At 37.3% G+C, this 240,645-nt stretch overlaps 10 protein-coding genes and 2 long non-coding RNA genes across 25 annotated transcripts in view; 10 read left to right on the top strand and 2 right to left on the bottom strand.

Annotated features, from left to right (window-relative positions):
* The first annotated feature begins 4,213 nt into the window (after positions 1-4,213).
* On the top strand, positions 4,214-28,045 carry si:dkey-21p1.3 (collagen alpha-1(I) chain). 5 transcript variants are annotated; one of them, XM_058785512.1, is made up of 65 exons: positions 4,214-4,266; positions 7,168-7,263; positions 8,792-9,839; positions 10,158-10,225; positions 12,582-12,635; positions 12,792-12,911; positions 13,086-13,124; positions 13,222-13,275; positions 13,463-13,516; positions 14,448-14,555; positions 14,701-14,754; positions 15,155-15,208; positions 15,289-15,333; positions 15,717-15,770; positions 15,864-15,908; positions 16,025-16,078; positions 16,226-16,270; positions 16,347-16,400; positions 16,743-16,787; positions 16,900-16,953; positions 17,084-17,128; positions 17,552-17,605; positions 17,786-17,893; positions 17,979-18,032; positions 18,126-18,179; positions 18,284-18,328; positions 18,869-18,922; positions 19,126-19,170; positions 19,314-19,367; positions 19,450-19,503; positions 19,594-19,647; positions 19,824-19,877; positions 20,066-20,119; positions 20,371-20,415; positions 20,519-20,563; positions 20,683-20,790; positions 20,880-20,933; positions 21,047-21,100; positions 21,494-21,547; positions 21,658-21,765; positions 21,848-21,901; positions 22,009-22,116; positions 22,196-22,249; positions 22,330-22,383; positions 22,483-22,536; positions 22,638-22,691; positions 22,846-22,953; positions 23,088-23,141; positions 23,264-23,317; positions 23,407-23,460; positions 23,838-23,891; positions 23,999-24,052; positions 24,122-24,172; positions 24,269-24,322; positions 24,649-24,702; positions 24,784-24,837; positions 24,919-24,972; positions 25,058-25,075; positions 25,345-25,407; positions 25,532-25,609; positions 25,762-25,900; positions 25,991-26,097; positions 26,552-26,620; positions 26,777-26,986; positions 27,136-28,045. In XM_058785512.1, the coding sequence occupies exons 1-65, from the start codon at positions 4,225-4,227 to the stop codon at positions 27,283-27,285; spliced, it is 5,241 nt and encodes a 1,746-aa protein (XP_058641495.1). In that variant the 5' UTR covers positions 4,214-4,224; the 3' UTR covers positions 27,286-28,045. The 5 variants fall into 5 exon arrangements, with proteins under 5 accessions (XP_058641495.1, XP_058641494.1, XP_058641496.1 ...); XM_058785511.1 differs by having other exon boundaries at positions 19,797-19,877; XM_058785514.1 differs by lacking the exons at positions 4,214-4,266; positions 7,168-7,263; positions 8,792-9,839; positions 10,158-10,225 and adding an exon at positions 12,322-12,373 and having other exon boundaries at positions 19,797-19,877.
* Positions 28,046-28,589: 544 nt separating this feature from the next.
* Positions 28,590-39,691, top strand: soat1 (sterol O-acyltransferase 1). Its single transcript, XM_058785516.1, has 16 exons — positions 28,590-28,746; positions 29,570-29,694; positions 31,120-31,181; positions 32,271-32,413; positions 32,656-32,715; positions 32,958-33,065; positions 33,895-34,177; positions 34,440-34,518; positions 34,606-34,687; positions 34,842-34,887; positions 34,990-35,119; positions 35,237-35,334; positions 35,533-35,631; positions 37,516-37,651; positions 37,932-38,077; positions 38,160-39,691. Exons 2-16 carry the CDS (start codon positions 29,571-29,573, stop codon positions 38,235-38,237), a joined length of 1,674 nt encoding a protein of 557 aa, XP_058641499.1. The 5' UTR covers positions 28,590-28,746; position 29,570; the 3' UTR covers positions 38,238-39,691.
* Positions 39,692-40,157: 466 nt separating this feature from the next.
* On the top strand, positions 40,158-76,709 carry abl2 (c-abl oncogene 2, non-receptor tyrosine kinase). Of its 3 annotated transcripts, none has more exons than XM_058784571.1 (11): positions 40,158-41,154; positions 61,819-61,983; positions 63,753-64,048; positions 64,144-64,416; positions 64,630-64,714; positions 64,978-65,155; positions 65,274-65,458; positions 65,562-65,714; positions 66,248-66,337; positions 66,632-66,793; positions 71,969-76,709. In XM_058784571.1, exons 1-11 carry the CDS (start codon positions 40,914-40,916, stop codon positions 73,678-73,680), a joined length of 3,540 nt encoding a protein of 1,179 aa, XP_058640554.1. In that variant the 5' UTR covers positions 40,158-40,913; the 3' UTR covers positions 73,681-76,709. The 3 variants fall into 3 exon arrangements, with proteins under 3 accessions (XP_058640554.1, XP_058640556.1, XP_058640555.1); XM_058784573.1 differs by lacking the exon at positions 40,158-41,154 and adding an exon at positions 58,625-59,380; XM_058784572.1 differs by lacking the exon at positions 40,158-41,154 and adding an exon at positions 60,136-60,871.
* Positions 76,710-78,338: 1,629 nt separating this feature from the next.
* On the top strand, positions 78,339-123,973 carry fnbp1l (formin binding protein 1-like). 3 transcript variants are annotated; one of them, XM_058783785.1, is made up of 16 exons: positions 78,339-78,612; positions 104,693-104,808; positions 107,196-107,246; positions 108,903-109,050; positions 109,149-109,211; positions 111,388-111,492; positions 111,686-111,814; positions 112,347-112,493; positions 115,087-115,290; positions 115,734-115,886; positions 117,633-117,742; positions 118,010-118,142; positions 118,411-118,502; positions 121,393-121,535; positions 121,651-121,809; positions 122,611-123,973. In XM_058783785.1, exons 1-16 carry the CDS (start codon positions 78,589-78,591, stop codon positions 122,616-122,618), a joined length of 1,785 nt encoding a protein of 594 aa, XP_058639768.1. In that variant the 5' UTR covers positions 78,339-78,588; the 3' UTR covers positions 122,619-123,973. The 3 variants fall into 3 exon arrangements, with proteins under 3 accessions (XP_058639768.1, XP_058639767.1, XP_058639769.1); XM_058783784.1 differs by having other exon boundaries at positions 121,651-123,973; XM_058783786.1 differs by lacking the exon at positions 115,734-115,886 and having other exon boundaries at positions 78,347-78,612; positions 121,651-123,973.
* A 671-nt stretch (positions 123,974-124,644) lies between these two features.
* On the bottom strand, positions 124,645-177,246 carry bcar3 (BCAR3 adaptor protein, NSP family member). 3 transcript variants are annotated; one of them, XM_058783781.1, is made up of 12 exons: positions 177,132-177,246; positions 159,677-160,022; positions 152,750-152,789; positions 135,251-135,379; positions 132,239-132,678; positions 131,095-131,195; positions 129,876-130,597; positions 127,119-127,234; positions 126,762-126,933; positions 126,540-126,651; positions 126,255-126,461; positions 124,645-125,495 (listed from the first exon to the last, which is right to left on the bottom strand). In XM_058783781.1, exons 1-12 carry the CDS (start codon positions 177,223-177,225, stop codon positions 125,320-125,322), a joined length of 2,655 nt encoding a protein of 884 aa, XP_058639764.1. In that variant the 5' UTR covers positions 177,226-177,246; the 3' UTR covers positions 124,645-125,319. The 3 variants fall into 3 exon arrangements, with proteins under 3 accessions (XP_058639764.1, XP_058639765.1, XP_058639766.1); XM_058783782.1 differs by lacking the exon at positions 177,132-177,246 and adding an exon at positions 168,115-168,332; XM_058783783.1 differs by lacking the exons at positions 152,750-152,789; positions 159,677-160,022; positions 177,132-177,246 and adding an exon at positions 144,546-144,914.
* Positions 168,391-171,831, top strand: LOC131545203 (uncharacterized). The gene is made up of 3 exons (XR_009272355.1): positions 168,391-168,583; positions 168,760-168,922; positions 171,262-171,831. It is a non-coding gene; the product is annotated as an uncharacterized LOC131545203 (long non-coding RNA).
* Positions 177,247-189,167: 11,921 nt separating the features above from the next.
* Positions 189,168-201,323, top strand: paox1 (polyamine oxidase (exo-N4-amino) 1). 3 transcript variants are annotated; one of them, XM_058783789.1, is made up of 8 exons: positions 189,168-189,304; positions 196,930-197,082; positions 198,656-199,088; positions 199,181-199,425; positions 199,746-199,995; positions 200,222-200,334; positions 200,487-200,644; positions 200,837-201,323. In XM_058783789.1, the coding sequence occupies exons 2-8, from the start codon at positions 196,932-196,934 to the stop codon at positions 200,996-200,998; spliced, it is 1,512 nt and encodes a 503-aa protein (XP_058639772.1). In that variant the 5' UTR covers positions 189,168-189,304; positions 196,930-196,931; the 3' UTR covers positions 200,999-201,323. The 3 variants fall into 3 exon arrangements, with proteins under 3 accessions (XP_058639772.1, XP_058639770.1, XP_058639771.1); XM_058783787.1 differs by lacking the exon at positions 189,168-189,304 and adding an exon at positions 196,608-196,746; XM_058783788.1 differs by lacking the exon at positions 189,168-189,304 and adding an exon at positions 196,622-196,750.
* A 147-nt stretch (positions 201,324-201,470) lies between these two features.
* mrpl55 (mitochondrial ribosomal protein L55) lies at positions 201,471-202,726 on the top strand. The gene is made up of 3 exons (XM_058783790.1): positions 201,471-201,665; positions 202,019-202,220; positions 202,466-202,726. Exons 1-3 carry the CDS (start codon positions 201,616-201,618, stop codon positions 202,613-202,615), a joined length of 402 nt encoding a protein of 133 aa, XP_058639773.1. The 5' UTR covers positions 201,471-201,615; the 3' UTR covers positions 202,616-202,726.
* Positions 202,727-213,978: 11,252 nt separating this feature from the next.
* Positions 213,979-217,641, bottom strand: LOC131546037 (uncharacterized). 2 transcript variants are annotated; one of them, XR_009272592.1, is made up of 5 exons: positions 217,395-217,641; positions 216,926-217,063; positions 215,938-216,689; positions 215,670-215,848; positions 213,979-214,244 (listed from the first exon to the last, which is right to left on the bottom strand). It is a non-coding gene; the product is annotated as an uncharacterized LOC131546037 (long non-coding RNA). The 2 variants fall into 2 exon arrangements; XR_009272591.1 differs by having other exon boundaries at positions 215,938-217,063.
* Positions 217,642-219,764: 2,123 nt separating this feature from the next.
* On the top strand, positions 219,765-226,776 carry slc5a9 (solute carrier family 5 member 9). The gene is made up of 13 exons (XM_058784729.1): positions 219,765-219,929; positions 220,037-220,108; positions 220,460-220,564; positions 220,722-220,886; positions 222,785-222,890; positions 223,007-223,087; positions 223,179-223,384; positions 223,492-223,627; positions 223,810-223,917; positions 224,559-224,709; positions 225,044-225,212; positions 225,328-225,543; positions 226,337-226,776. Exons 1-13 carry the CDS (start codon positions 219,801-219,803, stop codon positions 226,670-226,672), a joined length of 1,980 nt encoding a protein of 659 aa, XP_058640712.1. The 5' UTR covers positions 219,765-219,800; the 3' UTR covers positions 226,673-226,776.
* Positions 226,777-227,358: 582 nt separating this feature from the next.
* On the top strand, positions 227,359-234,896 carry gclm (glutamate-cysteine ligase, modifier subunit). The gene is made up of 7 exons (XM_058784487.1): positions 227,359-227,703; positions 230,680-230,745; positions 231,303-231,387; positions 231,473-231,529; positions 233,247-233,449; positions 233,535-233,649; positions 233,780-234,896. Exons 1-7 carry the CDS (start codon positions 227,581-227,583, stop codon positions 233,950-233,952), a joined length of 822 nt encoding a protein of 273 aa, XP_058640470.1. The 5' UTR covers positions 227,359-227,580; the 3' UTR covers positions 233,953-234,896.
* Positions 234,897-235,085: 189 nt separating this feature from the next.
* Positions 235,086-240,645, top strand: part of dnttip2 (deoxynucleotidyltransferase, terminal, interacting protein 2) — a 6,298-nt gene continuing 738 nt past the window's right edge. The window contains exons 1-6 of the mRNA XM_058784481.1: positions 235,086-235,245; positions 236,808-239,035; positions 239,178-239,316; positions 239,520-239,615; positions 240,250-240,414; positions 240,612-240,645. The exon at positions 240,612-240,645 is cut by the window's right edge and continues 76 nt beyond it. Of these exons, the coding sequence (XP_058640464.1) occupies positions 235,171-235,245; positions 236,808-239,035; positions 239,178-239,316; positions 239,520-239,615; positions 240,250-240,414; positions 240,612-240,645 (2,737 nt within the window). The 5' untranslated portion in view covers positions 235,086-235,170. The remainder of the gene's footprint in view (positions 235,246-236,807; positions 239,036-239,177; positions 239,317-239,519; positions 239,616-240,249; positions 240,415-240,611) is intronic.

Genomic DNA, 240,645 nt, shown 5'->3' with positions numbered 1-240,645 from the left:
GTGTGTGTATATGGATAGACGTAGATGGGTAGACATGGGTAAATAGATATACGAGTAGATTTGTGGGTATCTACATATATGGTTAGACACAAGGGAGAAATATGGGTAGACAAGGATATATGGTAGATATATTGGTAAACATGGCTATATAGGTAAACATTGGATAGATATATGGGTAGAAATGGGCAGATATACGGGTAGACATATAGGTAAATAGATATATGAGTCGATTTGTGGGTACCTAGATATATGGGTAGACATGGATAGATGGTAGATATATAGGTAGCCGTGGGTAGATGGGTAGATAAATAGGTAGACATGGGTAGATATATGGGTAGATAGGTGGACATATGGGTAGACATGGGTAGATAGGTAGATACATAGGTGGACATATAGGTAGATGAGTATATATATATATATGAGTCAACAAACTAATAGATGGGTAGACATGTAAGTTGACATGGGTAGATGGATATATATATATATATATGTGTGTGTGTGTGTGTGTGTGTGTGTGTGTGTGTGTGGACATGGTAGATGGGATGATACATGGGTAGACATGGGTAGATATATGGTTAGAGATATGGATAGATGGGTAGATATGGGTAGATATCTAGATAGATATATGGGTAGACATGGTTACATGGCTAGATACATGCATGGGTAGATAGCACATGTGGGTAGATATATGGGATGACATGGGTAGATGGTAGATATATGTGGATAGATAGATCATTTAAATTTAATTCAATTTAACCCTTATGCACTGTTTGTTTAGGGCAGTGCTTCCCAAACCTGTCCTGGAGGACCCCTAGCCCTGCACATTTTGTATGTCTCCCTTATCAGACACACCCAATTCATGTCTTTATTTCAATTCATGTACTAACGAGCTGATGAGTTGAATCAGGACGTGTTAGATAAGGTTAGACATATAAAATGTGCAGGGCTAGGGGTCCTCCAGGACAGGTTTGGGAAGCACTGGTTTAAGGTGTACACCTGTGTGAGTGTGTATGTTGCCACTTAATTTCTGTGTATATGTTTTCTGCATTATTGCCGATTTAGTGATATTTATTTTATCTTTTTTCCCATTTGTTTCTATGTGCGGTCTCCAGAGACCCCGAACATCCTGAGTGTGACTTTTTCACACTAACATGCATATGTCATTCCAGTTTTTTTTTTTTGTTTTTTCTTTTTGTTTGTTTTAAAGAGGTAGCAAGTGTTGACAAAGTCATTTAGATAAAGTGAACTTTTTTTATTTATTTCAGCAACCTTCTTTTCAGGTCTTAAATTACCCCAAACAATGCATAAGTGTTAATTATTGTTGTTGTTACTAATGTTTTTGCAATTTTGCAATTTACACTGTCCCTTCTTAAAGTATCTTTAATTCATAAAATCTTGTATGATGTGATGACTGTTCATAGATTTGCCAACCTGACATTTTCTCAATACTGCTGGCCTACTGCAATAGTACATAAAACAGCTTGTAGTCTAAACTGTTGCTGACTTAACTGAACCCCCTGCTCGTGGGTGAAGAAAGACTCTTAGATCAGATGAAAATATTGTGCCAGGGTTTGAGAAGAATCCATATAGACATACCACACTGACAGGTGAAGCGTTCTGCCTTTCATGCTCATGGATGAGTGAAGCCAAGAACGCTATATAGAGCTGAACCTGTTCCAGGTGCTGCCAATCTTGCTGTTACATCAGGTCAGCATGTGTGAGGCAGCTGAAGCGAGACAGACCATCTGCCGTTGGTCTAAACGAATACATCCATCAGTCAAACGTTTGTTTGTATACAGGATCTGACACATTTTAAAATGGGACAACATCATGGTCAACATGTTTCCTTATATCAAAACAAAAACCTTAAGATACTGGCAATGGAAGCAGGCTACTTTCACGCTTCACAGTCTCTTTGTGTCATCAGTCTACTCTTTGTATGATGTATACTTTTATATACAAGTATTACATTTTAGAAATCTCTTTGGTTGCAGATGAAAATTGTATTTGTTTGGATTTGACATTAAAGTTAGACTTTTCCCTCCAACACTTTCTTTTACTGAATGTATTTGTCAGGTCTATGGTAAACCTAACATTAGTATGTGAGCTGAAGCTAGGTGGGGAAAACATCACTCACTGTGTATACAACAGATTCATCGCAGATCTAAAGTGATCTTCTGTACTCGTGCAGACTGATGAAGTGCCTGTGCTATATTTAGTGAGAGGTATTTGTACTAATCAATTGCTCACAGCAGCAATATTTATGTTTTTTTGTCTGAATGTGCTTGAGTGTATGTGCATGGGGATATTTGTGTGTGTGTGTGTGTGTGTGTGTGTGTGTGTGTGTTCCAGGTTCTCTGATGAGGTAACAGTTTATCTATGCAGAGGGGTTTGAGCAGTGCAGGTACAGATCACTTTCATCACTGCCTGAGACACAAACACACACACACACGTTTGTTTTTGTGAAAAGTGGGGACATCCCATAGGCGTAATGGTTTTTATACTGTACAAACTGTATGTGCTATTGCCCTACACCTAACCCTACCCCTTACAGGAAACTTTGTGCTATTTCAGATTTTCAGTACACTCCATTCTGTGTGATTTATAAGCGTTTTGAAAAGTGGGGACATGGGGTAATGTCCTGAAAAGTCACCTTCTCTTTGTGTCATACCCTTGTCATTATACAAATTTATGTCCTCATTTGTCACAAAAACGCGTGCACACACACACACACACCACCACCACCAAAATAAAGTACACCTCGTTTTAGCTCAATTATTGCTCATTATCATCCCAGACAAGAATTCTGTATCCCTTTATTATTAAAATATTATTAATTCTGTATCCCTGTATCTCTTAATTAATAGCACTAATTCATATGTACCATTGTTATGGGCATGTATGTAGCAAATAATGATTTTATTATTATTTCATTTCATTTATTTTATTTCATTATTCATTTTATAAGGTACGTTTATCAAAACCAAAGTGCTAGAACACAGAGTAAATGATAAGACCATAAAAAATACAGTACAGAAAAAAATATATTATTTAATTTAATTGTTAGTTTGTTTGTTTAGAAATGCTGTATCCCATAATAGCACCAATTTGTCACACACACACACACACACACACAAAAACGTACCATTCTTATGGGCATGCACATGGAAAGAGTTTTTTCTTTTTTCTTTTTCATGTTATTTTGCTTTGCTTTTTTTCTACTGAGTTTTTTTTACAACCCACTTAAAATCGCATTTGCATTAGTGTTCATTAAAAGGATATTTCCACTGAAAAACCCTCTCAGTGTAGAGTTAATTTGATGTGACATTTGCAACAGCTATATTAACTAGAATGTGTAATGATATTAACTGAAATTCAGGTCACCGTTTAAACACTCCACTTATCCAACATTCCTCTAGAGGTATAAAATTGCTTTTAAAACCTCATAATTGTGTTTGTATTTTCAGTGGTGTGGCATTTGAACAGGACCTCACTGAATGACTGACTGTCTTCCAATAGACCCTTATACCTCTGGGAGGAGCTGCGCAGCATTACCTCACACCCTTTACCGTAAGTTAGACACTCCTCTAAACACCTTGTCACATTCCTCGCTGGAGCCATATGTGAACAGAACACACACACGTGCTTAGGAAAAAATAGCTATAGTGATGATGTGAGAGCTTTCTTGACCAAAGCTTTGGGTGAATGTGACGCACTGCCCACAGTAGACTTTAAATATTTGGTTGTCTCATGAACTCATGCTTTAGATCTAATAAAACCAAACAGTAAGTCACTAAGTTCAGTATGAATCACTAGTTAACAGTATATCCTAATAAAGGACCTGCCATCTAATGCTCATTATTGTGGCATTTAATCTGTTATTCATTTGCTACAAAGTACACTATAAAATAGTGCATCAGAACCCAGATTTGACTTTAGAAATCAAGTGACAACCTAACTTTGTCCCAATGGCGCTTCCTTACTTTTGGTTTCTATGGGAGGTGTTCGAATGGCCCCTCTTCATCAGGGTCATAGATTGTGGGGGTCTCTAGCATTTCCTTTGAGATATACATCGCTTATACACTAAGCTGTGTTATGGAGAGAGTGTGTATGGCACAGCCCATCTCTGGCGGCTCTCCAGGTGCCGTTCTTTTTTAGTGGCCTTCAGAGTTCGACCATACCTCCTTCTGAAGCGCTCACAGACCGGCCTGCCTCTCTGAAGCCATGCAGCACTCTGAAAGTCTGCTCAAACTTCTCTGCTGTGTAGTAAGTGTCTCCTTTTATTCTTATACACAACAAATGCTTGAAAGTAAATTTACATTAGTTTGTTTGCAGACCTTGTTTGTAGCAATAATTGCTTTATTCTGAGCATGATTTCTGCATTTAAACATTAAAATTAAGCTTTCGGTGCTTCTGTCTCGGCAAGCATCAGTGAACAAATCTTCATCTGTGTTTTGATGTGGTTTGAGCACAGCGTGCATTCTGAGTGTTTGATTGCCCCAGGCTAGGCCTGAAGACTTTGTCACGAGCATGATGAGGACAGGAAGAGGCTTCAGGAACCAGAGCTGAATTTCACACTCTTGCTTATCTCCCTTTTTTTAATCTGAATTCAATTTATGTAGTTATACACAAAAACATTTTCATTGAAGAACTTCAGTGATAGGTTTAAACCTAGGGTACACTTTAAAATAATGTATTCATATACTACTGTTCAAAACTTTGGTGTCTGGAAGATTTAATTATATATTTACTTACTTGCTTACTTATTTAAAGCTGCAGTCTGTAACTTTTGGCGCTCTAGCGGTTAATAAACAGAACCGCATGCGTCTTGCGGAAGAACATTCTAGTCGGAGCTACTTCTCTCTGTTTATGTCTATGACGAATCACACAGGTACAGCTACTCTGCAGCGGTACCTACACGAACCAGTCTAAAATAGTCCGAATATAAACACTTATTATATGTACCATAGTGATTCAGGATAAGCCAAAAACACCGTTAAGGAAAATGGATTCATGGTGTACTTGCTTATTATATAAGGACTGCAGCTTTAAATACATTTTTAATGTTATTACAAAAAATTCTATCTAAATAAATACTATTCTTTTGATGCATAAACCACTAAGTAAAGATTGGATCCTGCTACTTAGAGAAGGTTATTAGATTGTAATAAGATTTCATATATTACTGCTTTTTTAATCAAAAAATTGCAGTTTTGGTAAGCATAAGAGACATTTCTTTCAAAAAAAATATGTAATTTAAATTTTTCAACAGTTGTGTATATATATCTCAGTAACCAAACATTTTTGAGTGCCAAATAAATGCCAATATCATATTATTTGGTATAGCTGCTGGGTAAACAAGTGAACACAACAAAACCACTACATCATTTTGGGTAATTGGCAACTTACACTGCCATTCAAAAGATTGGGATCAGCATGATTTTTAATGTTTTTAAAGAAGTATCTTTTGCTCATCAAGGCTGCATTTATTTGATCAAAAATGTAATATATATATATATATATATATATATATTATTCCTGTGATGCAAAGCTTAATTTTCATCAGCCTTTGCTGCAGTCTTCAGTGTCACACGATCCTTCAGAAATCATTCTGATTTATTATCAATGTTGGAAACATTTGTGCTGCTTAATGTTTTTTTTGTTAGTTTTTTTTCCTCTTTTTTTTTGTTTTTTTTGGAACCTGTGATACATTTTAAGGATTCTTTGATGAATAAAAAGTTTAAAAGAACAGCATATTCAAAATAGAAATCTTTTCAAACAATGTCTTTACTATCATTTTTTGTAACACATCCTTCCTGAATAAATTCTTAAAAAAATATCACTGATCCCAACCTTTTGAACTCACAATCTGTTATTAATTATATAATAGCTGATAATGATTCAAAATCTTTAATATCTGTTAATGAATTATGAACATTTAATTATAGTTCCTTTATCCTCAAGTAACTTAAACTAAATACATAATTAAAAAAACAACCTCAGAAAAGATAAATCCAATTTAGGTCCTAATATAATCTAGTAACCTTTTTAAATGTGTTTTATGTATTCTAAGAATAAAGCAACCTAGTTGCATGCACTGCAGTCTTTATAGTTTGTGAGGACATTGATGCTTTCTTGTGTAACTGTTGCCCCTGACAGCCACCGTTGCCATAATCACAGCCCAAGTTCAATGTCGGCTGGAGCGCTGGCACAAACAGCTAATTCTCTTTGCAATGCAAACTAGCCAGTCCCTGCAACACCACAGGCTGGATGAAATGAAAGTGAAGTTCAGAGAGCTCTGGAGCCCATGTGAGAAAAGCAAACAGGCTGTTATGCAGTCAAAGGATTGCCTTCAGCTCATCGGCTGCTTGAGAGAAACCTTTCTAACACTGGTTTTAGTGAGGCTTTACTTATGTTATTATGAAGCTGAGATTGCTTTAGCAGACAATTCCCATACTGCATGTCACATTTAAACCCATATACAATAAATCCCCCTCTTCTGGACCACAGAATCAATACAGTAGTTAATTAAATTGAATATGTTTCCACACCAAATGACATGGTTTCAGCCTTGTGTTGACTCATGCCATTAAATAATGCAAAAAGCATATCAGTAAAGCTGATATAATGTTAAGGAGAATGGGAAAATAATAGATTATTTTCACATCTGGTCTTTCATAACAATGCCATGAGACATTGTCATGGCAACTGTGGATGTGTCTCACGTACAGTATTTGTTGCTGATAAATCAATGAAAGGTCAGTGACAAATAATAAATGTCTTCAATACTTTATTTTTGGGCTGTATTTCATTTGGAGCTGTTATTGTTACATGATTTATACAGTTTATTGGGTAGTTTATTTTATGACCAGTTGTCTTGTAATAATCAACATCTCCATTTGAACTCTATTGATGGTTGAGCTCAGCCACTAATATAAGCTCCTTTATTTCCAATATCTGCCATTGATTTGGTTTTATATAGTCAGGTGTAAATGTCAGGGAGGTGTATTATTGCAGTTAATGTAATTGCTTTGAGTATTACATGTTTTATTGTGCTCATCAAACACATTTTCCCTCTGCATGGATCTTGGGAATTCTAGATTTCTATTGTTTTGATCAGTCAAAAGTCATTATCTGTAAACTGGAGATGGCTGTCATCCTTTACAGGGTATCATGCAGCAAATGATCTTAGTAATGAGTGACCTGACTGGAGATGACCTCAATTCTCCTGATCACAAATCCCACTGTGTCCAGGAGTCACAGGTAAAAATGAATCTTCACTTCATCTTTGGGAATAATGCCAAAGTATTTATGCAACCACCACAACTAACCCAGTCCACGAGAATGAGTCACAACTGCATCTTGATGAATGAAAACCAAATAGTAGGTAAAAATTTTTCTAATTTAGTGTTTAAAACTTTTTGTAAGGTAAACTACTGTGCAAAAGGGGGTTTGGATTTTAACCCTTAACTGTCACTCACAGTTCTGAACATAGACATTATAGTGCACTATCCAAACTTCATTTTTTATAATTCATTTTGTAACATGATTTTGATGTACCATTTCCATGATAATGCAATGTCTGATTTTAAAATGGGTTTCAAAGGATGAATTTTGAGATTTTAAGTTTTCAACTGATATATAATTTCGTATGATTTCTAAAGCGTGATAGAGAAAAAGGCAACTAAGAAGACTTTCTGTGACAAAGGTCAGAACTCCTGTTATGATGTAGATTTTTCAGGTCCACTCTTGTCATAAATTAATCTATTACTTTTCCTACATAATTTTTTAACAAAAAAAGTGGTAAAATACCTATTTAGGAGTCTTAGACCTTTCCAACGATATATAGTTTGTCATGATTAAATTAGGATTTAATTGTAAAATAGTGAAGTAAACTTAGGCGTCCCACAGAGGGGACGGGTGACAGTTAAGAGGTTAAAATGCAGCCTCAACAAGGCTGCTGTAATATACTGTAAAATAATACTGCAATTTAAAATAACTTTTTTTATTTTATTTTATTTTAACATATTTTAGAATGCAATTTATTCTTGCGCTTCTATTTTTTGTGGAAACAGTAATGCATTTTTTCCGGATTCTTTGATTAATAGAAAGTTCAAAAGAACAGCATTTATTTGAAATACAAACATTTTATAACATTATAAATGTCTTCACTGTCACTTTTGATCAATTGAATGCATCCTTCCTAAATAAAAGTACTATTTTTTTTTTTTAAACTTACTGACCACAAAATCTTGAACAGAAGACTTCCCATTAAATGGATCATTTTTAAAAATACTTGTGAAGACATGAAATGTGCTTCATTTCAAGGCATGTTTCTATAGCTTTTGTTCTATAAAAAAAATATTCCTTATCAAGTGGTGTGATTTTTTTTTTTTTTTTTTTTTAGATGTCCTTATCAGATAATTGTCATGGAATATCTGTGAACTTGAATCTTTGGATAAAAGAAGATATTAATGGCACATGAATTTATCACTGCTGTTGGAAATGTGGCTGTAGATTGTGTGTTCTTCCATTATGGAGATTTAGAGGGTCATGAATCAGTCAACATCAGTGTACTAACTTTACGAGCGGATAAAACTCAGTTTACTTTGCTCACAAACGTGTCACTCAAGAGACGCTCTGTGTCTGATCACCGCTGTCTGGAAATCTCTTAGTCAGATATAAATGAGAGGACATATTTAAATATGGGTTGATTTTAGAGTTTATGTACATCATCTATATTGTGAACCATACTATATTAAAGTATGTATCTGTTAAATCTTATTTCAAGGGAAAAGACGAGTCTGTTGCGATGGTGGATACAGAAGATAAAAATAAAAAAGTGAAGACTGACACAGAAAGAAACATTCGTCAGTGCCAACATCTGATGTCAACTCCTTTGTCACCTGTTGATTTAAGCGGGCCAGATTCGCAGACACTAGCAAATGGATCTTTGGAAAGACTATCCAAATTAGAGATGGCAACATTGAGTTGCCAAGCTGATTCTACATATGAAATTAAATCTGAATGGACTGAAGCCTCTAGTTTTGACCAAGAGAAGGCAGGTGTAGGTGGTTTAATTTCCTCTCTCATGGTCCAGCCCACCAAAACAACACAATTTATTTTTCCAGAGAACACAAGCATGCTTGACCCTGAACCTCGGACTGTGAGCGCAAGAATTATTGATTCTACAGCAGGTAGTTATGTTTCACAGTCTTTCAAGATGAGCACTGAATTCAAATCAGAGGTCAAAGGTCAAACTAATAAGGAGCCCTTGCAAACACTACAGGCATCTGTCTCAATTCTGAAGAACAGTACAGAGCTTGCCATTTCAATGAACACAAACCCAGTGGAAATGTCTAGAACAGCAACAAATGTCCATCCGACTGATATTTTAGATAGAGCCAATGATGCATCACGGACAAAATCTGTTAAGGATTCAATCACAGCGCCAAGTGGTTCACTTCGAAACCTGACCCGCGCAACCATGGAAACCAGCACCGGCAGCGCCTCAGTCAGTAAAGTAAAGTCACTGGAGAAGAATGAAGAAATCAGAACGACTAGTCGACCCACGACACTGATGAAAACGCAACCCGTAGCAGTTACTCAGCAATTGCCTTTTCATCAACCTGGGAGTCCCAATGCTGAAAGAGAGGAAGCTAATACTGCACTGAGAGAGAGAGAAGATACAGATGAGATTAGACAGGAGCATCTCAGATATAGAAATGAGCAAAAAGCCCCTGTGACTGAAGAATCAGAGACTGATGATTGTTATTCTGGTGATACTGCTGCCTGTTCAGGACGTCCTACCACTGTGCCAAATACAACAGAGGCCCACTGTAAGTAAAAAAAAAAATTTGAATAAAATTTTTTAAAATTCCATAATACTTTATCCGACCCAAAATGAATTTGTATGTTAGCCATTTGCCTGGTATGTTAATTCCACAAATATTAAATTAAATCAATCTATATTATAATAATAAAAAAATGTGTTTATTATAAAATATATTTATAATAATATATTTGTTTATAATTTTTGCTGTTTTCATTTCTGACAGGGGAAGGTGAAAACAGACAAGGCTTCTCTCTTAAGCCCTAATAAATGCAGATGTACAATATGAAAATAATGTCTAATTTGGCATTTTTTGTTTACTCAGCCAATCAGATGCACATTAACATAAACAGAGAAGGTCTAGTACGCACATCGGGTTTCAGAGGATTAAGGGTAAGAAACTCACTTATCTCTCTAATAATCCATTAATATTCCATTATCTAGGCATTGATGTTTTTCAGTGAAATGAAAGGCTTTGCTTTATATTGATAGTGCTGTACGGTTTACATACTACTTTAAATTAATAATGGTGTTTATGAGTCTCTGCCAGATATACTAATATATTGACATACATATTCACATATCTGTTCCATTTTTAAATGAGAGAGAAATGCAGTGTTTTGTAGAAAGTTAAAAGAAAATCATTACAGCCTTAAAGATATGAAGGAATCTATCGTACATTATCCTTGAATACAGTATATCAATATAGCTAGATGGTTGTTTTGAAGAAAAATCCTCTTCTCTATTTTCTAATACTGTGATTCTCACCCACATGGTCATCTCAGGCCCATCGCTAGCCTTTATAGGAAATTGAGTTTGTAGAGGCATTATTCAATTAAGTGTGGAGAAGAGGAGAAGGAGGGTCATTTACCTCCAGTGAATGGAGCTTATGAACAAGAACTGACTCATTGTATGACACTGAGAGAGAAATATTATCCTGAAAAGAGGAACAGGATTACAGGAATTATTTAATAATACCAGTGCTGAGAGAGAGAATGAGGGAACAGTTCTGACACTACTTAGGCCTTCAATATTTATCCGTTTTAGTGTATTTACTGCACTTCTTGTACATTAAACTGTTAATCTGTTTACTTCATTATGCATTTGTTATGTAAATTCTAAAATGCTTAAACAATGTAATAATCACTTTACATTACTGGCGGTAGAAAGGGTGAGAGATGTAGTTGCAGTGAAGCAACATTAGCTGAGCACTTGCGCCTCCCTGTGGTTGCAGTGTGTCTGTACGGAACTTTTGTCTGTTAGATATTATACTTATATTAGATAGATAGATAGATAGATAGATAGATAGATAGATAGATAGATAGATAGATAGATAGATAGATAGATAGATAGATAGATAGATAGATAGATATATGCTCATTTATTATATTATATTATATTATATTCAGGGTTTGAAATTAACACCAGCCAGCCCACCAAATGCGGGTAAAAACCATCTGTGGCAGGTAACGCTGTCAAATATAGCCAATTTGGCGGGGTTTTTTTTGTAAATTTATGTTCACTCATTAATGTCTTGGTGAAGTTCATGAAAGCCAAATCTGCGCATGTTTAGTGCAAATACCGAACTCGTGAGACATCATGACATTATCGAGTACATTGCAAAAAAACAAATAAAACACACCTACAGGTTTGTAGGTGGCTGTTCTTGCTCTATTTCGCCAACAAAAATCATTCCAAACATAGCCAAAGCACTGTTTTGCGTCTCTGAGCAACATGAGGGCGTTTCGTTCCTGACTGAATCAACCTTTAAATGATTCAGTTCAATCGCAATGACTCACTTAACAGTGACTTGGTGCCACCTACTGGCGGTTTTAATTTTATATTTAAAGTATCTTCATTTTTTAAAAATAATTTCAAATATCAGTATTCAACATTTCATGTTTAAAATGTCAAAACATCATTTATGCATTTGTAACTGCAGGTTAAAGCATCCCATGTCCCTCTAAGCTGCATCAACATGTAAATACATCTACATGCCACTTCACATGCAACTTCTGCAAAGATGAACTTTGTTGATACTGATTTCATTTTAGTAAGAGCCTAAATGTATTATAATATTATAATTGACCGATTAAATGTAAGAATTTGACTCGAGATGATGCACACTTTTAGAAAAAAAAATGGTTTATAAAGGTACAAATGCCCATAAAAGGTAAAAATCAATTTAAACCTATTGGAAAAGATAAATATCTATCACTGCCGTGAACTGACCACACAGAATATGAAGAATATCAAAAAATTTTAGGAGTCAGCTGTACACGGTAGTCCTTAAGATATCAGCACAATAACACACTCAGCAAAATATCGTCTAATTATCTTTATCGATAAAGTCCCAGAAAATATTGAGATATTATTTTTTGTCAATATCGCACACCCTTAGTTCTGACACAAAATGATTTGCAACGGTCGCTTTGTCACGTCCAGTGAAGACAGCCTCAAGCTATTGTTTTTTTTGTTTTTTTTTGACTAGTAGAAGTTATGAATGGCGGTAACTTAAAAATTTAATAGCCAAATTGGCTGGTGAGTGAAAAAGTTAATTTTAATCCCTGATTATATTATATTATATTATATTATATTATATTATATTATATTATATTATATTATATTATATTATATTATATTATATTATATTATATTATATTATATTATATTATATATTATATTATATTATATTATATTATATTATATTATATTATATTATATTATATTATATTATATTATATTATAGGGGTATCCAGGCCCACCTGGCTTGCCAGGTCCTCCAGGTGAAAAAGGAGACAAAGTATGTATTAATCATTTAATTATCTTGAATCATACATTTTCAATCACATTTTTAATAAATCTCGTCTTTTTGTAAAATATTTTCAGCAAAATCTTGTCATATTCATTTTTCAGTCAAAAGATTGAATGTTTTAATGGTTGTTTGGGTGGCATACAGGGGTATGCGGGAGTGATGGGCCGAACGGGCCAGACAGGGTACAGAGGACCGGTCGGACCACCTGGCATGCCTGCTATTATAGTCTGGTACACATCAGAAGAAGAATGGCAAGCATTCAAGGTACATAACAATATTTTTGTTCATTTTAGATTCATATTTTGCTACCATTTATTCTGAAAACATACAACTTAAATAGCTGATTCGGTGAATAGTTGAAATTCAAATGTTGCGTACATGCTTACAGTCCTTGATAACACTGTGTGCTTCTTATTATACTTTTCGTTTTGCTTCCAGGAAAATAAATTCTACAAAAAACTAGTGTCACTATGGCCGGTGAGTTAATGAGAGCATTATTTGAGTTGGATCAGTATGCTGCAGATTCAATTATTTAGGGAAATTATTTTTTCCCTTTTTTTCCCCTTTTCTTTAGAGAGTGAAGGGATTACCAGGACCTTTGGGACCACATGGACAGCCTGGACAACCCGTAAGTATAAATATATTGTTTGACATATCATCTCCATTTCTTTGTCCATGTAATTTCCACAAACTGTCTGTGCCAGTGACAATGGAACCAAATTCCTTATGTATATGTGTGTGTGTATATATATATATATATATATGCATGTTCTGTGATATAATGATATTTTTACAGTTTATTTATCTATTTTCAGGGCTCTCCTGGAGTTCCAGGCAAACAGGGGAGGAAGGGAGAGCAAGGGAAACTCGTAGGTATCTCTGTCTCCTCTCTTCATCACACAATCATCTCTGGCAACAGAAAAATGCTAGGTCACTGTTACATAGAGAAACATGGTGTGTAGTTTCATAAAAGTGTGATCAAACAATGTGGAGACTTGAAACGCGTTAGAAAGAATTTGATAAGCTCAGTGGGTCAACAAGCATCAACAAGCGTGAAGTCAACAAGAGTCACGTTAATCAGATTTCAGCTGATTCAAAAGCAAAGACATGCTATGTCTGACTCATGCAGGCTTGTTGCCATTCAAATCATAAGAGCAGTTAAATCTTTGGCGTCAGGGGAGAAGTGTGTTCAAGATGACATTCATCTGAACTTCTGTTGGCTGCCTCCTCATTTACAAGCTTTCATGCTTTTGTAAATGAAAGAATTATTTAACCAGTTTTATAAAACCTTACTCATCCCATCTTCTCATAATACAATCTGCCATTGATGACAAATAGCAAATCATGTTTCTTGGCTGTGATGTAACTTAAACACTGGCAAACTTAAAAGAAAAGAAAACTCCCTGTTTCAAGGAAATACAACAACATAAAGAAATCATTTTTCGAGATCAGTTTCAGTTCAGGTAAAATGTTTTCATTTAAGTTCTGTTTTTTAATTAAAAGTAAAGTCCAAGTGAACATAGCTTAGTTGCATTGCATTATTAACTTAACCCAGTCAATAAATGTGGTTAATCTTACCTGATGAGTATGTTTTCCATCTGTCTGGTTGGTATGCGATTGCTTCCTCTAACAGAGTTGGACTATATGGCAGTAATGCTTCACTCTGATTGGTGACCATTCATTTGCAAGAAGAACTACTGTGAAAAAAAGTCCTTGTTAATGCTAAAATGCTTATCTATAAATGTTGATAAGGAGACTGAACCATATGCTATACTATCTGTATCTTTTGTCATGTACTAGGGAAGAATAGGACCAGTTGGAATGCCAGGGTCACCTGGGAGACCAGGACCAGAGGGCACAGCTGGGAAGGATGGAGAGACAGGCCCTCCAGGACCACCTGGGGGGGATGTAAGATTTTTGGGAATCTAAAAGCTCCATATGCATCTTTTCAAAGTGATTGAATTTTAGTAGTGTTAAATATATTTTATATTCTGCCTATAATTACATACATTTGTCTGTGTGTGTTTTTTGTGTGTGTTTTTTTTTTCTGTAGGGCTCAAAAGGTTATGCGGGAGAGAAGGGCAGTAAAGGGGAGCTGGGCGAGTGGGTAAGAATGACCAGGGTTTTTCTATAGTTAATGCAATAACTAGGCCTTCATTAAATCTGTGCTTACAGAACTCCAGTGAAAACTGCAGTTTTCCACAGAATTGGAATTTCTATCATGCATTCAGTTCTGCAAATCCTTTGACACTTTTGTGCACTGCCAACTATTTTGACTATTAAAGTTTTGTAATATTTAAATATATTGTACAGAAGTCTGCAAATTCCATTTGGGCCTAGCCAGAAGATAACATAATCGAAATATCCAAGACCAAAACAGGAGTCCACTACTGTCCACACAGTGTGTTTATATGACATATCAGCCATAAATCAAAACAAGTGATTGATTACATCACACTCCGTATTCCATTATTCACATTCAAAGAAACTGTATCTGGTGTGTTCAGGGTGATCTTGGCGAACAAGGGCCTCAGGGAACCAAAGGAAGAAAAGGAGAGAAGGTAAGAAGTTGCTCCTGCTCTCCAGACTTTCACTAGATATGTATGATAATAACACTGACCAGCCAACTCTGTTTCTTTAGGGAAAAAAGGGACAGAAGGGCGTAGCAGGGGTAGTAGGATATATTGTGAGTAACATCATACTTCTTATTGTGTCGTTTCTTTATGATGCAGTTATTCTGTCTGTCTGTACATACGGTACAATACCATTCAAAGTTTGAGACTGATATCTCGAACTGATATTGATATTGAGACTTTTAAATATTTTTGAAAAATGTCTCTTATGCTCACCAAGGCTGCATTTATTTGATCAACTATACAGTAAAAACTTTAATATTATGAAATTGTATTACAATTTAAAATAACTGTTTTCTATTTTAAAAGATTTTAAAATGTAATTTATTTCTGTGATGGCAAAGCTGAATTTTCAGCAGCCATTAGATGAAGATATTACAAGGTTAAAAACAATTCTATGACATTCTTTAACAAACAATATCTTTTCCATACACAGGGGCCACCTGGACCTAGAGGACCACGGGGATTCATGAGGCCACCTGGTCCACCTGTATGTGCTAAACTATCATATTTTCATTGTACATACAAAACATACAAAAAAAGATGAGCAGTCTGATTGTTTTTGTAATGATTTCTGTTACAGGGACAGACAGGGGGGCCTGGGTTCACTGGATCACCAGGACCACCAGTATGTTACAAAAACTTATTTAATATTTAATTTTAAAAAAAAGAAATTAATTAATTATTCAATATCATCTCTCAATTCTTTGATGTTCAGGACCTGACCTTTGACCTCTCTTTAAGGGTCTTACGGGCCCAAGAGGGTTGAAGGGAGTTCCAGGCGTCAACGGACCCCCTGTAAGAAACACTCTAGTTTTTATAATTGTGACCGTCCTTAAACATCATCATTCCAGTAATCACAGATGATTAGGAAAGTCATAAAGATTCATTAGTCAAAAGCTGTAGGAAAATTGACTAGTACATAATACTAATTCTCTTTTATAGGGACAGCTTGGTGAGATGGGGCCAAGGGGACCACTTGGCAAACCAGTAAGCCAATCTTTTATTTCCAAAAATAAAATTTAAAAACTTAAGAAAAAAAGTCATATACCACTATGTATTTCAGGGAGAGGAAGGGCCTGATGGTATTATCGGTATTCTCGGTGTTCCTGGACCACAGGTGCTGTGAACTATGCATTTTACCTTTCTCATTTACATAATGTATTTGTGTGCTCTTGGTCACCATAATTACATGCATAGTATTTTACAGTTAGGATCCATATTCTGATTAAGCCATTATTCTGAAATGAAGTTTCAGTCATAGTCTTATATAACTGGATTTTATAATCCAATATCGTAATATTGTACTTATGCTGGAAAATGTGGAATATGACCCAATTCCTATATTAATCAGGATATGTATTTGCATGTCAATGTAGTCATTGAGTCTGTTCTTGTCTCTTTCCTCTCCTCTCTCAAACTACTATGTCTAACTACACTCATTATCAAACAATATATTCAGGGAAAACCAGGGGGTGATGGACCACCAGGTCAAAAAGGAGACCCTGTATGTGCATCTCATCTCATTTTATAAAAGCTTTGAAATTAAAGTCACATTTGAAATATTATTTTAATTTTCCTACATTTACCTGAGGCACATGTATTTCTTATTCAATCAGGGAGATGTGGGAATTGAGGGAGACATTGGGAGTCCAGGACCACCGGGTCTAAAAGTAAGCCTGCGGTTCACTCTTCATGAATAATTATTTACAGTATCTTTAGATATCTCTCATATTCTTTTAATACCCCAGTGTGCTTCTATGGTAATGCAGCAATATACATAAAGCCACATTCTTGTTTCAGGGTGCCAATGGAAAACCAGGGAAACATGGACCCTCGGGTGATCCAGTAAGATTATTTCAAACAGCTCCTTAATATTTTAAATGTCTAGCTGTTGTGCGACACTTTTGATATGTTTTAAAGTGAGTTTTCTTTTGTAGAAGCTGCTGGTAAAGCAATATGTTTATTTCAGTGTGTAGTTAGTGAGATTACACAATTAATCAATAAATATTAAGGCTTTACTTTAAATTTCAATTTAAATAATTTAAATATACAATCAACACTTTCAGTGTGTTGTGAAAGGAGACCTTTTATTGTATTTTAATGCTGTTTTTGTTCTTTATTTTTGACATATGTATGTATGCAGCAGCATGAGATGTTGATATGAGATGTTGAATATTTTCATATGACAGGTCAAATTGTAATATAGTGATATTGATTATTTATATAACACTAGAGAAAATAATATAATTATCTGTCTGTAAACTTCAGGGTTTGGAAGCACAGCATGGAATGAAAGGAGATTCTGGCCAAAAGGGAGATCTAGTGAGTCCATTAAAATATTTACAAAAGCTCTGGCCAAGTAAACAACACTTTTTATTGAGAGCCAGATGTACACTGTTCTCAGACTAAAAAAAAAAAAAAAACCCTGAGAACTAGAAATCGAGGGAGTAAATGTTGAAAGAACTAATCTATCGTTTCTTATCTGTGGTTTCTCTTTGTCAGGGTCCTCCGGGGCTGCCAGGTAAACAGGGATTCAGAGGCAGAGGAGGGCAGTCTGGTGTACAGGGAGAGATTGGCCCACCTGGACCTGCTGGTTTACCAGGGCCCATGGTGAGCGGCGGTGGCTACTTTTAACTGGTTAAAAACTGACTCACTGAAAGCCAGCCACTTAGTCATTACATTACTTTTACTTCAGGGCTATGATGGATCTGTTGGAGATCCGGGGAGACAGGGAAACGATGGACCTAAGGTACAGTAGAGTAATTCTCTATTTGTCAAAGGAATCTAATATAATGTGCTATTCCATAAAAACACAGTTACCTTATGTAAATGACATCTTTAGGGAGATAGAGGCCACCCTGGTATCCAAGGTCCTTCTGGACCACGAGGAGATAAGGTGATTGATAATTGCTCACAATGTCTTTTTGACAAAAGTCATACATTAGATTTCACATACATAAGCGATTTCAACAAGACGACAGCATTATTTTACTTCAAAAGGGTCGGACTGGCCAAGCGGGATTCACTGGTTTTCCAGGACCTTTGGTAAGTATGATTTCTTAAATAAAGCTGCAAGTCATAATTATGAAAGCAGGGACACCAGTTGTTGAAATGAGATCATTTTGAGAAGATTTGTTTTATCATAGCACCCCTAGTGGTAATTTTAGTCTATCCATAGATTCAGTGTTTTTTAGCATCATTGATGTACTATTATAAATAGTATATTATATTTTAAATTCAATTATATTTTTATTATTATAGTTTTGTCATTTTTATTAGTCTTTTTTTTTTTTTAAATATATAGTTTTTAGTTTTAGTTCAGTAGATTTACCATTACCTGCGACTACTTAAACCCACTGTTACGTTTGACCAGTAGGTGGCACTGCAAACAAATTTACATGGTATTCACAGACCACTGTGGCAATAATACATCTCATCAAAGGTCATTCATTCATTCATTCCTTCGTTCAATTCTAGGGCCTATAGACTTGGGAAAATTATAAGAAAACTAAAAAATATGAAAACAGATGCCTATGTACCTTGGACTAAAGAGAGAAACCATATTTCCAAATGTTTGTTTTACAGGGAGAGATGGGAAAATCAGGAGAACCAGGACCTGAAGGAGAGCCCGGTATTAAGGTTCCCTTGTACACCAAATCATTACCTTTTAAATATAAAACAAGTCATGCAATGAATTGCATGATTTAGTAAGGTTTGATCATAATTTCCCTGTTCCTTTGGTCAGAATTATTTCAGTTACAACAGAAAATCTCATTCATGCTCGTGGCATAATTAACCCTATATATCAGGTTACTTACATTTTCCATTTTTAAATGGGACAGGGTAGACCAGGAGTCCCTGGAGGAACCGGATTTAAAGGTCAAAAGGTAAACTGAGTTCCCTAAAGGTTAGTTTAATACTATAACATTAAGTGTCACGACAAACTTAGCATAGCATTGATTAACTACAGCATGGACTATGGTGGATTAGCATTCATCTTAGCAAAGTCATGATGTTTATGATCATTTAGGGACTGCAGGGTGTTTTAGGGAGCAGAGGACAGGACGGCAATCACGGTGCAACTGTAAGAGCCACACATACACAATTTTATACAGAATGCCCTGTTAGTTTGCTTCATTAGCCACTAAAAGTAATGTGTGTTACAGGGATCGATTGGACCACCAGGATCAGATGGAGATAGAGGACCTCAGGGTCCCCTGGTAAGACCTCCTCTTATTTTTTCATGCTTTGTTAGACAATCTTTATACTGACATGGACAAAGAAATTGATTAAATCTGATGTCTGAACAGGGATTACAGGGAAGGCCTGGTGCACCAGGAATCCAAGGTCCCATTGGAAAAAGTGTGAGTTTTATTTTCCTTTCCTGATTGACAGGATTTCCAAACCCTTCAGTGTCTTAGTTATGTAACTCTCCATCTTGTGGTATATTTAGCTGTTAAAAATGTTATAGTTTGCCAATTCTGACATTACTGCCTAAGAATATGACCCACAGCACAATGCTATTAAATACTTCTTAAAGGGGGAACCAGGGAGCCTGGGTCTCGCTGGCAAACCTGGAAAGCCTGGAATCATAGTAAGTAATGATTTCATAAAATTCCGACCAATTCTTTATATATTACATGACACCCAGTTCTTTAGACCAAATTTGGATTTTTTTTTTTTTTTTTCTGTGCTCTTTTATTGCAACTGGCAATGAATTTTATATGGCTAGTTCAGTCTTAATAGATTTTTTTGTGTTGTGTTGTGGTCTGTTTTCCTCAGGGTGTCAAAGGCAAAGAGGGTTCAGAAGGGCTTCACGGCAGGCCTGGAGAGAAGGTTAGTGGTTTTGTCAAATGTACCAGTCACATCATGTGACACACCATATGATGACAAAATGTAATGCAATAAAAAGCTGAAAACATTATTAGCTACGTTTAACAGTAATCAACTGCAGAAGCAAAAGTTTCCTTTCATTTTTACATTCAAATAAATCCTCCTTTCATTCACAAGCCATATGGTTCTACTGTCTGTTCTCTTCTTATAATTTATATCCAAATGCATTTTACAAACTTTTCATTTGATATTAGGGGAAAAGTGGTCCTGAGGGGCCCAAAGGAAAACCTGGTCAGCCAGTAAGTGCCTTATAGGTTGTATATATTTAAAAAATTTTCCTCATTCATTAACATTAAACTGTAGGTTCGAAAACTCTATCAATCTATCGATTTCTCTGTCTAGGGTCCTCGAGGCCTACCAGGAGAGAAGGGCTACAGAGGACCTGCTGTAAAGCATACATTTAACACACATTTGCAAACTTGTTGTCATGATGCAATAGCAGGAATATTACTATGTGTTTATCCAGTTAGTAATGATGAAACATTTGTAAATGTGGTCTTCTAAAGGGCCCACAAGGAAACATAGGCCAGTGGGGGGAGACAGGTCTTCAGGGGCCGGTAGGAAATCAAGGGCCCAGAGGGCCGCCGGGGCCGCATGGAGTGGCTGGGTACCCAGTATGTGTTTTTGGTTTATTTGGTTTATTGTTGTGAGGACTGAGGGAAGGTTTCAGCTCTAATCCTATATTGTATTCTCTGTCTTTCAGGGTAAAGATGGAACGCCTGGACCCCTCGGACCTCCAGGAGATAAAGGTGATAAGGTGGGCTTTTTAAAAAAAAAAAGTTTTATCTTCATTATTATTATGTAAAATGTATTGGTTCTTTCACCGTGGCCTTGTATGAGACCTTTTGTTTATAAATGTATTGGACAAAGGGACTGAGAGGAGCCAGTGAACTGAAGGGAGTTGCCGGTATCGATGGTGAGGAGGTAGATCGCTTATAAATCTTGATTATGTTATCAATATGAAATTCTGCTTTTATTAATATTAATACATATAATGCAAAGATATTTGCTTTGAATGTCCTAAATAGTTGGTTTGAGAACCATTCACATTTACACTACCTTTTAAAAGTTTGGGCACAGCTGCATTAAATTGATCAAAAGTGTTTTTTTGTTTTTTACTTTCTATTAATCAAAAACAGTTATTTTTAGTTGTAATAATATTTCACAATATTACAGTTTTTACTGTATATTTGAGCAAATAAATGCAGCCTTGGTGAGCATAAGAGGTATCTTTCAAAAACATAAAAAAGCCTACTGACTTCACATTTTTAGCAGTAGAGAAATTGTATTACATAAAATGGGTAACCCTTTTTTTAGGGCTCAGTGGGTGAAACTGGACCAGTCGGACCAGCAGGAAGCAAAGGCTTGTCTGTGAGTGCAAATCCTCTGATGCTGTACTTTTGCCATCTCCATTTCATACAAGTACGTTGTGTTATGGTGTTTTATGTAAATGATACACAGGACAGAACTGTCGGTTGTAGGGTGAGAAGGGTAATGAAGGATCTTTTGGTGATCGTGGCCCAAAGGGAATTCAAGGAGAGAGTGGAAATCGAGGACCACCTGGAGTCAAAGGACAAAAAGGACGAGACGTGAGAATACTGATCTGATTTTTGATTATTTCTTAGGTACAAAATACCATAAATTAGATGTTGTGTGTTTGTTTTTTGTCAGGGGTTGAGTGGTGCTCCAGGGCAGAAGGGAGATCCTGGATCCCCTGGTGAAAAAGTGAGTTTTTTTGATGAGGTTTGCACAGGTGTTTGAGTGAAATAGTCAAATGCATTGAAATATTCTTATTGTTGAGATGTTTTCTGTGTGTTTTTGTTTTTGCTCAGGGTCAGACAGGTGTGAGAGGTCACTCTGGGTTGGTAGGAAAGTACGGTCCTGGAGGGAACATGGGAGAATCTGGTGAAAAAGGCGACAAAGGTCTACGTGGACTTGTTGTGGGTACCACTTCCTCTTTTACAGCTAATGAAGCCTATGAAGAAATATGTTTATTTCAATGTTCTATGGGTATCATAGGGCGAGGCAGGAACAAATGGGCCGCCAGGTCCAAATGGTGCAACTGGATTACCGGTAAGTTAGGTTTTATATGTTTGATTCATTGTATATTTTTGGATATACATTTGACATTAATTTTTTCCATTAAAATTTAGGGTTTGCCAGGAAAAAAAGGATTTGTTGGACAAAGTGGAAAACGTGGACCAAAAGTATGTTTTATTATTATTATTATTTTTTTTACTGATGTCTGGTATGCTCTGTTACACCATCATATGAGTAAGTGCATCTGTTGTTTTTGTCCCCTGCAGGGAGAGCCTGGAGTTAAAGGGAATCCAGGCAGCCCTGGGAAGATTGGATCAATTGTAGGTTTTTACATGAAGATTTTGAAGATGCGTGCATTATTTAGAAAATGTTGTCTGGTCTTACTGACGTGAATTTGTTGAATTGTGCATGTTGTTTACAGGGTGTTTCAGGCCCAAGTGGGAAGAAAGGAGAGTCTGGAACAAGAGGCAAAATGGTGAGATAACACCTTGCAACCGGATTGGTTTACAATAATGAATAAAATATTAAGCATTTGCTATTAAAAACATGACAAAGACATTTCACACTGGCATACATTTTGCTCAAATGGACAGTGTTAACATATCTAAATGATCTATGCTCCTGTCTAGGGGCCAGTGGGTCAGCCAGGAGCTGTGGGTCCTCGCGGACTGAAGGGAAAACCAGGATCTTCAGGACCTTCAGGGAAAAAAGGAGTCAAGGGTCAACCAGGACCAAAAGTCAGTGGCTCAATATTTTAGAGACGTATCATTTAATTTGGTCATAAGTTACTGCATGCTTTATGACTAGAGTATGTTGTGCATTATTATATTTTAATGTCTTCACCAGTTGTTTTTGTAATTCTTTCAAACAGGGAATGGGCGGTTCTCCTGGAAGGAGAGGAAGTAAAGGTGTTGCAGGAAAGCCAGTGGGTTCATGCATTTTTTAGGCTTTTATTGTCTTTATAATATGCAACTTTACTGGCATCATTTCATATTTCGCCTACACAAACAAATAAAAAGTTCATGCATATGATGTATCATTGCCTAGGGACCTCAAGGACCAAAAGGGAAACATGGCAATCCTGGTCTAACTGGAAAGCCAGCAAGTATCCCTAATACAAATGTCTAAACCTTCTAATTATTTTATGAGTGTGCCAAACATGATTGACTGTTACACTAACTCTATTTAAGGGACGCAGTGGTACAGATGGACTGCTGGGAGTTATAGGCACTGAGGGCGACCCAGTGAGTAGCTTCCTTTTATTTACATTTTATAGTAGTGCTTACCAATGCAAAACTCAAAGCTAGTCTTACATGTCTTGTTTGGACTTTTATGTCATTTCCTGTGTGTTTTGTAGTCAGTTTGTAGTTTAGTTGTTTGATGGTTCCTCTTTGATTAGTTTCCCCAGGTGTGTCTTGTTTTCTTGTTGAGCTTGTCATCCCTTGTGTATTTACACCCCTGTGTTTCCTTTGTTCATTGTCTGGTGTCGTTCTACATTGAATCGTGTGTTTTGATCGTGTTCTGTTTTCCTTACCTGCCCCCTAATTGCTTTATGGTAAATATGGCAGATTTAGCATGTACATGAGCATGAACATTTACTACCTTAGTGTGCAACTTGCAGGGTGACATTGGTTTCCGAGGACCTCCGGGGAAACCAGGTCCTCCAGGTAGTGCTGTAAGTATGTTTGTTTTATACAGACTATCTGAATAATTTATTATAAAGCATGTTGGTTTTATATTATGGTCATGACTTGTGGCATGGTTTCAAAAACAAATTCAAAGGGTGCCCCAGGAACACTGGGTTTGCAAGGGAGTCAAGGGCTACCTGGACCAAAGGTAATTTCCTCTCTGTCTCTTAAATAAATGGATCCTACTAGAGTCAATTTACCAGGCTTTTCATCACAGGGTGCTGTAGGACCCAAAGGGAAACCAGGAACCAGGCTGATAGGACCAAAGGTAATCAAATCAAAGACATTGTTTTGTCTTCTACAATCCATAAGGATTTTAATTTTTAAAAGTTGTTATTATTATATTTTTTTTGTTAAAACTTAGGGGATTCCGGGACTTCAAGGTAAAAAGGGAGATGTTGGACAAAAGGGACCAAAGGTATCGCTGTAGCCACTGAATATAGACAATTATTTTAGCTTCTGACTATATGAAATATGAAATAATATGAAATAATAGTAAGACAAATCACCCCAGTTTTATTCAGATGCCCAAACTGAGCAAAAATATGCAATTTGTTGCAGTAGCTGATATTTCTAATGCCAAAAAGTTAGATGTAGGCTAATTGGAATTGTACTAGAAGTATGAACTGTCAATCAGAAGACAGAAAGCATGTAGCAGATTGTGTACAGCAGGTTTTTCACCAAAGTTTTGATCATATTGGTCATTTCAAGGCCTTGCTCATTGCTCATTAATGTAATTTACAGGGCCATGTTGGTAATAGAGGACTGCAAGGGCCCAGTGGACCACCAGGAGAAAAGGTAAGTTCAAATGAAGCAAATCAAAAAACAAACAGTTACTTTTTTTTTCAGACGTTAGGAATGTTGTCCTTCATCTTGCAGGGAAAGCAAGGTGCTCCAGGGTACAAGGGACGGCCTGGGCTGAAAGGCATACAGGTAAATAACTGCTTGCAGTATATTATGGACATTTACTGTGAAGTTTTGATTCTTTATTCATAAATATGTTGTTTGTTGCAGGGTGAAGCTGGTGCTCGTGGGCCTCCTGGTGGCAAAGGATTTCCTGGTTCACCTGTATGTCTCTTTGTAAACTCATTGACTGGCTTTATCTGCTTTAGAACAATGGCATAGATGACTAGTTTCTTGTTTTGCTCTACAGGGTCCAACTGGAAAGAAGGTGTGTACTGAAATTGCAGGTGTGATTGTTATTTATATAGCTCTGCTTATCTTTGCCTTGTACCTGAACCAGGTAGGTACAGTATAGATAAAGATCTTATTAGAGTCAAACTGACCTGCAGTGCCCCGGCATGCAGTATTCAAATGGCAATGTACAGTAGGGTCACACTGAAACATGGAAAATATGGTATTTAAAATATGATTTAGACCTCAAGTATATTTTAAGCTTAATGGAGTTAAATGTGCTTTCAGTATTGTTTATATCAACAGGGTATGAAAGGAGTTCAGGGAATATCAGGACAGAAAGGTGTGAAAGGTCGGAGAGGACCTCCTGTAAGTGGAAAAATAGTTTTCCTGCATGTGACTTTAATTTCATTTTAATGTCATACATATTTTATTTAAGAGATTATGTGTCTTAATCTGTTTATATTCTGACTCACTCTCATCATCTCACAAGGGAAAACCAGGTGTTCCCATCCAGCAGACACCAGGGCATCATACTCCACCTCATACTCAGAAAAGAGAATCACAAAATGTTGGTACAAACTCAAGCAGTCAACCTTGGTTTGTTGAGCACTGAAACACACTTTTTATTGTCAAATAAGAGGGAAAGGTGGGGTTGGGTAGCAGAAAGACCTAAGATGAATGTTTTAATATATTTATAGATTCTTTGCACATTCTTTTCAGAAAGCAAAGTTATCCAGAAAGTCTCGATTTGATGACCCTGAAGAAGAGACTGAGGAAAACAGCCGCTCGCAAGGCACCAAAGACAACCCAGCAACCACCTGCAGAGAGCTGAGTCTCATCCAGCCTCACCTCAGAGATGGTGAGCAGAACTTCAGACCCCAATAAAAAAAAAAAAAATTCATCAAGAGGACTTTTTATTTATTTTTATTTACTGTTGTCCTGTTTGTAGGTCACTACTTTGTTGATCCAAACCACGGATGTCCATTTGATGCTCTCCGTGTGTTCTGTAATTTTACTGCTGGTGGTCTAACTTGTGTGTCTCCTGTCCGGTCTAAAGTAAGAGGATTTTCGCAGTCAGTCTCCTTTGGTGATTCTAAGACATGTAAAGTGATGGTTTTCTTTACTCAAAAGTGGGATTTAAAAACTGGAAGATATTATAGAATCAGAATCTCATAAAGACATTTATTGCCCATTATTATTACACTCCAAAAAGGGATTTTCAAAGTGATGCCTCCTAAGAACCACTTTTGGTGTTTTTCTTTAGTGTGAAGAACATTTTAATAATCTAAAGAACCCTTGTTTAAATATAAAGAATCTTCTGTGGAATGGAAAGCTTCCTTGTATGTTTAAGGTTCTTCATGGAACCATATGACAATTAAAAAAAACTTTTATTTTTAAGAAATGTGCCAGTATAACACAGAATAACATATTTACAGTTGTTTTGTGTTGATATCCTGTTATATTGAATATAATACTATTTTTGTGTTTTTATTTGCGGTGATTTTGTCAGATTTCAGGGATGTGGCCATCAGCGGACAGATCTAAAAAGTGGTTTAGCGAGCTTCACAGAGGCTTCAAGGTAAATGACTGAACTTGCTGAATTTCATAAGCTGATGTAATTTCTTGTTAATTTACTAACATGGTGGGTTTTTTGTTTCTATGGAAACATCATCAGTTTTATTAAGAATAGCAGGCATCTAAATGAATGTAATTTTCTGATAATTGCTCTCCACAGTTTGAATACAGAGATCTCGATGTTGTCCAACTGCGATTCTTACGGTTACACAGTACCTCTGCCACACAAAGCATCAGCCTGACATGTTCTAAAAGACACAACCTCACTGGTAAACACCAGGATACCACCAAGAGGGTGTTACGCTTATGGGGAGACTCCAATGAAGAAATCCATCTATCCCATGTCATCATATCACAACAGGGTTGTGAGGTTAGAAGCAATCTCAGGGCATGTAATTAGTGTAGGACACTTGACAACAGCTTTTCTAAATGAGAAGTTTACAAAAATGCCACACACGTAAAGTAAAACTATTCCATAACAGGAGGTCACCAGGCATTTTCCCTGCCTTATCTTTGCAGGTAACAGCACAGGTGAGGGTTCTGGGGAATTCAGAGCTCCACGGAGGAGACATACAGCTCCTTCCCATAAGAGATGTTCTTTTGCAGGGTGGAAGAGAAACCTGGGAAGGTGATGCAAGCATCGTCCTTGGACATTTGTGCTTTTTATAGCTTTCCAAAAATAGATTCCATTCACACCAAGGAGGGAGGAGGAGTGCATAGTTCCCAGGACATACACTACAATCAGGCTTTGAATATTGTATAATATTGTAAAGGTAGATTATAATAAGTAAATTTGTTCTCTGGGTATTCAGATTTCTGGTAGACTGAAAGTGGTGCAAAAACTGTGTGTGTGTACTGGTATATATGGTTTATGAGGACACAAATGTGTATAATAACATGGGTACTACAACGTAAACATGGTTTATGAGGACACTTCCTGTGTCCCCGTAAAACAAAAAGCTTAAAAAACATACAAAACTGTGTTTTATGAAATTAAAAAATTGCCAGTAGTTTCCTGTAAGGGGTAGGTTTAGGTGTAGGGCAATAGCACATACAGTTTGTACAGTATAAAAACCATTACGCCTATGGAGAGTCCCCGTAAACCACAAATGCCGGACTGTGTGTGTGTGTGTGTGTGTGTGTGTGTGTGAGAGAGAGAGAGAGCATGAAAATGCATTTAGACTTGTGTGTCAGTGGGATGTGAGTATTTATGCAATGATTTATTTATGTAAGGTTGTTACGAAGAAAAAAAAAAGCATTTATTAAACCTTTACACCGTGCCTTATTTTTTTTTATTAACTGATATAAAAAATTAAAACCCTATAGGGCATTTGTACTTTATAGATTGCAAAAATTTTCAGTTTCTTCATGAGAAACATGTCATGAAATTCTCTGTATTTTTGCCATCTTCCTAAATGATGCAATAAACAACCCCTGGATAAGTAATACTGCTTTTTTTTTTTTATTTTTTTTTTTTACTGCATTTAAAACTAGGCATCTTTTCACATACGTTAGTGAATTTGAATGTGTTTAATAAATAACTTGGGGCATCAATGAGCAATAGTGACTGGATCAGGGTCTAACCATATAAAGTCTTCATTCTCCACAAGTTGATAATACAACGTTGTCCTTTTACAGTTATACATCCTCACTTTACTTCAGTATCATATATGTAATCTTCACAAAGGTAACTTAAAATATTTTGTCATTTAACGTAAAACACAAAATTAAAACTAAACCAATATCATTTGACACATTTGTATTCGGGGTGAAATGTGACCTGGGCATATATTCTGGAAGGGTTTTGAGATTCATATATTTATTCCACACATTACATGTTTGAGAAGAGAGAGATAACCAGTCATTACATAAACCAGGCTATTGATACCGTTACTGTACGTTTACGGTGGAAGCCGCTTGTCCAATCAGATGTCGTTTCGAAGCAGGCTCCGCCCCCGGTAGGGAACGAGCGCCTGTTGTTTCAGTTGATTTCAACAGGCCTGATGCTGCTGCTGTCACACTGATCTCCTTCAATCATACGGCGTCGCCGGCGTCAACATTCACAGAGTTTGTCTTCAGAAAGCTGAATTGATTATTACACACGTGAGTGTTGAGGAAGAAGAAGCACAAGTAAGTGATCTAAACGTTGTTTTTTGTCTTTCTCAAACGGAGCCTGTAAATCAGACACTGTTTTGTCGGAAACATTTCCTGGTAAATGAATATCTTTTGTGTACAATAAACGTATAAAGTTTCGTGCGTATAGTTAGTGCCGTTTTAAGCTAACGTTAGTTCTAAATACAGACGAATAGTTTAACTCCCTCAAAAATGTCAGCCCAGCATCAACACAGTTAGCTACATTAGTGTAATGTATAACTCCGTTTTAGGGTTAAAGCTTGAGTCATTTGCATTTGTGTGGTAAGCAATTTTAACGTTTATTCTATGAACTAACTAGGGTCTTTTTTTTTATCTTAGTAGTGTACAAATACTTATTTCCAATAAGTAATTAAATATTGACTGGTATTTGTTAGGTTTTTCACTTACAGTACTTTTCCCTTTGCTACTATCGTAATAGTGTATTCCTTTGCACATTTTTGTTTATTGATTTTTATGTGGTTCAGATTTCAACTGCTCACTTACTCTGACTGGTAACGGTTCTGTATGCAAGTTATTCTAATTCCGGTTACGGTTTCACAAGGATAGATAATCTCAGATAATCTTGCTTATTTCTTAGTTACTAACTAATAAAAATCTTCTCGCTAATTACAGTATTTTTTTTTCTTTGTCATATTCAATGACTAGCCAGAATGACTACTTTTAAAATTAAAAGTAGTAAATTTAAAATGATCTAATTGATGCAATCAATTTTAGCATTTTTAGAATTATGTGATTTAAATGGCGATGAATTCAATTATGTACCTGTTGAAGAAGGATCACATTTGTTCTTGGTGTTCAGAATGGTGAATGAGGGTGCTGGCGCCCCACGCAGTCGCAGGGGGTCTCATAAGGTGGTTCCTTCATCAGACCAGGATGGCACAGGAGCAGAAAGAGCCACAGGAGAGGTGCCCTGCCACAGTAATGGTGAGAATGAAGCACTAATCAAAACAAAAAAAATACCTGATTCTCCAAGTGCAGAGTATTCAAATTAGACAGAGGCAAAACAGTTACTTTAAGATTCTAATGAAGAGAGTTTTTCTTTTGTTAGGTGTAATGTAGGTCATTCAACTCTGACCCACTGGAATCAGTTGCAACATGTTTCACTTATTGTCCTTACTATTTACGTTGCGTGTACAACCCGTCATTTGTATGACTCTGTCATATAAAGGAGTACATACCTTTGATATTATTCTTTGCCCGGTCTGTTTAGGAGTTTTCAGTGAGGAAAATAATATAATAGATTTTTATGTGGTAGAAAATGGGTATATTATTAATTAAATGTTCATTTTCCTTAAAGTAAAAGGTTTTTAATTTGCAATAATAACCTTACTTGTATTGAGGTCTTAATTGAGCTGTAGAAGAAGAAGAAGAATGAGGAAACAATGGCCATGACATATTCATGTTACGTTGGTGAAACCATTAAGGTTAATTCTGGGATGAACAGACTGCCATGTGATTTGCCGTGTGACCTGATTGAGAAATTACCACGTCCTGCCCAGTACTGTTATCAATGGTGCAATCATTCCCATTAACTCTGACATGATGACACTGAAAATTCTAGAGTAGTGTTTCATTGTGCAATCTCACTGTCAAATAGATTCAGGTTAATGCTTCACAGTGTAGCTTTGAGTTAGTGTTAGTGGTGTTTAATATTATATATCATCTATAATTTTAGGGTTTTCAGTGGGATATACTGTAGTGCTTTTTGTCAAATGTCATCAAGTTCTACACTTACTATTAATTCATTACCTCTTAGAATACTCTCCCATAGATTGAAACGAAGACATTGCATTCCTTTCTGTCTGTCTTTTTACTGCATTTTAAAACTATGAATTGTAATATATTTAAGTCTAGTCCAGTCATTGGCTACTGGCTTTGACATATGTATCCATCTATCCTAATGTGAAGTCTCTCTTTCCTAAATGAAAGTGACTCTTTTTTAGTCTTTAATAATATATAGATGAAATATTTGTAATTATAGTGAATAGTAAATATTGTATCTTCATTTGGTGAAAACCTGCGGCCTATAGACTAATGAAATAATGGATTAGTTTTTTTGATTGTATACGTGTGGTGACTTTTTTGATGGCACTTTGAAATGAGTTTTCAGTGCTTTTTAGAGCATTTTTGTGATGTCAGTGTCCTTATTTATGTTAATGTACAGTAGTGTTGTATGAATCGCCATCTCTTCTGTTTGCACTCTAACGGATGCAGGTATTCTGTTTGCATTATGTTAGATTAGTTAAAGATTAGTGGTATGGTAACCAGGATACGTGTCCAGAACGACCTGCTCCATCTGTCTATAGTTGTGAGCATTCATGAGAGAACTGTACTGATGTCTCATTTCAGGAACAGTGGAAGTGGAGCACATTATCAAAACTACAAAACTACAGCTGAAGAAGAAAGCTGAGGTAGGATGGCTCAGAGGCTTTGAGTACTTTTTTTCTTGTCTTAAAGGAAATCAAATATCAAAATAATGAATGCAACATTGTGTTAAATGTCGTATGTGTGCAAATCTGGTTCTTTATCATTTTATTGTAACAGATTATCAGTATTATCGCATATTATGTCACAGATTAACAGATCCTAAACATTCAAGCGTGACCTTTGGTTTGACTAAAACCTTTCAATGATTTAAATGCAACGCTTATTCTTGTGATTTTACACAAGACATTTGTATATATATATATATATATATATATATATATATTTTATACATGTATATGAATAATATAATATTATAAGTTTAGCATTTAAATTAAAAACTGATCTTGAAACATTGTGTCTACAGATTCTTTGTGAGAATATTTCTTTTTTTATGATTTGCTGGCCACATGACAATAGATTTAAAATATCAAAATATTTAATATTTATTGTGTATTCAAATCATCGTGTGAATTGTATAATTTAATAAATTCAGACTAAAAGTTTTTTTTTTTTTTTTTTTACTTTGTTTTTAGGGATCAAACATTGTTACATGCTTTAGATTGTTTTGCGCTGCTTGATGTAAGTGCTTGTAAAGGTTACAGGAAGTATAGACAGAATAGGGAAGGATGTGGTTGTCAGCCAGGGGCGGTGAGGTTTGGGAAAATATATTGTCCTTGTTTGTAACACATATATCTTCTAAGGACTTCCCTAACAAGGACATTTTGTGAAATGATTGAACTTTAGAATTTGTTCGAATTACAGACTTCCGATGTATTGCGTCATCAGTTCAGTTTCAGTTCAGTCTGTGACCGAATTTAGTATCCGTAAAAGTTTCTTTGAGATACAAGACCTTCATTTGTCTCCATTAAGAGCAGCTGCAGTCAAACAGACATGACCATGACAGCTTGAGTTATCACATGAGACCTGATTCTCTGGCGGAATTACTCTTATCTTGCGGATATGATGTGTTGTGCTTCATAAGACCTTCTGCAAACCTTCTGTTCTTGTTCGTAAGACCCTCCTTAGAAGAGACTAGCTGTTCTGTGTCTTTACTGTTTTGCTATTTTTTTCAGCATTTGAAGGCAGACCTGATGAGGCAATTTGACACTCAAGTCAATGAATTCATGGACAGTCTGATAGAGGAGTCTGCCAGTCTGGGTTCGTCCCATGTGAGCACAGTCTTTCCTCTCTCAGATAAGGAGAAAAGCAAACTCAGGTACTGAAAGCATGCACAAACCGGATTGCAATGAGCGCCACAGCTGGCTAGTGCACTTCATTCTCTTCTCCTTTACTGTCATTCAAATTCACTGCATTTTTAATTTCTTTTTCATTGTTTGATCTTATCACATGACTAGCATGCCAGTCTATCAGCTTAGTGCTTTTATCTCATATTCTTTTAGCCTTTTTCTCTTTTCTTCTGTTGTCTAACCCTTTTTATCTTCCTCTCTGCTCCTGTAGGCATACACGACCTTCCGAAGGCCAAAGCAAGCAGTTTGTGATCCGTCGATCCCTGTTAGAGTAAGTCATGGATGATCTTGCTGATGTGTAAAATCTGAGATTTGTTTCTGTCTGTGGTCAGATTAGCTGACCTTAATAAACCTGTTTATTATAGCACAGTTTATGAAATGTAAACTTTTTTTTTTAAATGCTGTTGTTTTTTTTTGTTAATTCAGTGTTTACTTAGGAAGATGAGAAACATATGGTTGTACTTCTATGAATATTTGTAAAGTAATAGTGCTTATTACATGGTTTTTCTGCAGTGATCTGTTTGAGGTGAACCACATTCGCACCATCTATCACATGTTCATCGCCCTCCTCATCCTCTTCATCTTCAGCACGCTTGTCGTGGATTTCATAGATGAGGGCAGGTTAGAGCTTTCACAGTTCATAAACACTTTTGGAATCTGTTTTGCTTCAGTTTTGTAAGCTGCAACCTTGTTTTAAATGTTAAAGTTCTGACCTTGCCAACAGTGTGGTTTCATAAATGCATAATGGTTTTGTTTTTGCCAAAATATGAGGAGATATATTTTGTCTTTGCAAGCACAATATTTGCAAGGTCTCTTAAATGAATGAAAAGGAGCTCTGAAACGATTCAATACATACTACTTCTGGCTTGTGTTAAAAGTACATTTCTGATATATGTTAGAATTTTGAATAGTTTTAGCTCCTTATGTTATTTAAATTGGATTTTCTCCACATTAAAAGAAAACTAAACTAAAAACATCTTCACACATGTACCATGTTTAAAGTTAGTGTATTCTAGCTGGTGTAAGGATAAAGTTATGAAATAAAATGACATGTTCATTTGTGCTTGTGTGAACGAAAAGAATGAACAGATCAGTGATTTTACCAGACTGAAATATAATGTTTTGAGAATTGAGAAAGTAATATGCTCCTAACTATTTTGTTAAAATGATTTTATATTTTTATTTTTAGTAATAATTTGATGGTAAACATTTTAGTTTCTTATGTAATGTGATTGGACAGCCTAGGAAAATTATTTAGCAATATCAGCACAAGCTAATTAATATTAATGTCTCAGACTTCTTCAAAACCTGCTCAAAAATACATGCAAAAAAGTGTTTTCTCATTAGTTTATCATGCACCTTCAGTGTTACTTGGAGTGAAGTAAGACAATAAAAGGAGATTTACTAAATTGTGTAAGCTGCAAAAATCTTTCTTTCTTGCCCTCTCTAGACTGGTGCTTGAGTTTGATCTATTGGTGTACGCGTTTGGTCAGTTCCCCCTAGTGGTTGTCACATGGATGTGTATGTTCCTGTCCACGCTTGTGGTTCCGTATGTGTTGCTCAGTGTCTGGGCTAGTGTTTACCCCACGTCAAACCATCGGGCCTTATGGACAGTGCTGGCCGGTTCCCTCTTGCTGCTGTACCAGGGACTGTGTTTGGGGTTCTTACCCACATATGTGGTGCTGAAGAACGGCCTTCCCCCTGCTTCATGCTTCATACTTATTCTAGAACAGGTACTCAGTAACCATAGCAACAGGATTTTTGGATTTTTGGATGCTCTGTTTTCTGCTTTAATGTGTTTATTTGAAATTGATACTAGTTATAATGTGTGTGTGTATATATATATATATATATATATATATATATATATATATATATATATATATATATATATATATATATACATTATAATATTATAATGTCTAATAATATTTGAAGGTGTTTATTTTAATTTCACTGCTCAGTCTGGTTGTTGCTATTGTTTGTTTTAAACAGGTGCGGCTGATAATGAAGGCTCACTCTTTCATCAGGGAAAATGTGCCAAGAGTGCGATCCTTAGAACGAAACAAAGCAAGTAAGATCCTTACTTAGATGTTAGTAACTTCACAGAAATAAACTGACAAAAACTTACATTTTATTTTGTCTTTTTCTTTTTTTTCAGATTCATTCGCTGTACCTCAATTCACCCAGTACATTTACTTTCTCTTTGCACCCACCCTGATATACAGAGACAATTATCCACGGTAAGAAAATATACTTGTATGTATAAAAATTAAATATTTGATATATACACGTGTGTGTGTATATAATATATATTTAATGTTAAGCTAAAAGTTTTAGCAGTGTATTGGTATCTGTTTTCATAGAAATAGCACTTATGTTACGTTGTCCTTGTAGAAATCCATGTATTCGGTGGGGTTATGTGGCTACAAAGTTTTTGCAGGTGGGCTCTTTAAAAGAGTACATGTTTTTATAAACATTTATGTCAAAACTTGGTAAATATTATGTTTAAATCTTGAATATGTTTTTTTCTGTGTCATTCCAGGTGCTCGGCTGTTTGTTTTATGCATATTACATATTTGTGCGGCTGTGTATCCCTCAGTTCCACAGTATCAGTATGCAGCTCTTTGACCTGAGGGCCATGGTGTTGTGTGTCTTCAACTCTATACTGCCAGGTAGAATGTCAACAGGACAGCCGCTTTTTAATATAGCACTTATCTTTAGATATCTTTATACTGATAAGGTGTCTACACACTGAAGAAGACACAGATGGTGTTGTCCTATATCCATAGGAGTGCTGGTGCTTTTCTTGGCATTTTTTGCCTTTCTGCATTGCTGGCTTAATGCATTTGCTGAAATGCTACGGTTTGGAGACAGAATGTTTTATAAGGTAACAAACAGCACCAAAATGTGCCCTGTATTTAATTTTACAAATATAAACCCTTTGATTTTATGTGCTTTATATTGCAGTGTTATTTTTCATGTTCCACATGATCAAATTTGTTTTATTGAAAAAAAAAAAAAAGATTAATGCTAACTTATGTTGCCATTATACAGTTGTTCATTGAATAATCTGCTTTTTCTCTAGGACTGGTGGAACTCCACTTCATTTGCTAACTATTACCGCACATGGAATGTTGTAGTACATGATTGGCTTTATTACTATGTTTACAGGGACTTCCTGTGGGTAAGTCATCAGTTGAAAATGTTGAAAATCAGCATATTACAATAATATGAGATAAATATTTATTGACTGCTTGATTATAATTAATAATCTATGTCATTACTGTAATTTTAAAAAATATATATTTTTTATACAGTTGTTTTATATATATAGTTGGGAAAATAATTATTTGATCCCCTGCTGATTTTGTAAGTTTGCCCACTTAAAAAAAAAAGAAGGGTTTATCATTTTTATGGTAGGTTTATTTTAACCGATAAAGACAGAATATCAAACAAAAAATCCAGAGAAAAAGCAGTATACAAATGTTAAAAAAAACTTTACATATTAGTTAGTCAAATAAGTATTTAAATAAACATGTAAATAAACATGACTTAGTACTTGGTGCAGAAACCCTTGTTGGCAAGCACAGTGGTCAGACGTTTCTTGTATCTGGTCACCAGGTTTGCACACATCTCAGGAGGGATTTTGGTCCACTCCTCTTTACAGATCCTCTCTAAATCATTAAGGTTTCTTAGCTGTCTCTTGGAAACTCGAAGTTTCAGCTCTCTCCACAGATTTTCTATAGGATTAAGGTCTGGAGACTGGCTAGGCCACTCCGTGACCTTAATGTGCTTCTTCTTGAGCCACTCCTTTGTTGCCTTGGGTCACTGTCATACTGGAAGACCCATCTTCAGTGTTCTGGCTGAGGTTCTCGTCCAAGATTTTACAGTACATGGCCCTGTCCATTGGCCCCTCAATGTGGTAAAGTCGTCCTGAACCCTTAGCAGAAAAACAGGCCCAAAACATAATGTTTCCACCTCCATGCTGGGGATGGTGTTCTTGGGGTGATAGTCAGCATTTCTCTTCCTCCAAACACGACGAGTCGAGTTGATGCCAAAGAGCTCAATTTTGGTCTCATCTGACCACAACACATTTTCCCAAGCCTTCTCTGAATCATTTAGATGTTCATTGGCAAACTTCAGACGACCCTGTACATGTGACTTCTTGAGCAGAGGGACTTTGCGGGCACTGCAGGATTTCAATCCATTGCGGCGTAGTGTTACCAATGTTTTGCTTGGTGACTGTGATCCCAACTGCCTTGAGATCATTAACAAGCGCCTCCCGTGTAGTTCGTGGCTGATCCCTCACCTTTCTCATGATCATCCTTACCCCATGAGGCAAGATCTTGCACGGAGCTCCAGACCGAGGCTGATTGATGGTTGTTTTGTATTTCTTCCATTTCCGAATAATTGCACCAACAGTTGTCTCCTTCTCACCAAGTTTCTTGCTGATGGTCTTGTAGCCCATTCCAGCCTTGTGCAGGTCTACAATCTGATGTCCTTTAGAAGATACAGATTCTATGGACAGGTATCTTTTATACACACAGTGAGCTGAAATTAGTAGTATCTTCTTAAAGTGACTGGACAAATCTGTGTTCCACATGTGCACATAACCAATCTCTGGAAGCCAAAATTCCTGCTGGTTGGTAGGGGATCAAATACTTACTTGACTTACTAAAATGTAAATCTTTTTTTAACATTTGTATGCTGCTTTTTTCTGGATTTTTTGTTTGATATTCTGTCTCTGTTAAAATAAACCTACTATAAAAATGATAAACACTTCAGCAGGGGATCAAATAATTATTTTCCCCACTGTGCTTGTATTTAATTGGCTATATATAGAATCACTTTGAGTGCACTCTTTAAAAAAAAAATTCATCCAGGAATCACTGAAATTCATTGGTGTAAACAGTGTTTCAGATTAGATCTTGATGATAGCCCTATGTTGTGCTTTATTTCAATAAACAATCTGTTTTTGGTTTCTTTGAGTGGACTCTGGAATTTGTGTGAAATTGTGTCCAAATGTGCATCGAGCTAAACCAAGTGTTATTGTCATCCACATCTACAGATGACACAGAAGCGATTCCGTGCAGGGGCCATGTTGGTTGTTTTTACTGTGTCTGCTGTGGTGCACGAGTACGTTCTGGCCATCTGCTTTGGCTTCTTCTATCCAGTCATGTTCTGCCTCTTCATGTGCTTTGGAAGTAAGAATTTCATTTATTACGAGAGCATGTCCCTGCTGAAAAAAACAGATAGTCTTAGCTGGCTTAAGCTGGTTTTACAGCTGACCAAGCTGGTGTTTAGCTGGTCAGCAGCTGGTCTACCAAAAACCATCCAAACAGACCAATTTAACCAGCTTGGGCAGGCTGGGATGCCAGATAACCACCTAGACATTGGTTTAAGCTCTGGTAAAAATGACTCTGTTTTATATGACATAACAGAGCCTGAATATGAAAGTCTCTAATGCACTCATGTTTCTCTTAGTGGTGTTTAACTTCGTTCTTAACGACCGGAGAAAAGGGCCAATCTGGAACGTGATCATGTGGACTGCGCTTTTCTTGGGTCAGGGCGTTCTCATCTGCTTGTACTCTCAGGAGTGGTATGCGCAACGCTTCTGCCCCATTCAAGAGGTAAACAAAGTGCTTGTTCTTGGTAGGTTCATCTAGTTTATGAATTAATTCATATATTTGTGGTTTCTTTTTGTTTCCTCAGCCGTCTTTCCTAGACTTGCTGAAGCCTCGATCCTGGACTTGTACTCCACAGACTAACACTGCTGTACATGCTCACTAAAGCCACACCACCAGCCAACAGAAGAATCAGATCTGTTCTTAACATATTCTGGAACTTTTTTAGCATTCTAGGTATTGCACTCTGACCAAACAAAGTGAAAAGTGACAATCTTACTTTATAATCATGAGGACAATGTTTTATGAAGAGGCCTTAGATATTTAATATTTATTATAACACCCATAATAGAATGTAGAATGTCTATAATGTGCATTATGAATATTTATTTGTTTCCTTTCAAATTCCTAGTTAACATTTGACAATCTATTTTAGGTTATGTCTGATCTGGCTAAATAGATTCTATTTTTAGAAGCCTCTGTGATGTTGAGAAGTTGAGTTGAGATCAGATTATACAGTAAATGTGTTTTGTTTACTGCCACTTCTTACATAGTGTTTGATATTGTGGTGTAATTCCAGTACTGGAGAGGCCATGGAACATTATACATGTGGTACATTTTAACCAGTTTGCCTGGTTGCCTACAAAATTATAGAATGTTTACAAGCGGGTTGAATTCTAAAACCCCATTGGATTTAAATTATGTGCCATACTGCTGTGAAACACAAAAATAGTTTACTTCTTACATTTTACTCCTAGAGTTTTAATTAAAATGACTTTGATTTGGGGGAAATTGTCCTTTCTGCCAATTTTATTTGTTTTAGTTAGTTACTGTTTGAAGAGTTGGACTGATAGTCTGGACTTTTGGAAATTTGGACTTCATGACACCCCCCCCCCCCCTTCCCTAGAGCTAAGCTAATTAAATACTAATTTAAAAGCCATGCTTTAGGACTTATTTATTACAAAATAGGGTATCAAATTTTTGGAAGTGTTGAGGTTTTGCAGCTGGCTGCACTCGTGATCGTTATTACTAATGGTTTTCAAGCACAATCCCTTTGTTAATTAAAAATTATGTACACTGCCATGCAGGGGATTTATTTAAAAATAGTAATAATAAAGTATAGGACATTTTGAATTGCATTTATTAGTGCAAAAAAAAAAAAAAAAATGAATTCTCTCCAATTCCACAAGATGTTTCAGAGTGTCTGTATTATATTTTCAAAACATACCTGCAATAACTGTGATGACCAGCAGGTGGTGAAGGAGAGTTGAATGTTAGGACTACTGTATGCATACAGCATTTTACATTTTGTTTCTTTATGGCAGCTGCCATGTAAATGTTCCGTTGTAATTTCTAGAATAGCCCATGACTAATTTATCACAAAAAAAGTGATCAATATTTTGGAATAATCTAAACCGATGCCATATTTTTAAACTAATAACTTTTATCAACTTTTGAAATGTTCAGTGCTTAGCCTGTACCAACATGCTCTGTAATGGACAAATAAACAGTTTAATAACTGACTATAGTGGTTTGTTTGTATGCACTATGTACCATGTTGTGTACTGATGAGACATCAATATAATATATCAGGCTAATATGTTTCATGTGAATTGACCACATAAAATCAAACATGAAAAGCGAATTAAAATATTATTTCTTTACAGATGAAATCATGTTGCAGAAATGAAAGATCATTATTTTAATATTTAAAGACTATTAGTATATTTTGCCATTGCTGTTGGTAGAGCTAAAAATTTATTAAATTAGGAGCAAAACAGATTATGCTGAATTAGAATTACCCTACTACATATGGGTTTTATTAATATTTTTAATTCATTTTTAATTTTATATTTTCCACTTTCTAGTTGGAAGTTGTATTCATGTTATTTTTATTCTTTTCTTTTTTTTTATATGTCTCCTATGATTTTTATTTTATGTTTGTTTTTGTTATTTTAGGACATTAAGTTAAACTAAAGGAAGGTAAGAAACGTTGCTTTGGCAACTAACTGAGATAAAATGCGTTCAAATAGAATAGGCTACATGTTAATATATTTATTTTATTTTAAGTAAATGTTTTTTTCAATGGTTTTAGTTTTAGTTTACTATAATAACCCTCAATATTATTGAATATGATATTGATATAAATGAAGTAGCATTCTATGCTTTATATTGCTTTAACACACTTCAATAACAACTTTTTGTTTTTATTATTGTACTGTTTACATTACTCAGTTATTGTCCTGAAGATGTTATTCACTATATATTATAAATGAACAATTATCTTAATTTTGCTTATGTTAATATTCATGTATTAAAAAGAGAGGATCTTTGGCATCACCGCGATGATGGTGTGCTGCGCTCTCAGTCATTGGCTCGTGCAGCGCACGCCACTGATTCTGCGGTAAAGATGGCGGCGGCGGAGGGGGCGCGCAGCGGCTGGAGCAGAACGGAACGACCCCAGACGGGTCAGCTTTAAGAGAAACAGCGCTGGGGGCAAGAGGATCGTACATTCCCGTTTAACAGAGCCGCTTATCCGGTGCCGTTTGGTAGAATTTAACGATTAGACTGTGCGTTGTTAGCTGTTAGGTGGTGGGTGGGTTCTCTCGCTCTCTCTCATACACACACACACATACACACAGATTGCTAAGCTAAGCTAACGGAGCTCGGTCCGGTCCGGTAGAGGAGGAAGAGGAGGGGTGACCAGGAAGGGGAAGACTATCATCCCGAACAGAACAGGCCGTCGTCCCGCGGGTCGTTCTTTGGGGGATGTGAGCGGTCCAAACGGACGGCGGGTCTTTCCACGGATCTGTGTTATTTTCCCACCCAGAACACTCGCAGGATGGGACAACAGGTAGGCCGCGTGGGAGAAGGGGCTTCCGCGGGGATCCAGACCCCACCGCAGGGGCAACAGCAGCAGGGCAGATCGAACCGGGCCAGCAGCTCCGGGAGGAGACCCCGAGACGGCGGCGGCAGCGGCAACATCAACATCACCGGGACTCCACCGGGCAGAACTGCCGCCGCCGCCGCTGCAGCGAACATCATGCTGGATCCAGGAATCAATGTTTTCACCCTGCATTCAGGTATGAACCCATTCACGTCTTCATTGTGCATGTTTATTGTTTTGAGTCAACTTGCTTATCATTGGCGGTGAAGTGTGGAGCTGCTCTCCGGTTTAGATGGATCCATCAGGATCGGCGGAAATACTCCATGACTCTCAGGCTGTGTTGCAAAATCTAGTGTGCTGCCTATCTAGACAGTGCTATTTTGACATCACGAATGAGTTCAAACATTTATTTAATCCCTAAACTTGCTCTCTAGGTAGACAGCTTACAATGTTTTCTGACACATTCACCGAAATGTGGTGAATATAAGAGCTCAGGTCAGCCAGTTTGAATAGCTATTTCTTATAAACAACACTTATTATCTTAATGACTTGTGTGACTTGGTAGAAAACAAGACCGTAACCATGTCTTGAACACAGGGGGGGACGAAACACATTTCCTTCGGATTTTGACATGGACGAGCACTGTTAGACCAATTGAGGCGGACCATCCTAAAAATGTAACATATTAAACTTGTTTCATCCTAACAACAGGCACAGCAGAGCAACATCAAGACAATATCTGATTTTTTAGGGATGTCTGTGGTGTTTACGGCTCTGGTAGAAGCAGTTTGTGAATTTAACATGGGTTTTGTAAATGGTGAAGCATGGTCAGTGTCTGGTCCATTGGGACCTTTCTTTGTAGAGTATAACGGTGTGTTGCTGTAATTTCTAGGTTCGAACCCAGTATGTTTCGATCTATTTAATAACAACATTACCCATTCCAAGATTGGCTGTCACTGAAATTAGTGTATTGTGAAACTCTTGATTGGTTAAAAGCATTGTCAAAATGACAAATTAGTGTGCTGTCACTTAAAACTATCCAAAATATGCTTCTGAGATGTATCAGCAGTACTGACAGTGTTTACATCATCTTCTCTTTAAGATCTTGTTAAAGCTATAGAAATATTTCTGTGGAGATGTATTTTTTCATGTATTTATAAGATTCGAATATGAGCGAATTCCACCTTGACCACCTTAGCCCCTAGTGTAAAAGTATATAGTTAAAAATGCTGTGTAACGTCATTTATGCCACCGCTAAGCAGCATTAAACAGTATGTGTAAAGACACATAACTGCCACTTCAGAAGCGTTTCTGCGCCACCTTTGCAGTGTAAATTTGCCATTTGATGTAGACGATTGTGGTTGTTTAAGGGCGGTAACTGAATTGAGAAGGGGAAGTTCAGACACAATACTATCCTAACTGTAGAAATGCTATCTGATGGCTGTTATTTGATAGGGACTGGCATTTATTGTCTCTTATGAAGCCCTTGCTGGTGGGAAAGCTGCTGGGGAAGCCACCGCTTTCTCGAATTTTGCTTGTAAGTGATTTCACGGACTCATTTGTTTCAGGCAGTAACACAAAACACATATTTGATTGTAATACTGTTTGTCTGGCAATAATGTGTCACACAGATTTATCTTATCTTAAATCTCATATTCCAGGAGGTGTTGTTGGGATTATTGTGACTGTGGCTGGGATTACATTAGCTGTCGAGACATAATCTTGGATGGTTTTAAAGGAACAGTGTTGTCTGTTGTCCATTACCCAGGAGCTGCCTTAAGTCTCTATAACTATAACTCTAAGAAGCGTTGTGCCCAGTGCTGGTCTCATCTCCACAGGGTGGGTTGATCAACGCCAAAGAGGAGCTTGTCACATCTTGACAGTGAAACCCTTCGGCTGGAAACACTGACTTATGAGGGCTGCAGATGAGTTATTTTTACTCCCATTGCTTATAACCAGACATATAGCTGTGGCTGAAAGTCATTTGAATAATCAGGATAAAAATTGTAGGGTTACAGGCCTGACTAACTGCCATGATCACTTCATCAGACACATCTTATATCTGACACCGAAATCTGTTAGAGGGAGACTAGGACATCTTTTAGAACGGTGGTTCCCAACCAAGTTCCTGGAGGCCCCCCAACATTGCACATTTTGCATCTCTCCTTTGTCTGACACACCCATTTCAGGTCTTGGAGTCTCTACTAAAGAGCTGATGATCTGAATCAGGTGTGTTTGATTAAGGAGACATGGAAAACATGCAGTGTTGGGGGGCCTCCAGGATAGTGGTTGGGAACCAGTGTTTTAGAACATCTAGAATGTCTGTCTAAACTCTAGAGGAAAGAGTAACTTGAGTAATTTTTGCCAGTCAAAGCAGATTGATTGGAATAAACACTGATTTTTCTCCCTGTAGCACAGTTAGTTGGAGTGACTAGCTTAAAGATTTAAAGGTCTTTAGAAGATTGATGCGGAAAATTTTGTTGTTTATCTGTGAAATTGCTTTAATAGGGTGTCAGAGCCTCATCTGTGAGGTTAAAGAGATAATTCACCTTAAAATAAAAACATGTGTTGTTGTTTACTCATACACGTGTTGTTTCAAACCCGTATGCGTTTAGTTTTTCCTATAATACTACAATAAGATCTGATTTGTTAACATTAGTTAAGTACATTAGTTAATATGAACTAACAATAAGCAATACTTCAGCATCATTTATTAATCTTAATTTTCATTTTATCATTAACTAATTACTTCTTTTAAAGCAGAAGTTGGATGTTTTCATTAATCCACTGTAAGGTAACATGAACAAACAATGAATAATTGTGTTTTTATGAACTCATATTAACAAAAATTAATAAATGCTATGAAAACACATTGCTCATTGTCAGTTCTTGTTGGCTAATGCATTAACTAATGTTAACATATAAAACATTATTGCAAAGTGTTAGCCTATGATTTTTTTTCTTAGAACACAAAATATGTAATATACAGTGGCATGGAAAAGTTTGGGAACCCCTTGCAGAATCTGTGAAAATGTGAATAATTTTAACAAAATAAGAGAGATCATACAAAATGTATGCTATTTTTGGATTTAGTACTGTCCTTAGTAAGATATTTTTCATAAAACATGTTTACATAGTCCACAAGACAAATACATTATTAAAATAACCCCCCTTCAAAAGTTTGGGAACCCTTGGTGTGGGTTACCTGGATGATCTACGACTGTTTTTTTTGTTTTGTGATAGTTGTTCATGAGTTTCCTTGTTTGTTCTGGACAGTTAAACTGAGCACTGTTCTTTAGAAAAATCCTCCATGTCCTGCAGATTCTTCAGTTTTCCAACATCTTTTGCATATTTGAACCCTTTCCAGCAGTGACTGTATGATTTTGAGATCCATCTTTTCACACTGAGGACAATTGAGGGACTCAAACACAACTGTTAAAAAAGGTTCAAACATTCACTGATGCTCCTGAAGGAAACACGATGCATTAAGAGCCGGGGGAATGAAAACTTTTTGAATTTGAAGATCAAGGTAAATTGTACTTTAATTTGTCTTCTGGGAAACATGCAAGTATCTTCTGTTGCTTCCGAAGGGCAGTACTAAATGGAAAAAAAATTATATTTCAACAAAATAAGAAAGATTTCTTTGATCTTCATCCTGTTCAAAAGTTTTCACCCCCTGGCTCTTAATGCATCGTGTTTCCTTCAAGAGCATCAATGAATGTTTGAACCTTTTTTAATAGTTGTGTTTGAGTCCCACAGTTGTCCTCAGTGTGAAAAGATGGATCTCAAAATCATACAGTCTTTGCTTGAAAGGGTTCAAATATGCAACAGATGCTGGGAAACTGAAGAATCTGCAGGACATGGAGGATTTTTCTGAAGAACAGTGCTCAGTTTAACTGTTCAGAACAAACAAGGGACTCGATGAACAAACAACAGTGGTAGATCATCCAGGTAACCACACACAGTATTAAGAACCAAGGGCTCCCAAACGTTTGAAGGGGGTTATTTTAATAATTTCAGCTATTTTTTGTCTTGTGGAGTGGACTATATGTAAACATCTTTTATGTAAAATATCTTACTCCGGACCATACTAAATAAAAAATCACATGCATTTTATATGATCTATCTTATTTTGTTAAAGTTATTCATATTTTCACAGATTCTGCAAGGGGTTCCCAAACTTTTGCATGTCACTGTATAGTGGGTGACCAATATATCAATAAGATGTTATATTGTCTGATCTCAACATCTCAACATCAGCTGATATGTTTTTCTGTTTGGCCACAAAGTGTCAGAAATGGTACTTATTTTTGTATTGTTCTTTATTTGTGAAGAATACTACAAGTGCATCTCAGAAAATTAGAATATCATGAAAAAGTTAATTTATTTTCTTGTAACTTATTTCAAAAAGTGGAAATTTCATATTTTTAAAGTAAAACATTTCAAAAAAAAAATTTTTTGTTTTAATTTTGATGATTAGAGCTTACAGTTCACGAATGTCAAAAATCCAGTATCTCAAAATATTAAAGTATTTCCTAAGATCAATCAAAATAAGGATTTGCAAAACAGAAAAGTTCAAGTTCTTTAAAGTATGTTGATTTATGCACTCAATACTTGGTCGGGGCTCCTTTAGCACAAATTCCAGCATCAGTGAGGTGTTGCATGGAAGCGATCAGCCTGTGGCACTGCTGAGGCACTATTGAGCCTTCAGCTTGTCTGGATTGTTGGATTGACTGTTTCTCATCTTTCTCTTGAAAATATCTCATAGATTCCATATGGGGTTCAGGTCAGGCATGTTGGCTGGCCAATCAAGCACAGTAATATCATGGTCAGCAAACCACTTGGAAGTGGTTTTGGCACTGTGGGCAGGTGCTAAAGTCCTGCTAGAAAAGGAAATCAGCATCTCCATAAAGCTTGTCAGCAGATGGAAGCATAAAGTGCTCCAAAATCTCTTGGTAGACTGCTGCATTGACTTTGGACTTGATAAAACACAATGGACCAACACCAGCAGACGTCATGGCACCCCAAATCATCACTGACTGCGGAAACTTCACACTGGATTTCAAGCAGCTTGGATTCTGTGCCACTCCAGTCTTCCTCCAGACTCCAGACCTTGATTTCCAAATGAAATGGAAAATTTACTTTTATCTGAAAAGAGGACTTTGGACCACTGAGCAACAGTCCAGTTCTTTTTCTCTTTAGCCCAGGTAAGATGCTTCTGACGTTGTTTCTGTTTCAGAAGTGGCTTGGTAGCCCTTTTCCTGAAGACGTCTGAGCATTGTGACTCTTGATGCACTGACTCCAGCTTCAGTCCACTCCTCGTGAAGCTCTCCCAAGTGTTTGAATCAGCTTTGCTTGACAGTATTCTCAAGCTTGCGGTCATCCTTGTTGCTTGTGCACCTTTTCCTACCCAATTTCTTCCTTCCGGTCAACTTTGCATTTAATATGCTTTGATACAGCACTCTGTGAACAGCCACCCCTTTCAGTAATGACCCTCTGTGACTTACCCTCTGTGTGGAGGGTGTCAATGTTCGTCTTCTGGACCATTGCCAAGTCAGTAGTCTTCCCCATTATTGTGGTTTCAAAGAACAAGAGATACCCGGAATTTATACTGTAGGGATGGTAATTTATTGAAACTCAAATGTAAATATTCTAATATTTTGAGATACTGATTTTTTTACTTTCATTAGCTGTAAGCTCTAATCATCAAAATTAAAACAAAAAAAACGTTTGAAATGTTTTACTTTACATGTAATGAATCTAAAATATATGAAAGTTTCACTTTTTGAAATGTTACAAGAGAATTTTTCATGATATTCTAATTCTTTGGAGATGCACCTGCATGATAGGATTACAGAATCAATAAGTTATTTTAAGTATACACTTTTTTTTTTTTTTTTTTTTTTCAAGTTTATTCTTTTATATTGATTTTTCAAATTGTTTATTTCTAATATAGTTAAGTACAAAATATTTAACTATCTTTAATGGTAATGTGTGATGTTGTATATTTAAATCGGCCATCTGCCACCCTTATCTGTAATATAGCAGCATCGGCCCTTAAAAAGATCCATATTGAAAAAGAAAGAAAAAGCATATGATTTTGGATTTTTTGGAATTAGTGTGAGTAAATATGACACATTTTTTTTTTTTCAGATGAAATGTGAAATTGCTGAGGGTTGCAGAATCACTGTAGTACTCTCATTAACATCCTGTAACATCAATGGGAAGCTTTCTCACTGTTTGATTTTGAAACACTGCAGTGCGGTCATCACTCAGAGTCTGATGACTATGCAGAGGCATTGGGGGAGGTGGACTACTCGATTTCCCAAATCATTTCGGCCCAATAGGGCATTCAGGACATCGGCAGATGACTCATTTCAAGCTCGGAGCGAAATTCCGTCAGTTCCAGGAGAATATTCATCTTTTTTCTAACTAGTGGAATTCCATGGAAGCTACTGTGACGAATTGTTCTTAATTGACCTGCGTGGTCAGACGGAGGGATAAATGAATAAATGAGTGGTCCTGTCTGCGTCTCCCATCCCCTGCGGACATCTAGTGAGTCAGCCTGCTGCCGTTGTGAGGTCACAGGGCCAATTCCACAATCTTTTTATTTATTTATCAACTCTGTCCTGTACCAGCAGGCTTTTATTATTTCAGTAGGGTGGTGCAAAGTGCTGCCCTGAACCTAATGTAGTCCAAAGTACCAAAACGATTGATTTTTAGAGCTCAGAACAGTGTGGACCTTCAGTTGGCACATTTTCAGAAAGCAAAAATTATAGATAATTTGTCTAAAGCTGTTCCATCATTTTATATCTATGCATTTCCAAGCCACAATGTTGATATTTTGCAGTGGCTTCAAATGAGACTCATTCAACGAGAATTCAGTCCAGACTGACTGTTAAAGAAATATGAGAAAACAGTGTGGATGGTTTTGAGTGAAGTTATGGCTTTTGGGCTGTATGTACATCATCATTTTGTTTCTGGTAAGCAGGCATAGTGCTGCTGTAATTGAGTTGTAATTGTGTTACATAAATCTCTGTTTTATCTTTTATCTTTGAATGGACAGCACTATAACACGTGTGAAATTCCCAGGATGTAAGATGATAGGAATTAGGGACTAAATTATATTAAACAATCCATTTTTTGATACGTGAGAGAGATTGAAGCAAAACAGCTGAGGAGAAGTTTTATAAAGTAGTCTCAGACTTCTTTCTGACTCATTGTGAAGACCTGATGGGACTCTCTTGGCCCAGGGTTCGATCGAGTTGTTGTTGCACCACTAGAGGTCATTAGAACACTTTTTTGGCACTAGGCTAAAACAGAGTATCAATGTTCATTTCATAGTTTTTTAAACATGTCTAGTTGATGTTGCATTTGTCAGTTATGATTTGGATACTCATCTTGGTGTGAAAGTGGGTGCCTGTGCTCTCCTAGCCACCCTCTAATCCTGCTTCATTTTAACAGCCTTATCTGGTTCCATCCTCTCCTTGCATCCTTATTAAGGTCTGGATTAGATGACACACTGGAGTAATTCTTGTGTGTTGAGGCAGTGATGGAACTAAGGAACTCTTCAATTCAGTGTCTTTCTCCTTTGCCGTTCCTTGCAGATCAGTGGTTTTCAGTGTTTTTCTCTCTAGACCAGTCATAGCTGGTTAGCCATTTTCAGCTCTTTTGGCCCTGTGCTTGGAACTGATTCATTGAAACAGGCAATTTGAAAGAACTGATTCATGGAAATGAAAACAATTAAAAGCATTTTTCTGCGCTTCCCTGTGGAGAAAATTACATTTTTATTTAATTTTTTATATTTTTTTTCAGTGCAAATGTTATAACTTTTTCAAATCTTTTTAACATTTATTATTTTTAAATATTTATTTACTTAATTTTTCCCCTCAAAGATGATTGTGTCTTCATCTTTGCCTTTTAGATGGTCTTTGTCTTCTCCTTTAGTACAGTTAAAATATCTCCAAAAAACATTTCTGACCCAATAAAAACCCTGTTTGGCCTTTCATTCTTGGTCACATACACATCAAAGTAGTTCTAATGAATCCCAGTTGAATCCCATCAGCAAAGCGTCTGTAGCCTTTCTGAGCGCTACGATATGTCTTGGAACACAGAGTGAGTAATCCCACAATTCAGTAGTGAAATCCAAAGGGACAGAGGGGAGATTAGGGTTAAATCCAGGAGACCGGCATTATCACCAGAGAGAGAGACGTGTCCTAGCATCTGTTTAGTTCAAGTGTCATCGCCATTCCCTTTTCCAGCCTTTGTGCATTTTTATGCTGTTATTGTGAATGTTTTTGTTTATTTTTCGTGCGTCATGTTCACTCCACGGGAAGTTTCTGAAACGGAGTGTTCCGTTTCACTAATAACATAAATTCACTGTTATATCACGATTTTATCACACCCTCGAGCTGTAGTACAGCTCATTTGGTATTGATAATGGACGTTTGAATCAAACGTGTTATGATCTGTGAAGTACGCCATAATTAAATCCACTGGCAGGTTTGTCAACACCCAACAACCATGGTAGTTAAATGGATGACTCCTCCTTGGTGCTATTGAGGACATAATGCATGTTCAGACAGGATCTTCACAGCCTGCCAACACTTCCTGATTACAAGACCACTTGGCTGATTCAATCCATCCGTCTCATTTACTCTCCATAGACTGTAATGGGTTTAGCCCACCAGGCTCATTAAATACTGAAGGCTTAAGCTGTCTTATCTATGAGACCGAGTTAATGCAGTCACCCTCACCTGGTGACGTGGCTGGCTTAACCACCACGGTTTAATTTCCTTTGAGAATGTGTATTTTAAAGCTTTCGTCTTTAAAAATGTACTTCTCACATTCTGTATGAAATGCAGGCCCTGTAGGTGTTGCTTGGTTAAGTAGGCTCTTTTTAGACCTGCACAAAGAGGTGTTATGTTTGTGTTCATAGAGATTTGTCTAAAACTAATAATTCATATTTATTATATGTCTGGTTAGACATAACACTATCTCAAATTTGGGGCCAATAAAATTTTTTAAATGCAAGGATGCATTTATTTGAATAAATATTATTATTATTATTTGTGAAATATTATTACAACTTAAAATAACCATTTCCTACTTTAAAACATTTTAAAATGTAATTTATTTCTGTGATGTCAAAGCTGAATTTTTGAGCAGCCATTACTCCAGTCTTCAGTGTCACATGATCCTTCAGAAATGATTCTAATATGCTGATTTGGTACTAAGAAAACATTTATTTTCTTATCAATGTTGAAAACAGTTGTGCTGCTTAATGTGATACTGTTGTTTTTTTTTTGTTTTTTTTTTTTTATTGTTTGTTTTTTCAGGATTCTTTAACAAATCGAGAATTCAAAAGAACAGCACTTATTTGAAATTGAAATGTACTGTCTGTCACTTTTAATCAATTTAATGCATCCTTGCTAAATAGAAGCATGAATTTCTTTAAACAAAAACCTTTCTGACCCCAAATGGAATGGTATTGCATAAATAACAAAGCTTTTCATTATGTAATTCTGTTTCATCAGTGCCTATGGAATGAGCAAGTTAGCTGTTAGGAACCAGAGGATGAGGCTGTGAAAATTTCATCAGATATGGAGATATGAGCATTCTGACGCATTCTGTGCTTCCCACTCTGTTGTGGTAACCAGATCAACGGTGCATCAGATGTGTGTGCAAGCTGAGGTGGATGTTATTCAGAGGGAGCAGCCGCAGGTCTGGATGCTATCTGCACAAAAAAATGACTCCAAGCTAAAACTGAGATAGAGGGCAAGGATGGAAAGAGATTAAGGATTGTCTGATTAAGTGTGTAAATATGTAAATCTGTGTAAAGTCTTTTTCATTGATGTCACATCTTCTGGTTAAATTGCAGTGTTAACTAAAACCTCATGCGCTTATACAATCTAACACTTTTGCGGTTGTCGCTGTTATTGTTGACTGCAGCCGAGAAAAGATGATCGGAAATTATGCATATTGCTATCACATTGCACTAGTGCAAAGAACATGTAATTTCATAGAGTTTCCTCCTGATGGGGCTTGTAAGTGTCTTGAGGTGGCGTTGTGTTGCATAAGCTCTTTATAAGTACCTTTAAGCTGTAGGGCTTGTGTGATTTTTATGCTTGTACATGCTTGTAGAAAATTTGCATAAGATCCGTTCCAAAAAAAAAGAGCATTGTAAACTTTAGAGTTTGCCCACATGTTCCATCAAACTTTTGTTTCAAAAGAGTAAGAGCATGTTTAAAGGGAGCTTGTGTCAGGTCAATAAAGACTACGCTGACACCACAGGGTGAAAATATTGATCAGGTGTCAAAACAATGTTCCTTCAGAAAACCTCCTTCCTTTAGGTCATTATGTTTGCGCTGACTTGTCAAGCTTGGTGTTCTAGTCTTCTGATCCAGCATAAAGGAAAAGAGGGTCCCCGGGAGAAGCATTAAGCAGTCCCACAATGCTTTGCAGGTGTGGGTGTACTGCGGGAAGAGGTCCATTAGCACCTCCGATGGACAGGTAAATTACAGTAGCCAGGGTTCTGACTGCTGTGTAAGGCGTCAAATGTAGGCCTGAGTGAATGGCACCGGGCAATTTCCCATAATCCCAAGTGCGTTGTTATTCAGACCAGCCTGTCAGATTGATGGCCACAGGAATGGAGACCAATTGAAAGTTCACTCAGCACAGGTAAAAGGACATATCTGAGAGATGTGGTTGATATTTTCTCAAAGCTACAATAACTGTTCAAAAGTTTGGGGTTTCAGAAAGAGATACTTCTATTCAACGAGGATGCAACCAATCAAGTGACCGTAAGGTAAATTGTAATAACACAAAATATTTAAAATAAATACAGATCTTTTGAACTTTCTATTGATCAAAGAATTCTTCAAAAAATGGTATTATAGCATAATATCAACCAACACTCCTGTTTTCAACATTAATAATAATAATAAGAAGAAGAAGAAATATTTTTTGAGCATCAAATCGGCATATTAGAATGGTTTCTGAAGAGTCATGTGACACTGAAGACTGGAGTAATGGCTGTTGAAAATTTAACTTTGCCATCAGGAATAAATTACATTTTACATATACAATATTGCTGATTTTATTGTATTTTGCATAAGAGACTTCTTTTAAAAACATTTTAAGAAATCTTACCAACCCCAAATTTTTGAACAGTAGTGTTTTGGCATAAAGGGTCTGCAAGTTTTAAACAAGATAGTGTAGCATAACACAAACTCATGTCCTTATGTGGGTGAATTAAGATTTAAACCGAAATTGTTGCGGTAAGTGAGGTTGTAAATGATGTAATACTACTGTCTCAGGGCTCCAGACTGCAACAATAACGGTCGCATTTATGACCAAAAATATTAATTTGCGAGTTAATTTTTTGCTGAGGTCACCACTGGCGACTATGTATATTTACATGTTATGACTTTAAAAAAATTTTTCCTGATTGTATTGCGATCACATCTTTTGTGATGTTCACGTATTAAACTGAGATGATGTGCATCAAAGTTTTAGTGGAAAAAAGAGTTTCAAACAGTCCTCGTCTCTGCCGCACAGCAGCGTTGACGTGTTCTGACGATTTGCGCTACCTGCTCAGATTGTGCTACCAGCACCTTATTCATGAGGTTTAAGGCTTTTTTTAATGAATTTTTTTTTTATTGTTTAAAGAAATGCATTAAAAGTGAACTTGACAATTCTGAGTTACACTGACAAATAACAGTTTGAAAATGTGTTGTGTTCACTTTTTATTTTAAGTTGGACTAACTTAAATTTATTAAATTGCAATTACTTAAAAGTGTACACTCAATGGCCAAGTGATGCTTATCGTCCATGATATTGGAACAGATTCTGTGTAATAAACAATTCTTTGTGACTGTAAATTTCAAGTTGGAACAGACATTTAGTTCCCACTTTAAGTGAACCTTAGTTCCAAGGTCATGTACAAGATGGATTAAAATGCTGATAAAGTCAAGAAAAGATTAGACATGAACTCATGACCGTATGATTGAAATGTCAAAATGTAAAAAAAAAAAAAAAGTGGCACCTAAAAAAATAATAATTTGGCGCCTAAGTTTTTTTTCTTATAGGAGCCAATGGCTTATTACTCTATTTTTTTGTCTGGAGCCCTGTGTCTGTCACACATCCTGTCAGCAACTTTTGTAACCTTTAATTGGATATTTCAGCAAACTCTACAACTCTTTTACAAAAACTTGGCAGAACTATTGTAAATGTAGGCGTAAACATTTTTTGTGATCCGATCACTTTTGACTTTTTTTGTTTCTTTTGAAATCTGATTCGTCACATTTGGAGGTAGTCAAATACAAATAACAATGCTTTTATTTAAGTATTGTCAGTAGTATTTTATAAAAATACGTGAATGAATGAAAAGTTTCGTTTTTTTGTAGTTTGTTACATATTAATTATTTGATATGATTATTTAATATATTATAGTGTTTAGTATATTTTATTATTTGTTTAAGATAAACCATTATTGAATTACGTTTAGGTTACCTCTAATAGTAAAAGCTATTAAAAAGTCTATGTAAACACTAAACAGACCTTTGAAATGATCTAATCATTTGGCATTAGAATTGCATTCTTTTCCAGATATTTCTTCCTCAAAGGAACTAAAAGAATAATTTATTGGCTGTTAAAAACTGGAATGGGAATTGTTAAATTTATTACTTTTCCTATTGCTGTTGTTGACACACTCAGTTAATTGCGTATGGTAATTTCACAAGTACCCTCTTTGTATTGTAGTTTGTCTTCATCAGATTGTCTGTTGGCCTGTAATACAGCACTAGTCTTTTCAACTGGAGAGCCATTTACTGGAAAAGAGGAAGAGACTGAGAGGGGAGACAACTGTGCAATTGTTGTTGCTGAGTACTTATGTTGGATCCTCATTATTGTGAATGAACAGGATCTGTCCTTCTGTTTATGTGGGCCCATTGTTTGAGGAATCATTGTTCGGTGGTTCCTCTGTGCACGTACATAGTGTAATTATTCTGGGGGTATTTATGGCCAGATAGTTTTGTTTTGTGCTGGATCTAAAAATAGGCCTCGTCCTGCACCACATGGCTTCTGCTGTGATGTGCTGAGCGCTTTCAGATAAACAGGTGAGCATGTGCTGTCATTCCCTAGTGCAACACTTCACCAGCTCTCTGGGGTGTAATGGAAGTTCTTGCCTCACACCTCTGAAAGCTGAAGTGTGGTTTGTTCAGTTTTGAAATACTTTCTACTAGAGGTTAGGGCTGGGCGGTATATCGAGTTTGTACGATATATCGATATATTCTTTATAAGCGATACGGTATGAAGCAATACCATTAATATCGATATAAGTAGTTTGATACGAGCGCATCTGAAAAAATATCTAGGGAGGACACAGACTGAACTGCTGCAGAGAAAGTGCATAATACAATTTGTTCTACATGTATCAGGCTTTATATGAAGGGCTTTAAAATAAATCGTAAGATATAGTAGCCTAATTTATAGTTTCAGTTTAAAACTGCTCTGACAGAAAGGCTGTGTGTGCCGCTGACAGAGACGTGCTGTTTTCCTTAACGCATAACTTGCATTTCACATTCTCCGCTAATCTTCACAGACCATTTAGAACGAGCGCTGCCACGCGCATGCACGCCAAACAGACGGAGCGCAATAACTCTGACTAAAATATACATTTTGCTGAAATATTTGTAGTTGGAAAATAAATGTGACGTATGTAGAATTTTAAACCGACAAGTAAGTGTATTTGTATGATAGCACTAACTGTGAAGTGTAATGGGGAAATCAAAATAGCCTTTTTACTCAATTAGTCTGTGCTTTTTTATTATTTTCAATTTTAGTTTAGTAAATTTAACTTCTGCTTTAAAAGCATTATTTTTGTTTTTAGATTGCAATGTTAGAATGTAATGTGATTTTAACCCTTTTTGCACATAATATATGCTTTCATGCTTACATTCACTTTGTGTTTAATCCAAATACAAAATACAGAGATATATACCGTATACCACGCATCAGCCAAAAAATACCGAGATATTAATTTTGCTCATATCATTTGCTCATGAGTTTGGAATGGGACTATCTGGCAGAAAGTAAGCGTTTGGTGAATCTTGTTCAAAAACAGTCAGTTTTGCATTATTTATTCTTTTTGGTGACTCAGAAATGAGTTCATTAGTTCGTTTCATGGAAATAACTATCTGTCTATCCTAGGGCTGGGCGGTATATCGAGTTTGTACGATATATTCTTTATAAGCGATACCATATAAGGCAATACCGTTTATATCGATATACAGAAACGTTAGTTTGATACGAGCGCATCTGAAAAATATAGCGGAGGACACAGACTCAGCCACTGCGGAGAAAGTGCATAATCCAATTTGTTCTAAAAACATGTGACAAGCTTTGTATTAAGGGCTTTAAAAAAACACGTAAGATATAGTATAGCTTATAGTTTAAAACGGCTCGCCCTATCAGATGCTCTGACAGAAAGGCTGCATGTGCCGCTGACAGAGACGCTACTCACGCTGTTTAATGTGTTTGAGATCTGCTGTTTTCCTTAATGCATAACTTACATTTTACAGGTATATTCTCCATCTGTAAATGTTAGAAAGTCATGGAAATGTTTCCATTTTGCTGTCAGGAGTTCATGAGCCACCTTCTTCGCTAATCTCCACTAAACTTCACAGACTTCAGTGAACGAGCGCAATAATTCTGACTAAAATATATATTTCGCTGAAATATTTGTAGTTGGACAATGTGACATATGTAGAATTTTAAACCTACAAGTAAGTGAATCTTTATGATTGCACTAACTGTAAAGTGACTGTAATGGGGTAATCAAAAGAGCCTAATGCTTTTGTTCTTATTTATTTTCATTTTTAGTTTAGTGAATTTAACTTCTGCTTTAAAAGCATTATTTTTGTTTTTAGATTGTAATGTTACAATGTTAGAATGAAATGTGATTTTTGACCCTTTTTGCGCATAATAAATAGGCTAACATTGTTACATTCAGTTTATTAGTTTTCATAGCCATTAATATGTATTGTTTCGTTGGACAACATTGGGCAATATGTAAAAAAAAAAAAAAACATTTATATATTTAATACAGGTTTTAAAAAAATCCAGACACAAAAATGAAAATACCGAGAGATATACCGTATATCGCAAATCGGCCAAAAAATACCGAGATATGAATTTTTGCCCATATCACCCAGCCCTAGTCTATCCATACTCAGGCTATGAATGCAGGCAATTAGCACCTTGACAGGAGACCTACCACCATTTGTCTACCTGCCGACTTGCATGTGCTCGACTCTGCTTATCTCTCCGTCTTCTGGAATGAAAAGCTCTTCAGTCTAGAGAAAACTCCTGCAGTACAAGGGAACGTGGTTGTCCTTGAGCAGAGCTGTCTCCTGTGAGCTGCTGTTGCACATGAGAATGTTGGTCATAATTTCTTGCATGACAGATGTACTTGTCTCATTCCAGTGTAATCTTAGAGAGCTGTTCTGTACCGGGCAGGTGAGGTGTCTGATTTATTGGATTTCGGGGAGGAGTTGAGACTGTTGACCCATCACTATACCCTGCCCACTCTTGTTTAGTCATCCTTCCTCAGAAAGACTTTATAAAACATCCTGTGAATGGTGTGATTTTTGTGTGAAATGGTCGTAATTTGGTGTAATTATTCTTGAATGGGGTGGAATAAAGTGTAACGCATAATATTTTGCCTGGAATTGTTAAAGGGGTCATCGGATGCAAAATTCACTTCATGTTGTTTGAACATAAAAGTGTGTTGGCAGTGTGTGTACACAAGCACCCTATAATGATAAAAATCAACCCAGTGGTTTTTATTTAATCCCTAAAAATAATATGTGACCCTGGACCACAAAACCAGTCATAAGTGTTTTTCAAAATTGAGATTTATACATCATCTGAAAGCTGAATAAATACTTTCCATTGATGTATGGTTTGTTATGATAGGACAAAATTTGGCTGAGATAAAACTATTTGAAAATCTGGAATCTGAGGGTGCAAAAAAATCTAAATATTGAGAAAATCGCCTTTAAAGTTGTCCAAATTAAGTTCTTAGCAATGCATATTACTAATCAAACATTAAGTTTTGACATTTACAGTAGGACATTTACAAAATATATTCATGGAACATGATCTTTACTTAATATCCTAATAATTTTTAGCATAAAAAAAAAATCTATAATTTTGACCCATACAGTGTATTTTTGGCTATTGCTACAAATATACCCCAGCGACTTAAGACTGGTTTTGTGGTCCAAGGTCACATATCCCCTTTTTCAAATCAGGCCATTCTCAGCTTCTCGTCTATGTGACGTCACGCGGATGAAGGCCGCTAGAATTATGTTCGCGCAAATCATTCGTGATCCAGCTTCACTTGCATCAGAAGTGAGTAATAAGGGGTTTTTATTAATCTTTGCAATCTCCTTTCCTAATAACGTGCTAGTTAGCAAGTTTCGCGGCTAAATGCAGCTAAAGTAAACAGACTCTCAGTGCACGGATCGTCACCCCACAGAAGAGAGGGGTGGGGAGAGTAGAGCTCATTAGCATTTAAAGCAACATGCAACAAAACGGGTTGATGTCTGCACTACGCAGAGCTGATTTTGACATAGTAAAAAGGGTGTTGTTTTACACTACCATTGAGAAATTTTAACCAAAGACCGTAAAGACTCATATCAACTTGTGAAAAATGGGCATACGATGTCCCCTTTAAATATTACAGTTATCCATTTTGTCACATTTTACATTTTTACTAAAAGTCACTTTTAGTATTTTAAACAACTGATTAAAGTTTCTTGTGTTTTATTTATATTAAGGATAAATACTATATAATTTGAATATTGGCCTATTTTTTGTTAACCTGGACTTGGTGCAGAAACTCGATATGCAGTTTGACGTTATGTTGATCATGAAGGAATAGATGTTTAATGGCCTTTCAGATCAGGATGTTCTGTTCATAAGCCATGTCAGTTGAGAGCAGCCCCAGAGTACAGAGGTGCTAGTGCAGCTGCCGTAAGCCTGGCCTAAGCCCAGCACAACAGCTGCGCTAGACTCCCATCAGGACAAGGCCGTGCAGGTCAGTCCGTTCAGTATGGCCATTCACACCGCACACACAGTTCTCCTCAGCTGTCTCACAGCGAAGCTCCTGCACACAAAGACACACACAGAAAGCACATGTGTGCTGAGAAGCACACGCAGGACAAACACATGCGGCCACGCGACGTGCCCAACGCTGCTCAACTGCTACATCAGTCAGAAGTGTTGCATGAGAGAGTGAGGAATGAACTAGAACAGAGCTTCACATTGTAATCTATTGATCTGTCTGTCTGTCTGTCTTTCTATTTGTCTGTCGTTCTGTCTTTTATTCTATCTCTTTGCCCCTCTGTCATTCTGTCTGTTCTTTCTATCGTTATATGTCTGTCTGTCTGTCGGTTTGTCTATCGTTTTATCTGTCTGTCCATCATTCTGTCTGTCTGTCGTTCTATTGTTCTATTTATCTGTTCTATCGTTCTGTCATTTTCTATTTTTCTGTCTTTCTGTTCTATCTTTCTGTCATTCTATCTGTGTCTGTCTGTCTCAGTCAGAGTGAACAATAGACTCATAGAATGACAATCTATTTCTCTGTTTGTCATTCTGTTGCTCTATCTATCTGTCTCTCTGTCTGTCTGGCCTATGTAGACTAGAATTAAGACTTGAATCTCTTTTTCTTTTATGTTCACAGAATCCTTTTATTTCATGTCATCTAGTCTGTTGAGGTCTTGTGTGCTGATGTCTTTGATTATTGTTGAGAGGTTTTGGGTGTAACTGAATAACTGAGCATCCCATCTTAATACATTTTGCATGTTGCTCTGAAACTCAGGGGTACGTTTAATGTGGCACAGGCATTTTGCACTAGAGTTTCCACACCTCCATGCTTTTCCAGCCTCTCCCAAGAGGATGTTGCGTAGGGAGCACACATGGTGTAGAAATGGAACCATCTGCTCGTTCCTACCCCCTTCTAAAACCAACGGGCCCCCCAAACGCCTCCCCTCACAAGACATCCAATAAAACCACCCTCAGAACTCCACTCTTCCCATATCTCACACAAGCACATTTGGACATTTCTTACTCAGGGCAGTTGGCATGGAGGCCCACAATCAAGTCGCATTGGCATTCCGGCTGCGGGGTTGGAAACTCTGAGCTCTGAGCTGCACCGGAGACTCTGAAATGATTCAACCAAGAGAAGCATTGCAGATTTTTGTTTTGTAGCGTGAATTAAACCCGTAGTCTGAGGATTAGGGGCTAGAGTGGTTTCCCCATTAGCCCTTATACTGGAACTGGGATCATGTACTGGGAGCTGTGGATCAGTCAGCTGACTAGGACTGGGAAGCACTGCATGCTGGTCAGGAATAAAGGTAGGGCTGTATGTATGTGTGCGTGTGTGTCTGTGTGTGGCAAAGTCAGGTTTGCCACACAGGCCTTGACTGTCTCAGCTGCGTGTTCTTTCAGGTTTATTAAGTTGTGTAAGACCAGTCTTTGTTTTGTCTTGGTTATGTTGTGTCTTTTATTCATAATGATTGTTTCGAGTTTAATTTATAGGGACATTTTTGGACTTGTTGAACCATTTATTACATTTTGCCCTAATATTATTTTTTAAGGTTATTTATTTAGTTATGTCTAATCCGCTGTTGTTGTTATTTCTGTGGATAATGTGCATGTGTCAACACTAGGAGTTTTGTGTTTTTTTTTAGGGATGTTCAAAACTACATATTTAAAAAATCAACTAGTTGATGGGATGCTCAAACAACTAATTTACTAATCCATCTTAACTGGTAGCTTTGGGTTTACTTGACCTGATTGAATGAGTTTCTTAGTTGGCGTTGTTTACATAAGACACATTCTCTTATTTAACAACAGATGGTATAAAACGCAAATGTGTTTTTAAAATTTTGATTATTGGTTATTGCCGATATTCTTGTTACTGTTGTACACTAATAATTCAGTAACACTGTTAACAGTAATCTGTAAATTAATATTTGCTTGGTAATATAATGCTTTCAGTAATAATGTTGTGTTTTTTTTTTTGTTTTTTTTTGTTTTTTTAGCATTTACACTACTGTTCAAAAGTTTGGGGTGGGTAAGATTTTTAATGTTTTAAAAGGAAGTCTCTTATGCTTATAAAGGCTGTATTTATTTGATCAAAATACAGTAGAACTTATATTGTGAAATATTATTACAATGAAGTAGCTGTTTTCTTTGGATAGAAAGCATTTACATGAACTTGAAATGTTTTACATGAATTTAGCTATTCTTTAATGTGCCTTAGTATGTGAATGTTAATCATACATCAATTCCATGGTATTACTATGTGATTCAGCCCCTCTACTATGGTGACACCACAGTAGTTTTGTTAAGGTAAACCTATCCTAATCTCAGAGCCAGAATTTGTTTCATAATGATCAGTAAAGGGAGTTTTCTGATGCCTTTTCATTTCTAAGTCATCCGATGTTTTGTCCTGCCACACATTTCCCCTAAGGAAAGGGGCAGCTGCCCAGACATGCTTGGTGTGTGTGTGTTTGTGGCTGGTTGACAGCTGTAGAGGAAGACTAGCAGACGCAGGCATGCTTAAGGCGTGGGGACTCTCCCACACCATTTTTCCAACCTCAAAGCCGTTTCATGCTCCTCCTCTCCTTAAGAAGTTCCTTAAGAGTCAAACCCTCTCAGACAGAAGCAGAACCCTCAACACTTCAGGTCTGTGTTTTATTACATGTGAGATCAGAGAGTAATCTAGCACTGCTAGATTATGCCACTGAAGACTTTGCCATCCAGCAGCAGTTTTGAGGAAGAAAGGGTCAGGCTGACCAACCTGTCCAACCCACAGGATGTGGACCACTATTGCTTCGCAGGTAGACAACGCTGTAACGGTGCACTGAGCGCCAGTGATTTATTTATTTTTTTTTGTGGAGTATCTCAGGTTGAGGGATGTGTATTTGTTGTTGTTGTTGTTTTGTGTGTGTGATCAATGTGGAAGCTGTTACTTGGTCAAATGGTTTGCTCTTGGGGTGTTTCCAGTGGTCATCTGCTTTTCACAAATAAAGTGTTTGGAAATTCTTCGGAATTTTTTTGAAAAAAAATTAGATCAATACTAATTGTATATTAATGTTGTTGCAATGTATAGTAAGTACATTTTCTATTTTTATTAGTATTCAGAAAATATTTAATACATTTTAGTCTGCTGCATTTATTGTTTATATAGAATTAACTTTTCAGTTTTTATTATATTTATATATTATAATATTTTTAAATAATAATAATAATTGTTATTAATATTATTATATATGTATATATGTTAAAAATATACATGCAACATTTTCTCCAATAATTCTTTGTGGATTGTAAAATATTTCAATAATTATTGACTGCATTATTGACAAAATGCCTTTTAATTTAATTTTGTTAATTTATTAATTTAATTAATTGAATGTCAATTGATCATTAACGTTCCTAGCATCTAGCACTTACAATTTTTTATAAAGATTTATTGTTTGCACAAATTACTTGCAAAAAAAAAGAGAGATCATTAAGTGAGGTATGACGCAAGGATTTAATTTTAAATCAACCTCCTTGTTGTCATTTTGCGTCAGATGGTTGCAGTTTCTTCACTTCTCTTCTCCCTCCCCACCTTGACGTTAACGTGTACGTCAACTCCTGAAACCCCTCCCCTCATACACTGACTCATTTTGCCCTTCCCAGGAGCCTTGTCTCATTTGAGATGTCATATGCTCCATCAACAACTGCTTATGTTTTCTGTTACTCATATAGCATGTTATTTGTCTCTCTTTCTTCCCGACAGAGGCCCTGCACAGGCCGTTTGGACTGGACTCGACGTCGCTGACGGAGGCGGTGCGCTGGAGCTCGAAGGAGAATCTGCTGGGTGCTGCGGAGAGTGACCCCAACCTCTTCGTTGCGCTTTACGACTTTGTTGCCAGTGGTGACAACACACTGAGCATCACGAAAGGTATGATTGTCGAAAGGAGATGAGTGGTTGCGCAACATGCGGTGCTTAGTTTCACGGAACACTTTTAACAGTTTGATCTCCACCTCTGTACACAGATGACAAACTATATTACACTGATAGTATAAACTCAAGTGAAACCCAAGACCAGTTTTAATACCAGGAAAAAACAAAGCTGGAGAATGTTTTCACAACTGTTATGGATCACTTCCTCTCTTTATAACAAGGACACCGTGCATCTTTCCTTTTCCTTCTATCACTCTCCTTCCTCTTTTCTATACTTCAGAGCTACTTCTTCCTCTTCCCAGCAACAGTGTGTAGGATCAAAGAATCGAGCTAAAAAAGAAAACGGATGCTAAACTTTGAGTTTCATTCAACTGAGGAGCATAAAACACATGGGCACCAACCTGAGCCATATGCGCTAACGCCCACAGCTCTTTCCATAGACTTTGGGACTTGAGTCAGGCGGGTCTATGTTCAGATGCTCCATGCTGAACAGCTAACGCTAATACCCATTTTGAAGTGTAATCCCATCAGCTGGGTGAAAAGCAGGTGGGTAAACACAGTCTAGCCCAAGAGAAGAGAGTTCAGAGAGAGGGAGTTAGCAGTCTGCTCTTTCCCTCTGAAGTACCCGCTAATGGCCGGATATGAAATGTTGTCTGGTTGGCACCAATGCGCCAGCCTCTTCTTGCCTTGTCGCGAGGGCCTTATTGCCGCGCCAGTGTCGATTTAGGGTTGGTAAAAAAGCACTTGGTGTCTGAAAGCTAGCAGGCCTGAACTATGTTTCCTTGGCAGGAGGAGAGCACCCTCTGCTGGACCTTTGCTTGATCAAAGCAAGACAAAGGAAGAGGAGGAAATTAAACAAAATGTATCATTCAAACTACCATTCAAAAGTTTGGGGGCAGTAAGATATTTTTTAAAGCAGTTTATTATTCTCAGGAAGGATGCATTACAATTATCAAAAGTGACAGTGAAAGACATTTATAATGTCACACAAGATTTCCATTTAAAATAAATTATTTTGAACTTGTGATTTATCAGAGAATCCTGAAAAATGCACCATTTTCCACAAAAATATAAAAATTCAGCTTTGCATCACAGAAATGAATTACATTTTTATTTTCATTTCTGAATTTACATTTTTTATCAAATAAATGCAACCTTGGTGAGCTTAAGAGACTTCTTTCAAAAACATTAAAAAAATCTTACAAACCACAACTTTTGAATAGTAGCGTATATGGCGTCTTAAAAATGTGATGTTCATGGAGCGTGATGCAGCTGCCAGAGATGTCTGTCTGACACACGTATTTGCAGAAATTAAAAAACAGCACATTACATCGAATACTCGGTTTTTGATATATTTGAATGCCATGATTGTCACTTTTCTTTTTCCACTCTCAGGTGCTTTCAGTATTTGTTCAGATCCCAGAACTCTTATATAAGACTAGCTGCTTCTTTTCAGTCTGAGCTTCAAGTTCAAACTGATCTTATTTCTGAGTAAATACTGTAGTTACGGACATAAACATACACTTTGCCTTTGTGAAAGACCTGATATGCTTTTATAGCTGAACGATGGACTTGTTGTGGCTTGCATTTCTAATCTCTCATTCCATTCCATTCCATTCAAGGGAGATGCAATGGTATGAATAACAAGGGATTGCATTGCTGAATCATTAGGAAAACATTATGCACAAAAATATGAAAAAAAAAAAAAAAAAGACTATCAAGTGATTGCTGTGTACAATGTACCGTTTTTTTTTTTTGCATTTCAGGAGAGAAGCTGCGAGTGTTGGGGTACAACCAGAATGGCGAGTGGAGTGAAGTCCGTTCGAAGAATGGCCAGGGTTGGGTACCCAGTAACTACATCACCCCTGTGAACAGTCTGGAAAAGCACAGCTGGTATCATGGGCCCGTGTCCCGCAGCGCCGCTGAGTACCTGCTCAGCAGCCTGATCAACGGCAGCTTCCTAGTGAGGGAGAGTGAGAGCAGCCCTGGCCAGCTGTCTATCTCGCTTCGCTATGAGGGACGGGTCTATCATTACCGGATCAACACCGCCTCTGACGGAAAGGTTGGGCTGAAGACAACGGCTGATTTCACTTTACTTTGAAAGTAAAGCTCCCTTTCCTTTGATTTTAAAATTGGTCTCTTTCTCTTCTGCCTCAGGTCTACGTAACAGCTGAAAGTCGTTTCAGCACATTAGCTGAGCTGGTTCATCATCATTCCACAGTGGCGGATGGTCTGGTAACCACATTACACTATCCCGCTCCAAAATGCAACAAGCCAACCGTTTACGGCGTCTCCCCCATCCACGACAAGTGGGAGATGGAGCGCACCGACATCACCATGAAGCACAAGTTAGGCGGAGGCCAGTACGGAGAGGTGTACGTCGGAGTTTGGAAAAAGTACAACCTCACTGTAGCTGTAAAAACACTAAAGGTTCGTGTTTTTGTGCATATGCTCCTATTTCAATATTTCCCCCCTATTTCATTGGTTTTTGTCGCACTGAGCTGTTTATGTGGCATTGTGTGCCACCAAGTGGCTGGTCATTATATTGCACCCATGGATTTCTGTTTTTGTAGTTGTTTTGCTAGTTATGTATTTATATTCCATATTCCGTCCACATTTATGCTGTATTGCTTTATTTCAAAGGAGGACACCATGGAGGTTGAGGAGTTTCTGAAGGAAGCTGCAGTCATGAAGGAGGTCAAACATCCCAATTTGGTACAATTACTGGGTGAGTTCAACTAGTTGACGCTAGTTAACACAAATTGCCTGAACAACTAGTCAAAACGCCAGATTTTCAAGCTATATATGCTTTAACTGGGTTCCGTTCAATTAAAACAAAAAATCTCAAGTAACTTGTCGACTACATTAATCAACCATTAGAGTTTGCGCAGTCATTAGAAAGTATGCACTACTCTCATGATTCCACCATAGAAATCCAGTGTTTTGTTCACATAATAAAGAACAGTTATTTGTTTTGATGCCACTTTCTAGGTGTGTGTACATTGGAGCCTCCATTCTACATAGTGACTGAGTACATGCCACATGGGAACCTGCTGGACTACCTGCGTGAGTGTGACAGGGAGCAGGTGAACGCTGTGGTGCTGCTCTACATGGCCACTCAGATCTCCTCTGCCATGGAGTATCTGGAGAAGAAAAACTTCATCCACAGGTGAGCATAGCTCTTCAAGCGTCAGTGGACTTCAGGAGTTCTCATGGCCATGGGTTACATAATTTTCTCTTGTATCCCATTGAGATATCTTACTCCAGCTTCTCGATTTCTTTCTCAGGGACTTGGCAGCTCGTAATTGTCTGGTTGGAGAGAATCACGTGGTCAAGGTAGCTGATTTCGGACTGAGCCGTCTGATGACAGGCGACACCTACACCGCTCATGCTGGGGCTAAATTCCCCATCAAATGGACAGCACCAGAGAGTCTGGCCTATAACACCTTCTCCATCAAATCAGATGTTTGGGGTCAGTGATTCAATTTTTTCATAAGGATTGTTTTGGAAGTTCTGATACTCTATAAAGAGTTATATATAAATAAGTAACTCACTTATTTTTCCCAATTTTCCAGCATTTGGAGTGTTGCTTTGGGAGATTGCCACATATGGCATGTCTCCATACCCAGGAATCGACCTGTCTCAGGTGTATGATCTGCTGGAGAAGGGCTACCGCATGGAGCAGCCTGAGGGATGTCCTCCTAAAGTCTACGAGCTTATGAGAGCCTGTGAGTATCAACAGTGACTTTGATTACACTTTATAGCTTTTACATAACACAAAAATTATAATCTCTTTAGTGTATATTCAAATAATGTCAAGTATCATTCATATATGTTCGTACATATTCTATAAGCATTGTGTAATATTGTGAATTATTACTATTTCTATTTTAATATATTTAAAATGTAATTTATTCCTCTGATGGCAAAGCTGAATTGTCAACAGCCAGTCTTTACTCTAGTCTTTAGTGTCATATAATCCTTCAGAAATCATTCTAATATGCTGCTTAATATTTTGTGGAAACCATGACACAATTTTTCAGGAGTCTTTGATAAATAGACATTTGAAAAGAACAGCATTAGTTTGAAATCGAAATCTATTGTAACATTAATTTTGCGAATTTTACTGTCACTTCTGAGCAATTCAGCATATCATTGCTTCTGTTAAAAAAAAAAAAAATCTGACAAAACAATAAAATTTTGAACCGTAGTGTGGGTTTTGGTCATTAAGAAAAGCCATATTTTGTTTGTGTGTTGGTAGGTTGGCAGTGGAGTCCACTGGATAGACCCTCATTTGCTGAGATTCACCAGGCCTTTGAGACCATGTTCCATGACTCAAGCATCTCAGAAGGTATTACTGCATCATCTGTTTCGAGTGACAAAAGAAGCTATAAACCAAGCTGACTTTTTATGCTTTTTAAAACTTGTACAATAAATAGTCTTAAACAGGCTTAAAAGGAAGCAATGAATAAATAACATATTGTTACTTTTTTAGTGAATTTAATACATAAATGCATTTATGGTAATTTACTATTGAAAATTGACTGAAATAAAGTTGAAGTTAATATTTAATGACATTGTGACCCACAGTACTTAGATGTAAAACATAGTGTTAACATGCGCCTTCTTTCTGCTTACTCTCCAGAGGTAGCCGAAGAGCTGTGTAAAACTGCATCTGGTGGGCAAGGTGGGCTCGCACACACCTTTGGCCACGATATGCCACTCTTGCCCTCAAAGTCTCGTGGGCAGAAGAAACACTCTGAGAACAAAGAGAATATGGAGGAGGCAGGACCCCACGGCCCTGCAGGTATACAGGCTCAACTCCGGCTCAGTCGGCTCAGACAGAAGCTCAAGAGAATGGGAGTGGTGTTCATTATCGATTAACAGAGCTACATAGTATATATATATATATATATATATATATATATATATATATATATATATATATATATATATATATATATATATATATATATATATATATATATATATATATATATATATATATATATATATATATATATATGTGTGTATGTATGTGTATATATATATATCTGTATGTGTGTGTGTGTATATATATATATATATATATATATGTATGTATGTATGTATGTATGTATGCATGTGTGTATATATATATTAGGGCTGTGTATCACCAGCAAAGTCTGTCGATACATATCACGATACAGGACTGCACTGAATTTCACCTCAGCAGAATTTAGTAAAACAGCTGTTTATTAAACACTGCATACTATAGGGCCATTTCTAACTATAGGCAGAGCTGGCAGTTGACCTCTGCATTACGAAGGGCCTCCATAACTGTACCACAGTACAATATAGATAATGGCATATGTTTCATGTTTACATTGGGCACTCCCCACCAGGTACAAAATTCTTATTGTTTGCATCTTGTTTTTATGCCCATAAATAATAATGTACTGGTTCTAATAAATTTATATTGTAATGTACTCATTCTAATATATTTAAAAAAAAATCATTTTTACATTGCTGGTAGGTTATCATTGCACAAATGATGCACACTCTCTACGTTTAAAAAATAAAAATTAGAAGAGTTCTAAAGTAAAATAATGCGCTGTCTTCACTGTATCTAACGCTCTGTCACTCACACAGATCACGTTGCGGCCGCACACAGACATTCAGGAACAAACTTTTTAGCGCTGACCCGCAATTTTATCAACTAAATAGCTTAATCGCTCAAGAGCTACATTATCTTTCTCAACAAGGAGCTAATAACATCATATTGTTTCAAAAAGAAATGAAAGCCACAGCTTCACTGTTAGAGATACGCGGCAAAACAGTGGTAATTCATACATGTATACACAGCGCCTCTCTCTCTCTCTCTCTCATAAATGAACACTTGATAAATTACACTTTTCTGATAATAGAGTATTGAAGTGGAGATCGCTAAACTGCAAGCTAACCGTTGTTTTCAGAAAGCAAGCTCCTTTATCCACAGTGGAGAGAGCACATTCTTTGTCAACCTGGCACATGGTTGCCAGGTTGACAAAGAAAAGTGTCACATTTAGCAGATATTTTCGTATTGCGCAAGTGTGAGGCTCTGTTTCGAGGATTACATCTCTTTATATCAGGCAGCCCAGTTGTGTTCCTCTGCAGCCAGATAAAACCTTGTTGTAACCTATATGTTATGCTCTATTCATAATTTTTTTTAGAAACCTTGCACTTTTCTACTCAATTTTAAATGGTGTACTTGTATTCAAATTAAGGGCGGCCCACTGCTGCAAACATGCCACAATATCGATACAGGGCCAGCTGTATCAATACTCGTATCGTCAAATCTCTGTGACGATACATCGTATCGAACACAGCACTAATATATATATATGTATATGTATATGTGTATGTATGTGTATATATATATTAGGTGTGTCAACGTTAACGCATGCGATTAATATTAAATATTTAATAAATATTTTTTAACGCAAATTAATCGTTTGATAAGGTTTGACCCCAACTTCTTCCCATCATCGCAGCGCGGAAGGTTATCTATCATTGTGTGATGAGGGTACAGTGAACCAGTGCTGCTAGGGCAGCGGCACAATTGGGCTACTTTGAAAATACAGTCGCGGGAAAAATTACAGAGCCGTGGGTTGCGGTTTTTTGGGATACTTTTATAATGTGTATATAGACAAATAAAAATTAAAATAGATCCTTTTACTAATGTGTATTATACTTGGAATGTAACGTTATCCCTGGCAACTTAAGAACGGAGTTGAACATCACAAAAACATCACAAACAATGTGAGTTTCAGCCAGAGCATACATGCTAAGGCTTTTACACAGCAGAAATAAACATGACAACAGCCACTATAGATTATATAAGATAATAAACACATGATTACGATAGGATATGGTTTGTATGTGATTTTCTTGAGTTCTGAGTAAAAGTGTACTATTAATCTCATAAATTGTCTTATATAGCATGATGCTAATATTAGCTCTAATGCACCTGCAGAACAGGTCCAATTCTTCTTCATAATGCATTTTGTCATAATACTTCACGTAAGGTCGCAAGAAAATGTTTTTTTGTATTTATTTAGAAATACTTTTGATAATAGTTGTTTAAATGTATACTAGGATTGAAGCGATGTGGCTTGGTAATCGTTTTATTGCCAGTATAATGGCTGAATAAAAACAAAAGAATAATAAGGATTATGTCTCATACCTGGCGGAAGTGTGAAAGGTTCTGTTTCCTTAAACTATAATTTGTCATGCATTTCTTTATTTCAACACATTTACAGGTTAATCCTAGTATTTAAAATTTGTGATTAATCATGATTAATCACAGTCCATGACTGTGATTAACTTGATTACATGTTTTAATCGATTGACAGCACTTATACATATACATATCCCTTTCTTTTGTTCTCATGTGTGTGTAATGTTTAAAATGTATTGTGATCAGAAAACTGACATGTTCATGAATGCTCATAACAGATATTCCCTCCCATGTTTTAATCACCTTTTTGCTTTTTGTAAATACATCTGATTTAATTCTATTTCTCCCATTTGCTGCATGTCACTAAACCCAAGTATGCACACAAGCACTTCACACAACCTGCATGTGTATCTACAGGTGCTGGTCATATAATTAGAATATCATCAAAAAATTGATTTATTTCACTAATTCCATTCAAAAAGTGAAACTTGTATATTATATTCATTCATTACACACAGACTGATATATTTAAAATGTTTATTTCTTTTAATTTTGATTAGAGCTTACAGCTCATGAAAGTCAAAAATCAGTATCTCAAAATATTAGAATATTTACATTTGAGTTTGAATAAATGACCATCCCTACAGTATAAATTCTGGGTATCTCTTGTTCTTTGAAACCACAATAATGAGGAAGACTGCTGACTTGGCAATGATCCAGAAGACGAACATTGACACCCTCCACAAAGAGGGTAAGTCACAGAAGGTCATTACTGAAAGGTGTGGCTGTTTACAGAGTGCTGTATCAAAGCATATTAAATGCAAAGTTGACTGGAAGGAAGAATTTGGGTAGGAAAAGGTGCACAAGCAACAGGGATGACCACAAGATTGAGAATACAGTCAAGCAAAGCAGATTCAAACACATGTGAGAGCTTCACAAGGAGAGAACTGAAGCTGGAAAAGGGCTACCAAGCCACTTCTGAACCAGAGACAACGTCAGAAGCATCTTAACTGGGTTGTGGAGAAAAAGAACTGGACTGTTGCTCAGTGGTCCAAAGTCCTCTTTTCAGGTGAAAGTAAATTTTACATTTCATTTGGAAATCAAGGTCCCAGAGTCTGAAGGAAGAGTGGAGAGGCACAGAATCCATGTTGCTTGAAGTCCAGTGTGAAGTTTCCACAGTCAGTGATGATTTGGGCTGCCATGTCATCTGTTGGTGTTGGTCCACTGTGTTTTCTGAAGTCCACAGTCAACACAGCCATCTACCAGGAAATTTGAGAGCACTTCATGCTTCCTTCTGTTGACAAGCTTTATGGAGATGCTGATTTCATTTTCCAGCAGGACTTGGCACCCGCCCACACTGCCAAAAGTACCAAAAGCTGGATCAATGACCATAGTGTTACTGTGCTTGATTGGCCAGCAAACTCACCTGACCTGAACCCCAGAGAGAATCTATGAGGTATTGTCAAGAGGAAGATGAGAGACACCAGACCCAACAATGCAGATGAGCTGAAGGCCACTATCAGAGCAACCTGGGCTCTCATAACACCTGAGCAGTGCCACAGACTGATCGACTCCATGCCACACCGCATTGCTACAGTAATTCAGGCAAAAGGAGCCCCAACTAAGTATTGAGTGCTGTACATGCTCATACTTTTCATTTTCATACTTTTCAGTTGGCCAAGATTTCTAAAAATCCTTTCTTTGTATTGGTCTTAAGTAATATTCTAATATTTTGAGATACTGATTTTTGACTTTCATGAGCTGTAAGCTCTAATCATCAAAATTAAAAGAAATAAACATTTGAAATATATCAGTCTGTGTGTAATGAATGAATATAATATACAAGTTTCACTTTTTGAATGGAATTAGTGAAATAAATCAACTTTTTGATGATATTCTAATTATATGACCAGCACCTGTATATTTTGATTAAAATTTGTTTAAGCATTTTCTTGTATTGTGCAATATTGTTTTTCTACTTAAACTATCTATATGGTATTTATTGAAATTACATAAAGTTTATATAAAATAAACTTTTAGGGTGGAAATATTTATATTTTATTTTTTGGTTGAGATACATCTTTTTGTCATGTTAGGGACCTGTCAAGCATACAAAGTTTATTTTTTCAACATTTATTCATTTATTGTTTTGTATTCCTGTATATTTATTTATTGTCCTGCCTTTGATTGTCCTAACAATCTTACTTTTCCCCACATATCAAGTGATACTCTCTAATGCAAATATCTAGACATCCTGTTTGCCACAGGACCTGTAAAAAAATTAAAATAAATCTTTGCCCACTCATAAAAAAATTGCCCCATGAATTAAAGAGCCCTGACCTAGTGTCATGTCCTTTCATGTTTAAATTATGACAGCAAGCAGTAGCAGTAGTTCATAGAGACACTACACAGTTTCTTGTATAAAAGCATATACCATGCTATTTCTTATAAATTACAGTCAGGGTTAGCAGCAGTGTTATCAAATACTACCCTACAGCCTTCATTTACACCAGGCTTCACCATGCTTCTTACTTCTATGTACTTAATTTGGAAGACCTTTGCTTGAGACACCACTGTTGGTAACAATGCAATAAATTAAATATTCATTTTATAGCCAAGCAATCACAGTCCCACACAATATGCTATTTTTGCACTGAATAATGATGTAAGCAAGTGTTCCAACTATTTAAATATGAGAGCACTGAAGCGTTAGTTTGCATGTCCACTGCTTCCACTTATTTTACTGTTCTTTGACTTTTGGTTCTTTTGTCCTATTGTGTTCAGGTCTTGCAGCATCCCTTTTTGTGGGTGATGGACGCTCCAGCAGCTCTCCTGCCCTACCACGTAAACAGAGGGATAAGTCTCCCTCTAGCCTGCTGGAGGACTCCCAGGACACTACCTTCACCCGTGACCGCAAGGCTGGCTTCTTCAGTTCTTTCATGAAGAAGAAGTCCATGTCTTCCTCTTCTAATTCATCCTCACCTCAGCAGCAACAGAATCTCCCTATGCCTCCCAAGAGGAGCAGCTCTTTCCGGGAGATGGAGACCCAGCCCCATAAAAAGTATGAGCCCACGGCTGGGTTTGCAGGCCCTCCTCCTCCTTTGCCCCAAACTGATGGGTTGAATTTTTCTCCATCTCATGGAGAGGGGAACCACGTGCAGTCCCGCTGTTGTGGGGCCACGTTTGGACAGAAACCCTCAAGTTCAAACTCTGGAGCAACTTCTGGTCAAGTTGGGAGCAGCAGTAGTTGGGGAAGCCTTGCAGGCTTCTTTACCCCTCGCCTTATCAAAAAGACCCTGGGATTGCGGACTGGTAAGCCTTCTGGTATAGACGAAGGAAGTGGAACCAAGCCATTCCCTCGTTCCAATTCAACTTCCTCAATGTCTGCCGGTTTGCCGGACTTAGAGCGCATGGCGTTGACATTACCAAGAAACCGAAGCAAACCCCCATTAGAGCGTACAGCTTCCACCACCTCACAGCCAGAGAATGGGGCAGCACGTCCTTCAGATGCAATCCTGAGGAAGCTTGACGAAGGTACGGCTCAGATACGAGATCGTCCCAAAGCCAAACTCTTGCCACGAGGGGTCGCAGGTGGAGTTAGGGCACCAGGTGTAGGGGGAGAGGCAGATTCAGACTCCAACACACGAGGAAAAGATGGGCAAGATGACAGGCAATGCTGGTCGTCTCCATCGAAAACCTCCACCCTTGGTTCGGTCAATCTGCACAACCACAAAGTTCCAGTGCTGATCTCCCCAACTCTAAAGCACAGCTCGGCTGATGTACACCTAGTCGGTGTGGACTCTCAGGGCAACCGCTTTAAACTGCTGTCCGACAGTGGCGATCGTGACCGACCGCGACTGGTGAAGCCCAAATGTGCACCTCCTCCACCGCCCATGCTCCGCTCCCTCCAACACGCCTACAGTGCCGATGCAGCTGACGAAGCGGTCAGTGGAAACATAGAGATCAATGGAGATGGCATCAAAAGGTCAGGAAGAGAAGCCAGAGGAGCACGTCCATCAATACCACCACCACAAGTGCCTCCAGCCCCCATAGTCCCCTCTAGTAACAACACCACCCAAACTAAGATGGCCAATGGTGCTTCTAGTGGTGGACCTGGCCCTACTTCCACCAAACCCACCCTTAGACGGACTCGGCAGCAGACAGAACGGATCCCACTGGAGAAAATCAGCAAGGAGGCTCTTTTGGAATGTGCCGAATGCTTGAGTAGTGCTCTTCAAGGCAACGCCGAGCTTTCCTCCAGCAGCCAGGTCCTGGATGTGGGCCACCAACTTTTGGACTACTGCTCGGGGTATGTTGATTGCATCCCCCAGACACGTAATAAATTTGCCTTTCGTGAGGCAGTGGGGAAACTGGAGTTGAGTCTACAGGATCTGCGCGCTTCCTCTACAGGTGGGGGAGCGGGACCTGGGACCAGCCCGGCTCTTGACAACTTGCACACGTGCATTAAAGAGATCAGTGACGTTGTGCAAAGGTAGCCACTGTGTCCACCTCCAAAACTCCTCCTCCTGTACCCCTTGAGATTTTTTGCATCAGAATCAATTTTATTTTATTTAAGTGTTGGGGGACAGAGAGTATTCTCTAAGAAGTACCTCAGAAAATTACTACAAACACTCTCTCTAACTTTTTATTGTTTACAGGTGACTTTCTCCTTGAAATTGCCAGTTGGGAACAGAGTTCTTTGTATATAAGCTTTTTGTCACTACCAAAATACACAGTTTTGTTTTTGACAAATTAATACTTAAAGTTTTATCTTGGTATGACAGAATCCGTTTTCACAAATAGACAGGGGTTGCACAGGTTAATGTGAGCCGACTACAAATGAACTGGTCCACTTATCATGCATTTTGTTTTTAGTTACAGATTTCCATTCGCTTTTTCGATATTTCATTTGCATTGTTTCCATAGTAACTGGATATTGCATCAGAATGTCAATGCAAACATAAAAATGCCCAACATTTATGGCATAAATTGAGCGTAAACAATATTGCTTGTTCAGAAGCTGCAGTAGTAATGATTGTGGATTGCAAACATAGCTCTTTGTTCAGTCTCATATTACACACTAAAACTATTTCTGTCTACGTCCCATACTGTCATTTTTTTTTTTTTTTTTTTGACCACATTTGTTAAACAATACAGCATTTGATGACCATTCATAATTAGGTATATCTTTCTGTAATTAGTCTTCATTTTGACATGGTCCATGCATTATTGTTGCTAGCAGTGATTTGTTGTGGCATAGTTGAAATGGTGTTGGGTCTGTCACCACATGGATCATATTTGGCCTTTTATATCCGTGGCCTTTAGGTAATGCCCCCATCAGCCAGATGGCACAAATCTACAGTCTGACTCTAGAGTTCTCAACACTTAAGAATTCTAAACATGTTTCTAGATTTTATTGATTTGCTATGGGGGAATTATGTGATGTGTGGAGAGTCTGAATTTATTTTTTGACCATCATGGTGCCAACACAGAAGCAGCAACACTAGAGATACAAGTATTGCCAAGTCTTTTAACACAAAATGCATTTTCCTTAGCACATTGATTTGTAACTTTATTTTGATTTCACTTTAGAATGTCGCCATTTGTAAACTTGAATTTTAAATTATTTTTGATTAAAAGCACAGGCATTTTTATGATATTGTAGAAATTGCATATTATTTTATACTCACAAACAGGCATGGAAGGTCATGCTCACTTGTGTCCTTGTGGTGAGAATTTGGTGTGAGGGTCTCCATCTGTGCATCTACATTATGAATGTATTCATTTGTTGAAAGCAGGAATGTTGTTTTTTTTTTTTTTTTGCGTGCGTGCGTGTATATGTTTTCCATAGTCTCACACAGTTTAAACTTTATTAAAAAGAAACATTATTAAAAGAAACATTTTCTTCAGAACACAAACAGTTACAAATGTTTTCTGAGTCTGTATTCATAAAATGATAGATTTCTATTAGAATTTGCATAAATGAGATTTTTGTGGGTACCCTGCAATGTCATAATTAAAATGTAATGAAGATGATTTGTACCGATTACACTGGAGCACATTTTTAAAGCATAAATGTTAATTGCCTTGCCTTAATTCACTATTCTTGGGTATGTAGTATGGAAATATTGGAAGGAGACATTGTTTTTGCCATGCATCTCCATGACATTTCAATTCCACTGCAACAGAAAATCATACATGTTGTTTGTTCAAAACCATTTTTGTACTCTAAATCATAGCATAATTTGCCTACACTAACTTAGCTTGTTTTGCCATTTTTCTTTTTTTTTTTCTGCCATGGGCAGTGTTTTCTGATATTACATGGTGCCTTTTGTGAGAGATTTAATGTTTTGTGCACTGCAAGGTCATGTTAAAGATCTGTTTATGTAAATATGTTTTGCGCTAAAATATTCATTATCAATTTTAAGGTGGCAAATGGGATTTTTCAAGCCTTTATTATCATTCAAGCTGCCCTGTTCAGACATCTGGGTATGTGAGGTGTCCAACTTGAATAGGAAAAAGTGCAATGATCTGTCCTTTACTTAGAAAAAGACATTGCTTGAAGTCTGGTCTCCTTTTACTGAAAGAGCTCATGAATTTGTTTTGCTTTGTCAGGAATACCTCTCTTGTAATCACGTTAACAGAGAAAAAATATTTTTCATGTGTGATTTAGCAGTTTGTTCTTTCAAACACATGCAGGTCATCTATTCCATTTATTGTTATGTCTAAAAATGTTTAATTACCAAACAACTGAGGGGGGAAAGAGTTAGTGACTGTTTTGTATGTCAGTTTTACATGATTGTCAGGGAGTGTTTTGCCTTTTAAACCTTTTAGTAAACAGTCAAGTTTTTTTCTTTTCTTTTTTTCTTTTATTGCCACTTATCACCGCAATTTTTTCTCTTTTTGGTAAAATCAGTCCATTTTATTTTAGTAAACCTCCTCTGAAAGTTTGTGCATTAAATAATATTTTATTGTATCATATGTAGAGGAACAATTCGGAGAGAACAATCATGTCCTATAGTTTATGCTTTATGAGCCACTCAAGGCCTCTGAGATGCAAAGTCGTACTGTTTGTCTCAATAGATTTCAGTCCTTTTACGGTTTCAATTACCCAAGTTTTTTTTCCTTTTACATTTTTGTTTGTCTCTTTTATTTATTTTTGGTTTATTTATTGATCTACTTTTTATGTTGAATCCTGGAACTCACTCTTTTTTTTTTTTTTTTTTGGAGACTGTCTTTTTGTAAGGTCAGATTTTAAGTGCTGAAGAAATTTATATACCAAAGGCCACCTCTCTAGTCCTTCAAGTGCAATGAAAATAAAACACTCTTAATTTTGAATATGTGAATTTAACAGGGATTAAAAAGGCAGAGGTTGACAGATTAACAGTATTTTTTTCTGTTTTGTAAAAAGTATATTTTGTGTGATTGTAATTTAAAGCTCACTTTTAATATTATATTACTGTGAAGTCCTTCCTCAGTGTTACACTTGATGTAAATAATGAATAAAGAAACTGTTGAAACATTGGTTTGAGAGTTTATTTTCTAGTTTTATTATTATTATTTAATCTTTTAATTATTTTTATTACTAAAGCATGCTGTGGTGTGACACGCTACTTTAAGTAATGAATGTTAACTGAAATATTTGCCAAACCTATATTTCTCATTTTCATTTAGTTTAACTTGAATTGAAATAATTCAAACTAAAACTGAAATAAAAAATTAACTAAATCTGTGTAGACAATATATTTAAAAACACAAGAACTAAAAATGATAAAAACATATCAAAATTACTAAAACTTACAAATGTAAAAAATATGCATATAAAAACAATATATAGTATACTACAGTATATATCAGTATATCAATGATACTAAAATATATATATTTTTTAAATCTAGTGTAATCACATGCAGATCGTATGGCCACATATTAAGAGATTGTGACCTAAATTGTGAAGGAAAAAAGTTCATGTTTGATATATAATAATTAGGGGTGTAACTGTTTGCAAAATTCACGGTTCATTTCAATACGCTTTCGATACAGCAAAAAGAAAGAAATTCCAGAGAAAATTAATTGATTTTTACAAATTCTTTATTTATTAAAACAATTTTTTTTACTTTGAACAGTTATGGAGCTATACTTGACCCATCTTCTGGGGTGTCTTCTTAGCAGCATATAAAACAAAAACAGCTCCGGTCTGAAGTATTCCAGCTGATGTAGCCTATATTGTCATGTAGCAAATTAATGTTTTCCAATAAGTTTACATTTTTGTACCTTTTATGGGCATTTTTTACCTTTATAAAGCCATTTGTTTTCTAAAAGTATACATCACATTTTGAGTCCATTTTTTACATTTAATCATTCAATAAGACATTTGGGCTGTTACCAAGCAAATGGAGTCGGTATTGACAAAATATATCTTTGCAATTCAGAGGAAACATCTGAATTTGCATCTGAATGGCATTTAGATGCTTTTACACACTGTTTAATGCAGCTCAGAGGGACATGTGATGCTTTAACCTGCAGTTACAAATGCATAAATAATGTTTTGATGTTTTAAACATAAAACTTTGGCAACTGATGTTTGAAATTAATTAAAAAAAATTCAAAGATACTTTAAATGTGAAATTAAAACCGCCAGCAGGTGGCAGCAAGTCACTCTTAACAAGTGAGTCATTGCGATTGAACCGAATCATTTAACGGGTGATTCATTCAGAACGAAACGCCGTCATGTTGCTAGAGACGCAAAACGGTGCTGTGGCTGTGTTTGGATTTATTTTAGTTGGCGAAATTGAGCAAAAACAGGCAATATGCTGTCTAAAACGTAAGTCTATTAATTAACTTCTTGCTTAGTGAACTGTTGTAAAAAAAAAAAAAAAAAGCCGAAAGCCTCCCGAACGGTTCAATACCGTGTATCGTTATATAAAATGTAACTAATATAATATGATTATATTTCTTAGCCAACAGATGACATTATTTCGTATTACACAATATTTTATACAGGCCTATTATATATTAATATAGCAATATGATTATATTTCTTAGCCTACAGATTACATTATTTCGTATTACATATATTTTATATATTTCACTCTACTGTAATGTAAAAAATCTAAATGGCCATTTTTATTTATTTTTTTCTCTGCTCCAGCAGGTTGTGCAGTTATTCAATCTCTCCACTTACAAGCTTTGATGAATAGGAGGCGCTATTGGACAAACGCATCCCTCCATTTCCCCGCGGCAGAGGCGCATTGTATGTCGGAAATGGGAAAACCCTGAGCCGTGAGGTTGTCGCTGCTGGCTTCACTGGAGTATAGAGAGTTACACGACGGCAGAGAGAGGGAAGAACAAGCAACCCTGGAGTTTTAAGCGGCGGAAACGTTAGTTCTTGGAGTTTTTTCGCTATGAGCTGGGGAACGGATCTTTGGGTAAGCGCAGTTTTCCCATTCCTTGCTCCTTGTGGCCTTTTGTTCACTAACAAACAACTCGGTTTTTGGCATGACTTCAGGAAAGGTGTCCTAGTCAGGCTGTCTGTGTATTCTCGGTCTGTCCTGCCGGTTTATAAAAACACCTTTACCGCCAGAAACAATGCCAGAGTTTGATACATTATAACATTTAGCTTTTTAGAATGTATCAAGTTTTAAATGTATCGCGCGTGACGTTCCGTTTGATTCTAGTGACATTCCAAATCAAACCCAATCTAAACGTTTCACACCCAGTTTCGATGACTAGAAGTGGGGAGAGAATCACCATTTATTATCTCGTTTTCCTGGCATACAACCGTACATGTAATATCGTGTTATTAATTTAAGACAAACAACAGTTTCTCCCAGCTGTATCTAGAATCTGTTTCCATTGTTGCTTATCGATGACAGAGACAATGCTGAAGATGATGTGCTGTAAAAGAGTAACCTGAGATGAAATCTTCTGATGGGAATATTTGTTGGTTAGATTTTATTTCCTTTTATGTACGGGTTCCATTGACAACGCTTCTGTAGTTTGATCCTACATCTTTTATTGTCTGGGCTTCGAGTCTGCCATGTTCTATTGACAAAAACTCGCATTTTAAATAATTAAAAATGCATCGTTTCGGCATAAGCTGAACTATTGAGAGACAATGAAGCCCGTCGAGTGCGTGGGTCTGTTACAGGGGTGTTGCCCTTCAGATTGGGCTACTGGACAAAAAGCAGAGGATGTGTGAGGTATTGCTTGAAATATCCCATGCATCGTTCTGTGTTTTTGAGGTTTATATGTTAAATCTAGATGGTTAATATTTTGCTTTAGCTTTAATTGCTATGCATAGAATTGCCAGTTTTGTGATTGGTCATGCATACTAATAACTGTAGTTACTTTTTTGTGAGTGAGTTTGTTTCTGGTTTCTTATGACACTGTAACTTGACTCATAATGTATTTGTAATTAAGAGATTTTAAAAGGTTTTACTAAAGTTTGTTTTATTGTTATTATTAATTTGAATAGTCTTAGGGTTCCTGTTGGTAACATAGTAGCTGGTTTCTAACTGGTTCAAGCTGGTCATTAGCTGGCTGACCAGTAGCCATCTTCCAAAATCCAGCTTGACTATCTTAAACTCTTACGACCAGCTGGTAGCTAGTTTGTTGCTGCTCTAAGATGGTCTGTCTGCTTGGACCATCTAAAGACCAGCTATAATCCAGATACTATTCAAAACACAGACTAACTAGCATTTTATGCTTGAAAATCCAGATTATTTTTTTTTTGTCTTCCAAACACATTGTACAGTCTTGCAATTAAGACATTAATACACAGAAGAAAAAAAGACTTTCCAGCACTTTTCAAGTTACTAGCAATGGAGCAAATTATACTGTCAACTGAACATGTGGCTTGTTAGATTGAACAAATTCCAACTTTTATGTGTGGCTGGATGTTTGGTGTTGTACATTCGATACTGTATGTTTGACTTGAATTGGCTGTCTTAATTTCCTGTACCGTAAATCCCTTATGCTGTGAAATATGGCATATCCTCCACAGTGGCGTTGGTCTTTTGTAGGTTGTATTCATCTGTAATCCTGTGGCAAATCCCTTTGTACATGGAACATGCTGAATAATCATGTTTGTCTGCTAGTCTTATGGTGAATGTCTTTTTAACCATAAAATGTGGAAGTGTTTTCCATCCGTAGCCTTGGCTCTGATGAATGAAATGCCATTCTATCCTTTAAATGCATGTGCACTTTTCATCATGGTTATCCTCAAATGCACTCTGCGTTTGATCCATTTGTGCTCTGTTAAGAGTCATGTAGACTCAATTAAGATGTTTAATGCAGCTCATTATCTGTCAAGTGTTGATTTTGATACAAAATTAGTGGTGCAACGTCTTGGGTGTTATTGATTCACACCTTTCAGAATTACCCAATTGTAACTCATAACAAGGAAACGCCTTATGCACAAGACAACTTGTTAGTTCTCAATGTCTTAGAGGATGTTAGTGTGACATTTTTGTTGTGCAGATCTATTAGTGCAAAGCGGAATTGAGCTGTGAGGGTTGCGCAGACTTTAATCAAATCAAGAACAAAGAGCTTGATTGAAACTTAATCACACAGTGCTCAGCTGAGTAAGGAAAGCTGACATTTAAACCCACTGTTATTATTAAAGTTTCCTTGAGTTTGTTGTGTCTCCTAATGTCATTTATTAGTCTGTATGATGGTCTAAAAGGAGCCAGTCCAGAGTTCTAATGTTTTGGATACCTGTATGGAGTCAGTGTGTGGATGGAACTGTTAGTGTGTGTTGTTAAATGAATTGCTTACAGGGCTTGGATGTGGTGATTCAGTCTTTTGTAGAGCAGACTGGTTAGACCTGTTACAGTGCTTGCAAGGCTTGGATAGTAATTGTTCAGTTCATGCGTTTTGTGTGTTGTAGTGTTTTGGGTTTCGGAAATGAATTGAATTGGGCAATGTCAGCCAGCAAGTGAGTAGATAAAAAGGCTTCCTTGTTCTTTGAAATCCAGGATGCCTGTAGTCTCATCATTTTAATATGTAATTTATACGTTTTCATCAGACATTACGCCAGTCTTCAGTTCAGTGTTACATGATGCTTCAGAAATGATTCTAATATGACTGTGATGCCTTTTTCATGATAGGCTACTTTGATGAATAGAAAGCTCTAAAGAATAGAATTTTTTGTAATATTATAAATGACTTTATTGTCCCTTTGATAAATTTGATGCATCCATGCTGAAGATAACTGAATAAAAAAAAAAAAGTTCTGACCCCAAATTTTTGAACAGTAGTGTAGCCTATGTGTAATAAAATATTGATAACTATAAAAGGTTTGCTCATGAAGAGATACATATGCATGATGCATTTATGATATTTTAAAGTGGTCAATAATTTTTTCTCTAGTCTTGAATAAACTGACAGATTTATAATCTTTCAGTAAGAAAGAAAACCTTTTGTTTTGTTGGCTGTGAAGCATAAACATGTAAGATTGTGAATGTAATTGCACTTTTTTTTTTTTTTCAAAGCAAGCATTTATTTACTGAAATATAAGGACTTAAATCATGAGGGAATCTGCCTACAGAATTTGGTCTTTCTCCCTGATCTAAGATCGTACACACTTCTTGCGAGCTGTCATGTCAAGATCTGACCGAGAATTTTGTTTTACATCAGCTTAAAAAGCAACTTTGTCTTCAGCCCCTGCTGTGACCCAAGAGAAAAGGCAGCTGTTGGAGGCTCCTGTCAAGATGGTTCAGTTAAACGTTATCTGTAGGACTTGAATGGTTAAACTTTTGACAACCTGACTTTGTGTTTTTACAAATAGCCACAAAACAACAACATTAGCGCTGTTAGCTCCAACATTTGAACACTGAAATCAGGCAATTTTACATTCAAAACAGGCTCACTCAAGTAAGCTTATGTGATTTGTTTTTATCTAACCTTAAAATAATCCCTCAAATAAAAAATGCCAGTATTTACTACACCCACATGTCCATTCCAAACCTGCTGTTACTTTGTTTTACTAAATATTTATGCAGCTTTTTCCATTCATAAGTGACCATGGCTGTCAAGCATCAAAAGGCACCATAAAAATGCAATGTATTCTAATGAAAAAAAAATCAATATAGTATAACCATATAATTGTTATTGTAACAGATCAAACTTTAAATATGTACTGATTATTGATCATGTTCTACTGATTCCACAAATTACATCATACAAGTTTGGAATGATTTGAGGGTGAGAAAATAACACAATTTTCATTTTCAACTTATTTAAGAATTTGAGAAGTTTGTTTATTGTGGCTATTATTATCAGTTTATTAAAGATAACTCTACAAAGAGACTGAGGATTTTTGTACCCCTGTGGGATAGACAATAAAGTTTGATTAACAATAAATCCTTTGAACCACTAGTAAGCTCCTCCTTGAGCTCCTTTTATTACTTGGTTCTTTAAATAGTATTTTTAGAATGAGGTATAGGTGTTTTTCAAAGTCATTTACTAATGTTTTTCTTCACCATTCAAAGCTTCACAGCTGAGGTGTGCAGATTGCTGGGAGCTGGTAATCTGGGATACCTGGAGTTCAGTCAGGTGAGACTCTGCCAGGTCATTATGACCGAGTGCCAAGACTGCTGTCGCTGCCAATATGCCACAGGATCTATAGACATAAACGCATGCTCTGAACATAGTCGTGGGAAAGAGTAGGTCAGGAAACAATTTGCTTAAACCTTTGACCCCGACATTTAGTATGTCCAAAGTTTATTGGCATGTTTGACTCATGCTTTGCTTACATATTACATGTGTCTATGGTGAGAGAACCAGTTTGTGCTTTCGTTATCACTGACCCAATTTTAACAGAATGAATGCTGATCGTGAATTGATAACTGTCTGTTTTTCTGCTTTTCATAATGTGGTTATAAAGATCCTTATTCAGTTTTTGTTTTGAATATTTGATAATTGCTCCTGGCCCCTTTTTCCAACTTTATTTTTGGAGTTTTACGCAGTTTTATTTTCTGTTGTTCCTGTCGTAATCAGAACAAACCTCTTAAAGTCATTTCACAGTATCCTTCTTAAACACAAGCTTTCATTTTTGGTTGCAGAGTGAATATCCACACACAAACGGATCTTTGTAGTATGTAAAGCCCTCTCTTGGCTCTCTCTTCAGCCCCTGGTGCTTTCTGAAAGACCAACAGCTGGGTGCAAATGTCCGTCCATATCATACAACAAAGATTAATTTAGTTTTGAGGTCAATGTTATTGTAACCAAGGGTGCGTAGCTTATTTTTCTGCAGGAACCGACTAATTGGAACATCAAACTTTGGGCTACAACCATTTATTTTTTTCACACAGCCAATATTTATGGAGCACGACTCACACAAACAAGTTTTGTGCTCCTTGGCCCGGAACCGGAGTTTGAAAAACCGGCAGAACGTCCTGTGATCTTCTCTACCAAACCCTTCATGATGGCGGTCCAAAAATAACTGTACTCTGAAGCTCTCCTTTGTCCTTTGCCATAGATTGGTGGCCTCATCAGAAGCAATTAGCCCAGGTTATAAACCTACATTGAATACGTGGTGCCACTAGGCTCCACTGTTTTGGGTAAACAGGGCCACTTTTGGTCCCAGATCCTGAATCATTTCATAAGACTAAATGGATATAGGGATCATTTTGACCTGGGAAATTTCTGCAGTCACTTGTCACATGATGTCTGAGCCATTAATATCAAATTTACATAAGTGGGGAATTCTCTTTTGGTTTGTTTTTAAACCCTCTTACTCACTTCCTTTAGAGGAATAAATTCTGTCATTTTAGTCACCCTTATGTTGTTCGAAACCTGTATGCTGTCTTGATTTCATGGAACACAATGTTCTTTTTTGAAGAATCCTCACTTATGTAAATGTAAAATTATTATTCTTTTTAATGCCATTTTTTGCTGTACTTTTCCCCTGAGGCTCTCTGGACCCTGAATTTGAAAGCCTGTATGTTAAATTAGAGTAAACAAGCATTAAACACTCATCCTGTACTGCTACGTGCAGCTAATGAGCTTCTCTTTCCTTTATCCACTGTTTTCAAAGGATTTTTACGATTCTAGGAGCTACTTGGGAAAAGGTGTCATAAATTCAGCTCAAATCCATTACATTATAGCTCTGTTACAGAACCTGAAGAATGAAGAGACATTTCAAAACAAGCCACCTCACAGGATGCCACCCCTGCACATACTTTTTAATAATTCATAAACTCAAGACCTAAGCATTTGGAATTAATTGTTTGCAGCTCTTGAATGGAAAATGAATTCAGCTTTTGCACAGGCAAGCTTGATGAGAATTGGCTCGAAACTGTGTATTGAGGGTAACGGAGTTCATTGTTCACAGACAGCTTCTTTCACATTTACAGGGCCCCTCAGTCCCCTGACAAATCACACAGGCCTGTTTACAGAAAGAGAGAGAGAAAACACAGGGAACCAGACTGGTCGTTTTGTCGTCTCCCACCTTTTGTAGGATGACATGCGTTGCGTTTTTTATGGCCCGTGGAAATGATTCTGGAGCCGTGAGACTGTTGCTTGGAATGGTCAGAACACACTGGAAATGTACATTTATTCACTTAGATTGGTACGGTATGGACAGTTTTACAGTTTTTTCACACGGGAAGGCATGGTGTATCAAAACAGCTTGAGATTGTTTCTTGTTTCTAATGAGTGAATTGTGGATTTGCATAGGAGAGAAGCGGTTTCCAGGGTAATCCAATACAATTTATGCGTCTCCCAGCACAGTACGCTAAGTCGGCTCTGTGCTGAAATGCACATCTCAAGTGTCTTTTGTTTTTAAACTAGTTATGCAAGTCAGGTAGCAACTCATTAATCTGTGAGCCTTAACCTGACTGAAAATCTTGGCTCCATGTGTTAAGCTTGGATTAAACGCACACACTGTTAAACAGTCTGGACAAACGTGGCGTGATGGAAGTGCCTGTCGTCTTGAAGTTAATCATTAAACGAGGTCTACGAGCAACTCTGATAGTTAAAGGCCTGCCCTTATAGATTATACAAGGTGAACAAGAGGGCTTGCTGGGAGCTTTAGGAGAACATGTTAAATATCAAATCTGACATCATATATGCATAATAGGTTTTAGCTACATGCTATTCACATGGTTAAATAGCATTCTGTCAGTCCTGTCATGATATATGAAAAGTACGGTGGCCAAGAGTGCTCAACGCGCTGCAACTTCAGAAAACACATGCTAATAGAAAAAGCACCAGCAAATCAAGAAAACATCTTCATCAATTTGACAGCATGTGCTGCAAATGCTCACAACACAAACAAAGAAAGATTTTTATTTGCAGCGCGTTTCTTTGTTTGGTTGTGTTGTGAGTATTTGCAGTGCGTCGAGCTCTCTCGGCCACCGTAGAAAATACCTAAATGAAGCGAAATGCATTTCACATGACTGACAGCACAATTAAAGAACATCCTGTATCATTTTGGAGACTTTGTTCCAGTGAGCTGCTGCCCATGTAGGCAGCATTTTAAGGCTTCGTAAGCACAGTTGCAAAGGTTTGCTATTAAGATGCATTCTTTTGGCACATATATTGTTTGTAGAGAAGCCAATCCCAGAGGAATATTGATTATATGTAGGCTATAATTAATTTAATATTGTATGGGAAGTCAAAATGTAATATAATCCAAAATGTTTGTAGTATTTAATGCCTAGAGTATAGTATTGTTAGCCAGTTTCCGGTGGACATCACATGAGCAGCATGATTTTTGTGATGCTGAAATATTTGATAAACAGATGTATGCGGCTTGAAGTTTATAGAACTTTGTCAGTGCCCATTGAGAGTGACATTTCAATTCTGTAGAAAGCTGCAGAAAGATGCGGGGTTATGCAAATGTACTTACTTCAGTTAGAATCCCTAGAAGAGTGACTGTAGAGAGCAAGACATCTCCTGGGTGTTGGAACAAAGCCATTGTATTAAGCTGGAGGGGTGTATGTTTGCGTTTTAGCTGTGGTAGGTGTGCTTTTATCTGTGTAATCGGGGTCATTTCATACAGGAAGACAGACAGACGTTTGGGGGATGGGGGTCTTAATTCTTAGGCTTGCACACGATAGCATGCATGCTCTTTGTGAAATGTCTTTGTCTCCTAGACCCTCCAGAAGTTTCTAAATCATAATGATGCACTCAAACATGGCTTCTAATGATTTCCAAATGATCTCCCCCTGCGACAGTGCATCCCTGCACTGTAACTGAAAAATGAACCCCACTATTTGTACATTGATTCGCATCATCAAGTTCCATTGAAATAGCTGTTCATATGTCGCCTAATTGACTTTTACTTCTGGAATGAATTTTTTTTTTTCGATAACTGTAAACTAACAATGGGATCTTTTTGTACAAGGCTTTTTTTTTTTTTTCAACAGTAGTAAACTACAATAACATTCAGAAGTTCAGTTTGATATGTATGATATGTGTATGTAATGGAAGTGTAGATTAAAAGTTTTGATGCCAGATTTTACTTGAGGGGAAAAAAGAATTTCCATGTTGCAGCTTCTTTTGTGAACCATCTTTTATTTATTTTACTTATTTGTTAGTCATTTTTATTTGTTTATTTATTTTAGAAATGTGCAATCGCATATAGCAGAATAAGGTTTTTATGGAAGACCGTTTCTGCCACTGAATAAAAAACTTAAAAAAGGGAATTGCATTTATATCTCGCATTTCTGAGTGTTTTTTTTTCTTCTCGCATTTGGGAGTTTGTATCACACAATACTGAGAGAAAAAGTCAGAACTGCGAGTTTATATCTTGCAATTATGACTTCATTTCTCAGAATTGTGAGTTTATATCATGCAGTTCTGAGAAAAAAAATGATGTAAACTCTCAATTGCAAGGAAAAAATGTCAGAATTGTAAGAGAAAAAGACAGTTACTTCTCTCTTTTTTTTTTCTTTTCTTTTTTTTTTTAATTCAGTGGTGGAAATGGGCTTCCAAAGGTTTTTCAGAGAACCGTGGAATAAATATTTATAATTCCAGCTATAGTACAAATAATTATCAACTTTTAGTTTCAGCTAAAAGTTTCTATATTATTGAATCCCTTGATTTTAAGAATTTAACCAAAATTTAAGCCCTGTGTATGCTCAGTTTTGCAGTTTATGAATTGTTGTTTGTCTTATTAGAATCAAGCTGGTTGTATTGTTAATCATTTTGTCATTTGGAGGCAAAAAAGGATTCCTTTTCCAGTCATTCTTTATTCACCTCACAGTTTAGCATATTATATTTGGACAGGCTAACATGAGTTGGGCAGGAGGCCTGAATATCCTGGAGCACTCTTGCGTTGCTAGCAGCACGCTAGTGCTAAAGCAACCTGCAGTTATAACTGTCCAACACCGAATTGTGTGGGACACAGGAATGCATGACTTGCTGAAACATGACTACAGAAAAACATATCCTTTTGAAAATGTCCCTGCAATGCAAGTAATAGTTCATTTGACAGGTGCTAACAAGTCAATAGGTAAATGTTGTCCTCTCTTTTGTCCCTTAAATCCAGTATAAAGAGCAAACAAGGGGCAAAACCAAGTCCTGTTTCACACATCATTGGGGCCTTGGTGGTTTAACGCTTTTTCATGACAAACCCGAACCTCCATGTGAAGCCCCTCACAGTCTGGTGCATCCTTTCTGCTGACTTCAACCTGGTGATTGTGGTCAGACTGTGTGGTGTTGGTGGTGTTATGTGGCCTGCTATATCCTGTTCCTCTACAGGAGAATTTACTCAGGCATATTCAGGGTAGGGTTGTGACGGTGAGGAAGTTTTCCCACCGGTTAATCGACGTGTGACAACACCGGTAATACCGGTAATCACCATGCTGGAAGGTCCTTTGAGTTTTCCCTCTTTTCCTCGCTTTCCTTCGGTTTTAAATAGCTTGTAAAAGCACCGTGCACATTTTACTTTCACTTTTAAATTTGCTGCAATTCGTCGTCAAGCATTTATTTTTATTTTTTTTTATGTTCGTTTGAGTTTCCCCACTTTCCCTCTCTTTCCTTTGTTTATATAGCTTGTAAAAGCACCGTGCACATTTTGCTTTCACTTTTAAATTAGCGGCAATTCGGCAATTGCTTGAATTCAATTCAAGCAACAACAAAATTCAACGTAAAACATTATAACTTTTATTAACAAAAATGAAGAAAAGTACACCATAGGCTATGCCTAATATAAAATAACAAACAACTTATGAATTTTAAATAGGTATACAAACTGAAAATCAGTAAAGACTGAGGAACAAATAATTATAAAACTTAGAACGTTTATTAGCAAAACGATTAAGAAAATTTGGAGGCTCGGACTGCATACACCTTTGTAAAATAATGGGAAAAAATTACACAGTTTAAATAAAATAAAACTCCGCAAATACTGTGGAAGCAAATAAATGAGAAATGAATGTTAAAAACACTTCCAGTATCACCTTAGATAAATGGCAGGTCAACAGGCTTTTCAAAATCCAAAATATTTTTAAAACAGGCGCTTTTACATATAATTTTGAAACTCTTCTGCCATCTGTCTCACCTTACTCTTCTTGTCAGTCAGCTCGATTCACTCTCTTCACGTAATAAATTAAATCTGGTCTGTGATGCGCGACTGTCGTTCGTTCGGTGTGCTGCATTGAGCAGCCGCGTTCAGTTTTAATTGTAGTGTCTGTTCTCTAACTGAACTAAATAATTTTTATAACTAATTAAAAAAAAAAAAAAAATCAAAATGACGGTGAGGGACGGTGGGCAAGTGACGTAACCGGTGTTGCGGCTTAACACCGGTATCACCGCCAACACCGTCTATCGCAGCAAGCCTAATTCAGGGAAACCAGCCTATTCAAATACTGTTGTCTTATGTGTTTTCTAGGGGTGTCCCCGAATAGTCGACGATTCTGTCGAGGAGCCTGATTCGACTCCCAATCTCAGTCGAATATTCGCGGGGTGTTATGATCATGCCATTTTGGCTATACAGGGGTGCTCAGTGTCTGATTTCACATAGAACTACCGGGTTTCTCCCAATAAGTTAATATACAGCCTATTATGATAATGCTGTAAATAAGAATCTTAAAAGAAAGAAGCTTTAAATAAATATTAACGTGCGTGAATAAATCCAATTTCCCCTGTAGATTAAAGTTTCGCTTTCTAATCCGTCACCGACAGAGGACCATTTTGGTGGCAGGGATTTAAATCTTTAACAAGACTTGATTTTTTTTCCCCGATCAGGTAGGGTACAACAAGTGATTTTAAAACGTTTCAGTCGGTTTATTTATATCGTGTATATTATTTATCTCGTATATGATGCATTTGGTTGTTACACTACAGTAAAGCACTTCATTGTAGTACTATACAGTGATTATCTCTTCAGCGCTCGGTGCGAGCAGAACAACAATGCAGAATATTAATAACTATGACTGGCACTGTCATATACATACCATTATAATGAGAACTCTATTATAATAAAACGCTGTGATTTTTTTTTTTTGTGTTTATTTGTGTTTCTGCATGTTATTGCGTGAAGAACGCGTCCACAAAAGAAGTTCATTAAGAGCCGCGCAGACGCGTTCATGTGCATTCGGGGCATTTTGTGCAGACAGCCTATAAGTCGTAATATTAACGTTATGTTATATAAATAACGAAGCGTATTCTATGTGAGATAAATTAGTTAAATCCCTTTGATTAAAAACCGGCTATCATATGCTTCATTCATCTTCTGCGCGCGCAGCTCAAAACAGAAATGCAAAACGTTATAACTCATATAGCCTACATAACATTATAATGAGAGCACTATTGGTTAAAAAAAAAAAGAAATTTGTGAATTCTTAAGGGTTTCGCTGACGTTTAATGATAACTATCTTTTAACCAAAACATAAAACATTATTCACCCCGTTTGTATCTGCGAGGTGTCCGTTACACATTTTCCCTGTGTTTATGACTGTCGAGTGTCTGACTTGACTCTTGGTAATGTATTTTGCCCCGCCCCCAAATATACGATTCGACTATCAGTCGACTATCGGCATGATTCGAAAATTCCGATTCGACTATGAAAATCCTTAGTCGGGGACACCCCTAGTGTTTTCTTATGGTTGAGGTTAAAATTAGTGCTGGTGGTGCGAGTCAGTTGGTTTGGATTGGCTGCTAAAGTATTGTTAAAGATGATGCAAGTAATCTTCAGCATTTAAATAGTTATGTTCCAGCTTAATATCCAGGGACAGCTATAAGTAAACTATTCATACGTTGACTTCCCGGAGGGGTGTAAACACTGTGATGCTTTCTAAACATTGTTCTATTTGTTTGAACCATCTAACATTTACATTTATGCATTTGGCAAATTCTTGTATCCAAAGTGACTTGCATTGTATTCAAGTTATTTGAAAAGTTAATGCATTCACTGAATCAAAACCATGACCTTGGTGTTGATAGCGCCATGCTCTGGTTTTTGAGCATCTGCCATAACCAGTGGCGTGAGTATTGGACTTTTTATCTGAGCAATGGAAGGTGGGGGTGAACAGGACATGTGGGTGTTGGTACGTCTAGCATCACAGAAATGACACACTTCATCTTTAAACTGTGACGACAGTGTTGGTGGTGTTCTTCTGTGTTGTCCATTATGTGTCCTTATCCTGCTTGTCTCCAATGAAGGATGGAAGCCATTCCTTGCCTCACCCAGCATACTGGAGGTTTAATTGATTGCGGATGTTTGGAGCACTTTTTTTTTCTTGGTGCTCATGGAAGAGGATCTGTAACAGCAGCTTTTAGAATTAAGTTAAGCTCTTATGAGTTGGCTGCTGTGTGTGGCAGTTATAACATGCCATGGCTGACACATCTCTGTGGGATGGAGAGTGTGAAGTGCCGTCTCCAAACACACTTCTTTAGCACATCCAGTGACGTGCATTCAGTTCCAAACCACATGCAAACCTTGGAACTATGAAAATGCATGAAGTTTTGTGGTCACACAGAATGCGTTGGAAACTTGTCTGAGGATTTCCATATTTCATAAGTTATCAAAACATTAATGAGCATGTATTTGATTGCTATTTGTGCTACTCCCAAATACTCTGGTCAGAAAAACAAGTTGTCTCACCCCAATCTCATGCCATTGGTTGAGCCCACGTTGTTATTCGGGATGCTCCGAAAAAGCTTTTAAACTTCTCGGTGAGATGAGCCTACAGTGGCTTACGTTTTGAAAGAAATTTTTATTTAGCAAGGATGCATTAAAGTATGCAGCTTTTGATAATCACAAGAAAAGTTCCTTGTGCACCAAACAGCATATTAGAAAGATTTCTAAAGGATCTGAACCTTTCATTCTTAAAAGGTTACTCCACCCCAAAATGAAAATTTTGTCATAAATCACTTACCCCCATGTCATTCCAAACCTGTAAAAGCTTCGTTCATCTTCGGAACACAATTTAAGAGATTTTGGATGAAAACCGGGAGGCTTGTGACTGTCCCATTGACTGCCAAGTAAATTTATTTATATGCTATAAAATATGCAAACTAAGCTTTTACGGGTTTGGAATGACATGGGGGTAAGTGATTAATGACAAAATTTTCATTTTGGGGTGAAGTAACCCTTTAATGTCAGTGTTGGTGGTATTGCACAATAGATCATGTTATATTAGCTGGCTTGTAACTGTTAGCAGAGAAACACGCGTTGTCCATGTTTTATCTCTCGAGCTATATAGCTGTAGAGACATGATTATGCCGTTGTTCACTGCTCAGTGGGCAGTTTTGTAGCGAGACAGAAAATGAAGTGTCCCTCAGTGCAAAGGATAATCAGTGTCAGAGCATGCTGTAATGGTTTTAAAAGTGTGTGTCAGCCTTAAGTCACAAGGCAGTGAACCAACTCCCTCTTTACACACACACACACGTCTCCTTTAGACTGGCATGCCTTTAAAGTCCTTTAATCTTGAACACCAGACCTTAACGAGGTTTCTCCTCAGGGTACAGAGGGATATGACCATGTTAGAAGGGATGTAGGTGGTTTTGGGTACATTTTAGCAAGTCTTCAGAAGCAGCGAGATCAAAGAGACTGTCTGTGATGTGAGGCGCTGACAGCTATGGGAAGAGTGTGAATCTGAAGTGTAGAGAAATATGAGATATGACAGGCATATGAGTTGTAGACTGTGTGTTTCCTCCAGGATTTTCGTCTCTCTTCATTTCCATCACCACAGCATGATGATGTCCTAATGTTCTGCATTCCATGTCAGGTGCTTACAGACACGTCTGGCTGAAATTATGGCGCGGACAAATGTGCACTACATGAAGTTTTATTGGGACTGATTCATGGCAATTTCCTTTGGGAAACGGACCAAAAAAACCATGTGGCTCTGATACACTTCTGACACAGAGAGTGCAAATTATACTGCCTTGTGTGGACTCCCTTTGACTCATTGCTGAAAAATATGAGTGCGCCTTTTAATAAACTGTAGTTTTTTTATCTACTGCTTGGTGGCTATGATGAGATTAAATGTCCCTTGGACATAGACAGTGTATTTCTTTTTTTTTTTTTGTTATCAACATTTTTATTTATTTTTTATACATAACATCCAAAATAAAAAAAAAAAAAAAAAAAAATAAAAATAAAAATAAAAATAAAAAACAACAACAGACACATAGACAGTGTATTTCTGAGAAAGTGATGTAATGCTAAACTTCTCCAAAACTGTTCTGATGAAGAAACAAACTCATCTAAGCTACGTCTTTGGCACCTATAAAGGTGATTAATTTAAAGCAAATTTTAATTATTGGGTGAACTATTTCTTCAAAAGCTGTGGTTACAATCCTAATTCACAAGACCATAGTCTCTGTGTTTAGTGTGCTCCTGCGAGTAGTTGAGTATAGCACCAGGCAAGTTACCAATACTTGAAAGGGTTTTTGAACGAACTGTAGATTTAATCTACATTAAAGAGAGCTTCTAAATCCTAATATCACTGAAACCCACAGCATGGCAATCTTGCCTTCCACCATAGCTCAAAAATCATGTTTTAAATTACATTTTGTGCACTTTTTTTTTTCTTGTCCTCATTTTTCTTTTCCGTATCATGTTCTTATTTGCATGCAAGTTCTTTTTATATCATGAAGACTTGAATTTTGATTTAGTGAATACCACACAAAGCTAAATAATGACATAATTTTTATTTTTGGGTGAACTATTGCTTTACATATGTGAAGGACACAGGTTCTTCTCAGACAGGTTCTTCTTTAGAAAATCGAGCCTTGTTTGTTTTGGTGTTCTTGCCAGCCTTTTTTTTTTTTTTTTTGGTAGGGGGTGGGTACTGAATACAAAGTCATAATTGGTGCACAGATCTCCCCTCCCGTACCCTGCATGTGTTGTTAAGGCTTTTGTTTGTTATGTAACAAAAACTGCCCAGTGCTGAGAACCAAATCACAGATCAGTCTTCTTACAAATCTCTGATCCTAGATTTGTCTTAGACTGTATTTAACTAAGAGTTTGTTTACATTTTTTAGATTTGAGATTTCTCAGGGCACCGTTCACAGGAACCAGCCATGTGCCTGTATTTCTGATAATACAAGTACTGTACTTTGCAAAGTGCTGTTATCAAGGGTACTTAAGAAAACATGAATAATTCTGTATAACATATGTAAATTGTTTTAGTTTTTAGAATGCACATTAGTTTCTTTTCCATTAGTCAGTTATCGATAATTATAGTCGTTCTTTTGCACTTTAATCTGTTTAAAGCATTTGTTTACTTAAAATTCATTGTGTATTGTTTTGTTGTATGTTTAATGTTTTTGTCTTTTTGAGAAAGTTATTTAAAAATATTCAGAGGACAACAGCAGGGTTTGTTCATTTTTTTTTTTTTTTTTGTAATGTAATTTAATACCGTATTCCATAATACGTTTCATCAAATATCTGGAAAATGTGATACTGTTACATGCCAAACAAGAACTACATTCATATAGTTATAAATGTATTAATAGTCCATTAGTCATGTTTTTATTGGAATATACAAGAATTATTGATCTCTTGTATAATGCATTTGTTCTTTGATGACTTATTCAGGAAGTTACTAAAATAAGGCACCAATCAATTGTTTATTTAATGATAGTTTACTTATGCATAAATGTGTACTACTTAATTATAGAGAGTTAAGAATGGTATAACGGCAAAGTCTTGTGCAATTATGTTTCACTATTGTTAATTTAGTATTTAGTGACGACATTCCCTGTGCCTTGAGCATGCGGTGACCTCTGGGCTGGTTTAACCTAGACTCACCCAGGCATTCATGAAACTCATGCCCATCCTGTCTGGTTTCTTAGTGAGGACTGGCGCTGCAGTGACAACTCTGGGTTGCACTCCTTTTGTGTTTGTGTGTGCAACTTACTTTTTAAAAGTAGTTTTACATTTATATGATTGCTTGTTGTTGCATTCTGCTGTGAATTTGAATGTGTGCATATGTAACATCTGTCTGCGCTCTTCTCTGTAGTTCTCCTTAGGGAGACAGGAAATGTCACTCTCTGGCTTGGCCTCAGCGATGACCTCACTGACTCGGGCCCAGATGGTGTACAGGTCATCCACGCTCTGCTATTGGCTACTGTTTCATTGCCAATGAAATGTTTTTGCGCCTGAAAATATAACCTCACCAAATTTCCTACTGTTGCCACAGTTGTATGCCAACAATTACTCATGTCACTGCAGTAATGAAGGAGCAGAAGGTTCTATTTCTGTATTCTGTATTACCATACTTGTTCCTCACTAAGCAGGGTAGGGCATTTAATGGCCTCCGGGTCAGCTATGTCATTTGATTAGTGATATAATTAGGTTTCTGTGAGTAAATCTGATATATGGGCTCATAAGAGATATCCTGTATCTTTTTAAAATGAATAATCCTGTGCTCACTGCCTCCTTAAAGCAGACTTTTGCTAATTTAATAAATGCTTATAAGATCTAATATGATCTTTACAGACCTGACTTTGGAAAGGGAAATCAAAATGAGTTTTGCGGCTTTGTTCCATGTGTTAATTTTGAAGCTATATTGCAGAATGTGTGTATGTTACTGTACTTCTAAATGTTGGCAGGCAGATTTGTCCAATTAAATGCTCTCTAGAATGAGAATTGAGCTAGTCGTAGTTTGTGGCTGCGAGGCACAAAAAGTTCTCAAACCAAAAATGGGTTTATTCAACTGAACATTAATTCAGTGTTGATTATTAAATAAATGTGATCAGTTAATTGATTATTAAATAAACTTTATATTCGGTTTCAGTTTTTGGCTAAATGAAAACTTGAATTGCGGTTTCTGTAAAATCTCTTTCGTACTCCCTTTTTCAAAAGACAAGCCCTTTGGTAATTCTCTCTGAAACTTCCTGTTACAAAAGGAAGTGCATAAAACTGCAAAACTCTTAGACGCATGCTTCTGGTGTTTAAAATGGTCTTATTCAGTATTTCAGTCAAATAATGATGTCTTATTTGGGTTAGAGGTTATGTTGAGTTTCCTTTTTATGAGTAAAATTGACACGTGGCTGCCCCCTGACTCAATGGACGGCCAATTTATCAGATGTTACAGTCATTCTTTTGTTCTTAGAGTAAGTTTTCTGGGGACATGAACTGTCCAAGTGTCTCTAGCACCACAAAACAACAATTGTTCCTGCCCTCAGTGGTCCTCATGGTAATGACCCCAGTAATGTGTAGCTTTACAAACATGCCTTGTGACCTAATAATGATTCAGGCACTAACCCATTTCCTCCCGATGAATGTTGCCCTTTGATTCACAAAGCGTTTAAGTGATGCCTCATACAAAGTATTTATGTTTTTATTTCTTGTAAATTCTTTTGTTATAAATCATTGACGTGATGAAGAATGGAAAAAGATTTGTTGCTGACTGAAACTCTACTGATGCCTCTCCTGCTCCTCTGTAAACGTCTCTGTTTGGTTGATGAGTCACGTTTATCTGTGGGTTTAGTTTGAAATTAAATTGCAAGTTTAACTTGGTGTTTAGAGTTGGATATGACTTGCATGTGATTGCCGGGTGCGTCTTGTGAGCCTTTGCTGTGATACACTATACAGTGGACTCTTTTTCTCCCTCTCTTGCAATCTCCCTTGCTTTCATGGACCAGTGCCACTGACAGGAACTTGGACTGTAGGATCATAAAGTAAGAGTTTATGTAACGACCTCTCCTGAGGCCTTTTCCATATGGTTTCCTGTTCCGGCTCCTCCGCAGTCAGACTGATCACTTTCAGTCTCAAACACATGATTCATTGCCCAGTTCTCCCAAACCTTTAACGGACAAAAAATAGTCTTCAGTGAGATCATGTCATTGGTTCATAGCAGCTGTATTCTACTTTGACCACTGGTTCACATTGGCGTTTGAGTGTGTAGTGGGACTGGAACAGTGTTGGGGAAGCTACAGAAGATTGTCAATCAAAAATTAGTTGAATTTATTTTATTTGAATAATTTAAAATATATTTAATTTTATTTTATTTCAGGCTTGGTCTTTTGTATTACAGCTACTTCTATATTTGATGTAGGGCTGCACGATAAATCGAAATGAAATCGCAGTCGCGATTAGGCAAAAGCTGCGATTGTCATGCGACGGTTTAACTGCTTTCATTGATTCTACGTGACTAATAAACACATGACCACGACAATATATTGTTTATCTGAGTTCTTATAATTTTCATTATAATAAAGTATATATTTATAATGCATTGCATTTATCACTGCTTGGTATACTATGAAATTTGTTGCGTGCCTTATTCTGACTAAGAAGCCACATCATCTCACAGAAGGATTTACTTCAAACACCTGACTGACGTTATGAAGTGAGTTTAGAGTAAAAACATGTTATTAAATGTGGTATTTTCACATGCTTTCAGATAGAGCAGCATTTACTACACAGTACCGTAGTTCTCTGAGAAGCTGCAGCTGTCATTATAACGAACGATTTATTCGATTTCACAATCATGCAATAATATCGTCTGCAAATTTTTATTTATTTTTTTGCCGTAACCTACGGATCTGTGCAGTAAATGCTGCTCCATCTGAAAGCACATGATGGAGATTTACTGCTGATTGCAGAACCGGCTTTACTGACAAAATGCGCATGGAAATCGCATTCGATTAATCGTGCAGCTCTAATTTGATGATTATTTGATTTTGTAAGGCGTACTTTTCCGGATTAAATTCTAATGCTGGTTTAAATGCTACTGAAATGTTGTGGTCAATTTAGTAGTGTTACTGTGTGTTATTCTTTACCACTTTGAAGAAACTGTTTGCATGAGAGACTGATTGATGTAGCCGGTAGCATTCTGCCCAGACATTTTACAGAAGCAGACCGTTGGGAAGGAGATCCAGGTTTGTAGTTGTGCTGGCTGAAAGTGATCTTCCAGTCTCCTTTTGTCTCTCTCTTTTCCCCCTCCCCCTTGCATTTTCTCCTCATGTGATCCTTTCATTGGGCAGACAGACTCAAATTTCTGCCACCACAGGTCTACTGTCATTTTCTGGCCAGTCAGCTTTTGCCCCAGTACAATACCTGTGGATCAGCTAACCACATCTATAAATGCTTCACTGCTGCTAGCAACTTAATACAGGGCAATGTTTTCGTCTTTATACTTTGATTCTCCCTTTTTTTGGCAGCATCAAAAGAAGTGCCATGTGGAGGCTGAATTAGGCCTGTCCCTTGTGCTGCTAGAGAGGAAGGATGAAAGAGAGAGAGGAAGAGGTGGTGCCCTTGGGCACTTCATTAAGCACAGCAGGTTGTACTGAGGATGTGGTGAGATTTTAGAGCCCCCATCCTTCATTCAGAAGGGAATTTTGGAAGCGCCTTGAGATTAACTATTTGAATGCTAATGTATGGATTAGCCAAAACAATGGAAAGCTTTTTAGGAAGGCATGAATTTTAACGATCCCAGTGCCAGCCTAAAAATCAGACTCAGAGTACTGTAATCAGTGGGCGATGTGGCTCTTGGTAACTCATGGTAATTATTAGTGTTGGAAATTCAACTCGTGTTTTTATTTTATATATGTGTATGTGTGTATGTGTATATGTATATGTGTGTGTGTGTATATATATATATATATATATATTCAATTTATTTATTTATATTTTAATGTGTAATTAAAAAAAATAGAAATCAATACATTTTTGTAGCATTTTTTACATTTCTCTTAATCATATCTAATAAAAAATAATAGTAATACTATTATCTATTGTTGTAGTCTAGTAAACCTTAGTAAAGTATTTTAAGTCTCTTTTGTATTCCATGTATAATTCATGATATTAAGATTAAGTGCAGTAGATTTTTGGGGTCTCTCTGCTACATTTCGGATGTATTGGGAGGAGTTATATTAAACAGCGCCTGAGGCTTGTACTCTGTGTTTCAAGTAATAACGACAGAGTGGCATTTCTGCTTTTCCCCGCCCCCCCGACAGGTCATGGGTGTGTTGTTTTGTGAGTATGTGTATGTGTGTTTTTCATGCTCAGTGTATATAAGATTTAATCTTTCTGTTTGAATCTTCCAGGCATACATGAGAAGATCTAACAATAATATCAAAGCGCTATCAAGGAGCAGTTTGCATAAATTCCTTTATGTCCTCAGTCGCAGCCGTATGCAAGATGTTCACTGGCATGATCAGAGTAGAATGGCTCTGTGATTGTTCTTTTGATTCCACCATGGTGGAACTCTGTGAGATTTTCATGTTATTGTTCATGTACTGACCTCACTTCCTGTCAATATTTGAGCCCAGGATGTTTGCCTTCTAGGACATGCCTCTCCTGAGACACCCATTGTCCTTTAAGACCCCCAGATTTTGTGTTGTGTTTGTGATTTTTCATAAACATTTTGTTCTATTTTAAGTGTTTCTAAAACCTTTGTGCTTTGCATGCAATCCGAGGTTGTACTAGGAAAGGTACAGACTTTAGAAATGGAAAAGAGCAGATCAATTAAATAAATGAGTTGTTTCTCACTGAGAATTTGTGGGAAAATTGGCTGCTGAGCCACTAGTCTCCCTCACTCTTTTAGTTTTCTTAACTTTTTGTGTGTTGTGTACTGCATTCTAATTGGAAATGTTGTCTTGTAGGGTGTTTTGCTTTAACCCCCGAAGTGGTACCATTATCTCAACTCTAACTAGTTGTTAGTTTGTTCCTCATAGTCTTTAGTCTGTCTAGATTCACAGATAATCTTACTGTTCTTCGCACAGTTCTAGTTTCCACATAAACAACTCAAAACTTTTGACTCAATTTGAGTTTTTCTGTTCCATGTTTTCTGTTCTCTTCTCATTGTAATGTTCAGTCAAGACATTCACTTAAGATCAGTTTGTTGACTTGACTTTCTTAGTATATGTTCCTGGTCTTGTTTTGCATGATTGTTCCAAAGTTCATGTTATTCCAAATAGTATTTTTCAGAATTTTTTTTTATTAGAACCAACCATACCCATATGCCAATCTCCTGTTATATAGAAACATATTGTGCTTTTGTAAAACTGATTTGTCTTACATTTAAGGCTCAAGAAATTATGTATTTGTATAGTTGCTCAATGATCCATAAAAGCACAAATTTTTCAGTGTTTTCTCACAGTAGATGAAAGTGGCAGAGTTCTGCATATTGAAGAGCCTTGGAATTATACATGCAGATATTATTCACAGAAAGTCTTGATGAAGATCATCATAACAAAAACAAAGAGGCTCCGCTGAGAGAGATGGAAAGAAACACAAAATAACTAGCAGAGAGACAGGAATCGTGAGATGGGAATGTCTGGAAAAATGTTAAAGGAGCACTACTGGAATCACCTTGCATTAAAGTGCTCATCTTGATTCAGTGGAGGGAAATCTGATCTGGTTTTGCAAGCACGACAAGATATATGAGAGCCCCCTTTCTTTTCTCTCAGAATATTCTCATTTGTTACACATCAGAAGTGAATCTGGGCATACTCTCTTCTGCAGGGGGTCTGGGACGTTTCCTTCCCTTGAGACTTAACTTTATGAATTCTATCAGGTTTCTGAAAGCTGAGATTGGCCCACCTCTTTTGTCTCCTAGCAACTGCAGTTGCCAGTCAGCCTGTGGAGGTGGAGCCTGCGTGAACTCATGGCATTAATTATTCATGAGCCCTTGGAAGAGAGGGTGATGTAAGGATAGAAACTGAGCATGCTCGCCTGACTCTGGCACCAACGGTAACCGGGCACCAGGCAGAGAATTGGATGTATTATGCCAGCCCTTGGCTACTGCCTTTGTTTCATTTACACTGTATAATATATGAGCAGACTGGGTTTTGAGTGTGACCAAAGACGTGTGAAAGATTTTAATTTAGCATCCATAGTCATGAGCTTGTGTAATCACTCCAGCCAAAAGAACAGACCCTCACAACAAGATGACAGACCACCATCTCCATATTATCGACGGTGCATACGGGCCAGTCAGAGAACACATGCCACCAAGAACCATGGATCAAGCTGTTTGTTGGATGTCATAGGTGTGTTTTGGTGTGTGTTTGTGTGTATTTAGAGAGAACATGCTGGTTAGCCAATCTGCCAGTGTGTAGTTCAAAACCCTATGACTATGTATGAATATATAAATAAATAAATATATATATATATATATATATATATATTATACATTTATATTTACATATATGCGTGTGTTTGTGTGTGTGTGTATTTCTAAATATTTAGATATAGATATGTGTATGTATGTGTATACACACACACACACACACAGAGTAACATTAATGTGAAAAAAAATGTATTTGTTAATATTAATGTTAATTTTAAATGATCATTTTTAAAAGTTAATCAAAAAATACATATACAATTATAAATGTAGCAAGTCAAAAATAAATCAAAATAAGGAAACAAAACAATATTTGAACTGAAATGGAAAGGAAAGCATTATCTCAGCCAAACCTTCCATTTGTATTAGTGTTACTCTAGGACATTTCGGTTATTATGTGTCACTATAAGCCTCACCCACTCCAGGAACCAGCCCCCTCCGTGCTGATCGTAACAATATTCTGTTTATTGGTTCAAGGTTCACTAGTTTTGTTATATGATTTATGCCTATGTCAATAGATGTCCCTCTTTACACTGACCGTAAGAAAATTGATATAAAATAATGAAATTTCATTGGTGTCAGCTACTAATATTTTGGTATTGTTTAATTCAAGATAATAGGGATATTCTTCCCAGTCATTTCAATGGCAATACTTTTTTACCCTATATAGTTAATTATTACAAATGTATAATTTATATGCATACTTTTTTTTTGTTGGATATCAGTCAATATTGAAGAAATGGTGCTTGATGACCAGATGTCCCTAAGAAATGTTTCTGATCAATATCCTGTGGCCCTAAAAGCAGCCTGATTTTACAGGACATCTTTAACATAAGTTATCTGTCTAGTACTTCAACCCGCAGACTTGTTAATTTGGAAAATGTCCCTATTATGTTTACTTGGATATGAGTGATCTCAGTATTTTTACCTTAACTGCCGTGTATGCGTGTGTGTGTCAAATGACACTTAAAGTCTGGCAGATGGTGGGGGGATGCTGTTTTTCCACTTGAGTGAAGCATCAGCGTGCTGCTAAGGTGATTTCCTCAATTTCAGCAGCAACCGGTATTAAAGTAACAGGACTGTGTGTAATACTCCCTCCAGGTCTGGAGAATCACCCACACATGTCTGCGTTATGTGTTTATGCAGCGCTCATCAGTTTTAGGAAGATAATTTGGATTTAAACCTCCCACCCGATGTGATTTGACTGTTAGGTGCTGTCGTTGAATTGCTTGCTCTATGTTAAAGGTGGGCAGGATTCTGCCTAATGTCTGTCATGAGAGTTATAGCCCAGAGTAATCATTAACTACCGGTCCCGTGTGCAAACACAGCATGAGATTCCACTTTTATCTTAATTGCACTTCATCGTCCCTTCTGTGTCTCTCTCTCTCTTTCTTTCATTCTCTGATTTGTGCACTCATTAGCTAAATAAGATGCTGTCAGTACAACAAAAACATCAAGTCAGCTCAAAATACAGGCCACTGAACAGATGAGCCCCAGTGTGTTCTACTGACTTGACTGAAGTATTAAAATGTTAGGTTGAGGATCCAGTTACAATATTAAATTTAGCATATGCATGTATGTATGTGTATGTCTATATAATGCTGCAATGTCTGAATTCACTTGTATTATTTACAATTATGATTATGTTAGTGTTTTTTTATATATATATATATATGACACTGGACCACAAAACCAATTTTACGAAATTGAGATTTCATCATCTGAAAGCTGAATAAATAAGCTTTCCATTGATGTATGGTTTGTTAGGATCGGACAATATTTGGCTGAGATACAACAATCACAAATGAAGTTTTTATATATTTACGGTAAGAAATTTACAAAATATCTTCATGGAACATGATCTTTACTTAATATCCTAAGGATTTTTGCCATAAAAAAAATCGATAATTTTGACCCATACAATGTATTTTTGTCTATTGCTACAAATATACCCGAGCGACTTAAAGGGATAGTTCACCCAAAAATGAAAATTCTGTCATCATTTACTCACCCTCAAGTAATTCCAAACCTGTATGAATGTCTTTTGTTCTGCTGAAAAACAAAGGAAGATATTCTGAAGAATGTGGGAAACAGAGCAGTTCTGGGGCACCATTGACTTCCATAGTATTTTTTTTCCTACTATGGAAGTCAATGGTGCCCCAAAACAGCCTGGTTACAAACTTTCTTCAAAATATCTTCCTTTGTGTTTGGCAGAACAAAGAAATTCATACAGGTTTGGAACTACTTGAGGGTGAGTAAATGATGACAGAAATTTCATTTTTGGGTGAACTATCCCTTTAAGAATGGTTTTGTGGTCCACGGTCACATATAAACATATGGTGCCAAAAGTAATATTTGCTATCTATTGGTCATTAGCCAAAGCATAATTAATATAGCCTATTTAAAATAATAATTTCCTTATTTGTATTGATTATCATAATTTATATTTAAATATGTTTCCTTAATGAATACTCTATTAATTTTGTTGAGGTCAATGTGTTAATGTGCCATTCCCATCCTGTTGTGTACGTCCTTGGTGTAACGTCACACAGTAGTCAGGAATCTTTTGCTGGGTTCACCCAAGGTTTCACTTTGTTTCTCATCAGTCGTGTGTTCTGTTCCTGATGATGTTCATCAGAAGTCCTCAGGGTGAGGCTGATTAAATGAGCTTGTAATCTGTGCTCCATGCTCTGTGAGGTGCTGTAAAGACGTTTGTTCATTGTTCTTCAGTGGAGGAAGTACGCTGACTGCATCTAATCTCAGTCTGTCTCACAGACTCAGTGCCAGAACTCCAGAACAAAGCTCTCCTCTTCTCTCCTGGCATACAAAGGTTGTAGGTTCAAACCTCGTTAGCTGTAATGTAGCTTCCATGTAATGTACCTTAAAACTGAATGGTCATTATTTTTGACAAATGTTGACTAGTCACCATATTAGGGAAAATGTAATAACATGATATGTGTGTCCTAACAAAGTACAATATCACATTAAGTAGTTTTGGATTTGTGATGAATCCTTTGAAGCTGCATTACTATGTCTGTCTTGTCTCCTGTTGAACAGTGGATAGACTGTCTTGTACCCCCTGTGAACAGACTGGCTCGGCCTCGGGCTAATACACAGCTTGTCTGTCTCTCTCTTTCAGTCTCTACTTCTCAAACATCATCATCATCATCACCAGAAAGCCTTGTCTGACCCAAGACAGACTTAACCTATACAGCCTGTTTCTGCATTCGCGTTCAGTTCATAAAGACAGGTCTTCAGCCTGAGACCTCACAGGGCTCCATACTGTAGCTGCAGTGGTCAAAAAATAAATAAATAGTTTATAATATGTATGTATATGTAATTTATTACATTTTATAGGATATTTAACTATTCAGTGTTTTGATTTAGAAGCCATTGTAGGTGTTCTCACTCTCAGTCTGGCTACATCCAAGGCTTTACCATAAATAGTCCTTGAATGTAATGCTGTAGATGTCACTTACTCCTCCGTAGGGTTGTTTGTTGCTCAGAACCCAGATGGACTGTGTTTGGATCCACCGTGTGTGTGTTGTCGGGTTGGTGGTGAGGAATGTGATATAACTGAAACTTTTTCAGCTCACCCGATTCTTCATCCAAGCTGGCTGGCTGAATCGTTCTCAGCATGTCTGAAATAACAGATAAAAGCAGTGAGATTTTTGTAAAGCAGGCTGGTACCTACATTTAGAAACCTGAATGGGTTTTTATAGCCGGATAAATAACTGCAGAGGAGAATCGTATTTGCCAAAACGATTCCTTGCCCTAAAACGTCTCTTAAAAGATTTTCCTCTTGAGTTGGTTGAAAGTGTGTTCAATGCAATGAAACAATCTTTGCTTGCAATGTGAAAGTTTATTCAGCATTGATTTATATTCTGCACTCACCCTGCAAATGTTTAATATTCTTCAAACAAGTCCTTCCATATTCATGTTTCCTGTCTGGCACCAGCAGCCCAGTGACAGAGCAAACTCCCTCTCACTGGACCTCTTTCTCTTTTCTGCTTTCTTCCTTGATCAGGACCAGTTCGACAATCTCGACAAACACACACAGTGGGGCATCGACTTCCTAGAGCGCTATGCAAAGTTTGTCAAGGAGCGTCTGGAGATCGAGCAGACCTATGCAAAGCAGCTACGGTGAGCATCTAACAACATGCCTTAAACAGCCAACTTCTGTAGTTGACTCCTGATGTCAGTGAGGGGTTTTATTGCTCTGATTACATGAAATAAGTAGGTTAATAAAAAATGAATGATGTCAGTGAGTGATACTGATGCACTCGTTCAGATTCAATATTTGTAGCAATGTTTACAACAGATGCACATAACTACAAGCTTATAGAATCAAGTGGGTCAATTTCCTGAACAACTAGTTGACTAATTGGTCAAAAAGAAGCCCAGTATATTATTATAATGATTTTGGTCCATCATGATTAATTCCTGAAGTTTACAGGCATTGCAACAATTTATTAACAATATCTGACTCTTCATCTGTGATATTTAAATTTACATTAAATCTACTTTTTAAAATAATTTAATCTATACTACTCATGTGCTTTTAATTATCGGCAACAGCAAAAATGTTAAGGCCATTAAGTAAATAAAGGTTGATAGTAAAAACGAAAAAGTCATTTACAGTACTGTACTTTTAACATCTTTGCACATTATTATAATATTTAAATAATGTGCCATTTCAGGTGTGCATATGTTTTTAATGTGGCTCGTCCAATCATTTTTTTTATAGGGGAACAATCCAATTTAAACTAGGGCTTTAATTGTCCTAATGAGCACTTCTGGTTTGACCCATGTTATTGATTTCTTTCTTTTTTTCCCATACGTCAGTTCCTTATGTGGTAATATTGGTTTTCGCCTTGAGATTCAGCGTGAGGGGTGAGAGACAAATCAGGGGTCAAAAATCCCTGCAGGCTCCAAGTTGTAAGATTTGAAATGAGATCAAACTGAGAATGAGACACACTCTGTGATTTCGCCAAAGGACACGCAATGACTGCAGCTGTGGCCTCCTATCCTCTCTCCTCTCCCGGGATGTCTCTGTCCCTGTGGACATTCTGCTGTTGCTTGGATACGGTTATAGAGTCGCTCCTCTTCCCCCTCTCAAATCTCATTGAAGGTTCTAGTGTAGTACCACATTCATTCTACCTGACAGGTCCCACACTGCTCTGTAAACCCCCCTCGAGACACGGCCAGTCACACATGGCAACACCCAGACTGTTTTCTCTCTCAAGGGTTTCCATAGTAAGGGGTGAATGGAGCCGAACCACAGTACCCTTGTTTGATTTTCATGTTTGATATCATTTTTTAAATTAGTCATGTATTACTGCTTTGTATTTTTTTAACTATTTTGGATGATTAATCGGTAGATATTTTCTTTTGATTAATCTGTTGAAAAAAGTCAGCCATTGCAGCATTTTATCAAAAGCATATTGTTCCGCATATTGTCCGGTTGTCTCCTTCGAATCCTGTTTAAATCGAATAAATAATGTTAGTAATTATATTTATAAAAGATGTAGTTATAAAGTAACATGCAAATTAACAATGCATATGAGTATTTATAAAAAGAGTTTATAAATATTTAGAATGGAAAAAAATATACTAACAAAATATTAATGCGTTTTTAGTTTTTCAGTTTTCACATTGTTTGAAGACAATAAATAAATCTGTTAATTTAATAACCAGTATTATATTTTTAAAAACTCATGTAATCTAAATTATTTGTAAAAATGTAAAATACATAGTTATCAAATTATTCATACAGTGATGCAAAATGTTGGACTGTATTCCTGCCGCTACTGTTCATTGTGTTAAAATACATTTTAACATTACACCTTGAAGTGCGCACAGATTTTTCCACAGCTGTTTGTCGATTATCATATGTTTTTACTGCAGCCCTAAAATTCAGCAAGATCGTCTGAATCAAAAATAGATTCTGAGATACTTTGGTTATGAATGTACTAATCATAACCAGACTAAAGGAGAGGGGAAGTGAGTGTTTGTTTGATTGATTTCATGAAGTGGATTTGAGGAAGCTATTGTAAAAGAAGTGCTAAACATCATTAATGCAGCTCGATGGGGGTCTGGGTTTGAGAGAAGGGCCGTCCCACTCCTTGAGCATACTCAGCGGACCCCCCACACCATCCCCCGTCCCTGAAGACAGCAACATGCCTGAGCACAGCAGTGCAGCTTCTCTCAAGAGCTCCCACATAAGATTTGTTTCTGTGTTCCTTCCCATGAGTTTATACTGCGTGGGACGAGGGAAGAGGGAAGACAGATTAGCATACCATCACTTTTTTTTGCCTGTTTACTATGGCCTACTTTAATTCTCTGATGCACTAAGTAAACACACTGTATACAGACTCCTTTTTGTCTTCATGGCTGTATGAATAAGTTTAGTTTTGATGTTAATGGATATTATAATCCCTAATGAGTAGTTTTGTTTGATCTATTCATAACATGTACTGTTTTTGTGTCTATCTGTGTGTTCTGAATATTTCTTTTTTTTTGCCCAACAGGAGTCTGGTTAAGAAATATTGCCCCAAGCGCTCCAAAGATGATGAACCCAGGTGAGAGAAATTGCATACTTTGTTCTTTTCACTTATTCTAGTGTGTTCCAGTGGTTCTCAAGTGGTTATTTTCACAGCTGTTTACAATTTTAATGGCTGATAACAAAAAAAGTGAATTATGTTTAGGTAGTAACAGACTATTACATATACCTCGAGAATATTTGAGTCTGATTGGTCAGCCAGGACATTATTTTGGTCAAATATTCAAACTGTATAATTGACCATTATTCACAGAATGTAATTTCCTTTATAGATAGCCTAGTTCCATGTGTCTCATATAACTCTGCAGTCTATTTCCTCATAGATAGTCTATCTAAAATGAATAAAAACATTTCTATTTTGAATAAATGCTGTTCTTTTTAACATTTATTCATCAAAAATCCTGAAAAAAAGTATCACGGGTTCCAAAAAAATATAAAGCAGCACAACTGTTTCCGACATTGATAATATATCAGCATATTAGAATTATTTCTGAAGGATCATGTGATTCTGAAGACTGTAGTAATGACTGGTGAAAATTCAGCTTTGCCACCACAGAAATGAATTGTTATATTGTAATAATTACTATAATTGAGTTCCATTGTATTTTATTGTATTTATTTCAAATAAACACAGCCTTGATGAGCATAAGAGACATTCAAAAGACATTTAAAAATCTTTCGAACAGTAATGTGTATTATATATAATTGTGCATATATATAATTAAAAAACTGGAGATATATAAAGATAAATGTTTGAGCTAGCATTAATTCTTTAAATTTGAACTCATGATATTATTTCATTGTATGCTTTGGCTGCAGTTGCTGTCCTAAACAGCATGTTTCTTCCCTGTTGGCTGTAGTTTTAGGTAGAATGCAGAAACAGTGAGTATATGCTGGGTGTCAGCTCCAGACCCTCCCATATCCCGTAATGAATTCCATTAGATAGGCATAATTTCTCCCAGCATGTGTCCCAGGACATTCATGTAGTGTACAGACAGCCCGCCAGTTAGAACTCAGCCCTGAAGGTGGGGGCCATTTGCTTTGGACAAAAAATCTCCGTCCAGCCCTCCCAATGCACACACATGCCTAAGGAGGAGAGACGAACAGCTTTTGTGTGTGTGTGTGTGTGTGTGTGTGTGTGTGTGTGTGTGTGTTTGTAAAGGGGGGGTTTTTAATATAGTTAGCAAGTCATGCCTTGCAGACTGGCCTTTAGTCAATATCAACATACAGATAGAGTCTGCGGGCCCCTGGGGCCCATGATGGCGACTTGAGGAGAAGCTGCATGTGACTGGTGATAAATGCATCTCTCTAAATGTCTCATATTAGAACGTAAGCCTTTAGTTCAGATGCAAGACGTTCAGAAGTCCTAAAATTAAAGTGTTCTAATAATTCTAAATAGATCATTCTGAGATTATCACTACATTTTTACTTATGTCAAATGTGTCAACAAAAGTAAGCTTGCAAAATTGTGTTTGTTTGTTTTAAACTGGATATTTTACCAAATATTAAACTGAAAGATCCTATGTGTTTTTTATTACACTGTTTTACTTTAATTCCGTCTATTGATAGCTATTAATAGCTATTGATGCTGTTATGGCAATAAAAATAAATAAAAGATGATGTGAACAGATCATGTTTACCATTTTCTTCATTGTCGAATATTTTTTTCCTGCAGGTTCACATCCTGTCTGTCATTCAACTCCATACTGAATGAGTTGAATGACTACGCAGGTCAGCGAGAGGTCGTTGCTGAGGAGATGGGGCACAAAGTGTATGGAGAGCTGATGAGGTACTCACAGGACCTGAAGGGAGAGAGAAAACATGTGAGTGCCAAATACATGCACCTGAGATACCTGCACGCTCCGGTGAAGTTCAGTACAAGTTGTATTTTAAATATTGTTGCGTTTTGTCTGATCAACAGCATCTCCAAGAAGGACGGAAGACCCAACAGTATCTAGACCAGTGCTGGAAACACATGGACAACGTGAGTTATTTTGAGATTTGAGATGTCAGAAGTACTGATACTTTGCCACCAAAAAAATTACAGTCAATTATGTCTGCAACAGGTGGGACAGGTTATAATAATAATAATATTTTTGTTCTTTTTTTTGTGTGTGTGTGTGTGTGACTAATTGTTACTACTACAAATACCTCAAAAACTTGTTTTAATTTGCATCTTTTTTTGTTCTCTTCATTGCAATTTGTTTCTTTTTTTCCTTTATTTTATTAGTGACTTTATTAAGATATATATTTTAAATAATTAAAACTTTGAAGCAGTGTTTACATAATTTAAATACTGAATAATAGGGGTGTAACGGTACACAAACATGATTGTCACGAGTTAACTTGTGATTATTCGCAACTTAATCGCACATTTTTATTTGTTCTAAATGTACCTTAACTTAATACTTTTCAAGTTTTTAATATTCTAATCAACATGGGCATGGACAAATATGGATGCTTTATGCAATATATGTTTATTATTAGTGAAACCATAGTCAACATAGAGCATGAAGTCTAGACATGTTTCAGAGGTCATAGATGTTTTTCAAAAAACTTGTTCATGTCTATTAGACACATGAAAAAAAAAAAGAAATACCAGCTTCCCATTACTTCTCTTTCTATGCACTGAGCAATTTACTGACACAAACCTGATTACATTTTTGCACGACAGGGCAGCTCACTTCTTCTGAACATGCAAAATGTACATTTATTATTTATTATTAGATTTGTTTGCCTCTCTTTGCTCACATACTGTATTTTGATGCAGCTAAATTCTCAATAAAACTGTTTTCATTGATATTTTTTACTGTTTCTGTCGACAATGGAATTAATATGAAATAGTGACTGAAACAGGACCCTTACATAACCAGCTTCCAAGATGTTAATCTGCACAAAAATCCTGATAATCGAGCCGTCGTCTGATGAAATCAAATACACATAAGATAATGACAATAGTGCTGTGATTTCGGCTATAGCCTACTTGCATGTAAAATTAGAGAAGCCTCATAATATCTGTGTTTAACTGAAAGCGCTGCTCCTCTCCGCCGCTCGCTGAACAGAGCAGACGCACAGAGAGAGAGAGGTGTGTGCGTGCTTTTTCTTAAAATAAATTCAATATAAATTTTCTTATGGAATCTACCTCAGCTTCTGCTCTAAACTATAGGGAGCCATTTTACATTAAAGATACAATTAACAACAAAGCCCAAAATTCAATTACTATTTATTTTTAACTATACTAAACAACACTCAAATTAATTTATGCAAACATGTAAATTGCACATAATGCAGTTTTTCAATGAACTTCTAGATTATACAATTTCTATGTTTTTGTTGAAATGTGTTCATTTACACAGTGGCTGTCATAACGATTTATTTAAACATATTAAATTTAAGAATTTTTGCTGTGTTTTGGAAATTGAATGAGAAATGTGAAATTTTACTGGTATTAGTATCAACCACAGAAGTTTTGTAATAGCATCAGCTCTGTTTGAGATGGTTTGTATGTCTGCTATTTGCACTGTTGTGTCAATGGCTGAGTGCAAGTGACCGATACACAACCTCTCCTCCAGCTGTGACCTGAGATCCAGATATATCTGCCTGTGTTTATGTGCAAGTATAAAACAGAAGAAAGTGTCAAAGACTGTTGGCAGTGTACAAATGGAAACCTTCTGCACCACATTCAAGTTATCAAGCTCTCTCTTTCCATGCGCCCTCTCTCTCCAATTTATACCCTGCACTGCATTCCTGCATCCTGTACATTTCCTGCCTGTCAGTGCGTTTCATAGTCTGTATGGCTGGAGTATTTTTGCAGCTTTATGGTTGCTGCAGCTAAAGGCCAGCAACAGCTGAATCTGGCATTGAGAATGGCCATGTTGTAATAACATAGGTATTCCTCGTTCTTGCACTGTCACGAAATGAAACGCAGATGCTTTGGAAGCTGTTACACAAATTTCATTATCGCTCTCACTCTCTGTACTGTTTTGGATGTTTGTTTGTACGTTTATCTGTATTTATGTTGCTACTTGATCAAAACATGACAGTATTAACGACTGTATTTTATGCAGGAAGATTGTTAATGCTCATGTAGTGTTGCAGGAAATGTCATGTGTGTTTTGACAGGCCAAAAACATGTCTCCTTTTCCGTATGGATTTTACAGAGTAAAAAGAAGTTTGAACGGGAATGCAAAGAGGCAGAGAAATCACAGCTCATCTACGAAAGGCTAGACAACGACATTAACGCCACGAAATCCGAGGTGGAAAAGGTAGTTTATGTGATCCTGATATACTCTACATGACTTCTTAATGTTATTGACTGAATGTTATCTGAACCATTTGAAAATTCATTGTAAAACAGCACGAGTGCAGTTTTTGGCCTAAGACTCTTAAGTTTGTCCCGAGGCCTGAGCTGTATTCCTGAAGTATTAGTAATACAGATGACCATTCATTCTGTCTTAGGCAAAGTCCCAGCTGTATTTGAGACAACACATGGCGGAGGAGAGCAAGAACGAGTATGCAGCCCAGTTGCAAAACTTCAACTCTGAACAGTGGAAACATTTCAACGTGGCCATTCCTCAGATATTCAAGGTGATGATATCCCTGATTTGTAGTTTCTGATATTTCAATTCAAATTTTTTTTGCAAGGTTTTTAAAGGCTAAGCATTTAAAGACTATACTCACTGAATAAATAGTTGAAAACAAACTTATTTTAGTATTATTTATAAACTATTATAGTATTTATTAATATTTTGAATTAGCTTTGGGGTTTTTTTTCAGTATTTTAAGTTTTAGTAATTTTTGGTGCTTTTTATTTAATGTTTTGTTTTTCTTTAAATTTTTCTATTTAGCGGTAGTTCAGTTTTAATAATTTTAGTATTTAAACTTATTTTATTCCTGTTAGTTGACAGGGCAACATTTCTTCAAGTTAAATTTATCATCTAATATTTATATTTTATTTCAGCTTTATTTCAATTAACAAACTATTTTTAGTAGTTTCAGTTAACAATAACACTGTAATAAATTGCATTTGGTTTGCGACTGCTCAGAAAAGTTCTCATAAATCAAACATCTAGTGTAGTTTTGTGTATGTAGTTGAACCTTTGTGTCTGTGCGCTTGTAGAATCTGCAAGACATGGATGAACGGCGGACGGTCAAGCTTGGGGAGATGTACCGGAGTTTTGCTGAGGTGGAACGAAGAGTCATTCCCATTATCTCAAAATGCTTGGAGGGCATGGTTACTGCCGCTAAAAATGTGGACGAGCGTAGGGTAAGTGCTGAAATGCTGTTAAGAGCCCTACAAAAAAGAATTGCATATTGTTAAACATCTATAAATTCTAGAATTAAATATTAACTATATATACTGCTATTCAAAAACAAAAATAAATTGTATTTGAAAATATATTAAAATAAAGTTATTTAAAATCATAATTTTTCCGATTATTACTAATTTTACTGTATTTTTGATCAAATAAATGCAGCCTTGGTGAGCATAAGATACTTCTTTTAAAAAACATTTTAAAAGATCTTACTGAACTTCTGTGGTATATATTTGTTGCTTGCAAAAAAAAAAGAAAAAAGATTTTAGAACTAGCTGGTGTAGTTATGACAACTAACATGCTTTGATAACCAGCCTTCATCCATTTGTTGCCTCAAGTAACTTATTACGCTCCATTATGAATTTAAGTAAGTATACCATACTTCTCCCTGAGGTCATTTTGTACCTGTGATCTCCATGGTAGCTGCGGTCCACTTCTTGATAGAATAAAGGGATTGTCAGAGATGGCGAGTAGGCGGGAGGAAGCAGGGGAGTGGATGATTGGGAGCAAGGGAGGATAAGAGAAACACAAGTTGCTCATTTTCTTAGTGCTGTCGCCAGCACTGATGCTTATGAAAAGGTCGCTTGTGGCGCCGTAACCACTGATTACAATTTTATCTTGCCCTGTTGTAGTCTTCCTCTCTTTCTCTTTCTGTCCTGTTCTTGTATAAATACTGTTAAAAGATTTAGTGTTGATTTTAAATTATTATTATTTTTATGATATTGAAAATTCTCTTATGCACAACCAGACTGAACTACAGTAAAAATGGTAATATTGTGAAATTTTACTGTTTAAAATAACTCTTTTCTAATTTAATATATTTTAAAATGTAGTTTATTCCTTTGATGGCAACGCTGAATTTTCAGCAGCCATTACTCCAGTCTTAAGTGTCACATGATTCTTCAGAAATCATTATAATATGCTTAGTATTTTTGTGAGAACAATATTTTTCCAGAATTCTTTATTGAATAGAGAGTTCAAAAAGTGCATTTATTTGAAACAAAACTTTTGTAACATTATAAATGTCTTAACTATCACCTTTGATCAATTTAACGCATCCTTGTTGGGAAAAAAAAAAAATCTTAGAGCCCAAACTTTAAAAAGGTTGATCTAGAACTTTTAAGAATTGCTTTGACTTTGGAGTCAGACAGTTCTAAGCAAAAATCATATGAAGAAACTAAAAGTAACTTTCAGTGAAGTCTAAGCCTTCTTAAATACAGGCGCCCAATCCTGCGTCCCGCTAGCCTATTTTTTTTAGCCAGTTTTCCATGATAAGTTATGTTTTAAAGAGGATCCCCCTAATTCTTGACCAGCTGTGTGTGCAGCCTCAGGTGCGTAAATAGCCGCCGCAACTCCATGCTGAGTTAATAGCCCTACCGATCTTCCGACAAGCTCTCAGTGCTCATAACACACACATTTAGCAGCTCCTAACTAGGTTAGGATACCCCTCCAGGTCTCTTAAATAATTTAGGATTTAAGACAAACTAATTTATGCACAACTCTTTCTTTATACCAGGAATAATGCTGCGTTCACATTTTGGCGAATTACTGTAATTTCAAGATGGCAGCTCGAAGATTCGACTTGGAGCAGTTCACATCCTCATACTCGGAAATGATTAGTTTCTTTGGTAACATCCATAACACCATGCCACCCTTGTTTTTCCTCTTTTCCCCTCGCTTTCCTGAATTCATTGGTAGATACTTGCTCTGCCCAGCTACAAACCAGTCGGCTCTGATTATGACCTGATTCTGTTTACGGTTTTATTTATGAGCTCGCTTACGTTGTTTTGGGATTTCCTAATGCCCTCTGCTCGAATGCTGAGGTCAAGAGAGGCTCGTAGAGGCTGTTAAACGGGTGACATGAAGCCAGAGCTCTTTTGTAATGGTACCACACCCTGGACAAACACACAGTTGTCCCAGACCAGCTAACCATCCTGCCTCGTTCCTCATTTCACAGTTTACCAACACTATAGTACTCACTGTTCCTTCCTTTGCATAATATTAGATGGATACATAGATGTTAAGGTCTCTCTTATTTTCTCCCAAGATTTGTATTGTTGCAATGTCTTTTCCCTCCATGCAGTATGTTACTGCCACTGATGGTGTGACATAGTGGTATGGGCTCGGAAGCATAAGGTTGCTAGTTCAGTCCTTGAAAAGAATGAGCTTATTCTTATAGTACTGTTAAATTGTAATTGTTCAAGAGTGCAAATAAATAAAGGTGTTGTGGTACCAGTGTGCTCAAGAAACATTTCTGATTAACAGTGTTGAAAACAGATATGTGGTTTAATATTTTGGTGAATACCTTTTTGAAGGGTTATTTGATGTATAGAACATTTAAAAGAATCACATTTATTTGAAATGGAAATCTTTTCTAACAATATAGATGACCCCATCGCTTTTAATCATTCTAATGTATTGTTGCGGAATAAAGGTACAATTTCTTCAAAAAGAAACAACATAACTCCAAACTTCTGAATTGCAGTATATGATTCTTGCACTTGGCTCTACATAAAGGTTATGCATATTGTTGCCGTCCCACAGGATTCTGGGATTGTAGTGGAGTCATTCAAGTCAGGGTTTGAACCCCCGGTTGATTTCCCTTTTGAGGACTTCAGTCAGAACATCCAGCGAACAGGATCAGATGGCACCATTGGGACCCCCAAAACGGAAGGAGGCAAACCGGACCCTAAACACGCTGTCGGCAGGACCAAAAACAAACTCTGGCTTTTTGGGAAGAAACCGAAGGTGAGTTTCACCAACTCTTTTCATTGCTAAGCAACTTTGTTACATTTTAAGGCTCATTTGCTAAGAATAGGTGATGAATTAAAAGTCTGCATGATGTCCAGACTCTCTGTGCTTTGGCTTGTGTGAACAGTAAAGGATTATATGGCTAGGTAAAACTTTAACTTCTGCTTTCAAACCTATGCTGTCAGTACCTACCAACTTCCTGACCTTTTTGTGTCTTTTTTTAACAACGTGACTTCATGTTTTTCCTTCCCTTGAAAGTAGTTCTTGTTTTTAAAAACCCTTCATTTGAATGATGTAATGAAAGTTAAAACTTGCTTCTAAGTAACATTTATCAAGCTAGACTTCGAAGGCATTTAACTAACTAGATGAGCGATTATAGTTTTGCATGTTCATTTGTTTGTGTTTGGTTAGTAGTTCACCTTAAATCTTTGTTGTCCCAGCTTCCCCCATCCATCCCTCCCCCTTCCCTCCCGAGTTTTCCCTCGGGCCATTTCCAGCCTCCTAAATTTTCTACAGAGCGGATAGCTAACCATCTATCCGAAATGAGAAATGCAAAATCTAAGATCCCATCCTTCCGAGCTGTGAAAAGAGGGGTAAGAGTTGGCCTGGATCTGGCGTGTGTGGGTTTGCAGTGATAATGATGTTGGTGCTTATGCTTGGGCCGGTTTCTCTCACCCAAGGTTTAGCTAATTCCTGCACGTGAGGAAAGTGTGAATCACGATTATTTTTGAGTGAAGGAATAAGGCTTTATCTGGGTCCAAAGAGCTGTGCCCCTAATTTTAGTCATGTAAAGCAGCAGAACATGGTGGAGGGAGTGTTTGGGTGGGTGTTTTTCTTTTTGCAATTTATTTTTTTATGCACATGCAAATTTGCATATTACAGAATGCAGCTTAATAGTTGTTTTTTTTCCTACCTGCGTTCACACTGACAGTAATTTTAGTCTCACAAGTTGCATTGCCTGCACTCTCATTGGTAGAAGCAGCATTTTTACATTGACATGATTGATGTTGCTTGTTTCTCTCATTGAAGATTGCAGTAACTTGCCGTTACTTTAACGCTATAAATCGCTGTCATTGTGAACGTCTCTCAAACTAGACTTGAGGATGAGAGGATTGTCTTCTGTATATATACACTGAGTTTAGTCTGGGAGACTCAGTGTTTTGAATAATTCTCCTTTTGAAATTATTTTAAATATTGAACATAACTTTTTGGATAAATACCAAACCAATTTTATTTAACATCCAATTGTGAATCTTTTTATAGAAAAGTGCCCATCAAAGTCATTTGAATTATCTTCAATGATTTCCAGTCTGACCTTTTCTAAACAACAGAGCAAACGATGACACTTCAAATATTGTTTTTTGCTAAGGTTTAAAATTTGTGAATGGCTCTTTTAACTGGACACAGCTATTCTGAAATTTCACAAGCACCATCTTTGCTTCCTCAAGATTTTCTTGGTGTATATAGCCAAGAATCATTGTGCAACAAACCTGATGAATGTTTGCAAATTCAAATTACAATTGAAGCTTATTGGATTGCTGTCATTATTTAAAACATTTGTTCTAGTGTTGACTAACACTCTGCCAACTGCCATAACGAATTACCTTTTCCTAGTAGTTCAGATGAACTGATTCGAAAACCACATCAGGGTGTACTTCTGTAAAACCAAATGCCACGATATTACCTGTTCTTCTTTTAGCTTCTATTTTATAACCTAGCTAAAACACAAATTTTGAAACAAAGATGAGGTTGTTGTGAGGTTTCAGGCTGGTTCAGGTTTTTGACCACTGACCAGACTTCCAACATGCCTCTCTTGTGGTATTAACCATGCGATATTCACAAGACCTGAGCTAATGTTCCTGATATGATGGTGCCATTCTGTGTAAACATGACTAGTAAAATCATCAGTCAAAATGCATTCGACTGACTGATGTTTATAAGCGATTTGTCTTTGTTCTTTTTGAAATGGCGTGACGTTACCATAACCTCTCAGTGGTCTTTAAAGCTGGTAAGTGATGTGTGTTTTGGACTGCTGTAGTATAGATATGAGCTTTAAGAATAGACTTTGAGTGTTTAGTTCTAGGATACTATGACTGCAATGAAACCCCCTCTTTCCTCATGTCGTACAGCTTAAAAATGTCTTCTTATAGTGTGGCTAAATGTTTATAAATAAAGTGGAATTGCAAAATTGAAATGTATGCAAACAAATGGGCCTATTAAAACCTTAGGAAGGACATCTCTCTTAAGAACGGCTGTTTATACCCTGTGACCGTCTTCGACTGCGACTGGATGCTTGTTAGTGCTTCTTTGCCTCCAACTAATAACCTGTATTTGTACAGGCACCAACACTAGAGGATCTCAGCCACCTTCCTCCTGAACAGAGACGCAAAAAACTTCAACAGAGGATTGATGAGCTGAATAAAGAACTGCAGAAAGAAATGGACCAAAGGTAGACCGTAGAGAGTGCTACTCAGTGTTTTTGTTTGTTTGTGATTTTTATAAATTCTCTGTCTAGCATTGTGTTCCCTTAAAAAAAAGAAAAAAGTGAGTAGCCCCTTTTTTTTGCTGAGGAAAAACATCTTTCAATTGGCAAAAAAAACCCTGAATTTATTATTTGTTTATTAATTTTTTAATAATCATATCCATTTAGTTATTTTATTTTATGTGGTGTTACTTTTTCCTTCATTTTTTCCCCCCTGTATTGACTTTATTGCAGAGATGCACTTAACAAAATGAAGGATGTTTATGAGAAGAATCCTCAGATGGGAGATCCTGGAAGTCTCCAGCCCAAGATTTCAGAGACCATATGCAACATGGAGAAACTCCGCTCTGAGATCCATAAAAATGAGGTAACCTTCCCAGAGGATCGGGTTATTGTTGTAGTCTTATAAGGAAGCACAACCTCCGGGAATGTACATCTGGATAAATTTGACCTAAAACAGCTGAGCGGCTCTGTGTGTCAGTGCCATCTAGTGGAGGAATGGATATAATGCGGTTTCTGCATCACATGAAATGCAATTTCTCATAATAAGCCTTTGAATTTAACAGATGTTCGTTAGTAGTACAAAATACTGGAACTTGTATCACTCTTCACCACTCTCTCTCTCTCCATCTCAGAGTTGGCTAGCAGAGGTTGAAGGAAAGCATGGATCCCGTAGTGAGCGACGTCCCAGTGCTGATGTGAACCACGCACCCCACGGCAGAGAGAGGTCTGCATTTCCTGATTACATTATCTACATTCTCAAGATAGACAGACTAATAATATGTCTAGTATACAGCTGTCTCTTTTATGAGTGCCTGAGCTGTTGAGCTGTTCTGCAAGATTTTTGTAGATATAAATGAGTAGAAAGGCACAGCACTGGGATTCAAATAGTCATGTAGTTGGAATATCAACCACAGGGCTCTCAAGTCTCTCGCAATCGGAGTGAGACTCACGCATTTCAACCAGTTCACACGCTCTCACGCCACACCTTGTATTTCTCACGCTGAGAAGGGATAACTTGTCCCGCTACAATTACTATACAATTAATATACCATTAATAGATGAGGGAATACTGAGGTAAGTTTTCTGCCGAGTTCATAGCTCTCTCGACTCTGTAGCTATAGAGTTAAATGCCACCTACCAGCCAATCAGAAATTAGGATGTTGTTGTTTCCGTTTAAATTATGCGATAAAATAAGCAACATGGATGCGCGCACACATGGAGTGTAAACTGGAAGAGAAAGATCTGATGAATGCTGTAGGTAACCCCTTCATTTATTTTTTCGATTTTAAGATTCCTCTACGAAATCACTTGCCTGTGAAATGATAGTGAGAGCTGATGTTGGGGAATATAGCCAAATTCGCGCTAAATTATTACTGATGCAGTCAAAAAAATAAAAAAATAAAATAAAAACCTCTCCAACTGCTTTGCACCCAGAAGCTTTAACTTAGCTTTGGCTTCCTGAAAGGAAAGTACTAGAGATGTTATAACAGTTGGTGAATCTGATAAAAGACAGACAAATTCATCCAAATAAAATAAATTGTTTTACATATTTAAAAAAGGCCCCAAACATGCCAACTGAACAGCAGTGCTCAGTGTACATACTGTACACACACAGTAGGATTACAGAACTTGTCCTGAACATGTATGTCAAGCTCTCTCTCTCTCTGTGTGTGTGTGTGTGTGTGTGTGTGAGAGAGAGAGAGAGAACGAACGAACAAACGCATTTCAGCTTATGATTTTATTTTTTTCTGTTGTGTTTGTTGCACATCTTCATGACAGTGGTAGGGGGCTCCCATATAAAGCACTGAGGCTTCCCCAAATTCAGATGCAGTGTGTTTTCCATGGTGGGTTTGAACAAAACTAGAAGCAGTTTGGCTCTGGATGGAACGCTATTATCATGACAGTGCTTTATGTGGGAGTCCTCTACCCCTGTCATCAGGCATCAAAATGTGCAATAAACATTTACAACAGAAAAAAAGAAATGTGTTCTCTCTCTCTCTCTCTCTCTCTCTCTCTCTCACACACAGTTTGACATACATGCTCAGGGTAAGTACTGTAATGTATGTGTGTACAGTATGTACATTGAGTACTGCTGTTCAGTTGGCTCGTTTGAGGCAAAATTTATTTTTATTTTTGATACATTTGTATTTTTAAATACATAAATCTTTTTATTTTATTAGAATGAATTTGTCTTTCATCAGATTTACCAAATGTTATAACTTCTATTTGAGCTGGTCAATTACGAACAATAGGTAAAATTGAACTGCTAGCAAAAACTTGGGTGCTGCAAATATTTGAGTTGCTCCTCCCCATTGACTTGCCCCTCCCCTTTGAGTGACTCCTCCCCTTTGTGTGGCCCCTCCCCTAATCTCACTCCAAATTTTCACTATAACTTGAGAGCCCTGCAACCATAATCATTAAATGTTGGGGCATATTGACAATTTATTATCATAATATCACAACATGGAAAAATGGTGTTTATATTAATGATAGTGACAATGTCTCTTTTGTGATAATCCAGTGAAATACAAATTACCATTCAAAACTTTGGGGTCACTTTGGGTGATTTTTTTTTTTTTTTATTATTATTTTTTTTTTTAAGATGTTAATATACTTTTAAATAATAAATACACTTTAATTCAGATTTATTAAATTGGTCAAAATAGACAGTAAATATAACTACAATGTTAAAAAAAGATTTTCTAAGAAAGATTTTCTCTTTCTAATAAATGCTGGGCCCGTATTCCCAAAACATTTTCTGGCTAATCAAAATAACCCGACTGCAGTTTGATTGAGATTAATTGGAATGCACAATGAAAAAACATGGTTTTTGAAAATTGTTATAAATGGAGTTATCTGTTTTTGCAAATGAACTTTTCATATTTTAAAATGCAGGCTAAGTGTCACCTAATTAAACAAGTATATGTTCAGCTTATTTTCAGCCTCTTACATGTATGCTTCTCAAAAAATAATTAGTGTATATGCACATAAACAGCCTTTTAATTAACAGAGTAGAATAATCATGGCTGATAGTAATACATGCAAACGTAAAAACAAACAAACTGGACGCAAGAACAGCTGTTACTTCTTGCCCAACTGGTTAATGAAAACAAGGATATAATCAAATGAAAATTTGGAGCTGGGATAACCTCCAAAACCAAAGGTGATACCTTTTTAAAAGGTCATTATCATCAAATGTTTCTAAAATGTTTATATTCGGAGGCAGATTGCCAGCAACAGCCATTTTCGGATGGTTTGTGGTTCGGTCTTAGTGACTTAGGAGTCCTCTTCACTACTCCTTACCTTTCACAGATTTAGGAGCAAGTTTTAGTGCTAAAACACTTTGTGAAATACTCTTAGAGCAAAAATTTAGGAGTCTTAAATTTAGGATTGACATGGCCATTATTTTTAAGATTTTCTCCTAAATCAGCGAATTATGAGCTACTTGATGACTAAGAAATGTGATATCAGTGGAACAGTAGCTTCTCATTATGTAGCGTGGTTGTCATATGTAACTGCTGTAGATTCCAGTCCTATTCAAGTGCTTTGCGCCTCCACACGTCACACCGAACATAAAGGCCGCTTTAAAATATTGACGCTCTTCTCTTTTTCAGCCCTGAAGGCAGTTACACAGATGATCACAGTCAGGAGCATCGGTCTCCACCGCAGCCTGACCCACATGAATTTGATGACGAGTTTGACGATGATGATCCTCTCCCTGCCATCGGCCACTGCAAAGCTCTCTACTCTTTTGATGGTACAAAAACAGCTCGCGTTAAATGTTCCTTGTTTACACCTTTGCACATAGTCTCTGTGTTCATTTATGCGACTTAAATTCTTGTTAAAGTATTAAAAATGTGTTTGTTCCTTAGGCTCTAATGAAGGCACGTTGGTAATGAACGAGAACGAGGTGCTGTATGTCATAGAGGAAGATAAAGGCGATGGATGGACGCGGGTTCGGAAACAAGGCGGAGTGGAGGGCTACGTCCCCACGTCCTATGTGGAGATCACACTGGAGAAAAACAGCAAAGGTGCGGTCACCTACATATGACATCACCCACAGCGGCGCCGCCTAGTTATGACACCACACATGGGGGAGCGTGTGTCAGATTTACCGTGACTCATCAAGCGCAGCTCGGCTGACTGCCATATGCCTTTGTTCACCATGTGAGCCCAAGGACAAACACACACAGACACACTGGCTAAAGTGACTATTTCCTCTGCACTGTGACTTTGCTGCAGCAGATTAAACTGTAGAGAGTTGTATAGCTTTTATTCCATTTTTAATTAGTGCTTGATGCACTGTTTTTAATCAGTTTTATATCGTTGGAGCAAACCTGAACAAAATGCATCAGCTCCTTTTCAAATGTCTGTTTGTCTGAGCGGTAATTTGCTCCTTATAATGAGAACAACTGTCATACTTCAATCATCAGCTCCTATGTTTTTATGCATGTTGAAACTCAAGTACACTCTACTTGGAGCATCTTCTCGTTTCTACAGTCCGATCACAGTATGTACTTGTGACCTTTCAGTTCATGCAGTTCTTCCAGCTTTCTCCAAAGTGTTATTTCCTTGCTGCTACATTTTTGTCATTGCAGCACCAAACCTGTTTCACTTCAGCTTTCCCTGCGAGTGCTCTTCTGTTTAAATTTGTAGTGGCACAAGTTCCTTTTTAATTTGTGACCTGAAATTGAAAGCATATAATAAATATGATCCAAGATTGACTTGGGCTGGCTCACTAGCGCCCTCTGTCTTTTTCTCTGTCGCTGATCAATCTTTGTTGGTGGTGGACCTGTCAATGACTCTGTCCTCTCTTTTCTCTGTGGCTACAGGTTCCTGATTGGATGAGTGGGGTTCTGTGGTGTTTGGTGGACGGGACTCACTGCTGTGGGTTTGTTAGTGGGGCGGTGGGGCGAATTTAAGACCGATATTGTGTTGGGGCAGGTTGCATGTTTGCATGCTGTTTGTGTCATGGCCATTAACATCATTCCATTGCAGCAGACGTTCCAGGGAATATCTGGGAGGGCTTGGGAGAACGGGGAAAGATGCTCTTGAGCAATAATGGAGAAGCCAAAAAGAGTCGTTGCCTGGCACTAACATATTCAGCGGAATGTGTGTCTATCTGTACAGTCATCTCATGTTCATCATAACATGCACCTGCATGATCCAGCAGCCTTTCATTCCTCATTCCGTTCTGACCAATTGACCCCTTATTAGGATTTAACCACTTCTTATCCCAACCACTTTTTTTTAGTGTCTGTTTCCGTTGACTTTTCTCTTCCTCATTGATGCATTCCATGTTAACCATTATGTGAGTCTCAAAAGCATGACCAATCAGAGTAGAGGAAGCATGGTGCTTCGCAACAGTCCCCACAGCAACATCCACCCACTGGCCCCGCCCCCTTTTGCCATAGTCTGGAGGCTGGAAGGAGCCAGATGCAGTTCTGCATTTGACCAGCAGGGGGGCCCAACACCATATAAAACAAGCAGAGAACCGCCAGCCAGGACCTCTGAACACCAACCATCATCCCTGCCTTAATTACAGGCCTCTGTGTGGAAACAGGGGTCTATCTGACCCTCAGTGCCCAAAAAAACTGCTTGTTCTTGGGCTGCCAGCTCTCTGCGGTGCTTTCTCCATTTCTCGTCCAGCTCCTGATGTCACATGTGCTAAAAGAACATGCTCACTGCCTCCTAACAAGGGACCACACGTCTCCAGAATCCGATCTCAAGTGTGTGTATTTGTGAATGTGATTCTTACATATAAAACTGTGTATACTATGCATATGGATGCATATATGCATATGTATATATCTAGTTAGTTTTTATTATTAAACTGTATGTATTAACATCTTTATTTCAGAATGAATGTTTTTATCGTGACTTTTTTTTTTTTTTTTTTTTTAACCGAGCGAGTGACTTTCAGGCTTTGCTTTTCAGAACCGTGCCGTAATCGCTTTGTAACCAGTTCTTCTTCCTGTCTGAACTCTGTTCTCAATAGGACCCTGGTCTTAACCGATGCACTTTTTACCCCGTTGCATTTGAATTGGAATTTTAGGGAGTGAATGATTTAGGATGTGAATGCTTCCTTTTGTGTGAATGTGTTGTACAGTAAGACAACGTTGACCACTATATACTGGGGTTTGTGTTGGAGCAAAAGCAACTGAGAAATAAATACATATGTCTGTTTGTCTCGTTCATCCTGTCTTTCATTTCTTCAGTCTGTGTTTAGCCTGATGTATTTTGTGATTTATTTCATCACTATTGCTTGTTTTTTCAGCTGCCAAGGTTTCTACCCTGAAATTTTGTATATGCAGTGCATCATGTGCTGTTGTAGATAGTATTTTGTCAGTACACACACACACACAACACACATGCACAACTGTTCAAAAGTTTGGGGTCAGTAAGATATATATTTTTTTTAACCAGATATCTAATATTTTAGGCTCACCAAGGCTGATCAACATTGCAGTAAAAATAGTAAAATTGAGAAATATAATTACAAAATAGAAGAACTGTTTTGTATTTTAATATATTTTAAAATGTAATTTATTCCTGGGATGGCAACGATGAATTTTCAGCAGTTTTCAGTGTCACATGGTCCATCAGAAATCATTCTGATATTTTTATTTGGTGCTCAAGAAACATTTCTTATTATAAATGTTAAAAAAAACATTGTGCTGCTTTATATATTTGTGGAAATCATGATGCATTCTTTGATTAATAGAAGGAACAGCATTTACTTAAAATAGAAATCTTTAAATTAAAAAATGATGCTACATTTAATCAATTTAACACATGCTTGCTGAATTAAAAAAATTGTACTGATCTTTATACAGTATATATTACACACATCATGAAAAACTGTGTAACAATTAAAAAGCTTTTATTAGATATTTATTCAATATTTGCATAATATTTCACTTATTCGTGACTATTTACAGGTCAATAATACTTAATACAATATATTACACAAACTAACCTTCACATGCGTACACTAGTGATGATTATGTACATCTTTTTCCATGTGGGCTTTTTAAACATATCAACACTGCTTTGACCAATGGGCTTCATGATATTTCTAAGTGTACAAACTTTACTACCGTGTGTTCCTTCATAGAGCTGCAAATTTGTCTTGAAGGTGTAGTCCATCTCAGTCGTCTCTTATCCATAACTTCATGTGTCAAATGATTGAGCACATCCATACACCTCTCATGAAGTGTTCGCTCTGCCTCCAACGTTATATGTATTTCATAGGGTGGATGATATATTAGAAATTAGAAATATTCTACGTACCCTTCCTTCCTTTTCTTGAAGACAAAACTGGTACCTGCTCATTTCATAAGTGTGGAGCACAGCACGCCTCTGGAAGATGCATATGGAACAAAGTAGCTCTCCATAGACAAGTGCCATTTCTGCTCATGAATGGCTTCCTGAAGCTCACATTCTGGTAGAGAACATCCTTTTTCAGATGCAGATGACCTGTGACCTGACTCCACAGAGAGGTTTAGAGAGTCTAATATGTATATAAAGTGTCTGGTTTTTCAGAGTTCTGTGTGTTTGACTGGAGGCTCTAGTTTTCTGGACAGGGCCGTAAGGATGAGTTTGAATTTGTCGTATCGCTCTGTCTGGTCCACAGCCGCCCCCCTACTGCCCCAGAGCAGACGCAACTGGAAATCAGTCCTCAAGATCTCCAGCATGTCGTCATTAGGTTGGAATCCTGGAGAGAGGGTCAAAGGTTATTAAAGAATGATTTTTCAATTCATTGTCATTAATGCAATGGATATCAGGAAATAAAAATGAAAAATTTTTATGGTACTTATTATTTAGGGTTAATATTAACAATTATTTATTAATAATTACTATTGCTCATTGTTAATTTGTTTATACTTTAGCTAATGTTAAATTACACTGTTAAAAACGTGTTAGTACTTTGTTTCAATATCTCAATATTAGTTCTTTCTTTCTTGTTTATCTTGTAAAAATGTAATTGTTTTACAATAAACCAGTTGGTAATTATACTGATTTAAGTCTCACAAACCTTAAGTACTTATCACTTTAGTAGTTGCTTAATTGTGAGTCAGACGTGACTAAAGTAATGATTGTTCAGTAGATGAATCATGTTAATTTAGTAACTGCTCTAAAGGATTTTTTTAGACTGTTTGAGTCTTTTGAGAGATTATTTTACAGAACTAGCTCATAAGAGTCTAAGATTCATGAAGCAGTCTACACTAGTCATGCTGTGTGCTTGTTTTGGTACCCAGGCCTTTTACCTTTTAACTTTCTGAGGCAAGCCATGATTTAAATGCAAATTTTCTTCTGGATTTTATGACCATGGCCCGAACAGCATTATTCCAAATCAGTTTCAATCCAATGGCATATGAAAATTCTATTACATTAATGTGTTTGGCTCACCAGTTCCCTTAAGTTAAAGCACCATGTTACTCCTGAAATAACTGTTGTAATGTCCTTGTCTTACCCTGGAGGATCCGCTGTGCATTGCAGGTGTACGTGTCCGCATTGCGTGCAATAGCACGAGCTCCTTCCAGGTGCCGGAACATGATTTCGCAGCCTTGGTCGTTGTTCTCCCACACGTCCATACCTTCAAAGGTGACCGCAGGCCTCTCCATCAAGGTGAGCAGCGGCATTAGCAGCGGAACACTGGCATTGCTCAGTGGGATTTCAGCTAGAAAGACAAGAGCCAGAACTTGACTAAAGGTGGCCTGTGAAGGGCATTTAATGTGTTTTAGTGTAAGAAACTCACCACTTCCTTCATAGAGTCCTTTGTAGAATGGTTTCAAAGATTTCTCATAAATAATGGCAGTCTGTGTGTATTTTCTTCGCAAGCTAGTCCACGTATGATCCAGTCTAGTAATCTGTTTATACAAGAAAGATCACACAGATTAAAGCCTGTTTCTGTTGACCACACACTAAGGGGGGAAAAAGTCTCAAGTGCAAGTGGCAGCTAGAAGGGGCTGTTGGGTACCTGAGGCATGTCCAGTGCTTTCATTACGGAGGAAAAGGCATAAAGATCTCCCATGGAGTCTTTCAGCTCCAGAGCTACCAGAATGATCCGGTTTAGGGTGGCTGCTCTCTCCTCCAGACTTCCTGTACACCCCAGGATATCCACAGCAACTCCAATCGCCATAGTGTTATGCCTGTTTAAGACGAACCAGTCATGCATGTTAAATGTGTGGCCTACATGACATTGAATGCTGCAAAAAAAAACTCAGTTTCGTTAGTTTATCATATACAACGGTTGATATTCTCTGAAAGACTTGTCCGCCCTTATGAGTCATGAGAAATCTGCTTAATATGTCATGTGTTGACAGCATCTGTTTACCTTTCCATGAGGTCCCGCCTCAGCTGTCTCCCATGAGGAAGGGTCACCAGCTCCAGCCCAGAGGTCACACCCATTTGACCTTTCACCTCCTCAGAAACATTTAGTATCCTAGCAACCTGTAGCATGTACACACAGCATTTGCATCAAAGGAATTAACATCCTGAATAGAAAAGTATTGCACAGAAGCTTAAAGCTAAATTTGGGCTATGGATGGGTCGACTGTTTTTGTCCATAATATTGGTCCTGTGACTGACATAATCAGCCAGCTTAAAATTTAATTCACACATACACAGACAAACAATCTGGAGCCGCTTTCAAAAGCAGAAAGACGTGGAGAAGTGGATAGTCACATGTATAAGAGGCTTTTTGGGTCATTTTTAATTGGATTCATCTACATTTAGCCCCTGCTGTGTGGCACAACTGTGGTCTTGTCCTCTAGTTGGCTGAAAGAACCAGTCTCCAACCTGAAGAACAGGCTGACTCACATAATGAGCCTGTAATTACAGACCTGTTGGTCATGATTGTATTCAGTAAGTGGGTGTGGATGTCTGTCCCTAATTCTGTTTTCATCTGTCTTGATTTTCTCCTTTGTTGTTGAGTGCTTAGTTTTACTTTTTGTTTCCTTCCTATTTTTTTAAATCGAAAGCTATCAGGTATACAATCTGTGATGGATAAGCTGTGTTTTATCATACTATCTTATAGAAACTCTCTTAAGATTTTCATAATCAGTATTAGCTTTTGTAATGTGTGACTGCACAATACTGTTAAAATTGGAGTCTGTAATATTTTTTTAAAGGTGCCATAGAATGGAAAACTGTATTTACCTTGGCATAGTTGAATAATAAGAGTTCTGTACATGGAAATGACATACTGTGAGCCTCAAACACCATTATTTCTTCCTTCTTATGTAAATCTCGTGAATAAAAAAAGACCACTGATAAATAGGCAAATCAGAACATAACACCGACTGTGACGTAACAGTCGGGATCTCAAATAGTTACGCCCCCAACATTTGCATATACCCGCCCATGTTTTAGGCCAGCCGGACCTACACAGCCGAATCATCAGAAGTTCTGCAGGTATTGTGAAGAAACAAGCGAGGACAACAGCGAAAATGGCAGATCGTGGAAATAAATGTTATGTTCCAGGCTGTGCAGGGATGGGTTGGTATCTGTATTCAGAAAGGCACGGAAAGCAAATAACGCGTTCTAATAAAATAATGCAAGCAACTAAAGGGTCATGGTTAGATGCTAGCGGTAGTGTGTTACATTGCAGTACATAAAATTTCACTGACCACATAAACAGAGTAAAGAGAGATGACTGAGGATGATGGCGAATGATTTACAGATCCTGAGCACCACTGACAAGCATCTGATTTTGTAAAATGTGTGGTAAGTACTGCTGCTCCATAGTATAAACAGAATTTGTGCGATCGCGAATCTCGAAAGTAAAAGTAAAAAGCGATCGTGCATTTGAAAGCAGTTTCAGTGCCCCGCATATTAATAGCGGCTCCCTGATGCCCGCATTTTATAAACAGTATAATTACCCAACGATATAACTGCAAGAGAAAGTATTGAAATATATATTTTCGTCCCTAGCCAATCAGAGCAGAGCCGCACTATGAAACAGCCAATCAGAGCAGAGCTCAACATTATTATTCATGACCGTTCCAAATAAGCCAATAACAGACCGTTTCATTCTAGGGAGAAATCCTAGGGTTGTAAATGGACATGTAAAACTGTTTCTGGAGAATTTTTGCCCTTACCTAAGCCACATACCTTCTGTGTAGATATCAGAAAACAATTTAAAATATTGTATCAATGCATTCTATGGCACCTTTAAAGGAATGCATACTTTTATTCAGTGAGGGTGCATTAATTGATCAAAGTGACTAAACATAATTATGCTGTTTTTATGGAAATTATAATGAACTTTCGGTAACACTTTACTTGAAGGGGTGTGCATAAGACTGACATGACACCTTCATAATCATGACATGACACTGTCATTAAGTGTCATTTGCTCAGTTATGTCATTTTTAATTCAAAGATGACATTATTTGACCTAACCCTACCCTTACCCCTAACCCTAGCCCATAACATCTCAATGTCATCACTGCATTAACTGAGCGCATGACACTTAATGACAGTCATAAACATGCATAAAAACTCTTCAAATTCATGACATCATGTCATGATTACAAAGGTGTCATGTTTTGTGCACACCCCTTCAAGTAAAGTGTAACCGAACTTTCTATTGATTATGTAATTGTATCACATTTTCCACAAAAACATTTTTTCACACATTTTAAAATAGTTGTTTTAAATTGTAATATTTCACAATATTACTGTTTTTACTGTATTTTTGATCAAACTAATGCAGCCTTGGTGAGCACTGACAGAATAGACTTCTTTCAAAAACTTTGAAAAAATCTTACAGACTCCAAAGTTTGTATACACTTAATTCATAATTATTCTAATTAAGGTTTAAAATTACCTGTTAAATTTGTGCATTTAAGCTACATTACCAGTAATAGTTATTTGGAAGGTACAGTTTATTTAATCCATTAAGTTTCACGAACTATACAGTTAATTTAGCACATTTGTAGAGATTTATATTAATGTATCATCAACAAACATAAATTAACAATGAGTAATGGCATATTTAAAAATTAACATGAACCTAATGCATGTTGATAAATTGAAAATAATAAATATTAATTTTATGTTGACTTCAAAGGCTCGTAATTAATATTACCTGACAGTCTGCTTGGAGGATGTGTTTGGCGATGGTCTTTGGATCCTGACTGACGAGCAGCTCTTTGGCTTTCTTCAGCACTGTCATCTCCAGTGGCTTGTTCTCCACTGGTAGAAGCCGGAAGCAGATGTCACCAGGTTTGAACGCTGATTCGGTTTCAAACACAGGTCTTTTGACCTGTACTTTATCCACATTCTCCTCATTGTCTTCCTCACTGTCGTTGTCTAGGGCCTCAATGGCATTATGATAGGAGCTACGGTCAAGTTTAACGCTACTATCACATCTCCTTAACTCCTCCTCAGTCCTTAGCCTCTCCACATAGCCATTAGCTTGTGAGCTAGTCATCAACTTTTCCCAATCAGCAGGGCTGCATGGACTCAGTTCACAGTAGCTTAGTTCTGGACTCGATGAGCTGCCCGACTGCTGCTGTTGCTGGGCTGAAGGTCGCTGTTTGTGGGGCTTTACTGGAGGGACTGGTGGGGAGAGAATCTTCAGGCCAGGGGTGCAGGATACTCTCATAGAGGGAACCTTGCTGGGTTTAGGGGGCGGTTTGGGACACAGCTGGCTGTCGGATCCACGAATAGCCTCGCCAGGCTGGGTGTCAAAGGCCATTCTGCGTGGCACTGTGGGGCTCAGAGCTGGCTCACTTCCTGTGCGGAAAACTGGGGATTTGGGGCACGGCTGGTGCTCCATATGCTGAACCTGAGCCTGGGGCCTACAGCCTGAAAGCAAAGGCATACAATCAGCTTTTTATTCATTAAAGTAGAAAATATGTTGTAGATGGACATGGTAAGAAGGAAGTTAAATTCAAAGCTGCAAAGTTGCTTTTTTTCTGCATTCTGCACGGTAAAGCAGATTCAGCGCTCTGGATTCTGACACGGACAGCAGAGCTGCGTTTTTCGCATAACCATATTTATTCCACTGACACGGGCATAAATTATCTCTATCCCCGCTTTCATTCTTCTCCACAGAGCTTCTTCAACAAAACATTTTATTTTGCATTTCAATCTCACGTCTCATTTCACACATTTAACGTTCAGTAATCCAAAGTGAATTTCAAAGGCGGAAATGTCAGCTTGACTTTGAGAACCACTTTCTCTTTGGCACAAAGTGAATGTGAGAAAGATGGCTGGTTTTCAGGGCTGTCAGATGCGTGTATCACTGGAGGGTTGGAGGTGTGACGGGGTATCAGTGAGGATGAGAGCTGACAGGCACTCACCGATAGGGAGAAAGCTCTCCGACTGATGGGTCTTCAGTGGCCGTCTCCTCTCCTGAACGTGGTTTAGACATGCTGGTTGACTTCCACACTTATCTTTGTTGCTGTGAAGGAGAAAGACAGGCCATTTAGTTTGTTCTCTAAAAGTCTTTTGGACTATGACATGAAGTTTACACCCCTTTAAACTGAGTTCATTTCAAAGCTGAGTGGCATGAATTTTTAAAAGTACAAATTCAGTGCAATCTCTCAGTTAATGTTAGGCAACCTGCACAGTTATTTTAATACCATTTTTAAATTGCTAAGTTAATAAGCTATTTTGACACATTGTTTCGAAAAGTTAGACTCCCATGTGCTGAATCTGCACAAATAAGTAAAACTTTCACTTATTTTATGTTTACTGATGTTAAAAATCTCTGTATATTATTGTGGAGCTTTCACATCATGGGACTGAATAATTGAACATAAATAATACACATTTAAACAATATTCAAAAGTAAAAGTTGCTTTCTTCCTAATTCGCTAGCTTGAAAAATGCCTTATTTACTTCCTCCTGGGGTCCTAATGAGAAAACCTGTCAAGGATTTCCAAAAGATTGCAGTTAAGAAAGAGTTTGTGAGTTACACCACCAAGACCCAATAAGTATTGACAGTGTTATATAGGTTTTACTGTATAAGCTTGAGGATAATATGCAAATTCATGACTAGTCACTTTTCAAAGTAGACCTCAATTGTATTACTAGTCTTGTTTATTTTGATGCTTATTTTCTATTTCAGAGTTCAAGATGGACAGTCAAACCACAGATGAATGTCCTTTTGCTTCAAATTGCTTAAAAAGATTGAATCATGTGAGCTAAATCTCTGTGATTTACTGTCTAGCCAAGTGTTGGAAATATGAAAGGAAAGGAATTATTGGCCTCTCTTTTTGGGGGCAGCTAAATTGCATGGATTACAAATTACATGAAAAAAGGCTAAATACAGATTCTGAAAAAGCTGTTTGAGAACTAGAATCTGTCATTAGTAATTTGTCAATCCTTTAACGGGTAAAACAATTAATCTCTCTTATTTTCTCAAATATATCATTAAAACGCCTTCTAGAGTATTTCTTCTTGGCAATGCATAATAGTGTCATAGGATAGTCTTTCTCTCACCTGAGGAGATTCCCACGGCTGAGGGTGTGATCCTGGGTGTGTCCGTTCATGATATTCAGACTCAACCGTTTGGAAGTCAGGCTCTTTCTCTCGGAGTATCCCGCCTCTGCACGTATGGATCCAACTCCATATTTTTCCTCCAGGCATCTCAGAGGCAGAGCTCTGTTGATTGGCTGAAAGATAATCGCTCCGACAACCTCAGATACCGGCTCACGGTTGCCTACGTAGTATCGCACCAATGCAGGGACGCTGTCAAATCCCTCCTTTTCAAACAGGTACTGAACACGTGAGTAGGCCTCGTTCATGGCTACCACGCGTTTGTTGATTTTGAAGTGTTGAGGGGTGTTCTTCCACTGGCAGGTCAGAACGTAGTTTCCCGGGCTGGACAGCGAATCTCGGATCAGAAAGTCTCCATCTCTCTGAACCAGGTTTTCAGCCACCTTAAATTCAAACATACACACAATTTTTGTTGTTTTTGTAGTCACTGTTTTTTTTTTTGTCTTTCATATATATTTTCCTTCCTCCTTAGTTCTAAGAGTATTGCATGTTAGATTGTGGCCTAGATGTGCATGAAGTTGTGGTGCTCATGCAGGAGCTCAAACAGTGGAGGAAACATTTTGAAGCTAGTATGGCTTTGTACTAATGATATTCTTTCTGATCAGATTATGTACACATCCTCAGCAAACATTACCAAACTACTTTTATGACAGTGATTCATGGCATGACCTAGATATTACTTTCTTTTGTGGATCACTAGTGCATTCAACCAGTTTAGAATGATGGACTACCTCGCCAAACTGAATGTTAGGTTTCTGGTAGCTGTTCAGAATATTAATGAGTCTGAATGTTCAGAAAAATCAGCCTAGAATAATATGGGGGTTATATGTCATTGTTTTGTATTACTTCTCACTATGTGCTCATGAATAGATCAAACATTAATAAATCTGTTAGCATGTGTGTTTGGAGCTGTGGGGCGGCAGTGGCACCCGGAAAAGGGTCATTACGTGTGATTAGAATCTCTAAGTGTTTATGACTATTTTCATGAAGCTGTGCTAAACAGCTATTCTCATGACTTTCTTATAGTATAAAACAGAAGCTAAAAAGATTAGCGTTTTGTGTTTGTCCAAATATGCATAGTTTCACAGGTTGCTGCCTGTCTTGTCATCTGTTATTAATAAGTATTCGTCTTTTAGCTTTTTTTTTTTCAGTGACAAACAAAACACAGACGGGCATTTACAGGAAACACTTTTGAAATCAAGCACAGGTCATTTCACACCACTGGTCATAAAGAGATGCATGCCAAATCGGTAAATGCCTGTCTTTCCTGTTTCCTTGTCTGTAGTTTGTTTGATTAACTTGAGCCGAGCAGGTCAGACTCGTCCAGCTGAAAGACTCATGGGTAAACACGAGCTGTAGTGCAGCACACATGCTGTCAGGGGTTTTGTGATAATCACAGGGTGTGTAGTGATCCAAGGACCACACAAAAGAATCAGACTAACTGCTGATTAACAATCAGTCCTTACAGATATGCAATTTAAGGGCACCTTTTTATGCATTGTGATGGCAGTGGGAGTTTGTCTTACTCATGAACCCGATGATCTATATTCTAAGGTCATTCATAAGGTGTGTTGAGCCATGATGAATAAGTTTGTTCTTTCTGACTATATTTGTGGTGTAAGCAGTAGCCAGACTCTGGATGCTGGTAGTTCTGCTCATATGATGCCGTTAAATAAATACACCTCTGGTCAAATAGCAGTCATGATTCATCACTGTATTAACCACTCTTGCTCTGTTGCAATTGTTGATGGATGAGTTGTCAGGTTCAGGGGCATATCCTGCAAAGGAGCATGGGAAAGAGGAACCAGGGTACATGCTTTTCATAAGAGCGGATCTGTAGCTGTCAGCACTGTGATGTTTGCCATGATGAGAAACTGTTGATGGCTGTTTTTGAATGAAGCTTGGTGTTAATGAACCCTCCAGAATATAGTGGTTAAGCACTATGAATTGTATTGCTAGTCTGAGTTTTGCTGTTTGATAAGCATTCAGTCCAGACTCCACATTTAGTGTTTTGTTTCAGTGAAATGTTTTGTTTTCCTTGATCATAGATGTGAAAGTGACTTTTCTTGTTCTGGACAGGTTTGGCGCCTGTAACCAGTTCAGAACAAGTATTGATCAACCATTAAATAGGTTCTTAAATACACCATAGCTCTTGGGCCCTGCAAAACAAATACTTGCCACATCTATATGCTTTTTTTTTTCTTATTATTTCTAGCATCTAATCAGCAATATGCACTTTCACATAGCCAGGCAAGTAAAATTGCATATAAAAGGAACATTTTAGAACACTAGACACTGTATTTATAGGTTATTTTGCACAACGTGCCTATATGTAAATGTAATGTTAATTAAAATATATAATGTATACGTTTCATCATTTTTGACTATTGTGTTTGAAGTATTAGGACACTGTAGCTTATGAATCATCATAATACTATAGTATTTTGTAGTAACTTGTAGTACCTTGTAAAAAACATGGTAGATGTAGTATCAGAGAACCATGGCACTAATCTCCTACATCAGTCTATCTTGATACTTCCATGGTACTTTTTGTAAATTGAACAAGTTAGCAATAAGAACATCTAATGCAAGTCATATCCTCAGTGTTTTTTCTTCCCTTAATCAACTATTACTGGCCAGATCTCTAGCTGAAGCAAACATGGCCACATGTCTTTAATTCATTATCTTTTATACAAAGAAATTGAATGTTTGAGTGCCAGATACAGGCATGACTTCACTTTCACAAAAGAAGAAAACAGCTATGCTTTGACAGCAGAAAGGCGTCTACTCTCTGCAAGATTCAACTTCAGAACAATATTGCAGACACGTGGTAACCATACACATATATATTAAATCACAGAAACAGTCACTCAACACAAATCCTCTATAATCCAAACATTATCCCATAACGATCACCCACCCCTCTCCCTCTTCCAATGCCCAGAAAAGTTGTACCTGTCTAGGGATGGCTCCATGATACCAGGCATGGCTCCTTGGTTCCTCACTGCTCAGTTTCAGTTCTTCCTCTAGTTCTCTCCGAAGCTTCTCCGGTGGTCCATCCATGATGTACTTGTCCCTCGAAAACTGCACATAGATGGGCACAGAAGAGTACGTTAGAGCCATAGTGGCCCTAGATAGTATGTTAGTCTCTTTGATTGAAGTATATGTGTATCAGTCTTTTATTAGTCTCCTCTCTTTTTCTATTCCCCTCCCTTCTTTTTGCCCTGTGACTCAGTATCTGACTGGCTGATGGATCCCGTGCTTCCTGTGCTGATCTGTTTACTGTGACGCATAAGTCCCTCCCTCTTCCTGTCTGTCTCCGCCTCCTTAAGCTGCGGGGCAAGCCGTACCTTTACCTGCACACACGCCCCACTGCTCTGATTCATCATGGACTTTTATGGTTTGTTAGAAAAATGCATGTCACCATAGAGGGTTGTGGATTTCACAATTGAGGAATTTAAGAATAGTTCTTTTCAATAAGCTGCTTAAAAGAAATGCTTGAATTAGTCATTTTCTATGAAACATGGGCTTTGATTAGTTTGTACTACTACCATAAATCAAGTTTGTAATATACTTGATAAAGCTCAGTTTGTTATCTTTCCCAGCTAGATTGTGTTTCATAGGCTTGCTTTCAGTGTCTTTCAGCGTCATGTGAGCAGATTATCAGTGAAATAGAATTTAAAAACAAATGGCACAAATAGCACTTTATACTCTCATGTGTTTCAACACTGATCCCTATCCAACAACTGAAATGTTGACAGATTATGCAATTTTAATTCTCGCAATATCCTCCATGTCTTAACAGCATATACCATTGTTGTTTATCAACAAAGTAGGAGTTGTAATAATGCTCTTCTGTGGCCAAATGAAACTGGTTATGTTTGGAATGGTATACAGTACTATTGCACTGCACATGTAATATGTTATCAATGAGAAAAGCTGTATTAATTAAATGTATAAGAAATTATTCTTTGATAGTTTATGAAACCTAATGCATTAATGTTAACAAATTCTTTTAAGATATTATAATTTGCTTGCCGTACACATACTGCTCAAACAGTATGAATAGTAAAGACCTAGTAGTAGTAGTGGTACAGGGTTTGGGGAAGTGCAGCATGTGAGAGAAATCTGTTATAATCAAAGAATTCTGGGGGGAAAAGTTTCATGCTTTCCCCAAAAATATTAAGCAGCACAACTGTTTTCATCATTGACGATAATGTTTCTTAAGCACCAACTCGACATAAAACTAATAATATATTAGTTAATATACTAATAATATAGTAGTAAACAATATTACTGTTTACTTATTTTTTTAATCAAATAAATGCATGCTTGGTGAGCATAAGAAGACTTCTTTCAAAAACATGTCAAAATCTTACAGATGTCAAACGTTTTCTCAATCATAAACCTTATATTTTCCTGAATTTGTGATTTTTATTAATATTTCTATGAGGCTGTGGGCTTAAGCACTTTGTGGTGTGCCTAACAACTCTCTTTCTCCTATCATGGATTACTATCATGGTTTATTGCTTTATCGGCCATGAAAGTTTGAACTGCATGCTGGGCAAAAAAAAGAGGCTGTTACATATTTTAGACAGGGGATTAAGAGAATAATCTTGTGTTTCCTTCTTTTTGGTTAAGTGCTTGGAATGTCAGCTATGTGTGGTACCCAACCTCAGAGACCTAAAGTGGTACCTTTGTGCTCTAGCTGGTAGTTGTACGCAGTGGGTACTCAAGCACGGCACTGCAGCATGACCCCAAGCTAAATCTGTGCGTGAGGGGAAAATTCCCAGCAGGACTCCTCATTTCAACTTTGTAGTTGTGGTCTATTGAGTAATATGTCAAATGAAACTGACGTAAGGGCAAAGGAAATTGGAATTGATGAGTGACTGACTCTGTATGTGTGTGTGTGTGTGCATGTGTGTGTGTGTGGGCGCTCAGTAGTGGAAACTTCAACTGATACGACACTGTTTGATTTAGTTAAGTCAGCTGCATCGCACACTGGCCAAAGAGCCAGTGATGCTGTTGTGTATTTTTATTAACAAGTCCCATTTTAGTGTGTCACTGTAGCTTTGTACATTGAAATAGCTTTTATGGCTTGATGATTAAGAGTGTTGGGTTTTCTTAAAACTGCCAAGACATCTGAGTATGGCTGAGAGCCATGCTGATGTACAATGACATCAATAATCATATCAAGTGATCTCATAAAGACAATGTGCTGTCTAATGGAAACTAGAACCTGGTGCCTATGGACTACTGAGGACTCTTGTACTAATGTGCAGTGTTTATAATATTACTTCTATAATAAATCTAAGATATTTATCAAGGCACATGTTATTGTGTAAAACCATTTAAAGTACAATAAAAATCTGTGTAGCATGTGAAAATGCCATTTTAATTATATAAAAACCGACTGTACGTTTCATGTTTTTCTAGGACTGACAGTAGCACATGAGCTACATCAGATTTCTGTGATGTTGAGAAGACGCTTAGCTGTCAGTTTCTCTCTCTCTCTCTATGTCCACTGACCCACAGCCCAAGCAGTGTCTGTCAAGCATGTCAGGCAGTTATTAGGATCTTACTGACCACAATCTGTCACTGTGGTCCACCACAAACCACTGCACACAAGCCTGGCAATGCTGGACATCTTTAAATCTGACAAAGACACTTTAGTCCCTATATAGCAAAAAACTGCTTTTTCAAAGCACCCAAAAAAAACTACACATCCCACAGGGATGAAACCATATGCAATCGATTGGGTGTTCTCCATTTAATAAAATAGCAACAATCATTCTAAATTATTTAATTGATATCAAGGTTTAAAATAGCCCTTTGGCTTGGCCATATTCAAATGATGTTCTTAATTTTTCAGTTATGTGAACTATGTAAACAGATTCACTAGTATTTATTTCTGAATAATTTTAGGGGTGTTGTTAGGCACAATGTGAAGCAAAATACTTGAAAATAAAAAGGCACTCTGCAAAAAAATGAATAAATGATTTTAAATTGTTAGTTTATAAACATTTATTTATTATTTATTTTATGGTGGTTTCAAACACTTTGCTTTACTACTTTATAGAACATTTGACCCTAAGTGGATAGCCAGCAGTTGATTGCTGGGAGAGATATAAATTCTGCCATAAGATCTCTTAATTCTAGCCTCTGAGTTACTGATTTGTGTTGGGAAAGCATCTCACACAAACATATGGCAGAGTCGTATCACTTCCTTTTTTGAGCAGCTAGTGGATAATCCTGGCCGATTTATCCTCATGTCAGCTGTCACTGATCATTCAATAGCTTTAAAACCGCAAAATGTTTTCAGAGGACTCCATCTGAAGGGCACTTTTTAGATGGTCAGGTATTATGATTACTTGAAAGGCTGTAACAAACCCTCTGAATTAAGGAGTGGTGCATTTCTTTGAAAGCAAACTATAAAAGCAGTTCTGGGCTTATTAAAGTGAATTTATTCAAGTCATGCCACGCAATGGACAGTTTTTCCCTTTATATGGAGAAGCTTCTAAGATCCTTACTATGTATAGAGACGAACAAACCCAGGCCAGAGCGAGGACTGAAATACACACTGATGCCTCTGGTATTGTAGTGAGGGACGGGCGTCACACCCTCTCCATTTAGACAACAGCGAGCCAAGCCAACACCCCCGCAAGCCACAAATTACAGTCACCAGACGACACATACTTTTACCCTGGCTGGGAAAATCATCCCAAAGCACTTGTTTGTGCTTAGTGTCTTCAACTGTATTACACAATACAATGACTAAAACAACCGACCAAAATAGAACTTTTAGTAAAAACATATGAGCACGAGACTGTATTCTGGTTGTGCGGAATGCGAATATTTTTTGGACCTGATGTTCACGTTTTAGGTTTTATGACTGCTTTGTGATTGCATGCCAGCTGAGGTGGTGTTTATCTGGCATGGCCATTGCATTCAATCTGCGCTACAACATCGTGGATCCATTTAGAGGTGCACTGAGGCCGTAAATGTTTAAAAATAGCCAAAGCTCAATTGCTTGAGCAGCTCGATAGCAGCATGACGAATAATCTCTCCATCGAGCAGCGGTGTAGACATATTTGTACATCAAATCAATCACCTCTACTTTTAGTTGTAGCCATTTATATATTGCCATTTTTATCTTTGCCCATCTGAGGGGCTGATTGCTAAGGTTCTTTTTAAATAGTGGCGTGTATTTTGAATGTGAAGCATTTGAATATATTGAATTAAGGTTCAAAGGTCTGAAGAGCACAGGTTAGCTATCGACAGAAGAATGGACTGCATAATGATGATATACGAAACACTTTGCAGTATTAATAAGAGTCATTCTCTGTAGTAGTTCGTGAGACATCAGAAGCATGGCTGAGTGACTAAGCGCACATTAGATCATATTGGCACACGTCAGAACTGATTGTTCTCATGGCTTTTCTGGTCAAAGATGATGTGCTCAAAGGCTGAATTTGATCTGGAAAGCTGCTTTTGGATAATGATTATGGATGAGATGACATTCCCCTGTTGATTCTTGAACGTCTAATCCTCTTTAGTTTACTCCACAAGTGGCCGTTCAGCAGCTTAGCAAGTGAACATTTTAAAAATCCATGTTTGATCTGGAAATTGTGCAGATTATGGCAAAGTGCATGACTGTAGATGGAGATCAATTTCATGAGTTTGAATGAGATTGACTTCTTCGTCGTTGTGATGGAAACCCGCAGGACGGCTAATCCGATGGTACATGTAGATAGTTAGTCATACTTGTACTAATGATTAGAGATTTGAACACCATTTGTGCTACAGACATGAGTAATACCTTTAATGTTGCAGCTTGTAGAGAACTAATTCTTTTCTAAGTGATCTGACTTACAATAGCTGGACGATAAAAGAGGAAAAAATTACGCCGCCCTACGAGACCTTAGTAAAAGAGGTATCTTAGTCATACCTAGATTAAAAAAATAAAATAAAATAAAAAACATTAAAGAGACTAGCAGCCACTCAGAACATCCTAGCAGCCTTATAGCGATGTGCAAAAAATAACTTTGAAGACCTTGGCTTCAACTATCCTCACATCATGGTGGCGACTTTGCATGGATAAGCATCACTCATATTAACATATAAAATGTAACAATTTAGTTTTTTCCTGCTGTTTCCTGTGGGGGCTTGAAGGATGGAGACCCCCTGTCTCAACCCTGTAGGTTGAGATTCCCAAAGGGTTCAGTGGGTAATTAGCGGCCTCTTATGTGCAGGACAATCGACCTGGTCTGGGCTTTGGTGTTGGGTCACACCCTTCCTGAACCAGAGTAAACAAAGAGGGCCATCAAAGTGTCCCATCAGCCTCTGACTCAGACTTTAAACACTGGACCTCTTCCTCTCTTATCTCACCCCCATCACATTGTCCATTTAGATGGTCCCTGGGGTGTCTGCCATCGTCATGTATTGCTGGACAGGGCAGGACAAATCTTAGCTGAAAGAACAGACCATCAGTGTCTGGGGATGTGACAGATGCTCATGAAAGATTTATGGTCCTTTTAAATTTATTTAAAATACACATTTTTGGTGCAATTTAGGTATGTCAATTTGTAAGTGTATTTTTTGCTGTTCTATTCTCACACCAATTTTTTCTTTTTATGTTTTATTTTTCTATAAACATATACATGTTTGTATATATCATTAATTATTATTTGTTAGTTTATTATATTTGTTAAAGTATTATACTGATATCTAACTGAATTTTTGTTTTATTTTTTCCTATTATTATAAAAAAAAACACTTCACAATACTTACTTCACAATATATATCAGTATTCAATACTATCAATATACAAATTTATATATATATATATATATATATATATATATATATATATATATATATATAAATTTGTATATGTATTGAAAATACATATATATATATATATATATATATATATATATATATGTATGTATTTTTCTAATTTGGTTGTTTTTATAAATGTATAATTTTTTTTAAATTATGTATTCAGTTGTCATAAAATGTCAGTACTTCGATATATTGACTTTTCTCTCCATTCTTACTGTATAATAATCTAGTCAAATTGTATCATACATTGTGTGGATTGAGAGGGCATCTTAGTCTCATGAAAAAAATAAAAATCCAGATTCTCTCTCTCTTGCTCTCCCTCTCATTTAATCACATTTTCTCCATTTCAATCTATGATCCCCCAGCCCCCTCATTCCATTCCAGTTCTGTCCCAATCAGTGTGGCCCAGCCCTGGCTTTGTAAGGAGGGCAGAAGGGGAGATTAGGGCCTGGGGCAGCTATGCTGGATCACTTTGAACATGGCCTCTTTTTAATATTTCCTCAAGCGTGCTCAAATTGTTGTATAGCAAACGAGAGAAGAAGGGGAAAAGTAGGGGACACGCTTGTCCCGGGGACTCAAAATTGCTGGAAGCCATCCTGTTGGAAAGGAAAGCCTTGAGCCTGGAGAATGCCTTGAAGTCCTATGGATTGCTTGAGGAAGGTAGAATTACAGAAGATAAAACTGACTAAAAACAAAACTTTTTTTCCCGAGTTCTCAAATTATACAGCATTTCCTCTTGAACGCCGTTGAAATGTAGATAAAAGATTTTGAAAGTCAAAATTATTGTTCAAGTTCATGCTCTGATTTTGAATGATTCAGTGCACATTATTGCAAGAAAAAATTAACTGTAATTTTTCATCAAAATGTAATAGCTTGCTCTGACTCTGAAATGTCTTTCCTGTTCAGCTGTTTCAGGAGCGTGGTTGTCCTCCACAGCTGACTGCTCTCATTCAGGTTTGGCTGTTCTGGTATGTATTGCCACTTTTCAATGCATAAAATCTTTTATTTTTTTACAGTGCAGGAGTAGTTGCTTGGTCACTCTGCCAGTTGCTGAACACTTGAAGTGCTTTCTGGAATAATGTTTTTATTCCCTGATCCAAAAACATATTCTTTTATCACAGACAGTAGGTGAAACTTTTGGTGTAGACTGAAGGGACTGTGCCAGGCTGTGTCAGCACCTCTCCAGCAGCCTGTCAATCAGACAGCCTTCCCGCTGTCCCACTGCTCTGCTGAGCTTTTATTTCTGCCACAGCCATGATACTTCTGCTGTGTTACACTGTCAGTGTGTGGGGGAACCTCTGCTGCATGTCCAGTGTGTGTGGGAAGTGTTAGAGAAAAGGACACATGATTCCTTTCAGTTAATTTCAATGAACCAATTTGTTTGGGTGTTTAAAAATGATTCACTGATTCGTTTTAGCCATCACACAGGATCCGGACTTTAACACAGAAACAGCTAGACAGCACCAAGAATGAAACCAAATACAGGGATCTCAAGACACTGTTCGGAGTTAGACTACTTTTAACTTGATGCCATCTTAAAAACGCCAGTGGCGAGACACTCGAAAAATAAATGCCATAAAGTTTTAGTCCCAAACAGACACTAAATCATTGAAACGAACCGACTCAGAAGAACGATTTATCCGACATTCATTAGAGTCCATGTCTGTCAGGTGTAAATATATGTCTCTGCCAAACGAGTAAGCCTGTTTATTTAAGGCAGACTTGTCACGGTTTGAGTTTCAAGCTTCTGCAGGGTGGAAGACATTCACAGCTGTACCGTACAGTACACGCCACCCTCCTTCCCACAGCTGCCCCTCACACTGACCAAAATAAAGCCCTCAAGTTGTTTTCACCACTGAGAAATTTACTTAGAAGTCACTCGCTGCCAGATGAAGCTTTCTATGACTGAAGCCGTTCTGTGACAAACGTCCTCTCAAAAGAAAGAATTCATACAGGAGGCACCAACACTGCCCTCTCTGTCCCTCTAACGCCCATTGACCCCCAACACCATCGCAAAGACCGGAAGTCTCCATGACAACCTAGCGCTATTTTTAGAAACAAGCCCAAAAAATGTGGACCAGACCCGAATGTTTTCAACAGACGTTCAAGCCCTGAGAGCGAGGATCCGATGAGTTGGCCGCCCAGACGTGAGAAATAACAAACATGCTGCTATTTCTGGCCAATTCAGCCTTAGAATTCGAAAATATAGACTGTTCTGATAAACAAGCCAGGAATCTCATCAGTGTTGGTGCAGTTTGCATTTATGCAACTGGCAGACACTTTTATTCGAAGCAACTTGCATTGAATTGGATGCTATGCATCTTTTCAGTTCATGCACTCCCTGGGAATTGAACCCATGACCTTGGCGTTGCTAGTGCCATGCTCTGGTGTTTGAACTAAAGGAATACTGTTGAATTTCTGTTTCCAAATATGCTCTGCTTTATTGTGTTCTAGGCTTTGATGGACCATAGCTCAGTAGTTCATGCGCCCTCAGAAAGAAAGAACCGATTAGCCACACCTGTGGAGACTCACAGAAATACTTCAGACCACTCCGAAATTTTAATGCATTTCATTCTGTTGGCCAAAACCCCCTGTAGTCTCTGTGTAATGTAAGTCTTTGAACATTCTTGCTATTAATAATCCATACATTTTGAATAGTTGTATGACCCGCTGGCTGATGGTTTCCTTCCCACATCGGTTCCATATAAAACTGTAACAGCCTCATGCAGGGCAACCAATTTTATATCACCCATAAATTCACTCAACTCGACCTGAGCAGCTCTCTGTCCTTATCACGACACATTAGATGAGTGAATAGAGCTGCACGTGTTCACACTTACGACCCATTTGCAAGCCACAGAGATAAAAGATTTCAGTCAATACTGGTTAAATGGTTTTGAAGACAACAAGGAGGAGGGTGTGCAGCTAAACCATTACAAGTGAATGGGCAGAAACACACATACACACTTGTAAGTGAGCGTGTGCCTGATGCCTTCACTTACTATAATGAAACAAAGCCATATATCTAAAGAACCCAGACCAAAGACTGCCACAATAAAACTACACATGGACCTGCTTTTTATGGCATCTCTCTATCAATCTTTTCTTTTCTGACACATTTTTTGTTGCCTTTCTAAAAATTTCTCTGCTTTTTAAAATAATCTTTCTGTAATGCTACAGATCTATTTATTTATAGTATTTTACCCTTTATATTAAAATTTTACTGCTAACCAACATAAATTGTTACATAATTATGTAAATTAACAGTAAAGAGCTGTTAAAATATAAAGAGTAAAATATTCTAAATATATATAAATATAATAAATATTACACGTGAATTAGATGCTACTAAAACGCATAAATTGACATGTAAATTTATACAGATGTTTAACAAGCTTTCACTCACCTTGGCTCCAATAACGGAGCTCTTCTGATAGAAGCAGCACAAAGCTGCCGTGATGGTCCTTAAAATATTGCATCTCTCCGACATCTCTCTTGTTTCTGTGGCACTCATCAGTGGAAATACTCTTACACGCTTTAATCTCCAAAACTCAGTGCTTTATACCTCCGGTGAACAGGAGCATGTTAGCTGCCCAGCGACTCTCTGTGAACTCTCTCAGCGCGAGTGTGAGAGTGTGTGTGTGTGTGTGTGTGTGTGTGTGTGCGTGCATGTGTTTGTGCGCTCAGCAGTGCATATGCTGCTCCATGCTGTTGCTCTCACCCCCGGGCAGCCCATGTAAGGAGCCGTGCTAAACTCCATGTGATATGACTTTCCAGCCAATCAGAGTTCATCCATCTGCATGAGCGCCACACAGCCAGCCTCTAAACCAACCCCCCTTTCCTCAAAACCTCTAACAGCTTGTCAGAAAATAGATGAGGATGGAACGGGATAGAAAGATGTATTTAGATTAGGGCTTCAAATTTCTGAAGTTTTCTCTTAGAAATTCCAATTTCAAAGCTTTTTTCTTTAGGTATATGCTAATTAGTGATTGAGCGAAGATTATATTTAGCCATTTTGAGATTTTTAGTCACTAACTGGCCAATTAACAGAAGCTGGTGAAGGGAGTAAATATTATGTTTTGAGTTCTGAGATATGTAGCTGCATTCCATTGGCCATTCAAAAATCCATTTCGACTGACCAATGATGCTAATATAATGAATCATATTCATGTATAATTTCTAAGTGCAGTCCGCACACTTTTTCTGATCTTCTGCACTAATTTTAGGGAAAGGTTTGTGATTTAAGCATGATAAAACGTGTTAAATTGAGTGGACGTACTACCTCCTTATTTGTAGCTAAATGCATAATCAAATTAACCAAAATACTATATTTAACAAACAAATACTTGATTTTACAGAAATCTGCAGCACTGCATATGCTCAAATTCCATGTGGGCCTGGTTATCAGGGTTTAAAAATATGAAAATTATCACTTGATGCCAAAACAGAGTAAAGAACAATGCTGACACACATTGCAAGTAAATGAGAACATGCTGAGAGACAATCTGATATCAAGCGGTTCAGTGACATGAAAAAAACTTTGCTTATCACTAATGACATTTGAAATTAATCTTTTTAGACAAGTGAGAGCATTTCCTGTGGAGGACTTTCAGGAACAGTTTTCCAGGCAGATGAGGAGAGTGGTGATACTGTGTGACAGGTCTGCACTGAAGGACCAGGACTGTGTCTTTTAGTATCATCACAACATCACTCTAAAATCCAGCGGGGTTTCATTAACAGCAGGGGGTTAATATAAAAGAGCATTCTCCCAGCAGGCAGGCCTCTCTTCCCCAGCTGGGACTGTCCTGACCCTGAGAAGAGAGCCCGGTTGAGCCTGAAGGGTCCCAGACGGCCAAATTCACTCATTTTTCCCACTGGGGTTTAAATAACAAGACTACTCTGTCTCTTAGTCACACGCAAACAGCACTTAGTGTTATTGTGGCTAGTTGGATAACTAGAGGGGCGTTTGTTGGGGGCCTAACAGGGGCTTTCTCTTGATTAGCCTATTTGTTAACAGCATTACGAGTTCTGTCATTTTCAGGGAAAGGAACCCCCACTCCACAGAAAAGGCTAAGAGAGCATTTGGAAACCAGTAAGTTTAGAAGACAGAAGAGAATTCATGTTTTCCAGACCATTTCACCGGACTGAATAAGAGCTCACAGTGTGTTTGTGAGGTGAGTCTGTGTGTGTGTGTTGACTGCACCTTTGAATATTGTGTGGCTATTTAGTGAAAGGACCTTTCAAAAATGATTTCATAATATCAGCATTTTTGTGGGGTCTGCACACAAAAGTCCATTAGTGAAAATGCTTCTTTGCATTTTTTTTTGTATAATTTTTATTATTATTATTATTATTTTATTTGCACAGCAGTTTGAGTAAAAAAAAAAAAAAATTTAATTAACAAATTAACATGATTATCTCTTCTTTGACAGCAATAATTGAGCTGCATGAATTCCTCAAGTTTGTGTAAAAATGTTCGCCAGCATGAACTGAGAATGATCCAAAGAGCATTTTGTGCTTTATAGTGGAAGCAGGAACATCTGACCATCTGTGCAAAGAGTTCACATGATCAGTGACGCTAATTTTGTTATTGGATCAGCGACACATAAATATGAAATATTTCTTCACTATTGTTTTGAACCTGGACTTTTAAACCTTGTTGTATATCTTTTTTTAAATAACCAACAAAATGAAGTGGAAAATTTCTCTGTTCATCATTAAAGAGGGAAAACAGTAAAGTGTGCTGTTTGTCCTACATAATCCAGAGCCATTTTTGGATGCAAAGAGTTGGATGTCTATCAACAGATTTGTTATGTTTCTCCCAGATTGCTCTTAAGAGGTAAACAAAGACATTATGGCTGGCTGGCACACCCTCGGACCAACGCTGGAATGTTCTCCCTGAGAGTGGGCTCCTAAACTACCTAATTATGCTCAATAAAATTACCATGGTCCTGCGAGCAAATCTGCCTTTCCACAGTCTGCTAAATAAAGCAGCCAGCGTGATGTTTTTGTACATAAGAGCAAAAAAAAACCTTTTAAATACATGTCTGACTTCACTTCAAGAGAGCATAGTTCAAAGGGTAAAGTGCTTGCATGTGACCGTTTCTAGCTGAATAGCATATGTGTATTTTAAGACACAGTAGGGTGAATAAGGGTAATCTGGGAAACCTTTTATTCCATCTTGCTCTTTTTTTTTTCTGAGCATGCAAAAAATGCAGATGAGAAAATTAGATTTACAATTCGAAAGCATAAAATATTACAAAATGTAATATGAGCAAGTCCTTTTTCTAAGGTGCATAAAGTCTGAGAGTTGATTATTATAAGTTATTTTTGTTTTCTTGTTGAGATTTCATTATAATTTGCTTTATTTTTCTATAATGTTATAATATTTTTATTATTACATATTTTAATATTAATTTCATTATTATATACTACATAAACTGTGATTGGAAACTTTTTCACTCAAATCAGTAGACGTGCTGTTTCAAAGGATTTCACTTTTTATAAATTCTGATGTGAAATGTGAATGAAAACTTGCTGTAATTTATTAGGTAGTTTCACAGTGCTGCAGTGCACATACATGAACACTAGGGGGTGTTGTGCCTCTGTAATGCGTGCAAGTAGTAATAATAATCAACTCGAGCTTGAGTGGCTCATAGTGGCTTCCTCATAGTTCTCCAATTCACACTAATGTTATGTAAACCTCTAGATGCACAGATGATCTTCCTTTTGTTTAGTTTGGCACCTGAGTGATATGAAAATTCATCTCTGTTGCAATATGTAATACAATGTTCATTCACCTTTTGCTTTGACTCACTAATGTTTGGTTTTATCAGTCTTGCTCCAAGTTTACAGTCATGTAAAGATCAAGAAATTCTCCACCCTAAGGCCATGAATGTGATCAACGATCTTCATCACCAGTCAAGTTATGCCTGTGGACAAGATTTTAGTAATAGAGTGCTCCCTGAGGTAAAGCTCTAAAAATACTACTTTTAATAGCACTGCATTAAGATCTGGAACACATGCCAAAACATTCAATAATAATAACTGGAGGCTTTAATGCAGGGAATGTGCCACATGCTATTTCTTTCATTTCGATTTAATGAAAACTCTGGATAGCTGACAATGCATTTATCGGGTTATATAAAAGTAAAACAATAAGTCATAGCATTCGTTAGGGTTAATCTGCTGAGTTGTTTACATAGTTACTTTAGTAACACTTTATATTACCTCTGTTAAATATTACATATAACGCTTAATCAGTCATTAATGTATAAATAGAAATTTATGTGTATTTACAGTTGAATTCTTTCAAGAATTATATGTTTGTAAATGAACAATATCGTGCTATGTAATAATGAGTTACTGATTACACCTTTAGCACTTTCTTCAGTGCAGACTGACCTAAAGTTCCTGCCTACTTTCATGGCCATTACTCTATTCTTTGTTTATCTATCTACAGAATATGAAATATCAAGTAATGGTGATATGATTTTATCTAACAACATGAGTGGGTGTGTCAGTCTCTTCCATCAGGTCTTCATGCTTCCTGTCTCTCTCATCTTCTGAGAGACAGAAGCCCTTTGAGCTGTTCGTATTGGGTCAGTCTATGTTCTCTGTTCAAAACCGGGCTTTCTGTGCTTCTGTCTCTAGCTGCTGTATGCGTTCAGAGGGGCTGCAGGCCGGACTAAGGAGGTCTTTCTGTGGGTTCGCAGGGCAGCAGATCCCACAGAGGGAACAGTGCCTCATTGTTCCTGTAAAGCTCTTTCATGACTGCTTAGCAGCTTACTGAGCAACAGTGTGTGTGTTCACCATCAGGCCATCAAGAACAGAAAGATATGTGTGGGAGAAAGCAGGAAATAAATATGTTATTAAATATTAAAAATATATTAAAAGATAATAAAAAGTACAACAAAGTTGTAGTAACTAGTCAAACATCTGAGATTACAAGAATAAAGTCATAATGGAAGTCATCATATTTTGAGAAATATTTTGTGAATAAAGAAATCTCATATTGCTACAGTATTGTGATTGACTTTTTTTTACATTTTGACATTTTACTCAAAATATTATGACTGTTACTACAACTTTATTCTGCTAATCTTCGATATTTATGTATTTATATATTTTTATTTAAGCTCTAAAATGCTTTCATATGTAACCATATGGTTCTTGGAGATTATAAAAAAGTTCTTGATAGTACATTCTAAACTCTTCAGATTAGATCACTTTTCAGTTCAGCCCATCCAAATTTTGAATAGTTGTATATATCTTTCTTAAAAAGTGCAACATGAAAATTAGTGTTAACATGCCAATGAGACCAACATGTCATGTAATTTATAGTAGGCTAAATTAAATGTGGCACTGATGTTTCGTTTCCATCCATGAATCACAACAAGAAGTCCGTGATTCATGCATCATATCCGCCGATCACAGATTTGATTCCCACCCTTTAAAAAATTATATTTTTAAACATCAAGTCACCCAAACAATTTCCACCCTCCAGATCCTCTTTGATGATAATAGCTCCAATTTCTTCAATCTCTGCTTCACACGCAAGGAGAGAGACAGAGAAGAATAAAGGCTTGATGTTGTATAAAAAATGTTTTTAAAAAAATCATATCATTCGTGCTTGATATTAAATATAGATAGATGACTTGCCCCAAGTTGTGTGGCTAAGGTTTTGTCCTGGGGTTACAGATGTTGACTCATTCAACCCCAAAACATGATGGAAAGCACCACCTAATCTGATATCATCTGAAAACAAACAGTTTTTACTAACAATGCTAAAACCAGGGTCATCTGACTTCAGGAAGTGATATCAGTGCATGAGGTCTTGGAAGTTCATTATCCCATATTTTTGATGGCTGGCTTCCTGTTAACTTTGAAGAAAACATCCCTTAGCTAACAGGTCGTCAAAAAAATAGGCCAAGGCTGTAAAACCAGCACAACTGAACTGAAAACTAGCCAGTCAAATGTTGAAATAAATTAAATCGAATGGAAGTGTGGCGCTTTTAAATTGATTATTCATTACAGACCTTGTGTATAGATGGTGTATTTAATGTAATGTGAACAAACTAGCTGTAAGAGACAGGAGTATCATTTTCAGGTCCTTTTTTGAAGGAAAGACGCACCGTATTCTCATCGTTTCATGGCTGAATAATCAACATCAGGTCACAGTTTGAGAGGAAAGTATACTTTATATAAAACTAAGTATAGTGTCTGCCCTAATTATACTGTCTGTAGATGATGAGAACTGTATTGATAATTATAGCAGCATAATCTCAATATAGATTATATTAAATGAGTTACTGTTTTAGACGATAAACCCCATCTGTTGTTTTCTGACTGACGGATTGAACTTGTGCACAGATCTGCATGGGAGCCTTCTGTTACTGAGAGAGATCAGAGATCGCAGGTTCTGTTGAGACACTAGACATGTACAGACCCAGGTGTTTGATAAACATGACGCTGGAAACTCAACACCACTTGAAGAGGGCAAGTTGAGGTCCTCATTCATTCGGTCTGAGGGAGAGGACGGGGGAAGATTTACTGAATCTATGACCACCTCAGACCTTGACGCAGACACCCAAACACACAGGTGTGATGAAGACTCTGTCAACATCTAGATTTAGTTGTTTTCAGCTGAGTTTTTAATGGTGTAAACAGAAAATTACTACAGCTGCTGATGCATGCTTACAGATGGCCACACATTAAACAGGCAGACAGTTCTGAGAGCTGAGTATAAAGAGCCAGTGTATATGCAGTTCATTGATTGAAACATTTCATGGCTATGTTATTCCCCTGAGGATATGTTGTCATCTGCTGTCAAGTTCTGTTATAGGCCTCTCTAATTGGAGGGTGAATCTCACGAATGTCTGAATCATATTTTGCTCCAATTTTTTTTCTTCAATTTTTATTTGATTTACTTTAACCACATCACATTACACCCTATTAATATCCAGATGAGTTTCATTTTTACAGTAATATTGCCATATATCATTTATATAAACACAATTAATTTATTAAAAAAATAATTTTTCACTTTTTAGTAATTTAAATATTAATTAGTAATGGCAAAATGGCAAAAAAAAAAAAAAAATTAATCATTCCTATTTATTTATTTTAAAAATTCAGTTCAAACAATATGTACTTTTTTATATTAATTGCATTATATGAATGAAAATTTTGTGGTAAAATGTGTTTAATTGTAAAAAAAAAAAAAAAACTGTACTGGTACAAAAATTGGCTTGTGCAAAATACAATTTCTGTAAAATATGGCAAATATTCTTGGATGGGCTTTGGGATTCACCCTGTAATGATGTTTTATAAAAAATAATTTTGGATTATGGTTCAACTGTACTGGAGCACTGCTAAGGTATAGTTGCTATTGACTATGTGTGTGTTTGTGCTGTTTGCTTTGGTTTGTTGTCTGTGTGAAGTAATGCTGTGAGGTGTTTGTTCTTCTCAGAGAGTTGCTAGACCCCAATAAGATGCAAACCACTGAGCTACAGAGTACAGGGAGGACAGAGAGAGCGAGATGGATGGTTTCTCAGCAGGCTGACAGAGGTAGCTGTGTGGTGACAGCACACTCAAGGCTGCAGGTGATCACAGTGGAAAATCTCATTCAGTCAGTGCTAACCGAATGAGGCACTCAAGATATATGTCACACCATATCTTTCATCAGAGTCGTGGGTGCTGTAATACAGTCATATTATGTGATGAAGAGTTTTCATAACTGCTAGATGATGCCCCAGGTCAAAATAAAGCCAGGAAACAATTCTGCCTTTGCTGGCAAAGTGAAATTTGTCATTAGTTCTAGACTTGATACTGTAATTTCAACTGCATATGTTGCTTTCAGAGCCTTGAAACATCACCAGCTCATTTCCTCCTTGTAATTGTGCCGTTTTAATTGAGGATGTGTCTACAGGGGCCCCTCGCGCAGTAGGAAACACAGAAATTGTCAGATCTTTATCGGAAATTTTGGCTGTAGAGTTTCCTGTGTTTTATGAACAGCTCTGGCTTAAAGTTGCACAAGTCTAAGGTCTGATGAATTAAGACATTGCCTGTCATTCCCCTCAGAATCAAATGCAGTCAACTACCTAGACGGGTCAAGGAGAGCGCACTTTATTTGCTGAACTCCACGGCGTGAGTTAAATAACACTGAGAAATGCAACGAAAGTATTGTTTTTGCAATCCGCTTAACTCTAATCACTCTCAACTGGAACATAAGATACATCAGGAAGCGTAAATGTTTATACAACAAACATAATCACTGATCTACTGACGCACACATTTATCTCTGATGCAAATCCAAGTATGCAATGTAATACTACGTATATTTACTTAGCACTCAGTCAATAAACTACAATCCTTTGTATCCTCAACATCCAGCATAGATGACATTCCTGTCCTATTTTACAGACTCTACACTTACAAAACTCTGAATAGTACTGAATAGTATTGGATATCTCAAAGGGTTAAGAGTTGCCCTAAGATCATTTCTGTCTTCTACAAACCCTCACCCATCATTACCTCATACATTGCCAGTGGCTTTTCACCATAATAGAGCAATCATTCAAAACTCCACAAGCACATGTTAAGACTTACCTTGACATACTCCATGGTAGGGTCCATGCCTGCACCGTCCCTGCAGGAAAAAGAAAGAACTCTCTTCAGCGAACACATCAACTCTCCTTTAGCTCAGCTGCCTGCCGGTTTAACTGTAAGTGTGTGTGTGTGTGTGTGTGTGTGTGGGTCCTTCTCTGGGCAGGCTGTACGTTGGACTGCAGTAAAGTGCCTTCCAGTTCAGCCCCTCTCGCCTGAGGTCATTACACCACAGTATAGACCACAACATGTGGATGCAAAAACGCAAAGTTCAGCTGAGATTACTGCAGATATCAATTTAGACAATGCATAAAAAATTTAAGCAGGCTTTAAAAGAGAAAAAATGTAGGGTTAAGTGGTCAGGGATGAGCATGTCAGGTCTTTTAGTGGCTCTCTGTCTCACACACACAAACACACTCTTGTGACTCTCCGGATTTATGCTTACGTGAAGACTTAAACCCCAAATTCTAAAGGATTATAGCCAGGAAAAAGGAAATTAATTCCTTGAGTCTAAATTTCCCACAGGCTCGAAAAACAGCGTAAATAAACTTTCAGTGCAACCTTTGGGTAAGAGACAAACTTAGCGCAAATGTAACACAGAATCTATACAAAACATAGGAGGAGACAGGACATAGCAATTGTTCACATGACCTCTATTCCAGCCTGCAGCTTTAAAGTTATGGTCTAGATGTGACTTACAATAACTGCAGAGATGGCCCTTGGTCAGCACTGCATTTTTTGTTTTATTTAGATTCTCTGTGTGGAACGCAGGAACCATGGTGGTGAAGAGAGTCGCGGAGAAGAACGAGCGGTCGAGGTGCACGGCTCAGCTTTTTCTCCATTTAGATTTTTCCGCCCTCTCTCTTTCTGCCTTTACCCAGAGTCCCTTTCATCTCAGCTTACACAAAAACCTGACTTTTCTTTATGACTCTCTCTTTCTTCCTTTCTTACCACCAGGGTGTGTGGTGGACTGTCTCACCCCCTTAGGGGAATAAGAGTGGCTTTCAGGTTCAGTGTGGAGGTGGCACCTGGGGTGAGAGCTCATATATATAAAAAGCGTCAGATAACTGGAAATATGAGAATGTGTGAGAAGATTTGTTTTTGGATTGTTTGTTTGCTTCGCATTTGATGGAACTTAAAAGCATAACTGATTTCCTGTTTAAGTTCCCATTGGACATTCACTAGAAAGCTACTCTAGAGGTGATAGGTCAAGCTTTAAAGCTTCTGAACGCTTACATTAGTGCGCTATAAGAGTACACTGTTAGCACTCCCACGGGTCGACCCAAGAGTGACTTGAGTTTGGGACTAGGCCGAACATACTGTCTTATCCGCAAAGAGAGGGCATGCCGTGAGGACATGGCCTCAAGAAAAACATCCATCTCCATCTCTGGCTCGTTCTGTGCCAAGCCACAGCTGTATTGTGTCTCAAAGTGGTGATTTGTACCTCAGTCTTGCCAGTCATAATTGCTGAGGGAGGACATGTCAAGTTAGAGAGATGGACAAGCTATTATTGGGTTTCCAGAAACAGTTTCATAATGTTTAAGCCACAGGAGAGAAATGGGACATTTGACATGCACTCCCAAAAATCACCCACACATTGAAAGACATAAATCAAAGGCAGTTCACAGCCAAGACGACAGGGGCAGTGCGGTTCTGTGAACCGATACCAGTCAGGTTCACTACGGAGCTCAGGGAGTTTCAGTAGGAATTCAGTCCATTGATGTGATTGTTCTGATTAGTGTAAACTATGGCGAGAGTGTTCTAAGATGTGTCTGTGGTTAAGCTGTGTTTCCCCAACAAGTAAACTTGAGACGACCTATGACTATACCGTACAAACCTACCTTCCTATGTGTAAGGGAGTTTAATTACCATTTGGGGACAAAATTATTTTAAAATAAGGAAAAACTGTAATTTAATTTTTGTTTTATTTTATGTTTTATGCTTTTTATGTTTATTTATTTGATTGTTTATTTACAGTATTTATCTCAAACTGCAAAGGTCTCCCTTCTTTATGTAGATTTAGGGTGTGGATTCAGTATAGTTTTATATAATGTAAATGGGTGTGTGAGAGGAAAGAGAGTGCAAAAGACTCCAACAAAAACTGATTCACGTCACATCAGCAGAACTGTGTGGCAGAAGGAAATCCTTTGGACCACCTGGTAGTCTGGATGGAATGTTTGGGTTCCATAGAGCTTAGCAACCCTAATGAAGTTACATAATAATACAGGACGGCCCAACAAAGACCTGAGTCTGCCAGCACATGCAGAGCATTAATATCATTACTTTTATGCATTTCATGTCAACTATCAACTATTATTACTGTTATGCATTTCTTGTCAACTATTCATGACCTCATTTGAATTAAATGACTACATGCAATATTTGTCCTTTTAGTTCATAGTAAAAACCTAGGGTGCCCGCGAGGTGACATGGTCGGTTCACTTAGTTGTGTCGTGGCCATGACATCATAACTCGTGGGAACGTGATAATATGTCGTGGCCACGAGATATTAATTCGCCACAAGATCATTTTGTCGAGGACATCCTTATGTCTTATGTTGAGGGAACGACATATTTTTATTGTGGCCACGAGTTCAATGCGTAAACAAACCTGCGTGACCATAGCAACCCGGGATTATCAGATATTATCATAAAACATTTTTATAAACATTAAACATTTAATTTAATATTTGTATTGGCTATTATTATTATTATTACATTAACTTATAGGGTTATATTTTTATATTTGTTATATATGCTCATTTCCCCTTTCAATTTGTGTATCGCTTTACCTAGTTAACATTTTGTGTAATTATGCTGTATTTGCTAGCCTACCATATATTTTGCAAATACTGTGAACACTTGACAATTATGCAAATAAAGTTTTGACTTTATGATTGTATTTATGCCCGTGTGTGATGATGAATGAGCATGTTGTGTTTTCATTTACAAATGAAATTACGTGAATCATTAATTCCTCAACGAAACACTATATAGTATTTGTAATTATGGTCTATTACTTAGCAGAAATAAAATGAAATATAGCCTGTTAAATTTAAACTGCATTCCAGTAAAAATTCCTGTCAGCATAATCAAAGCTTTATTGGCATGTCGAGCATTTACAGTAGGCTGTTATTTACAATTCAGAACGTTAAGTAAAGAGATCGAAATTAATGGAATAAACGAATATCAAAACATAACCAATAATAATAGGCTAATAATAATAATAATAATAATATACAAATATTACGGGAAAAAGACGATCAGTTAATGGATTTACAAGACTGTGGGATGGATAAAAATGTTTTCTTGTGGGCCTATTTTATTTTATGCACTTTATGTAACATTTCATGATAAACTTCATTTGTATGCTGACTATGGCACGTAATACAGTCATGGTAATAATTTAATAATGTAATTTCTATAATAATTAATATAATAATTTCTTAATTTCTAAATAAAATATTAATGAATCCATCTCTGATAATCCCGGGTTGCTATGGTCACGCAGGTTTGTTTACGCATGGAACTCGTGGCCACAATAAATATATGTCTTCACTCAACATAAGAAGTCGTGGTCACGAGAAATGGATGTCGTTCCCTTAACAAAATGATCTCGTGGCCACGACATTTTATCACGTTCCCACGAGTTATGATGTTGTGGCCAAGACAAAACTAAGTGAACCGACCATGTCACCTCGCGGGCACCGTAAAAATCTCTAATGTGAGTACATTTATCTACTTGTAGGTAACAGTATAACCAATGATACACTTGATGTTTTGAAAGTGATGTTGAACATTATGAAAGATAGGTGGCACTGTCTGGTGACAAAATATGCTGTATTTTTTTTTTCTAAAATGTTTTTATATTTTGTATAGTATTTTGCAATAAAATTCAAACATTATTACTAATTATTTCAAGTAAACAGGAAAATTTACTCGCATGAGAGATCTTGTTACCCTGTATATTGCACAATGGAGATGTGATGACAAAGTGATGGCTGATTCATTGTGATGATAGCAGTACAACACCAGGAAATCGCTGATATCTTTCCATCAGAGATTTAAAACTGTTTAATCATTTGATTGTTTGGTTTAATGTTTACCATGTGTCATTTCTGTCATTTGGCAGACTGAACCAAAGATCATTTTGGCACGCTCCGAGTCAAGGCCATGTAGTTATGAGGGTGTTGAGTGGATTCTGTCAACAACTAGAACCACTTTAATCAGCTTTAACAAGTAAATCAAATGGCACTGTTGCTCCTCCATCTCTTTCATCTGTCTCATTCTCTCTTTCTTTGTGTTTTTCTCTCAATCTCTCTTCCAATCTGTCTCTTCAAAAATTCTTTCATCTCTCGGTCAAGCTATAAATCTACAGTCCTCACTATAACCTGTGTGTGTCTGTGTTAGAACAGCTGCCTCACACATGCAGGTAGTAAAGCAAAGCACTTAAATCCTTGATGTTTCATAAAAGATAAAATGTTTCAGTCCTAGAAACAAAACCTACAGGCATCTTGTATCTGACTACTCACCTGCAGGCAGACACACTCAAACTGGTGAAGCATTCTGTAGTCAGACGTTCAGGAGGTTGGCATTTAATCACAATGTCATCCAAGTCTCCAACTCTGATAAATCTAATGTAAGAAAAAGTCATCCAGGAGTAAGCTAGTTATTGCTTCTGGGCTGATTCAATGTAGGTCCGTGTTGATAATGAGAAGTGTCAATCCTTTTCTGTGCTGTAGGTTCCTCTCTCTCTCTCTTATACCTACACGGTGTTTATGTTCTACCTATTTCTTTTTCCATGTGTCACGCAGAGTCGCAATAAGGTGTTGTTATGGTGACTGGGCTGCTATGAGAGGTCGTTGCTAACCTTGCTGCCAGCCCAGAGCAGCTTCTTTTGTGTGCTGTGGTCATTTTTCACCTCCCATTTCTCAGTGAGCTTTGTAGCTGTGAAATATTAGTCTAATATTAGGTAACCTTCAAATGTCAAGGCACAGATGCGGCCCACTGGGCTTACGGAAACCCAAACACACACCTACGCCTCCACAGACACACAAACACACATAGTTACACTTAAAACTGTTTTCATAAGAGCTACTATTTAGTCTATCTAAATTTCCTGAGGTGCTTCTCGTAAAAGTACTTGCTGAAGATGTTAACAACAACTCAAGTTATCAATGTTTTGTCTTATGGTCTGTACACTGTTTCAGTTATGGAAACTGTTTCTCTTTGGCACTTTCCACATAAATCCTATGTTTTTATTTTTTATTTTGTTTACCAGGATTCTTTTTTGTGAAACAGATATGTGATATTAGATATGTTAGGTCAATTATCATCCAGGAAAAATAACATTGTAATGTCAACTGTTTCCAAAAATAATGACTTTTTAAAAATTTCATCTATTGAATTACTTTTTAATTTAGCAGTAACAAGTAATTATTTATTGTTTTTAATTAACAATTAAATGATCATGCTTTAATAATATTTATTTTTATTAAATATGAATTATATTTACATTTTTATTCTGTAATTTATGGGAAATATACATTTATGAACAACAACAAAAAGTTCATTTAACATTTAGTTTTAGGTTTGTGATGATTTCTTATTAAGAAAAAATGTATAATATAATTGAGGCTTTATTTTGTGCCCTGTTTGTGGAAGGTGCCCTTTATAATCTGAGCCAGACACAGATTACTTTACTATATCTGCCAGGTCTTTTATTGAGGGTGAGATATATTACCTGTTAAGTTAGTCTGCGTAAATACGGGACAAACACAAACGTCTTTGTTGCTGAGTGTGATAAGATCAGACAGCCAGTAAGGATGATACAGTTAAAAAGGCCTAGAGCTATGGCAAAGACGTAGGAAGACAGTGAAAAAGAGAGACGAGATGTAAGAAAAAGAGATGGAGACAGTCCTGGACATGAGACCGAGCCAGCAGTAGCTTGTATTTTATGATTATTATCTCAGTTGTCCTATTTTCTGAAGACAGTAAAGTTAACAGGATTGAAGAGCAGTGTAAGGCAAAGATTTGGTGTCGACTGCTCTGAGGACCAACTAATTAAACCACTAGCCAAAATATTGTAATATTTTATAGTCTGAAATAATGCTCCTTTTATACTAAAGTTGTGTAATTTTTATATACCAAAAATAAGCAACCCAAGTGGGGTCACAAACCCCAAATTTAGAAACTGTTCAGTTTGATTGTTAAACAGTTGACAGTAGATGACATCTTATAACCTATTGTATAATATGGCGTTTAATTCATAAGACATTGTACTAAAGGTAAACGGTAATCCCGTTGAGCATGTCATGGCAGACAAAAAAAAAAAATGCATTGTCATGATTAGGACACGGTGTAATAGTATTGTAGCATGTTTTGTAAAATGTTATCTGTTCTTCCTAAACAGTCCTATTCTATAATCTGGCAATCTGCAAATGAGGTACATTTATATGTATATGAATGAGATATGAAGTCTTGATCCTATTTTACTTTTAGTCAGAAAGTGACCATTTTGGCCTGTTCATTGTCATACTGTCTTTTGTTGGGTTTTAGATGTATTTAGTCAAAGAACATAAGCCGTCGTGAGCAGGCAGGTTAAGTTGCTGTTGTGGCAACCTTCACCTAAATCTTGACCTTAATCTTGACTATGCATGTATTTGAAAGCAACATTGCTCTAAGCTGGCAAAGAGCAGTATATGATTTCATGAATTGGGACTATGTTTTAAACCATATTACGTGTTACTTCCTATTTACCTGAAGGGGCATTTACACTGAGACTGACATGTCCATAGAATAGCAAAACCTGAACAATTGGGTAGCTTTGAATTCTTAGCAAAGATTGTGTTGTTTTTGCTGGTGCTGTAGGGCTTTGTTGCATTTGAATCACTAGGAGAGGACAGGTGTGTAGATGTACTGTATTTCTTACCTAGATGTGACACTGCTCTTCCTGTCTGAGTGGAAAGCCTGGTGTTCTTCGATAATGTTGTGTATGAGCGGTGATGGTGGCAGGCGATATCGGCCTGGGTATGGTGCTATTGATGACCCCATATTTCCATTCATCTCCCACTGCTTCACAGGGGAACCAGTGCCATTCTTCTTCTTGCGAGGCAGGGTACCATGGATGGAGACTTCCTGGTAGCTGCTGACCGGCATCTCGACCATGGCAGGCCGTGAGCTCAGCAGATCCATAGAAGATGCGAGTGGACACTGACGCCCAACATGCATGTTCCTGGGCAGACTAGAAAACCTCCCTTCTGCCATCATCCTCAGCTCTGTAAAATGGTAAAAAAGACAACATTACACGAAGTCTACAAAAAATACACATTATTTGATATACAGTAAAAACATAATATTATGAAATATTATTATTACAGTTTAAAAGAAATGTTTTTTCTATTTTAATATTTTAAAAAAAAATGTAATTTATTTCTGTAATGGCAAAGCTGAATTTTCAGCAGCCAGTCAGTGTCACGTGATCCTTCAGAAATCATTCTAATATGCTGATTTAGTGCTCAAGAAATTTTTTTTTTTATCAGTGTTGGAAACCATGATACATTTTTCAAGATTCTTTGATGAATAGAATAATGTAATAGTCTTAACAGACACTTTTGATCAATTAATTGTGTCCTTGCAAAAACAAACATCAATTAAAAAAAACACCTTTTGAAAATATTTGTATGTATGGTGTTTTTTTAATTTTGCTTATAATATTGGCAGTAGTCTGTGAGTGTTTATATCTATTATTAACAACACAGATATGGCAAAATGCTACTGGGTGTTATTTGTTCTGACATTCTTTCAGGTGCTATCAACAGCTAGTGTTTATACGAAACCTCCTGCCATGTGTGCCCTGCGGCACAGGTAAGTTGGAAGGCATCGCTGTTTGATAGACCTGTCTCCTGCTAGTAACAGAGAGAAACAATAAACAGACATTGCTCTCAAAGAGAGGGAACTCCGTTCAGTCTGACCACAAGAGGTGCAGATAAGGATCTTCCCTTGTTGTCTCCAAACACATGTTTACTTCAGCATTCCACAGCCGCACGGAGACCACTAATTGGTGCAGTGAAAGTGGAGACTGATTTTATGGAATTATGGATGAGCTAGATTTGAACTGAAGGCATCACTCTTTCTGTTGAGTTTTCAAAGGAATAGTTAACCCCCCCGTTCCATCATTCATGTCACTCAAATGTATGCTAATAAGGTTTTTTTTATTTTTTTTTTATAAGTAAAAGCACCGCTGGTGTCCATAAGACTGTCACTTTCATATGCTTATTAAGGGGCTTCAAATCAAGAGAAAACTGTGGGTGTGTGAGTTCAATGACCCAGACGCTGGATGTGTGTGATGTGTGTTGACCCCATTAAAGAGCGCTGTTAGGGTTATTCGGAGCACACATGCACGCAGTAGAGCTGGTGTTGCCGTCACCCTCTTTTGTCTCTTTTGTGATGAGTGAAACTCAATCTTGGACCCTGACAGCGCTTCTGTTTAAGGTCTGGCATGATCTCATTCCCTTCATGTGTGTGTGTGTGTGTGTGTGTGTGTGTGTGTGTGTTTGGGGGGTGCTTCCTCTGCTATGCATTAAGTTCTGGGCTAGCAACTCATATTGTTTGTGTTTTCTCATAATTTGCAGTGCAGCAGTGCATCCCAGGTCCAAAATGAACACTTTGAAAATTTGGCTTTGGTAGTAAATAAAACATCTTGACTCATTTAAAGAAAATAAGATGCCCAGTATATTTATAGACTGTCCCTCCCTCACTGCTTATTTATCTGATGTAATCAATGCAAGTGAATCAAATTGTTTGGAATAGATAAAGTGAGATAATGCTCAGAGAAGGGTCTTTGTTTTAACATTATATAACACTTGAACTAAATATGGCACCATTTCTGACATTAAGAGTAACAAAATCACCCATTGTAATGTTTTCATTGTGATATTAACACTTTTGTGAAAGGTTTCACAGACTGTATAAGATTCTGTGAGTTAGAACTGCACCCATCATAATCAACAAGGCGTAGACACAGGCTGAATAAGATTTATTCTGCAGTGTAGACAGCTTAGTTGATTATAGCGATATAGTAATAATAGGATATAGTTATAATAGGAGTGTTATAATATTGTCACGTACTGTAGCTTTTTTTATAATTTATTTAAAATGTAAATTATTGTTTTGTTATCTGCCACCAGGGCTAATGGTAAGTTAAGAAGTATCTTGATTTACTGATGTATAAAACGACAATAAATTATTTCAGAAACAGAGTTCTTATTTTGAATATGTGTATAAAAACTATAGCATATATGCCACAAAGAAAATAAATATTTTAATGTAAATGTAAAATTTGAAATTAATAATTGTCATAAAAACAAGAGAAAATAACTATGATTTTGTCATAATCGTGCAGCACTACTGTGACACAATGACCTGTGTTTGTTGCAAATAAGCAACATTTTTTGTACCAGAAAAAAAAAAATATTTTCCAAAGAGTTAATTTTGGTCCCTTGCACAAGCATCTGTGGAGAGTGGAAAGACATGGAAACTCCCTGGTAAAGCCCTGTTTGGGTGTTTGAACCTGCAAACTAACCACAGTCACCTCCACCCCACAGATCCACTCATCCATGACCACCGACGTCCTGAATCAGCTTATCATGTGACTGTGCTCATTTAATGTTGTTTTTCAGTTTAATTTTAGATTTAACAAATCCTAAGATAACAGTTGGGCTGGGCGTATAGCTTAGAATCTTTTGTTCTTAAAGGATAAGGAAATATATGCACTTAATCAGCCTACGCCTGTCATACACCTATAAATCACTTTTTTATTTGTGTTTATGTAATTTTTTACACATTCTGGGTGTTCTGGTGTATAATGACTAGATCCACACAGTGGGTTTTTAATGGTTTGATCAGGGCACTTTGCAGTGTTATGAAATCCTGCTAGGAATACCTCAGCTGTATATTTATGCACCTGGAGCACCTGTGCGCTGTCCCGGGGCCCTGAAACATGAGAATCCATTCACTGGTGCTGTTTTCATGTGGTGTGTAATGGCTAGGAGACATTAAAATCCACAGATCAGTGTTACTGAGTTATCATACTGGCTAGTCAGGAATCCCCTGTTGGTTTCAGATTAATTTGTCTCACATGTCTCAGAGTGTGAGGGATAGTCATGCTCATCTGAGAAGGCAGATCTGCACTTCCTGTGTCAGGGGAAGTAAGGGGTCTGAGTCATAACACTCATATACACCAGTGATTTTAGGAGGGCAACTGTGACTTTTCTAAAAATAAAAATAGGAACACAGTGGAAAAAGCTGGCATGCTCATATCAGATTTTTTGAAGAGATCAAATTTTAAAGGGGGCAGACCCTCCAGGTCCCGGAAAGAGGCCATTTCAAGAGGTATGATCATAAATCTTTCTTTTAATGTACATATTTCACAGGTGATTGTGATTTAAAAGGTATAGGTCACTGAAATTAGTCATCCTCATGTCTTTTAAAATCCATCTTACTAATGATTATTGTAAAGGAAACATAAGAAATAAAGTCATACAGATTTAGAATGACGTGAGAGTGAGTAAATGACCATTTTTATTTTTGGCCAAATTACTCTCTAAAACTTTTTCCTCTCATAAGAAATGAGGCCTTACTTAGGTAACAAGGCAATCAAATCATATTAATGTGCATTATTCAGTGTAATTGGCTCTGGTCTTTTTTTTTTTTTTTTCTTGTGAAGAGATGTTTCATCATTAGCCACAAGAGTCTTTAAATTAAATGAATGCTTTTTCATTATACCCATTGTCTAGGATGGATGAACTTGAGTCAGGTACAGTCACAGACAAAGATGAGAAAATCTCCAGTCTTACTGATATCATCAGTGCATTTTTTTTTTACTTTATACTTTTAAATAATTAAGAACCAATGCCTTTTTTTTTGTACTTTATTTCAACTACTTTTGCCTAGATTTTTATTGACACAGTCTCCATAGTATAACCTAAGTACACGTTTTTCTCTGTACAAAATTATATATGGTTATAGTTTAAAAGATATAGCCAAACAAGCACCGTCTAATATTGTTTAATATATTAATAGCAGCAACACGTAACATGGACACTATAATGTCCCTGTTATTTGTAACTCTTACATAAACCACTCTGTGTAATAGGAATCTGAAACATAAGTGATTTCCCTGCTTTCAGTCCAGATCAAAAGGCCACTGTAGGCTAACATGGTGTCTAAGACCTCTGCATGGTGTAATTTTCAACATTTCAGCACGCAATGAGGCAGAGAGACAGCTGTCAGCACTGCAGAAATGCAGAAACAAGTCCCCTGCGGCTTTAGATTACATATGCTAAACAATTAAACCATTAACTTTCTCTTCCTCCCCAGAGGTCATGAATATGCAAAATGCTCATTAAACAGTTCTTAATTAATGTTTTGCTCTTCTGTTTTCTCTTTAGACTCCCTATTGATTATCCAGTTCTCTCTCAAGTGTTTGTTTTATTCTAGACCGACATGCCATCATATGACCTAACTCCAAAGTGTCAATCACAGTAGGCCGTTCTCTGTCTCTGTCTCTCTCTCTTAATACTGCAAAGCACAGCTGGTTGCTGGCTGACATCATCCTCTATTTCAAACACGCTTATTTGCCTCGGGCTAATACAATGTCATGTTCGAGAATGTTAAAGTGTCTTTGTTCTCCAGGAAAACCATTATCTTATTCTTTTTTTCGACTGGCTTGTACACACTATAACGATAATTGCCCAAAAAATATTCTGTCATTTGTTCACCCTCATATTTTTCCAAACCTATATGACTTACTTTCTCTTGTGGAACACCAAAAAAAAAAGTTTATCAGAAGGTCTGAGCTGCTCTTTTTAATGCAATTGAAATTAATGTCAAGCAGAGGCATTCAAGCATTGAAAAAAGCATGATAGAAGAAGTCCATGTAACTCATCATAAGTCTTCTGAATTCATACAGTAGCTTTTATGTGACAAACAGACTAGTTGTTAGTAACTGAAAATCTAGCAAATCTTGATTAGCAAATTGGCTGTAGTCACCATTCACTTCCATTCTATGGAAAAGAGCAGCTTGGAAATGCTATATATGACTCCATTTGCGCACCACAGAAAACAAAAGGCATAAGCATGAGTAAATGATGACAGGATTTTCAATTGAGTGAACTATGCCTTTAACATTTGTTTGAGAAATGTTTTAGTTGTCTCTCACCCCTGTTGAGTTTTTGCCAATGACCTATTGCTTTCTCATTTCAAGTTGTTTTAAAAGGATTATCCTGAGGCAATTATGCAAAGGTATTAAAGGGGTGTAGATGTAGGAATTGTACTGGGTACAATAACAATCACAGTCAAGGTCACACTCTGTTTTTGTCATACTCAAAATGTGCATGCAGTACAAACAGTTTTCAAAGAGCTCTGACTCTCAGAGCAAAAAGGTTAAACACATGAAGGAGGAGAATTCTTTGCGCATTTCAAAACAACAAGACGACTATTCTAACTCTGGCCCTCTCTTCGTCCAGCCATCCCCCACAGGAGTTGGTGGGAATCTCGTGAATAATGCAGTTCTACTTTAATTAATTCAAACCTGCTTTTGGAACACAAAGACTCGAGTGAGAGGAGAGCAAGTGTAGGGTTTAAAGAGCTCTTAACACACAGCCATGCATCAACCATGATGGCCTGAAGGAGTGGAGAACACATTCTGAAGTTCTAATAGAACCAACCGCTGAATTGTAGAACCACAGTGCATACATAAGTTAAAAGACTGGTGCAGGTTAAATACTATCATGTAAATAATCATGTAGATTACTACAGAAAGTTATGTTTTGTAAAGCTGTGAAGCTGTCTGAATTGTCCTTTTACTAGTGGGATTATTACAGGGAGATTAACGTCTGGTTATTCTGACGTAATTCCTGTGGTCATGTCCTAGGTCACGTCCCTTTCTGGTATCCCTGCATGGATCATGCGAAAGTTACCAGGTGTAGAGGGCGGCTTTAAATTGTCATGACAGAAGTTGAAAAATTGGATTATAACTTTGCACAGACAAGGTAAGTAAGTTTTTAAAGTGCAGGAACTTTTTTGACTTGAATATTTACTTGAAGTACCCCTGAAAGTTAATATTACAGTAATTTAACAACGATCACATGTTCAAGGTTCTCTGATGTTGAATAATGATGCACGTAAACTAATGAAATAGTTTAGTTTACTTATTCAACCAAAGGTAATATTAGTTTAATTTTAGGACCGTTTGGTTGTATTTTAAATTATTGTGAAACTGTATTGGGCCAGCAGTTAAATGTCCAATGTAAAATGAACTTTCCCATTAAAGAAGTTATTATTGAGCAGAACAGCAGTTTTAAACTTTGATAGTAAGAAATTTTACATGAGAACCAAATCAGCATTAAAATGATTTCTCACAATTTCACAATATTTCTGGTTTTACTGTATTTGTCATCATCATCATCAAAAAATAAAAAATCTTGCTGACCCCAAACTTTTCAACGGTAGTACTGTAGGTCTTAAAGCAAAAGCAATTAAAACCATTGGACTACATTTTGTAGAGTGAGAGTTCTGGTACTTCCTCTATGACATCACTGTGTTTGTCTCATTGATTGAGGGTCCCATTGTCACTGACAATAGCAGTAAAGCAACAGGAGACAAAACAACCAAGAATGCACCATAGTTTTCCCAATGTGGACCACTCAGCTGCACACAGAGAGAGGAACATATGGGCAACAATACATCAACATCTGTCCTCCGCCCCCCCATGACAGACACAACACTTTCTGCTTCAACTCGGACTCCCGTACCAGTAGTCAACAGCCACAAATCAGGCCTGAGCGGTTCATTACGCAGTCCCAACGCTAAAGCTTATCAGAATAGGAAGTGTGGAAATGCATACAGACTTGTGAACACACCACACGCCCATTCACTGAAGGCGTGGAGCCAGCGGTCACATCCGTTTCTCTCAGCTCTATGTGCTAAAAGTAGATCCTATAAGATCTTCCAGTCCAATCACAAGCAACACGGCTGCTCCCTAATTACTGTAATGAGCATGTTCAGTGGAAAACACCACAAACAAACAAACACCAAGAGCAACGAAGGGAGGACAGAATGAGGCCAAAACAAAAAGGGTCCCGCTTCCTCTGCTGGATATTTTAGAAGTTATTAAGCATGTTTACATGGACAATCTTACACTGATATGCTTAATAAGATGACAAGATTTTAAGTTAATCGACAATTAGATTTTCAGCATTTTTATGTACTTATTCAGTATGTGCATATCTGTGTACATTTTGACATTAAGATGAGAAAGAAACCAGATTTTGTTTTTAATAATGAGCAGTTATTAAGGGTTAGTGTTAGTTCTGGCAGGTCACGTGAGTCAAGCTTGCATCAGCTGACTCTCAGCTGATCACATCTACCTACAGGAATACGACACCTATCACGGCATAAGCGCTATTCAGTATTATTCAGCAGCTTTTGCTTGCTCGGGATCAATTAGCCTCCTCCATCCCCAGCTCCTCCTTTCGTCACAGTCAGGACTTGGCTTCTGACATTCCTGTTGAATCAGACTCCCTATTCTTGAGTAATGTGTTACACTAAATGTAACTAAGTACATTAATGGTCTGCTTGGTTCTGTTCTGTTAACCCTTGGGGGGTTATTATTATTGCTGCTCTCCCTGCTCATTCATGACAGGCTGCATGGATGGGCAGGGAGTTTTTGCCCAGAACAGAACCATACCGCCAAACCAAACTGTATGCTAAGTATCTATCATTTGACGATAGTGGTCCTGACAGAATTGATATAATAGTGCTTTGTCACTTGTACAGACTACTATAGTCACACAATACAGCCAATTTCTAACTGACTGTTCTTTTGTTGAGCAGGAAGGGGTGAGAGAAGATGTCAAGCCCCAAACCCCCTGCTACCCATCAACGATGTGACCCGCAGTGCTATATTCAGTCTGTGAGTCGACTATTGAGATCTGTGACATATTAATCACAAATTTATTAAAGTCCTCAGCAGTGGCTGCCACTTTTTTTCCACATGAGCAACTGAAAAGACAACAGATACTGCTGCTGCTTTGAGACTTTATAATACACACACACTCACACGCCCATCTTCACAACAGCTACTGTCAGCTACTGAATGTTACACACAAAGTGTCACAGTTCGCAAGCCTAGACAATCATATTTAGCATTATTTGTTAGAAAAGGCAAAATTATACTTAAAAACTACATATATAAAAATGTGTATGTGGTCATGATAGATAGATAGATACATGGGGACATACATACATACAAAATTAGAGGAACCTTTAATAACTTTACCACAACCATTTTGCATTTTTTTTCCTTACCTGGTTAAAGGTTGTAGCTTCTCCAAGTATGCAAACCCTGAAAAATTCTCCTTATGCAGTCTGTTAGTAAGAGTTTCTCAGTTCCACAGTAAGCATAGCGATGTAGTGCACAGATTCACACTAACGGACAACAACAAGTTGAGCGTGAATGCCAATCCTGTTATGTTGCCACTGACCTCCCACTATGAACTGTGCCGGTGTTTCCCAAGCAGTCTTACAATCGCCTTCAAGTCCCTCTCTCTCCTGCTTACTCTCTCTCCTTAGTTCAGCCCCCAAGGGAGTGATTTAGGATTTCCCAGACACACCCTCTCCAATGGGCGGAACTTATGGAGTCATCTCACAACTGACTAGCCGGCCCCTGCCTCCAGCAGCTCTCTCCTCTGTCATGTGTCCAGTCCGAACATTACTGGCCCCTTTTTGTTCAAGTTAACTTTTTGGACAAGTATAACAAGTTTCTGTTGTGTGTCAAGTCAGTACTGAAAATGTCAATATTAAAACTTGACATAATCTAAAAATAGACTCCTCCTCTCATATTTTACACCTTATATGGTCAACAATGATTTATTTAACTGTCAACCATTAAAATGCTTTTTCAGAAAAGGCTAATCAGAATGGCTAAATGTTTTATTTTTTTTCTGTTGTCAGTGAGGAACAGAATTTCCCGTCTCTTTGTCCTTGGATTCCTCTTCATTGTCAGTGGGACGATAACAAACGACAGAGGCCGAGTTCCTTCCCGAATGATTCAGGCAGAGAGATGGGGTGCGGTGTGATCTGACTAAAGGCTGATGGGAGTGCGGTGATCATGCAGGTTAGTTTTGTCATTCAGTTACTGTCTGAATGTTGTGCAAACATCCAGAACCAAAGCTATCCATTTTAATACATTTCTAGTATTGTAGGGTTGCATATAAATACCAAAACTGCCTATGCACTAATGCCACAACAATGAATTCACTACTAACAAAGTGTGTGCACTAGAAACACTGAAAAGTATACATCTGGATTGAAATAGGCCTCCTTAAGTTACAGCACACCTGCCTAGAGTACCATTTGTCAAGTGTCAAAACCAGACATTGTCCTGAAAATAGAGATATATAATCTGTCAAAGACACCACTCAAAGCACTGTTATCAATCTTCAGCTCCGTGCAATTAAACATGTACACTTTGAAATTGAGCGTTTCTCATGTGACATGGGCAATAGATCACTAAAAAGGAAGAGTTATGGTGAATCTGTCAACATGTATGGTTTGTTCAGCCCTGGAGTTCTCAAGTAATGTAGTTTAGACACAACCAAAGATAACAGTATCCATATCGAATGATAAGTCTGGCAAAACAGCTTCACATAAAGCAACACTCTAAATTCTTATTGCACATCAACAACAGTAACCAACCATTTCAACTTTTTAACTTGCTAAAAAAAAAAAAAGGTCTTCTTCGCCTTGACTTGCATTTTCTTGTATTTTGACTTGATGCTCTATGTCATCCTTCATTTTAATGTTTAACATCATCTGATCGACGCGATTGTCAGTGCTGTTGCCAGTCAAGAGATTAATGAATAGCACACACTGCTCAAATTACTCCCCGAGAAATAATCGGACTATTTTACATTTATTTTTTAAAATTATTTTGTTTATTCTTGCATTATATTTACTATGATTAACCTCCCGTTTTTGTACAGTATATATTATAATGTTGTTCAGTCATTGCACTCAATCACGCAGGATATGACTCATTATTAAGATGATCAATGTAGTTATTTTTGAATAATCGTCTATGGGCTGGAAATATTTGTTTATTTGAACAACTTTATTTGATGTAATTATTGAGGATTGCATCTTAAGCATGAAAAATGTGAGCATTATTGTTTAATACAATACGTTTTCCCATAAGCTTTGGTTAATTGAAATGCTCTTTAATGTGTTATGCTGTTTGTAATGTTTTCTTGCAGTTCTGTAATAAAATAAGGTGGTCAGACTCTGAAGTATTGCGCATACATATACAGTATGGCTTGCTCGCTCCCCTTTAAGTCACGAAATATACATCAGAATATCATGAAACCATCTTCCTTGGTTTCACAATACTCAATTAATGATTGTAAACTAAGTTTGGTGTGTTTCTAAGACGTATCTGTGCGGAATTTTACATAAATAAATCGCAACAATGCTGTGCTATGGATAGAGGCTGCAGCAGAAGTTTTTTTACGCTACTATTTGAAACTTTTGCTTTTCGAACGCGGAATTGTGATAAAGGCCTATACGTGTGTATTATAAATAACATAAAGCAGTCCTGCCTGGCAATTGTGATGTCAGTATCTCTACTGTGGTATAAACAGTATTTCACTGTTATCTCTACTGCTTGACACGTTTCATGGCATTTACCGTCATACCACAATGCCAGTGATTTAGAGCAGACATTCTTTGCTTTAATCTGATAGTCTCATCACCTTAGGCACCTTGACGTGGAGTCAGACCGCCTGACTGGACCTATACAGCCCCTAGCTGAGCAGTTTTGACTAGAGGAAGACTGGCTTCAGTAATTTGACTAGTAGCTCATAATTCAAACAGGTTACAGAAGACACAAGTACAGACAAATGAGAACACCTCATACATAATGGTTTGTTTTATAACCATGTGTCTGATGTATTCTGACCTTAATGGTTACAAAATTAGCTTTTTTTTAAAGCAATGATAAAGTTGACAAAGTCAAATTTTATGCTATAAATATTATTATTGTAATCGATTCATTGGTGTAAATTATTTTAAAGGTAAAAAAAAATAATAATAATTTCTTTAAAATTTCCTAACTTTCTCTGAAACTCTTCAGGTAACATGAATTAGGAAAATTATAAAAAATAAAATAAAATTACGTGTTGAATTAAGTTTTTTTTTTGTTTGTTTGATTTGTTTTTGTTTTTTTTATTGCTATGTAATTATTGCAGTTGTTTTCATTATATATTTGTTTATTATAAACAGTATCGAGTCATTCGCAGCATTATATGTGATTATAAGTATTAAGTTGCAGTGTCTAATAAAGTTACCTGCAAACTGACAAATAACTATTTTATTTTCTTACCAAAGCTAATTATTACCTTGATTTGGAATTTTTGAATCATTTATTGAACTATTTATTATTTATGTGTTTCCATACAGGAACAGAATCTTGGAATGGAATGCATCAAGATGAGCACAAGACAAACTCTGTGTCACTCAAACAGTAGCAGGAAGTGTCCCTTAGAAGGAATATAGAGCTCATCTAATTATTTTCTGCCTCTCTCTCCTTCTGCTGGTTCCACCCAAGGCTGATAGTAAGAACAGTTATCAAAGTATGAAATGTAATCTTGCCCCATTCCACAACATGTAATCATCAAGGCAATGTTTTCAACAGGAAAATGTGAATTTCCTCTCATGAGTGATTTTCTGAATCATAAAACTGTGGACTGTAAATAATGTGATAATTATCATTTCTACACTGACATTTACAAACTTTACCAACTGAAATTAGATTTGAAGAGTTTTTACAAAAAACTGTTATTAAACTGTTACTGGATAGAACTATGTTAAAATGTGAGCAATAACCTGCCTCCGACTTACCAGCTTTATCTCCTGCCCTGTGCCTCAGATAAACATGATGTGGAATCTGCTTGTCATGACTGATATTTTCCAACACTGGCAAATAGCTGCTCAGAAGTGAGCACCGCTACATCTGACCTCTCAGTTTACAGTCTTGCTGTCATCAGATGGAGTTTAGCTGCCACTTACACATGGTCAAGCACGGTCATATTGATGGACTAAGTGGCCACTGGTGACTGGTTGTCCGATTCCATCCCCACATTCTTTCTTATATAAGTGTAACTCTATTCCAGGTCACTGGATAAATATGGCTAGTGAAAGTAAAAGGATCTTTACTAGGTAGAAGACTTCACATAGACTGTATTCAGAGTAGACAACATATTTCATATTCAAATTCATATGTTAAGCTCCCATCTAATTTTCACAACTTTCTGGAGATTTTGTCAACAGGAAATTTATTAAGATGTATTCTTCTATATTTTATTGGTGGAACTATTGAAATTTCTCATTTAAAAAGGTAGACTCAACACATTTTATACTTGTGATGTATTTCAAAGTTATACATATAAATTTTTTATATGTATAAATTTATATAATTTTATACATCAGGATTGTAAAAAGTGATTTCTATATGACAGGTGGTTGAAACAGAAAAACAATAAGAGGGCTTGATGATTTCAGCCAAACAAGGAAAGCTGCGTCAGAGGTGGAACAAGTTTTGATTATACATAATCCAAAGACATTTTTTTACATCTTTTTTTCTCTAGACTAATGTGCATTGATGAATCATTTGCAGTAAGACCAGGAACATGCATTAAAAAAAAATCAGAAATCATTCTTGATTTCTTGAAATCCTCAGATGTACTTTTTTCCATTAATGCATTTTATGTTTTTGGAATAAATCAAATGTGGCATCTAATGTGGAGTCCAATCTTTTGGGCATGTCGAACTTGGCAAGATGCCAACAAATCCCTCCTCCTAAACATATTTAAACATTGCTCAGAAGAGTAATGGACACTTTCTACAGGTGACATTTGTCTAGCAGACAAGAGAGCTTAATGCAAGTATCTGAAAAGCTTTTTAACAGAGCAGCAGCAATGACTACTTTATGCCCCAGTATCATCCGTCATGACGGATATATTTTGGACATGTATTAAATTTCAAAACAGAGTTTTTTTTAAGAGGGGCCAGCTGTTCATTCTGGCTGGGAGATGTGTTTACATTTATGAAATGCTGGCACAGAGCTGAATGTGACTGAGGGGTGAGGGAGCTGATGCCAACTCTACTCTCACACCCAGTATGAGCGCAAGGACAGGGAAGAGTTTTCCCACAAAACGCCCAAGAAACGCCCAGAATATATCCAAGAGACACCCAGGGCTTTCATCTGACTGTGATGAGTTTTCTCACGTTTTCTCACAAGGCTCAGCCCTGGCTCTCAAAATATTTAGAATTATGCTGCTTTTTCTAATGTTTATGCTAGATTAGGTTTTACAAAGCACCCAAAGTGCTTAATGAAAGAACTGCATAATTGGGATTTAATTTGAGCGTATATAAACTCTTAATCATAGTTTGTGCAACAACAAAACATAAATTGGATAATAAATATAATAATAAACATAATTATGAAACCCACCCTAGAAGGATGCATTGCTGACCTTGGAATTTATGTAGCTCAGAACTGCTTATGTATGGAATTTTATATACTGTATGGTGGCATCCCTTTGAACGAATCTGCAATCTGCACTGAGAGCAGGGAAGGCAGTGAGCCAACCACCCATTTAATAGCATGCTTCATTTAATAGCATACTCTAGCCCTTCTACACAAGAGCAGCCTGTCATCATTGAACATCACTGCAATGCCGTGCTGCAAATACATGTGAGTACTGTGTTTATACACTGACACACACTTTTAAACTACACAAAAAGCACCAAATAAAATAAAGTAGTGCCTGAAGCTAAATGACAACTGGAATAAAGAAAAAAAAAATCATCATTCAGATCATCATTTACTCACTCTCAAGTCATGTCAAACCTGTACGTTTCTCTTTCTTCTAGGAAAGACAAAGAGATGTTTTGCAGAATATACAGTCTGTTCTTTCGGATACAACAAAAACATTGGTTTTCAAGCTCCAAAAAGTACAGTTCATATGTACCATAAAGTAGTCCATATGCAAGACAATCATGTGGCTTTAGAGTCGCACAGACCACTTTTTTTCTGCTAAACAATTTTTTTTTTTTTTGCTTACAGGTGATACAGGTTTGGAACAACATTAGGGTGAGTAAACAGACTTTTCATTTTTGGGTGAACTGTTCAATTAGGAATGTAATGCTTTTAAATTTGCACTTTAGCAGGTTGAAATGCTTGGGAGATTGATTTCAAATAACTATAAAAGTGAAAGAGTAAGAAAAAACGTAAAAAAAATTGAAGGACATAAAAGAGTAAATTGGTTGGTACTGGAAATAATAGTGTTTTAATACATATATACATTTTTCTATGTAGTATAAGATTTGAAAACGGAGCTGTTAAAATAATATTGCCCGCTGTCCTGGAGAAAACCATCTTTTCTTATGAAACTAACAAGATCTTTTCCACAGGACTGCAGCAGTGGAGATTTAACCTCTTTGCTCTGAGGAAGGTGGTCTATGAAATTTTATGTGTAACATTTGCATTTCTCACAGGATGTGAGGACTCCAGGAGTTGAATGGAGACGCTACTAGAATGGGCTGTTAAAGGTGTCGAACCCCGTTTAATCAGACCACCTATTGAGTCCTCAAACAGCCAAAACATTTCAGGGAAACAATAGTTATTGTCCTCAAGCACGGGACCATGCCAGTAGAGACCAGATGTCTTTTAAGCACTGACAGTAAGTTTTCAGACTGCTTATGCTGTAACCCTTTGTAAGTTTGTGTTACAGACTACGTGATTTGTAATATTAAATAACCCATGCATTTGTTCAAAAGCTGTTCAGCACTATTCCTATTAGTTACAAAACATAAAAACCATTTTATTTGCAAAGTCACTGGTCCAAGTCATCCAATTCAACAGCCCATTTTCTAAAGTGTCAGAGTCTCTATAGCAATGGAGTCGAGGCAGTATGTTATGCCTGGGAAACGAGCCTCTGCCTGTCAGCCCACTGTTTGTATGTGTGTGTGTCTTGACATGCTTTTTAAGGACTTAATTACACACAGTGGAGGGGTGCCCCCACAGCAATGCTGACTGCCGGGATTGCGGGATGGGTGAAAGAGTTTATAATCACCTGGCAGCTCCTGCACACAGCAGCGTGTGTCTGCTCCTCCTCTACATAGACACGCGTCTGTGTGTCTGTTTGACTGAAGGGTAGGGGTGGCAGTGTTGCCAGATTTTGCTAAAAAAAAAAAAAAAAAACAAGCCCAGTAAAAGGGACCTGCCTTACTAAAATAAGTCAGTTTTTGTGCTATTGGTGATGGGTGGTTGGTGGTAATAGATTAAGAAGAATTCCTGAATTCCTTGTTCATTTTATTTATTTAATATAGAAAAAAACTTGTTAAATTATTCTTTTGCATCTTAACAATTTTTTTTATATATAATTTTTTTTTAATTTATACTTTTACAAAAAAAATGTTTTATGCATACAACTGCCCATCTATTTTTTTTTTTTTCTTGTTTACTATGGCGATTAATGATAAAATGTAAAGTGTGGGTGGATTATCAACTGGAATTTTTGTTCATGATGGTTTTCAGACATACCTCATTGTACTATGTGGGGCAAGCACTATCAAATACGTGACTGTATTTTGTAAATAAACCCTTATAAGAACACAACCCGCAACTGCCCATATTTATAAGAAACTTTATTAAATCTATGACAATGTCAAAGAAGTGATTTTTATAAGTAATTATTACTTAATCCATGTTGCTTCGAAGTAGCTTTACAAAAATTGTGATTTAATGTCTAAAGCCCCCCATAAGCAACTCTGGCAAAGAAAATAATGTTTGCAATGAATGTACTTGTGCTAATTATTGTCTAGTTATACAGTATGTAATCCAACTCATGCTCATTGAATACATTAAATGGTACAATTTTCATTATGTTAGTAAGGCAATGTTTAAACTGTAAGGATAACAATTAGTTTCGTTTTTCAAGTCCATGCTAAAACTCTGAGGGGTGGATAGTCTGATGTTAGGATGTCTTTGTGTGAGTGTGCGGAAGCAAGTCCATTCATGACTCACTATCAGTGTTGACAGTAAATGCTTCTTATGTTTCTGAGTGTTCTCTGATGAGCCGTTATCGCCATAATTTCGGCACGCTGATTAGATGCGTATCACTTTCAAGGCTTCGAGATGACTCCTTGAGGATAGCATAATTATGTTTGTCTCAGATTAAAACTTTTCCATCAAGCTGAGCTGGCAATACTCCACAGGGAGATCTATCCCACACTCCAGTGCTTCGTTTTTTTGAGCTAATCCCTGTTGATTTGACCCCATGCATGTGTCCCCGAGCCTGCAGTCTGAACTGCTCTCCCACCCAACGTATAGCCTTGCTGTGATTAATGAAGCTCTTCAGTGTCAGGCTTTACGCATGGACAGACACAGTCACAGGCTGTCCAGCAGCAGGGCTATGGAGCAGGAGATTCAGCCCAGCCAGAGAAAACATCCACAAAGAGATAAGCTCCTTCTTCTGTTTTCACCACTGTGGTTTATGAGGAGGTGTGTTCATGGAGAGAGATACTTTAATTGCTGGTTTAGTCCTCGAGTTTAATGATTCTGTTACACCTTTTGTATTTTAAAAAGCCCATAGAAGTAGCAGAAGGCAAGTCAGTTCAGTCAGTAGCCACCCCTTGTGCAGCTATTGTCTATGTTGGCAATAGGCATACAAGTAAAGCTTGTAACTACACTACCATTGAAAAGTCTGGGGGTAATAAGATTTAAATTTTTATTTTAATTATTATTAATTTAAAAAAAAAAGAAATAAGAAAATATTACTTTTATTCCACAAAGATATATTAAACTGATCAAAAGTGACAAAAAATACATTGTTACAAAAAAATTGTATAAATAAAAAATGCAGTTCTTTTGAACTTTCTATTCATCAACAAATACAGAAAAAAATATGTTAGTTTCCACAAAAATATTAAGAAGCACAACTGTTTTCAACATAGTAAATAAAAAATGCTTCCTGAGCACCAAATTAGCATATGAGATTTCTGAAGGATCATGTGACACTGATGACTGGAGAAATGCCTGCTGAAAATCCAGCTTTGCCATCAGAGGAATATTTATTTTTATTTTAAATTCTAAAAACAGTTATTTTAAATTCTACTACTATTCCACAATATTACTGTTTTTACTGTATGTTTGATTAAATAAATTCAGCCTAAGTGAGCAAAAAAGAGACTTTTTTCAAAAACATCTTACTAACCCCAAACTTGTAAATGGTAATGTACTTGAGTGGGAAAAGACAGAGACTAACCTCTTTTTGTTTCACGCTCTCGCAGCACTTGGATACTGGAGAGAATGTGGATGCGATGGAGACGACTTTGGACCCCCATACCCAACAGATCCATTTCTGTAAGGTACAACAAGTCCTAAAGAGAGACAAAAACACAGAGTTGAAGTGGTTTAAATGTGTGGTGAGAATGACAAGGGCTAGAACTAATGGCCATCTATCATTCACACAAAACCAAACATCAGAAAAGTGTACGGTTTAAGCTAGCGTTGTGTCATTATGGCCCGTGCTTCGCCACTCCTCAAAGTCAGGCCTTGTGTGGCTTTCAAAACAATACATTCCTTCTGCTTCTGACACAACAAAAACGCACGGCTATGTTTTAGACGGCATCTCATTGCTTTCATTGTTCCTGGCAGGACAAAACAAGAGCTGTTTAATTGAAGGTTATGTGCTATTTTCTGCTGTTCAGTATTTACAGTGCACATTCCTTCAAAAATAAACAGTAACAAACATGTGCTGTCACAGCATATTGGGTTATTTGGGACTGCCCATATTTTGACAATGCAACTAAAATTGGTTTGCTCGGATTTTTGTGGCTGCATTCCAATTTGCATACTATCCATCCTAAATATGCAAGATTTGAATTTGTTTGTGTCTTGATGTTAGCTATTTCTGTGGATTGCATCCATAAGAATGTATCCTTTCATGGAAAAGCCAAAGATATTAGTAAACAGGAAAACAGAAATTATGTAGAAAATATTTTCACTCAATTTATTGCAAAGAAAAAGCATGTAACATTGAATTAAACATGAAATTTTGAAGTACAAAGACTTCAGTCTTGAAAGCAAGATTTCATACTTCAACTCTTATTCTTGTAAATTGTTGTAACTTCTCTGTTTTTACATCGGTAAATGTTATTTTTAGAAGATCTCAAAATAAATATCTACTTTTATACTGCAATTATAATGTTGTAATGCCTGAATATACTTAATATAGCATTTAAAATTACCAATTAAAAGTTTTAGTATATTATTTTTAATTAAGAAAAAAAGAGAAAAAATGTCCTTGTAATCTTAGTTCTGTTCATTCTCATCATTCAAAGGCCTTAACAAAGTCATATGTTAAGCGTAGCTATGAGGATCCGTGTGAAATCTTTTGTACTGAATTGGTGCAGTGAGGTGAAGCAGTGTTGATCTAACTTTGGAGAAACAGATGCATGCTGCATTGCTCTCTTTGTGTGTTTTATTTCATCTGCTCCATCGGCTTCATCGAATGGATTCTACCCAGAATCTCCTACATCAGCAGCAAGCACTCTTTCCCACTGCCATGTCTGTTTTACAGGCTAGTTTGGGGAAGCAGAGAGAGAGTAGTGGACAGGGATGTACAGAGCGGCAGACACAAAGAAAGTCAGTTAAAGACATAAGGCCAGAGTGTGGGGGAGAGAAGAGTGAAGAAATGGAAAACGAGGGGATAACATGCTGGTAAGGGCCCATATTGTTCATCTGCCTTCAACCCACAGCTAAAACCCACAGCTGAATCAAACAAGCCATGACAAATCCTCTGCACCCTCAAACTCTTTATTTACCATGTGTGGTCTCATATCAATCTCTCATGCTGAGACTTCAAAAACATGTCACTAAGCATGCAGCTATTCAGACACCTCACCTTGAGTGGGCAGGCAGATATAAGAGATGTGCTACTTGTTTGTTGTTGTTTTGGCAGAAGGTTTGTACATCATAAGCCATTGTCCTATGAGATGGGTGATTTGCGTGCATGTGTGCCCACAGATACTCATGAAAGACTCATAATCTAAGCATTACTAGTTGCCCTTATAAAAACTTCCATGGTACAGTGATGATATCAGATGACAAAACTATGGTACTTTGATATGATAATAGTGATGATGGTACTATAAATGCAGGTTTGTACACTGACAATGCTTTTGAAATTCTAATGAAATTCCTGAATTTTAATAAACAGTATGCAGAATTGAAATTTAAAACTGAATTTATGGAAGCTATATAGATGTGTGTGTTTTAAGTCTTCTTCTTAGTAAACATCTTAGTCACACAAACCAGTTATAAAATAAAGGGAAAACACCTCTTTCATCACTGATTAAAGTGGTAATGGAAACTTAAGAGCTGTTTTATTGGTGCTGTTCTTCATCCAGGCTTTACCTTGCACTCCATTAGTGAGTTGGAATCACTGAAATACGATTCACCGTTAATGTGCATTGCACAGAGTAATCAGTGAGCCTATAATGGACATGTACTGTAGTCGTCTCAGAGTCAACACTGCCGTTGTTTCTGATCCATTGTTCATTTCTTTCTTGGAAGTTGAGTGTCCAGAAGGGAGCTGGTTAAATTGTAAAGTGGATAATTGTGTGGAAGACAGTGACTTATACAGCTTGTTATTTGTGGAGCATACAATGAATTATTTCAGAGCAACTGGACTTCTTTATAGGGCACTGAAAATGAGCCACCTGGGGCTCATGTTGTGTGTGACAGGTGGTGATGGACATTTTTCCATTACATACAACAATCATGGTTCCGACTAGAATGAAAATGAAAATTATGTTTTGACGTGCAAATGCATTAATGTAGGGGTGTCCGATTCCGCTCCGCTCCGCAGAGTTCATCTGCAACCTGCTTCATCACAGCTAGTTTCAGCCCACGGACCGTTGGCTAAACATCTGATGCATATGGCACACAAAAGTGAAAACACTTCAGGAGTTTCGAAGTCTTTGTCGGCTTGGTTGAATTATACAGGATTTCCGGGAGACGTGTATGTCGCGTTCTTTAACGTTCTGCCTGGAAACAAAGATGCTGTGGCGCCAAACCCCCTCACGAAAGAAGAAAGCCGTCATGTTTACAACTGTGATGACAAATGCTTATCAGGATCAAATAAACGCTGGATTTTCAAAGGTATGTGCAATATTTAAAGTTCACGGCATAGAATCTTTAAAATATGTCCGAAATGTATTTAAAATAAAAATACAAAATACTGCCTGCAAAAATGCATTTAAATACAAATACAGTATTTTGTATTTTGAAAATACATAAAATACATTTGAAAACTGGCCATCCAGCAAAGTACCACTATTAAGGCTTGTTTGCACCAAGAATGATAATTATAAAGACAACTTTATTAGCGAATCCTAAGCATGTGCTGCTGCAGTTATGTGATCTGTCACTGTAAATACTTGAGCTCTATAACACAGGATTGATTTTGATTGGCTGTCAATGATTTTATCATTTATCAGAAGTATAAAATTGCTCTGAAAGTGATTTGGACAATATCATGTTTTTTTTTGTGCCGTTATTGTTATAGTTGCAGTGTGGACTCTGCTATTTGTTCAGATTTTAAAAAGTTTTTAGAACTATATCTGGTCCCACTTTATATTAGTTTGCTTTAACTACTATGTACTTAAAAAAATAAGTACAATTTACTTATTGTGTTCATATTGTATTGCAAAACACTTCTGCTGCTATTGAGGTGGGATACGGGTAAGGTTAGGGACAGGTTTGGTGATATGGGTAGGTTTAAGGGTGGATTAGCTTTAGGATTAGCAGGTGTAAAGCTGATGATACATGAGGCAAAATTTTGAGCAATTTTGCCGAGCAACTTTTTTGAGCAATGTTGCTTGGGCACTTTCCCATTGAGAATGGGTAACAAATTTCTATATGGATAACTTTAGATCGGTCGTGGGCCCTGTGTCTCACCTGGTTGCCTGTTGATGGCAACATAGTTAAAAAGTTGCCCCGTGTATCATCAGCCTAAGGGATGGGTTAACACTGTAATAATAAATGTAATTACAGAAATTAATTACAGACGTTATTATATGCAGTTATTTTTTTTAAATATAAGTACAATGTAAAAACATGTACTGTATGTACAAGTTCACAAGTAATTAAGGCCACTGTAGTTAAGGCCACAATGTAAAGTGGGACCCTATATCTTTATCATTACCATTATACATAGTTTGTCTCGGGGTGCGCACAAAGTAAGCTGCCTTTCAGAATGCGAGTGGGCCTACTGAATTCTTGAGTTGTCTTTCACAGCATACTGCACTTTTATTAACTCATCTCTCGCTTTATTACTCATGTTTTTAATCTCCCTAACGGGTCAATAAGTCCTGCCCACTAAAACCTGCATTGATATATTTGCATACTACAATATATAAACAATATAGAAAATGTTCAGTCGTTCACACTTTATATATCCACCAACATATAGCTATATTGCCATATCACCCAGCCATAGCAAGCAGTAATGCTTAAAGTTTAATAAATACAACTGACTAGCTAGTTGATAAAACCAAAATTTGACCAAAAAATAAATAAATTATCAAGTCTGACTGGCTAGCTCTAATGTCCAGTGCTAGTGATAATGTTATTTTCCCCTTGCTAGGAAATAGATAATTTTGATACCCAACATTTTTTAGTTGTGCAGGCCATAAACTTTAAACATGGTGAAAACAATTGCTGCTGCGACAAGCATTATCACCTCATTTTGATATAATGCATATAGAACTGCAATAACTATTTCAAGCATTTTGTATGTTTTATACACAGCAAAATAGTATGTATTTGACATAAAATCTAGAATTGTCAAGCTGACAAAGTAAATAGCGCTGTGAATGTTTAAACGGTTGTCAACGAATGGGACATTTTACTCAAAATTAAATATCTTCAAAAGATTTTGGCTTTAATAATATTTCCCCAAGAAACATGGGGTCCTCCATGATTCTTTCCGACAGCAAAGCACTTGAATGTGACAAGCTTGTAATCACAACTTCAGAAGTGGGAAGTAGGAAATTTCATTATTTCCTTACAGGAATCATGAAAATTCACTCACCCAAATCTAGATAAACTTGTACAGCTGCAGCTCACATGAAAGTGGCATGTCTGAACTAGTTGACACAGGAAATCAACAGTGTAATAAAGATGTTGACTGGCAAAAAGTATTTTATGTATTTTGAAAGTACAAAAATACTAAGCTTAAATGTATTTAAATACAAAATACATTAGATTTTTTTCAAAGGTATTTAAATATAAAATAGTATTTTGTATTTCAAATACGTATTTTAAATACATTTATCAGAAATACTGCCCATCCCTGCCGGTCTGTTATTGTGGCGACATTTCCACACCCCGAAACGTGATGCTGAATGAAACGAACTGTGATTGGTTGTTTGACATGTCAGTAAAACGGCCTCATGGGCGGGCCTTGGCCAATGAAAGCTACCATAGATTCCAGACCTTCAGCCGTCAGTCTACCCGACACGAGACTACATCACAGCTAACCGGAAGTTTTTAGTAATCCTGAGGATCTTGATTAGCTGGTTCAGGTGTGTTTAATTATGGATGGAGCTAAAATCTGCAGGAAGGTGGTTCTCAAGGAAATGCATTGGACAACCCTGCACTAATGTAAATGGGATGCCCAAAAATTAATCTGGAATGGAGTATTAGGGTTATTATACTATGTTGGACATACACCTTCAAAAAAAAAAAAAATTTCACTCTCCTTCTGAGTATTTAAAAATTACAACAGGAAGTGAAGATAAACAGTAAAGTACAGTATGTGTGCAATGACCTTTAAGTGTAAGGCCTGACACTGTTTAAAACCATGCAATCAAGCAGTTCTGTCAAATATTTCTTTGTAAATGTAGAGTGAAGTTTAAAATTTAGGATTATTTGTGTGGTTAAAGTATTTTGTTGGCAGTAGCTTTAGTAGTGAAGTTTAGCGCTATAGTCAGAGTCAAGTATGCGTACTGGTATCTGTAAGCCACGGAAATACTTTCAGAATCTCTATTTTACTGCTGTTCCAGGACGCACTTACATTCCAGGTGAAGTGTGCTGCCAAGAGTGCATGGCTGAAAATACAGATGTCAGATCAGCTGGTCTAAATTCAGTGAGATGCTTTGAACGGAATCTCAGTGAGCTTTCCCGAGTTCAACCACAGAGTTTAGATTTCACTTTTCTGTAATGTTTGCTCACTTTGACTGACAGCTCTATAAGTTGTTTATGATAATAATAAAGACAAGCTCACAGGCAGTCATGCAATTTCAAATGACTGTGTTTGAATAATTTCATGGTACAGTGTGCGGTATGCAGCTCTGCGTGCATGTGTGTCTAAGCATGTGCATGTGTGTCTAAACTCACAGTGTGTGCTGACTTTACCTCCACTCCATCATATTCTTCATCGAATAGTGTGCAGTACTGAGGTAGCCCCAGCTGACTTAGCCATTTCGAGATGGACATGTGCTTCATGATGGAAATTTATCCAAATGTTGCCTAAAAAATCCCTCCGTATGGAAGGCTGGAAGAAAAGCAAAGCATTATTTGTATTAATATTGTGATTTACTGAATACTGTTTCAAATAGACTGGCGCTAAATTTTGGGTCATGTCCCACTGATCCAAACCACATCAGGTTCTTTCCTTATATAGCACGATGAGTTATCTGACACATGACATTTGATTCATTATTGAGCCTTGCCTTCAGAAACAAATAAAATTGTACAGAATCATCTGCCCTCAGATTTGACAGCTCATCCTGGAAGCTAAAAAAAAACATTACAGGGGTTGCAACATTCTGTCTGCACATGATTCTTTCTCAGTGAACCCTGGGGGTCCGTAAAAAGAAAGTACATGGTACTTACGGTGAGCAGTGGAGTCTGAAACCTAATAAGCAGTTTGAACGGTTTCATTATGATTAAGAATTGATTCACAATGCATTTTTGTGCATGAATGTGTGCATGTGTGATGGGTGGAGCACATGCGCATAAATGCATATGTGCAATTTGGATATGTGCTTGCATGACTCTGGATATCCTCCCTCTGTGAAACTGCACTATGGATTTATGGTGCTGGCATAGGCATTAATTACTATATGAACCAGCTCCCCTTAGTTTAATAGCTTATTTATGATAAGGCAGCATTTCTACTCCTTTTCTCCTTCAAAAACTCTAAGTATGATTGGTCACATCACCAGACGTTTCTCTTCTAAAAGACATAATCTGTGAGGGCAGTTATGCACAGATCAGAAAGATGTATGTCTTCTTTTTAAAGGCATGAATTCTAACACAAACAAATGACCAACAAAATGCAGAGGAATTGAATTATTAAATAAGTTGGATGAGGCAGCAGAGTGTTTTTTCAAATCTTGGCATGATATGTCCAATCATTTAAAAGATCACCCAGAGAGGAGGCCATTACTGTTATTAGTATATATGTGTGTGTGTGTGTGTGTGTGTGTGTGTGTGTGTGTGTGTATGAGAGAGAGAGACAGAAAGAGTGTGTATTTATAGACTGTATGGGCTCCAGGTAGAGAGCAGAAGACCCTGTCACCTTGCCATGAGAGAAGTGCTTTGTCAAGGGTTACTCCTGCCAACAAAAGAATCCACTTCACAAATCATACCAACTAATCATACCTTAAACATCATCTCATGCTCTATTTAGTACCTCATCATGTCAGGGACATAGATTCAGACAAGCAATATGACTGCATGTAATATTGCTCTTACACAACAGTTCAATAAACTTTTACTTACTTTCAATAAAAAGTAAATAATGAGTAACTTATATTTAAACACACTATTTGCAGTTTGTTTGTCAAAAATAGTTTCAAACATAGTCAAAGTTAACAGCTGCATGTCTCTGAGCAATTCCTGTGTTCCTGAATGACCTAGTGTGTTTAAATGAATTGCCTGAGTGAATGATTCATTGACTTGACTCACTTATTTTATTTCTGGATGAATTAGTGTATTTCAATGAAAGAGTTGAAGAAATTATTCAGTGACTCACTAATAAACACACCTGTCACCAACTACTGGTATATCAATGTAACTTGTAGAAAGTTCCACTTTTGTAAATGCACCTGCACTGTTGTAGTTATTATTACTCATACTTAAGTATGAGCAATAAATATAGCAGTTTTCTTTAGTAAGCAGCTTTAATTATACAGTGAAACATTTCCTGTTTGTTCTCACCCTGCATTGATGACACATCCTTGGACCTACAATTTGACACTAAATTAAAATATGGTTTGGTGTGGGGATTTGGGTCATTAAATTACGTTTCAGTTTCTAAACTCAATAGTCATCTGTCAGCTTCAACTATCTTGTTGTGAACCCTGCAGTATTTCATTTTGCAAATGCAAACATGCACCACAGTTAGGAAGATCCTGATGTCCCTGTTTTCCCTGCAATCAACTTTCATCCACTCTCACACAATGGGCAATAAAAGCAGCTGTGGAAGTGGAGGAACATGGCTCATAAAACACTGCTGGGGCAATACAACAAAAAAAAAGTTGCAGTTAATCCAATATAGCTCACAGGCCCAGCTGTGCTCGCAGTCGGCAGCCCATCTCTGGGGTAAAGCAATCAGAGGAGTAGCTTGTACAATTGTGGGGAGGTTTATTCTTGTCATGAATGTCAATGCCCCTGTGGCCACATGGAGAGATGTATGGTGGGTCTCACACCTTAGAGGACAGGTTGTTTGGCTGACAAGAGAAGACTGACTGTCCTTGGAGCACTTAAGCCAAACAAATGCCTTTATCTTTAATCAAGTGATAGTTGATTCGGTTTATATGATATTCAAGCCATTAGCTTCACAGTTTCAATTATATTCAAGCCATTAGGTCCAAAACACAGCTTGCTGTGTAGTTTCAAGCTATAAAATCCATTCCACTTGCCGTTTGTACAATTAATAAATTCACTGAACAAACTAAAAGTAGCTTTTTGCCTTTTTTACTGCATTTATTATTTATTGTACAATTAAGTGAAAGAATTGTAAGTCAAATGTATTAATGTGACCCAAGTGGATTTGAAATGAAGTAAACAAACATCATGTAAAACATGGCAATCTTGTAGTAATTCTTCCACACTAACATACAAATAACAATTGTTTATATACTACATATATATTTTTGCCTCATGTAATGAAGTTGAAGGTGGATGCCCTTTCTGAATCATGATGATGAAGCACAGTTATTTGGATGATATTCATTCAATAGACTCATGCATCTGCATGATCCAATCTTCTTAAAAGCCATGTTGTAGATACAGCCTGACACAGCTTAATCGCATTTAGGGTTTAGTATGCACATGCACTCACATATCAATGTCATATGCCTGTGAAGCTTTACCATCAATAGAGTGCAGAACAAGATCATGTTCATCATATTCAACATATTCTTCCTGCACTCCTTTAAGATTCAATCTATAATCTGTTCTTTTACTACATCCTTCTGACTGCAATTCAATATGCTATAGCATTCACCGTTGTCTATATACTGTACATACTGGGTCCAAAAAAGCTCTGATGATTAAAAAAAAAAAAAGCATGCAACAGGAACTAATTACTGCACTGCGGGCTGGAGACACGTGAAGTCACACACTGTGTTGCTTTGAACATCCTGTTTGGGAAACAGAAGCCCCCTTCCTGTTTCCTCTGTTGTGGTTGCAGAAACAAGAGACTGCCTGGCTCCTTGGCACTCCAATGACTTTGAATTTTTAAATTTACTTCCATTTTCTTCTTATGTTTGCTATTTTTAAACTGAACTTTATTAAATATTACTTTCTTTTTAAAGGGTTACTCCACCTCAAAATGAAAATTGTCATAAATCACTTACCCCCATGTCGTTCCAAACCCGCAAAAGCTTCGTTCGTCTTCGGAACACAATTTAAGATATTTTGGATGAAAACCGGGAGGTTTACAGTCCCATTGACTGCCAAATAAATAACACTGTCAAGGCCCAGAATGTTACGTGACGTGTATGCTAAGGAGGCGCACGACGAGGAGTAGAGAAAACAAAAGTCTTTTATTAATAATCCACAGTAGAATTCCAGGAGCATAGAGTAGCAAAACACATTTGGCAAACGAAATAGCAGACAAGGAATGGAGGGTGAACACAGGCTTTAAATAAACGTAATCAAGGGGAAAAACAGAAACAGGTGAGGATCTAATTAACCAATGGGGGAACAGAAGAAACTAGGTCAAAGAAACTAGGTCAAACATGTGACAGAACGCCCCCTCCCGGAACGGCGCGTTCCCGCGCCGACGAAAACAGTCCAACAGAGGAGGGAGGGTGGGAGTTCTGGAGGTGGGCGTGGAGCAAGAGGAGGGCAGGCAATGGGAAAGGGGCAAAACCAAAGGTCAGTCCAAGGGGGAGTGGAGGGTGGGAGGAGCCTGAAGGAGGAGAAGTCAGGTGTTTATCCAGAGGCCAGCCAGGATGGTGGCCCACGGCGGAGTCGACGGTGGGAGGAGCCATGGTGGAGAATGTGCCGACGACACCAGGGGGCCGACTAACGGAGACTGCGCTGCTGGAGAAGGAGACCCAGGTGGAACGGGGCAGACGGAGAGCTGGGGCGGAACTGAGGATCCGGAGGGCCAAGGTGGAGCCAGTGGGATGACGGGCAACGGTGGAGGCGAGGGAGCTGAGAGCCGAGGTGGAGCCGATGGGTCGGAGGACCGAGGTGTAGTCGAGGACTCGGAGACAGGGGATCCGCACCTCTGGGCGGAGCTGGAGACTGGAAGTCCCGAGGCGGCAGAGTAGAGCGCATGGCAGGCGCTGACTGAGGGTGAGCTGAGGGACTGACAGGCATCAGTGGAGATGGAGGCGAAGAACTGGCTGGCTTGAGAGGAGGCGGGAGAGGGAGGCTGGGAGGGACCACAGGAGGACTTGAGCTGGACGGAACCAGCGGAGACTCTTGAGGGCGCTCTTGAAGTGCGGACTCTTGGATGCGCGGAGGTAGGGTGGCGCCTTCGTGGCACAGCCACTGGGGGGCGCTCTTGAAGCACAGAGCTGGACGGAACCAGCGGAGGCACAGGAGAGCTGGACGGGACCAGCGGAGGCACAGGAGAGCTGGACGGGACCAGCGGAGGCACAGGAGAGCTGGACGGGACCAGCGGAGGCACAGGAGAGCTGGACGGGACCAGCGGAGGCACAGGAGAGCTGGACGGGACCAGCGGAGGCACAGGAGAGCTGGACGGGACCAGCGGAGGCACAGGAGAGCTGGACGGACCAGCGGAGGCACAGGAGAGCTGGAGGACCAGCGGAGGCACAGGAGATTCAGGGCTACAGGTTTGTACTTCTCCCCACCAGTCAATCAGGTCTGTCTGAAAAATGTCCTTCAGTTCCTCTACATATTTGCCAGAGAACAGTTGCAGCTCACCCTCAGTCGTAGGAGTGTGGGCGGGGCTTCCCTCTAAGTCCTCGAGTTCCACCAAAACTCCCTCGGAGATGGATGATGTTGCCGGCTCACGCACTTGGTCAGAGGATGGTAGTGGCTCATTCGCAGCGGGCTCAGGCTCGCCATCTGCAGTGGGCTCCGGCAGTATCTCCGTAGATCGGGGCGATGGCTGGCTGGTCTCTGGCAGTGGTGGAGTGGGGCCGGTGGCGATATCATCCTCCACAGGGCCGACGGTGAAAGCTGACTCATTGTTCATCAGCACCCACTCCACACAAGCGGCGAAATCCTCTTTGGGACTGTTCGCTGGTAGGCGTGCCTTACACTGCTCGCTCAGGCTGATGATGTAAAAGACACAGAGCGAGAGGTCCGGGAAGTGGGTAAGGCACGCCAGATCTAGAAAGTCCCTTGTATGGTCCTCCAGCGAACGGTCCAACTGCTTCAGGCATAGGAGTTGGACGCCGGGCAGGTCCATTCCGGGAGAGGACAGAAAACAAAACAAAATAATAAACAGAAAGACGCCGCTTAAGTACTTAACTGTTTTGGTCTGCTATTCTGTTACGTGACGTGTATGCTAAGGAGGCGCACGACGAAGAGTAGAAAAAACAAAAGTCTTTTATTAATGATCCACAGTAGAATTCCAGGAGCATAGAGTAGCAAAACACATTTGGCAAACGAAAAAGCAGACAAGGAATGGAGGGTGAACACAGGCTTTAAATAATAAAGGTAATCAAGGGGAAAACAAAAACAGGTGAGGATCTAATTAACCAATGGGGGAACAGAAGAAACTAGGTCAAACATGTGACACAGAAAAGTATGAAAGACGTCGTCAGAATAGTCCATCTGTCATCAGTGGTTTAATCTTTCATACTTTTCTGGGCATTGACAGTATTATTTACTTGGCAGTCAATGGGACAGTCACAAACCTCCTGGTTTTCATCCAAAATATCTTAAATTGTGCTCCAAAGACAAACTAAGCTTTTACGGGTTTGGAACGACATGGGGGTAAGTGATTTGTGATAAAATTTTAATTTTGAGGTGGAGTAACCCTTTAATGGCTCAGTTTTTAGACTAAAATAGAAGTTTGGGTGAAAAAAAGGATTTTTATCTGGTGTTTATATATTTATAGATATATAATCTGCTATATGCACATATATTCTGCTACATACAAGGGCCACAAAAGGGACACACTATTTTTGCATAGACTTGCAACTTTTAATCAGCTGGTCCCATTTTACTTTAATTCACACAGGTATCTTAGCAGAATAACCATCACTATGGATATGTTTCTAACATCGGAGAACCAGAAAATTTACAAATATAGACTATACTCAACAGTAAATCTTGTTTTATTGCTTGTCCCACACAAAACAACACAATTATTTTTTTGTGAAATGTTTTGTTTGAAAATCATTCTTGAACATAAATGCCACATGATTTGATATTTCTCTAATGCAATGACATTCATACATTTTTAGCAGTGCTTTTCAAAAAAAAAAAAAATTCAAATACTGTTTTGGTTCATATTTCTTTAATTTGTTGCATTTTCCAAAATCTATATCTTACACTTGCAGCTGGTAGGCATATAGAATCCCAACAAACATATCACAGAGAAGAACTAATAAGTGCTGTGTATAAAGTGAACTGAGCTGTTTTTAATCTTCATATCACTGATTAAGAATGTCATTCCATTACGAGATGACAAGATGTGATTGGATGTCGGCACTGGACTGTCAGATTTCGAGATAAGCGAGGAGAGTGAACCCAGATTCAATGACATCATTGTTCTGAGTTAAGCATTCCAGAACGACACGTGGAAGATCTTGCAAGTCAAGAGCACACGCAGCACTGATTTATGATGAAGTTGCATGTGCACGTGTGTGTGTGTGTGTGTGGTGACCAGCAGGATTGAGATACATATGACTTGCATATGTGATCTACATGACTTGAATATGTGGTGGGTGTACAGTATATACAGTATGGGTGTGTATATGTGAGATGATATATATGCTGTGTCAGATCAAGGCTAGAACACCCTCTAAGAAAAAGATGCATGCATTTTGTGAATGTGTTGCCAAATTTTAACTCCATTTTGACCCTGTTAAAACAGTCAAGCATTGCTGACTGGTAAATTGTGTGTGTGTGTGTGTGTGTGTGTGTGTGAAGGCCATTGACCAAGAGACTCTTGCTGGTTAAGCTAAAGCCTGATGGGACTTCCAGCATCCCTTGCTGGAAACCATCATCCAAAACACTACACATGCTGGTCTTTTCCACAGGGTTGCGATACGCTACGACACTTTAGCAATCAGTCAAGATAATGGGGCCATTTTGTCAGTTCACGTGAAGTGTGTGAGCAGATGTTTTGTACAAAATGGTTCTCTCCTGGTAGTCCTCTCTATCTCGTGTTAACATCAGTTGGGAGTTGTAGAGGAGGCAGGCACCACTTTCTCCCCATCCACCCCTTCTAATCTCTGTTTTTACCATGAGGCAAACAACTCACCTAAAATACATCTAAAGAATTCTAATGCAATAAAAATCACATCTTTTAAACATCAGGCGCAGGCGGTCATGATCAAATGATGCTTGTACTTAAATTACTGCGGGATGAACTTGCACAGGGTTTAAATTAAATATTGTGTCAATATGTTATGATAGCAACTATTCCAATAATTTCAATGTATCCATGAAAAGTCTCTTATCTCTTCTTAGTTTTGATGATCTAATGATTCTTTCCTCAGTACTGCCCCTGTGTTCCCCAACATGCTCTGTTTCAAAGTTCTGCCTGAGGAGGAGGAGGATGGTCTACCCTGATTCACGGCATACCGGCCGTGCCTTAAGTCCTGAGCTCACGCCACAGTTAGGCTAATAACATTCCCTGGCAATGCTTGACTCATCCTCACAGACAATCTGCCAGATACTTTTGCCATTACAGCTGTTTGGGATACAGTAAACAGTGACTAGAAGCCTCCTTCAAGGTGTTGTGAGAAATTTTGTTCATAGCAGTGTAATGGTTTTTATTATGCCTTTGATTTTTAACATTTAAAATTGTTGTGTAGTGTAAACTCTCCTTGATGATAACTCTGTTCAGCTTTATGAAATGCAAAATGGGCCGTTTCTATGCACACTACTTTTCTTAGAGTTACTTTAAGATACTTGTTTGTGTAGATTTATGTGTATTTATTATATATTGCAGAGATTAGAAACAAGAGTGTAACTTGAGAAATGTGCACTAGGTCAGAGGTCAAGTGGAACATTCTAACTCCAGAGTTCATTCAAAGTTCTGTCTCCTCAAACAGGCTTTCTGAGGACAATTGTGGGAAACTCATAAAACCAGCAAACACGTTGTGCCCGCAGATCATTAAAACCGCTGTGGTATTGATTTGTTTCCTCAAAGTTAAACAGCACAGAACCATCAATATCTTAAATTTAATTTAAAGCATGAAAAATGCATAAGAAGTCCAGTCATTGTGCTTCAAGATCACTGTTTTAATAGTTTTAATGTATTTTAATGTTCTATCGATCAACCCTTTTAATCAAATATTATAAAGCTAGTTATTTATTGTGCTCTTTAATGTAGTTTAGCATGGATGCACATATTAGTGAGAGCACACAGAGCATTAGTAAAAAGTAAACTTTTTTCATTTGACATACACAAACAGTCAGTACAACCTCTATTTAGTTGCACCCACCTGGCTTCCCTGTGGTCAAGAGTTCAGCATCCCACAAGCCACTGCATGTTTAGAGCATGCTGGGTTCTAGCCTCTTTTAAAGCATGGAAAACACGATTGCTAGACTGTCTGCAAAAACTAAGATGCCAGATGCACTGCATGCCTTCAGTGGCGTTTATCAGGATGTGAGCAACCACATAAGAAAGCTCTCAGCATGCCACAGTGTGTGGTGGGGTTGGGAGCTGAACAATATAATGGCTCTTCAACTCTTTCTTCTAGGGCAAGAGTCACACTGAAGCCAAATAACTTGGACTTTAGGTTCCAAAAGAGTTGCACACACATATTTTAATTTCTTTAATGGAAGTTTGTTGAAGCAACGTGCCATAAATGCAATTTGGGTCTAATGTCAAAACTTTGACAGAGGGCAAGCACTGATCCAATAAACTTTTAAGAGAATCTCTTAATTGATAGAAGGACCCTGAGGATAGATGATTTAGTTTCAAAGCACGTCCTAACTGAACCTGTGAGGCATTTAGTCAGTTCAGGAGACGCAAGGTTAGGAGTGTTTTTTTCCTAACTCAAGAACCCTGTGGTATCAATTCTGCATATATTAGGTGTTGTGTTATTTATTATTTACTAGAAACTATCCCAATAGTTCCAGCTTTATTAGTACTAGTTATTATGACTAGTCATTGCATATGACAATTAGCCTACTTGTTTTCATTGGGATAGTGACTATACTATACTACAGTTGTGACTAAATGAATAACTATGTCACTAATGGAAAAAGTCTAAGTAACATAAAAAGGTATTTTAATAGATGAAAGAAAACGTTAAGTGGCTTGCCATAACTTTGCATTTAAAAACGTAAAGTTTTTCATAATGACTAAACGACTTTACAAATTGTTATCCTACACATCAAATTTTTAGGTCATGTGTAGACCATTATGTTTAGAAGGAAAAAAATCAGTCAAGCACCAAATATTTAAATTCAAAACTCACCTTGAAGGTCGCGCAAGCGTTTTTACTTCAGTAACTGATGCTCTTCAGTCCAAATTAAGCAACTCCCGTCAGAGAGCAGACGCTCAGAAGTCAAACACTCATTCTGCATGAATTGTCCCTGCTGTTACTGCGTTTCGCTGTGAAGAAAGCTGAATGATGCTGACTGGTGACAAATCCCGCAAGGATGCGATTACTACGCGCCTGAACGCGCATTCACTGGAATGCGCGCCGGGATGCTGCGTCGACAGGTCTACACTCCAAGCGCGCGGCGTCATATTGTTGTGAATGATTTCATGCGGTTGTTTGAGCCCTAAACAATTCCCTTGTTTGAGGTCTCTAATACATTATGTAACATAAGTGTATTAAAGATGACACCTGTAAGCAATTATTCAGCAGAGAAGTCGAAAAACAGATTTGTGTTGGTGAGTCGCAGCACAGGTATGACCGTAAACTTTTAAAATGTGTGAGCGCGCGAATTTCTCAGGAGGACAGGAAAAGGCGCGTGCGGAAAGCAATACAGAAACAAACGCAAACTTATCTTTATTAATTTCTCTGGTTTTCTCGCATTGCTATCCCTGATTTAACACTTCCAGCTGTGAAAATTGGGGCAGCTTGTATCTATTAAATTATTAAAAACATTTTTTTAATTGGCTGATGGTTGCAGTAGAAAAGTTAAATTGTCCTAAAATACGTGAAATAGAAAAACCTCATAACTTAGATGATCTTAAGGACCAGCAGCACTTAAAATATTAGACTGCTGTTTGGCACTCCGCCAAAACTAATTCAGCTCTGAATATTTTTCTGCAGAAGATGTGACCTTAGGCTGTCATTCTTCCTCCTGTATCATAAAGCTCCTTGCCAGAAATATCTGATTCACAGAGATACATTAACATTTAAAGTCACAGCTGAAGTGTTGGACTGGTGACTGATTTAGATTGTAACATTTTGAAGATGAATAGTAGTGCTTTACAGTTGCATTTATGATGCGATTTATGAAGGTTAATAGTAAATCATGAAAAGATGATCCTGCAATCCTCAGTGAACCCATCTTATCATCTGCTTATTTTATTCTATATTCTAGAAACTGCAAATCCTGTGGTGGCTGAAATTTATAAGTCATTTAGTTGAACCATTCTGTTAATAAAATATCGTTAAGCATGTTATTTAATGCAGTCCTTTGATAATTTGATACTGAGATGAGTTTCTAAAAAACAATCATGGGATGAGTTGCTCTGTTGTCAGTCATGGCCTTCCCCTGTGTGAGAAGATGAGAGCTTTTGGCGTCTCACATTTCCTTTTGATTCCCCTGCCCTCGTAGACAGAAGCACTGAGGCATAATGATTACATGAGTGAACATAATCATGCCTTTCTCTCAACCATGCTGTCATTAGTCTTACAAATACAGCCATGGCAGTTGGGTGATTCTGAGACAAGCGGATGACATGACTGGCATACCCATCTCTTGAATCAGAAGGCAGGGCGGGCACGACCGGGGGGACCATTTGCCCATTGTGCCAGGAGAAACTGACGGAGAGCTCACCAGCAGGCACACAATGAGCTCTGTGAGGCGCAAAACAAACGTAGTATTGTTTGGGCTACTTTTTGCTGTTTACTGTGCTGGGAGAACTCTGGAGCTTCTGTCATCTTTGGCCCATACCACCAACTTGAAGGCCTACTCCCTCAATTTGTGCAGGAAAAAATGATCAATGCATATAAAAAGGGAATTTATATCACACAATTCATAGCCAACATTTATGTAAATATTTAACAGTTTATTTGCCACACACATAGTAAAATGATCATCTGTGAAAAGAGAAATGTACATAAGAGGAGGGATGGTACTATTAAAAAAAAAAAAAAATGAAAAAGCAGAATATAAGTTACAATGGCTAAAGTTTATTTGGACATTTTTGGACCTCCAAACAAATGATAGCCTAATACACAGATTCAGAAATAACTTCATTCAGTTATTTTAACCAACTTTTAACTATTATAATAATTAGTTATTATAATAATAACTATTATTAACTATATTATTATTATTATTATTATTATTATTAATAAATGAATTATATTTTTGATTGAAATGCCCAAATACCTTTTGGCACCACCAGTATAAATAAGAACAAAAACAAATTTAAAAAGAAAGTCTAAATATCAATAAACACAGTTATATATATATAATGCAGATATTTTAGTGAATAGTATTGTGTCTGGGGGCTTTGGGTTTTTTAGGTGGGCCTGTCTATCGACAAACAGAGGATTCAGGTCACTGTTGCCCCTGGACTCGCACCTGCCCTGACAAGTTACTTCATTAAAAAGTGAAAAAACGGCACCATGGGAAAAAGTACTAATACTTTCTCAAACCAAACATTGTCCAAATCCCACAATATCCTTTTAGTCATCATCTAATCATCTTGAGAAATATGGTCACATTGATGTTTCCAAAACACTCACATTCTTATGACCAATGACAGATTTATGATCATGTCTTACAGATAAAAACACTTAAACAGCATGTTGCGTGTGTAAAGCATGAAAAGTCAGGGGCACATATCTGTCACAATGATAAACAGCTATCAAAACTGTCCGTACATGCAGTCACTGGCTGTCCAAACAAAGATGAACAATGAGAGTAACGTCACTCCCTCTGAGTGCAGCAGAAGATGCCTGTTGTTTGTTGGTGTAGTCTTTTCACTGCGATTTGTGTAAAGGCCACAGATTTCACCCCTCACCTGCTTCCCGCTGGATCAGATCTGTTTGACCCTGCTGTGAGACAAAGCACAGATTATTGAAAACCAAGCCTGCATACAATGACGCCAAAAGATGATAAATTACACCGATGATGAATTAATGTCACAATAAGGTCATTGATTCATCCGAGCCTGGCTGAACAAAAGGTCGGCTCGAATTGTGACAAAAGTGAATGGCTTGGTTCTCCACTGGCCAGATTCTGGCTGTTGAAAAGTGTCAGCTTTGCAAAGCAGCTGAAAGTGCAGATAGATGAACGTAGAAGACAATGATCATTTTAGATCAAGCGATTCTGTGCTGCAGTACATCTGTTTTAAAAAAAATTTAACAGAGAAAGCCTAAGGGCAAGACATTTTGTCATTAAAGAAAGGCAAGTGCACCTGTTCTTGTTCCGTAAGAAAATATTCTTGGCTCATATTGCTTGGATGCTATTATTTTGCCTTAGATAATGATGTTCACCATAATTAGTACAAAACTGCGTAAAGCCAACACTAAATCACCTGAATACAATAAAATAAAATAATCAAACACATTTTCCAGACACTTTTGTCTAAAGTGCACATAATGGAGACAATTTCCCTGGAGTAATCTGGTGATACATGTCTTGCTCAAAGGAACAGTGTAACATCCAATAGTAACTGTGAACAAAGCTGTTTTTGACAATGTAAAGAGGGTGTTGTTGTATGCTACCACTGAGAAATTTTAACTAAAGTATGTTATAGACTTCATGTTAAGACCCTAAAGAATCATATCAACTTGTGGAAAATGGGCATCCGATTTAATTCAAATGTAGTCCATTACAAATGTGCACAATTAGACTTATTTTCTTAGGATTTTCTGCCCCCTAATGGACAAATATGCATACAACCACCTGAGAAACAGAAAAACAGTAGGATGTGTTTCTTCCCGTTTGGCCACACATCGTCCCATCTGAATCAACAGTCATAGCGGTAAAACAGGAAGTAGAACTAAGCGATACAACTACATGCTAAAAGGTGGATGGTCAGCATTTAGCGCCGTTACAAAGTAGGTAAAGACTTTTAGTTATTAAAAAATATGCTAAAGCTATAAATGAATGCAACCAGAGCAATAAAAGCCTTTCATATGAATGTCAGGAACTGTACTGTCTAAATGTAAGATTTTATTGTAATGCATTTTGTTTTTACTCGTAAAGTTGCGGTTACCATAATCACTTTTTCAATCCTATAGACATGGCACACAGGAATCCATCTATCGTGGTGGTTGGTGCTGGAGTGGCAGGACTCGCTGCAGCCAAGAAACTGAAAGAATATGGATTTAATGACGTCACGGTGCTGGAAGCGTCCGAGAAGCTCGGAGGAAGAGTAGCTTCTGCAACTCAAGGTGAACAGCTACGTTATACCTCAGATAGATTACACGAATTGAATTACAGTCAAAGTTAACCCATTTAATCCCACCGGTCACAATAGTGAGCGTTTTTCATTTATAAAGGTATTCATTTAAAAACCTTATGACTGATGTTTTAGCGCACTTCCTGCAAATATGGAAAAAAAATAAAGGGTATGTGCAGTTTCACATGGTTCACATGACCACAGCAGTTGATGGCCGCATAAAAGCTCCAAAACGAAAAGCTAGTAAAGTATGTTCACATAAAGATATGAGAAAGATTGTTGGTACACATTATCTTTAAGGTGTCTAGCATTAATTTGTGAATTCGCATATATTCAGTTTTGTTGAATGAGTAAACATCTTGATGGTCACAATAGTGGCCGGTGAAATAACAGTGAATTTAGGTATACAATATAAATCCAATTGCAGTTGTTACTAAAATGTTGCAATGACAAAATATTGTAATATTGTATTGTAATACTGGTAGCACTAATATAAACATTTGATGATATATGTTACCAAAAAGTAACAATTTTGAAATATGTTGATGGTTGCATTATTATTATTATTATTATTATTATTATTATTTTTGTCTTTTATCGCAGTATTCCTTTTTTTCCATAATAGTAACCCTAGAATGTGATCAAACTGTTTAAAATAGCTGGGCTAAGATATATAAAAAATTTTATGACTGCAGAAATATGTTAATTCAGTATACACATTATCCTACCAGTCACCGACCATAAAACACAATTTTTCTCACACTTTTCCAAAAAATAAATTAATAATAATAATAATAATTAGTGATTATTTCAAAGGGTTACTAATGACGCATCATTTGGATATTTTCGTGTCTGGGAAAAATTTGGGATTAAACGGGTTAATATATAGAAAATGTTATTTAATATTAAGAGTTATACAATAATATAATAACAATAATTATATAAATCATTATTAATAATAAAGTGTCATTAAATTCATGTATTACTATAATGTTAAGGCTTTGTTCATTTTGCTTATTATATTTATTATTCATAATAATATTTATTATATATTCGTTTTAACAAAAAATAAACTAAAAAAACAAATAAATGTATGATTGTGTGTTAGAGGAAACTGTTTTAGGAAGCTGAAATCTATGAACCCATGACTTAGTTTCACTTCCATTAAATAGTACTTTTTTTTTTTTTGCTGTGTCAACAGATTGTATCGCGTAATTTTGAATCAGATTTATGAAAGCTTTTAATGGCTTTTTTTTTTTTTTTTAGGGGGTCATATTTATAAACATTTTATGCCAAAAACTCAAGAAATTGAATAAATTCAATAAATTATCAATATAGTGCCTAAAACCCATCATTAGATAGGCCTAGAATAAAATGTGAAATCTGGGGTTTTAAAATAAAATATAAATGAAGATAAAATGAAGATAAACATAAGGTATTTTTGTCACATTCTGTAACATTTTCTTTCAAACCCTGGTTCATTTCTGACTCTGTAATGCAGTATTCTATGCTGTATTAATATTTAACAATACATATGTCACTGTCTTTCTCTTTTTATATAAAAGGTCATGTATGTGTTGATACCGGAGCACAGTACATCCATGGGACGTCAGAAAAAAACCCAGTCTACTGTCTACTAAAAAAGTCTGGCCTTCTAAACCAGATCCCTGAGATGGGTGAAGAAGCATTTTACAGTAACAAGGGACACAAAGTAGATGCAAACTTCGCCAGACGTGCATATGAAGCTGGAGAGGGCATCATTCGATACCGTGGCTCCAACACGGGAAAGAGTTTGGGTGAACACTATGCTGAAAAAACCCAGGATGTGATTGACCACTTGCAAGACAATGACAATCACTTGAAAACGAGGATGCAGGGTATTTTGGCTTTGGTCGGAAAAGACATGCTGATTGACGTTGGAGCTTCAGACCTCCACAGGATCTCTCTTGACTCCTGGCAGTATTATATCAACATGGGTGACAGTCTCAATGTTGCAGGGTATGATGGGTTGAGAAGATAATCTACATTCATTTGCAATTATTGCTCATTAAATGATTCATTTAGTGTTAAATGTTGTGTATGTATGTCAGTTTAATGTTTCAGCTTGTGGATATGCTGCTGGAGGACTTCCCTAAAGATCGTTTGCTCCTAAAACGAGAAGTTAGTAAGATCAAATGGGATGGATCCTTTTCTGTTGCCCCTCCTCATAATGAACCTCTCCCTGCTCCCACTGAATCTGCTTCTGAAGAAAAAATCCACCAGTACCCAGTTTGCATTGTGTGTGAGAATGGGGACGAGATTTTAGCCGATCATGTAATTGTGACCATTTCATTAGGTATGTGTTGATAAGGACTGAAGTGAGCGCATTTATATATGAAGAGTTCATTTGCAAAAACAGATAACTCCGTTTTTGAAAAATTTTCAAAAATCATGTTTTATTGTGTTATTTAGCTAGTATTTTTTAGTTATTTTTTACCTAATCACAATAACCCAACTGCAGTTTGATTGAGATTAATTGGAATGCATGAAAAAACATGATTTTTGAAAATTGTTAAAAACGGAGTTAACGGTTTTTGCAAATGAACTCTTCATATGTAAGAGATATATTTTGCCATTGCAAATTGAGTGCTCTGACTATATGTGTGTATTTTGAAGGGTGTCTAAAAGCACAAGCATCTAGCCTATTCATCCCCAGTCTCCCAACTGAGAAAATCGAGGTCATCGATAAGCTGTGCTTTGGCAACATTGCCAAGATCTTTCTGGAGTACGAAGAGGCATTCTGGGAAAATGATGTTGGTTCGATCAGCCTCATTTATGAGGATGACACCCCTGCCTCTGTATCCACCAATAAAATGCAGTGGCTCAAGAACGTGCAGTCCTTTTCTGTCCTGAGACCCAAAGAAAGGTTAATGTTGTATAAAATGACAGTTAAATTTTCAGTAATAGGTTAAATTTATTATTTTACATTTGCATGTATAGATGCTGTATGAAAAAATCTGGATATATACAATTACTCTTAAACACCACTGACTATAATTTATAGTAAAATGTAGGAAAATCAGCCAAAATCCGTGCTTCAAAGATTCAAAATAGTAATAATAATAATAGTAACATTATTCTCTCTTTTCTAGGTTTGGCAATATCTTAATTGGTTGGTGTCCAGGAGACATAGCTGACCTGGTTGAAACCATGACAGACGATGAGCTCTCAACTGCGATGACTGAGCATCTCAAAATGTTCTTTGGTAAAGAATACTCTTTTATTACTTGTGAGTGTTTGCTAATGTGTCAGTTACAAGACTTTAAGGTTTTTAAAAGTTATAAGTTAAAAAATATATTGGTGAAAAGTTGTTTTTCAAAAGTATCATGTATTTTTAATATTTTATTTACTCCCAAGGACGTTCAGACATTCCTCGGCCGAAATCCATACTCTGCACTAAGTGGCGCAGCAACAACTTCATAAAAGGAAGCTACGCTTTCCTCCCTGTTGGTGTTGATGGCCAAGTTATGGACACATTGGCCCAACCACTAGTGGGCAGCTGGCATCCTGACCAAGTATGTGATTTTTTTTTTTTTTTTTATTATTTTGAATTTAACTTAATAATGGAATATTCTTTTTACTTAAATATGCGTTTGGTTTATGGGCTATCAAGCAGAAGTTTTTGATAAAGAAGTAGGCCCTTCTTTGATTTGCTTTTCTTTGTCATTGAAGTATTAAAGTGATTTTTTTTACTCCACATATTTCAGGATCTTCAGGTCCTGTTTGCAGGTGAGGCAACGATGAAGACTCTTTATGGCACAGTGCAAGGAGCTCTTCTCTCAGGACACAGGGAGGCAGACAGACTGGTAGCACATTATAAGAAGACCGTGGCTCCCACTTCCACTACCTCATTGGACAAACAAGTTTAGAGAGTTAAAATCTGTTCATAATCTTTTTTCTGTGGCTGATGGTGTCCAAAAACAGGCCCGAGAAAAAAAATGTTTTCGACTGAGGATGTGATCACAACAAGCCTGCCCCCATGAGGCTGCTCTATGTAAAATAATATACTTTTTTTTTTTTTTTTTTTACGTACAAAAACGTTTTAATTAATAATAAAAAAAAAAAACTGATTTAAAATTTTTACTGTGGTGTATTGTACCTTTTTATGTCGTATTCTATGTATTTTATATATTTTTATGACGAGAAGAAATTATGTTCAGAATTTCATATTATATTTTTAAATAAAATATTGCATGCTAAATTCTGGCTTGATTATTAAAATTGTAAGCAGCTGGTTTGCATAAATCTGTTTTGTTTAGAGCAAAAAAGAATAGCTGCTTTTTCCTCATGTGAACAAAAATCCAAACAGAACAGACAGCGGAACTATTGGAAGTTGCAGCACAAATTTCCAGGGGGAGCATTTTATGCTGATACACCTCCATGCCGTTTGTTGATGTGACCTTTTCCATTCTGAAGTGTTCTGCTTATATCTTCTTACACTTATGAATATATTTACTACGTAGCCGATTCCAGTGTTGCAAATTTGATGATCATGGCTTTAATTACAACTGGCCAGCCTTGCATGAGTATGTTTAGGTAAGTAGCGAACCGTTAGCACATTGAGTTCTCTCATCTGTTATAGTGTGGTAGTCAGTGTATTTTCGTTTTTAAAGTTGTGTATTAGTGTTAAACGAAGCCAAAGTGACTCTTTTTACCCCTTTAACATTTTTTTTTTGTTCCCATTCAAAATTTATAAGACCTGCTCATGGAAGGATTTTGGTTTCTTAACTATTTCCTAATGACAAATTATCTGACTTTGCACTAGATGATTGAGGTGCTGAAGCTACAGCGATTGCACTATTTTTCGATTGTACTGCAGCTAGCTTAAACATCATCAGTGATGCTCAGAAATGTTTACATTTTTAATGTCCTTTTATTGTTTTGCGCAGGTGTCTTCAGGCTGTTGTCACCCACAGGTGCTTGCAAGCCACATCCACATTTCACACTACAGTCTTTCAGTCAGACTCCAACAGAACCTGCGTTGTCCGCTTTGGAAGGCAGAAGTATGACAGGGTGTATCCGGTTTTGTTGGTGAAACCTGATGGATCCACCATCAACATCAGATATAAAGAGCCCAGAAGAATAATGAAGGTTAGTGGTTTATATTCCAAGCTTTTTGTACAAGGTACACACTTACGATAAGGATAATTCAGCGATTATTCACTCAATATCATGTTAATGGTCTTTTTATTTGGTAGGCAAAAGGAGATTTTTTTGAAGAACTGTCATACAATGGCAGTTCAAAATGTCAAGTTTAAAAAAAAAAAAAAGGTCCTTGGGTGAGTGTTTTGAGTCAGTTATCAACAGTTTTTACTGTATTTTATTTTTCCTCTCAGATGCCGGTGGACATCACCACCCTCTCGGAGGAGGAAAGGAAAATCAGGATGCGGAAAAGAGAACCAAAGAGGGCAGTGAAACAGAAATTGGATGATCTTGAGGATGATTTCAAAGTTGATGATTACAGCAAATTTTGGAAGAAGAAATAAATGGACTGATGCAGTTAAATGCCTAATTGAGAGTATTTATGTTGTCTCACATGTACAATATTGCAATTTTGTTTTATATGTCACCATGCAATTAAAAAGTCTTGAAATGTTTGTAGTCATTCTCTGACTTTTTATTTGGGACTGATTTGCATTATTTTTATTCTTAAGTATTTTGTATATTATGTAGGGTAAACTTACCTATTAAGCTCATCAAAATCTACATTGAGACATTTTTAGTGCACAAGATATTCGTTTCAGTACAACAAATTGTTAAAATAAAATATTAATCTCTCACACAAAAGCATTTAATTTTACTTTAAATGACAAAAGCTTTTCAATAAAGATATACATCATTAAATTCAAAAAGTCTGGCTGTGCTTAATGGGTACATTTTTGTACCCTTTAAGCACACCTCTGTTCCCATTAAGCTCACATCATGTTTTATTAAAAATTCTTGTTTATTTTAAGGAACATTTTTAAAGAATAATTGTAAAAATATTTTTTTTGAAGGTACAAAGTCAATCACAAAAAAAAACAGAACACTAAAATCAAGCAACAAGTCATTTAAGTCGATCAGTTTTATATTATTCATAGTGAAGTGTCATCTAAGCACATTGCAACATCTAGACTAGTCCACATTCAGCAAAGTAACACATTCAAAAATCAAATAAAACATTTAATTCATGGGGATGAACACAGAAACTAGCCTCATTATGAAACCTCTCATTAAATGGATGTCAACTTATTTATAGTCTCTTAAGGCTGGAATACACTAGACGATTTTTGCCCCGATTTTCCACCAATTTACAGTCTGGAGAAGTTGATGCTTGTTGGTAAAGGTCAGAGCCAGTCTGCAGATTTGAGTCGACAGAATCCATAGAAAATCGATTAAATTAACTTAAAGTGACAACCATCAGTTAATATTTAAAGTCTGTTTATGGAGTATTTACATAGACGTTCAATGTGGAAGAGCTTAAAGAGAGCACATTGAGCTTAATGGGAGCGGCAACAATTTTCAATAAATTTCATGTAATATTAATTAAAATGACAGGATTTCCCTTACAAAAAATTACTGCAGTTTTTTAAAAAGTAATACTGCAGTTTTTGTTACATGTAGAAAAATGCAGTTTTTTGGACACGAAAATAACTGCATTATTGCCGTTTTACTGCAATACATCTGAAGTACTATTGAAATACAACTGCAGTAGAGCTGTAGTATTACTAACAAACAACTGCAATAGAACCGCAGTATTACTGCAATACAGCTGAAGTATTACTACAGTTATACTGCAATAAAACTGCAGTAGTACTGCAATATATAATACAACTGAAGTACAATTCAGTACTACCAAAGTGCAATACTAATAAAATGCTGTACAGTAACACTGAAATGCAACCAGAATATTCAGAATAACAAGTTTTATATGGAGTCAATTTAATGCCGCATATATATGCAAAAGAAAATAAAGTTTTGCAAAAGAAAATAAGTTTTGCAAAAAGAAAATAAGTTTTGCAAATAAAAATAAAGAATTGCAAAATAGATAAATAAAACAGAGCAAAAGCAATGATTTTGCAATACATATTTTCCATGGCCATATCTACTAATTTATTTGCAATGCAGCTTTTATTTTGCGTTTCAGTCAAGTTTGAGCTTGCCATACCGTTTTCCCTTTGCGCTTCACGTTTCTGCGCGTCTCACTTTGTGGCGCTGTTTTGACATGGGGGTGGAGTCAGGGGACGGGGGCGTGTCCAACAGGCCTGGGCATGCCTCCCTGGAAGTGACGTCATCGGCCCGAGACGCAGATCACAGCTGATCCAGGCACCTTCACTGAGCAGAGGCATGCGGGCGGATCATTTCCTTTTATTCACTAGCTTTAAAACATGCATGCTTTCGTTTTATTAACAAATGTATATGTGTATTAGCAGCGTTTGCTCAAGTTAAAGAAGTTGTTAATATGAACATCTGCTGTTTATTTCTCTCAATGTGTGCACACTTTTATAGCATTAAAATGTGTATTGTTTCATCTGGTTAACTAAATGTGCATTAATAGTGCTTGTTTAAAATCTCTTAACCTGTGCACAGCGCTCTTTGTTTACATTAGTTCAGAGTTACTGCTAGTTTTAATGTAAAAGAATGCAATTAACTTCACAAACTGTACATCATTAAAAGGTCTAAGACTCAAGCTTCATATCCATCTCGACTTCGTTTTCATTTACATAACTCCTGGCATAAATTAAGAAATGACTGGCACTGGAAGTTTAAAAAAAAATTAAGCTTGAGTCTTTTGGTTTAGTTTTGTCTTGGCCACGAGATATTAAGTCGTGGGAACATGATAATACTGTATGTCGTGGCCATGAGTTTAATCATGCATAAACAAACCCGCGTGACCATAGCAACCTGGGATTATCAGAGACTGATCAAATATATTTATCCATCCCACAGTCCGTTGATCGTGTCTTTTTATGTAATATATGTGTATATTAGGCTATTATTATTATTATTATTATTATTATTATACAGCCCTGAACGTTAAGAGATCGAAATGAAGGGAAAATAAATCAAATACATAACAACGAATATAAAAATATTGTAAAAAAGGCTATAAGTTTCTACTATTCTAATATCTCTCTTTTAAATCTCTCCCTCCTGCATGTTGAGTGACACGCACACACAGACCACTTCACCTGAGCCAATCAGTGTTCAGAAACCGTGACCACGTGATCTCCCCCGCCCTTGCAGAGACTGTAGTTGAGTGCAGCGGCATGCGGAGACGGACGTTTAAGTTTCTGCGACATCATAGTTTACGGACTGTTTAAAGATCACCTTTTGGACAAAGTGTTGTGCGTGAATGCAAAAAAAACCACAACTACATAACATCACAGCCTCGACTACAGTCTGTTGAGTGATGACAATAAATGGGTTATTCTCATAAGACGAGTGCATCTTTGCTTTGTCTCTAATCGGACAGTCTTTGGTGGATCAGTACCCTGAACCGGCAAATAATTATATGGTGAATAGCTACTAAAGCTAACCATTTTTTCATGGTCCTTCGAGCCGGATTCTGGACTTGCCAAAGAAATAGAAGATGTCTCAGCAGGCAGAGGAGGAGTCAACTGTGCGCGTCAGAAGGAAGACGGTCCTTCCCGTACGTTATGAGGAGTACGATCTCACTGGATTCACCACTAAGCCTGTTACCCAACCCATGTCACCACTCATTCATTCGACCAGACTGGCTGAAGGCGATCAAGCAGAGGAAGGCGCAACTGGCTTTACTCCACTGCTACCAGGTGATGAAGCTGACAGTCCGCTACAGTGGTCTGACGAAGAGTATGAATCTGCATCAGACATCATAAGGAGAGAAAATGAGGATCTCCGCATTGCCTTGCAGATGATACAGCAGGAAAGAGACTCATTCCAGAACGTAAATGACAAATATGCAGAGGAGCTTTCTCAGCTCAAGCAACAGATGAAGCAGCTACAAATTCAGATGGATCAGCAACGTCCTAGAAGTCAGCCCCCTTCACCTGTTGCCCCTCCGAGGCAACATAGCTCCAGTCGTCCTATACCTGCACCACGCGTCCAGTCACTGGTACGTCCTGTTGAAATGAGCTTCAAACCTGTACCAGCTCAACGCCACAGAATACAAACGGAGCCTCAGACTGAGGACAAGTTTCGAAGTCCATCACATAGTCCAACTCCAGCATCCGCTCCTCTTACCAAACAGACCTCCTCCTATCATTATATGCCACAAAAGGGTCAGAGATCAGACGTGTACTATTCCCAGAAACAGGACTCTTCCAGTTCTCCATACAGGGACTCTCAAGACCCTGCCAGGCATCCACAACCACGGTCACTCACTCCATCTCCTCCACCTGATCAAGAACTGATGTATCGAGGTCCAACTCCCACGGTCCCTGACTTCATACATCCCAACCCAAGAGAGTTCTCGCTAAAATTGCTCTGGAGAATGTCCTCCCAGCTAATGCGACAGAAAGGTTCAAATTTCAGATACTGATGGACCATCTGAAGTTAGAGGAGGCTTTACTAATCGCTGACTCATACTGCCATTCCCAACATCCTTACACAAGGACAATGGCTGCTTTAGACCAACAGTATGGCCAGCCACATCAACTGGCTCTCCAGCGGATTGCAGAGTTAATGGATGGCCCCTGTATAGCTAGTGGAGACCAGAAGGCATTTCGTCTTTTCGCTCTTAAAGTCCGTTCACTGGTTGGCATGCTGGAGCAATTAGGCAGGAAGGGCACTTTCGAGTTACAGTGTGGTTCTCATGTGTCTCGGCTGCTTGGGAAGCTTCCCACGACCTAAGATCAGGGTTTCGGAGATTTGCATCCACATTATGTGCCTATCCCTACTCTTCTGAATTTTGCAGAATGGCTGGAGTTCGAAATTGAAGTTCAAGAGGACACTACCAGGTTTGTAAGCAATCAGCGCAGAGGGCCCTCGACACGAACAAGAGAGACTATCAGAGACTCTAAGTCAGCCACGAAGGCACCACAATCTTCCTGGGTACTGAGAAGGCGATTCCTGAGTCTACACCACCTGCTCCACCTTCAAGGAGTTCTATGAGACCGTACTGCCCGTACTGTGACAACAGTAAGCACTCCTCAACAACTGCAGCAACTTCAAACAGCTTACTAAAGAGCAAAACGAAGCTGGGTCAAAGACAACAATAGATGCTGGCGTTGTGGCAGAACCCATAAGTCAGCAGAATGTAACCTGAAGATGCGTTGCAGACAGTGCAGTAGCCGACACCTTATGGCTCTGCATGACATCAGTGCTGGGAAAACAGAGAATCCAAAGCTCGTCCAAGATGAAACTGCTGATTCCAACAGCTGTCTGTTCAACACTATGAATGAGATTCTTCTGATTCATAAACCACCTACCAGCAGGAAGGTTCTGCTTAAGATCAGTAAAGTGATTCTCAGAAATGGAAAGAGGAGGATGAATGCATCGCAATCCAGGATGATGGATCAGAGAGAACTATCCTCCTCCACAGTGCAGCTCAGCAGTTGGGCCTCAAAGGTCAGCCTGAAGACCTCCCACTCCGAACAATCAGGCAGGAGTTACAAGTTCTCAGAGGAGCAGCAGTCTCATTTGTGATCTCGCCAATTGCTCAGCCGACTAAAAGGTATCATATCAAAGGTGCCTTCACTGCTCAACAGCTAAGCTTAGCAGAACATTCACACCCAGTGAAGAATCTGAGAGAGAGATATCAGCACCTCAAAGGGCTCCCACTGCAAGACTTTGAAGCGGTCTCTCCTGTGTTGCTCATTGATCAGATAATCCCCATCTGATCACTCCTGTGGAGCCAATCAGGTTGGGGCCTCCAGGTGGACCAGCTGCCGTAAACACTCGTCTTGGCTGGACATTACAGGGTCCGGTCCAACACTTATGGAAGGACATGACCGAACAACACAACCTCAGTCTCATTCCCGGAATCTGATCTCTACAAGCAAGTAGAGAAATTATGGCAGGTGGATGTACTTCCTGGTGCAACGAAAAGATGTGCATCAGATCCAAACATGACCAAGAGGCGGTAGAACTTCTGGAAAGGAAGACCATAAGGGTTGAGGTGGATGGTGTCAGGCGATATGCAACCCCTCTCTTGCGTGTCAAGAACATGCCCGAACTCAAAGCACCTAAAGAGGCCGTCTTATCGCAGCTGAGGGCCACAGAAAGGAGACTGGTCAAAATCCGCAACAAGCAGCCGCTTATACCACAGAGATTGCAAAACTGGAACAAGCAGGTTATGTTAACAAGTTGCCACTAAATGCTGTGACAGACTCATCCTGCTCCTGGTACATCCCTCATCACATGGTGCATCACAACGGAAAAACAGGATAGTTTTCAACTGCTCGTTCCAATATCATGGACAAAACCTGAATGAGCTTCTGCTCCCAGGACCAGCGTTAGCCATCCCTACTTGCGGTGCTACTCAGATTTAGGGAACATTCAGTGGCGGTCAGCAGCGACATCAAGGGATGTTCCACCAAGTTAGACTGCTCCCAGAGGACAAATCACTTCTGCGCTTCCTCTGGAGAGATCTAAATGTACAGGACCTACCCAGCGTGTACGAGTGGCAGGTCCTCCCTTTCGCACCACTTGCAGCCCCTGCTGCGCCGTATTTGCACTCCAGAAACACGCCCTGACCATAGCCAGCCTGGAGATGATGTCTACAATTCTGTGCTGAAGTCCTTTTATGTAGACAACTGCCTACAAAGTTTCACTTCAGTAGAAGAAGCAAAATCCTTCGTTGACAGAATCAGGAACCTGCTGGCAGATGGCGGGTTTGAGTTGAGGCAGTGGTCGAGCAATGCCCCATCAACGATTAGTCACCTGTCCCACAATTCCATATCAGACAGTGCAGAGCTCTGGATTTCACAAGGCCGAACAGACGTCCAGGAATCGACATTGGGGCTCCTCTGGAACCATCAGTCTGACACAATCTCCTACAAATACCGTGCCAAGAACAGTTGTGAAACCACCATGCAACATATATAGAGTACTGGCTAGCCAGTACGACCCGTTGAACTATCTCATCCCTTATACCACCCGTGCCAAGATTCTTGTACAACGCCTGTGGGATAAAAACGGGATTGGGATGATCCACACTTGCCAGCAGATCTGTTACAAACCTGGACTGAGTGGGAGGAGGAGCTACCAGCCCTACAAAATATTGTTCTTCCTCGGTGTTACTGTAGCCCCATCAAAGACACCGCAACGAGTCTAAGAGACATACACGTTTTCTGTGATGCCTCCGAGCGTGCGTATGGCTCTGTGGCATATCTTCGAACGGAGGACCAACATGGGCAAACGGAGATGGCTTTCTAACCGCCAGATCTCGTGTAGCACCAAAAAAACAACAATCTGTTCCCCGACTGGAACTATGCGCTGCACTGACTGGAGCTCAACTTGCCAAAGTACTCCAAACTGAGTTGAATCTGCCCATACGTCAGACAATCTTGTGGACTGACTCAACCACCGTCCTCACATGGTTACAATCTGACTCATGTCGATTTAAAGTGTTTGTGGGGACTCGGGTCGCAGAGATCCAGGATCTCACAGATAAACACAGCTGGCAATATGTACCTCCGCAAGTAATCCAGCAGATCACATTACTAGGGGAAAGAGTCTCTGTGAGCTTGGCCCGGAAAGCCGCTGGTGCCAAGGACCCCTCTTCCTGAGAGAGCCACCCAATCTATGGCCTGAATGCCCCATTCCAGAGGAACCAAATGATAAAGAACTTCGTAAAGTTGGTACCTGTACTCTTGTCTGCTTCACTTTTTCTGATTTCAGTCAGTTTAAGACTCTCGAGGAGCTAATCGAGTCCACGGCTCTTCAAGGGGCGGCCGATGGTAAGCCCACAGCCAGCGACTACAGAAGTGCTGAGATTAATGTTTTGCAGCAAGCACAGCGGGAATGCTTCCCATCAGACTTGGAACAATTGAAGGCTGGTAAACCACTTTCGTGCAACAGCCGACTAAGAGCACTGGCCCCGAACTCGATGGAGAATCCAAATTAATCCGAGTCGGCGGACGTTTACGACATAGCACTTACCTGGAGACCGACAACATGCACCCTATTGTACTGGATCCAAAGCACCCCATCACAAAACTTATCATCCAAACCTATGATTCTAAACTTTGTCATCCAGGCCCTGAGAGGGTGTTCGCTGAACTTCGCCGTAAATACTGGATCCTGCGTGGAAGAGAGGCCATCAAGAGTTTGCAGCGAGTGTGTCCAGTGTCAGAAATGGAGAAAAACCAGAGGTACCTAAAATGGCGGACCTCCCCCGCCAGGCTGCGTCTTTTCAAGCCCACCTTTACTCCACTGGCGTGACTGCTTTGGTCCCTATGCTGTCAGAACGGGTCGGCGCAGTGAGAAGAAATGGGGAATAATCTTCAAATGCCTCACCACCAGAGCAGTATATATCGACATTCTCCATAGTCTGGAAACCGATTCCTTCCTTATGGCACTCAGGCGGTTCATGGCTAGACGAGGAAAACCCCATGAACTCTTGTCAGACCAAGGCACAAATTTCAGAGGGGGTGAAAGAGAGCTAAGAGAAGCCTTTACAGCTCTTGCCCCAGATCTGCAGAGACAATTAGCAAAACAGCAGATTGAATTCCATTTCAATCCCCCTAACTCACCACACTTCGGAGGCTGTTGGGAGCGAGAAATTCGTTCTTTGAAAAATGCACTGATGGTTACTCTAGGAACTCAATCTGTGACCTTTGAGGTCCTGCAAACTGTACTGGTGGAGATTGAAGGAATTTTGAACTCCAAACCATTGGGATATACGTCATCCGATGCTTCCGATCCTGACCCCATTACTCCAAATTGTTTCCTAATGGGGCGGCCAGATGCTTCACTCCCCCTGACAGTATACCCTCAGTCTGAGATGGTCAGTCGACGTCGATGGCGCCATAGCCAAATCCTTGCGGACCAATTTTGGAGACATTACCTCAAATTCTACCTCCCGGGTCTTCAAAGTCGTCAAAAATGGCAAAGGGACACTCCAGACATCCAGGTTGGCACTACGGTGCTGATCATTGACCATAACTGCCCAGAGCTCTCTGGCCCGTGGGAAAGGTGTCAGAAGTATACCCTGGAGCTGACACTAAAGTGAGGACAGCCAAGGTTCAGGTGGGAAACAAGGCTTACACCCGACCAGTTGTACGCCTCATACAATTACCTGCCATTCCTGATTAAAGTAATTGTAAATCCCACAGTAGAATAGAAGCCTTTAGTACATGTACATATTTCCTTATGGAAATCTGGGGGCGGCTGTAAAAAAGGCTATAAGTTTCTACTATTCTAATATCTCTCTTTTAAATCTCTCCTCCTGCATGTTGAGTGACACGCACACAGACCACTTCACCTGAGCCAATCAGTGTTCAGAAACCGTGACCACGTGATCTCCCCCGCCCTTGCAGAGACTGTAGTTGAGTGCAGCGGCATGCGGAGACGGACGTTTAAGTTTCTGCGACATCATAGTTTACGGACTGTTTAAAGATCACCTTTTGGACAAAGTGTTGTGCGTGAATGCAAAAAAAACCACAACTACATAACATCACAGCCTCGACTACAGTCTGTTGAGTGATGACAATAAATGGGTTATTCTCATAAGACGAGTGCATCTTTGCTTTGTCTCTAATCGGACAGTCTTTGGTGGATCAGTACCCTGAACCGGCAAATAATTATATGGTGAATAGCTACTAAAGCTAACCATTTTTTCAAATATTACTAATACTAATAAAATACATGGACTTACAAGACTTGTGGGATGGATAAAAATGTTTTCTTGTCGGCCTATTTTATTATACTTTATGTAACATTTATTCATAATAAACTTAATTCGAATGTTGTCTACATCGCGATACAGTCCAGTACGTAGCCTATGGTTAACACTTCAACCACCAGAGGTCGCTGTATACCTAAAAGCGCCAGCGGGTCAAATTTACCCATGCCATGACTACTGTTTTGATATGGCTAAAAACGTAGTATGTCACTGTATTATGCCACTGTCTTCACAATGTCTAGAGTCATAAAATTATTATTTTTAGTCATCAGCTATGTTTTTGTCCTGTTGTTTTAAGTTCACAGCTATTTTTAAGCAGGTTACACTAATCACTTTTCTTAATGATGAATATAAACCAGTCTGCAATGACAACGAGAATTACGAGGAAATAAATACATATTTGGGTGTTGTAATATTATAGCTAATAAAATGTTTCAAGATAACCCATGTTATTTAAATGACTAAAACACCCTAAATAGACTATTATAAGCAATACTAATTCACCACATTGCAAAAGATGTACAATGACAAATTCAAGTGCACAGTTTCACCTAATTAATTAATTTGTTTAGTTATATAATTTATCATTTGAATAAGAGAACAACACCAATAAACTTGGGGTAATCATAAAAATTGTTTTATTCATTACATCATAGTTCAGATTTTTTCAGGAATAAATAAGCAACACAGTAGCGAACCATAAACGATAAAAATTGCAAACACAAATTAATATTTAATCCAAAGTTTGAACATTTATGAGTAGAGGAATAAACATCTAAAACATCTTCATTTGAACTTGATGACAGGAATTATGCGTAAATTTGTCTTGATGGCGCTTATAGGTATAAATGCCCCATTTTTGTTCTGGTTTTATCTAAACAATTTTTTAACAATAAACAGGGATTGTAAATAACACAATTTTAGTAAAAGTCAATGACTGTAAGACTTGGATATTTTTAATTGAAAATATATTATGTAGCCTATTTGAAAAACAGCCATGGGTAAAATTACCCCGTGGTGGTGTTAATATAATAATTTAATAATGTATTTTTTTTTATAATTTCTTAATTAAAAATAAAATATTAATAAATACATCTCTGATAATCCCAGGTTGCTATGGTCACGCTGGTTTGTTTACCCATTAATATCTCGTGGCCACGAGAAATTTAAACCAAAAGACTCAAGCTTCATTTTTTTAAACTTCCAGTGCCAGTCATTTCTTAATTTATGCCAGGAGTTATGTAAATGAAAAACGAAGTCGAGATGGATATGAAGCTTGAGTCTTAGACCTTTTTAATGATGTATAGTTTGTGAAGTTAATTGCATTCTTTTACATTAAAACTAGCAGTAACTCTGAACTAATGTAAACAAAGAGCGCTGTGCACAGGTTAAGAGATTTTAAACAAGCACTATTAATGCACATTTAGTTAACCAGATGAAACAATACACATTTTAATGCTATAAAAGTGTGCACACATTGAGAGAAATAAACAGCAGATGTTCATATTAACAACTTCTTTAACTTGAGCAAACGCTGCTAATACACATATACATTTGTTAATAAAACGAAAGCATGCATGTTTTAAAGCTAGTGAATAAAAGGAAATGATCCGCCCGCATGCCTCTGCTCAGTGAAGGTGCCTGGATCAGCTGTGATCTGCGTCTCGGGCCGATGACGTCACTTCCAGGGAGGCATGCCCAGGCCTGTTGGACACGCCCCCGTCCCCTGACTCCACCCCCATGTCAAAACAGCGCCACAAAGTGAGACGCGCAGAAACGTGAAGCGCAAAGGGAAAACGGTATCGCAAACTCAAACTTGACTGAAACGCAAAATAAAAGCTGCATTGCAAATAAATTAGTAGATATGGCCATGGAAAATATGTATTGCAAAATCATTGCTTTTGCTCCGTTTCATTTATCTATTTTGCAATTCTTTATTTTTATTTGCAAAACTTATTTTCTTTTGCAAAACTTTATTTTCTTTTGCATATATATGCGGCATTAAATTGACTCCATAGGTTTTATTTTACACATCTGCAATATAATAAATTAAGGTACAAAACAACAGTGAATGTCTCAAACAGCAATGCAACAATAAATGATTTTACTTTTCTTTAAACTTAAAATAACACGCTGAGAGTTACACTAAATGTATTTAGTGTTTATTTACAAATCACGCAATCATGCACATTTCTTCCCTCATTATTCAGACAGGTTTCATTTTTAGAAGAGCTTATCCTCATCGTTCCACTCGGTTCTTATGACTGCCTTCATCTCAGATGTGGAAACACTATTTTGGATGTAGTCTGGAAAAACAAACAAACAAAAACTCAGAAATTCCCAAGTTTCAGTTACACTTTTCACCACAGGCATATTTAGTATGCTTAAAATAAATCTTGAATTGTGATGTCACCAAGTGTTTGTGAAAAGTATTCATTCTACTCATACATTCTGTTCATAATTTCTTATGACATATTGGTCAGCATTAACAATGTCTTGATGTTTTGGCTTTTTGTTAAAAATTCTAACCTTAAATAAATTTTAAAAAATAAATAATAATAATAGAAAAAAAACATAATTTACAAATATACAAGTACATAATTTAAATATATTATTAGAATACAGTATATAGAATATATGTGTTCCACAGTTATTGTGCCCCCTTCATTTAATACTGTGTGTAACCTATAACCCTCTACACATACGGGCTAATCCATGGCTAGGTGTCCATTACATGATTTTAATGCATGAGGTGGAGGCAAAGAACCACTCGACATGAAACGGGTTGCCTCCACTGAAGTTGATTAAAATTGTGTAATACACACCTGTTACAGCTAGTTTAAAAAGTTAAGTTAAAGCTGCCTTTAAAGAGATAGCTAACCCAAAAATGAAAATTCTGTCATTAATTAGTCACCCTTGTGTGGTTTCACACCCGTAAGACCTTCATTCCTCTTTGGAACACAAACAAAGATATTTTTAAAGAAACAGAGAGCTTTCTGACCCTGCATAGACAGCAATGCAACTTACACATTCAAGTTCCAGAATGGTAGGAAAGACATCGTTAAAGTAACTCATCCACACGAGTGTTTGCGTCCAAAAAAACCCCAAAAAACTACTTTACCACTTATTTACAAAAGTATTGATCTGTAATGTGCATTCATGAGAGCATCACAACAGATGAGTGTTGTGTTCATGCGACAGAAGACAAAAATGAGGTTAAACCACTGGAGTCACATGGATTACTTTCACAATGTCTTTCCTATTGTTCTGGAACTTAAATGTGTAAGTTGCGTTGCTGCCTATAGAGGGGTCAGAAAGTTCTCAGATTTTATCAAAAATATCTTAATTTGTGTTTTAAAGATGAACAAAGGTATTATGTGTTTGGAACAACATGAGGGTGAGTAATTAATGGCAGAATTTTCAGTTTTGGGTGAACTAACCCTTTAATGTTTGTGGAGTACAATTTGACTGGAAGGGTAAAACCAAGTAAATTTTCATTTTGTTTGGTTACAGGTCATTAGATCTAGTTTTCTGACTGTATGTGTGTGCTACAGTAAATGCCGCACGTTAATTTAGAATGGTGATTGAACAAATTATAATTATCTAATGCATTCATTGTTTTAATGCACACCTTCCAGTCAATCAGAGAGAATCAAAGAGTCCTCAAGGAAACTGTTGAGAGCTGATGTTAAGCATTAAGAATAATTGCTGATATAACTACATTTCTTTACCTTTCCACTCCCTCAGCTCTCTCTCTGTTTTCATGCTGAAATGGCACTAATATTGTAGATCTTCTTTTAGCTCTTTGACTTCATTTAACTCCTCTCTTCATGTCTGAAGATCTCTTCCATAGCTGAGGAGACAGGACTTATACACTTGATTTCTCCAGGACTCTCACAGGTCTTAGTTCCTGAAATACAATAGCAGTTATTATGTATTCTAAACTATAAAGATAATAGTTAATAAAAGATCAATTAAATAAAGTAGATTACTGCTCACCATTATTTAAGTGCTTGTTTCACCACAGCCATCATCCTCTGTTGAATTATATTTTTGGTCATCTTTTTTAAGTTGTTACCAGTGCATTTTCCTGAAAATAGCAATCACACACTGATAAAATGTCCATTTCCACACATTAATGTTACACTACAGCACATAAATGCTGGTGTACAGTGCTGTGAAAAAAAAATCCTGATTTATTCTATTTTTGAGTATATCCAGCACTAAATATTGTCAGATATTCCTAAGAAAATTAACAAAACAAAGGCAAGTACGGTTATCATTAATAAACTGTATTTTGTGTTTATTCAGGTTGCCTGTTTCATGCACTTTTTTTGGAGGATTTGAACCAATTTAAGTCAAGTCACCATTATTTATATAGCACTTTATACAATACAGATTGTTTCAAAGCTGCTTTACAGTGATAAAAAGAAAAATAATGATGCAAACAGAATTCACATCTGCTGTGAAGCAGCTCTAAACAGTAAAACGTGTCATTGTTCAGTTGAAATCAGTGTTGACTCAGTTAATTTCGATTAACTGTATAAAAATCATCAAATATAAAATAATTTCAGCGCATCTAGATAGCAGTGGTGTCATCATCTTGCTCAGTTCAGTACTCATCCAATAGTGCCAGTGGAGTCAGATCAATAATATTGCTGAATATTATTAGTCCCCAAATAAGCACGCCAAAAGTCGACAGTGGCAAGGAACCCAAACTCCATCAGGTGACAGAATGGAGAAAAAAACACCTGGGAAGAAAGTATGTTTAGTTTATGGATCAGTTCCCCTCTGGCCAACAAATGAACATGGTGTGATTATGATTCAGGCTGCATCACAATTTAGTGTGAAATATACGGGACTGTAGGCCTACAAGTAGCTGGAGTTATGGATCTCATTTAAAGACTAAAATCTAAAATCAGGTTTACATTTGTGGCTAACTAGAATGTGAGTGACTTTTAAAGCATTTCCAGAAATAAAGTCTCACCAACATCTGTTGAGTGCCTTTTCACTTTCTCTCTTCTCCTCTTTCCTAATGCTTCCTCTGTTGCAAAGACGGGTACACTGTACGCTGAACACTTTTCAATGATTTTTTTCCTCATGTCAATTAGGAGTTGATGCTCTCCTGGAAACAAACAAACAAACAAATACACTGTATTCAGTACAATTTTGTTTATTCCTACAGAACTGCTTATAACAATTTGCTGAGCCATAGCAGAGTTAAATGCATCTATACACAGGGTTGTCACTGGTTGGATTGAGATGTTGATGTTTTATTAGATTAGATTTTGACATTTTATAATATAATTGTAATGTGTTTTATTATAGTAAAAGTGTAGTAAAAACAGCATTAAACCAGTTGTTTTGTCTTTCTATCATAAGCACCTCGCGCGTCATTTTACATCTCTCTAAAATCTTAACTAAAGATATATGAGGACATTAGACATTATACTCACCGCTAAACTGGATGAGTCGACTAGTCTCCTCCACCTCGCCTGATGAACTTCTCTTCCGGAAAGCGTTTCTTCTCTTTTGTCACACTTGTGAATGGTCTCGGAGTGTAATGTTGTTATGTCTTTGTGCTTTAATTGTGATAGTTCACATATGGATGTTGTCAAACCAAAACGTATTTTATAACTTTATATCCATCCTGCAATAGACACTACGGAAAAGACGCTGATTTACTGTCTGTTACAAGTAATCAGCTGCTCTCGAGACTCGTTGTCAGGACAACGACCTTTGGCGCGAAGGAAGATCTCAAGTGCCGGTTATTAATCTATGCGGGTGAAATATTTCATAGGCAAATATTTTTTGTACAAATATATTTTTGTACGAATATTTTGTAGGAAGTCTACATTACAAAAAAAAAAACACTTGCCAAGTCTACTGTAACCACAGCACTTGCTACATGTGGCACAATCAGTGTTGCCAATTTAACAATTTTGTTGCTAAATTTAGCAACTTTTCAGACTACCCTATCAACTTTTTCTTCCAAAAGCACCTAGCAACAAATTTAGCAATTTTAAAAAATTTATTTGGCAACTTTTAGCAACTTTTGATAAGTGACTCAGACAATTAAATAGACACATTTTTTCGCTGTAAGAAAAATGGAAAAGATAGGCTACTAGTAATTTTCCAGGATGTTATCCATTGTAACCCTGTAACCCGAAAACACAATGCGTAATTTAAAATGCAGGTAAAAAACCAATACGGAAAATTCTTTCATATTAACATAAGTTTATTGTGCCCTATTTTTACAGCCTTTTCTTGGAGTGTAGCATACTAACTACTAATACACTGCTTAAAGCATTATTGTTGAGAATGTGTTATATTACTAGTTTACCAGCTATAAAAAAAAAATTAAAAAAATTAAATTGTAATCATTCAAAAATGTGTAAATGTTCAATAATTCAATGTATTTTAAAATACAGTTATTTATATTTTAATATAATATTTTGCATATTATTTTACAAACAAATCTAAATTAACATATATAAAATATATATTTTTGCTGAGATTTGATGTTGTGACAATTTTGCGCCGTGATTACGCAATGCCGTCATCGCGCAATGACATCACAACGTCATTTAGCAACTTTTAGCAACAAATTGACCTTCCTTTAGCAACTTTCTCTGAAAATTAGTTGGCAACACTGGGCACAATACAGCATAACTGCAGTACAGGGCCTATACAAGAAGACTGTTTTGGCAATGAAAAGAACCTCATTGCCATTGAAGTGAAATTACTGAACCTAATCATAGGAGCTTTATTTAAAAAATGCTCATAAAAAATAAATACAATTAAATAAATTTAATCAGACAGACTTTCAGCGTATCACTGAACTGCAGTTATATTGTATCTGTACTTCATTATACAGCAAATCTATAGTTGCACTTCATTGCACTTCAGTTTTACTGCTCTTGAACTTTAATGAACTGCAATTATATACTTCATTATACTGCAATTGTCCAGTTGTACTTCAATGTACTGCAGTTATTTTTTGCAAGGGTTTGCTAAATAAATAGTCTAGGTCATGTATTAAGTTAAAACACATTTTAATATGAACAACTATTATTAACAATATCAATGAAATTATACTTTTTCTTATTGATGTCACACTGAAGTTGTGTGATTTTCATAGTAGTGCACTCTTTAAGCTCATCTTAAAATAATATGAAATCTTTAAAAATTACAGCACTGTAAAACGACAGACCAGCAATAAACTGTAAATTTATAATATTATGGATGTAAAAGTACAAGCCAGTAATGCCTGTGAAGTATATTAGTATGGCACACAATCTTATACAGCTAGTCAGCTAACTGTGTTCTGTAGCATCTGCGCTGTGTTGCTAAAACTATATTTTGGATCTAATGTAATTATTTCCCACATTCAAGTTCCAGGTTATAATATGCAAAAGTCTGAACATTAATCTCTTAATTTTACAATAAGTAGTGAAACTTACCCAAAATAAAGGCTTAAACATCTAAAAAACGCACATTTAAGGGGCTCCTCTTTTGGTGAAAGTTTTTAGACAGCTTTCAAAATGGTCGCCAGACAGTGTGAGTTTTCTTTTTATAATCTGATCTCAAAAATGGAAGTGTGCTTAATGGGTATGTTTACCCTACTGGTCAAAAGTTTTTCAAATTTATATATTTTGTATATAAAGACATGTAATTGTTTTTCTAGAACGTAAACCGCTAACTTTAAAGTATATTAGCTTTCAGCGTCCTCACATGGTGACGTGTAGCTGTCGTATAATGCGTAACTCTCAGCATTGCATTCTCTGGAACAGGCTGTTTAATTATTAATGAAGTTAGCACCTGCTTCAAAGTTCACACATTTTCCTCAGGCATTGTACAAAATGTCAGCTTCACCTGAACTTGTAACGGGCACCCCAGAGCCCGAGGTGCCCAGGAAGTTTACTTTGGAAGCTGCTGATATTGCTGTGGTTGTGGTCTACTTTGTGTTTGTGTTGGCAGTTGGAATATGGGTAAGTCAAAGTCTGCAGCCTCTCTGCTAATGTTTGCATTGATGTGGAGAATTCTGTATGCTTAATTCTTGATGCAGAGATGGAACTGCTGTGTTTTTGATTTGTAGTCTTCAGTCAGAGCCAACCGGGGAACAGTGGGTGGATACTTCTTGGCCGGACGATCCATGACATGGTGGCCAGTGAGTTTTTGTGTGTTTACTCTTAATAATGAAGCTGGAATGTTTGTTTTGTGGATGTCTACAAGGAAGCATCTTGATAAGTCCTTGCCTGGAATTACAACCAGGAAAGCAGAAATAATAAATCAATACAGTCTCCTAAGAGAATTTATTTAATGTAAACACATTATGAAGTGAATGTGTTTTGCATTAAATTAAATCAAATCAAATCCTATACAATAGTTATACACATATCATATTTACAGATGATTCACATTTAATGTGAAGACGTCTCTTTCAGCTTGGTTTATTATAGTTTCATTTAGTTTTGAGAGTGTTTTCTCAGTATGTCTCTATTGTGTTGTGTTTCAACAGATTGGAGCCTCTTTGATGTCGAGTAACGTAGGCAGCGGCCTGTTCATTGGATTGGCAGGAACAGGAGCTGCAGGGGGACTCGCAGTCGGGGGATTTGAGTGGAATGTACGGCAGACAAATCAGTCCTCATCCTACAAGCTTTCAGTGTTGTTTCAGTAATTACTGATTTCACTTGTGAGATTGTTGTTGTCTTAGGCTAATCAAATGTTTGACAGTTATATTGCATCACATGCTGAAACAAAACAAATGTGATGCTCTTTAGGCAGCATGGGTCCTCATTGCCTTGGGCTGGATCTTTGTGCCTGTGTATATTTCTGCTGGAGTAGTCACAATGCCAGAGTATCTGAGGAAGAGGTTCGGGGGTCAGCGCATCCGCATCTACATGAGTGTGCTCTCTCTCATCCTCTACATTTTCACCAAAATATCAGTAAGACTCCTAAGTTTAATAATTGTGAATTAAGTATTATTAAATATATATAAAATATATAAATATTTAATAATTATTATGTATTTGTTATATACACTCCTGAACAAAATCTTAAGACCGGGGAAAACGTTACAAGTATTTGCATTTTGCGCTGGTGGATCGTAACCGGGTTGTAAGTACTGCTTCAAAATGCCAAAAGAAGAAACAGGAGCAAGAGACAAAAAATAGAGAATAGGCAATTTATTGAAAACTGCATTTAAACTCAAACAGGGCAGGCTGTTCATCAGCTGATCAAAAGTTTACAAAACTAGAAAAAAATAGGATTAAAATCATTAGAAAAAAATATACTATGACAAAAAAAAAAAAAAAAAAAAAAAATGCAAATTAGAAGGAAAAGAGGACTTTATATTGTTAATTATATATTGTTTTAAATTTACATTTATATTGTTATATTGCCTAAAACTCGCACTTTACACCTTCATCATCCATAAGTATCTCACAATCTAGTGATGCATAATTACCTCTTGTCTGAATAGATATTGTTAGAAGTTTTAGACGCTCTCTCCCGGTGACTGTCCTGGCTCAGTCGAGTTCGGACCACTTGGAGCTCGATGAGGTTGTGTTCTGGTTCAGTTAACTAGAAAACAAATTGTTATAACTCTGAGACTTGTTTTAAATAGTTAACGAATCACCAACACACTGGTTTCGTTTTATTAAAAAACAATAACTCATAAGCAAATAACAAAAATAACAGCGCGTAGTCTTCACCACGAAATGTCTGCCTCGACAAATAGTTTAACAAGCATTTATATAGTCTTTGCATATCATTTGCATTAATCTCATTAAAACCTCCCATAACTCTTCCGGCTTCTGCCAGTGCCTGTAACTGCCTCCTCCCTTTAAGACAGGAAGCATGACCTTTGTCATAGAGTTTGCACAAGTCAGTGTCAAAAGTTCAAAAGGAAAAATGATGACATCTCTAGATAGCAAGCGTGTCTACTTCTATTTTAAACTATAGGAAAAATTGTAACACCTCTCAAAACATAAGCGATGCATAAACACATATGCCTAAACCACAATATAACACCTCTAACAGATGTCAAGAGCATTTTATGCAACGGTTAACTAGAAGTTCCATTTTGCACTTAGAGTTGCAAAATGCATCCCCTTGTTTTTAACCGTTTCGTTACAAAATAAGCAAAGCAACTATATAGCAGTTAGATACATAAAGATATCATTATCTATGATCTCAACATAGGATACACTTTTATGCCGCTTTCAACACTTATACTTTTATAACAGGAGTCTGGAGTTTCACTGTTTCTAAATCTTTTGTCAATCTTTGTAATTCAGCTGAAAAATCACACAATTCAATCATCTCTCTTATCAATTTCATTATTCTCTTATTTGTTGATTCTTGCTTTCTCATCAGCCTCAGAATTGCCTTCATCTTGAAGATGATCTTTTGATCCTCCCGCTCTCTCTTGAGCCCGTCTGCGACGTTCCTTCTTCTCCTGTTTCTTGATCTCCCTACTCCTGTTTCGTTGTATCCCTTGAACTAAAAAAATCGTCAAAATCAATTTCTATTTTGTCTGACCTTTTCTTATCGTTCCTGTTAGAGGATTGGTCAGGAAATTGCATATCAGATAGGTTGGGACCTTCTCCTTCAATATTAATGATATTATAATGATAAAAATGTGACTAGTATAAATGAAAAAACCTGTGTGATATATATATATATATATATATATATATATACACATAGTACACACAGTACATACAGCGTGCTATGAAGTGCACTGTAACAGTAAACAACAAATAGCAATTTAACACGGTTGTGGTTGTAATAAAATGTAATATATGTGTAATAAATTTAATCATAACTGTGTTCTGTCCAGACAGATATTTTTTCAGGGGCTTTATTCATCCAGGTGTCTCTGGGTTGGGACCTGTATGTCTCCACCGTTGTGCTACTAGCCGTCACTGCACTCTATACTATAGCTGGTAATAAAACAACACATAAATGAAAACAACATAAATAAAAACAACACACAAAGATAACTTGTGCCTAAATGTGATTCTAGTTTAAGTACTTTAATTGGTGGCTTGTTTTAATGCAGGTGGGCTGACAGCAGTAATCTACACTGATGCCTTACAGACTGTCATCATGGTAATAGGAGCATTTGTCCTCATGTTCATAGGTATAGATCTCTCACAGATGAAATGTTATACTTTAATTATTCCTGGGCAAGTATAGTGATTCATTTCAATTGATTTTGATTCCCCTGCCAGCATTTGACAAAGTTGGCTGGTATGAGGGTTTGCTGGTTCAGTACGAGAGAGCTGTACCTGCTATCACGGTTCCCAACACCACTTGTCATCTTCCTCGGTCCGATGCCTTTCATATCTTCAGAGATCCAGTGACAGGAGACCTTCCTTGGCCAGGCCTGATTTTTGGACTCACTGTTCTGGCCACATGGGTGTGGTGCACAGACCAGGTGAATTTAAAATACTGTAGATATTCAGCAGAAGATTTCACAAATGTGTCTTTTTAAGCTTAAAAATAGTTTTACAGCAAGCAATTGCGTCTATTTCATATCTGAAGGTGATAGTGCAAAGGTCTCTCTCTGCCAAAAACCTGTCTCATGCCAAAGGTGGTTCAGTACTCGGTGGCTACCTCAAGGTCTTCCCTATGTTCTTCGTCGTTATGCCAGGAATGATCAGCAGAGCTCTCTACCCAAGTACTACTCAGTCATTCTTTGCATTTCCCTTAATCTATAAGGTCATTTAAGAAAGATGTTACCTGAACATTTATTAAACCAATGAAAAGGGGTTTAATGGATTATACACACCATTAATATGCATAAATGTAAAATCTCTCTTTTTATGGTAAATAGTGTGATTATGTTTGTGCATTTTCTAGATGAAGTTGGATGTGTGGATCCTGATGAGTGTGTGAAGATCTGTGGGGCCAGTGTGGGCTGCTCTAACATTGCCTACCCAAAGTTAGTTGTGGAGCTAATGCCAGTGGGTATGACAACCTTATATTTTGATCAGAATAATCATATGTGTGATTTTTCAAGTAGTTGAAATTTTCTGTCCACAAGAGAATGCTATGGAAAATGTTAACAAACTAAAAATGATTCTAAATAGCATTAATAGCATAATAATAATATTTAATATTTAAATAAAATATTTAAATGATAATATATATCAATATCATGTAATATATAGATATACATAATATAATATTTTTAGATTATAATATATATCTGTGATAAATTATAATAGATATATATAGTTACTTTTTCTTATTTTTAAGATAAATGTTAATGTTACTTTTGCCAGAATTTCTATTTTAAGCTTGTTTTCTACCCTGATCTTTTATCTTCAGATATAATTTTGATAATCAGAGTGGCAGTTTGAAGATCATACAAGGAAAACCTATTTCAAGTACTTTTTAAGTGACTTCAAAGTGCCTCATTTTATATATATATATATATGCAGTATATATATATATAATATAAAAATAAAGAGAGAGAGAGATATAATTAAATTAAATTCAGTATGCGTGAGTTGTCAAATTTGTTGACTGCTACAACAGAGATACCAGAGCAACAATGATATTGTTATGCTAATACATGTTTTTCTTTCCCTGTAATTGTGTTGTAGGTTTGAGAGGTCTGATGATCGCTGTAATGATGGCAGCACTTATGTCCTCTCTCACCTCTATATTCAACAGTAGCAGCACTCTATTCACCATGGACATATGGCAACGGATCCGACCCCGGGCCTCTGAGAGAGAGCTCATGGTAGTGGGCAGGTAGGCTGTTAAATGCTTTGTGGAAAAAGTTCGGAACACTTTCATTTTTAACATATTTTTCAGAAAATAAACAGAAGTATCTAAAAGAAGTGAATGCTCTCATTACAAACTAGTTCAGCGAAAGTGGAAACAGTCCACCACCAATTCCACCAAGTGGTTTAACCACATCAGAGTGGTTTTGTTGACCTGTTTTAGGGCGATAAAAGATACTTGATATGCAAACTGTCAAATTAAAATTGAAAACAGTTGTCCTTTTCCAATATATACACTTTTATTTCACTAAACAGGCTGTGTCTCCTGGCTCTTAATTGCTGCTGTTTATTTACATCCACAGGGTGTTCATTTTATTGCTAGTGGCCCTGAGCATTGTGTGGATTCCAATCATTCAAACAGCCAATAGTGGACAACTGTTTGACTACATTCAGGCCATTACTAGCTACCTGGCACCTCCCATCACCACAGTGTTCATTATGGCCATCTTCTGGGAGCGAGTAAATGAACAGGTGAATTAATTAACCTTTTCTTGTGCCTGTGCAATAAAGTAAAATTTAAATGGCCTATAACACTTGATGCAATTTGTAAAACATTTATGTTAAGTTTTCTTTTTATCTTGCACAGGGTGCTTTTTGGGGTCTGATGGTGGGACTAGTGGTGGGCACCGTGAGGATGGTAATGGAATTTGTGTACGGCACCCCATCATGCGGAGAAGAAGACCTGCGTCCTGCCCTGATGAAAGATGTGCACTACCTGTATTTTGCTCTCATCCTGCTTGCACTGACAGCCCTGATCATCACATCTGTCAGCCTCTGCACTACCCCTATTCCAGAGCAACATGTAACTATGAACCGCAATTCAAATACATACACATTTAAATAATTATTTATATCCATTTTTATACAAAACTTACAAAAAGGAGATAAAAGCTGGATACCCAATTACCTGGGGACTTTCCATGTACTACATGTACTATGATTCATTTTTAAATTTTTAAAAATTGCATATTATATAGTATACTAATCACACTATTTTTTAGTTTAATTTGATTGATAATAATTAAAATTTAATTTGTGAACCATTTCCTCCCCTATTAATTTTCACAAAAAGAAAGTTTAGCTCCCCACAGTACCAAAACAACATGTACAATGACTACCTTAATTTTGAAAATTAATTTATAAAGATAATACTTTTTATTTTTTTGGCATTAAAAACAGCAAAGAAAGCATACTTTATGATTATACTTTATTTCAATAGTCCACTTTAGACATTCTATTAACTAGTAACTTTGCAACTAACATGTAATTAATTTGCAACTGTATGTAAACTAACTCTAGAATTAGTAGAATAAATTGATATATACTTGCAAAGTTACTTATAGTCAGTAGAATGTCTGATAGGGGCCATCAAAATAAAGTAACAGATATTAAGCAGACGGTCTAATACTAATACTCTAATGACTGGTAGTTGACATGTAGTTTAATTATAGTTAGTTGAGGGTCTAAAGTAGACTATCAAAATAAAGTGTTACCTATATATTTATATGTATAAAAAAAACAATATTTACAATGATATTGTAGGAGAAACACACACTGAATATGATCTAATATAATGAGCTTATATTTCATTTTAGCTTGTTCGTTTGACCTGGTGGACAAGACACAGTAAGGAAGAGCGTGTAGAGCTGGAAAACCCCTGGGCTAGAGGGTCCAAACCAGCCAGATCTGATCCCAGCACTACAGAGTCAGAGGGGTCAGATGAGGATATGCCTGCATGGTGGAAGCGTGCTGGAATGTGGCTGTGTGGTCTGTCCCATGCGGCTAAACAAGAGATGAGTGAGGACGAAAGGCAGGCTCTGGAAAGGAAACTCACCAACATTGAAGAAGACCACACCTGGAAGACTGTCTGCAATGTTAATGCCCTCATTTTACTCACTGTCAATGTCTTTCTCTGGGGGTACTTTGCATGAATGTACTATAAAGTTCTGAATGGTCTGAAACTCACCAAATACTGATGAAATACATTTATTTACTGTAAATGCCTTTTTTTTTGCTTTATAAATAAAAGTTGTGAATGGCACATTTTTGCTGTGGTTTTGGTGAGTTGATTTTTATTTGAAAAAGAGTCAGGTTTTGAATTAACCTTTCAGTTTAAATATTTGTTATAAGCAGTTCGCTGTCACAGTGATAATAACTAAACATATATACTGTAATAATGCATGCTGTGTCATAATGACAAAGCATAACAGGTAAGATGCCTCCTAATCGTTCCCACCCATGGGTGGGGCCTCACCAGACTGTAAATGACTTAAAAATATATAATTATTTATTATAAGTTATTTTGAGATAATATATAACTTATTAAAATGCTAAAAACTTCAATATTTCTTATTTTAGTTTGTCCCTTCAAGGATTGTTTTCATTGTTGAACATGCAGTGCAGAAGTGAACAGATACTTAAGGTAGGCTACTATTTGGGGTTCTTTTGATTCACTTCTTGTTTCTATAAATAAGATGCTTGAAAGCCAGCAGCTTTGTTATCTTTACTGAAGAAGAGGCAGAGGAAATTTCTCTGTCTACATGGGGTCCTTTGAATATTGTGTTGGACAATAGGAGGCCTCAGAAAGGTTGACCGTTGCTTTGAATCACTCATCCGATCCACTTCGGGCTGATCCTCGCCAGGTTTTCTAGCGCAACCCATCCGTATTCTTATTGTGGGCGTGAAACTCTCTGCTCTAACCTCCTCTCTACTTGAATGAACTACAAGTGCAAAGTCATACTACACTGTTTAGTGTACTCGACAGTGAGCGAAACATTGTACCCGAGGGCATCTACGGTTAATAGTTACATAGACAACACTTGTTTCAGTGTACAGAGCAATGGAGCCTCATGTAAACGCGAAGCGGCTTTTTAATCACGCGACAACCCTGAAGCTTCACACGGGGAATTTAGTCAACCGCAGTCGACTTAAGAAGAAATGTCCGTCTTCCCCTAGTGAGGAGGTAAGTGACATGAGTTTGCAGTGCTAATGGCGCACCTTGGTCCAATTTCGGCAGCCCGGGTATGGCGTGTTTTATAGCGTGATATTGCTCGGTGAATGAGTTCAGCCACGGACACCCCGTTATTTATGTTTATAAGGTCGTCGTTGCTTTTGTGAAGTCCGGTTCTTTTTAAAGCATCGACTCCTTCGGACGGTTCATTCACCGAACCGGTTCACAGAATCTTTTGAGACGTCATTTAAGTATTCCTAGACATCATTTACGAAAGCTTAAAAAAACAAAACAAAACAAAAAGAGTTAAATAAGTTTGTTTTCGATATAAATTCTGAAACATGGGTTGTTTTAGATGTATACACTGGATTTTGTGTAGCCTACATTTGTTTTGTATTTGGATTATGTCATGATTAACCTAATTATATCTACTTTTCCTCGACCATCATTCCTGTTCGAAAAAAAAAAAAAAAAGGTTATATGTCTTTTTTTTTTTTTATGTTCCAGCATGACACCCACCTTACAACCGAAAGCTTTGCGAATCGGTTCGGTCGAATTATTAAGATTGAGTCGACTCACATAATGATTCCGGGGCTAAAAGATGTGATCCGTCTGCTTCCATTAATGACGTCAGTGACCAGCTTGCCTCGTGCTGCTCATGACATGCCACTGTATGCAAAATGTGGTATGAGAAATTACAGTGCATCGCACTGTTGTTGCATTTACGTTCAAATGACCAGGGCTTTGTTTTGCCATCCTTAGTCGTAGCTGTGCACACAAGCAGTGCTTCTGCCTAGTAACACTCAATAGACCTGTCACAGAAGATGTACAAAATTAAAGTGACCTGACCTGACATGCTGGAATGAAGGATGATGCAATGTCATGCTGATGTTTTATAATCTCAACAGATGATTGACAAATGACTGTGCATTTTCTATAGCTGCTGGATACAACCTCTCTGACATCCATCATAAAAACGAGGCTTATTGTTCAAGCCCACACAAGTGGATTAGTAATGTTTAAACATGTAGGGCACAACGGGGCTAAAGGCCCCCCTTAAGAAAAAATGCGCTATTCACTGCGCCCAAAATGTATAATTGCAGAAAAAAATTTATACATTGTATTGAACATTAATGGAGCAACAGATTTTGTGTGGAAATAAATCATTCAAGCTGTTTATTTTGTTTAAAAATCTTATAAATGTATGAGGTGGCAAGGGGGGCCTTTTACCCCACACACGGATTAAAAAGCACACGGTATTGATACAAATACTTCAGCTAAAATAATGTTTTTTTTAAAATAATGTCTAAGTTAATACTTGTTCAAAACAATCACTTTGGCAAAGTTTGAACTATTTTCTGCTTATTTTGAAAAATAAAATAATGAATTTATGTTCAGTAAATATACTGTCATTAAGATGTTAATATAAAAAATATATTTTAAAATGCAGAAACAAAATCCTTTAAATACTTAAAGATTGTGAAAGTATTGAAGGAGATCCAATAAATATTGAATATATATTTACAGTAGTAACAACAAATTATATTTTATGATATGATATGATTAATATCACGTTTTTAAATATGATGGTTTCATTCTAAACATGGTGACTATCTCTAATATGGACACCCAACATAATATATGATATTTACCATCTGAATAACCATGTCATGTCAACAAATGGAAAAGTCAGCCATCTATTATCATGTTAATTAATGTGCGCCTTTTACATATTCTTCATTTAAAAACAGTTGCTTTAATTATCTTAAACAAATCTGAAAAGAAGAAGACCTTTGTCTCAAAATATATGCATTAATTTTAGTGATTCTAATTTGCTATTTAAATCTACAATATTTTAAAAAACATAAAATATTATGTGCTGCTGCACGTGATCACATCAAAGATCAGACAAATATACAGGGGCATCTTGAAAAGTGAATGTTTTGGAAAGTGTTAAGCCATGTTTTTGTGCCATCTAGTGGTTTAGATGAAAATAATACCCCGGGCCTTTAGCCCCGTTGTGCCCTATATGTGAAGATTGTAGATTGTATTGCAACTTTGCAAGATTATAACTAGAATGTTAATGATGGCTTGATGTCTTAAATTTTTGCTCAACAGTCTATTGGTGTTTCTACTCTATATAATATGTTTCATTTTATTTCATGTTTATACACACAAACACACTGCCATTCAAAAAGTTTGGGATCAGTAAGACTTGAAAGAAATCTGTCATGCTCACTAAGGCTGCATTTATTTGATCAAAAATACAGATAAACTAATATTGTAAAATATTATTGCAATTTAAAATAACTGTTTTCCATTTTAATAAAATAATTTATTATTATTACTCTAAATTATTATTTAATTTATTCTTGTGATGCAAAGCTAAATTTTAATCATCCATTACTCCAGCCTTCAGTGTCACATGATCTTTCAGAAATCAATATGCTGATTTATTATCAATGTTGGAAACAGTTGTGCTGCTTAATATTTTTTTTTTTTTGGAACCTGTGATACTTTTTTTCAGGATTATTTGAATAAAAATTTAAAAGGAACAAATATAAATCTTTTCTAACAATATAAGAGTTTACTATCACTTTTTATCAGTTTAAAACATCCATATTACTATTATACTATTATTAATTACATAAGTTATTTCTTTAAAAAAAGAAAGAAGAAAAATTACTTACCCCAAACTTTTGAACGGTAGTGTATATTGTTACAAAAGATTTCTATTTTGAATAAATGCTGTTCTTTTATTAGAATTCCTACACATAATATATAATCTTAGATGTGAGATTTAATCTTAGAATATATGTTATGCTTTTTTTTTTTTTTTTTTTTAAATTAGACTTTTCTAAGAGCCTACAGGGCCAAAAGCCAAAAGTGTCTGACTACAAATATTGAGAAATGTTTTGGGAAGGCTGCCAAGATGTTGTATTTATGTTTCATGATTTGAATATTTTTCAATGTTTTCTGAATCCACAGCTACAAGACTGCATCCAAGGCACATTGAGCGAGTGGTTTGCTGCAATGCCGTCATCTCTTGACTTTGTAAGACTTTGCATGACACTCATTACGAAAGTGAAAAAGGAAACCTTGAGAACTTATAAACAAGCCGATTTAAACTAAACAAATATAATCTTTGACATGTTAAAGGTTTCAGTTGCATGAAGTAATCAGACCCACTGAACATAAACAGTTGAGCACTCTGTGGATTGTGGGAAAGCAAACTGTCTGCCCCTTTTGCACTTTTTGCCATTAAAACATATATAGGCAGTGGGATGAAAAGACAGTTGTTATGGTGATTGTTCATGGCATGGGGCCGCTGTGCCTCTGCTCTGGCTCTTTCTGCCATTGTCAGCGAATCTGCCTGAGAGCTCAGCGAGTAGAGAGTAAAGGTCTTAGCACACAAAAGCTGAGGCTTATTGATGCATTCCTTTCATGCAGTCCATTAACAAGGTGTCTAATGTTTTCACATGCAAAGGAAAGTGAGTTCCATAGACACAAGATTGCCAAAAAATTATGTAACTATAATGCATAATCCAGTAAGTGACTGGATACTTTCCATGATAGCATGGTTTTGCAATTACCTTTGTTTTTCTTCTAAGGAGCTTCCCAGCATTCTGGACTGCGCTATTCCAGAAAACACAGAGGCCATCACCCCAGAGGAGAGAGAGGAGCTGAAAGTGTCTGGTGAAGATTACTGATCCTTAATGCATTAAAGAATGCTGTTGCAGTGCATGTGCATGATATTTAATATGTTTAAATGTCTTTACAGTCAAACATTTTCTCACTGAGTCGGACCCTTCATCCATCAGAAGTGCGGTGGACATGGGTAAGTTCTGTTTAATGTGATGCTGTATGAATATTATTATATTTAATTAAGTAAAACTGATAGTCACCAAGAAAACAATTGGTAACACACTATGCCGTGAAGGACTGAAATCCTGCAGTGCCCGCAAGGTACTCCTGCTCATGAAAGCACATGTACAGGCCCGTCTGAAGTTTGCCAATGAACATCTGAATGATTCAGAGGAGAACTGGGTGAAAGTGTTGTGGTCAGATGAGACCAAAATCAAGCTCTTTGGCATCAACTCAACTCACTGTGTTTGGAGGAGGAGGAATGCTGCCTATGACCCCAAGAACACCATCCCCACCGTCAAACATGGAGGTGGAAACCTTATGCTTTGGGGGTGTTTTTCTGCTAAGGGGACAGGATAACTGCACCGCATCAAAGGGACGATGGACGGGGCTATGTACCGTCAGGGCCAGGGCATTGATGCCAGCCAGGGCATTGAAAATGGGTTGTGGATGGGTATTACAGCATGACAATGACCCAAAACACATGGCCAAGGCAACAAAGGGGTGGCTCAAGAAGAAGCACATTAAGGTCCTGGAGTGGCCTAGCCAGGCTCCAGACCTTAATCTCATAGAACATCTGTGGAGGGGGCTGAAGGTTTGAGTTGCCAAACGTCCGCCTTGAAACCTTAATGACTTGGAGAGGGTCTGCAAAGAGGAGTGGGACAAAATCCCTCCTGAGATGTGTGCAAACCTGGTGACCAACTACAAGAAACGTCTGACCTCTGTGATTGCCAACAAGGGTTTTGCCACCAAGTACTAAGTCATGTTTTGCGAAGGGGTCAAATACTTATTTGACTCATTACAATGCAAATCAATTTATAACTTTTTTTGTTGTTATTCTGTCTCTCACTGTTCAAATAAACCTACCATTAAAATTATAGACTGATCATTTCTTTGTCAGCAGAGGATCAAATATTTTTTTCCCCCACTGTATTTTTCCCCCCCTTGAGGTCCACTTATAATCATGGTATTAAAAAAAAAAGAAAAAAAGATCCCTCTCTGACCCTTAATTATGACCCATAATTAATTAATATATTTTTTTCACCTAATAAATGCCCCCTTAGAACATGAAATCAGCAGCGTCCTCATGATATGACTAATTTGTGAAGTTTAGAAATAAACTTTATACAAAAATGTTCAGTAATGAACATCATTTTTAACAAGTGGCATCAAATATACCTAAGTAGCATTATTTTTGACCAAATCAGTTTGTCAATACACTTTCAAATCACTTAGTCAATCGATATATACAATGCTTTTTGAATGAAGTCCCTTCTGCCCACCAAGACTGCTTTATTTGATCAAAATACATTGAAAAAAAAAGAGTTATTTAAATGGAATGTTTTAATGTAACTTATTTTCAGCATGAATTTTCAGCATCATTACTTCAGTCTTCAGTGTCACATGATCTTTCAGAAATCATTGTAATATGCTGCTTGGTGCTCAAGAAACATTGGTTAATATTTTTGAGGAAAACAGTACATGATTTCAGGATTTTTTGATGACAGAATTTATTCTAAATATATTTTTTTATTTTGTAACAATGTGAAAAGTCTTTGTCACTTTTTAGCTATTAAATACATTCTTGCTGAATGAAATTATTATTTCTTTAATATTTATTTTTACTGAGCCCAAATTTTAATTTCAGTTGATTTGACCATAACCCCTCTCCTCTTCTCTGTGTTGTTCAGCTTGTCTTTCGTTAGGTGTATCTCAGTTGGACTCTGTGATCATTGCTCCACCTCCTCTCCCCGAGGGTGAGGCACAGACGCTGACCCACCTGCAACCACTGTGGGAGGAGCTGGAAAGTCTTGTGCAAAGCCAGAAGATCGCTGCCATCGGCACATCCGACTTGGACAAAACTCTTTTAGAGCAGCTGTATAACTGGGCTCAGGTCTGCTGTGTGAGTGCATTTTTCTGCACATAACAGAATAACTGATCATTTACAGTGTATTTTTGTGCTCTTTTGTGCTATGCAGGTAAAGCCAAGTAGCAATCAGGTGAATCTGGCCTCGTGCTGTGTTATGCCTCCAGACCTCACTGCATTTGCTAAAGAGTTCGACATACAATTGCTTACGCACAATGATCCCAAAGGTGTGTATTTTACGCTGAGTCATTGAGCTCAATGACTACGTGCATGAACTGGTTCTGCAATTTAATTATGAAACTGCATGAGCAACAGCGCAGGAAATCTAATGATGTCAATCTTTCTTCTTGCGTCTAGAGCTAATCAGTGCAGCAGGCTTCCAGGAAGCAGTGCAGGGGAGCAGTAAGGACCTGCAGGTGGACAACTGGAAGCTGGAGTGGGTCTTACGGTACTCCATCATCGTCAAGAGCAGAGGCATCATAAAAGCAAAAGGCTACATCGTTCATGCTAAAAAGGGCAACAACCTATAACATGTCCAGTTTGAACAGGGTTTCCTGAAATTTATTCCACTAAATTTAGGGAGCTTCTACATCAGTGATGCATATTTTACAGAATTTTTTTTTTTTGACAACACACTAAAGTGAATCTGAATTTTCAAAGGAACAAAAATTCACTTGACTCATTTTTCCTCATGATTTAGAATATTTAGACTATCTGTGCTATATATATAGCTATCTGTTCTTGTCGATAAATGCAAAGTGCCTCTTTTTTTCCTGACCTGGCCTGGTTTAATTCTCTGTATTTTTCAAAAGGGTGAAAAATTAAATATATAAAAATGGTTGATAGGACAACAGATTAAGAAGCTTCAAATATCATAATATTGTTTTGTTAATCATTTATTCTGTTTTATTTACAAATGTTAACCACCTTTTTTAGGTTTTTTTTGAAGAGTGGTTAACTATGTGGGCCACATAGTTGTATTTTTTTTTTACTTTAAATTTTAATGTCATTTTAAGTCCTGCTGGCATTTTAAGTTTGTATAATTTATTTTGATCGATGCTTTGCTTGGAATGTTCAGTAAATGTTTTCTTACCTGTTTTCAACAGATGATTCTATCTCTTTTGCATCCCTTTGTAAACAAAATGCCTTGCTTATCTGATAAAAAGAAATATTCAAATATGTAACTATGGGAGGCTGTTAACATGCATGGCATGAACGGCATTAACTCATTGTATATAAGAACACTGGAAAATTCCACATTCGAAGGAAAATAATGATTATAGTTCCAGTATCCAACGAATAGTCAGAATATATATTTTTACCTGTGTTATTTATTCATTGTAATGACGATTCCTGTTGGAGCCAATCGTATAATAGAGTTTTTCTTTCATGTACTGTACATGTAATTACTATTTTCCCATATTGTGTTAAACATTTTTAATATGGTTTATAAACTTCGGAATTGAAAAATCTGTGGACTGGCATTGGGTTTCTTTCATTTCATGTTAGATGTACGCAATATTCTCCTGAGACCTAACGCAAACTGAAGTTTTTTGTTTTTTTTCCATTAATGAATGTATAAATTAATTTTAATAGTGTCTCAAGACAGAAATCCATATCATTATTTGCAACTCACTCAACGCTCAAATCTGCACAGCGACGCTTTCCTGCATCGATTAGTCACGCCTGCGCATCCGGAGAACGCGTCTCGCAAGCGGAAGTGCATCTAACGTCATCATTGTGGCAAGATGGTGGCCACCAGGAGAGGAACACGCGTGGGCTCCCCTGTGAAAAATACTAGCGATGAAAACTCTGGATCCAAGGTATGTAGTAAACTTAGGTAGCAGGTAGTCTATATATTCTCCGGAAGCGCCAGTGTGTGCTTGTAATTGCAGTGTTGTATGTATTTTCGTGAAAAAATGAGTCGCCGCGTGTGTCCATACATGCCCGAGCAACTGTGGGAAACTTGTTGACTAACAAATTATTACGTTCGTATTCAAAAAGATAATGTCGTCCGTTCTGCATTCCTCTTCGACTTGAGAGTTATGCAAATAAATAAGACAGTTGTAGGCTGCATGTGTCGCTTTGGGCAGGAATTAGCAGGAAGTGTGATACTCCTCTGTTATGCACAACATCATGCCACCCCTACCACATATGTATACATAAATGATAATTATATTAGTTTTCTATAAAGTGACCATGACCTTTCATCCTTTCTGACAAAATATGTGGCAGTATTTGTCATTGGGTTCTAGCATTAATTCTATACCAGATAAAATGTCAGTTTATTAAATGTAAAAGTATTGCAGTCTTGGTGGGAAAGACAACATAACCCAGATTTGGTGTGATAAGTTAAATATTTTAAAAGTTAATTAATAAAACCTCATGCAACCTTTAAATTGTCAATGGTCAGTCCATCACTGAGCAATGCCTACTTTTATTTCTGTCATGATAGGTTTAATTTTGTTGTATAAATAAAGATTGAATAAATAAAGCCAACTTTTGTCAGGTCGTGTATGATTAGAATTGAACTTTTAGTGCATATCAACTAGAGCTGCACGATTCTGGATAAATTGAGAATCACTATTATTTTATTTTATTTTTTTGTCACTAATAGAGATCACGATTCTCCCATGATTCTGAACTAAACAAAATAATGTATGACAAACTATTATTACTGCAGTCTATTTAAAAGTGTTTAATTAATTTGAATGAATTATTAAACATTTTAATATATATGTATTTAAAAATATCTAATACATCAATTTTTAATATTAAAATTATAAAAAAGTGGTTTGAATGAATGATTTAATGACTCACTCATAAATAATTATCTTGTTTTGTTACTGGATGAATCAGTGTTTTTGAACGAATCTCTTGAAAGAATAATTCAATGACAAATACATTTTTAACAGTCACTTCTTGAACAACACACACATTATTTAAAGCGCAAATTACTTTCAAAAGGGGATTTGCTCTATTTTGATTGTTGCCACAGACATCAATGTTTAGGCTATATCAGAACTATAAGCTTTCATCCCAGAATTTCTGTGTTAATATGAATAACTGTAAGACCAAAATAATACTGTGTAGTTGAAAAGACTTTTTGTTTGTGAAGTTTCTTACCCAAACATGGTAAATGTCTGCTCTCTGTGTCAGCAGCAGCGCGAATGCAGATTTGGATGATCCGGTATGATTTTTACAAAGGTTTAATAGACACGGACGAATCGTTGTCATTTAAAAATGGGATCGCATGGGTGTTTGAATCAAGATTGTGATCTTTTAATGATGAACCATGCAGCTCTAATATCAACTCAAATGTCTGTAACATTATGCTGATAAGGAATCCTCAAATAATCTGAAAAAAATATTCTTGTTCTCACAGCAGCCTACTCCCTCGACCAGAAGAACACAGCGCAGAACGCTAATGGAGGAAAACCAGTCCCACTCTGAACTTGCAGGGGACTCCCAGCCAGATGAGCCAAAGGACGACAGTACTGCCTCTTCCTCAGTAACTAGAAGATCCACACGTCTCCTTGCTGACAAAAAGGAACCAAACTCTACCAATGAAGCTGATGTGTCTGAGTCAGAGTCCTGCTGCTCTCTAGTTTCTGATGTGCAGGCAACACCCAGAACCCGACGGAGGACTGCAGTCAGGGAAAAGCCCATTGTGCAGGACGAGGCATCCGAAGTTGAATCCTGCTCGTCTGAGGTGTCTGTGACCCGTTCTCGCAGAACTCCACGCAACCTGAGGAAACATGTTCTGACTTCAGCGGCTACAAAGGATGCCACAAAGAATGATGATGATGATCCCTCAGGGGCCGAGTCCTGCAGTTCTGCTGTATCGGTCACTACAGCTATGAACACTCGTCGGATAACAAGGAGCCATCGGAAGTCTGCTGTTCCTACTACAGAAGCAGATTCATCTGAACCAGAGTCATGCTCCTCCAGCGTTTCTGGCCTTCGTGGCTCTGTGGTCCGCAGATCTGCTCGAAACCAGAAGGTCAAACCGACTGAGCCCATCCCTTTGAGCTTTGAGGAAACCACAGACACCCCTTCTTCTCCAGTGTCCAAGAAGAGAGGCCGTAGGCACAAAACAGGAGTCGACGAGGAAAATGAGTCAGATGGATGCAAGTCTGGTCCCAGCATGAGTCCGTGGAGATCCACCAGGCGTCAACCCAAACCTGGTGAATCAGATTCAGAATCAGTAGCTACTGATGTCTGCAATTCTCAGGGGAGCCCAAGCCCTCAAAGAGGAAGGGGGACTCCTTGTAGTAGCCGAACTGGGTCTGCTAGTAGTACCCGTGCGGTTCCTGTAACCAGGGCAAGAAGTAAAGCAAAAGTGAATTCTGATGTAGGTGACCCCATTACAACTGCTGTTGCCATGCCTGAGGAATGGGGTGAGGAGCTTGAACCTCATACTGAAAGTATCCCAGTACCTGATGGAGATAAAGCTGAAGACACAGAACAACTGGATATCACTGTGGTCATGGACACCAGTGAAGCTCAAGAGTGCACCATGATTGAGGAGGGATCTGAAGATATCACTGTAGTTCTTGATCAGGATGAGCCCATCGAGATGCAGGAACCCCAGAGCATCTTGCAAGATGTTGAGGTGGTGGAGGACAGTGCAACTGAAACTCTGACACTTCAAGAAAAACCTGTGGCTGAAATTTCTGCTACACCATCTGAAGAGCCTGGAGATGTTGCCATGGAAAATGATGAGCCAGAGTTTGTGGAGACAAGCCATGTTGTAGAAAATCAAACATGTTCTGAGCCTTTGAAGGAGGATATGGCAGAAGATCCTAAACCAGCTGTGGTTGAGGAGGCCATTGAGGAGCTAACATGTTCTGAGGCTGTGAAGGTGGATACGATAGAAATTGTGGCAGAAGATCCTAAACCAGCTGTGGCTGAGGAGGCTATTGAGGAGCAAACATGTTCTGAGCCTGTGAAGGAGGATACGATAGAAATTGTGGCAGAAGAGCATAAACCAGCTGTGGTTGAGGAGGCTATTGAGGATCAAACTTGTTCGGAGCCTGTTAAGGAGGATGTGGTAGAAACCACCCTAGAAGATCCTGTACCAACTGTGGTTGAGGAGCATGAGAACAAGGTTGAGTGTGAAAAGAAAGGTGTAATCGTTTATGAGGAAGCTAATGACACCATTAAGACAACTGAAAACGATTCTGTAACATTGAATGACCTTGAAGGCCCTTCTACAAGCTCACACACTGAACCAAATTTGATCACCACAGAGGAAACATCTAAGAAAACTCTACCCCAGAAAAAAATGATCAGTTTACTCGATAGCAGTGAGGATGAAGACAGTGCTGATGAAGGTCTGCCTTCAGAGGAGGAAGGTTGTTCAAAGAAAGCTGAAGATGTGCGGCGTGAAAACGATGTGATGTGCCCTGATGGAAATCAGGTGTCAGAAAAACCAGAGGCACTCGGTAACGGACTGTTTGTCATAGACACTAAACCTGGACTACGGTCTAAGAAACGGTTTTATGTTGATGCCAAGCAAACCGAGGAACAGGATGAGGAGGATTTTGTTGATGAGGAAGGAGATGACGATGACGAAGATTCAAAAGTGCTGTTCACTTCCAAAAAGCCTCTGTAATTTTTTTTTTTCTTCTCCTATTGTATTGATTTTTAAATATTAAAAATGTTTAAATATTTTTAAGTCTTCAATAAATATTTACATGTGATGTTTCAATTATATTTAGTCTGAAATGTCAAACTGTTTTTTCTCGCTCAGGATACAGCTATCTAGTGCCATTGACACAGGTCTGAAAATGAAGGAACTTGGTGGTTTATACATCAGTTTTGATGGCAACAAGCCAAAGAGTCTTTCCAACAGTTCGAAAGCCCAGAATGACCTGAACAATCCGGATGAGGTAAATAATAATAATTAACTATTCTAGATGAAACATTGACTATATTAGTAATTTTGAATTGTGATATTTCGCAATATTCCTTTTTTAGTATTTTTTTTATTTTTTTTATCATAAGCATTTCAAAACATTTTTAAAACATTTCATGGAGATGTTAATGCTTATTGAAGCTAAAGAGCATGACAAATGTTGTATTCATTTTGTAGTTGCTGAAGAAGAGTGTTATCGTTCCGGATTTTGAGAAAAAAGATGCTGTGCCACCATACAGTGAATCAAAGCATGCTGCTAAACTCAAGCGCAAGGTGGGTACGCCAGTTCATGAACAAATGGATGGTCTTACATTTTGTGTCTCCTTGAAGGAAAGCAGTTATAGTTTTTAACTTTTATTAATTCATCTTGAAAACTTAAACTATCTTTTGAAAGTTTGTGGTCAGTAAAAAAAAAAAAAAAAATTTTAAAGGAGTTTAATACTTTTGAGCAAGAATGTGCTTGAAAACAAAGACATTTATAATGCTACAAAAGAGTTCTATTTAAAAAATGTATCATGGTTGCTACAAAAAAATATGTAACTGTTATATAAGTGTTTACAACAGTACATTAGAATGATTTCTGAAGGATCATGTGACACTGGAGTAATGGCTGCTGAAAATTCAGCTTTGCCATTGCAGGAATAAATTACATTTTAAAATACATGAACATAGGAAAGTAATTTTAAATTGTAATATTTCTCAAAAATACCTTGGTGAGATAAAAACTTAGAAACAACAGTGTATGTCACTTTAAATCTTCAATACTCAAGAAATGTTTCTGGCAATAACTCAAGTCATTATAGCGCTAGTGTTAACAAGTAAAGTTTGAAATTCTCATGATTTTGATTACATCAGGGTTTTATAAGCAATGTACTAATCTTATTTGTATGATATTTTTCATATACAGGCGGAAAGAGAAAAGACAACTGGTGATGGCTGGTTCAACATGAGAGCTCCTGAATTAACAGAAGAGCTCAAAAATGACCTGAAGGCACTCAAGATGCGCTCCGCTATGGACCCAAAGCGCTTCTACAAGAAGAATGACAGAGAAGGACCTCCCAAGTACTTTCAGGTTGGTTGGGAAGTCTTTATCAGCAACAGACTTTTCTACTGAAACAACTTTTCAAAAAGCCATTGTTCCTTAGACAAAACAAAAAAAATGGTGAAAACAAAAATGAGAATGGTTATCAAAATACTGACGTTTAAAGAAAGCAGACGATGGCATATTGTTCTATTCTTTAGAGTAAAGCTTTGCTCTTTTTGTTTCAGGTTGGTACAGTGGTTGACAGCCCAGTAGACTTTT

This window comes from Onychostoma macrolepis, chromosome 08 (genome assembly GCF_012432095.1).
Source record: "Onychostoma macrolepis isolate SWU-2019 chromosome 08, ASM1243209v1, whole genome shotgun sequence".
Lineage (NCBI taxonomy): Eukaryota > Metazoa > Chordata > Actinopteri > Cypriniformes > Cyprinidae > Onychostoma > Onychostoma macrolepis.
Note: the sequence above shows the minus strand (reverse complement) of the source record. Positions and strands in the feature narration are given on the sequence as shown.

Bases quoted from the DNA above. Each gene is read 5' to 3' on its own strand.
- si:dkey-21p1.3 (XM_058785511.1), top strand. From the start codon at position 4,225: ATGCAGCACTCTGAAAGTCTGCTCAAACTTCTCTGCTGTGTA. The intron at 15,334-15,716 runs GTGAGTAACATC...TTCCATACACAG, and splicing joins CAGGGGTAGTAGGATATATT to GGGCCACCTGGACCTAGAGG. The intron at 20,564-20,682 runs GTAAAGCATACA...GGTCTTCTAAAG, and splicing joins AGGGCTACAGAGGACCTGCT to GGCCCACAAGGAAACATAGG.
- soat1 (XM_058785516.1), top strand. From the start codon at position 29,571: ATGGTGAATGAGGGTGCTGGCGCCCCACGCAGTCGCAGGGGGTCTCAT. The intron at 34,519-34,605 runs GTAAGATCCTTA...CTTTTTTTTCAG, and splicing joins CTTAGAACGAAACAAAGCAA to ATTCATTCGCTGTACCTCAA. The intron at 38,078-38,159 runs GTAAACAAAGTG...TTGTTTCCTCAG, and splicing joins GCTTCTGCCCCATTCAAGAG to CCGTCTTTCCTAGACTTGCT.
- abl2 (XM_058784571.1), top strand. From the start codon at position 40,914: ATGGGACAACAGGTAGGCCGCGTGGGAGAAGGGGCTTCCGCGGGGATC. The intron at 64,715-64,977 runs GTGAGTTCAACT...GCCACTTTCTAG, and splicing joins CAATTTGGTACAATTACTGG to GTGTGTGTACATTGGAGCCT. The intron at 65,459-65,561 runs GTCAGTGATTCA...CCAATTTTCCAG, and splicing joins CATCAAATCAGATGTTTGGG to CATTTGGAGTGTTGCTTTGG.
- fnbp1l (XM_058783784.1), top strand. From the start codon at position 78,589: ATGAGCTGGGGAACGGATCTTTGG. The intron at 117,743-118,009 runs GTAGACCGTAGA...ACTTTATTGCAG, and splicing joins CAGAAAGAAATGGACCAAAG to AGATGCACTTAACAAAATGA. The intron at 121,536-121,650 runs GTACAAAAACAG...TTTGTTCCTTAG, and splicing joins AGCTCTCTACTCTTTTGATG to GCTCTAATGAAGGCACGTTG.
- bcar3 (XM_058783781.1), bottom strand. From the start codon at position 177,225: ATGGATCTGTTGGGTATGGGGGTCCAAAGTCGTCTCCATCGCATCCAC. The intron at 135,380-152,749 runs GTAAGTCTTAAC...ATCTATGTGCAG, and splicing joins CTACCATGGAGTATGTCAAG to TTTTCGAGGGACAAGTACAT. The intron at 130,598-131,094 runs GTGAGTGCCTGT...CTTTGCTTTCAG, and splicing joins GGAGAGCTTTCTCCCTATCG to GCTGTAGGCCCCAGGCTCAG.
- paox1 (XM_058783789.1), top strand. From the start codon at position 196,932: ATGGCACACAGGAATCCATCTATCGTGGTGGTTGGTGCTGGAGTGGCA. The intron at 199,426-199,745 runs GTATGTGTTGAT...TGTATTTTGAAG, and splicing joins AATTGTGACCATTTCATTAG to GGTGTCTAAAAGCACAAGCA. The intron at 200,335-200,486 runs GTAAAGAATACT...TTTACTCCCAAG, and splicing joins GCATCTCAAAATGTTCTTTG to GACGTTCAGACATTCCTCGG.
- mrpl55 (XM_058783790.1), top strand. From the start codon at position 201,616: ATGATCATGGCTTTAATTACAACTGGCCAGCCTTGCATGAGTATGTTT. The intron at 201,666-202,018 runs GTAAGTAGCGAA...TGTTTTGCGCAG, and splicing joins CCTTGCATGAGTATGTTTAG to GTGTCTTCAGGCTGTTGTCA. The intron at 202,221-202,465 runs GTTAGTGGTTTA...TTTTCCTCTCAG, and splicing joins AGCCCAGAAGAATAATGAAG to ATGCCGGTGGACATCACCAC.
- slc5a9 (XM_058784729.1), top strand. From the start codon at position 219,801: ATGTCAGCTTCACCTGAACTTGTAACGGGCACCCCAGAGCCCGAGGTG. The intron at 224,710-225,043 runs GTAGGCTGTTAA...TTACATCCACAG, and splicing joins GAGCTCATGGTAGTGGGCAG to GGTGTTCATTTTATTGCTAG. The intron at 225,213-225,327 runs GTGAATTAATTA...TATCTTGCACAG, and splicing joins GGGAGCGAGTAAATGAACAG to GGTGCTTTTTGGGGTCTGAT.
- gclm (XM_058784487.1), top strand. From the start codon at position 227,581: ATGGAGCCTCATGTAAACGCGAAGCGGCTTTTTAATCACGCGACAACC. The intron at 231,530-233,246 runs GTAAGTTCTGTT...TGTGTTGTTCAG, and splicing joins CAGAAGTGCGGTGGACATGG to CTTGTCTTTCGTTAGGTGTA. The intron at 233,650-233,779 runs GTGTGTATTTTA...TCTTGCGTCTAG, and splicing joins TACGCACAATGATCCCAAAG to AGCTAATCAGTGCAGCAGGC.